General features: G+C 35.7%; 10 protein-coding genes across 26 annotated transcripts in view; 4 read left to right on the top strand and 6 right to left on the bottom strand.

Annotated features, from left to right (window-relative positions):
• Positions 1 to 27314, top strand: part of LOC106663169 — a 52783-nt gene extending 25469 nt beyond the window's left edge. Inside the window, exons 2-3 of one of the 6 annotated variants that reach the window (XM_014387796.2) lie at positions 23896 to 26811; positions 27205 to 27314. In XM_014387796.2, the coding sequence (XP_014243282.1) occupies positions 23901 to 26811; positions 27205 to 27260 (2967 nt within the window). In that variant the 5' untranslated portion in view covers positions 23896 to 23900 and the 3' untranslated portion in view covers positions 27261 to 27314. Of the gene's footprint in view, positions 1 to 8686; positions 8796 to 14938; positions 15041 to 19826; positions 20059 to 23699; positions 23804 to 23895; positions 27102 to 27204 lie in introns of those variants that run through there. The other 5 variants (XM_014387793.2, XM_014387794.2, XM_014387795.2 and 2 more) reach the window with 5 other exon arrangements.
• Positions 27315 to 67499: 40185 nt separating this feature from the next.
• LOC112127625 (patj homolog) lies at positions 67500 to 104146 on the bottom strand. Its single transcript, XM_024228843.1, has 7 exons — positions 104128 to 104146; positions 99618 to 99670; positions 97048 to 97199; positions 96759 to 96977; positions 96563 to 96682; positions 96361 to 96476; positions 67500 to 67993 (listed from the first exon to the last, which is right to left on the bottom strand). The coding sequence occupies exons 2-7, from the start codon at positions 99643 to 99645 to the stop codon at positions 67975 to 67977; spliced, it is 654 nt and encodes a 217-aa protein (XP_024084611.1). The 5' UTR covers positions 99646 to 99670; positions 104128 to 104146; the 3' UTR covers positions 67500 to 67974.
• Positions 104147 to 104361: 215 nt separating this feature from the next.
• LOC106673012 lies at positions 104362 to 112797 on the top strand. Its single transcript, XM_014404902.2, has 6 exons — positions 104362 to 104526; positions 106592 to 106724; positions 107462 to 107615; positions 110733 to 110968; positions 111036 to 111229; positions 112453 to 112797. The coding sequence occupies exons 2-6, from the start codon at positions 106602 to 106604 to the stop codon at positions 112754 to 112756; spliced, it is 1011 nt and encodes a 336-aa protein (XP_014260388.1). The 5' UTR covers positions 104362 to 104526; positions 106592 to 106601; the 3' UTR covers positions 112757 to 112797.
• A 2341-nt stretch (positions 112798 to 115138) lies between these two features.
• LOC106673106 (acidic repeat-containing protein) lies at positions 115139 to 119859 on the bottom strand. Its single transcript, XM_024228850.1, has 7 exons — positions 119690 to 119859; positions 119538 to 119584; positions 118788 to 118912; positions 116843 to 116977; positions 116585 to 116697; positions 115497 to 115601; positions 115139 to 115423 (listed from the first exon to the last, which is right to left on the bottom strand). The coding sequence occupies exons 1-7, from the start codon at positions 119857 to 119859 to the stop codon at positions 115183 to 115185; spliced, it is 936 nt and encodes a 311-aa protein (XP_024084618.1). The 3' UTR covers positions 115139 to 115182.
• A 514-nt stretch (positions 119860 to 120373) lies between these two features.
• LOC106673112 lies at positions 120374 to 124955 on the bottom strand. The gene is made up of 6 exons (XM_024228849.1): positions 124753 to 124955; positions 123906 to 124034; positions 121861 to 121965; positions 121625 to 121729; positions 121290 to 121376; positions 120374 to 120407 (listed from the first exon to the last, which is right to left on the bottom strand). The coding sequence occupies exons 1-6, from the start codon at positions 124758 to 124760 to the stop codon at positions 120374 to 120376; spliced, it is 468 nt and encodes a 155-aa protein (XP_024084617.1). The 5' UTR covers positions 124761 to 124955.
• Positions 124956 to 126727: 1772 nt separating this feature from the next.
• LOC106671220 (transmembrane protein 43 homolog) lies at positions 126728 to 135945 on the bottom strand. Its single transcript, XM_024228844.1, has 8 exons — positions 135810 to 135945; positions 132531 to 132559; positions 132270 to 132377; positions 130544 to 130776; positions 130369 to 130452; positions 130049 to 130289; positions 128996 to 129197; positions 126728 to 127471 (listed from the first exon to the last, which is right to left on the bottom strand). Exons 2-8 carry the CDS (start codon positions 132549 to 132551, stop codon positions 127248 to 127250), a joined length of 1113 nt encoding a protein of 370 aa, XP_024084612.1. The 5' UTR covers positions 132552 to 132559; positions 135810 to 135945; the 3' UTR covers positions 126728 to 127247.
• A 3382-nt stretch (positions 135946 to 139327) lies between these two features.
• On the bottom strand, positions 139328 to 146594 carry LOC106672702 (REM2- and Rab-like small GTPase 1). Of its 2 annotated transcripts, none has more exons than XM_014404342.2 (5): positions 146405 to 146594; positions 143862 to 143978; positions 143340 to 143605; positions 143131 to 143273; positions 139328 to 139667 (listed from the first exon to the last, which is right to left on the bottom strand). In XM_014404342.2, the coding sequence occupies exons 2-5, from the start codon at positions 143968 to 143970 to the stop codon at positions 139466 to 139468; spliced, it is 720 nt and encodes a 239-aa protein (XP_014259828.1). In that variant the 5' UTR covers positions 143971 to 143978; positions 146405 to 146594; the 3' UTR covers positions 139328 to 139465. The 2 variants fall into 2 exon arrangements, with proteins under 2 accessions (XP_014259828.1, XP_024084609.1); XM_024228841.1 differs by lacking the exon at positions 146405 to 146594 and adding an exon at positions 146262 to 146398.
• Positions 146595 to 151676: 5082 nt separating this feature from the next.
• On the bottom strand, positions 151677 to 158596 carry LOC106672950 (protein king tubby). Its single transcript, XM_014404809.2, has 8 exons — positions 158422 to 158596; positions 155160 to 155298; positions 154794 to 154892; positions 154460 to 154623; positions 154230 to 154397; positions 153937 to 154161; positions 153607 to 153877; positions 151677 to 152643 (listed from the first exon to the last, which is right to left on the bottom strand). The coding sequence occupies exons 1-8, from the start codon at positions 158461 to 158463 to the stop codon at positions 152510 to 152512; spliced, it is 1242 nt and encodes a 413-aa protein (XP_014260295.1). The 5' UTR covers positions 158464 to 158596; the 3' UTR covers positions 151677 to 152509.
• An 8412-nt stretch (positions 158597 to 167008) lies between these two features.
• Positions 167009 to 259569, top strand: LOC106671783 (AT-rich interactive domain-containing protein 2). Of its 6 annotated transcripts, none has more exons than XM_014402735.2 (21): positions 167009 to 167706; positions 167815 to 167908; positions 221494 to 221591; positions 235632 to 235783; positions 246982 to 247200; positions 247276 to 247868; positions 247928 to 248092; positions 248153 to 248504; positions 248566 to 248800; positions 248886 to 249120; positions 249330 to 249410; positions 252148 to 252348; positions 252595 to 252796; positions 252877 to 253287; positions 253365 to 253648; positions 253716 to 254272; positions 254496 to 254655; positions 254831 to 254995; positions 255530 to 255580; positions 259226 to 259317; positions 259375 to 259569. In XM_014402735.2, the coding sequence occupies exons 1-21, from the start codon at positions 167615 to 167617 to the stop codon at positions 259478 to 259480; spliced, it is 4545 nt and encodes a 1514-aa protein (XP_014258221.1). In that variant the 5' UTR covers positions 167009 to 167614; the 3' UTR covers positions 259481 to 259569. The 6 variants fall into 6 exon arrangements, with proteins under 6 accessions (XP_014258221.1, XP_014258215.1, XP_014258226.1 ...); XM_014402729.2 differs by having other exon boundaries at positions 249330 to 249440; XM_024228848.1 differs by having other exon boundaries at positions 167010 to 167706; positions 253374 to 253648.
• A 6593-nt stretch (positions 259570 to 266162) lies between these two features.
• Positions 266163 to 287529, top strand: LOC106673158 (beta-1,4-glucuronyltransferase 1). 6 transcript variants are annotated; one of them, XM_024228845.1, is made up of 8 exons: positions 270556 to 270649; positions 271691 to 271806; positions 271892 to 272016; positions 272085 to 272302; positions 281194 to 281617; positions 283199 to 283703; positions 283849 to 283999; positions 285479 to 287529. In XM_024228845.1, the coding sequence occupies exons 4-8, from the start codon at positions 272195 to 272197 to the stop codon at positions 285707 to 285709; spliced, it is 1419 nt and encodes a 472-aa protein (XP_024084613.1). In that variant the 5' UTR covers positions 270556 to 270649; positions 271691 to 271806; positions 271892 to 272016; positions 272085 to 272194; the 3' UTR covers positions 285710 to 287529. The 6 variants fall into 6 exon arrangements, with proteins under 6 accessions (XP_014260670.1, XP_024084613.1, XP_024084615.1 ...); XM_024228846.1 differs by lacking the exon at positions 270556 to 270649 and having other exon boundaries at positions 271785 to 271806; positions 271876 to 272016; positions 272085 to 272100; positions 272176 to 272302; XM_014405176.2 differs by lacking the exon at positions 270556 to 270649 and having other exon boundaries at positions 271785 to 271806; positions 271876 to 272016.
• Positions 287530 to 288358: the final 829 nt, after the last annotated feature.

Below are 288358 nucleotides of genomic sequence, written 5' to 3'. Positions count from 1 at the left end.
TGCAGGCTTAATGTATTGAAAAACAATGGGTCAAAAACAATGGGTTAATAAGATATATAATATATAAGTTTAAAACTGATGGACCAATCAGACGAGCATTTATGTGGTGGCCTTTCTTTTTAACAAGTGGTACTCAACTTAGTTGAAAAAAAAAGAANTTTAGGTTTTTGTCTTCACAACTGAGTCAAATATAAAATATTCTTTAGAAAAAGTAATAAACTTTGTTACAATAAAAAGTTTAAAACTGATGGACCAATCAGATATGTGGTGACCTTTCTTTTAAGCCCTGAGAAAATATACCTCCTAAAGTTCGGCAAAAGCATTTTTCATTCAAAATAAACATAAATTAATATTTTTATGTAAAGTATGGTTGAAATGAAAAAGTTAGGGTTACGAGTGAGCCGATGACTCTGTATTTTCTCCCTCCTCAGGGATTAATGACTCTAATTAACTATTAAAATTTTATATTTAGGTTTTTGTCTTCACAACTGAGTCAAATATAAAATATTCTTTAGAAAAACTAATAAACTTTGTTACAATAAAAAGTTTAAATCTGATGGACCAATCAGACGAGCATTTATGTGGTGGCCTTTCTTTTTAACAAGTGGTACTCAACTTAGTTGAAAAAAAAGAAAAAAAAGAAAAGAAAAGTCTGGGATTGGCCCATCAGTTTTAAACTTTTTTTGTAACAAAGTTTATTAGTTTTTCTAAAGAATATTTTACATTTGACTCAGTTGTTAAGATAAAAACCTAAATGTTAAATTTTAATAATTAATAAGATTCATCATGCCCGAGGAGGGAAAAAACAGGGTCTTCGGCTCGCTCATAACACTAACTTTTTCATTTCAACCAATACTTTACATAAAAATATTACCAAAATTTTTTTTTCAAAGTTTTCGCTATTAAAACTCTTATTTCACGAACTTTGAGAAGTTTAGTATTGATCACATCTTATTGGAAATTTAACGGAGTTTCCAATGGTATCGTAGGATTTGTCCAAAGCCTTTTAGTTTTAGAGTTATCATTGTTTATATGAAGCAAGGTCTCAAATTTTAAAAAAGCAGAAAAATACATTAACTCCGAAACTGTTGTGATTTGCTAACCTAAATAATTAATTAGGACTTTTTGGTGCAATTTTGAATCTAGAATCTACTGGCAAAGTAACACGACTAGCAGAATACCCGGCATTTTCTCCCTACTTAGGGTTTGGTGAGTTTTATTAACTATTAAAATTTAACATTTAGGTTTTTGTCTTAACAATTGAGTCAAATATAAAATATTCTTTAGAAAAACTAATAAACTTTGTCGCAATAAAAAGTTTAAAATTCATGGACTAATCAGATAAGCATTTATGTGGCGACCTTTTTCCCCCTTTTTTTTCAACGAAGTTGAATATCACTTGTGAAAAAGAAACTTTGTTCCAATAAAAAGTTGAAAACTGATGGACCAATCAGACGAGCATTTATGTAGTGGCCTTTCGTTTAAACAAGTGATATTCAACTTAGTTGAAAAAAAATAAAAAAAAAATAAAAGAAAGGTCACCACATATCTGATTGGTCCATCAGTTTTAAACTTTTTATTATAACAAAGTTGATTAGTTTTTCTAAAAAATATTTTATATTTGACTCAGTTGTTAAGACAAAAACCTAAATGTTAAATTTTAATACTTAATAAGATATATAATATATCTCCGAAAGCGAATCTTATGGTCCATGCTTCACTTAACAATAAAAAAATGCTTTATTTATCGAATTTATTACATTTTTAAAAATCAAACTTATAAAAATCGTTGATATTGTGTTTATTCGATCTAAACATTTTAAAGTTTATTTGTCGCTTTAATGATCAATTCCCCCGTTATTTTCCCGGTCATGGAACGCGCTAATATAAACAATGATTAATGATTGTTGTTTATCATTTAAAATACATGCTAGTAATAAAAACAACTCTCTTAAAGTGCATAAAATGGTTTATATTATCTAATCTAAACAATAATGATTCATATTTCTTTGTCAATAAAGAGGACAGTTTGTATACGGGTTTCCTTCAGGAATGGTGATGGATGGTATTTTCAATAATAAAAATTTAATCGTTTTTATTTTATAACCATAGACCTGAATTATTTTCCGGGTAAGTCAATATAAGAGTGCATATATGACATAATCATTCTACCAATCAAATTAATATGATTTGTAATAAAAGTGATTTTTTTTTGTTATAACTGCGAATGAATATGTAAATTTGAAAAAGTCGAAATTTCCTAGACAACCCTTTTCTGCGTCCACTGTGTATAGAAAGCGATCAGCTTTTAAAAATGCGTTGTGTAAAATTTGTCAATCGGCTTTCTCACCCGTCCAACAGGTCCTGGTTAGAAAAATCGTGCCAAATATGGCGCCAGACCGGACCGTGGCACACTTTCAGAACACAGACGGGCGAAGGTCCCCGCGCCAACAGCCTTTTGTGAGGTCCGCACGGTTTCGCTGTGTTCGCGAACCGCGTCCAAACCGTCGATCTTACACCCAAATCTCGAGACGTCTTCAGCGCATGATGTACCTGTCGCTTGTCGTTTTTTGACGTTTTGATCTGCCTAGTTTCATACTTTCACGTCTGGTCATCAGTTTATTTTTAAGATCTGCTGATACTCATGGAATGATGAAATTGGTGTCGAATATACGCTGCTCCAGAAAAAAAAAAAAAAAAAAAAAAAAAAAAAAAAATGGAACACATTGAATTTTGATATTTTCTGATGTAGTTACTTTATCAGTAATTTTTTACACCAATATTTTTTATAATTCAGGTAGTTATTAAAAGGTTTGGCTATCGGGAAAATAAAATATTGCTTAAAAACAAAAACAATTTTTTTTTTTAAATTTTGTGTATGAACATAAAACATTATAGTACAAACTTAACATAAGGGGCGTCGGTGGCCGCAAGGTTTAGTCTTTGACACGGCGCTCATCACTGTAAGGTAAAGGTCCCGAGTTCGAATCCAGCGGCCCTGCATTCGAACCCGACATCCTTACAACAAAATTTTTCAAAAGCATGACCTCTGCTGTTGCGAACCCTCGTAAAAAAAAGAATATTACGTTTTTCTTGCTCATTGCACACTCTGAACTTCTCAGCATGCTCATAATTAAGCTTTTAACCACTAAAGAGCAAATCCTTGCATCTTTACGCAAGCAGGGAAGAATATGTAACGTGATTAATAAATAGCAAACCAAATGACTTTTTTTCAAACTTTTTGCCATAACTTTTGAAAATTCCTACGGTTTGGTAACTTGGATTCATCAGTCCGTAGGATGTATGTAAGAACGTTTTTTTTTTTTTTTCAGTCTTCCAAATCGACATTTGTGCAAGCGTTAAACGCCCGTCATAATCAGAGACCCGAAGTCCCTGGACGAGATAGGCTTAAAATTTTAAGTCAGGAGTACATGTCTAATTTTATTTTTTGAAAAACACTTCCAACATTTCGGAAAGAAAAATTCTGATTTTAGCGGACAGTAAAATATTCAGCACCTTTTCGAAATTACTCTACCGGTTTCTTTTTGCGTTAATTTTGTCATTTTTTGGCCAATTAAAAATCCGATTGCACCGTTATTTTCAGCGTAAAAATTCATTTAAAATGTTATGTCAGTATACGGTACATCAGATGTATAGGGTCGTATTTGATAAATTTGAAGTTGAACTGGGCCTGAGGTACCCTGTATATTTTTTCTCCAAAAGAAGGTAAAAATTTGAAACTGGACTAAAAAATATTAAACATGTATTTTTTGTTTTATTGTTTGTTTATCGTCGTTGGTTCAAGAGAAATTCAGCTGGGCCACCCTGCATACACTGCTCCAGAAAAAAAAGTTGCACCGAATTTTGATCTTTTTTATGTACTCGCCTTTTCAGTAATATTAACACCGATATATTTTAGAATTCAGGTATTAATTAAAAAATTTGATTAGTAGGAAAATAAAAATATCGCTAAAAAAATGTGATTAATTAATTCAACCAGATGAATTTTTTCAAACTTTTCGCCATAACTTTGTCATTTTTTGACCAATTTATAATCCGATTGCACCAATGTTTCCAGCGTAAAATATCCGTTAAAATGATTTGGAAGGATGTATAGGAATTTGAATTTTTGAGGTACCCTGCATAATTTTTCTCCAAAAAAATGCATAAAATTTGAAACTAGACTAAAAAAAGTAAACACGTATTTTTTATTGATAGCCTCATTGGTTCAAGACAAATTCAACTGGGACTTCTAAAAAGGACACCCTGCATACACTGCTCCAGAAAAAAAGTGGCACTGAATTTTGATCGTTTTTATGTACTCGCCTTTTCAGTAATAATAAGACCGATATATTTTACAATTCAGGTATTAATTAAACGATTTGGTTAGTAGAAAAATTAAAAAAAACGCTAAAAAAATGTGATTAATAAGAGCAACCAGATGACTTTTTTCAAACTTTTCGCCATAACTTCGTCATTTTGTTGGCCAATTAAAAATCCGATTGCACCATTATTTTCAGCATAAAAATTCATTTAGAATGTTATGTCAGTATATGGTACATCAGATGTATAGGTTTGTATTTGATAAATTGGAAGTTGAACTGGGCCTGAGGTACCCTGTATAATTTTTCTCCAAAAGAAGGTAAAAATTTGAAACTGGACTAAAAATTATTAAACGTGTATTTTTTGTTTTATTGATAGCGTCATTGGTTCAAGAGAAATTCAGCTGTGCCACCCTGTATACACTGCTCCACAAAAAAAAAGGCACTGAATTTTGATTTTTTTTATGTACTCGCCTTTTTAGTAATATTAACACCGATATATTTTACAATTCAGGTATTAATTAAAAGATTTGATTAGTAGGAAAATAAAAATATCTCTAAAAAAATGTGATTATTAAATGCAACCAAATGACTTTTTTCAAACTTTTCGCCATAACTTCGTCATTTTTTGACCAATTTATAATCCGATGGCACCAATGTTTCCAGCGTAAAATATCCGATAAAATGATTTGGAAGGATGTATAGGAATTGGAATTTTTGAAGTTGAACTGAACGACGTATCCTGCATAATGTTTCTCCAAAAAAGGTTAAAAAAATTCGAACTAGATTAAAGAATAGTAAACACGTATTATTATTATTTTTTAATTGATTGCCTCTTTGGTTGAAGATAAATTCAGCTGGGCCNGACAACTTCAGCAAAGGAAGTAAAGCTGGTAGTAAGATGTAACAAATTATTATAGATTCTATTTAAAGAAGACAGATTGTTTTATATAATAATATAATGTAATTTAGTACCCTGTTTAATTTTTCTCTCTTAAAAAAGGTAAAAATTTGAAACTAGACTAAAAAATAGTAAACACGTATTTTTTCTTTTTTTGATAGTGCCATAGGTTTGAGAAATTCATCTGGGCCATCTTAAAGGACACCCTGTATACACTGCTCCACAAAAAAAGTGGCGCACTTTGAAATTTTGGTATTTTTTATGTACTTGCCTTTTCAATATTCTTAACAACGATATGTTTTATACTTGAGGTATTTATTAAAACCTATGGTTAGTGGGACAATAAAAATACCTTTGAAATAACAAAAAATTAATTTAAAAAAATCACTTTTGTGTGTGAACATAATACATTATAAAACAAAGTTAACAATTTTTAATAGGGTGAATTACCTTCCTCTTGCTCTTATTACACACTCTAAAATTCTCTGCATGCTCATAATTAAGTTATTAACCAATTCTTGAGAAGTTTCATTCCAAATCTCAACTATCGTAGCTTTCAGCCCAGCTAAGGGTGTAGGGGGGTGATTTTTTTGTTTTACCCAACGTCTGAGCTCGTCCCAAAAGTACTCAATTGAGTTCAAATCAGGAATACTGGCTGGGTTTCTTAGGATCAAATGGTGACAAAGGCACTGCATAACACTGGTGGCGACAGTCGGTCATGCATAAGCAAAAATTGTTCGCCAATAAAGGGACCAAATGGCAGAACAAATTCCTCATGAATTTCTGTCATGTAGATTTCTGCATTGTAACTATCTTTTTGCGTCCAAAGAAATTTCAAACCACACGACAGTTGATCTACTCCCGAACGACCTTCTTCTGGCAATGTCGCGTTGAGTGTAGAGCTGTACAGCTGTTCGATAAACTCGAAAACTTCCACCTGGTGGATGGAGAGAAAACTGGGACAGAAAACATAATATTCCTTCATTACTGTTTCCGCCCAATGTCCGTGTCCCTTGAAAACTAAGCGATCATCGTCGAGATATTAGTAAGTTGTTGGTTAATATAGATGTTTGCGAATGAAAACCATGTTGATTTGGAATAATAACTTTAAATAATAAGAATAATAATTTAAAATAATAATGTTAAACATTGGGTTGAAAAAATTTATTATGATACTTTCAAAAACTTTACTTATGATTGTTGTATGCAAATTGGTTTATAATTACAAATATTACTTTTATTTCCAATTTCAAAAACCAGAATTACACTTTCCAAAAAAAACCGATCACCTAGTTTTTGCAGAAAAAATGGCCAAATTTGGAAATGCGTATTTTCACAGCTTTTTAAGTCACAGACTTGAGCATTTTTTTTAGAAAATTGTACGTGGAACAAGATGTCTTCTTTAAATGTTTTCCTAGCTTCAGTCAGTCATTCATCAGTAAATTCAAAAATTCCGGAACAGGTTAAATTTTGCACTTTTTATGAAAACTTCAAATTGAGAAAATCTCTCTCTCTCTCTCTCTCTCTCTCTCTCTCTCTCTCTCTCTCTCCCAATTTTCGAGAATGTATACATTTTGAACGGTCATATTTACGTATGTTTGTAAATCCCAGGCCCTGAAGATGATCTCAATAAAGATCGAAACGTTGGCACGATAAAGAAAATGTTTTTCTGAAACCTACATCCCACCAGACCGCATCTCACGATTTCTGAGGTGGTCATATTGACGCAAATTTTACGCTCTACGACTTTTGCTCCGAGTACTTTTTCAAATAAGAGAACCGGGAAACGACAATTCTTACTTGATTGAGGGTGATTGATTCAAACATCAATTTGAAAATTTCGTAAAAAATGCAAAAATTAACGTATTCCGGAATTTTTGTATTTACTCATGACGCTAAAACATTGAAAAAGCCATGTTGTTTAGCATGAAATTTTCTAAAAAATGAGATAAAACGCCGGTCTGTGACTTAAAAGGCTGTGAAAATGTGCATTTCCAAATTTGGCCGTTTTTTTCGTGGTCGGTTTTTTTTATGGGCAGTGTACATAACTACTTTTGTGTACACAAGGAAAAAATTCCTTATTAAATTTAATTCATAATTATCAATTCTTATTGCTTTTAATTCTTATCACCCCTCATTACAATTTACTCATGAGTTAGAGTCTCGGGGTGAACCTTTCTTGGATCTTTTGGTCAGTAGAAGGGATGATGGATCATTCATATCTGGCACCAGCCACCCAGCACATAGAATATTGCATTTTTCATCGCAACACTCTTTTCTGAAAATAATTATTCAGAAATCGTGAGATGCGGTCTGGTGTGATGTAGGTTTCAGAGAAACATTTTTTTTTTTATCGTGCCAACGTTTCGATCTTTATTGAGATCATCTTCAGGGCATGGGATTTACAAATATTGTTTACATTTATCATCGTCGAGATGTTCACTGGTAAGAGCTGAACTTCCGCGTGATATTCAGCTTGGTTGAAAAAAAGGGAAAAAAGGTACCACATAAATGCTTGTCTGATTGGTCCACGAATTTTAAACTTTTTATTGTAACAAAGTTTATTACTTTTTCTAAAGAATATTTTATATTTGACTCAGTTGATAAGACGAAAGCCTAAATGTTAAATTTTAATAATTAATAAGATTCCTCATGCCCTGAGGAAGAAGAAATAAATAACAAAAATAATAACACAATAATAATAAAAACTTAATAACAAAAATGCTTTATTTATCGTGTTTATTACATTTTTTAAATCAAAACTTTTAAAAATCATCGTGATTGAGATTATTTATGAAAACATTTTAAAGTGTGTTTGAGGCTAGACAAAAATCTAAGTGTTAAATTTTAATAGTTAATAAGAGTTACCAAGTTCTGAGGAGGGAGAAAATATATCTCAGAAAGCTCAGCAAAAACATTTTTAATTCAAAATAAACATAAATTAATCTTTGTATGTAAGGTATTAGTTGAAATAAAAAAGTTAGTGTCACGAGCGGGATTCGAACCCACGACCTTCGTCTCAATACGCCGAATAGAACGATAGGTCAAGTGGAAGAGCAGCGGCGTATTTAGCCGAAGGTCTTGAGTTCGAATCCCGCTCGTGACACTGACTTTTTTATTTCAATCAATACCTTATATAAAGATTAATTAATTGAAATAAGTTATTTTGTCAATCGGACCACGAAATATAGTATTTTTTTTACACTTATTTGAAATTTACAAACTAATTATTGTATTAAGTAAATATTTTTGAATATGCTGAATTTGTATTTTTTTTTTGTGGTGCAGTTTATTTGACCAGTTTTACAGAAAAATCCGAACTCCCAGGCGTCCCTTATCTGCCCGATGAGTAACCCTCCGGCGTACAAATATTTAAACAATGGATCGACTGTTTAGCCAACGACAGCGTCCTCGTAAAAGGTGGGGAGGCGAAATTGAAAATAATTTTCGACCGACGTCCTTTAATTTATCTCTCGGCGGTTTTTCGCGATTGCGCAACGTCCCCGCGAGCCCCACAAGGCTCAGTCGACGCCAACACCTCGACGAACGTTTCAGCATTTCGACATGACGACGTGAGTTTTTTTTTGAAAATTTATACACAACAGAAAAACCCTCCTAACAAAACAAATAACCCTTTTCCAATTAGCCAAAAAGGTAGCGAAGGGCCACCGGGCCTTTCAATTTTCTTCGATTTAATCCTCCTCTCACTCCCTGCCGTCTTGGATATTTATTTTCCTTCTTTGAAACCATTATAAACAAAAAATGAAATAAGGCAAATCGATCGACTTCCACAAAAAAAAATTGTTTCAATTTTAAATTTAACATTAAATTAGTTAAAAAGTGAGCTACCTCATCATGACCATGACCTCATCATAAACAGTTCAGAATTGAGACTATTGCTGCGTTTTATTTAATTACTTTTCGGTTTTCCCAAGTACAAATGTATATGTAGTCCGATTAACAAAATAACTTCTTTTAATTAATTAATTTTTATATAAGGTATTGGTTGAGATAAAAAAGTCAGTGTCACGAGCGGGATTCGAACCCACGACCTTGGGCTAAATACGCCGCAGCTCTAGCCACTTGAGCTATCGTGACTTCGATCCCCCCCGGACTAGACGAACGTCGTGGGTTCGAATCCCGTTCGAGACGATTATTTTTTCTCTCAACCAAAAATCTTAGATAAAAAGAATAATTAATCGGAATAATTAATTGAATATATTAATGATACAATATTTAATTTTCTGACGATTAAATTTGCTTAAAATTACTGAATCTGACTTTATATATATATATAATTGTCAGAAAATTAAATGTTGTACCATAATATATTTAATTAATTATTCTTTTTATCTAAGGTTTTTGGTTGAGATGAAAAATTAGCGTCACGAGCGGGATTCGAACCCAGGGTCAGGATTTACTTTCCTTCGGTGAAAGCATTGTAAAAAAACTGAANTATATTTACGTATGTTTGTAAATCCCAGGCCCTGAAGATGATCTCAATAAAGATCGAAACGTTGGCACGATAAAGAAAATGTTTTTCTGAAACCTACATCCCACCAGACCGCATCTCACGATTTCTGAGGTGGTCATATTGACGCAAATTTTACGCTCTACGACTTTTGCTCCGAGTACTTTTTCAAAAAAGTGAACCGGGAAACGACAATTCTTACTTGATTGAGGGTGATTGATTCAAACATCAATTTGAAAATTTCGTAAAAAATGCAAAAATTAACGTATTCCGGAATTTTTGCATTTACTCATGACGCTAAAACATTGAAAAAGCCATGTTGTTTAGCATGAAATTTTCTAAAAAATGAGATAAAACGCCGGTCTGTGACTTAAAAGGCTGTGAAAATGTGCATTTCCAAATCTGGCCGTTTTTTCGTGGTCGGTTTTTTTTATGGGCAGTGTACATAACTACTTTTGAGAACACAAGGAAAAAATTCCTTATTAAATTTAATTCATAATTATCAATTCTTATTGCTTTTAATTCTTATCACCCCTCATTACAATTTACTCACGAGTTAGAGTCTGGGGGTGAACCTTTCTTGGATCTTTTGGTCAGTAGAAGGGATGATGGATCATTAATATCTCGCACCAACCACCCAGCACACAGAATATTGCATTTTTCATCGCAACACTCTTTTCTGAAAATAATTATTCAGAAATCGTGAGATGCGGTCTGGTGTGATGTAGGTTTCAGAGAATCATTTTTTTTATCGTGCCAACGTTTCGATCTTTATTGAGATCATCTTCAGGGCATGGGATTTACAAATATTGTTTACATTTAACAAATACATTTAGGATGTGGAAAAATGAATTTATATAATGCAAAATATATTTTTTATATTCAAAGTATTTATACTCTGATTAGAATTACTGAGTTGAAGCCCCTGAAGATGATATCAATAAAGATCGAAACGTTGGCACGATAAAGAAAATGTGTGGTGATTAGTGACCGTTAATCGATATTTATTTAGAAATCGTGAGATGCGGTCTGGTGTGATGTAGGTTTCAGAAAAACATTTTCTTTATCGTGCCAACGTTTCGATCTTTATTGAGATCATCTTCAGGGCTCAAAGTGTTTGTCTTCTGTGTAATTGTGCCATTCTTGCGTGTGTCGTGTTGAGAGTTCCAGTGAGATTTTGCTGTTCTGAAAATAGATAAAATGAAAATAAATAAACTGATCTTATTAGCAAGTTGATTTATAAGAATGTAAAATGTACAACATTAACCATAAAAGAGATTTGCTCCGATTAATAGCATCTAAGAAAATTAATGCAATTTTGGAATATATGCCAAGTTTTTAAATTTAATAATAAAATTGGAAACACACTGTTTTCAAAACTCAAAGGATCCTCCAAAAAAACTATCAAATATTATGTACTCCATTCCATGAAAAAACTGCCACTTGGTGCACTATGATCAGACAGAGCGGCCTGATTTAGCCCACTTTTTAATGGTGATATGTTGCGTTGATCAAGTCACCACATATTACCTTCCTTATTTTTTTAAATTTAAAACAATCTAGTCACACTTTCAAGTTTAAAGTTGACATATATTTTGTAAAAAAAAAGTTAAACGATTTACGACCCACTAGAGGATTATGAACAATGTAAAATAGGTTTTGTTTTATAATGTTTTATGTTAACCATTTTTGTAACAATGTAATGAGTTGATTTTTTGGCTTAGTCTATTCGTTGTACGCCTAATTTTAATGTACCTGTCTGCAGCTTGAAGAAGACTAAGTAAAGGTAGAAAGTTTAGCGAAAAATTACTATACTCTCTTCTTTATGACCGCATCCCTGATGTAAAAAAGACCAACTTGGTGAAAAACCGAAATACTTACAAAACCCAACCTATTTCTACATAATTGTAGGAAAAGTCTCTGAATAACTCTCTCTTTTCCCCTCTCTCTGTCTCCCTTATCTCTTACTTTTAATTTCGAAAGGATAAGTCCGTCATCATACCGTCAATCATGCCATCCTGGGCCTGCATATAAAAAGCGAGAACGTGCTGACCCATCAATGATATCCGAATTTCGTCGGGGCCTCGTACAATTCCGGATAAAGGATTCGGCCAAGGACTTCAAACCGTCGTCCTTGCCGGTAGAATTGATCAATTTGCATTCAATTCTTACATGTAAAAATTATTACCTTGTCCCCTCATTCCTGGGATGGTCGCATGGCCGTCAAAAAAGAAAATACGATTTTTAATTTTTTATTCTTTTCTATTCATCCCTTAATTCGTTTGTCAGAGCTTTTCACTGAATATTTTGACATCGGTCAGCGCATCATTGGCACGTAGTGGCAAAAAAAAAAACATACAAGAGAGCATCAATTGAATTCAATGCCAACTCAAAACAAACGCTAATCGCCTTTAAACGCATAGGTCGTCAACGAAACTTTTACGATTAAGATTTTACTATCTGCACTTTCAAAGTAAAAAAATCAGTCAGAGAGAGAGAGAGAGAGAGAGAGAGAGAGAGAGAGAGAGAGAGAGAGAGAGAGAGTGAATAAATGTTAATAGGAATGAACTATTTTTTTAAGCCGGCCCGGAGGACCAAACTGTTTGGAATTAATAAATTAATATGTAGATTGATAGAGAGACAAAAATAAAATAGAGTATAAATGATTTGGGAAGCAGACACACTGGCCAAAGGACCATCATAGGCCGCGACCTTGACATAACAAAAACATATACAGAATCCTCCATCACAGAATGGATCCAAATAAAACAAAAGTAGAAGTGGTTAAACTCTAGGGCCGCTAGATACTGTAAACTTATGCTAAAATACACCTCACCAAGGCTGGCAAACTCATGCAGTTGCAGCTGAAGCTGTAGTTGAAGGTCATACTCAGAGGAGTGATAGGTATGGTATGGTATGGTGAGGAAGGATACTAGGAAGCGGGGTTTGCACTCCTCAGGCACTGCAGCCTTCTGGCTTATTTTATCTTCCTAGTTCCTTAGGTCAGTGCAATAGACTCAATCCTTCTTCTTAGAAGTATCAGGTCATTGACTGTCGCCGCTACAATAGTAGCGTAGTAGTAGTAGAATAGTTTCGGGGCCTATTTATGATCTTGCAGATCCTCTTCTGGCCCGCCTGTCTGCTTTCTCGTTACCTAAAATTCCCCTGTGCCCTGGCACCCTAGGTATCATCAGGTTGTTGTGTTTCCCCAGGTTTTGGAGATTTCGGACTGACTAATTTTGATGTGATTCTTTTACATAATAAATGCTTTAATGGCTGCTTGGCTATCTGATCTTATGAGGATTTTTTTAAGTGTAACCTCTTTTAAGATTTTCCAGGGTACAAGCATTGATGGCATGTATTTCTGCTTGAAAGACCGAAGTATACTTCCCTAATGAGTTTGATTGCTCATGTTTTTGGGCTTGTTCAGAAAACGCCTGATCCGGTTCCTTCATTTGTTTTGGAGCCATCTGTGTACCATATCATTGTACCTGATGCTCTCCTGTGTTCTTCCTCTCCTTTCTAGTCCGTTGAGACTTTATAGGAAGTTGTGAAGATTGTTTCCTGAGGAGTGATAGACATCTACATAACATGGGCATATTTAACAATGATCCTATTTGCAGATTATATAATGAGGAGGAGTGGGTTTCGGCCTCGCCCCGAGGAATATCGAGTACTCTGGGGTGCGTGTGTGACGTCTGGAGAGAAAAAGTAAGTTATTAGCGCGAATGGAGTGGGTTTCGGCCCCGCCCCGAGGAATATCGAGTACTCTGGGGTGAGTGTGTGACGTCTGGAGAGTAAAAGTAAGTTATTAGCGCGAATGGAGTGGGTTTCGGCCCCGCCCCGAGGAATATCGAGTACTCTGGGGGAGTGAATGTGCCCAGACTTTTATGTTAGTATTGTATGTTGTTTATATTTTACTCTGTTGGAATGAATGTANTATATATATATATTTACATACTTCCTATGTCTGCAGGGTTCTAAACCTTCCTAACTGCCGCCTTCTTAAGAATACAGCGCTGGAAATCATATGATCCAAAATGTCATGGTTCTCTTCCTGGAATAACTTGGCTCAACAATTTCAGCTGAATGACAATTTTTCCCTGGACAATTTCAAAGAGTGGCCACTTTTACACTCAAAGTTGATTAACAATATCCGCACTTCTCACAGAGTGAAATGTCTCCTTCATGCTCAAAATTCTTCTAGGTTTTTGCTGTTAGGACCTTAATATCAGTCAGCCTTTCTTGAACATAGCGCAAAATTCTAAAATGCCGTCCATTCCGCTAGCTCGCTGGTTTTTCAAAATTAGGTGCGAGTTACTGTACCTTAATTATAACCCCACAAGAGTCAATAGTTCCGATAGGTGCTCTCTCTGCAACAGGCAGGCTCGAGAAGATTGTTTTCATTTTCTAGCAGAATGCTCAGTTTTAGCACGGCATATTAAATAACCCCGAGTCTTTAAATCTGGTAAAATTTGCGATGGAAGCCTGGAACTACAGGAAAATGCTTGTTTTTTTACTTTTATTTATTTATTTATTTTTTTATTTTATTGGCCTTATGATCTTGCATATTAGCCATGGTACGAATTCTTGTACCAATTGTTCAAATTGGAGGTTATCGGGAAAAAAGGGCCAGAGGCGACGGTGGGAATCGAACCCACGACCGCGGCGTGAGAGTCTCTCATGCTAACCACTCGGCTACCGCGGTCCCATTTTAGTTTACTTATATAGTTTTTTTTCTCTTTCTTTTGTTTATTCCTTAAGAAGAAATGTGTTCCTTGTTTATTAAAAATTTATAGTCCGACTCCGGCATACGGTTGATAACCATTGCCGTTGCTTTTTGGTTATGTACAATTTTTTTTCTTTTACTCTCGTTTGTTCATCTAATAAAGTACTTTTTCATTCATTCATGCAAATGTATCAACTATGGTCGGTCATCCATTCTTCGCACTTTCATGTTTCGGTCTCGCAGGGATTTCCTTGACCTTGCTGTTTTTGCCTTTTACATATTTTCAACCTTCGCGGATGTCGGCCTTATATCTGGCCCGGCGTCAAAGTTCTAATAAGAAGTTGAACGTCTTCTCTTTCTCCATCTGGTAGAAACAGGTAAACATCCTCGGCGAAGTCGTATTTCAGATCCGTGACTCAGTTAAGCCGTGGGTTCTATTCTGAGATCGTAGAGCCCCGGTCGGTCCGACGGGCCAGTCTATCGCCGACCGGCTACTAAGCCAAACTTTTACAATAAATTTTCGATTGGATTTGCTTTTCGGTCGTTTTTATTATTTTTTTTGTAAATTTAAACAATAAACTTTTTATTTTGCCCAAGGACCGCCGGATATACCAAAGGTAAAGCCATAATTAATTGACCCTACCTTCTAATTTTAACCATCCCGCTTCTGTTGAAATCCAACTTTTACCCGCCCAGTCGACTCAAATATTTTAAATTAACCGAAAAAAATCCTAAAATAAACGAAACAAAACAAAAAATAACCTCCCCATAAACTACACTGATGACAGCTCAGTATTGTTTCAAAACAAACTATTACAGAATATAATGTCCATTATTGTTAAAACACACATAAGCCAATATTATCGCTTTTTTTTTAATCGAATAATCAATATCAGAGTATACGTGAGAATGTGATTTAAAACGGCTTTACAAAATGGTACGTGTCCAATCACACTCGGCTGTTGAAAATGAGGGCTTGTAAAAAAAATGCGACTCGATTCTTTTCCTCTTAAGCGCATAGTGCTTATCGGGGACCTTAGTTGACTTATTAGGTTATTGGATATCGTTAATGTGCCAAATGTAACCAAATCAAACACCGGTGACCGAAGTTACCCACAAGAAAAGAGACCCAAGTCGGAAAATTATAAAAACCGGATTATTTAGTTTTAGTTACTAGAAAAATGACACAACTGTAGGTGGACTAGCTGCTAGGCATCACTATGNCGGAAACATGAAACAACTGTAGGTGGACTAGCTGCTAGGCATCACTATGTTCCACTTTTGGCGGAAACGCACTGTCACCATTCTCGAAAAGTGGGATATCTTAATTTTGTGTCGAGCTTTAAAGCATCGGTGTGAGTATCTAAGTGGCAAATTTCGAATTACGTCAGTTTCTTTTTCTTGTTTAGTGAAGGATTTTTTTCTGTACCGGAGTCACATTGTCTCGTTATGAAGAGCATGTACTTAATACTCACTTTTCTTTTGGGTGTGCGATATTCTCTCCTCTCTCTTGCTTTATTTTCTCTTCTTTCTCCTATTTTGTTACGCTCTCTCCCCAACTCATTTCCATTTTCCTTCTTTCTCTTTCTCACACCCACTGCTTCTCTCTCTCACATTCTTTTTTCTTATCTCACTCGCTTTCTAACTTATTCTATATTTATTCTCTCCTGTATACTTTTTTCACCAACCAACGAGTTTTCTTACTTTCTCAGACTGTATATCTATCTAGCTGTCTATTTTTTATTTATCTTTATTTAGCTCTCTCTCTCTCTCTCTCTTTGAAAAATTATACCCACTACCAAATTATTTACACTTTATTTTATTTTTCATCTATCAACCTACATATTGATTTATTAATTCCAAATAGTTCGGTCCTCCGGGCCGGATTGAGAAAATAGTTCGCTCCCATTAACATGTATTTTTTCTCTCTCTCTCTCCCTCCCTCCCTCCCTCCCTCCCTCGCTCTCTCTCTTTCTCTCTCTCTCTCTCTCTCTCTCTCTCTCTCTCTCCCTCTCTCTCTCTCTCTCTTTGAAAAATTATATCCCACTACAAAATTATTTACACTTTATACACTTTATTTTATTTTTCATCTTACTATCAACCTGCATATTGATTTATAAATTCCAAATAGTTTGGTCCTCCGGGCCGGATTGAGAAAATAGTTCGCTCCCATTAACATTTATTTTTTTTCTCTCTCTCCCTCCCTCCCTCTCTCTCTTTCTCTCTCTCTCACTCTCTCTTTGAAAAATTATAAAAACAGGATTATTTAGGTTTTTTTAAAGTATTCGGGTGAATGTTACCGGAAACATGAAACAACTGTAGGTGGACTAGCTGCTAGGCATCACTATGTTCCACTTTTGGCGGAAACGCACTGTCACCATTCACGAAAAGTGGCATATCTTAATGTTGTGTCGAGCTTTAAAGCATCGGTGTGAGTATTTAAGTGGCAAATGTCGAATTACGTCAGTTTTTTTTCTTGTTTAGTGAAGGATTTTATGTTGTTCCGGAGTCACATTTGAACGTTATGAACGAGCATGTAATACATAAGCAAAAAAAAGTAGTTTCATTTGACTCTTTTGTAAAATTGTCTTTTTTTCGATGTTACTTTTCTTTTGGGAGTGCGATATTCTCTCCTCTCTCTTGATTCATTTTCTCTTCTTTCTCTTTCTCACATACTCTGCTTCTTTCTCTCTCTCTCTCTCTCTCTCTGTTTGTCTCTTTGTCTCTGTCTGTCTGTCTGTCTGTCTGCCTGTCTCTCTCTCTCTCTCTCTCTCTCTCTCTCCATCTATCTATCAGTCTATCTATCTATCTATCTACCTCTATATCTCTCTCTCTCTCTCTCTCTGTTTGTATCTTTGTCCCTCTTACTCTATTCCATTTTCCTTCTTTCTCTTTCTCACACCCTCTACTTCTCTCTCTCATTCTTTTTTCTTACCTCACTCGCTTTCTGACTTGTTCTATATTTATTCTCTCCTGTATACTTTTTTCACCAACCCACGAGTTTTCTTACTTTCTCAGACTAAATATCTATCTAGCTGTCTATTTTTTTATTTATCTTTATTTAGCACTCTCTCTCTATCTTTATCTCTCTCTCTCTCTCTCTCTCTCTCTCTCTCTCTCTCTCTTTGAAAAATTATACCCACTACCAAATTATTTACAATTTATTTTATTTTTCATCTGATTATCAACCTACATATTGGTTTATTAATTCCAAATAGTTTGGTCCTCCGGGCCGGATTGAAAAAATAGTTTGCTCCCATTAACATTTATTTTTTTTCTCTCTTTGAAAAATTATATCCCACTACAAAATTATTTACACTTTATTTTATTTTTCATCTCAATATCAACCTACATATTGATTTATTAATTCCAAATAGTTTGGTCCTCCAAGTCGAGCTTTAAAGCATCGATATATTTATCAGGAAAAGTGGCACAGTTGTTATAATAACCAACCAATCTTTTTAATGAACTATTCCTCCATGTCAAGGGATGAATAATCGCAGAATGGGGCATTGATATATTCACGATGTCTTTTGCGTCAAGTGGACAAACAAAGTGGGTCCATCTTGTTACTACAAAAAGCATACCCCCTCACGCTTCTTCTGATGTCATGTATTTCTGCTTGAAAGACAAAAGGTACTTCCCTAATAAGTTTGAGTGCTCATGATTTGGGTTTGTACAGAAAAAGCCCGATTCGGTTCCTTCGTTTGTTTTGGAGCCATCTGTATACCATATCGCTGTCTCTGATGCTCTCCTGAGTTCTCCTTCTCCTTTATAGAATATAGGGAGTCCCTTCTCGCAGTCCAGCTTTTGCTGTTTACAATAGACTGCCGGCAGACTTGGGGATCACCCACGTAATACATTCACGCTAATAAATACATTCACTCTCAACACAACATTTACACATGTTGTACAACTCACCCAATTGAGTGTCGATGGGGTACTCGATATTCCACCATCGGCCCACTCAAATGGCCTAGTCGCGCTAATAAATACATGTACTCGCAAAACAACCTTTACACATATTATACAACTGACTTAATTGAGGGTCGATGGGGTACTGGATATTCCGCTATCGGCCCTCTTACGTAAAACATTCACGCTAATAAATACATTCACTCTCAACACAACCTTTACACATGTCGTACAACTAACATAACGAAGGGTCAATGGGGTACTCGATATTCCGCCATCGGCCATCTCACTTAATACATTCACGCTAATAAATACATTCACTCTCAACACAACCTGGAGATTGAAATTACGAATACTTTAATTCATCTATCACCAGCAGAAAGTTCCTTTCAGTAAAAGTGACATAAAATAAGCTCTAGAAACGAATTGAACAATAAAATATGGGATTCTTATTTAAAATAACAAAGTTATTGTCATTTCCCAGCTACATGATAAAGTTGTGTTAAATGTGATACTACCACGCGATTCCTAGCTAAAATTAATTTGGAGGTTATATAAGACCATTTTATGCTAAAGTTAATCGTTTTGGACTATAGAAGTGGCCATAAATATAGTGAGGGACAAAGGATTCGTGCGTTAATTTGACTGAGTTCAGCCGCTTGTGCGTACGTGTTTTTTTAAACTCTTGTTTATCGTTTCATTCTTAACATCGGTGAGCGGCGCGCGTGCTGAGAAACCTCAACGGTTGTTTTATTTCCGATGAAATGTACAAATGTTGATGTTGTTGAAACTGCGCGTGAGTCCGAAAAGTTCATCGACTCGGCAACCGGCGAGTTTCAGACTTTGAGTTACTGACAATAGCCAAGTGTGATTTACTTTGATTTTTTTTAAATTTGTTTTGTTTTTGGACGATGTTTCATTTCAAGCATGGACGTGACTTTTCTGATCGACTCGGCACACCTTCGATCCGCGGATCGCATGCAGATTTGATGTTTTTTGTCCGCTAACGCAGGCCAATTTTGCGTTTGTAAACTACAGTCGATTTTGGAAGATACGGCGTAAATTCCCAAAAAGACTATTGGCTTGAAAAAAAAAGTGCTCAGAGTTTTGCATGTATGTGTTGAGACACGACAAGATAAAGCTGACACAAAATGATTCAAAAACTTTCACCCAAATCTCATTCTAACAATGTCAATCCGATTGTATTAAAATTTATGCCTTATTACGCACCTTTATAACAAAACGATTTAAGATTTTCACCCATCGAATCGTAGTTATTGAAATTTTTCAATATAGGAAGAGTTCGACAGGGTTGTCATTTGGGTTTGTTTTTTATTGTTGTCTGTTGAAAATATCTTTCGACCTAGATTAACGTTTTAAAACCGACGTAATCGGACGTCGGATTCAATGGTTCAAAGGTCGACGGTCGGACGATAACGGGTGACATTGCGATAGCCTGCTCGTATCTCAAGGAAAACCCGTGGAAATTTTACAAATTGACAACAATCACGACCGGGAAAAATCTCCATCCCTTTCTCCATAAATACTTTCTCTCTCACCACTATTTCCTTCTTTCTCACTCTCTCTCTCTCTCTCTTTCTCACACACACACACACATTTGATATTCGTTTGTGCACTGCACGAGTCAAACGATCCCAACTTGTGAAGAAAGTAGTCTAAAACAGAGACCCATGGCCGCTACAACTGATAGACTCGATTGGTAAATATTGCAAAGACTTTCAAAGTTTTATTAATAAACTTAACTTCGACCTGTCATCAATCAATTTGTTGATGTTGATATTCATTTCATATGTACAAAAAACTAAATTCCTATTGTTTGTTAATTACAGGTGTTAACTCGGTTCTTCGTTGTTTTTCATTATTTATAATGGTTTATGTTCTTTTACGAATTGTACAGTAATGGTTGTGAATAGCCTGCTATCTGAAAAGGGGAAAAATACCACATACAGAGACACAATAAGTCATTTATGATTATTTCTGATTGTTTGGAACGAATCTTCTTTCTCCATCTCATTCTCACTCTCTCTCTCTCCCTCTCTCACTCTCTCTCTCTCTCTCTCTCTCTCTCTCTCTATCTATCTCTTTCTATCTATCTATTTATCTATCTATCTATTTTATTTCTCATCTTTCTGTACATATTGATTGATGAATTACAAATAGTTTGGTCCTCCGGGACGGATTAAAAAAAATAGTTCACTCCTATTAACATTTCTCTCTTCTCTTTCTCTCTCTCTCTCTCTCTCTCTCTCTCTCTCTTTATCTCTCTCTTTATCTATCTATCTAATTATCTTTCTATCTCTATCGCTCCCTCTCTCATACACACAAACACTATAGTTCATTTCTGATTGTTTTAAACGTAATTTCTGTCTGTCTGTCTGTCTGTCTCCGGCCAAGGATTTGAAAAATTGTCAAATCATTTATACTCTATTTTATTTCTCATCTGTCTGTATATTTACATATTGATGTATTAATTCCAAATAGTTTGGTCCTCCGGGACGGATTAGTAAAATAGTTCACTCCTATTAACATTTCTCTCTTCTCTTTCTCTCTTTCTCTCTCTATCTATCTATTTATCTCTATTTCTCTATTGCTCCCTCTCTCATACACACAGACCCTTTTGTTCATTTCTGATTGTTTTAAACGTTATTTCTGTCTGTCTGTCTGCCTGTCTCCGGGCAAGGATTTGAAAAATTATCTCATTATCAAATAATTTATACTCTATTTTATTTCTCAGCTGTCTTATTTCTCATCTGTCTGTGTATTTACATATTGATTTATTAATTCCAAATAGTTTGGTCCTCCGGGACGGATTGAAAAAAAAATAGTTCACTCCTATTAACATTTCTCTCTTTTCTCTCTCTCTCTCTCTCTCTCTCTCTCTCTCTTTCTCTTTCTCTCTCTCTTTATCTATCTATCTAATTATCTCTCTATCTCTATCGCTCCCTCTCTCATACACAAAGACACTATAGTTCATTTCTGATTGTTTAAACGTAATTTGTGTCTGTCTGTCTGTCTCCGGGCAAGGATTTGAAAAATTATCTCATTATCAAATCATTTATACTTTATATTATTTCTCATCTGACTTATTTCTCATCTGTCTGTGTATTTCCATATTAATTTATTAATTCCAAATAGTTTGGTCCTCCGGGACGGATTAGTAAAATAGTTCACTCCTATTAACATTTCTCTCATTTCTTTCTCTCTTTCTCTCTCTATCTATCTATTTATCTCTATTTCTCTATTGCTCCCTCTCTCATACACACAGACCCTTTAGTTCATTTCTGATTGTTTTAAACGTTATTTCTGTCTGTCTGTTTCCGGGCAAGGATTTGAAAAATTATCTCATTATCAAATCATTTATACTCTATTTTATTTCTCATCTGTCTGTGTATTTACATATTGATTTATTAATTCCAAATAGTTTGGTCCTCCGGGGCGGATTAAAAAAATTGTTCACTCCTATTAGCATTTATTCTCTCTCTTTCTTTCTCTCTCTTTTTATCTCTTTCTCTTTATCTCTCTCGCTCTTTCTCTATCGCTCCCTCTCTCATACACACAGACACTATAGTTCATTTCTGATTGTTTTAAACGTAATTTCTGTCTGTCTGTCTCCGGGCAAGGATTATCTGAAAAATTATCTCATTATCAAATCATTTATACTTTATTTTATTTCTCATCTGTCTGTGTATTTACATATTGATTTATTAATTCCTAATTAATTAATTAATTAATAACTGAAGAGCACTGACGTCATGATGTAGAAAATGTTCTGTTAATAAATAAATTATGAAACTGACAAGCTTTCGACTTATTTTAAAGTAATCATCAGTTTATTATTTCTCTCTCTCCCTCTCTATAATACATACATCAATATATATTTTATCTCTCTATTTTATCTATTTGTTGTATTTTATCCATCTGTCAATTTCAAATGTTTTGGTCCTCCGGGACGGATTAAAAAAATAGTTCACTCCTATTAACAATATTATTCTCTCTCTCTCTCTCTCTCTTTATATATCTATCTAATTATCTCTCTATCTCTATCGCTCCCTCTCTCATACACACCGACAGTATAGTTCATTTCTGATTGTTTTAAACGTGATTTCTGTCTGTCTGTTTCTGTCTCTCTCTCTTCTGTATTCATTTTTTTATCTTTTTGCCACTCTCCGCGTTTTATCTGCGTTAATTATTAGAAAGGTAGATCCACGAGACCTAATTGTACGTGGATAAATAAATTATTTCAATCAATCTCTCTTTCTTTCTCAGTCCCTTCTCCCTTCTATTTTCAATTTGGTTCCCGATATATCTCATTTACTTGTTAGATTATTTCTTTTTTTATTCATCCTACTAATTCTGGCACACTCACATTTATCCGATAATTCCATTTTAAACGCTTTGTGTCTTTTTTTTGTATTGTTTGATAATCATGACGCGTTAATTTCGAATTCGTTCAGATTCGGGTAATGGTGAATGCAATGAAAGCGGAGTACTGTCACGATCTCAAGGATCCAGGAGTCATAAAAATAGTGGATGCAGCGAGTTCCTGCGTCTCCCGGGCTAAAAATGAACCCTGGAATCTGGCCGTCTACCCGGCGGATGAGGATAATTGGGCTCTCCGCTGCCCCAGGATTGTTTTTAGTCGGGCATTCGGCTCCAGTTACCATTTGGGTCAGTCGAACGTATTTTCCATGTATTCCACAGTGGCGGTGATCGGTCGCTCAATAAATAAGAAAAGTAAGACCGCAACAAGAAAGGGAAATCGGATAACGATCGGCTAGGTACATCGCGACCGTCTTTCCCAAGTTGTCAATGTTTCTTGGCCCGGGAGGACACACGAGGCCGGCAACTTTTCACGGGCGTCCTTATCAATGTAGGTCGAAAGGCTGTCAGGAGGTACCGTTGACATGAACGGCATCGCATTGTCCTACCGTTAACGTAACACGGGGGTGGGACGCCCTCCGTTCTCCACCCTCCACCCTCTGCCATCCGCCACCCCTGGGGTGGCCAGTATTCAGGTGTAGCTCGACATGCAAACTCTAAGCGGATCTGCCTTCGTCAGATCTCTCAGCAGGCGTCTAAGCGGTATGATCTTGACTTTTTATTCAAATCGACTCTAAACCTTCATCAGATAAACTGCATTGATTGCATTCCCATAAAAATTCAAATAATAATTTTATCTTTGATATTATAGTATACATTTTTCAAGGAAAACATTCCTTCTGAAAAAAAAATGGCCTTAGGAGATAACCTTATCGTGTTATTTTTGCGATTATGTGTAAATAGGAAATTGTCTCACATCTGCGGTATTTTCAAATGGAAAGTTGAAATAGATCACTCGAACAGGTTGTGGGGTTTTATAAAAGTTAGGCGACATTGAAATTCTGAATGCTACCACGAGTAATGTCAGCCCGGTAGAATAAATAGACAGAAATAGTCATAACTCGGTATTTTGGCAGTGTAACCGCTCTTTCGGACCGGGGTGTCCAATAAGTGAGTAATTTTTGAAGTTTCGATTAACGTTTTGTCTTTCTTACAGATACGATGCCGCAAGTTTATGCGGAGGAGGAGAAAGGAAAGAAGAAGAAATGGTGGGGCGATCTGTTTAAACGCAGGGTCCGTAAAGTCTCGGACAGTTCGTCGGACGACGAAGAGGACAGCAAAAAGAAGGGGTTCCTCAGCCGGCGGAAAAAGCACGACCGCGGGAGCAAGGACGTCACCAATTCGTTTCTGATAAACCCGGGGATCAAGGAGATCAGGGGGCGCAGTTTGGAAAACGTGAGGAACAACACTAGCCAGACGGTCAAAAAGCGGATAAAAGCCAAGGTCGAGGCGAGCAGGGAGCAGCTGAAAGACAGTAGCTCGGACGAGGGCAGTAGCTACACATCGTCCATCCCTTCTGGAGGGTCTTTCCCAAGGAGGTCTAGGGCCGCCAGAACGGAGCGACACAATAGGAGGCTCTGGTCCGCCAGCGTTGTGTATCAGGAGAGCAACGATTACGACACGAAGTACAGGGCGAAGACCAGGTCGGCCACTCCTAGTCCAGCGGCTAGCCCGAAAGTCAGGCAAAGGGCGAGCGCGCACGATATCCCGGCCCCACCCCCTAGAAAAATGGAATTACCCAAGTATCATCCTCCGGTATACACGACTCCAGTGAGCCACAGGGGCAAGCCGAGGTACAACGGCTTGGTACACCACGGCAGCGACCCTGTCATACCAAAAGACTGGGTCGATTTGGAGGTAGAGGAGAAGAAGCCTCCAGCGCCTCCGAAGAGGCTTCCCACTCTCGAGGACAAGAGACGGCAGGCGAATCTCGAGGAAGCTCTGAACGAACTCGAAGCGATATACAAGAAGTTGGAGGATCTCCAAGAGCCGCAGGAAGACGTCGGTGAACCCCTGGTGACGGACGATATGGCGTACAGGAGGCTGAACCGAAGAGAACCGAGTTGTCAGGACGTCAGGGATATCATGTCTCGGACGGGCAGCTACCTTTTGGTCTCACCCACGTTGTCGCCGCCCCCGCTGACGCCCCAGTTATCTCAGACGCCGACAAACGAGCCCGACGTCACGTTCGACGACGTCGTCTACAGGAGCATCAGCCACACAAACAACACCCTGAAAATAGTAGACCCTCAGCCGCCCTTCGGGATACCATTAGGGCCGATATCCACCGCGCCGAACAGCGACTATCTCCACGCCCAGCCTAACCGGGAATACAGACCCCCCGACACTCCCGACCTGGTCAGAGACGATTTGGCGTTTAGGAATTTGAGAAAAGACAGCCAAGAGCTAAGAAAGAAAAAAGCTGTTCGCAGCTTCTCAGCCAACCTGAGTAACGTCATTCTCAAAAACAACAACAATTTCAACGCGGTAAACAACAACATTGAAGGGAGGTCGCACAGTTATTCCGACATCCCCGAGGAGATGAGGCTGGCACAGAGGGTCTTAGACATGAGGAAAAGAAACAAAAGGCAAGCCAGGATCGACAACGACGAACTCAGGAAACGGTTCTTTGAGGTCGAATATGCCCCAAGTGAAACAGACCTCCTCAAAGAGCTGGAAGACGAAGCGCGGGCCACCAGCTTGGAATTAGAAGAACAACTGTCCAAATCTAGAACGGACGCATTATATTCTAGGAGCATGGCGGATCTGCTGAAAGAACTGACCAAAAATCTAGATTCTGATTTTGGCTGCTCGACATGCGACGACTACAACAAAGGTTCCAACAACAATCATTCTGATTATAATGGTAGGCCCAAGTTTGTGAAAGCGTTTTCTGCCGCCGATTGTTCGATACTAAAAAACCCTCTGCTAGGCGTATCGAACAAACCACCGAGTCCAAATTTCAGGAGGTACAAGGAAGAGCCGGTTTTTATGGACAAACCGAGAAATTATTACTTCCACGGGGGTTCGAAACCGAGGGATAGGCCGTGGGAGAGCTACAAAGGGAAGAGCGCATCCTATCACGGCCAACACGGGTCGAGCCCTAGTTTCGACTCCCCTTCCGTCGGGGCCTACATGCGGCAGACGCCTTCGCCCAAACACAGGGATACGAGCCCGAGGAGATCCCTGGAGCGGCTGAGTCCGATGCCCAGGGTGGAAGACCCTCTCTGGGTGCAAGCGCCGAGGCCGTGGACTGGCTTCAACGGAGAAAGGAGCGGCCCCAAGCACTGGCAGACGGCAAAGAGCCTCGACGAAAGGTACAGAGAAAGACTGAGCCCCAGGCCGAGGTGGTCCTCCCTCAAAGACAAAGATCCTTCCGAGGACATGCCCTGGCATTCTTCTCCACCCGGCAAGGAGTGTTTATTTCAAGAAGATCGTCTCAGCCCTGTTAAAAGTAGGTGGTCCTCGCTCAAAAACAGAGACGTTTCTGAGGATAAGTCCTGGCACGCTTCCACACCTAATAAAGAATGCGAAAGGCTAAGTCCCGTCAAAACTAGGTGGTCTTCTGTCAAAGAGAAAGACATCTCTGAAGGAAAGCATTGGCTGTCTTCTTCTCCCGGCAAAGAGAGTTTCTTGTCCGAAGGCCATCTCAGCCCGATAAAACTCAGATGGTCTTCTGTCAAAGAGAAAGATATTTCTGAAAAAAAGCCCTGGAACTCTTCCTCACCCGGTAAGGATTGTGAAAGGCTAAGTCCGGCCAAACCGAGGTGGCCTCCTTTTAAAGATCCTTCCGAAGCCTGGCACTCTCAGCCGGACGACGAGCTTTTACCCATCGAAGAACGCCTCACCCCGAGCAAACAGAGATGGCCCACGAAACAGGACGCTCGGGACGACAGCAGGTGGGATGAATTGAACGAGATCTGCCAAAAGATGCAGTCTGACCTGCCGTCAACCTCTTCATCCCCTTTACCGAGGGCGGGCGAGACGATCGAGCGGACGCCCACCCTCCTCACCTCGAGCCCAATCGACCTCGCGGCAATGGAAGCGGAAAGCGAAGACGAGAAGCAGCAAGGTAGCCTCGTTGTTTTTGCCTATTGCATGGCGTGTCTGCATCAGCTCATTGGTGTCGACCTCCTCACAGCATTCGCCTTCATCCTCGCTGTCCTATCCCTCATCCTCTTCATCCTCCTCTAGCCTATAAAAAACCGCCTTTATCATATTTCCTTGTGTTTGTCCTTGCGTGCCTTTCTCACCCTTTACACATTTTTCGCTTTACAGTATAAAAAAATGTCCTCGCTAGTTATACAGTTTGTTTTGTACTCTAGTATCAAAAATATACATATATACTTTTTGTTTTTCAGTTTTTTGCCTTTTTATTTTTTAACTTCTGCTTTCGCTTTTAAAATAGATACAAATCTTAAAACCTAAAATCAATGAAAATTCGTAACTCGTTCCTTCTTTCTAGGTGTGACCCCAAATCCTGCAACCCATGTGAACACGACGGAAAACGCACAATTGTGATTCGAAATTGAAGTTTTTGGAAATAAAATAATTTATTTAGTAGTTTTTATTATATATATTAAATAGTTTTTATTATTATTATTGTTGTATTTACCCCAACTCAAGGTTTTGGCCGAGAGCTGTTTAGCTAAGTCAGGCTGACGCCCAAGGTAAGTCCGTTGTTAATTATTTGACAAAAATCCACACTTACTCAAATAGAGAAACTTTAGTCAACTCTACAATCTATTAATTGTTTCAATCCGAACTAGTTTAGTCATACTGATCAACAAGACTTATGTGCTCAAATCCACACCGTCTAGCGGTTCAAGCGGGCAAAATTTGAGTAGGGCTCCAAATCCAGAAGATTTTGGTTGAAATCCACAAAACTTTAGTCGTACAAATCCACAAGTCTTTCTAGCACAAATTCACACAAATCTAGCGGTCCAACCCGACAAGATTTGAGAAGGGCTCCAACTCCAGAAGATTTTGGTGATTCAAACCCGTAAGATTTTTGTAGCTCAAATTCACACAAATCTAGCGGTCGTACCCGAGAAGATTTGAGTAGGGCTCTCACTTCAGAAGATTTTGGTGGTTGAAATCCACAAAACGTTAGTTGTACAAATCCACAAGTCTTTCTAGCACAATCACACAAATCTAGCGCTCCAAACCGAAAAGATTTGAGAAGGTCTCCAACTCCAGAAGATTTTGGTGTTTCAAACCCGTAAGATTTTTGTAGCTCAAATCCGACAAGTCTAGCAGTTAAACCCGAGAAGATTTGAGAAGGTCCCCAACTCCAGAAGATTTTGGTGGTCGAAATCCACAAAACTTTAGTCGTACAAATCCACAAGTCATTCTAGCTCAAATTCACAAATTCACACACGTCTAGAGGTTCAACCCGATAAGATTTGAGTAGGGTTCCGACATCAGAAGATTTTGGTGGTTCAAATCCACAAAACTTTAGTCCTACAAATCCACAAATCTTTCTAGCACAAATTCACACAAATCTAGAGGTCCAACCCGAGAAGATTTTGGTGATTCAAATCCGTAAGATTTTTGTAGCTCAAATCCACACAAGTCTAGCGGTCCAACCCGAGAAAATTTGAGAAGGGCTCCGACTTCGATAGATTTTGGTGGTTCAAATCCACAAAACTTTAGTCCTACAAATCCACAAATCTTTCTACCTCAAATTCACACAACTCTAGCGGTCCAACCCGAGAAGATTTGAGAAGGTCCCCAACTCCAGAAGATTTTGGTGATTCAAATCCACAAAACTTTAGTCGTACAAATCCACAAGTCTTTCTAGCACAAATTCACAAATTCACACACGTCTAGTGGTTCAACCCGATAAGATTTGAGTAGGGCTCCGACTCCATAAGATTTTGGCAGTTCAAATCAACAAATCTTTCTAACTCAAATCCACAAAAGTTTCGAGGTTCAAATTTACAAGTCGCTAACGCCTTTCAGCTACAAAATAAATAGAGGGCCGAAGGGGGTATTAATAATTAATATAAAACAAGAGTTGTAAAATAAGGTATTCTTTAAAACCGAAGTAACATATGAAACACATATATTTACAAGATATCAAAATAAAAATTCATCACTGGTTTTGTAATTCGTACAACTAAAATCAACTAGACTTGGATAGTTCAAATCCGCTCAACTTCATTACCTCACGGCTCGTATATACATAATGCGCAAAAAGTTAGTAGACTTGATAAACTTCATCGGAAATTTCTTGGGTTTCTTTTCAGGAAGTAGACACCTTCAAACTCATTTTCTTTTTATTGATCAATCAATAAAATTTATGAAAATTGATTGATGGTTATCTAGTTACTGAAAAGAAACCCAAGAAATATAAAAAGTCAACAACCGAAAAAGAATAACAAAAAAGGAATCGAAAATTGATCCAGGAGGCATAAATACATATGCGAAGTCAGGAGAATAAAATAATAAAATGATGCAAATAATGATTTGGGAAAAGGCGATTTTTTTTAAAAGGCTTACGTCAATTTTACGCAAGGTCTTTCTACAACGGTTATTTTGCCGGTAATGGACTTCGCCTTGAGAAAACAATAATATAGTATGTTCGTAACGACGCGACGTATCGGGTGACAAAGCGAGATCTACCGGACCACGGCCGCAACGGGCCCGCGAGAAGGGCAAGTGCTGCATTCTGTATCGACGACGATAACCTCCTTCTTCACTGTTGATTTTAAAACAATAAAATCGATTTAGAAAAAATCCTTAATTGACATTAAAAAACGTAATTATTCATTAAGCCCCGAGAAAATGCCAATTTAATTTCGTTTGTAGTTTGTTCTTCTGTTGTTTCCTTTCCAAAACAGTTTTTATTATATTGAAATCATTGAAACAGATTTTGAGGCTAGAATTGGATGAATCGAAATTAATGTATGAAATAGACAAATAAATTAAATGTTTGAGCTTGGATATACGTACATACCAGAAACAGCTTATGTTGTAATGAACACTTTTGATTGGCACATAATTGTTGAACAAATCAATCTGGTTCAATTCCCCATGCTTGAAATTAAACCTAACCACAAAATTCGTTTTGGATAAATTAAAAAAAGTCTCTCTCTTACAATGTAAATGCTATAAAATCATATTAAATAATGAATATTAGGCTTGCCTCAGTATTGCTTCCATTACATTGGGATAAATTCGTTTATGATAGGCGTAAAAATTAAATTTATCATTGTTAAAAAACAAAATACAAAAAAAAATTAAGTACGATATTTTCCAAAATGCTCATAAAAACGAATCAACTGCAATTAAATTTTACCCGATGGTTATAAACTTAATAAACATGGTCCTAAATAAAGAAGAAAACTGTTTATTAAATTAAGGCTTAAAATTTGTCCCAGAAAAGAACTAGATACAAAGCACTTTGGGTTAATCGGTTGTAAAATAAATACAAATATAAAATATAAATGCGCTGAAGTAATTAAACCAAACTTGATAAATCTAAATGTCAAAGTATTAAATCCCACTTTTAGTTAGATCAACAGATAAAAAGTGAAAAAGTAACAAAACCTCATTTTAAAACCCGATAAAGGAAATATGTACTATAATTATCATCGAGCAAAAAAAATGCGTTTCCTGAAAAATTCCTAAACAATAGCGATTATAAAGAAATATGAAAAAAACACCTTAAAATTAACCACGAGAGTTCAAACAGCGACAAAATTACTGAAAAAAAGTAAACAGTAAGAACTTTAATTTACAAACCGATAAATGAATAGTATAATTATCATTGATCACAAAAAATACGTTTCCTGAAAAATTCCTAAACTAACGATTATAAAGAAATATGAAAAAAAACACCTTAAAATTTACCACGAGAGTTCAAACAGCGACAAAAAATACTGAAAAAAATTAAACAGTAAGAACTTTAATTTAAAAACCGATAAATGAATAGTATAATTATCATTGATCACAAAAAATACGTTTCCTGAAAAATTCCTAAACAATAGCGATTATAAAGAAATATGAAAAAAAACACCTTAAAATTAACCACGAGAGTTCAAACAACGACAAAATTACTGAAAAAAAGTAAACAGTAAGAACTTTAATTTACAAACCGATAAATGAATAGTATAATTATCATTGATCACAAAAAATACGTTTCCTGAAAAATTCCTAAACTAACGATTATAAAGAAATATGAAAAAAAACACCTTAAAATTTACCACGAGAGTTCAAACAGCGACAAAAAATACTGAAAAAAATTAAACAGTAAGAACTTTAATTTAAAAACCGATAAATGAATAGTATAATTATCATTGATCACAAAAAATATGTTTCCTGAAAAATTCCTAAACAATAACGATTATAAAGAAATATGAAAAAACCTTAAAATTAAACACTAGACTTTGAAAAGCTACAAAAAAATAAAAAAATAAATAAACAGTAAGAACTTTAATTTAAAAAGCGATAAATGAATGGTATCATTATCATTGATGACAAAAAATACGTTTCTAAAGTTGGAGAATTCCTAAACAATAACGATTATAAAGAAATATGAAAAAACCTTAAAATTAAACACTAGACTTCGAAAAGCTACAAAAAAAAATTAAATAAATAAATAGTATGAACTTTAATTTAAAAAGCGATAAATGAATGGTATGATTATCATTGATGACAAAAAATACGTTTCTAAAGTTGGAGAATTCCTAAACAATAACGATTATCAAGAAATATAAAAAACCCACCTTAAATTAATAACTCGAGTTCAAACAGCCAACAAAATATACTGAAAAAATTAAACAGTAAGAACTTTAATTTAAAAAGCGATAAATGAATAGTATTATTATCATTGATCACAAAAAATACGTTTCTAAACTGTAACAATTTCTAAACAATAAATGAAGAAATGAAAAGTAGAGTTCAAACAGCTATAAAAAATACAGAAAAAATTAAAAAGTAACAACTTCAATTTAAAAGCCGATTAAGTAAGTAGTATAGTTATCATTGATCACCAAAAATACGTTTCTAAAATTGAAGAATTCCTAAACAATAACGATTATAAAGAAATATTTAAAAAAACACCTCAAAATTACCACTAGAGTTCAAACACCTACAAAAAAAGAAAAAAAAAGAAAACGAAATTCAACAGTATGATCTTTAATTTAAAAACCGATAAATGAATAGTATCATTATCATTGATCACCAAAAATACGTTTCTAAATTTGGAGAATTCCTAAACAATAACGATTATAAAGAAATATGAATAAAACACCTTAAAATTAACCACTAGATTACACGACATTTGAAAAATGGGAAAAAGGAGGGAAAATTCAAAAGGTGCGGTTGAGATGGGAGGTTGGTGTCCGAGTGGATCGAGGTCGCCATAGCTCAAGTGGTAGAGCAGAGGCTTATCAAGCCGAAGATCGTGAGTTCGAATCCCGCTCGTGCCATTGACTTTTTTATCTCAACTAAAAACCTTAATTAATTGTAATATATTAATTGGTCAAGCGGACCACGAAATTAGTGAATTTAACCACTAGAGTTCAAACAGCTAGGAAAATATACTGAAAAAATTAAATAGTGAGAACTTTAATTTAAAAACTGATAAATAAATAGTATATTTATCAATTATCACCAAAAATACGTTTATAAATTTGAAGAAAAAATACGACCTTATTTTAAAAGCCTATAAAGAAAATGGTTATAGTTCAAAAAGCTATAAAATATACTAACTTTTTATTATCAAATGACCAATATGTTAATAATAAACTAGTACCAATTAACCCGAAAGTTCCAATGTTATACGGTACGTCAAAATCCACAAAACAAACGTATAAAAGCTAAAGTCTCCTTTTATAACTATCCATGCCACAAACTCGCGATAACAATAGATAAAATAATTAAAACCCACACCAATTTCAAACCTACTTTCGGTATTAACAATGCTTTACGTAAACATCTGACGTTCGCCGGCATGGTTCTTTAATAACTGGTGCACAAGCCAATTTGGATCTGAGGCAACAAGATGTTGTATCAGCAACCTGCAAACCTGTCCACCTGCAACGAACGACGGGTCTTTCAGGAAATTGGCCACAGAAGTAGAAATTTTGATAAAATTAACCATGGACAAATGTTGAAATCACATTTTGATCTTTTGTCTTAAAGTCAGCTTAGAAATGAAAACACGCGTAGATCAGAGCTAGGAAAAGTCGATTTTCAAAGATGCCGGCCAAATTAGGGCGCATGTAATTAAATGGGACCTCCTTTGCCCGCTCAATCGGACCCGAAATCGACTAGAAACAATCTCGATTTTCTAAATGAAAAAGAAACCACAATCTAGCGAAGAGAAAACTGAAATCACACCACTGATGTTGGGCCGGATCAGACCTGGACTTTTCATTTCAATTTTCATTCATTGAAAAAAATCCTTTCGAGGTGGTTACTGCGAGGACCGGCGGATCAGAACGACACCGGAAATGATGAAAATACATGGAGCAACAAGTCGACTGAAACTGCAAGTCACAAATTGAAATCTCCGATTAAAAGTGACTTTGATCATATTGCCTCTTGCATTGGTATCTATGGTTTTCAAATGTAAATTAAATTCACTAATTTCGTGGTCCGCTTGACCAAGTAATACTTTACAATTAATTAAGGTTTTTAGTTGAGTTGAAAAAAAGCTAATGGCACGAGAGGGATTCGAACCCACGACCTTCGGCTAGATACGCTGCTGCTCTACCATCTGAGCTATCGTGACCTCGATCCACTCGGACATCAACTCCCCATCTCAACCCCACCTTATGAGTTTTCCCTCCTTTTGCCATTTTTCAAATGTCGTGTAATCGGNCTGTGCCCTGGCACCCAAGATATCAGCAGATTGTTGTGTTTCCCCAGGTTTTGGAGATTTTGGATGCATTCATTGACTAATTTTGATGTGATTCTTTTACATGATAAATGCTTTAATGGCTGCTTGGCTATCTGATCTTATGAAGATTTTTTTGTCAGTGTAACCTCGTTTAAGGTTTTCCAGGGCACAAGCATTGATGTCATGTATTTCTGCTTGAAAGACCGAAGTGTGAGTTTGATTGTTCATGTTTTGGGCTTATACAGAAAACGCCTGATCCGGTTCCTTCGTTTGTTTTGGAGCCATCTGTATACCATATTGTATGTGATGCTCTCCTGTGTTCTTCCTCTCCTTTATAGTCCGTTGAGACTTTATAGGAAGTTGTGAAGATTGTTTCCGGGATCATGTTTCTAATAATGGGTGTCTGATTTTGTTGATTATGGTCGTATACCCGAATTGTTTAGTTCCTTTCCAATTTAATTGTTTCTGGAGTATAAGTGAGCTTTTCCTAGCCTCTTCTTGTATGAATATTTCCAGTGGAGGTTTAGCAAAGTTTCTAATGTGTTTGTAGGGGTTGTTCTCATTGCCCCTGTGATACATAGGTTTACTAGTCTTTGTATGCTGCCTAATGTTTTAGTTCAGCTTTGTTCCACCAGATTAGTGATCCATAGGTTATTCATCTCAACCCAGAACTTACATAAATTAATTGATACAGGAAAATATTCAGCTCCTTTCTAAATTACGCTACTGGTTTTATTTTGCCATAATTTTGTCATTTTTAGACAGTTTAAAACCCGATTGCACCATTGTTTTCAGCGTAAAACATCGTTTAAAATTATGAATCATATAATTTTTTCATTTTTTAAGAATAACTACGAATTACGTAGTAAAAAAGTAAGTTTTCCGTCAACCGGTGATGCATATTTTTGCTATAATAATAATAATTAATAAAACAATAAAGAAAAACTTACATAAAGATAGCGACAAAGCTATATTATATGTAAACAAGAATGACATTGTAATCTTAAGTTTAATTAAAAATTAAATTATATCGAATTGACTTTGGGTTCAAATATTGAAAAAAATAATAGTCACGTGGATTAGGGATGTGGTCAAACCATGACCACAACCTAATCCACGTGACTATTTTTGAATAAAGGCCGGTCGATCGCATAGAAGATAAAATTGAAAAACAAATAATTAAACTAAAAACATACTGAGCATAAAAAAAATGCTTAATATGTTCAACAATAATATAACATAAGATAAAAATTAATAATTAAATTTATTAACTAAATAATATCTGTAACATCTTGTTCAATTCAAACTGTTTACAGGGCACTCTCAACCGACAGACAAGAATCTACACGGAAAACAAACACTTTGAGCCCTGAAGATGATCTCGTAAAAGATCGAAACGTTAGCACGATAAAGAAAATATTTTTCTAAAACCTACGTCGCACCGCATCTCACGACTTCCAAATAATCATCAAGTAACGTTACTAAACACCATACGCTGTTTACAGTGTTTAGCAAATTTTTTAAATTATTTCTGTAGAGAACGGACGTCAAGGTGTCGCATTCTGATTTCTGCTAACACTGGATATCCCAAAACTAAACTACACCTCTTGACATTAAGTTACACAATTAACATGGCCTCAACCCTCCTTTCAACCCATGGGGTGAAATTTAGGTAAAGTAATTCACCCCTCATTTCAAATAGCCAACACATCTCTCAAGTTATTCGGCTGTTCATTCCAGAATGAAAATTCATATTCAATGTCCAGCTGTAGAAGGTGAACCATTTTACTGACTAGCGTTAACCAAAGACTCCTTCCGATGTATTATTCTCATCTTGAATATTAAATTTGATAGTGGGTTTGTTCGGAGAGTCACATCTTCATACGAAGGACTGAAATCGCAATGGTATTTTTCAAAAAGACCAACTCTGAAACCAAGAAAGTTTTTTTTAACCACATCAATCGCAAGAATTCCAGTAAGCCTTTAATTCAGTAAGTCAGTAAGTCGGAAACGATTAACTTTAGCAAAAAATGCCAATTTTAATAGTTTTGGAATTAAATGGATGTCCTATTGAAATTGATACACCCTGTATATTGGGTTTGTAGTCAGAATTTCTCTCTCTCTCTCTCTCTCCCTCTCCTTATTACATACATCAATATACATTTTATATCTCTTTTTATTTGGATTTTACTGTTAGGTTCAAACATTTTGGTCCTTCGGACAAGAATTTGAAAATTAGTTCACATTCCCAAATCATTTATACTCTATTTTATTTTCCATCTGTCTATCAATATATTTATTGATTTATTCATTCCAAACAGTTTGGTCCTCCGGGCCGGATTTAAGAAAAAGGTTCACTCCCATTAACATTTATTATCTCTCCATCTCTCACTTTCTGTCTTTCTCCATCCATAATACATATATCAATATATACTTTATATCTCTTTTTGTTGTGTTTTTCCATTTGTCAAGTTCAAATATTTTGGTCCTCCGGGCCGGATTGAAAATTTAGTTGTCTCATTAACATTTATACTCTCTCTCTCTCTCTCCCTCCCTGTCTTTCTCTCCCTATCCCTCTCCTTATTACATACATCAATATATATTTTATATCTCTTTTTTATTTTATTTTACTGTTAGTTTCAAATATTTTGTTCTTCCAGGCAAGAATTTGAAAATTATATCTCATTCCCAATTCATTTATACTCTATTTTAATTTGAATTTATATCTCGCTCCCAAATTTATTTTTCATCTGACTATCGACCTGCATATTGGTTTATTAATTCCAAATAGTTTGGTCCTCTTGGCCGGATTGAAAATGTAGTTGTCTCATTAACATTTACTATTTATCTCTCCCTCTCTCTCTCTCTACCTGCCTTTCTCCCACCATAATACATATATCAATATATACTTTATATCTCTTTTTGTTGTGTTTTATCCATTTGTCACGTTCAAATATTTTGGCCTTCCGGGCCGGAATTTATATCTCGCTCCCAAATTTACAATTTATTTTATTTTTCATCTGACTATCAACCTACATATTGATTTATTAATTCCAAATAGTTTGGTCCTCCGGGCCGGAATGAAAATATAGTTCGGTCTCATTAACATTTATTCTCTCTCTCTCTCTCTCTCTCTCTCTCTCTCTCTCTCTCTCTCTCTCTCTCTCTCTCTCTCAAACTTAACCTGTACCAAATATTAACAAAAAATTAACTTGGAGTTTGAATTGATTTTTTGCAAATTTTAATTACACACATACACAAGATTTTTTATTTGTGTGTACTTATTTTCTCATCCTCTGAGGTTGTCAGCTCAACACGGTTTTTTGGGGCTTAAACTATTGGTTGAGTCCTGGTTCGGTTCCCGTTCGGATCCTTTATGTTAAGTCTTCTTTTGTTAAGGAGGTGCAGAAACTATCACATCTCTTGTCCTGTCGGCTTTGGGTCAAAGAAAAATTTTGCAATCTGTGTAAGCTGTCATAACTCGCGGATTTTCCTTTCTCCGACGTGCAAAAGGAAGGCGGGCGATTACTAGAGCTTGAAAGCAAGACCAGTAGGTGGTGGGAGGACGGCAGCGTCCGAGCAAACAGCAGTCGCGGACCGTCCATCGGATCGTGATGTAGTTGACGCGGCGTCGGACTTTTTCACCGAACGTTCGTCCTTATCCGAAAAGTTGTTAAAGGATGAGAAAGAAACTGAGGATATCTCTCGCCCTCGACACGGAATGCAACGGCAGCTACAGGAAGATCTCAGGTGAGGAGAATATAATCTCTGGCATCAGCCAAAAGGTTTTTTTTTAAATATAGCTACTTTCCTGTACTTGAGCAGTACAGTACTTATTAAATCGTTATTAAAAATACTCAAGACTATCTTTTTACCGAGTCTTTTCCGGCCGAAGAGAAAAACGATTGGAAACTCTTACCTTCGCCCTATCTAATCTCAGGAGATTCCAATTTGTCCGAACCGCTTAATCGTTGGGAGATTCCATTCCAGTTACAAACAATTCTTTCGAATTATTTGCAAAACAAGGGAAAGAGCTACGATTCGATTATTTATCCAACTGAAAGTAAGTCCAAATATTTCCCAATGCTAATATTTAAAAAGGGACTTACAATTCGATTCGATTTCGGGGTTTAAATAATTAAAAATAATGGGTAGGATGCGGAAGGGAGATTGATTACGACATTATCTCCATCCGGAAGAAACGGGAAATATGGAAACATGGAGGGTGAACGAAAAAGGTCATTGGATTTGCAAGAATGAAAGAAAGTAAGTGAAAGAGAGAGAGAGAGAGAGAGAGAGAGAGAGAGAGAGAGAGAGAGAGAGAAAGAGAGAATAAATGATAATGGGAACAATTTTTTTTTAATCCGGCCCGGAGGGCTAAACTATTTGGAATTAATAAATGAATATGTAAATTGACAGACGGATGAAAAATAAAATGGAGTATAAATGATTGTAGAATGATATATAATTTTTCAAAATCCGGCCCGGAGGACCAAAATATTTGAAATTGACAGTTGAATAAAACACAACAAAAAGAGACATAAAATTTATATTGATGGTGGGAGGGAGGGAGGGAGAGAGAGAGAGAGAGAGAGAGAGAGAGAGAGAGAGAGAGGAGAAAGTGAGAGAGAGAGTGAGAGTGAGAGAGAGAGAGAATAAATGGTAATGGGAGTGAACTATTTTTTGTAATCCGGCCCGGAGGACCAAACTGTTTGGAATTAATCAATCAATATGTAGGCTGATAGTCAGATGAAAAATAAAATAAATTGTAAATTTGGGAGCGAGATATATGTATTACGGAGAGAGAAAGGCAGGTAGAGAGTGAGAGATAGATAGTAAATGTTAATGGGACTGAACTTTTTTTAATCCGGCCCGGAGGACCAAACTATTTGGAATTAATAAATCAATATGTAGGTTGATAGTCAGATGAAAAATAAATTTGGGAGCGAGATAAATTCCGGCCCGGACGACCAAAATGTTTCAACTTGACAAATGGATAAAACACAACAAAAAGAGATAGAAAATATATATTGATGGAGGGAGAGAGAGAGAGAGAGAGAGAGAGGAGAAAGTCAAAGAGAGAGAGAGAGAGAGAGAGAGAGAGAGAGAAAAAGAGGGAGAGAGAGAGAGAGAGTGAGAGAGAGAATTAATAAATGTTAATTAGAGCGAACTTTTAACTATTTGGAATTAATAAATCAATTTGTAAATTGATTGTTAGACCAAATTTGTCTCACCTCCTCCACCATGTGACGGGGATAATGTTTTATGCAACGTATTGCTACTTGTCCGACCGTTCCGATAATAACTTTTTTCCGACGCCTTTTCTTCAAATTGATTGAATGTCTTCGGTGCACTAGCCATTTCGTAACTTTTAATTCTGCCAGCTGTCCTGCCTGATTGCTGTTCTACAAGTCGGTACTTCCTTTTTACCGTAATTCTTCAATGAAAATGCACAAAAAAAACCACATCCCAACTGATTGTTCATACAGCTGCATCAGGGTACATTACCAATTTCTCTGTAAAATTCTCAGGTCCTACAGGATTGTCTTCCAGGTACATAATCCCATCGGGTTGTGTGAGAGAGAGTAAATGTTAATAGAAGTGAAATATTTTTTCAATCCGGCCCGGAGGACCAAAATGTTTGGAACTAATAAATCAATATGTAGATTCATAGACAGATGAAAAATAAAATAGAGTACAAATGATTTGGGAATGAGATATAAACATATAAATTTTCAAAACGCGGCCCGGAGGACCAAAATGTTTAAAATTGACATTTGGATAATACACAACGCACACAAATATATGTTGATGCGGAGGGAGAGGGAGAGAATGAGACAGACAGGAAGACAGACAACCAAATATGGCGAAAAGAAAAATTACAGGGATATAGAGGAATAAAAAAAGAAAGAATGAAAATAGAATAACGTAACAATAAGAATAGTTCCATAATGGCCGCCATTTGGCCTTTTTTCTCCTGTTCCCCTTCATAGAACGTAACCCGAGAGCAATAATTAAAAGAAAAATATTTTAAAAAATATGGTTTAAAAAAAGATACTGATGATGGATGCAAATTCCCGAAACACACAAAAAATTTAATTATTTTAAATTTAATGACCACAAAAAAATTGTATAGTTTGACTCACGGAAAAGATAAAAACTTAAATAAATAATAAATATAAAAATGTTACATAATAAAAATGATAAAATAATTGTAATATTACAATAACGGTCTTTTATGTTTTCTGGAAGTTGTTTTTAATAATTATTTATGTACACATACGTTTATTTTTTAAAAGATATTTACTTTTATATAATCTATGTATATATATTTTTTTATCGAGGTTGGCATTTTTACCTGTGCGAATGAGAGCGTGGTGCGCGCGGCGGCGCGATTTTTGACGGTTTATATGCGGTCGAAGGTTTCCGACATTTCGGTTTCACTTTAAAGCTGACGTGGTTTAATAAAACGGATTGGTTTTCGGTGAGAAGAGGTCAAGAGGTTAGATAACGGTGCATCTTAATGATAAAAAGCGATGCCAGTCGGACCAATCGACAATATTGCTATTTCGATAACGCCGATGAATTGCATGTTCAACATCAAACAAGTGATCATAGGACAAAATAAACGCACTGAAAGCAGCAAAGGGAAGCCAGTACCGCAGACAATATCAATATTATCGATAGTATCGAATCGATTAAAGAACGCATCGAGGTTTTTTTTATAATTGCATCGATACAAACTATCGATATTTCCCTTCCGGTGTTCCAATGCAAGGATTCATATAAAAGGACACGTATAGTAATCCATAATTATATTAGTACTTAATGATACTGGTTTATACACTGATGGACAAAATTGTACGAATTGTACCATTGCAATGCTCTATGGAACCTGGGATTATCCTGCAAGAATCTTTCATCGATTGTGGAGGGCAAATTGCACTACATGCTCTTCGATTATGTCTTGTCAGTACCTCGGTGAAGTTAGAGACCTTCTCGCGTCCAAATTATCGATGTGTCAAAACTTGAATTTTTTCAAACTATCGACATATTAAAATATCGAAATGTCTGAGACCAATATTTAATCAAATACATCGATGTTTCGACATATCCATATATTTAAAACCAATGATCAGGCATGAAAATTATCGGTCTTGTGTCAAAACTTGTATTTCTTTTTCAAAATATCGACATATTAAAACCTGTTTCTTAAATCGATATTTAATGAAGAATATCGATGTTTCCATATATCCATATATTTAAAACTGATGATCAGCCTGAAAATTATCGGTTTTGTGTCAAAACGTGTATTTTTTCAAACTATCGACATATTAAAATATCGATATTTCAGACCAATATTTAATCAAATACACCGATGTTTCGATACATCCATATATTTAAAACCGATGATCACAAAACGTTTCTTTTTCAAGCTATCGACATATTAAAATATCGATATTTCAGACCAATATTTAATCAAATACATCGATGTTTCGATGATCGATATATATCGGCCATATCCCTGAAAACATTCGATATTGGGCCCAAACGTTTTTTTACAAAATATCGATAACTTAAAACATCAATATTTCAAAATATCGCTACTTAATAATATACATCTGTGTTCAAAAATGGTTAGATCGATGTTTGCAAGTATCGATGTTTAAATGTACTCACATAATACATCGATGATTTCATGTAGTTCAAAGATATATTGAAATATTAAAAGAGATTTATACTTTTAAGCAATTAATCTTGTATATGTATATAATATCGATAATAAAATTAAAACAAGAATTCATATATATATATGCATATATATATATATATATATATATATATATGTATACACAGTCATTATTTGTCATAAAATGTATTTACTATGATTATCTTATTATAAATATAAGTACGAAAACTTTATATGTTTAATAAATTAAAACGATTCACATGGTCTCTCTAAACCGTCAGAGGAAAACACATTTAAATAATTAATTAATAGCAATATACCCTGTATTATAATCAAATTTATGACTCAAACAACGTTGTTTTCTCAATAAATAATATAACATAGGGTGTACGTGCTTACATCGAAATAGAAAACAGCAGAATCAGAGAGCAATATGGAAACAAAAATTTATAGAAATTTCAATCATTGAAATATGGCTTTAAACTCGTCGTGTTGGTAGCGAAAACGCAGAAAAAAATTTTGATCAAATGTAAGGTGACATTGTAATAACTAAAATAATACCAGAAGATCGGAATAAAAAAGTAAATGGTGAATCAGTGATGTAAGGGTTTTAAGAGATATTTGGGTCAAACGGGCAATAATAAATATACAATGTCGTACAATTACGACCCTGCTGATACGGCTTGCGGATAGACTAAAGTACTGGTAATATTAAATCGGTCGATTATGATCGATAGCTGTTTGATGGGCCTATTACGGGGGAAAAAAGGAATTTCCAAAAGAGGAGACTTTTTCCGGTAGGGAGGGTCATCGAATCGTCATTTGTCGGGTAGGAAGTTTTAACTACAACCCATACTCATACGCTTCAAGAAACTTTTCCCAGAGAGATTATGGGATTAATTTGAATTTTTTGTCTTCTCCTCCACCCTCTGTGTGAAAAAGGGGGAGAAAAATAAAGCGTGATAACAACAAAACAAAGTTACACATTATCAAGCCGACAGAGTGGAACTGCCCAGTGTGATAAAAGGTTCCCGGGTTACACGGTTTAGACCTTAACGAACTGGAAGCTTTGTGACCGCGATAAATTCTTACCCAGACGACCCTGAGTCCAAGACCTGAGATATCATTTTTTCTTTTTGTTTCTCACCCTTTGAGACCTGCTAACTAATCTTTCAAGGCGAAGTGTGAAATGGGGCGTGCTTATCATAATCATCATCAGCTCACCGGATGTTTATTAAATGGAAAGCAATTATTTCCAAACGGAAAGCTAGAAGAGCCTAACTCCCAGCAAGAAAAAATCATGACAGTTGATTTCAGCAAACCTGTTTTATTTGCATTTAGGTGAAAATTACCTAGTCATACAAGGCGATTTAAAAGGTGTTGAAAATAACATCACCTTTTGAGTTATAGAGGATTTTTGACAAAAATTTCATTAAATATAAATGGTTTTGTGATTCCTAAAGATTATTTTAATGCCCAGATTTTTGCCTTGTGATGAGGATGCGATCCTTAGACGTGTGGAAATCAAAGAAGGGGGAAAAATCACTTTCTACTAAACAAACATTTGTTTTCATTATTCTTTGCCCGGGGCTAATGGCGGAGAACATTACAATTTAATGGAAACACATCTGTTTATCGCTTCCCGATATCTGTTGAATGTGATCTCTTATCACAAGAAAATGACGCCGCTAGGAGTGTGTTATAAATTTAAATTTACGAACGGAAAATTCATGTCTTACTCTGAAGCGTTTATTTTTCTCTTTTCGAGATAACGACCGTTTCGGAATAAATGGGAAAATACTCCCAACGTTCGTTTCCAATGTATGTGACCATCTTGGGTATCATCATATGTTGATTTTTAAAGATTATTTGGAGATCGTGAGACGTGGTCATCTTGCCAATGGCACTCGCACTCTCAACACGACACCCAATAATGACACATCTACCAAGAAAACAAACACTGAGCCCTGAAGATGAGCTCAATAGAATTCGAAACGTTGGCACGATAAAGAAAATGTTTTTCTAAAACCTACGTCACACCTGACCGCATCTCACCATCTCCAAATAATCGGTAACTAACGGTCACTAAACACACACACACACACACACACACGAACGCGCGCGTACGTTGATTTTTTTAGGTAACGGGCGGATTAAGAGGTCAGAACACGATTACAAAAACTCCAGGATTTGAAATTTATCTGATTTCTAACTCTTCATTAACTTGACTTTTTTTGTAATTTTTGCCTAAAACCCCTCCTATTTCCTTGCTGCTTACTGTCCAACAAAATCCCATTCTTCTCCTACTACCTAACCGAGTGCTGAGGAAATAGGAAGAGAAAGGGAATCCGAAAGAAAAACTAATTTTAAAACAATTAACTTGACATTTCAGTTTTAAGAAAAAGTCTGTTAACAATATACACTAGGCTGTTTAATTAAAATGTTTTTAAATAATCACTCTATAATTAAAAAAGGTGAATCAAATCCTGATTACACGACATTTAAAAATGGCAAAAATGAGTGAAAATTCGAAAGTTGTAGGTTGAGTTGGTGCACATCAGTTTGAAAAAGTTTACAAAAACATTTATAGAAGCTACCGATATGACAAAACCTGGTTTTCTATTGTACAAACGATGATACGACCGTTTAGATTCAAACACATATCATGGCAAAAAAAAGGGGAAACAATTGTTTACGTATACCATTCAACGGATGTATCTGACGATCCATAATTGATCAAGCGGTTTTACTTTGACAGTAAATGTTGAGAAGTGTGCTTCTGTCATGAGTATCAAATACATTTACAAATATATTCATAAAAGTCATGGTAGAGCATGTTTCACCATTTGCAAGGATTGAGCGAGATGAAGTTCAATCGTATATAGATTCTAGACAAGTAAGCGAGCAGGGGGCGGCGTCCACTCGTTTCTTGTAAAAAAATTTACGAGAGAATCGCAAAAATCAGGAAGCCGAGTATTCTGAGCAAATACGCTTAGCTATATTACCTTTTGCGGAAGGGCAAAGTTTGGCTCGGTACATCGAGGAGATTGGCATCTCGGCGGAGGAGATGTAATATGGTAATAGTGGTTTAGAAGTTGAAACCCCAACAGACCTCAAACGTTGTAAACGGGAAATCAAGGGCTCCTGCCTGATGCGCAGGTCGTTTTCAGTTTTTCCTAACAAATTACACCCGATTTCTTCCATAAATGATTCGGCTGTCAAGTCAAAATGAGATTGGTTTACTTCCAATCCCCTTTGATGAAAAATCCGGTTTGACAAGCGACGACTGATCTTTTCCAAGCGTTCTAACCAATCATCGTGTTTTAGTCAACTATCACGAAAGAGAAAGTTATAAAACAACCTGCAATTTGCAAAAAGGAATTTTTGACGGGCGGTTTTTAGACGAAATCTATCAATCCTCGTACACCTAACCTCTTATGTTTGACATTGTTCCTTGTCATTTTTATTTTCAATGAAAAACGATTGGCAAAATCTAAATCAAATTTCGGACATGGGTGGATTTGAACTGTTTAAAATCGTTATTTTTTGTAATTAGTCATTATTATATTATTAATACTACTACTATTGGTGCTATTAATAATATAATTTGTTTTATGTCCAAATACAGCATATATTGCTTTTGTCCATAAAACTACCGCTTTATAATTTCAAATTACCCTTTTTTAACTTCAAATTAACGAATTAACCTCAAATACAATGGATACGGTATGCTGATTGCTCCAAAACAAACGGAGGAACCGGATCGTTGTTTTCTATACAAGCCCAAAATATGAGCAATCAAAATCAGTAGGGACTTACATTTCGGTCTTTCAAGTAGAAATGCATGCCATCAATGCTTGTCACGAACATTCTGGATCAAGGTATGGTCTGGAAGAACGCAAATTCATTTGTTACTGCCAAGCTTTCTACCGAGGTCATCACCAGGGGAAAATCATCTTAAATATATCAATCTGTAGACATACTTCAGATTGTTTTGCCCTGGTAATGACTTTAAAATAGGTCGAAAGCTTGGCAGTAACAACTTTATTTCCTTTCTTCTTCAAGATCATACGTTGGATCCAAAGTGTTCGTGAATGAAAAAATGGTCGATATTTCTAATACTGAAAATCAATGCTTGTGCCCTAGAAAAACTTAAATGAGTTTACGCAGGCAAAAAATACTCATAAGATCGGATAGCCAAGCAGCTATTAAAGCAATAGCGTGTAAAAAATCACATCAAAACTAGTCAATGAATGCATCCGAAATCTCCAAAACTTGGGGAAACACAACAACCTGATGTCTTTAGAGAACAACCTTTGTCAGTATACAAAGGAATTTTGCGTAACGAGGTGGATCTGCAAGACCACATATAGGCCCTGAACCCATTCTTGGAGGAACAAAAACAAACTCCAAATCCTTCATCACAAATGGATGAAAAAAATAGAAGTGAATAAACTCTAGGGACGCTAGACAGAGTAAACTACAAAAACTGTCCCATAAAAAATGTTTGTCACTGGCCTGCAATTTATTATTGTGCTTACATCCTACCCTTAAAAATAAATATGAATGGAAATAAAATAAACATTGGATGTTGTGTATCCGTAAATCAATTCTGTTTTCTTTACGTAAAATCATGCCTTCTTTAAGAGTAACAAGTCAGTATAACAAGAAACTCAACACACTACAAAGGATTCAAAACAGATGAAGGAACCGGATCAGACGTTTTCTGTACAAGCCCAAAATATGAGACATTAAATTCATTAGGGAAGTTCACCTCGATTTTTCAAGCTGAACTACATGCTATAACCCCTTGTGCCTTGAAAAACCTGAAAAGAGGTTACACCGACCAAAAAAAATCCGCATAAGATCGGATTGCCAAGCAGCTATTACCATTTAAAAAAATCTCATCAAAATTAATCAATGAATGCAACAAAAATCTCCAAATCTTGATTATATCATGGGTTAGACGAAAAGAGGTTTTAGGTAACGAAAAGGCAGAAACGTTGGCCAGAGTACGATGTGCAAGACCATATATAGGCCCTGAAACTATTCTTGGGATAACAAAAACAAACACAGAATCCTCCATTGCAGAATGTATCGAAAAAATAAAAAAGGAAAAGAGGATAAACTCTAAAGGTCGGTAATAGACCTAGTAAGCTTATGTTCAAACAAACCTCACCAAGACGGGCTCTCAACTCATTGCTAGATTTACAGAGGATTGATAGCATTATATACCGGTCACTGGCATCTAAGACAACATCTACACGGAATGGGTGTTTCAATGATGACCCCATTTCTAGGTCATGCAATGCGGAGGAAGAAACAGTTACTCATTTCATCTTCCAACCGGATTACGCTCAGTGGAGACAAAACCTGAAGGAATTGTAGCAACGACAGTCAATGACCTAGTACCCTAAAGAGAAGGATCGAGGCTATTGCACTGAATTAAGGACTAGGAAAGTACAATAAGCCAAAAGGCTGCTGTGCTTGAGGAGAAAAAACTCCGACTTCCTACTATTCATCATTATCATTATCTAACGAGAAACTAGTAGGTTATTTAGCGAGAAAATATTTGGATCCACATTTTTTGCATAATGGTTCGAAAAATTACAAATGGAAGAGAGTATAAACTCTAGAGGTCGGTACTAGACATAGGAAGCTTATGTCACCAAGACGGGCAACCTCACTGCTACAGTTACAGAGGATTGATAGGATTATATACCGGTCATTGGCACCTGAGAAAACACCTACATAACATGGTATATGTATAACGATGATTCCATATAGATTATGTAGTGAGGAAGAAAGAGGCAGCCATATAATCTTCGAATGCGAAGCAACGGCTCAATGGAGACATAACCCAGCATACAGAAAAAACCTAGGGAATAAAATTGTAGCCGCAACAGCCAATGACCTAGCACTTCTGAGAAGAAGGATTGAGTCGATTGCACTGCACTAGGGCAATAGGAAGGTGCAATAAGCCAGAAGGATGCAGTGCCTAGAGAGCTCAAATGTTCCGAGCAAGCACCTCAATCATCATCATTATAAAACTGCCAATTGTTTTATATTTAATTTTTTTCAAATGCAGAAAGTTTACTTAACGTGCTTACATTGCATACCGCCTATGTTTTTGATGTTTTAAAGAATGGGTTAATATTAAATTAGAAAGTGTGATTTCAAATTTAAAAAGTTTAATTAATTTTATAGAAAAATATATATTACAATTACTAAATGTAGTTAATTATCATGATCGGCTGTTTATATTCCGTATCGGCTGTTAAGCATCGCAGTTTAAAAAGCCATTAAACAAAGTTTTGTTCAACAAGTCAAACTACGAAGCAAGAAGAACGATGACTTATTAGGAAAATAAAAAATTTAGATGAAAAAGCCGCATTCAATTTTCTTATTGAAAGTACGCATATCTTTAAAATCTTTGGTTGTTGGGTTACTTTTCGTTGATTTAATACACTTTTATGTCGGGGATGAAAATAAGCTAGATTATCAACTAAGAATGTCTACTGTTTTCTTGTCTATTTCGGGCATTTGATGACTATAGAAGAGTAAAACTTTTGCCCTCTTAGGTGGAAACGCGTGTAAATTTGTATTTACTACCAACCCCGTATATTACGCAAAAAGTTGGCAACTCTTAGCATCAAAGGAGATACTTTGCTCTTTTACTAATCTGTGACATACTTCGAAAGAGAAAAAGCCACAGCAAGTATTAAATTACGACATACAAACAATCTTTAATTAATTCATTTATTTTTCGTTTACTGGCGATTAACGTAGACCAAAAAGGTACAAAGTTTCGTTAATCTTTCACTAGTAATGTCTGACCTATCTAGGTTAGGAATTGAACGTTTTAAAATTAGTAAGCCGTATATATACATATGTCATACATATATCACTCTTTTCTGTTTGTAAGAAAGGATTTCAGTGTGCATAATCGATTATCCAGAATCTGTACCAGACGGTCGGTATATAATATTAAATTCATTATATTTAGTGGCCTGGTTGACCAAATTACATATTTCAATTAATTAATCTTTTTACGTAAGGTCTTAAGTAAAAAGTTTAATTAATTGAAAGAAGTAATTTGGTCAATCAAACCTCTAAATATAATGAATTTCATAAGTAAAACGAAGTATATGTCTGTGGCCACTTCATATGTCGCCGAGAAGAATCCTGATTACACGACGTTTGGAAAATGACAAAAAGGAGGGAAAATTCGAAAAGGTGGGTTGAGATGGGAAGTTAGCGTCCGAGTGGATCGAAGTCAAGATAGCTCAAGTGGTAGAGCAGCGGCGTATTTAGCCGAAGGTCGTGGGTTCGAATCCCGCTCGTGACGCTAACTTTTCCATTTCAACCAAGACCTTACGTAAAAAGATTAATTAATTGAAAGAGATATATATGTTTATTAATTGTAAATATAGCGCTATTACAATAATCCTGGATAATCGATTAGATAGGAGATGTATTCGTAATATATATTAAACCTTCAAGTGGATAATTTCCCGTTGTGAACATAAACTTGACAATTATTTAATATTCACATGGCGAAATGGAAATAAAATTATATACAGATTTGACATTTCAAGGATTGTTACAAAGTTCCTTACGGGCACGAACAAATTACAAAGAACGGCTTTTTAACGATGATTTAAAGTAAATTTCCTTCTTTAAAAAATCGAAGCCAAGAGTATGATGAAAGAAGATGTAAGCCTTTTTCAAACAGTCTTAAGCAGTAAACAGCCTTATAACCCGATCACGAATATATTTTATTTCATAATAATAGCAGATAAATCTCTTTGATTTTTTCTTATATTAATTAAACGATTTAGCGAAGGAGAGGGACTTTTTGTATTAGCGAGCTTTCTTTTCGTCGTCGTTTTCTATTAAAAAACATAATTAATTAATTAAAATTTACATCAAAGATTTTGAAAGTTATGGCTTTAAATAAATGAAAATCAAAGATGTTGAAAAAGATTTATTATTAAATCACTCTGAAAACTGTATATTCATATTTTCATGAAGTGTTTGTATTAAAATATTACAAATAAACACCATACCTACTCCAACATCTTAGACGGAGAAGTTGTTTTTTGTCAAGCCGTCAACTGCATTGATTTTTTAAGCGAGGTATACTTTAAAGAATTAATATTTAATACGGGGGAAGACCTGTTTTCAAAAGGAAAGCTTTAGAAACGTTGCTACCTCTTTACAAGACGTCATAAATCTTTAATGATAAGAAATATAAGTCTTGAAGTCGGAACGTTATCAGGATTTCGCACCAAGGGTAACCTCCCTAAAGTTAACTATCGATGAATCCATAATGGGAATTATAAATTCATGACATTCATGAAAAGGCCTAATCCTGAAATTTAGTTATAATACTGCTAGATAAATCAAATCGGCGTCGAGGCGGGGTGAAAGTAATTACGTCTTGTGAAAAAAAGTATGGAGAAAGAAGAAGCTCGACTTTTTGTATTCAGCTTTTATAAATTTCTAGTCGTTAGAGAGTTATTTTCGACTAAGGTCACAGGTCATTTGGGCATAAAACACTTTTTCAGACCGCTACTCGCCTTTAATCACCTCTGAACGAGAATTATTTAATGTATGTATTAAGTATTTATTATGTACTTTGTAAGAAAAACAAACCCAAATAGTCAAACAAAGTTAGTAACTCATTAACCAATGGACCTGAATTTTTACATGGAAGCAATAACGACAGACTTACAAAACTTATAAATTATTAACAATTAGGTATCTCTGGGAATAAATTGCGTTACAATACGTAAAAGAATTCAGAAAAAGACTGAAGGACAACATTAAATGCGATGGTGTAAATTGATTTAGTGACAGGAAGTCCAAATAAATTGTCACATAAATGATTTAACTCTATTTGATCAACTTTTCATTAAAATTATCCTGTTAAACAAAAAAACACGTTTACAAAAAGTATTTAAAATATCTAAGGTAAACCCCCATCAATCTTGAAAATTAATAAATAAGCACTCGTAATTCAGGGGCATACATTCAATACGGAAGACAGGAAATTAAAGTTTACAGATAATGCAAACAATAATAAATAAAAGGAGGAAAAATTCGAAAGGTACGTTGAGATGGAAAGGATCGAAGTCACGAGAGCTCAAGTGGTAGAGCAACGGCGTGTTTGAGCCGAACGTCGTGGGTTCGAATCACGCTAGTGGCACTAGCTTTTTTCATTTCAATCAATACCTTACATAAACATTAATTAATTGAAATAATAATTATATTAACTTGAAGCAGCTGATCTATTAAGTTTCGAGCAGTTTTTGCTGAATTGTCTTCCAAAGAGAAAAGCATTTTTTTTATCATAACGGTCTGATAAGTGTTCGTATAATGAGGGAATTTATTTCATGTGATATAAAATGAGAGAGCTGTCATTTGTTACAAGAAAAGAGCCTGTAATCCGACAATGCTGACAATTTGTCTTCTGATAACTCATCTAAAAAAAACCTTCCCTTCCTATGCGCTTATTATTGCAATATTTAATTATTCTCTGCTGTAAACCCCGTCTGAACAGTTGTAGCTTTAATAAAAAATTATTTTTTTAAAAATATTTTTTATTCTGAGTTCATTTAATTATTGACTTTGCACAGATCAAGGTACACCTTTTTTACACTTCGACTGTTGCCGTGCTATTCCGCGCGAGTAGAATCTGAAAACGCAAAGAAAGGCTCTGTCATTGACTTTGAGCGGATCAGTACGACCTTTTTACACTGTGAGCAATGCTGTTCGATGCTGCGCAAGTAGGAGCTGGAAAGGCAAAGAAATGGGCTGCATTGACTTTGATCAAGGTACGCCCTTTTTACACTTCGAGTGTTGCCGTGCTATTCCGCGCGAGTAGAAGCTGAAAACGCAATGATAGGAACTGACATTGACATTGCACTGATCAGGGTAGGAACTGTTATCACTTCTAGCTAGGCCGTGCGATATCGCGACAGTAGAAACTAAAGTCGCAAAGAAAGTTGTTAGTCACATCGCATAGTGCGGCAGCTACCTTTATCCCATGGTGTTGCCCTACGAAGTACGAGTTTTTAACTTCATCCATTCGGCAATTACTCTTTTTTTTGTGACAGTTTAATTTTTACAAAAGGTTTCCTGGTCCTACGTATGTTGTTATTGTGTCACGTTGGTAAGTTCGCTTTTATGTTTTTCGTTTCGATTCTACTTTTGCTTACAAACGGTGATGAGTCTAATTTGTTGACTTCTAGCAAATATCCTTTCTATTATCGATATGCTAACAGCCTGAATTAAGTTTAAATAAAATTTTAACCGTTAAATGACTCTGTTTTTGTTTTTGTTTTCCGCGGTGTGATACAGTATGTGTCGGAATATCGTCAAAAAGAGGAGAAAAAACAGAGAGAAAAACTGTGTGTTATAAAGCTCATGAAAATGGAGTTGACAGAAAGGGTGAAATGCGTTCAATAATAAATTCAAATGACAGCTGAGATTCCCTTCCCTATTAGGCCACACCAGTACACGCGGAAAATATTTGTCACCCTGAATGAGACACGATTTTCCACAAAAAAAGACAATATCCTAACACTAACGTTTCCGTACGAACGTACAAGAAATAAATTAAACTGCGGTTATTTTAATCATTTATTGCTCAATTTGCAAGAAACCTACTAATTAAAGTGACTAATAGACAACCAGAGAAAGAATGTAGGTCACTATACCTTAAAAATTCACAAGATGGAATAGTAGAATTCAATTTTTCAATGACGTAATTTGCATTCCGCTTAAGAAATAAGACCAACGAAATTACTGCAAATGTACTTATAGTAACACAGTATACTAACTAAAGGGACTTACCTATTAACTCCCTGTAAATACGAGTTTAGCCGTTTTTAGGACAAACTGCGATCCGTTTTGATCTAATCAATAAAACTAAAATATTTAATGAACTATATGTAGAACAGCTTGAATGTAATGTACCGAGGCTTTGATTAAATTGAGGAAAACACATTCCGAATATTTATTGCATTACAGTTAGTCAAATTTAAAAGTTTACGTTATTCTATAAAAGCTGTAAATCTGTGATTGACTATCTATACATTTTATTACACATGATTAAACTACACTAAATACAATTTGCATAGTATATTTGTGGTAACGTATTATGAGAACCTACTGTAACTGGCCATCCGATCATTCAAATTTATGAAGAAATTATATTAGTAATATATTAATTATATTTAAGAAAAAAATAATTGTAATGTTAATTGATATGAAAGGCTGAACGAAAATTGGTTTGATGTAAAAGCAGAAAATCGAAAGATATATAAAACTGCATAAAATCTGCCCATGTTTCATTTGCTCAACGCGTGTCGATTATTTCGATCATTTATGCCCCTGAATCTGATTTAATCAATATTACATAATTCATCGATTTTTTTTTTTACGAGGTCACTTTTATGTATTGTAAATACACCGACCTGGATAATAGTCACATGTTCCAAAATAAATCGTATAAATTAACCATGATTCAAATTATGAGTTTGATAACAAAGTAAAAAACGAATTATTTCAGCAGATGAATTGTGGGAAGTTCAATTGAAAGGGACTATGCGAGTTTTCCGTGAAAATTTCCGTTACGAAGCGCAGGTGTAACATTCAATTTGCATTCATATCCATTGATGCCTTGAGACGTGTAAACTTTTCTCAAAACTTCACTTCACCGTGATTTAATTAAGTTAGCAACTGATGTTTTTGCGAGTAAACAAGAAAACGGACAAGGGGATTTTATGTTTTTCAAACTTGTTTACGATAAAATTACGGCAACAAATTAAATTAATTAGGCCGAGATGGACATTGATATAAGTCGATTGGCGTTTCCTATCCAAAGCGGTAAACAAAAAACCTTCCGTGTTATCTGTGTTATTTCAATATTCGATATTACCAATGCGTACAAGTTTTCTCGTTTTACTAAAAACAAAATATTTGGTATATTGTGTACTTTGATGGACAACGGAAAAAAAAGACTAAGTAAAATATAAAAGGTGGTTGACGGAAGAAAGCCTCAATTTTAATAAACAAAAACATCTCCAAAAATCAAGTTAAACTTCGTACATCCTCTCTTGAAAATAAACATAAAACCATTTTTATCATTCCGATAATAATTGGCAAAAGTAAAATTTCCATTCTTTGGTTTTTATAGAAACCAAACTAGTCCTTCTTCAGATTATCACGTAGGTGGTGAAATTTTCAAATTCTTATATATTAAAAATCACCATTTTGGCTTAAAGCCACTTACTTTTAATGAATTATACACAGAAGAAATACAAGACTTGTAAAATCATCAGAACAAACCTTCAACAGAAAAAAAATATTTCATTTATTGATACAGATAATAAATTAATAAAACCAGGTTAACCCTTTATGTGCAATTTCGTACACCAAAGTAGTTTACACACATTAACATTTAATCACCTCCGAATTTGACTGTAAATTGCGTAGATAGTAAATATGAGTGGTGTTAAAATATTGTGCGAATCATTAAGAAGGGGGTAAATCTGTTCAACGTTCTCTGTTATTAAAATTAGATCTCCCCTGTTTCGCTTGTAAATAAATTTCGTTTCAAATTTTTCAAATTTGGGCAATATATATCAGAAAAGGAAATGCGATGGGCTCGGGAAATTCTACGACCTCCGTTCCAGCTGAGTAAGTTCGGAAGAGGAGAATCGGTCGTGGAGGAAGAAGACCACATGGTGGGTAACCGTTGTTCACAGTGATACGGTAAATAAACAAGAACTAAAATCAATAAGTGCCTTTTGGTGAGTAGGAGGCGAGGTGATAGTGAGACAGTTTAGACCTACCATGGGTGTGATTAGTGTTGGTGAGGCGGGGGCATTTGATCAGCTCGGAGAAAAATTTGGTGGCGGCTCCATATCTCACAATCGAGAGGTAGACGATCGTCTGCTCAACCTGATACGTCTGCCTTCAAAACCGGCATAATACTGACTAACCGGACTCCCGACCCGAAGTTCGAGGAGCACCCCCATCGATATGGAGCCCAGACTCGATTCTCGGCCAACCCCGCCTGCGCACTTGGTTCTGCCCGCGATTTGAAACAGAAAACAGCTTCCCAAGGGACAATCGGCTAATTTTGGCCTCCTTCGGAAAACGTCAAAATTTAAGGAAACCCAGTCTTCCTACCACGTGAAAAACATGCACCAATCCTCGTGCCCACAGTCACCAGAGGCCTCAGCTAGTGACTGTAAAAGATATAGAAGAAATTCTTCTAAATTTTTTTAAATTCATCAAGGATCTTACAATGTTAAGGTTTTATAGGTTTGGGCAGCTGTTGGACTTAAAGGCTGCACAAGTTGTCTTATTATTTATAGATTGTCAAAACGACGATTTCGATGAAACCTGCATAGGAAACGGAGAAAATCTGTAGCTGTTTTTGGAGGAGGGAAGTTTTTATTTTGGAATGAGTTAGAAAATTCGTTTTTGCGGTATTCACTTTGTCTACGATCACCCAATAGTTTATTTGCATCTCTTTTATCACTACAAACATTATTTTTCTTTCTTAACTTTATCAATTTTCCATTACCTAACCAACATACATAATTTTTTTAGTAAATACTTTTAAAATATAAGTTAGTAAATAATTTTTTTTTAATATGGCTAAATAAACAAAAAAAATTAAATTGAGTAAAACAATTTTATCTGTGCTATGGAACATGGAAAAACCAACAAAGAAGAAGTTAATTATTCAAAGATTTATTTACAAAATCCCATTGCAAACACAAGTGGGAGATTTTATCTGTGTTTTATTTACCTCTAATTCTTTAAAGCGTACCAACCATTGTTGTAAGATAATCAATGGAGGATTGTCTATTAATTAAAAAATTGAGGGAGGCCACTTTTTCCCTCTCGGTGTGTATGAAAAATGGTTTTAAACCAATTCATCCCGTCATTTATTTCCGCAATGCGATTGAGAAATAAATAGGGATTCTGTACGTTTCAAGTTCTTTCTTTCTCCATTAGTTCAAGACAAATTATACAGACTACGAGCAAGTTTGAGCGAGTAAATTTAGTTTAAAGATTTAGAACTGCTGTTTGGGAATTAAAAATGTAACGTTTATTGTATAAGAAGATATCTTAAAATATGTACTAAGTTTAATTAAAAATGCAAACGTAGCTTTCTAAAATAAACTGCTCAAAAATGAATAGGGATATTTGTCATTTATTCTTATTCTATTACGCTTAATTAAATTAACCCGTATATTCGCAAAAATAACACAAAAGGACGTAAAAACGCCCCTTGTTCGACAAGATTTATGTAATTTTATCTACATAAAAAAATGTGTACAAAAGAGATACAATAATTAGGGCTTACAATTGTTTCACTGTGTGAACGAAGGGTTGAATAATGTCGGGTTTAACTCGTTTACGAGCATACAATATAAAACAATGCAATTCGATCTGACTAATTAGTAGCGACAATCTGCATAAATTAAACATAGATAAATTGTCCGTTGTAAATTGGAGGGGTGAAGAACAGGGGACTCGGGCGCCACGGGAGCGTGGATGATTTTATTTGAACTACGATTTAACGTCGTTAAATGCGAGACAAAAATCCTAACAGGAACTTTATATAAATATTAATTCTTTAAAATGTTAAGATGTTTAAGATACTGTTCGAATACAATCCTTCCTTGGACTGGACGGAAAACGCAAAGAAAGGCGACTTTGTGCGCAACAGCGTGCGACCTGTCTACACTTCAAACAATGCCGTGCGATTCAATACGAGTAGAAGCTGAAAACGCAAAGAAAGGCGTTGTCAGCGACTTTGTACCTAATAGCGTGTGACCTGTCTACACTACAAGCAATGCCGTGCGATTCCGCGCGAGTAGAAACTGGAAACGTAAAGAAAGGCGCTGTCAGTGACTTTGTACCCAACAGCGTGAGACCTGTCTACACGTCAAGCAATGCCGTGCGATTCAATGCGAGTAGAAGCTGAAAACGCAAAGAAAGGAGCTGTCAGTGACTTTGTACCCAACAGCGTGAGACCTGTCTACACTTCCAGCAATGCCGTGCAATTCAATGCGAGTAGAAGCTGAAAACGCAAAGAAAGGCGCTGTCAGTGACTTTGTACCCAACAGCATGTGACCTGTCTACACGTCAAGCAATGCCGTGCGATTCAATGCGAGTAGAAGCTGAAAACGCAAAGAAAGGAGCTGTCAGTGACTTTGTACCCAACACCGTGAGACCTGTCTACACTTCAAGCAATGCCGTGCGATTCCGCGCGAGTTGAAGCCGAAATAGTAAATATTTTTTCAGAGAGAAAATAATCTCATTCGGCGATAAAGCTCAACTGCAATTAATCCGAGCTTCCAACAATCGCTTTAGCCGAAGCGCTAATTGAATTATCTCGCACTTTCAACCTCATCAAGCCGATTGGAAATCGAATAACATACAGCGATCACACTTTATGCATTCGCAACTGTTCGCCGGCTACCGCCTATTTAGTTTTTATATTAAAAAATTGATAATCTAAACATACCCAACGGCAGTTTAAAGAAATTAATTAAAACGTCGCTTTGTTTTCAATAGTGATTAAAAGTTGTTCCAATTTCCGTGTATTCCGAGGGGAAGAGCTGTAGATAATTAAAGGGGAGAAACACGAACCCCTTTAACTCTTTCATGTCTCACTTAGCTCACGACTCCGATGATGGTAGATGCTCAACCTCGTCTCATACAAAAATGGCCACTTATGCCGACAATTCGCAGGGGAAAATCGAGTATGTCGATACGTTTGAATTCTAGACTGATGTTTTTCCTCGGCGTGGAAATTTATGCGGAAATGTGCAATGAGCGTAAATCAAAGTTGTCAGCAGATCGGTGCCCCTGCTCATTGGTCCGCATCATCTCGCTGTATATGTGAGTCAGACTCGTTTCCGCTATTTCCAATTTTACGTGTGATGTACACCCCGCGACCAACACCTCTCCCGATCCTACCTTCAAATTAAACACTTCTCACGAAATCTTCATAAGATGAGTTCAAGTGCAAATAATTTTAAAAAAATTGTTAATTATATAATTTATCTTTAAGGCAAACCGCAGGGATAATTATTCCATTAGAAGTAACATTGCTAAAGTCAAGGACATAATATAGAAAACTTCAAATACTTTTTTAAATTAAAATCTAGTCTTTCCAGAGAATTAAAACAGAATCCACCTTAATCTTAAGCACCGTCAAAAGAAGGGTAGGACGAAAGTACTAAATAATCCGAAAAGGAGAGTCTAAAGACATGGAGATTTAAAGAATTTTTTTCAAGATTCTAGGTCGAAAAATATTAGACACGAGACTTGCAATCGGCCATAGGAACCGATAAATGTTTTAAAGTATTTTCTTTATAAATATGATTTTCTCCCATAGTTGCGCATATATTTCAAAGTTATTACATATCAATTTGTATTTTTACATAAAATAAGTAACTAACATGCACGATTGTATTCAATGGTTAGATACCAATAGTTAACCGTTGTGCAAAACCAAAAGTAGGAAAAATTGTTTTTGAAAAAAAAATATTCGGATTCTTTTTAAGAATCCTGGAAAAATCATTAAATACGAATTTCCACCACAATAAAATAAAAAAATAATGTTTCTTGGCAGTATTTGCCGAGGCACATTTGCTCGTCTACCGTTGTTCCACTAAAAAATGCATACTTCCTCTGGATTATAACCAAAATCAACATTATTTCAACCTTTGGAAAGGGGAAATATAAAAATATTTCTTCTTTCAGGCTATATCATCTATGTTTTGATTATATGCTATTATAAGTGAGCAAAATAATGAATATATACCAAACCTCATTACAGGTTTTGGTTTTTTTTCAGTTATAAGTTATTTAGAATGGCCAAATTTATGCAATTGCGTGAAATGGTTCTAAACCCAAACTGCAAAGGTGCAAAACAACGAATATTGGTTCCTTGCTAAAACATATTTTGCCTATTTTGGTACGTTGCTCGTCGTCGATCATACATTATGGTATCATGTCTAGTTGCTAAATACGATTTTGATGTATGACCGAGCGACTTAAAAAAATAGATTCAAATATATAGTTTGAGCAGTTTATAAAATAAAAGTTTTATTTCCATAATGTTTACTGGGCACAATATTTTTTTTAATCAATTAATACCGTGTGTAATGTCCTCTGTTAGCTAAAACTTATCTGCACCTGTTAGGCAGCAGCAATTTCATTCCATAAATGGCAACGCTGCTGATGGTTGATCGAAAAGCCTTCTCTGCAACGCATCCCACATGTGCTCAATGGGATTGAGGTCTGGATACAATGGGGGAAGTGGTAGATGGGAAATTCCCAGGTTTTCTAAACATTGATGAACAACTCGGTCTCTATGAGGTCTGGCGGTCATTGTCATCCAGAAATCGAAAATCCCTGCCAGTGAGATCCCAGGTTTGAAGGACCTCGTTAATTTCTCGGTATTGTAATACGAATATATGTTCGTCCTCCAGTGTAAATCCCCAGACCATTTCACCGCATCCTCCAAACTGCACTGAACGAAGCATGAACTGGGGCATTGTAGGCATTCCGGAGTCTTCGCGCCTGCTATCACTATACATACAGAAACGCTCTCCTCATCAGCAAACATAACAGCATTCCAATTGTTGTTCTCTTATAGGCGCTCGCTGCACCATATTCCTGAGTTGCTGGTGGCGAGCTGTTGCTGCAGGTTGGCTCAAAGGGGCATACGATATGAGGCCAAAGTCCCACATGTGCTACATTCTTATTAAATTATATGTTATATCAAAAATAAATTCCGTTCAAAGTATCATTTAAAACTACGTTTTCTCGCACACTGCAATGTGTTACAGGAAAACTCTACCAGACAATTTGCCCTGCTATATTTTAGAAAAAGGAGAAAAAGCAGCCAATTTGGCTGAGGAAGAGCTCAGAAAAACTCGAAAAGGCCATCTAAACCAAACATGAAATAAGTATGTAATAAAGCGCTGTGAATCCAAGATACAATAAAATTTGGATTTTGTTCCTATGTTAATCAGTTATGGAACAGTAGTAAAATTGCCAAAAAACATTGCGCATAAGGATTATTCTCTACTTCTGTGAGTAATTTGACAGTTATTAATAATGTATAGAGTTTATTTTACAGCAGAGATCATATCAACTTCGGGGTGCCGGTGTTTTTGAAAAAGCCAGTTTGTAAGTATGTTGGGTTCGAATGCAGGACCGCTGGATTCGAACCCGGGACCTTTACCTTACAGAGACGAGCGCCATGCCAACGCCAAAACCGCTGCGACCACCGACGCCCCTAAAAGTTATTGTTAACATTTAACTATTCCTGTGTCTATTTCATCTGATCGGTGACGGACAAAATACACGTTAAACCAACAACTCCATAAATGAAATTGTCACCTTGATGGAAATTAATGAAACCGTTTTGTTGTCAGGTGAACAACAGATCGGTTATGTTCGAAACCCCTTTGAAGGAAAAGCCGTGTTCAGAAGTGGTTGCTGCGGCGTGGCAAACCTCTCATCCTTTCATTATACTGTCGTCTTGTTATTTATCGACAGAAAACAACAGGGAGTATACCGGCTTCAATTAAACCCGGGAGTTCTCTGTTAGGAGCGAAAATTTATAAAAGAATAAACAATTCGTATAACTAAAATTGCATGGCTGTCTTAAAAGATAGGAACTTTCTCTAGTTAAAACACCCACCATAATACCTGTTTTTATCAAAGTAATTTGTGTTAAACTTTTATAAAATATATGTCGTGAGAAGACTATATTTTCAAGAAGAAACACTTTTCAGGAAGAATAACTTATTTAGAAAAATAGCGTTTTATTGTAATCGTTACTTTGTTTTATATTCAAACTATATATAAATTGTTTTACCCATACAGCGTTCAATAATTGTTTAGGTATTGAACAATTCGAACGAGGTTATGAAAAGTCGAAGCAACACATTTCGTGACTTCTTTGGATGCTTGAAAAACCCCTCCAAAGGAAAGCTCAAAAAATGCAAAATGGTGAAGCCTGAGGGGTAGTAGCTACCACGGAGAAGGAAGCCCTCTGGGGAGGTTTGCAAAGATGGGTGCTACCAAACGGATAGTCATTGGTGAGTCAGTAGTTGAGGGGGATTGAATTGACACTGGTCAGTTGGATCAAGTCACTTACAGTTTAGAGTTAGTAGGTCAGTAACCAGTGATGAGTTATAAGTTATAGTTATTTTAAATTTATTACTTGAGGATCGCGGTAATGGTTAGCGTGATAGTCTCTCTCGGCTCGCAGAACCCGCGGTCATGGGTTCGATTCCCACCGTCGCTGGCCTTTCTTCACGTCCCCCTCCCACCCAAAGTATACGCATTTTGCTACTTCACCTTTGGTTAGTATACAAGATCATAAAGCCATCAAAAACAAGAACATATACAGGATAGGTAAAAATTATAATACTATACATAGAATAATGCTAATGAAAATACGGAAAATAAGGTCATGCCAAGGTTTGAAAATGTTTTACTCAAAAACTAAACTGTAAATTTAAAAAAAAAAGTAAAATTTCTCAAAACTTAATTAACGATTTAGCTACACGATAACTTTTTTAAACATATTTAAACATTAGATCCTATTGTCAAAAAATGCCCGGTTGTCATTTGAAGCACTAATAGACAACTAGTCAACTAAATTTGAATGTAACAATGTAATGTTCATTTGTGACTAATAATTGATTTTTAAAAACGTAACATGAATTTATTCAGTACTAAAAATTAAGGTTATTGTTTGCCCTAGGGGAAGATAATATTTGCCGAAGTTAAACCATTTACGATTCGAGCGATATTCTTACAGCAATCGAAAAATTAATTTCCACAGCAATAGTGAAAAAGAACAAAAACCAAACAAACAAACAAAAAACGAGGTAATAAGTAAAGAAATAGTCTCACCCTAATACTGTCAACGCGTGGCTTTTTATTTTCCGGCAGCTATCAGGGCATATTAGACTAGGTCTATAAATGCAAAATATGTCCAACTGATTGTACAAGCATAAACTAAGAATGTATCAAAACAGAAAATTAATGTTATCAATTAAACTTAGAAATAACAACATCTGTTCAATAACATATTACCACGTTTTCCAACCGGAATAAAGCCGGGAACACACTTACCCGATCCAACGCCATGCGACGCTACCCGATGCTACCCGACGCAAATCCAAAGTCCAATTTTCCATAAGATTGTATTATCCCCACGCACAACTGCCCGATGCTATGCAACGCTAACCTACTCTACGTTATGCGATCCCCACTGTCCAGATTTTCGTCGGGTAGCATCGAGTAAAGTCGAAGACAAAAAAACTGGACACTCATATTTTTATTCACACTGCATGTATTATTGCCGTTATATTAACTACAACATACTTATTTTAATATAAACCAAATTAACCGAGATCAAAAATTCATTAGTTTTTATTTTAAAAAAATTAATTTTAATGGTTTGGTAGAAAATTGATTAAAACACCGGAATGCCATTTTTTGATATAATGACATTAACTAACAATTTATTACACGGTTTTACTCATAAAATTTAACTAACAATTTATTTCATGGTTTTGCTCAAAATTGTGCATTAACAACAAAAGAGGCGTTGCGATTGCGATAGTGATTAGTGATACACGCTTTGTGACTACGTGGCGTGCGCTTGACGCCGCACAGATGTGCACACTACCAAAACGTGGCAAGGCGTCGGGTAGCATCGGGTGTGTACCCGGCTAGTCGTTATTTTTCTTATTATATTTCCACTTTTTTCAAAGCATGTCAAAAGATATAGGTCTTAAAGAAATGTATTTCTACGAAACCGCGTCTTGGGAATTACATGGTAAAATAAACAAGGGTTCAAATTGGTTTATCAAGAGAAAGGGTCTGATGTTCAGTACCGAGCGAGGTTTAGAAAAACCATTCGACGTACTTGAAAGTCGAAACTGTTTCTAAGAGAGAAAACATGCATAAGATTGCCTGGCTTTGATGTGGAAAATACAGCGACGGATAAAAGAGGGATATTTGGGATCTTCAAAAGGCCTTATGGGAAAAATATTTTTTTTTAATCTGTCCTGGAGAACATCCTGGAACCGAAGGGCATCACTAACCAGGGAACTCGGATCGTCAGATAATTCAATATAAAAAAGGTATTTTTCAACGTTCGACACTTTACTCAAGCATTGTTTCTGCTGTTCCGTTCCTTCTGTATTGGACAAAATTTTAATACCGAAATAAATCAACTCTATTCTCAAATCGGACTTCTATTATAATATTTTCAATAAATACTGTAAATCATAATATGTAATTACAAGAATATTCTTCTCGTGATACACCAAAACAAAAAGATATATACAGTGTCAATGTAAAATCTCAGTTATGCAAATTTTAAAAGATAAACCCTAGATGTGAAGCAAGCCTTCGACCGGGTATGGCACTCGGGGTTCCTCTGGAAACTTAAGAAAGTCCTCCCTTTTATCTACTACCTGATCCAAAAATCCTATCTATCTGACAGATACTTTCAAGTCATCAGTTGTCACTCTTACTCACCCGTGTATCGCACAGACGCGGGGTACCACAAGAAAATATCTTAGGGCCCATCCACTACTGTATATACCTCAGACATTTCTACTCTTCCAGAAACTTACTACCTGTGCGGATGATACCGCCATCCTTTGCTCCCATAAAGACCCTGTCATTTCGACCAGAAACCTACAGAGCCATGTCACATCCCTTGAGCAGTGGTTCAAGCAGTGGAAGATGGCAATAAACATACAAAAATGTGAACGTGTCGCTTTCACTCTTCGGAGAATAACCGCTGATCCCATCTATTACAATAGTATCCCTCTCCCACCAGCTAATACAGTCCGCTACCTTGTGCAATACATTGACTAACGACTTACATGGAATCCTCACACGGGACTCAAAAGGCAAGAGCTAAATAGACGGTTCAGACTTCTCAAAAGATTGCTGGGTAAACGGCCAAAACTGCCTGTACTAAATAAATGAATCATTTATACAACTATTTTGAGACCCATTTGGACATACATTGTCGAACTTTGGGGTTCAACAAAACGTTCCAACCCCAAACGTATCCAATCCCTACTATCAAAAATTCTTACAACCATCGACAATTTTTTCTATGTATTTCATCTTATCATTCAAAATGACCTTAAAATCCAATATGTCCTTGAAGTAGTGAAAAACCGCTACAAAAAATTTCAAATACAATTATCCAGTCACACAAACCCTCACGTCAGAAACCTACCATCCCGCACCCTTCCAAATAATTCTCCCAGACGGATGTAGCGTCAATGGCCTCGCGAGCTCCTAAGCGACAGTGACTCTGATTACTGCTAGTATACAGGAGTGATTAGTAATGAGTAATCCTACTTTTTTATGTATATTTTTGTGTTCACTTTTGCTTTGGTTTACTCTGTAAAATGCTATCAAATTTACTAAAGCGCAACAATTGACACAGGTGCAAATAAATAAAGAAGAGGTAGAAAAAGACAAATGCTCGTGCTGTTTAAACGCCCTTTGAAATATAATAATTAATTATAACAAGTCCTTGCTTTTGACCAGCCCCGTTTTATCATACATACGCAAAGTGCTTAATTTATGGCCTTTCAAAGTTTGAAGCCGGGAAGCGACGCTGTATAAGAGCAAATGTTTAGCATTTAAGTTGTACACGATACATCATTAGAGAAAGTGCCATATATAAACAACGTTAATATGTGTAATATTTGCAGCCATTTATTTGGAACTGTGACTATTGTAACAACTTGAATACGATTTAATTGAAATCAATAAGCAATATTCAAAGATCAATTTGACTTGTCTTATTCAAATAATACTCAAGCATAAAAGATTGTACGTTCGCATTAAAATACAAAATTTTTACGCCAGCTTTCATATTTTTTTAAATTAATTAATTGTACCCTAAACATCTTTTTTTCACACGGTCACAACACTAATGCCAGCGCTACAACCGGTGGAGAAATGCCATGAGAAACCAGCCATTGCTGGCATTCAGTTTGAGGGGTTTAGGGGCAAGGAGGTCTCGACGCCATTGTCGAATATGGGATGAAGCCAAGTCTCGGGATGGGAATGTGCAGAGAAGGCTCGACCAGTAGATTAGGATAGATCGAAAGGTTGGTTTGAAACTTTTGGAACTGCTAATGGATTAGTTCGTTGACAAAAGGAGCGTTGAGGTCGTGGGATTAGTGACATAGTAAGAACTTTGATAATCTGTCTTATAAGACTTTTGACTGGAAGGAGTGAATGCGCTGGATGTTGGATGGCTTGGCACAACCCAACAGTTCTACTCCGTATATCTAAAGGAGTCGCAGTTAAGTGTTGCATAAGGTGACTCCAGACATGTGGTATTCATTGAATGCCGATTCCGGCCGAATTTTTGACAAGTCTCGAGATGCTCGTCTTGGCATTCGCCAAATAGCGTGCCTACGTATACACACATGCGGGGTTAGTAAGTACAACTTACTACCAATTGTAATGGACAACAGAGAAGCTGCGGTTACTGTTTTGTGTAGTGGCTACAAATTCAGTCACAAATCAGTCACAGAGGACTGTTGCCCCCCCCCCATCTTGCTTTTCGATCCGTTGGCACGCAACAAAAAAACTCTTTCAGATTTTTGTAATTCGGAAGAAAAGAGTCCAAACCGGTTCAAACCGAGGAAATCCAAGACCGTTAAGTAGGGCAAACATAAATAAAGCTATGGTTTTTAGTCATTAATACATCTATACTCGTAAGGAATCGTTAATTATTGGAAAATAAATAGCAGTTAATAGAAGAAAATTGATTGATGATTATACACTTTATACAGTTGATTCGCCAATGCGTGGATGCTTTGAGTTAAGCTACTTCACGAATATTCGTGCACTTTGAAGAGAACGAATCACGCTTGTCTGGAGCCATCTTAAGGTTAATTAATTGTTGACGGTCAGGACGGACTTCATTCCTAAAAGTCTTCGTAGTTGTTCAAGTCTTCTGGCCTTCAAATTTATTTTGAAACTGCAAGTTTCATGTCATAACTACTTTCTTTAATCACTGTTTTAACATATCAATAACTTCTTTCAATTATTTAATCTTTTTATGTAAGGTATTGGTCGAAGTTATTTGGTCAATCGGACCACGAAATATAATACTATTAATACCTTTAAAAAAATAAAATTTTAAATCACATCGACGACAGTTTAAATTAAATTAATTAGCAATTGTCTTTCTCAAATGGTTAACATTAAAGTTTTCGTACATTAAAAATACTAGGCCAACTGTTTTGTCTTCATCAAAGAATTCGCAGGCTTGAATTTTTTCGCTCAGAATCTCCAGGAAGTTCCAGAGCACGGACGGTTTCACTGTCGGGGTCACAACGGCGAATTCCTTGTCACTACCACTTTCTCTAATGAAATTGCAATTCTTTTGATATGCCCCCCTTTTTTTTATTACTACTCCTGGAGAAACTCGTTTCAATGTTATCGTATATTTTTCTTATTTATCTCTTTTTTTTCAAATTAGAAGGACTGAATATTTTATAGGTCGTCTCACTTTACTTACGGGTGAGTATTGTGTATATTCATCCGAGTCATAGAATAATAATAAATAAAGATGATTATTTAACATTATTAAAGATTATTTATAAAGATATAATTTAACTATCTCCATTCAAAGCGTTTAGCAGTTTTATTCGTTTGTTTTATAATATAAAATAACTTCTGAAAAGGCTTGCAATAATATTTACAATTATTTAGTATTCATATTGTTAAATAAACTAGTTCTCCTGCAAACAGTAGAGTCTAATGATAGTAAATTACACGGTTTTTTGTTATTATTTCGTTTACCGAATATTTAGTTTTAATCAACGCCCTCCAAGTAACAGCAGAAACCTCATTAACCCCTTATCATAAGTTCATAAATAAATTATTAATTAGCGCTGAAACGTGGCCGTGGTGTTGTAAAACAAAAGTAATTACATCTCTCGCGAGAGTGGGTCCTACGCGGGAATAAGTTAAGATGACGATGATGCTGTGAACCGACTGCTGTAAATAATCAGAAATATTTCCTACTCGATTTACTTGGAAATACGTTAGCTCGATAGACGGTGATGAAATTTTCTATTTGTTTACACCCGATATGCGCTCTTCTGTGACGAAAAACAATTACGATCGACATTTTTAATATGTAGATTAATTTTTTGTTAATAAATGCTGTGTGACCATTGATCTACGGATTTAGAAAACGATCAGGAATATTTGTTCGCTGGTTTTACATTTTAAAAATGCAATGTAAGGAAGCTACCTTTTAAAGAAGTTGTTCCGAAATTACCACTTCGCAAATTTTATGACCTTTGTGCTGTTATTTTTTTAAGTAGACTGGTAATCGTTACTTTAAAAGTGGAGTAATCTAAAAGAAAATTCGGTGTTAGAAATAAAACTGAGGTCAAAAGTTCGGAAAACGTTATGAGAAAATTCAGGTTTTATGTAAAGAAACGTGTCTTTCTTGCATAAACATTTAAAAAACACTTGTGGACGGCTTGAAATAAAACCATGAGGTTTATGGGGGTTTTACTACACTTTAGAGGTACGTTCTTGGAAAAAATTAATTTTTAAAAATTTTGTCACGACGAGCTGTCCTACCCTGTATATTCGTTATGATGGAGGCTCCTACAAATTGCTGAATTTCGTCAATACCGTTAAAGATCTCTACAATATATATAGCGACGACAAAATTATTTGAAGAGAAGCCATCATTGGCGGCTCCTATTTAAAGCAACAGTAGGGGTATTCACGATCGTTGTGTCAACCCTGTTAACTTAAGTCGTGTTAGATCGAGAAAAATGATGACGTATACGTGTAAGAATCGGCTAGTTAACATTGCTCGATCTAACAGGCCAGAGCCATTGTTAGGTGTTAGGTCGAAAATGTAATCACTTTGCTAGCCGTTAGGGCATAGGTAACCAACATGGCAGCCATGAATATAACAGCTGTTTTTTGTTTACATGTATTTTTATTATTAAATACGCATTAATTAAATTAGGCCAATATATTTCTTTTGTTAATTTCTGACCTGCCCTTATACTCTCATTCATAATAGATACAAGTTAGTCAAATAACAGAAAAATTGTATGCCTTTTTTAGATTTAGGCAGCCCGAAAGAAAAACCTCCGAATCTGAACTAAAATCACTAAAAAAAATATTGCTCCTCCATTTTATTGATATCTCAAATAAAGAAGGCTTAGAGACACTCGCTTCCTTAAAAATACTTACCATACAAGTTAAGAAAAAAAATTATTATTGTGAAATCCAAAAAAAAAGATAATAACAAAGTTATGACTGGTATTACTAAACTCAAGCTAAAGCAGTTATTAATTTGATCCATGAACTTCCTTTCCGACAGATGTTAAACAACAGTGAAGAACTGGAGAAAGCCAAGTTTAAATAAAAATTAATAAAGGGGGAGCTTAGCACTTGTTGAAAAACTTCAGGTGGCCAAAATAATTTGTTCGTTTTAGTTGCGTTACATAAGGGCTTGTTAAAAAGAAATAAAAATTTAAAAAAATAAAAACTTACCCATCCTTAAGAGTAAGACTTGTCTGTGCTTTCTAATTTCAATGCATGTTTACATACCTAAAACAGAAAACAGTCACAATAATAGTTTTATTAATTGCACTAAACATTGAAGACTGTTCGTCTTCCTAATTGTTTTTTGCTATTATTGTTTTATTTGTAAAAATAAATCATCCGGAAAAAAAACACTAGCAATTTCAAATAGTTAGTAGATAAAATTTTTCATAATTTTCCCAATTTTCAAAATAAATTTTACCCTGATTGTAAAACTTCAACAGCGAAAATACATAATAAAATGTTAGATTAGCTAAAGGCAAAGGATATTTTATACTAGGCACAAAATCGCTGATTTCCATAATCGTTCTTTCACGAGGGGTCGTTTAATAAATGGATATTTTGAGACGTTTGGAAATAAGAATGGAGGGGTGGTAGAGTTGGAGACCGTGCAAACGGAAACAAGGCAAATCAACCTTAGCCTGGAAAATCTACAATTCCACCAAGGTAAACACATTCACTGTAGATTGCACGACGCCCGCACAAGATCGTACAGTGGAGGTTTATTTCATTCCTGAGTCAACGGTAGATTTATGTCATTGTTATGAAAATAAACATAACAAGGTGATTTGATAGGGGATAATGGGTGAACATTTTCTTTGTTTACTTAAGAAATTTTCAAATGTTCGAAAACTTAAAATAAGGAGATAAAAGCTGCAGATTTTACACTTTAAAAACACATTCCACCTCTCATACGAAAGCAGTCGATAAAATCGAAAATTCCATCCGAGTCTAATAATAATAAAACACATAACATTCTATTGAAGGGATACAAAAGAGTCAATGATTCAACTTCCGACCCGATATTCTGCAGAAAATTGTTCGAACAAATGCCCACGAAGGTTAAGATACAAAAAAATACCTTACATAAAGATACAAAAAAAACTTTACTTTGTGTCAAACCATTGACTGTTTCAACTGTGACCTTTGTGATTCATAGTATCGAATACTATCGGTAAACCCCAATCAATAAGTCGTCTTCATTTTCGACTGAAAAAATTCAGAACGGAGACAACCACGCCGATGAAAAATATATTACTTCATTTCTATTTGTTCGCACTTTCACAAAGAGAATATAGTTTATTTTCAAGATTGGGTTGAATTGTTGGACATTCTTCGATAGTCGGATCGTCCTGGTCAACATGGTCATGCCTTAATTATTGGTAACTACCTCTCATTGATTCAGCAGTTGTCTCATAGGCTTGTCCTTTTGTACGTTCCGATTAAAGAAAAAATATATGGTAGACAACCTCTCTATAGGGGGTATTCACGATCTTTGTGTTAACCTTGTTAAGTCCTGTTAGATCGGGAAAAATGATGACGTCGACTTGTAAGAATCGGTTAGTTAACATTGCTCGATCAAACAGGCCAGGGCCAATCTAACATTAGGTCGAAAATGTAGTCACATTGCTATCCGTTAGGGCATAGGTAACCAACATGGCAGCCATGAATTTAACAGCTGTTTTTTGTTTATAAGTACTTTTATTCTTACATAAGCATTAATTAAATCAGGCTAATACCTTCTTCTTTTGTTAACTTGTGGCCCGTCCTTATACTCTCATTCATAATAGATACATCCCCTATCCTATAAAGTTGTAAGCTGCTAGACGTTAGAATACAAGTTAGGTACGTCGGCATGAATTGAAGCGTGTCATTTGTTAGTGCTTTTCGAGTGCATAGATAGAATTTTGAATGAAAGAGTTGTTTAATTTTCCGTTTTTACTATCTGGCATCTTACAATTTAACACTAAAGAAAACCAAAACAAACAACAAGCTTTCAAGGACTGTTCTGACTGAGAAGATATTCCTTATGTGCCACTAATAGGCGACGGTTTTATTTTTATGCATAACAATGCAAAGCCCCACACAGCAAACATCGTTGTTACATGGAACGGGCTTCGATTCAATGTTTGAAATGGCCAGCATGCAGTCCCGACTTAAAACCCTATCGAACACCTTTGGGAGGAGTTGTGAAAGAGGGTGGAAAGTCACCTAGTTATGCCAGAGAATTTGCAGTAATTGAGATTGGCGGTGTTGGAGGATGAACATAATCTACTGCACTACATTCCAAACGTCATAAAATCGATACCACGTCGATCTCATGAGGAGGATATACTCCGTACTGAATTGAATATTGTCTTCATTGTTTCCATACATTTTTGGTAAAATTGTTTTATTCATTTTATTTTTTTTATTTAGCTACATCATCAATTTTCTTTAACAATATACAGTAAACACCAAACAATTAAAATGATAACGATTGCAAATATTTATTTAAAATAAAACGACGGCGGCCACTTATTTTGCCTCTCAGTGTACATTTCGAATCAATCAATCCATATTGTGAGGGGGGGGGAAATTTTCTAAACCCTTTACGACAGAACGTTAATGAAGCCAACAAAATCAAAGAGACGAAATAACATTCAGTTCAGACCACATACAGTTCCGTCCAAATTAATTTCGTGGCTTTGGATGTAATGACCAATTAACCGAGGCACATAATTGGACTACCCTGGCTGATATTGAAACTGAAAGCATAACTTTGACTCGAAAACGCCCGGGTGTAAGTGGCCGGCCAATTACGACTAAACTTGGGTCCAGACCATCACGGGTGTAAATTGTCCAAACAATGTATCTGTGACATGGATGTCGTTGTATAATACATCCTAAATATAAAGGATGTGTTAATTGTGAAAGTCAAAACAAATTAACTTATTTGTTTTTTAATATAAACTAATTTTTTATGAACCGAAAAATTTAATGTTTATCGATGTTAAGGCAGTACACGTAATGATGCAATAGCTTATCTTACAACGATCCAAGTGGAATAGGAGTGATTTAAATAAGCACCGTTAATAAATAAAGTTATCAAAATGCATAGATAATTTTAAAGAAAACTTTTTTCTTAAGAAAATATCAGTGACAAGAATCTTATCTGGAAAATAATATATCAAAGTTTTAACTTATTAACGACCTAAGAAAAGTTATAATTTAAAAATGAACGTGTGTGTGTGTGTGTGTGTGGTGTTCAGTAACCGTTAATATGAAAATAGATATAAAACATATGAATTTATAGAATGCTAGAAATTTTAGATTCAAGGATTCCGATTGAATCTAAAAATTTTAGCATTCTATAAATTCATATTTTTTTCCTTCACATCTACATGTATTTGTGAAATTTAAACCATGTTTCTAAATCCCAGGCCCTGAAGATGATCTCAATAAAGATCGAAACGTTGGCACGATAAAGAAAATGTTTTTCTAAAACCTACGTCACACCAGACCGCGCATCTCACGATCTCCAAATAATAATTAAAAATAAACATACACTTTTTAATTCAACTTGTTAATTCATTGCTGGAATACTGAAGTTTTGTTTTAATAATTTTTTAAAATTATTACAAGAAAATTTAATTAAACGGGGAAAAATTCCAAACCCTCAAAAAATTAATACTACGCAATCCCCTCGAGAAAGTTTATAAAAATCATTTTTAACACACAATTCGTACAAAAAATGAACAAATTATCAATTAAAAGCAATGGGAATAACGTTAATAAAATAGACTACGGATAATGCCTTAAGGTTTGAAAAAACATTAACAATCACAGCTAATAAGGAACTCTTGAATAGAAATGGAAAATTTGTCAACAACTTCGAGATGAATAGTTCAAATTAACAACAGGGTTTCTTTTTTAAATTGGAAATAACAATAACATTTACCACTGAAGCGCGCAGAGTAGAATTCGTATTCCACAAAAGAATTATGACCTAAATCAATGTTGTTATAACATGGTCCTCTGAATATTATTCCTTATCGAAATAAAACAATTGGTTTTATGTAATATTATTGAAGCCTATGTATAAAAAGTGTATTTTTAGCCAAGTAAGGTTGACGCACCCATTTTCAGGGCAACAATAAGTGTCCAGCATATAAAGAAAGTTCGATGTGCCCTACCTAAATGAACGGTATCGTTTCTTGGCTTCATATAAAGAGCGTGTAGGAATGGCACACGATATGAGAATTGTGCTAGGGCACGGCATGGAGTCTTTGGATCAGTTCCAAATTTTGGAGGAAACAACGCTATTTTATTGTATATGGTGTATTCCTTTTCTGAATGATGCAAGTGAATGTATTTATTAGCGGAAGAGGGCTATGGTTTATAATCTACCCTCAATTAGATTAGTTTACAAAGGGTGACTGACTATCGATATACCATCACCCTAATCGAGTGAATGGTATGTAAATAGGAAAGAATATATTTAATAGTATGTAGTAGTATATATATGTAGCTTTAAAAATGGAGTTGGAGACTGAAATGTCTTAGCTGTTGACAGCCCTTGGAGCCTAACTTCGGTGACATAACAGGTAAGACCTAGAACAACCAAGACTCGAAAATGTACGTACGTGCGTGTGCATCAATCAATAATAATTGTATTATGAGTTTTCCTAATTCCACCTGCACGCCACACTGTTATAATCCATAAAAATAAAACAAAATATCAGAAAGAGCAAGGTTGGTATGATGATAAGGACGGTTAAATAAAACAATACACGCACAGGAGGGACAAACTAATACAATTTTTTTATTAGCAGTAATAGTAACCGTATCCAAAATGTGGATCCAACTAGTTTCTCGCTAAATAACCAACTGTTTCTCGTTAGATAATGATAATGATGAATAGTAGGAAGTCCGAGTTTTTTCTCCTCAAGCACAGCAGCCTTTTGGCTTATTGTACTTTCCTAGTCCTTAAATCAGTGCAATAGCCCCGATCCTTCTCTTTAGGGTACTAGGTCATTGACTGTCGTTGCTACAATTCCTTTCAGGTTTTGTCTCCACTAAGCGGTTGGAAGATGAACTGAGTGGCTGTTTCCTCCTCATTGCATGACCTAGAAATGGGGTCATCATTGAAACACCTATTCCGTGTAGATGTTGTCTTAGATGCCAGTGACCGGTATATAATCCTATCAATCCTCTGTAACTCTAGCAATGAGTTGAGAGCCCGTCTTGGTGAGGGTTGTTTAAACATTAGCTTACTAGGTCTATTACCAACCTCTAGAGTTTATCCTCTTTTCCTTTTTTATTTTTTCGATCCATTCTGCAATGGAGGATTCTGTGTTTGTTTTTGTTATCCCAAGAATAGTTTCAGGGCCTATATATGGTCTTGCACATCCTACTCTGGCCAACGTTTCTGCCTTTTCGTTACCCAAAACCTCTTTTCGTCTAACCCATGATATAATCAAGATTTGGAGATTTTTGTTGCATTCATTGATTAATTTTGATGAGATTTTTTTAAATGGTAATAGCTGCTTGGCAATCCGATCTTATGGGGATTTTTTTGGCCGGTGTAACCTCTTTTCAGATTTTTCAAGGCACAAGCGGTGATAGCATGTAGTTCAGCTTGAAAAACCGAGGTGAACTTCCCTAATGAATGTGATTTTATTTTACTTTTATTTTTTAATAAACGCGATGAGCAATACCAATAGAACATATTCAACAGAATTATAATTTAAGTGTGCTTCGATAATCGGGATGTATTTAGACACCTTATTAATTGTGACAAGTTCAAGTAAGGAAGAACGGATAGGAAGTAAGCACAGTAATAAACTGCAGGCCAGTGACAAACATTTTTATGGGACAATATTTGTACGACTGCCATTGACAAGTTGGTCTTGAACCTTGGGACGAATGGCGATCGTAAATATAGGATTTGTTTGATCGTTAATCTCTAGTAAATGATTGTCCTACTACCTAACTTCGTACGACAATTTATAACTTCTTGGGACATATTCTTGAAAGGAAGAGGAGAAACTCTATTCTTTAATGTATCACTGTGCAAGTAAATATTTAAAATCTATCCACTTCGGAAGAAGAAAAACTCTCGGTCATCTTACTTTTTAATCTTGTACACTTTCTTGATTGAAGAAGACACTGAAGATTCATTGTTCTTAAAAGTTAGTTAAATCGAATAATTTAATTTAAATTTTTTCCTCGCTCTTTAGTTTATTTTTTATATGTTTAGTATTTAATGACCGTTAATTTATTATTATTTGGAGATCGTGACCTACATCACACAAGACCGCATCTCACGATCTCCAAATAATTATTTTTTATAATTCAGCCTTGGTTTAAACGATTGAACAAGGGCCAACATCCCTTGAAAGACGATCTTTTTTCTCTCCAAAATGGAAATATCCTCTGTGTGTGTGAGTGTGTGTGAGTGTGTGTGTGTGTGTGTGTGTGTGTGTGTGTGTGTGTGTTTTTCTTTGTGAATTGCAACTTAGGGCAGATATTAATGCCAACGTTTTATGGGTGTCAAGATGAATTTATAAATGGTGTAATTTGAGTTCCTGGTAATTTGAGTTGCATGCATTTACATGATAAGAGGAATGAGAATGTTAATCAACCAAAGTTTCTATTCACGTTCAATTATGTACAGTTAAATATCTAATAGTAGACTTATCCTAACAATGAATAATTCACCGGGTCGGACTGGTTTATCTCGCTATAATAAGTTCTGGTAATGAATTGAATAAACGTTCTCCAAATTGACGATGTTGAAGATTATTTTTATAAGGGTGTGCGAAAAATGTTCCAAAATATACGTGGAGCAATAAGAAAAAGCGTTGTAATAGTCAAACTGTCCCATCGATGCGTCACCGATCGGTAAAATTTCTCCCTCGGGATTTGTTGAATCGTTGACGAGGTGAGCCGAACTCTATCTCACTTTATACCGAGTTCACAAAACTTGGACATTCGATCTGGAGAACGCCCGGGGGCTGAGTGTCGGCGGGAGTTGAACGAACAACTTGACGTTCACCAGATGAGACAGTGCGCCTGCCGTTAATGGGAGAAGACTTCCTTAATTTTCTTTCCCGAGTTCTGCCCAATTTATAACAACACTTGCTTGTTCGAATCGGAGAACTCGATTAACTCGTTTATTTCTTCCTTCAATTCGATTCGACTTCAGGGTCAAATTTGTCGATGTTTTAAACAAATACTACTAAACTGAAGCTAGTTGAAGAATGGTGGAAAATGAAGCTGAATGAGGACAAATGGACCCAAATTACGTTCTTCCAAATAAAGGATTACCAACATCTACACAACAAAAATACTTAGGGCTATACTTAGACAGTAGACTGATGTGGAATCTTCACCAAGACCCAACCGACAAGAACTAAGCAGATGATTTGTACAACTACGAATTATTGGACCGAAATCAGAAAAGACAGTAAAGAACAAACTAAGTGGGGGGCGTCGGTGGCCGCAACGGTTTAGGCGTTGACACGCGCTTAGCAGTAAGGTAAAGGTCCCGGGTTCGAATCCAGCGGCCCTGCATTCGAACCCGACATACTTACAAATGTTTTTTTTTTCAAAAACCCCGGCACCCCGAGGGAAAAAACTAAGTCTGTACAAAACATTATCTCGACCTATATATACGGTGCAGAACTGTGTGGTACCACCAAACCATCTAACAACCAACGAATCCAAACTTTCCAATAAAGACCTCAGAAGAATACTTTAAACTCCTTACTATAACTCCAATCTCACTATCCACAAAGGCAGTTTTTGTCTTGGATTAGATCCTATCGCTCCAAAAGAAATTTGTTAAACTTTAGAGGTAGACTTTTCAGAACCATTAGGGCAATATCTGGCATCCCCTGGTAAGAGTAATAGAAGCTTTGGGTTCCTCAAGAGGAATATATCAAGTTTTCGGAATATTATTGCACTCAAACATCTATATTTTGGTTATTTAAAGATTGTGAGATGCTGTCTGGAGCATTTGTACTTGCTCAAAGTGTGTTTTTCTGTGTAGATGTGTCAAGGCTGTGTGTCGTGTTGGGAGTGTTAGAGAGATATTAATGTTTTTTTGTTTATATGTTTGATTTTTAAGTAGTGGGGAAGGAAATAGGGATAGAAATTCATATTTCTATGAGGAGTCGGCTTCTTTAAGGTGAAAGGGACCGACAAATTTAAAAAAAAGGGGTAATAGTTTGTCGTTCGGGTCTAGTTAACCTTTCAGGATTATTATAGACGGGATTATTAAAAAAAGGAGAGATAAACTGTTAGGGATTTAGACTATGCAGAATTGTTTGATGTGTGGAGTGTAATGATTGTTTTATCTGTTGTTTTATATGTCTGTTATTGATCTCCAAATAATCATTAATCAACGGTCACTGAATACTACACACATCTACATTTTGGGTTGGTTCAGAGCGTACTTGAGAACTTTAGCTTGGTTTGGTTTCCCTGGGGCATTCAGTCTTAGAACTTCAATGGGATAATAACGAGTATGACGAATGGTTGAAACTGTGCACAATGTTCTCACTTCAGGATCGCTCTCTCTGTTGATGGGGATGTGTTTCTTATGGAAAATGATAAATGGTCTCTACTCCTGTCCACAATTTCTGAGTCGCATTTACCTCCATGCTCCTATTAACAGCTGTCGTCACAAAACAGATTTTACACCCAGTTTTAAAGAATTACGGTAAATCTGGTTCAATGACACCTACAAAAGGCCTTTAATGATATCTGTGACGTGATAAATTTGAATCCTCTTTTATTGTATTCAAAAATTAAATGCATAAATGCTTGTCCTTGTGATTATAATTAAATTTATTGATTCTGTTTCTCTGGGAAATATTTGTATTTCTTAATTTTAAACAGTGTAATATGATTAGGAGGTCATCCCACTGGAATGCGCTAAACCGAATAAATAAATTACGGAATTACCCTTTCGTTTTATGTAGTATTACAAAGAAGCACAAAATTAGAAACGTGATCATTTGAATAAGCTACTAGCGTTACTAACAAGCTCGCCATGAATATCAAATCAAGAACCGGTCATTTCAGCCCAAGCCAGCATCGTTTCCTCAATAAAGAAGACGAAAGTCTGTAATACTCTGTACTGGAAGTTGATGATATCAGGCCGCGATAAATATTGGGTTGTCCGGAAAATAATGCAGGATTTTGGTATTAAACAAAAAAAAAAGAAACTAGTTACTTTAAAGCAATGTTCTTTAATCAAAATAATTTCCCATACTCTCAATACATTTCTCCCAACGTGTTGGTANTAATGAAAACTTAAAATCCTGCATTATTTTCCGGACAACCCAATACATATATATATATAAGCTGAAGCCCACAACATCCCACCGCTATATCAGATGAAAATCTGTACTTTAAAAGCTGCTTAATTTAGACGACAATTTTACTACATATACCAAACAAAATTAAGTTACTCCCTTATTATTTTTGAAAATGTTATAATCGATCATTTTTTTGACTACAGAATATCAACGATTCATCGTAAATATATTAGCATTGCTAATTTTTTTTATATTTCATTTATAGTATATTACAACTACCTTCAATTGAGTAACAAGTATCAGGGAGTGTATAAAATTAAATAATCAAGAGTGGACAAACTTGGCAGTATGGGTCCTAGGTGTTCTTTACTTAATTGAGGTTAGTTTCAATATTATATATATTATTATTTGTGTGGTGTTTAGTGACCGTTAGTCAATGATTATTCGGAGATCGTGAGATACGGTCTGGTGTTTATTGAGCCCTGAAGATGATCTCAATACAGATCGAAACGTTGGCATGATAAAGAAAATGTTTTTCTAAAACCTCCGTCACACCACACCGCATCACACGATCTCCGAATAATTATATTATTATTATTATTTCATTATAATATTATTAATTTCAATATCATATATATGTGTGTGTGTTAACTTTAGCCAAAAAAATTGTCTTATAGAACGCCAAGTTAATTTTGGCTAGGAATTGCGTGGTGGTAACAGATTTAACCTAATTTTCTCTTCTAACTGGAAAATGACAGTAGCTTTATTATTTTAAACGACAATCCCATATTTATATTGTACAATTCGATTCTAGAGCTTATTTTATGCCATTTTTACTGAATGTAAAAATTTTGATAAGATCGACCATTTCTAAGTTTTTTTTATTTTTATTTAAAGCAAAAAAATTTTTTCCTTTTTTTGGCCGAGTTATGGTATTATCTTCCATTTTGTTTTAAGTATGTATTTAAAAATATCAATTTTTCGATGTTCTGTTACGTCTAGTTAACTTCGAATGGCAATGACCTCGATGAATTTTTGTATTTGTTATTTTCACTGTTAGTCCTCTTGGAATAATTTGGATTCTATTGCACAATAATGTACACCTAAGTATTCATCTCATGTCCTGCTTTCCAACAAAAATGTATACAAGCCCCGAGAAGAGAGATATGCTCGTTGCTTTTGTTGAATCTAGGCAGTTTTTTTTTTTTTTTTTTTTTTTTAATATAAGTTTTTAAGTTAATATAAGCTAAACGTAAAAGCAACCCCATGATCCCTACCCTATTTTAAGACGATTTATATCATAAATTAACTTGCTAATGCTAAACGTTTTCGAAATAAACGGGGAGGGCCATCTTGTTACAAAAGCATAAAAATTTTCATTCAAAATTTTCCTTTCAGTAAAATTGGCAAAAAAAGCACTAGAATCAAATAGTACAATAAAAATATGGGATTATCATTTAAAATAACAAAGTTAGTGTCATTTCCCAGCGTCATTCCACGCGATTCCTAGCCTAAATTAATATGGAGTTTGTATAAGATTATTTTTTACTAACGTTAATCGTTCCGAATTTAATGGGTGGACTATAGAAGTTGATACACCCTGTATGTATAAAACAGAGAGCACACTATTTTTTTAAAAATACGTATGACGAATTTAATAATGAAAAATTAGATATTTTAATAACTTAAAAGTGAAGTAACAGGTCCAAGGAGTAATGTAGTTGTTTAGTCGACCTTCTTATAGAGTGGGGACTTACATTAATTAGCATTCGAATTTCTAATGAGATAGTGTCGTCCTGCGCAACCCTCCTAACCGGGGTTTCCTTTTCGCCCGACCCCACCGCCTAAATTGAACAGGATCCATAAAATACACACATAACATTGAACAGCCCCTGTATTAAAATCGTTTTAAACCAACCGATCCCTGAACAGAAATTAACTTTTCCGGCCGAAACAACTGGCACCAATAGATTTCATATTTGGCCTCGTTTTACAACATACTCCCGAAAGCCCAATAAGTTGAAGTGGCCAATTTCACAAGGCCGAAAGTCAAGAGTCCAAAACCGTAAATCAACGTCAGGTCAATTAAAACAATAGTTTCGATCTTGCAATTAATATTAATGGCTGTTGTAAATTCATATTGTAGAAATAACTTATGGCAATGAAACGGATAAATTATAGTTATAAATAAACATTCAAACATTTTACATCATTAATCACTGCCTAACAACGCAAAATCCCATCGTGTATTTTCAAAACAAGAAGTTAAACATTGTAATAACCTGAACTGAATAAACACAGTAATAAAAACGGTTATTCTTATTTTATAATTAAAATTAAATCCAAAGAAGAAATAAAAGGTAAAAGACGTCTGAAGAATTTTTCATTTCATAATTACACACAATTTTTTCCACATCCTACATGCATTTGTTAAATGTAAGCAATGTTTGTAAATCCCAGGCCCTGAAGATGATCTCAATAAAGATCGAAACGTTGGCACGATAAAGAAAATGTTTTTCTGAAACCTACAACACACCAGACCGCATCTCACGATTTCTGAATAATTACACACAATAATGAACTTTCCTTATGCAGAGAAAGGTTGCTCGATGTGTCTCACATAATAGAGGCGTGTCAATCCTTGGCTCCATACAGGGAGCGTGTGGGCATGCCGCCGGAGTTATGAATGGTTCTCGGACACGGTAGCGAGTTTCAGGGTCCCCTGTTCCGCTTTTAGGGGAATTGAGAATTTTTTATTGTATATAGCCGTCAAAATATGTGTTTTGTATTTTTCTGTGTTGTATGAATGAGTGTATTTATTAGAGTGAATGGGGAGGGGCTGATGGTGGAATAGCATCCCCATCGCCCTCGAGCTGTGTACGTGACTTGGGTCGATGGCGGAATATTTATAAAAGTACCCCATCGACCCAAATTAGTTTGTTATTGTATGCAAGTTGATAAAGGAATATTGAGTACTATATCTATTACCTAGAATGAATGCAATGTAAATAGATATGAATGTATTTATTTGTGTGAGTGCGTATTGAGAGTGTGCTGTTGTATTTCGCAAGCGCTCGGGGCTGAAATGACCAAGCTGTCGGATGCCCCTTAAAAAAAAAATAATAATCTTTAAGTGAACTGATTTCCTAAATTATAGTTCAGAGTCTAAGAAAAAGTAGTTACGATGCAAGTTTAAGGATCAACAATATAAACATAAAAATTAAACACAGGCTTTAGGTTATTAATTTTGAAGTGTAATAAACTACGAAGAGTAGATAGTTTTAAAACGTAACAATTTATGTTGTTGAATTAAACGTAAAAATACCTTTAAATAAAGTATAACATTTCGTTTTAGTTTATAACCAACACATATTTTATTCATAAAAGAAGAGATAGATTTGCATTAAAAAGGTTATCAGTCAGTAAAGCTGATTTTTATACATTTCCATACGACTCTAATACTAACTCAGTATATGTATACTACATTAACATAAACAAAATAAAAGGACAAAAGGGATATTATCAGACGAAACGGCAAAAACGAATAAAGGTTGGTACAAAGTCAAATTTGACAAAATTATTATTCACATGGTCTGGGAAGGGAGCCCAATATTCACAATCAATCTTGCTTACTTTTATACAAGAGTTTCCTGAAATGCTGTTCTTTGATACCGACAAACAGTTTAAAGTGATTAAATAATGGACATCTTATAGTCTTAGGATGATTTCCCAAAGAAAAACAACCTTTCGAAGATACAAAACAAATAGTTAACGAAATCGGCATCAGCATATTGGTTACAGCAAAACATGTTATGCAAAACAAAGAAAAAAAAGGTAATTTTAAAGTCGCATCGGTTGTGGGGTCGTGGGGGTTCGGCCCTTCTTGATTGGATGTGCGCACTCCTCCGGGATACTTCGACAAGACCTCGGATTTGCAAGGATGACGGCAATACATGCAGGTCCTTCTGAAGAGGTAATGTACAGCAACGTAATAAATACTTAAATTCTAAAGAAAAAGTGACCCGGGGTGTGCGCTAACGACAGGGCCCTGTTGTTCTCCGGCCGGTTGGTTCCCTGCCTCTGTGCTCGTTAATCTCAGATTATTATAATGCAAAATCTGTTAAGGCTGAAAATACTCCACTTGTGGTTGATCAGCTTAACAGGAGGTGAGGTTATTTTCAGCATTTTACTAGTTCAAGAGGAAGACGGCAGCCGAGTTTAGAATCTCGGCTTGTAGACCACGCGGTCAAGGTCGATTTATATCTACCAGCACAGAGCGTGTCCAGCAGACACAAAAAACATCATTACATGCAAAACATATAGGAACGTTCATACTTAGCGAACGTTTGCGGAGCGTGTCAGTGCAGACACGTACAAGCACCGGGCAGCATTGTCGCCGAGTATGTTTTGCTTGTGCTGGCACGTGTCTGCAGTTGTCTTTTCTTGTCTGTGCGGTTCAATACGTATGAATAGACGACAGACAAGATTTGTGCAAATTCTAATACCTTAGGTGCCTACCTATAACAAATTGCATTATAATTTTAACTATAATGTCCAGTCTAGGTAAACCGAACTTGCGCTAATCCGAATTCGGGCTAACATCCGAATCGCCGATCAGTACATATTCAAGATTTTTTTTTAAATTTTATTTTACAAAATATGTATAATAATAATATATAAGAATATAAATAATAATAATATAAGAATATTATATATGATATGTGATGAAATGTACGTAATTTGTAATTCATGGACGTGGAAAGAATCCTGTCCATTGGTTTTCTGAAGAATAGTTTGTTGGTCTGTATGTGTCTGTTGCTGTGATTACCGCATAGTTGAATACTAGTGTCTGTGCTGTGTCTGCCACGCTACGTGCTGGACACACTCTTGTGCTGGTAGATATGAATCGACCTTCATGGGTTCGATTCTCACAGTGGGGACGAAACGCCAAAAAACGAAAGAAAGTTCAGTAACACCTGAACTATTTGATTTTCCCAAGATTTTGTATGTTTATTTTTTTTTGTGCAATGAATTGAATGAAATTTTTTGTGAATCGATTGGACCACAGCAAACCGTCCAAAATTGAGATGCAAAAACCAAAAATGGGACAAATACCACCAATAATCATCATAGGTATCGATTTCTATGGTTTTATGGTTTTCTATGGCTGAATTCAATGAAACTGTTCTCCATTCGATTGGACAACAGCAAACCGTCCAAAATTGTGGTAGACAATTACGTTGTCATCTTATCTATAAGTTTAATATAACGGAAGAAGAATGGCATAAAATCAAACAAAACATTGATTCGAAATGTTGCTGTTTGGAGGACAAAGATGAATGGGCTGCCTCTTCAGTCGATGACTACTAACCCGAATAACCTCATGTTTTTGGAAACTTTGAGTGAAGAATCTTTAGATGGATATCAACCAGGTAGTTCAGTCCAATTAAAGTATTGAAAAATGGAAAGGATACCAGCGTCCTGGAGTTCAAGATGGCCAAACAGTTTTCAGTGATGATGAAATAAAAGATTTATTATCTTCATCGGTTGTACTATTTTACGTGGATGACAGCAATTGTTTTAACATAGGAGGAAATAATCACCTAGTCATAACGGAAAACTCAGACGCAGATGCGTGTATATGTATACTACAAACAAACTACCCTCTTTTCGTTGGAAAAATAAATAAGCATTTACAATTAACTGCTACACGTTGCAAAAAATAATCGGGCGTATTGACTCAGATGGACTCACTCACAATTATTCACAGACTAAAATTTCTTGCATCGCATATATTCTTTCTTTTCTCTTTTTCACATTCTACATGTATTTGTAAAATTTAAACAATATTTATAAATCCCAGGCCCTGAAGATGATCTCAATAAAGATCGAAACGTTGGCACGATAAAGATCACGATCTTCGAATAGTTATTCACAAAATGTTGCAACAGAAAGTGTAAAGAAAGAAAAAACACGTTCTGAAAACCTCTTTCTTTATAGGAAATTTAACGCTGATCGCGAATATAACCATGAAAAAGTCATTAAGTTGTTTTTTTATAAATATACCTTTTTATTTTAAAAAAGTTTATGATACGATATTTGTGATAACTGATTCGTATTCTATATAGAAAAAAAAACAGTAACAGTTAAGGGCACACTCTTTCAACTAAACAGAAAGTGGCCAAATTTATTGTATTTTCGAGATTTTAAGGCTAAAGCGTTTTTTGAACGTCTAAAAAACAGAATATTCCTCTAATATTGCTGGTTTTCCCCTCAACTATCCCACCTGATTCCATGCCAACGTCGAATTTTATCTCATACTTGGGTGTGTATACAAAAGGAAATTAGGGTGGCCGGGTTTTTACAACGAACCGCTGGGTGGGAGGGTATTGTTCAGAAAATAGCTGTATATCTTGCAAAATTTATAATTTCCAGGTTTCAGGAGTGATTACTGGTTTCGATCAAGTTTTACCCGTAAAAACATTATTACAGTCTTATTCTCTGGCTCAAATGCTGTAATAAAAGTAAATTGAATGAACAAAATTTAGTTTTAGGAAATCGATTTTTTTCCGCCTTTGCCCCACTGTGCGTCGTCCCTGTAATTTCTTACCCCTCAATTATATTACATTCTATTCGTGAATCATCGTACACTGGCTAATATGCAAACCAGGCCATTATAAAACATAAAGAAACGACATTTGGTCGATCGCCTTGGGCACAATTTTACAAGGAAATTTTCAGAAAGTAGCACCGAGTGGTTAACAACGAAATGTTTTATTTATTTCAAGACTGCTTTTGACAACTCAACAATAATTGTACATAGCATCCATTAAACCTTTTGTACAAATAGATCGATATTCGTTTGTACAGGAAATTGGATTTTCTGTACCGAAAGAATTTTTAACAAAGACGTTACTAGAGTGAAACCGTCTCATGTCAAATAATTAAATCTGTCCTAACTCCTAATACAATTAAACCTTCGCCCCTTATTGTTTGCGACACCGACAAACCCAACTGGTAATAAGGATAAATATTTTACGTTTAATTCGTTCCAGCCTTTTCTACCTACGATTTCTCTGGGTGGATATCACACAAATTGGATTTAAAAATGCCAATTCATCAAAGCTCTATTATCGAAAGCCGACCGGCCAATCAAACGATATTTGATGGAAAATAAATAGGCGGTTCATTATTTTTCCATTATTAATTACATTATTTTTAAATAGGTATTCTTTCGGTAAATTAATATGTGTTTGCTATCAACGAAATTTTCAAAAACCACGTCAAAGTTCATTTCGATTTACATGTCAATGAACAATAAGTAATTTTATTATTTTCATATTGAAAATTCAGATTGAAGTTAACTGAATACAGCAACAAGGAAGATTTTTAAAAACACTCATATTTCTGATAATTAAATTCTAATCTAAATTAAATCACGTCAATAACTGTCATTAAAATTCACTAGTTTCGTGGTCCGCTTGACCAATTAATATCATACAATTAATTAAGGTATCGGGTTGTCCGGAAAATAATGCAGGATTTTAAGTTTTCATTAAAAAAAATCTATATAAAATATTCTGTTTACGTTTACAGGATTACTCATTTGTATGAATGTCAACACTTATTAATCCTCTTCCAAATGATATTGTTTGTTTACCTCTGTAGCATTCCGCTACTTGGAAATAATTCAGTCATCCTTATAATGTCAAAGCGAGAATTTCGTACGATTTTCTTTTACGAGTTTAAACTCGGCCGAAGCGGAGCCCAAACGGCTAGAAACATTAACCAAGTCTGGGGCGAGGGTTGTGTTAATGAGTGCACTGTGCAAAGGTGGTTTAAAAAATTTCGGGAGGGAGATTTCAGCCTTGAAGATGAAGAAGGTCGTGGAAGGCCTTCCTCTCTTAATGATGATGTTCTGCGATCAGTGGTGGAAGAAAACCCCAAAACAACTGTTCGAGAACTTGCAGAGCAACTCAAAGTCAGTAAAACGACCGTCGCTGACCACCTCAAGGCGATTGGAAAAGTGAAAAAACTCGAAAATTGGGTTCCACACTCATTAAACGATCGCCAAAAAAATCAGCGCTTTGATGTTTGTGCATCACTTCTTTGTCGAAACAAAAATGACCCATTTCTGGCCAGAATTGTTACATGTGACGAAAAGTGGATTCTCTACGATAACACTAGACGTTCTGGACAGTGGCTCGACAAAGGAGAAGCTCCAATACATTTTCCAAAGCCCCCAACTCATCAAAAAAAGGTAATGGTTACGGTATGGTGGGCTTCATTTGGTTTAATACACTACAGCTTCTTAAATCCTGGCGAAACCATCAATGCTGAATCATACTGTAACCAAATTAATACCATGCATCAGAAATTGGCAGTAATGAAGCCCTCTTTGGTCAATCGGAAAGGGCCCATTTTGTTGCATGACAACGCTCGACCACATGTGTCACGTGTAACGTCACAAAAATTATTGGAGCTTGGCTATGAAACTTTGCCTCACCCACCCTACTCTCCGGACCTCTCGCCTACTGACTACCATTTTTTTAGACACCTGGACCACTACTTACAACACATAATATTCAAAAATCAAACGGAACTGGAAAATGCATTTATTGACTTTATCAATTCTAAAAATTCTGAATTCTACTCAGACGGAATTAATAAGTTACCAACACGTTGGGAGAAATGTATTGAGAGTATGGGAAATTATTTTGATTAAAGAACATTGCTTTAAAGTAACTAGTTTCTTTTTTTTTGTTTAATACCAAAATCCTGCATTATTTTCCGGACAACCCAATATTTAGTGAGATAAAAAAGTCAATGGCACGGGCGGGATTCGAATTACACGACATTTGAAAAATGGCAAAAAGGAGGGAAAATTCAAAAGGTGTGGTTGAGATGGGAAGTTGGTGTCCGAGTGGATCAAGGTCACGTAGCTCAAGTGGTAGAGTATCAAGCCGAAGCTCGTGGGTTCGAATCCCGCTCGTGCCATTGACTTTTTTATCTCAACTAAAAACCTTAATTAATTGTATGTCATTAAAATATTTTCCGTTTCCAGAATTAAAGATTCTGTCTTTATGCGAGCTTAATAAGTTGAGAAAAATTGTTTTTATTTATTCTGGAATTTGCTGAAAAAATAATTCCTTGCAATTAGCCTAAACTTCAAAAACTTAGTAGCTGTTGAATGAAAAATGCCTCCAGTGAAATAGAGTCGGAATCCATAATTGTTTAGTGGTCAAAATTGACCATATTAATTATTCTTTTTATCTAAGGTTTTGGTAGAGATGAAAAATTAGTGTCACGAACGGGATTCGAACCCACGACCTTCGGCTCGATACGCCGAGCTGTCACGATACCTCAAGTGGTTAGAGCAGCATTGAGCCGAAGGTCGTGGGTTCGAATCCCGCTCGTGACTCTAATTTTTCATCTCAACCAAAAACCTTAGATAAAAAGAATAATTAATTGGGATTTTTTTAATGTTTAAATTGGTTGGAATAAATGTAAAAACTCTGGAAGAAGGGCGAATATGGGTTGGTGCAACCATTTTTCCAGCCAACAAATTATGAATAATCACTCCTGCAGAGCTACACAAACTTTACATACTTGATCGAGTTTGAAACGATATTTGATTACAATGACCATTACGCTCACAGGAAAAATCCCAAAGAAAAACATTTCCCTCCAATACCTCCAAATAGCTTAACTGACTAACCCCACTGGTAGTAATAACAATTTTTTTAAACCTAATCGAATCTTTGTGCAGATTTAGATTTTTCAAACGTAACATTCTGGACGTAACAATTATGCCGATTAACGAGTGAGTCCATAATCTTGACACAGTTTTGGTAAAATAATAATACTAGGCTCCCACTCGTAGAGCATCTCGTACATCTCTCAAGTGGTAAAACAATTAAAGCTTTTAAAGCTGTCGTCAGCCTTACAGTTCTTTTAATTGCATGGTGTCCTTCCGTAAGTAAACCCGGTAAATTATTTTTCCGACACATGTTTCACCAGCCTCAATATTGTTCTTTCTTACTGGCATTTTCCCTGTCCAAAAATAAAAATAGCAAAAAACAACGTTGAAAATTATTACAAACGTAATTAGAAAAAAAAAGGTTTTACGCGATATATGGGTATTTTCACGTAGAAAAGACATTCATTCCAATACGGTTAAACCATGTTAGGCACACATGTATGGAAAGCAAGGCCGTACATTTGTTCGTTCCGTGTTTAATTGGGGATATTAGTCTGAAGCCAAGAATAATGGATGTGCCCCTTTTGCACCTTTGGAACGAACCGGGCTTGTTTGGTACCACAATGTTGGTCCTGTTGTAATCTGAGAAAACGAAATTACAACCCTAACTTCGTTGACCCACTTTATCCTTCATCCTCGTGATTTTCTTATTTAAGGGTAAATCAGCGATGAACTTTAAAAACTAAAGTAAGCTACAAATATAAATATAAAAAACAGTTTACACTACACTTAAATCACAACTGAGCTTACAATTTTAAGTAGCAATTATAATAAAACCACCTAGAAGATGTATGGTTTTGATCTATTGGAATGGGGTAATCATTAAAACATGGCCAAGAAATGTAAGAGATTTATATGTGCACAAAATAAATTGAAGTAGTTATCAAAACTGGTTATTGGATATTTTATAGTCATTTGACCTGAGTACACTTGAGAAAACAAGCGGGATTTTTCACACAAAAAAATTAAATTTTTAAAAGTTTGTGTGTGGTGATTAGTGACCGTTAATCGATATTTATTTAGAAATCGTGAGATGCGGTCTGGTGTGATGTAGGTTTCAGAAAAACATTTTCTTTATCGTGTCAACGTTTCGATCTTTATTGAGATCATCTTCAGGGCCTGGGATTTACAAACATTGTTTACATATAACAATTACATTTTCTTTTTTCCAAAATTAAAGATCCCACACTAATAACAAATAATTCTGACGTAATCTACAAGATCAACTGTTTAAACTGTCCGGCAACTTACATCGGTCTTACATCCCAATATCTGGACAAGAGAGTAAAGCAACATATCTATGATTGCAAAAAAACTAAGCAAAATCCTAAAGCACTCGCTGCCCTCCATCTTGAACACCAACACAATTTCGACTTCAAAAATCCAAAAGTATTACACACAGAACAAAACAAACAAATGTAATTTCTTAGAAATGGTTTATATCAACAGAGATAAACACAGCATCAATTACAGAACAGATACATGTAAACTCAGTCGCAGCTACGTCAATATCATTAATCAAATTCAATACAGATAACATACATATATCATCATAACATCACACAAAACATATAATATATAAAACAATCATTACATTCCACACATCAAATATTTTTCACATAGTCTAATTTCCCAACAATTTAGCTTTCCTTTTCCTATTTATCCCTTTCTATATAATCCTGAAAGGATAATCTGGCTGAACCATTTCCAACACATTTTTTCCCTTCGTCGGCTCTTTTCACCTCAAAGAAGCCGACGCCTTATACAAAAATGTCTTTTCTATACCGACTTCCTTCCCCCACCCCTTCAAAATCCAACGTATATAAACACAAAATAGCAAAATCTCACTGGCACTCTCGACACGACACGCAAGAATGGCACAATTACACAGAAGACAAACACTTTGAGTGAGTAGAAATACTTTGATTGAATATATAAAAAATATATTTTGCATTGTATAAATTCACTTTTCCACATCCAAAATGTAATTGTTATATGTAAACAATGTTTGTAAATCCCAGCCCCTGAAGATGATCTCAATAAAGATCGAAACGTTGGCACGATAAAGAAAATGTTTTTCTGAAACCTACATCGCACCAGACCGCATCTCACGATTTCTAAATAAATGTTTAAAAGTTGTTGTTTTTAAGACAAAGAGATTTATTTTAAGAAACTTTGCATCTCTGACTCTGCACTCTCCTAAGATAACCCCCCTAAATCAAAAGTATCGTTTTATTTTAAAGAAATTTTGTAAAGTTGAAACGAACGATTTGGTGAAACTAAAAATTCTAAATCTCAAAATTCCTATTGTTTGATCGTCCCCTTGTTTTATGTTTATTAAAACAAAACAATTCATGGCTCTTGCACATTGCCTCGTGAATAATTTAATTATAATGTTAATTGTAATATCACGACATTCATTTAGAAATTTAAAAAAGAATATTAAAAAGGAATTTAAAAAAATACTATCTTAATGTTATGTTATATTATCAGTTAATGAAGACTCCAAGGAGAGACAACAATTTTAATGAAACGTCTTTTCTTGAATAAACGAAACAGTTTTATGAAAAAAAACGGATTCATTTAACGAACCCTCTGAAGCACTTAAATATGAATTTTTATATCAAACAAAAAATAGACATTTTGCGCTGGATCAGCCGGGGCAATTTTCTCCGATGTCCTGTGTTTCCACTTAAAAATTCGTATCTCCTCTGGATTTTATCGTTTATACGAATTGTGGAAACTAGAATATTTATTTTTTCAGGCTATGTCAACAACGTTTAGATTTTATACCGTTGTAAATGAGAGAAATAAGGACGAAATTTAAAGAAAAATTATCTTCCTCAAACGTCTTATTTTATTTCTCCGGTTGTAATTCATTTATGGAGGCGATGCAATATGTGCCATTATGTGTAGTATATAGAGTTTTAAATCTCTGTAACGATTCCGGTGAATCGATGGAGTCGTTTGAAAGACCACCGTTTTTCTGATTTTCGAAAAAAATCACAGGTATTTAGAAGGCGAAAATGTTGAGGAAAAAATATATTTTGATTTTTCCAAAAATTTATATTCAGGGTTTTTGGTGGTGCAGAAAACTAATATCAATTTCACTTCTTGCTTAAAAGAATGACCTTTGCTACATCGCTCCGTCACTAAGTCAAAATTGCATAATTGCGATAGCATGTGTAATGAAACAAGAAGCAAAGTTAATATTCGTTTTTTGCACCCTCAAAAACTCCTGATTACAACCTTTTGAAAAAAAGATTTCTCAAACTTTTCACAGCCAAATTGCTTTTGATTTTTTTCGAAAATCGCCAAAATGGTTATAATTTTGATAACCTTCTACCGGAAGCTTTACAAGAGTTGCAAACTAAACATAATAGCATATCACTTCACCTTTTTTAAATAAATTAGGGCCTGAGGTATAAAATAATACTTTTGGTGATATTTGGTTTATTTCATTCTAGATTTTCTCGCTTATAATGACATAAAATCTAAACGTTGTTACCATAACCCGAAAGAAGAGAAATTGAAATTTGCGAATTGTTGTAATAACCTTGAATTTCACCCTCATGCCTTGCATTCAAACCAGACATACTTAAAAAATGGCCTTTTTTTTAAACCACCCGAGGGTTTGATCTCTGCTATTGCGAACCCGCGTTTAAAAATAAATAAATAGTGGGATATTCTACATAAATTTAATCAATTGCCAGGTAGTGGCGAACCGTTAATTAGTGCAAAGAAAAAATGGAAAGACTCGAAAAGTTATAGACAAAATAATATGAAATAAAATTAAATTCTACTTTTGTTTTAATTAGACAATAATTCGTATGGAAAGGTATGTTCGAAATGTATTCCATTTTTATGTAGAAACGTAATTAAAGAACGAAATAATTTCCTCTTGATCAATCAGAACAAGCAGTGATTTTTTTTTAACTTTGTGGTACAGATTTGATAAAATCCAGTAGGTTTGACAGCGGCATGAAAAATACGGATGGATAAAACCCCCGCTAAATAAAGGTTTTCCTACCAAAAGATCACAAAAACTAAAACGACTGGTTGAAAAAAATATGCCAAAGGGAACTCTCAAATGCCCAACTCGATTTAGAATAGGACATACGCGGTTGACACACGGACCCTTTCTTTCGGGCCAAACGTATGTGTCACACTTAATTGTGTGTTGTAGGGTGTCATTTCTTGGCTCCATATAGATGGCGTGCAGGAATGCCACCCGATATGAGAATTGCGCTCGTTCATGACAGGCGACAGGGATAATGTATATAGTTTTCCATGTAATAGTACATTATTCAAAACTATATGCAGTTTCGGACTATTTATTGGCAGTGTGAATGGGCCAATGGTGGAATGTTGAGTACCCCATCGATCCACAAGGTATGTTTTGGCGATGGAGGCATATCGTACATACCTGAATGAATAGTCTATATAGAAAATAATATATTTTCGAATGAGTAATAGTGTGATTAGGTTAAAAGCTGTTAGCTTGAATTACCGAAATTTTTATTTGTGATTCGCACTCATTACCCTACAGGACTGCTTAAATGTCAAGATAAAAAGTTGTGTTTAACTTGTTGAGGTGTCATCGGGAAAAGCAAATAAACCCAGAAGGGCGGATCTCACTCAAAGGTCATGCTATATATACGGTGGTTGTGGAAGGGAATCCTTTACTACGAACTACTTCCTGAGAACGAAAAAATCAATTCCATTCAACACCGTTCCAAACTCGAACTCAATGCAGCTTTCAATAAAAAGCGGCCTGCATAATAGGTTCTACATCAAAAACCTCACTTCCGACCATGCCCTTTGCTAAAGGTAATAAATAATGCCCTCAATGTGTGGTGATTAGTGACCGTTAGTCGATGATTATTCGGAGATCGTGAGATGCGGTCTGGTATGATGTAGGTTTTAGAAAAACATTTTCTTTATCGTGTCACGTTTCGATCTTTGTTGAAATCATCTTCAGGGTCTGGGATTTATAAACATTGTTTAAATTTAACAAATACATGTAGAATGTGAAAAAGTGAATATATACAATGCTAGAAATATTTTTTATATTCAATCAAAGTATATTTTACTCACTCAAAGTGTTTGTTTTCTGCGTAAACACTTTGAGTGAGTACAAATACTTTGATTGAGTTTAAAATTTCTAGCATTGTATATATTCACTTTTTCACATTCTACATGTATTTGTATAATTTAAACAATGTTTGTAAATCCCTAGCCCTGAAGATGATCTCAATAAAGATCGAAACGTTGGCACGATTAAAAAAAAAATGTTTTTCTGAAACCTACATCACACCAGACCGCATCTCACGATTTCCGAATAATCATCGACTAACGGTCACTAATCACCACACAATTATAATATTAATAATAATCTGCATGATGCTTTAGAGGACGTGAGAACTAAAAGAGATAAAAGAGTATTTGATAAATAAATTGAAAGAGAAAAGGGAAAACCATCCCAAGAAACACGAAGCGGACTTAATATTTGCAAGAGCTAACTTGATTAAGTAAATGTACAAGGTTTGCCCCCGGGTACTCGAGTGAAAACCCATTTTATACCCGAGATGTACAAAACTACAGAATCACTCCGTTAATTTCCGATTTGATCGAAACGATTCAAAACCAAAAGTAAATGTTGTATATATACAAGATGAACAAAGGTAATAATACATTTCGAAAATAGACAAAAACCCAGAATATTCAAATTTCCCGTCCAAAATTATCTAAAAATCAGACATATGACCCGTTTAACGAAATTGAGTAAATATTTTGTTAATTTAACAACAAATATTAAATGTTTAATTCATTAGCGCAGAAATAGACAACAAAGCAAGAACTGTTGAATCGGAAATTTACAATACATGTGATGAAATGGAGAACGCGTCAAGGGTCCTATCCTCCGGGATAAACAATATATTTATTATTGCTGAGGAGAACCTGAAGGATCAAAGCCTGCTAGGCTTTTAGTATTCTATTAAGTATCCTGTTAGGTCCTTTATGAGGTAGAATTATGTTCTACCCTAGTTACTCACACCAATAAACGACACTCTGCGGTATTTCCGCACAAATCATTTTATATATTTATCCACGTTGTATCGACTTGCTCCGAGGCTTAAGAAATAATTAATTTACATTTACATGCGAAATTGGAGTTTCGGATGTTGTAAATTGGCCCCGAGATCTTTTCCATCTCGGCCTCATTTATTTTACTAATCAAATTTTAAAACCCAACCATCTTACTACATGCACGGCGTACTTTCCAATTTCGAAAATTTCATTTGGAATAAGAGTTGACTGATTATCCACTAACGCCATTACGAATTATTTACAACTCTTTTATTAGTTTCGATCTATTTCCAATATCAAAAGGACTAGCAAAACTAACAAAACATAATATTGAAAGTTCCAAGTGTCACAAACTATTAATGCTAGTGTTTACTTCTCTGGGGCTAGGTGTTTGATTTTGCAAACTGTGAAGTTAGACGAAGTTTTTTCTACATGTCAACTGTAATTTAGGATATAATAGTTTATCAATTTTACAATATATTGTATGCAGCTATTGATAAATTTGTACCCAAGAAGGTTATAAAATGTAGTCCTTGTCCAGTTTGATTAACGAAAAGGGGGACGAAGTGGCTAAGGCCGGGATGTGCCAACCCCACTGACACTAAAACGGCATTTAAAACATGATTTAAAAAAGTGGCAGCGTCGGTGGGCCAAATCGGCAAAGAGGCTTTGGCCCTAGGAGGACCTGACTCATAGAAGAAGGGACATCATCTCCTGATTAAGAACAGGCGATGCAAGGTTCGCACATGGACATTTACTTTTAAACCAAAGCCTGTACAAGTGTCCAGCATTAGAGAAAGGTTGCTAGATGTGTCCCACCTAATTGAAGGGTTCAATTTTTTGACTCCATATATAGATTTACACAGGAATGCAATAAGAACAATATTCTTAAGCGTATCAGCTAGTATCTGGGTCCCCTGTTCTATGGCAATTTCTATGGACAAAACAGGGTTGTTTTATTGTATACAGTACTGATATTTCGTGTCTCCATAGTGTGTGTTGAGAATGAATGTATTTATAGACGTGAATGTATAGTGAGTGAGTCTATGGCGGAATAATGCGTACTCCATCGATCCTCAGTTAGGTTAGTTATATAATAGGTGTAAAAGGTAATGGAAGAATATCGAACATTCCACCATCCTAAATGAATGGTATGTAAATAATTAGGGGGCTACTCTGGAGCCCATTGGCAACCGAACAGATAAGACCGAGGTCTGACCCTGGAATTGCCAAAACTCCCAGGGTGGTTGATTCTCTAGGCCTGTCGGTAGTTTATTGTAAATTACAAAAGCTGAAATTGCAGGTGGACTGCTCAAAATGATAGGCTCAACTATGTACACACTCATATGTATGTGCATGTGTGTGCAGATTTGAGCTTATATAAATCAGTTACTCAGTTTGGTTCAGTAGAAAATTAATTGAATGTATAAAAGTGAAGAAATTAGATCAGAAGTGTAATGAAAATTTACACTACTGATTATGAAAGGTCTTCCATCCTCTGCTTTAACTCTATCTTGTAAATTTTCTTACATATCTGATGTCAAAAATAAAATATACAATACCGCTAATATTTTTGAAATTTTATTAACTCAAGCAAGAAGGACTTCACAAACAGTTTGTACTTTAAACACGAACATTCAGATGATCCTCAAGTTATAATTTGCTAAATACTTCTCTTCAGTATATGAATCTTGTTCAGTCAATGCCAAATATCATTTTAATAACTGTAAGGATGGCAATAATCAATTTCTTGAATCCCTCGATAAATCCACACTGTCTGTGATCAAATTCTTCCTTCCCTTTTAAAACAATGTGCAGGGCCGAGTGAATGTGACCAGACAGCTATGTTTGTGATGATGTATATATATTTATTGCATGTTTTGTTTCTATTTTGAATTTGAAAACCTGAGGTACAAACAGAGGCTAGTATTTTAGGAGATTGATGTAGTATACATTTAAAAGCAGAGAGCCAGTAACGAGATCAGGAAGCTAGAATTGGCGTAAAACAAAATACACACGAAAGAACAGAAAAAGAAGGAAAACATGCAGAGGGCCGGCAATGGCCTCAGCTGTTTGTCGGCCTATAAACCTCCTACTCTATGTATGTAAAATACAACAAGTATGACCTATGGATTTTTATAATTACTCAACCACACCACCTAGTTATAACCAATATAAACTGCTTAAAAATGAATAGGGATATTTGTAATTTATTGTTATCCTATTAATATTAATTAAATTAACCGATATATTCTTGTTAGTTTACAATTGTTCATTAGTATTTCGAAAACCTGGGAAGTTCCCATCTGCTCCTTCCCCCATTGTCTCCAAACCTCAATCCTACTGAGTACACGTGGGATGCGTTGCAGAGAAGGCTTTTCGATCACCCATCCATAGTCAGTTGACCTGCAACAACTGAGTGCAGCATTGCAACATCTATGGATTCCTTATGAAATTAGTGACCACCTTATTAGCAGTATGCCTAACAGGTGCACAAAGGTTTTAGCTAATAGAGGACATTATACACGGCAATAATGGTTTAAAAAAATGATTGTGCCCAATAAACAAAATTAGGGAATTAAAACTTTTTATTTTGTAAACTGCTCAAACTATATTTTTGAACTTATTTTTCTAAGTCGCTTGGTCTATGTCAAAATTGACATTATGCATGGTATTGTTTAAAAAAATTATTGTGCCCAATAAACAGAATTATGGAATTGGTTTTTTTGTTTTGATTTATATTTTGAAGTTTATATTGTTTTTTTTTGTTTTTTTTTATAATAAAAATTCTTTTGCTATGTGGCAAAGCATGTTTGAAAAATCCTCCTTAATTTGTTTACCATCCAAGCTACCTCCCAACGTCCAAAAACACCTTGGCTTTATCGAAGAATGGTGCAAAAAGTGGAGGGCAAGACTGAATGAAGAAAAATGTACTCAGTGTACATTCACATTAAGAAAATAGTCTTGCCCTCCATTGTACATCAACAAGAAAGAGATACAGACTTCCACTTGAGTCAAATATAAGGACTGTACCTAGACAGCCGATTGACAAGGAATCCCCATACAAAACTTAAGACATTACAACTCAACAGAAGACTTGGACAGCTATGAAGACTTCAAGGACCTTGACCACCAAAACTAAACTAACATTTTATGAGACTTTACTGCAACCGCTTTGGACATATAGAGTGGAACTGTGGGGTTCTGCTAAGCCAACCAACATCCAGCGCATCTAATCCTTCCAGCTTTTGCCACTTTGGATAAATTTCTAGTAATTTTGGGATTGGGAAATTGGATTTTTTTGGGACATCAAGGTATCCCCGTTACAAAGCTAAGAACTATTTGCATAATTTTAAAATATTCTCTTTGAAAAGTGTTTGAATTTTAAAAAGTATTAAAAATAATTTCCACATTTGTACAATAGAAAAACTTACCTTCCAGCAATTCCATTGGTCTGAATCTCCTGAATGAATATTCCAAGTTCACCTTTCTCTTCACTTCTTAGGCCGACAACACTAAACCCTAGGCTGCTTCCTTCTGGTTTAAAAAGCTGAAAAAGGTAAAACAAAAATGTACAACCTTATTACTTGAGAATATATCAGACTGCTTGATCTTCTTAATTTTTTAAATGCTCACCTTGACTGTCAATATATCTCGCCCTTGAGAAGACTCTTCAACAGCTTTTTGGAATTCAAGAGCATAGGGCACATTGGTTATTGGAGGCAGGGATGACTCATCAATTCCAGGGCTTGTAATCTATTTAATAGTAATAAAAAGAGTCTATATACACAGAACCTTATATATGTATTAGCACACAAAACGGTAAACTTACAGGTGGTGAGTTTGCTTCTCCTGATGAGCTTTGTGATAATTTTGCCTCAGGTACTCTTTGGTCGTCTATCTCTGTACTAGGAGTAGTAGTTATAAAATCAGCCTCATATATTGGTGGTGGTACATTGAGCACTAGATCTCCTCCTGGAGTTAAATCAAAATCAACTGGGAGTATGGAAGGGTGCTGTTGGATTTGGGAATTTAAATCCGTTAGTGAATCCTAAAAAAATATATATATTATAAAAACAATCAATTTAAACTGAGAAACAAATAGAATATAAATAAAATACCTGAATAGAGACAACACTTCTAAATATTGGATTTTCCAATAATGAAATAATAAGATTGAGTTCATCATTAGTTTGAGCTTGAAGCTTGATATCATCACTTTGATTTATAGTTACTTGGATATGTTCCAGTAATTGAAGTGCACTTGAAATATCTAAAAATAATTATCAATGTCAAAAATATACAGTAAATAAAATAACATAAATACAATTAACATGAATGGTACATGGTTGATTACACACATTAAGTTAATGTTAAATTGAACACTACAGTATGCATTGTATCAAACAGATCAATATTTACAAGATGGCATTCATGATATTCTGAAAAATTACTTTCCAAAAACAGATTACTGATGTACATAAGCTCAAATCTGCACACATATGTACAGAGTTTAGCCTATCATTTCTCGAAGTCCACCAGCAATTCAAGCTTTTGTAATTTACAATAAATTACCGAATTCAAGAATCACCCTCTTCAGGTGGTGGCAGTCCGGGAACATGCCCTTGTCTTATCTGTCCATACACCAAGGTTGGGCTGTAGGGGCTATAGACATATGGGTCATTTAAGTCCTCGTCAATATGTTCTTATATTCACACCATTACTCACATAGGAGTGGTAAAGTACTCGATATTCCTCCATCACCCTTCACACCTATTATATAACTAAGTTAATTAAGGGACGATAGGGTATTCAACATTCCGTCGTTGGCTTTCTCTCATTAAACTTACTCTCATGCCAATAAATGCTAGGGACACAAAACTATCAGTATTATATTCAGAAAAACAAGCGTTTCCACCAAAAATCAGAACAGGGGATCCAGATGTAGATGTATTAGTAGGTGAGTGCATCATACTGTGCCTTTTAAGAGCTGTTGTATCCCTCATTCTGTGCTTATAGCACACCAGTAGGTCCTAGTTCATCGAGGAACTTGATTAGAAGTCCCAGTTTCAGTGGTTGGATCTCTCCTTCGGTTACACTGTATGTCTCAGTATGTAGTACTACACTTTTTTAGTAGGTGTGTTGGTGTTTCCTCTACTTCTTTGTAGAATCTGCACGTGCCATGTAGGGTTTTGCCAATCTTCTTCAGATGTCCATCTAGTTTGCAGGGTCATGTTGACTCCTGTTAAGATTCACAGTTTTTTCCTGCTTCTTTACTGTATTCTGTTATCTCTTCCCTTTTAAAGTTTGTTAGGAGGTTCTTGGATTGTTTGTGTCCACTGAATGAGTACCATTGTTCCCTCATTTTCTTTTTATCCTTCTGTTTGAGGTGCTCATTGATGGTGTGGGTTCCTATGCCACAGAAGAACTCGAGCTCTATCAGCAGTATAGCAGTCCCTCTTCTAGTAAGGGCGTCCGCTTTCTCATTGCCTTCTACTCCCACATGTCCTGGGACCCAGCAGAGGGTGACTTTGTTTTGCATACCTAGTTGGTTTAGTTTAGTTTTGCAATTCAGCACCATTTTAGAGTGAAGATGTTTGAACTTAACACCTTTGATGGCTTCTGGGCTATCTGACATGATAGCTGGGTTTTGTACCCTTGATTGAATTGGGTACTTCTCTCCAGTGTGTAGATCTCAGCACAGAAGATACTGGTGTATTTTTCTATGGGTTCTATGTTTTTGGTTCCAGGACCAAATACTTCTGCCCCCGTACCTTCTTGTGTTCTAGATCCATCTACGTATGTGTAGTAGAGAGTGCTATTCTTAAATGAGGTGTTTTTCTCTATTTCCCATTCTTTTTTGGAAAGTTTATTTGGAAAGTTTAATTAGACTCAAACATCCTGTTCATGTCATCTCTTGGGGCCATGATTAGCACATAGTCTTTCAGTAGACTGTTGCTATCTCTCCATTTTAGTTTTATTCATTATTTATTATTATTGTTATTGGAGGTTTCTCTTTGATAATACTAACAATAGTTTTCTGTGCTGTCCTTATTGTCATGTGGTGGAGGGGGGATTAATCCCAGCATCTTCTTCATACCAGATGTTGGGCATTTGTCTATATATGTATTTTTGTGAGTTTGCATTTTGTTATTTGTTCTACTTTGCTATGGCACCATATATATATGCAAGACTAGGCCTCACCATCATGGTGTACATCCAAAGCGGGGTTTCCTGACTGCATGCCCAATTTTATCCCACTATTCTTCTGCACCACTAAAGCTCATGCCGCTTTCTTGATAATGGGGTCGATATATTCTTGAAATGCCAGTGTTCTGTCTGGTGTGACACCAAAATATTTGGCTTCTTTCTTTATTTCTATCTCAGGATTATTGAGTTTTATTTTCAGTATTAAAACGACTATGGTCACGAGTACTCGATACTCGCTGCCATGCTCAAGCCCAACCCTCATATTGGGTGAGATTCCTACACCCTATATATATATGAAGCCAAGAAATTGCAATCTTTAATTAGGTGGGACCCATCAAGCAATCTTTCACCGAACACAATGCGGGCTTTGGACCAAAAGTAAGTGTCCGTGTGACCAAAACAGAGAAAAACTCCAAGTGAGATATGTAATGGATTTGTGTTTATATAAAACATTCGATCCTTACAGACCTAAATTATTTACCTGAATTCAACGGCATGATGACACCCATGTAGACTAATCGAAATTTACACAATCTAAAAGAAAAAAGTTTCTGTTAATAAAAACAAATTTTTAATCAAATAATTACAATCTTTATGGTCATATGTAATGATAAAAAGGTCTGAAGCAATAAAAACATATACACCACCACCCTAGAGGTCTTCCAATCACTAGTGGAAATGAGGAAGTCAGATCTGATGACTCATTGTGAGGGCACAGATTAAAAATTGTGCGAACTTCGCATCTTTAATCCCCCAAAGTGTTCTTAGATAAAACCAGGTTAAAATGGATTGGCACTTTTTTTATTTAGAGGTTTTATTAATAATTAAAATTTGGATTATAATAGCCTGATTCTTGGAGGCTTTAGATCCAAGAATTTCCCATTTACTAGGCTTATTTGTGAGATGAGAGATTCTTATTAGAAAACGAACTAAATACGTTCACTTTGAACTTACACCTTTTTTTGTTGCGGAAACACGCTAGTGCCCTAATTCCCTAAAATTGCGTAATTAACAATGTAATATTGTTAAAAAGAATTTTCTTATTTTTTATTCTTCTTAATGAACCTTTATTAAATAAATTAATTTGATAAAATATGACAATTTTTATTGGGACTTACTAATAGACAATTTAAACAATGTTTTTTATAATAGACTTCGATAATATAATAAAATATTCAATAATAACACATTCCATGGAAATGGAAAGTGGCTTTCCAATTTTCCATTTTTCTTTAAAATGGCTCAGAAATTTAACTAAAATGGGACAATCTCTCCGGAGTCTAGCAATAGACTATGGACAATTTCTTTATGAAAATATGGCCAGCTATTATTTGTGATTTTTCCAAAACATAAAAATTTTGCAGTTTAAATCTTGTTTTGAATTTATTCATAAATTCGTGACACATATATACAAAAATAAATTATTAACTGTCAAAGCCATTGATTATTTATTTGCAGTTCGAATTATGTCATCGCCTTTTGGAATTTTATATGACAGTTGTTGTAAACTGGTCTATCCGTCATTCACGACACGCCAAAAAGTTAAATGAGTGTTGAACCCCCTTGAACGACAGAAGCTTTTCCTTCGTAATATACATATTAGAATTAAACTTTGGTCTGTTGTTAACCTAAAGATGCAATTATAGCAGCGTTAAAGGCGATAAATGAATCATCTCCAGAATAAGGAAGAAACAATTTTTTGACCATAAACAATCAAAACTGATTGAATAGAGCATTTTATTTACCAATTAAAAACTAGTAAACTCAAGCTTTATGAAGCTCCATATTGATTAAAAAATAAATGCTTAAATAAAATTTAGTAAAATGTAATTTATTTTATTTTTGTATTTATTTATTTTTTACTTATTTATTTTGTTTCATTTTTTTTTTTTTTTTTTTTTGTACAAAAGGCATTACTCTTAATGATTAAATATATATTGAAAATCAAATTGACATCGTATTTTGCTCACTTTTAGATTGTTATGGGTTTGCGTTTTGAGTACCTCAATGGGAAAATTAAATTAAATGAGCCAACTACAACTTTATCATATCACAGAACACTAGAATCACGCAAAAAAATCGGCTGTCATAAAACTTGGGAGGTGATGTGGGTGGGTTTGTGTTTTGAGTAGTTCAGTGGGCAAATTAAAAGAAGGGAGGTGGTACCAAAATGAACTGAAATGGGCCAACTACAACTTTATCAAATCACAGAACACTAGAATCACGCAAAAAAATCGGCTGTCATAAAACTTGGGAGGTGATGTGGGTGGGTTTGTGTTTTGAGTAGCTCAATGGGGAAATCAAAGGAAGGTCGTTACAAATGATTTCACAAATGCCCTTGTCACGACCACGAAAGATTTAAAATTGATAATGACTGATTTTACTCATTAAATTTTGTTTTTTTTTTCTTTCTAATAAACTTCAACAGAAGTAAAGAACTTTCATACCTGTCGAGGCTTTGAAAAAAATATGAAACATCGAGATTATCAAATGAAGGATCGTTGATTGCAAATCGACAAGTGTCATCAGCTTGTCAAACCGTCACAGAAAGATAGAGAAAGAATGTAATATATTGAGTCATTAAACAACTTTGCCGGGAGGAATGACAGATAAAGAGACAGCCTGTTTTCACCATAAATTAATTGTGTGAAAAATAAAAAACTAAGATGAGATAAGTAGAACAGATCAGTGACAGCTGTAATGGTATAACAATTCACACTTACTTGTCATAAAAATGATTTGAAAATCGTCCTCGGTTGTAAAGCAAGTCTCAAAAGATTCTAATGAATTTCGACTTGTATAAATGAAACTGTGGTAATTCCACTGCGAGCCGGCTGGGAGATTAAATTTGACATCCTAGTCAACTCAGAATTGGAACGCCTTTGGATCGGTTTGTCGTTTATAAAAATATTTCAATAAAAACACCTTTTATCTTCGAAAGTTTGTAAACGGTTCACTGTTTATTATCGTCGAGGTTGAGACTCGTGCAGACTTTCCTGCCGGCCGTCTGGAATCCTCCTTTGTAAATGTTGTCGGCCTCCGGCTGAGACTCTACCCAGAAACTGTCCCAGAACGATATCAGGAGTGAAAAAAATGCTCAAAACAGTTGTTAACAGTTGACGGCCAGCTGTGAATCGACATTCGATTTTACATCGATCATCGAGACAGCGTTGCCGCGACCGGGGGAAGAAATTCGAAACATTTCCCCACTACTTAAACCCCAAAAAAAATCAACTTAATAAATAAACGTAAAATAAATCCGTGACGTTTTTTGAACAAATCCATTTCATATCTTGTGTTTTGAAGCAACCTTTATTTAGACATTATAGTTTAAACACTGTTAAAAGGGATTAAGTTAAGGTGTACCTCAAGATTAATATTTTCTTTGGTGTTTGATCAGCCTTCTCAGTTTAAATATACTTTCCTAAAGGTAGATTTGGCCTCATCCCCAATCTACCTTTAGGAAAGTGTACCTCAAGGCTCACATCTTGGTCCAATCTTGTTTTTTCTTTTTATTGATGACATTTCAACTTCTTTCTGTGGCTGGGAGGCTCACAGAGGCTCTCCGAGCGGGTTGGCCCCGGACACCGGGAGAGTTTGGTCCTTTCCATAAATTGCTTTTAAATGGTTTTCAACCACACACTCCAAGAGTGGTCTGTCAATATGTTATTTATGTAAGGAAAACAATGGTTGAGCTATTGGGTGTATCTCAACGGTGCGTGCCTCAGGGGCCATCATGGCTTAAGTTAATCTCTGACCAATGGACTTTGTCTAGGGTCATTAAAAATAAACTATCTTCTATGATGTTAGGTTTCTTGATCTTGGTCTACTATTGTTTTTTTTCTTTTTATTGATGACATTTCAACTTCTTTCTGTGGCTGGAAGGCTCACAGAGGCTCTCTGTGCGGGTTGGCCCCGGACACCGGGAGAGTTTGGTCCTTTCCATAAATTGTTTTTAAATGATTTTCATCTACACACTCCAAGAGGGGTCTGTCAATATGGTAGATGGATAGAAATACTTTATTTTACAATTTTTTGCACATCATGAAACATATTTATAAAAGTATGTACAACATGGAATTAAATCCATCTGTCGTCGTAGATCATTTTAAATTGTCACACATAGTTGGAAAATGAAAATAAAACTTAAAACTTGTATTAATTGTAGAACATAAAAAGAATAGAAATAAATACACAGAAAAGTAATGAGTTTTTCATCCAGATCAGAATTTTTTTTATGATTGTGGTGTTTAATGAAGGAAAGGTGTATACGAAGTTAAAAATTAAACTACTGGACTATGTATATTTACAGGCGTGGCGAGAATACTATATGAAAATAAAAAAATATGTGTAGAGATTAGTGACCGTTAATCGATAGTTATTCAGATATCGTAAGATTATCCAACCGCATCTCACGATATCTGAATAACTATAAAAAAATATGTTATTTATGTAAGTAAAAGAATGGTTAAGCATTTCAGTGCCTCCTGGCGGTTGGCAGCTCCAGATCACGGGATGGCTGCTCATCGGCCAATAAAAGATTAAAACACTCTGCCCACACCACTTTCTTCATGTTTTCAGTGCTAGAAAGATTATTCCTAATAGCCCAGCCATAATATTTCCGAATAAGCTGGATGTTGGTATCTGAGAGGCAGTTTTTGCCCCGCTGTCACTCACTCTCTTCCTCTTTCTCTCTCTCTCTCTCTCTCTGGTCTTACGTACCCGTATAATTTTTCTTCAAAAAAGGTAAAAATTTGAAACTAAACTAAAAAATATTAAACATGTATTTTTTGTTTTTTTGATAGCGACATTGGTTCAAGAGAAATTCAGCCGGGCCATCTAAAAAGGTCACCCTGTAGAGACAGGAAAAAGAGAGAGAGAGAGAGAGAGAGAGAGAGAGAGAGAGAGAGAGAGAGAGAGAGAGAAGGTGTGAGTGATAGTTAGATTGAGTGAATGACTNTTATAATATAATTTGTTAAAAATAAAGTTACCTGTGTTTCTCTTTTTTAAACAAGCTATTTTTTCTAATTCAATTCCATAATTTCAGCATTTGCTGTTTTGTACAGCTTTTTTATTTAAATTAACAAATTTCAAATTATACTGTAAAAAGGATGTTTTATCTGTTTATTCTAATAAATAAATTAATAAAAAATTCCTGTTGATTGAATATTTAGGAGTTATGGGGTAGCACAGTCCTACAACGCGGTGAGCCGAAAAGCGGTCGTCGGTTACAGAAGGTTACACGGCGGCTACAGAGCACAGGCTCCAGAGGCCCTGATCTCTCCACTGATCTCCGCCTGATCGGCATGGGCCCGTTTCATCCACGATCCGCCCCTGGGACGTACGGCAGAGCCGATTAGTTACGATCCTATGCCAATCCAGCCTCAAAGGTATTTCTTTTTCTTTTTTTTCAAAATTTTCTTCCGGATTTTACTTCTCTGCCGTTAGAGATGAACCGACATAGTTGCTTTAAGATATCCTGTATAAAAAAAATCACAGTCGTACCTGTAGCATAGATGGTGTAAAGATTTATGAATCAGATTTTTGTAAAAATTACTAATACACTGACAGGCAAAAAATTCCACCCACTTGTAGTATAACTTGATTTGTATATATTTTTATATATTAATCAAAGTTTAACGTTTAATAATTGAGTCTTTGTTTAAAAGAGTAAAAATGAAATGTAAATTGCTAAGGAAAATGAAAAAAAAGGTCAGATAAAATTTATTTTACATTTTTAATTAACATTTCAATATCGTGTATTTCCTTCTCTTGGTTTAATTACACTTGAAGACGCCTCGGCATACTTTCTACCAGTCTAGAAATGCCTCGTTGCTGGAGGTTAACCCATTCTTCACGAGGAGCACTTTCAAGTCTTTTGAAGTTATCCCACAAATTGACGATGGGGTTCAAGTCTAGAGAACGGGCTGGCCAGGCTAAGACCCTGATGTTATGCTGTTAAGGTACATTTGTACTATGCGAGCGATGTGTGGACAGGCATTATCGTGTATTAGAATAGGATTGTCGCTTTGGATTTCATCGAGGATAGGCAATGCGTGATGTTCCAAAATTTCATCCACATAGCAAGTGGCCATCAAAGACCCTCCACGAACAACCAACTCTGTGGGACTCTCCATTGAAATTCCTGCCCATACCATCACTGAGTTATGGTGAAAAGGTTGGCTCTGGGAAAAATTACAGCCTTCATACCTTTCATTTTGCCTTCAACACACTCTTTCACGCCCATCTGGAGATGTAGAGCAAATCTACACAAACCTACCCTCATCTGTAAAAAGTACAGTAGACCAATTTGGCCAAAGACCAATGGCTGTGTTCTCGTGCAAATGGGAGGTGCAACACCGTGTGTTCTGGTCCTTTTACGGGGTGAAAAGCCATCAGTCCATACTGATTTAATCTTCTTCGAGCAGTGTGTTCAGAAATTTGGACACCTCGAACTTCCTGGAGCTGATGAATCGCTTGAAAAACAGTAAGGTGCCGATTTCACCAAATTCTCAAAGTCAAAAAAAGGTCATCCTGTGGTTCTGTTACCCTAGGGCGTCCAGAACCGGGCCTTCTATGGTAGGACCCACTTTATCGAAAACATCTAACAGCGTCTCGCAGTGTTTTGTAGGGAACGCTGATGGCAATAACTGCATACGTGATGGAACGTCCATCATCAATAAGTGCCACACCACACACTACATCCTCAGCATTTAAGTGGCATTTTTACGTTTAAAAATTGTTTTTTTTTTTGTCATATACAATTATTTTATATGGTTATTTCAATGACCTGATAAACATAGGAAATTAGGAAATTCACAATTGGCAAAAATGAGTCACTATTTTTTGGAATAGTAGAACCATCACAGGAGAAACCTGCAACCAGTACTTAAGATTTTTTTTTTATCCAGGCTTAATCGTATAACTACTTCAACATAAACTTTGTCACATCCTGCATACTCCTATATATTTAGTGTGATCTATTGAAATTACTCTTAGTGCATAAATTATATTGATCTGAGATTCTTTCTTACTTAATAATCTGGGGGTAAGTTAACAGATATAATTAGCACTGTGTACATTGATTATTTGCATTTCAACTTACTTTATTTTTGTTTCTAAAGCTGGTTCAAAAATTTCCGAATTATTTTCAAATCAATAAGAATCATACTTACTCTCACAATTCATGTTGAGAAACGTGATTGTAATTTCCTTGAGCCTGATGATGAGATAAAAGCTTGTAATCTGTATTGTTGAAAACAACTAACTGTAAGTAGGAACTATCTTTTTATTTAAAAAGATAGAATCATATATATCTCCGTTTCAACATTCTGTTCACTGTAGTACTTCTTAAATAATATATGACCCTACTTATCAATTGAAAGCGGTTAGAACTTCCCTCATTAATATTTTTGATAATTACAATTTAAATCATAAAAATTGTTAAACCTGTAGGACTTAATTTATGGAACTTCATCAGAACTATCAATGGAGACGGTGGTCACTTCACCAAGCAACACTTCTTAAAATAGCTGAAGTGGATGAAAACAAATCCCACACCGTTGTTGACTTTGTTTCAAATGTAAAGGTATCTAAATATTAACAATTTTTGCTAGACATAGTGTATTCCTGTGATTTAGAAGTGCATGCATTTTATGTTTAATGACACAAACTAAATAAAACTGGTACAATTACGTAGAACGGTTCCTTGACCCCACCTACACGCCATTTTTTGTGGATAGACAATAAGTCGAAGACTAACAAAATTATTAGCAATTGATGTCGCATCAGTTCATAAAGAAAGTGACTTAAACAGTACAGTGTAAAATCACAATTTTTGTATTGTATGAGTTCACTCAATACTAGGGTGGCTAAAGCAGCTCATACAATTTGCACTGCATTTGGTGATGAAACAGTAAGTGAGCTCACTGCTCAATAGTGGTTCAAAAAGTATGCTTCTGGGAACAAGGGGATTAAAGATAAATCACAATCTGGTAAACCTGTCTTCAATAAAAACAAATTGAGGGAAGGCATCAAACTTGATTTGAGTAAAACATATCAGGAGCTTGCCAGAGTATTCAATGTAAGCTTTGAAACCATTCACTCTAGCTTACATCGACTTGGGAAAAAAGTGGAAGCTGAGCAATTGGGCTCCCCATAAATTGACTGATGGCTTCAGTGTATATATTTGCCTTTCATTGCTTTGGCGACACAAAATAGAGATTTTTTGGCTGGATTGTCACATCCAATGAAAAAAGGGGAAGATACAAAATGGTTTAATCTACCAACAGAAGTATGTTATTATTGTTTCAACTATGATTCTAGAATATTTCCAAGGATCAATGTCACAAAGACAATTATGGAATCATTAATGACGTCCTCCCAAAAGATTCTATCATTGAACTAAGTTTCTCGGCGAATCCTCAAGGGAAATACAATGAATCCACTAAGGGAGATTCTCCTATCATCTCAGAACAAGGTAATATTTCCCTTTTTATTTCAATTTATCCATGAATTAAAAACAAAAAACAAAAATTATGGTACTAGTGTCACAATTATTTAAGCCATATAATTTTATACTACACTTTAATATTTATTTTCACTAATTTCGTGGTCTGCTTGACCAATTAATATATTACAATTAATTAAGGTTTTTAGTTGAGATAAAAAAGTCAATGGCACTAGCGGGATTCGAACCCACAATCTTCGGCTTGATACGCCGCTGCTCTACCACTTGAGCTATAGTGACCTCGATCCACTCGGACACCATCTTCCCATCTAAACCTCACCTTTTGAATTTTCCTTCCTTTTTGCAATTTTTCAATTTTAATTTTTATTTTTATTTTAAAATGAAGTATACTTCACTAAAGCTCTCCGTGGCCATTTCATTTGTCGTCGAGAATCCAATCCGATTACACAACGTTTGAAAAATGGCAAAAAGGAGGGAAAATTCGAAAGGTGCGGTTTTTGATGGGAAGTTGGTGTCCGAGTGGATCGAGGTCACGATAGCTCAAGTGGTAGAGCAGCGGCGTATCAAGCCGNTTTTTTTTTAAACGTTCACCCTTGTAAAAGCGATCCATTATCACCCGCTAGACCCGTTAGCTCTATGGTGGGAAACGCCCTACTGAAAGAAATTGAAGGATAGTTGATTTCAAAAGTTTGTCTAAAATGTCTAGAATAAACTACAATGCGTATGACATGGAAGATGTCGTGAAATTCATTTGAGGCATTGCTTACTGTACGAAAAAAATCTCTTTTGTTAAGTGTTAGATTTTTACAGACATCGAAATTTACAGTGATAATTAAGTAACTAGATGTATGGGACAACAGAGGTTCTGACGTTTTCCTAATTGAGAAAGACAAATCAAAGACCAGCCTCGTTTGGAAGGCCAAACGAGCTAAACAGTGAAGACTTATTAATGGTATTGGAAGATTAGAACAAATTCGCTGTAACATAGCTATCTGAGACATTTCACGTACATCACACAACATAGAAAGAAAAATCCATCTCTGGGTTACGTTGTGAAACTTGATTCATGGGCTCCTCATGAATTGTCCATCAGGAACAAGGAAGACCGAATGGCTTGTTGCATTTACTTCCTATTTAGTCATTGAGGATGAGAAGAAGAGCAGGATAGCCCCCACATAAGGTTCTATTCTCTGTTTGATGGGATATTCTAGGAATAATTTATTTGCAACTGTGTGCAGCTAGAGTATCTTAGAGCAGGGTTGAGGGAAAAATGAATCACCATGACAACGGTCTCACACAGCTGCATTCACTCAGATTAAAATTGCCGAGTTAGGCTGGCCCACCATCTAAACTCTCCAGACCTTGCCACCCCCAATTTTTACTTATTCTGCTCCCTAGACAAACACAAAAAGGTAGGGAATTTTTGATCGAAAACTTTCTGAAAATTCACTTACAGATTTCTTCTCATCTAAGTCATCCGACTTTTACAAAAAAGGAGAAACTTCTGCTACCAAAATGTTGGCAGTACGTTATAGATAACTTAGGAAGTCATGTTTTGGATTAAAAATAAAATACATTTATGTTTTGAAAGTTTGACTTTTTTCTGAAAACCAAAAAAACTTTTTCACACACCCAATAGTAACCATTAAATGTGTGGTGATTTGTGACCGTTAGTTGATGATTATTCAAAAATCGTGAGATGCGGTCTAGTGTGATGTAGGTTTCAGAAAAACATTTTCTTATCATGCCAATGTTTCGATCTTTATTGGGATCATCTTCAGGGCCTGGGATTTACAAACATTGTTTAAATTTAACAAATACATGTAGGATGTGGAATTTATACAATGCAAAAAATATTTTTTATATTCAATCAAAGTATTTCTACATGTAAACTCACGCAGCTACACCAATATCATTAATCAAATTCAATATCAATAACATACATATATCATCACATCACACAAAACACATATTATAACATATAAAACATTCATCACATTCCACACATCAAACATTTTTACATAGTTTAATTTTTCGACAATTTAGCTTTCCTTTTCCTATTTATCCCTTTCTATATAATCCTGAAAAGATAATCTGTCCGAACCATTACCAATGTTTTTCCCCTACGTCGGCTCTTTTCACCTCAAAGAAGATGACTCCTTATACAAAAATGTCTTTCTATACCGACTTCCTTCCTCACCTCTTCAAAATCCAATGTATATAAACATAAAACAGCAATATCTCGCTGGCACTCTCAACATGACAAGCACAATTACTCAGAAAACAAACACTTTGCGTGAGTACAAATACTTTGATTGAATCTGAAATTTCTAGCATTGTATAAATTCATTTTTTTCTCACATCCTACATGTACTTGTACAATTTAAACCATGTTTCTAAATCCCAGGCCCTGAAGATGATCTCAATAAAGATCGAAACGTTGGCACAATAAAGAAAATGTTTTTCTGAAACCTACATCACACCAGACCGCATCTCACGATTTCTGAATAGTAACATTAAATATGTGCCATTCTAGCAGTGTATTTAAATTTTGTCTAGTACAATTAATTAAGGTTTTTAGTTGAGATGAAAAAAAGTTAATGGCACGAGCGGGATTCGAACCCACGATCTTCGGCTAGATACGCTGCTGCTCTACCACTTGAGCTATTGTGATCTCGATCCACTCGGACATCAACTTCCTATCTCAACCCCACCTTATGAGTTAACTTTTTTTCATCTCAACTAAAAACCTTAATTAATTGTAATGATTTAATTGGTCAAGCGGACCACGAAATTAGTGAATTTTGTCTAGTGTTTAAAAAATTTTTAATATGAAATAGGATTATTAGATGGCAACTAATGTTACAATATCTAAGAAATCCATTTCCAGAAGTTACAAACCAAATTCTCAATGCATCCTAACCTTACTGCCCAAGCCCTTTCTACACTTAGTATGTCATCCCATTCCATATTGAGTGCCTATGTGGCTGGTTTCTCTTAACCCGTGCCTTCTCAGTGTAGTGCTGGCTATAGTGCCATTGTTGTAACCTGGAGCAAAAAAATCTGAATTTTTACTTTTGTTTATTTTATTATTTACGTTATTAATAAACTCAGAATACTTTTCAGATATTCCGACTCTTGCCCTTAACATCCTTGACTGTATTCAAGAAGGCCACAATATTCCTAGAGTTATTTCCATTTTATCAAATTTGTCAGTGGACATTTTAAGTGAAACTATACTCACTACGTGGAATAAATTGCCAAAAGATGAGAGTCCAGAGAAAAAGCGATCTTTTTTCATTGCTATGTCATCGACAAAACCATCGAGAAGAGCGTTATGCATTGATGTCATCTTGCCGTTGGTAAGTATAAAATATTATGTTCTTATAATCTACTAATTTCAAAACATTTAATATGTGCTTTTTCCAGATAAAAGGTCAGGAAACGTTTTATGCAAATCTCGAGTTACTAGAGCCAGTTGTACACTGGCTGGATATCGAGATTGCCGACACACTGATATTACCCTTATTGGATGATGAAAACTCAATTTTCATAAAGGATGATTTGGCATTCCGTCATTTTTTTTCAAGTTTATCCCAGGCACAAAGATCGCATACTCTGAGGTATTGAGAAGAAAAGTGTCATTTTGGTAGGGAATAATGAGGCGCACAGTTTTAATACAGAATATATGTTTTAGAGATAGGTTGTTTCAATGCATCTTGCAAACATGTAAAAACATAATATGTGAAAAAATAAAGAAATGAAGTTTTTTCCTTAAAACCGATACTACAGGGGCCCACCTCAAAGTAATTTTGTTGTGTTTTCCTAGGGCCATTGGCAGTTTAAGCACTCCAAGATTAGTAAGAGATCCAAGAGCTAAAAGCGTCCATCTTAGTGCCTTTATAGCTGACTGACTGTCAAAAAATATGTAAATCCATGCTCCTTTCATTTTCTTCTTCCTGTGCACTGAGTTGAATTGCATGGACCTAAGCTTGGAAGATATTTTGAAAAAGTCTAAGGTATCCAGGCTGATGATCAAATTTAGCACTTACCTAACTTCTTAGCATTGATGGTTACTACAATCTTTTTTTTTTCTTACAAAAAAGTTGATTATAAAAATAACAAATCAACTGTAGGCATGCTGTTCTATCCACAAAATAGTCCGAATTACCAACCTTAAAATTGTTTTGCTGCATAAAAGCACATATAATTCAAACCTGGAGAGGAATGGAGGCATGGTTTAAAACAGTGGTATTCTTCTGATATTCTTTTATATTCTGATATTTAATATATATATCAGAACGTATTTGATATTCTGATACTCTTTATGTTCTTTTCGGCCAGCACCTCACATTTTCACCACCTTGTGTTGATAGAACTGTTCGGACTTCATTTCTGCTCATATTTACCCCTCCATATCTGGTGAAAAGGCTCTAAAACTGATGCATATCCTTGCATTCAAACTTACATTAGCCTAACCTTTGGTGGGTTTCAGTGCACTCGATATTCCGCTGAATGCGCTCATTCACGCTATTACAGTTATACTGATTATAACTGTTCTTACCGTGTGGACTGCTTAAAATTGGGGAGCCACTTAGGTATTAATATTACTTCTGTGCCTCCCTCTTCACTCTAATAACACCTAACCTAGTTTGGTTATGGTAGTTATGTTTGTTATAAATAAAATAAACAGTTGGATTGTACGAGAATTACATACATATTTTTTTTTTACAATCATTAATTACAGTTAGGAATAAAGGAGATGAAATTTTCAGTTAATTAAAATCTATATTTGTTGTATAATTTTGTATCTCTTTGAGTTCTATTAATATACATATATTTTTAGCATTTACCTTTCTGAACACCCAGAAGGCGTACAAAAGTGGCAGTTTATTGCTTTAAGCATATTGGTTGAAAGTACGCACATGGATGAAAAACTCATGTCAAGCTTGGTGCCGATTCTGGATAATCTGCTTGTACATCACAATAATGACAGATACATTGGTAAAATAATTTTAAAATTGGCTGAAGAACTAACTCCAAAGAGTTCCAAAAACCTGGTAACAGGGCTGATCTCCCTTTGTGAGAGTTTTAAAGGCGTATTGAGGTTTAGAATAAGAAACACGTTGAACATTTTAAACCAGGAATAATATTTATGTGTTGTATTTAATAAAAATTCTATTTTTTCAAATGTGCCAATAGTTTTTAATTAACCGTCTCTTATGTTACTAACAATTTTGCAACCCTTTTCCAGTTAATTTTAATAATTTTATCACTTTTGACGTATGACTTTTCTTTTAAAAATAAATATTTATTATTAATTTTATGTTTTGAATTGTTTATTTGCTTGAGTTTTGTACTCATAATATAACTTGTGAGGTGTCATAGTATTAAATATTATGCCACTGCCTCATCCATCATCACTTTAAAAACAAATAATAACTAACCTATTTTCAATGGAATGTAGTTCACTCTATATTCGACCACAATCCCAACCACACATGCACTAACCTTCATCCTTTTAAAAACACACACAAAACTAAATTTATTCATCCAGTATTATTTATTAATAATAACTGGTGAGGTATCGGTGTGCTCAATATTATGACAGTACCTCACCCCTTAATAACATGTAACAACTAACCTATATTTGTGGATGTGTAGTTTACTCCATATTAAACTACAATCCCTCACACATACACAAAACTCCATTCTTATAAAAATATACATACAAATTCACACAAGTACAGACTTATTAATTATAATAAAGTTGGTGAGTCATCAAGTGATTTGATATGCCACTGCCTCATCAACTATCAAAAAAACAAAAACTAACCATAATTCCTGGGTGCGTAGTAGACTCTACCTTCCAATACATCCATCCCACACATACACAAACATTCATGCTTATAAACCAATCATACAAAACTAAATTTATTCAACCAGTATTAATTACAATATAACTTGTGAGGTATCATAGTATTAAATATTTGGCACTGCCTCATCCATTATCACTTTAAAAACAAATAACTAACCTACTTTCAATGGAATGTAGTTCACTCTATATTCGACCACAATTTCAACCACATATGCACTAACCTTCATCCTTTCAAAAACATGCATATAAAACTAAATTTATTCATCCAGTATTATTTATTAATAATAACTGTTGAGGTATCGGTGTATTCAATATTATGACAGTATTTCACCCCTTAAAAGCATGTAACAACTAACCTATATTTGTGGATGTGTAGTCTACTCCATATTAAACTACAATACCTCACACATATACAAAACTTCATTCTTATAAAAACAATCATACAAAACTAAATTTATTCAACCAGTATTAATTATAATATAACTTGTGAGGCATCTTAGTATTAAATATTTGGCACTGCCTCATCCATTATCACTTTAAAAACAAATAAAAACTAACCTATTTTCAAGGGAATGTAGTTAACTCTATATTCAACCTCAATCCCAACCACACATGCCACTGCCTCTACACCATCACTTTAAAAACAGATAATTAATTATAATTACCTATTTTCATGGTTATGTAGTTTATTCTATATTTGGCCTCATTCACTATGACTTTAATAACATGTATAGTAAACAGAATGGGACCCAGTATCGAGCAGTGAGGAACACCTGATGCTGTTTTGTGGGAAGATAACATACCATGCGCATCTCAAAAGCACCTCTTTTTGGGAGACTCAAGCATAAAAATTTTGTTACATATCAGAAAACTGTACTTCATGTGGTAGGACAACTTTATTATGCCATTGGGTTGAAGGCATTTTTTCTATCCAAGAGGACAAGACCTGTTTAAGTCATTTAGGTCTGAGTTGAATTTTGAAACTTTCCAGCATTCAGGGGCTAATTGAAAGAATGACAATTAAGGATCAGTGCTTTTTTTATTTTTTGCTGGATAGATTTACTAATTTCCTGTTGGAGAGTTAGTTTTTCAAGTGAGGAGATTGTCTAAATAAAGTCTGTCAACAGTGAGATGACAGATTCAAAATATTACTTTCTTATCATCAGTAATGCATCAAATAAAGCAGATTGGTGGAGGAATGTTATTAATATCTCTAAAAATATATTTAAGATTGAATGTCGAGTTAAAGTAAAAAACGGGTTGGGTTGCTACAAGTATATAGTCAATTAATAAAACAATATCATACAATCCAAGAAAATAGACAAAGTATTAAAAATTGCTTTCAATGTAACATTAATTTGTCAATTTATTTAAACAATTTGACTCAAAAAATTAAATATATTTAGTTCATTTGATTGATATGTAAAAATAACGTTTATCAATTGAATAGGTACATAAATACATTTGTAATGTCATTATTCATAAACCTATATAAAGTAAATAAAACTAATACAGAATAAATAATTCAATTAACATGAAATGTCACAATTACACATATTTCATATATATAAAATGTCTAAATATTGTTGTAGTCAACATGATAAAATTATTAGTTCTTATCAAAGAATTATTAAAAGATAAAAAAATACGTATCCACAATCTCTATATAATATATATGGCCATAAAAAAATTCACAATTTAACTGTCGTTTTTTTCTCCCTTTTTCTGTTGCCACGTAGCACCCAAAATCTTCATTATTTCATGTTTCGGCTTATCCGGATTAGATTTTGCAACAGCTTGGTATTCGGAAAGAACAAATTTCTGGAATTCGTTTGTTTCCTTTGGGGGCCGTCCATTGACAGATTTCAATACTACTTCTCTCCCACAATATTTACAGACTTTGATCTGATTTGAGGGTAGTTTGGTCATCTTCCCCAGCCTAAAAAAAAAAAAATTGAATTACGATTAGAATCAAAATGGCAATGTCCAAATTGTTGTAAGAATGTACTTACTCGCGGCCACAACCACATTCATAAATATACTTCCAATTTCTTGCGTAATGATGGCGTACATTTATCTTAGGAATCTCTGGGAAAGTTTTGTGGAACACATCTGTCCTACAAATATATTTAAAAATTATTAGAAAGTAACCGGAAAATTCTTGTTAAACCCTTCCCTTAATGCAACAATCTGTGAGTTACATGTCATTTCTTAAGAGTGAGTCTATGAGATGAGTTGTTTAAAACAGTTTAAAGTATGCATCCATGATCTTCGTTTATTTCAAATATACAAGAATAATTTTTTGCCTATTATTTCTTCATTAAATTTATCCTTGTGCAGAAATGTGCCCAGCGTAAGGGTTGCCTACCAGGGCACATAGGGCAGAGAGGCAACAATAAATAGGTCAAGGAAAATTCCATGAGGTCAAGCGATCCATACACAATGGATTAAAAATAAGTCCTCCCCATTGCGAAAAAGTTTAAAGGATCATCACAGAAACTAATGGAAGAACTACTAAATATAGGATGTGTTATGACTAGAATAACGGTTGGACTGCTGACTGGACAATCAGGAGGCATATCTAATGAGTCAGAATAGCAGACACCAGCTAGAAACAGCAGAACAAGTCCACTGCTGTAGCTTTGCAGGCTGAGGAAACCCAGGCCTGAAAGATACATACGTAAGTCCTTGAAAAAAGCACACAATAGGCACTGGTTATGGTGCTCAGGTTGTAGAAAGGACAACTCCTACTCAAATCTTATTCGTAAAATTGCTAAATCATAGTTGATACTTTAAGAACCTTAATCTTGAAAAATGGCAAAAAGGAGGGAGAATTCAAAAAGGTGCGGTTGAGATGGGAAGTTGGTGTCCGAGTGGATCGAGGTCACGATAGCTCAAGTGGTAGAGCAGCGGCGTATCAAGCCGAAGATCGTGGGTTCGAATCCCGCTCGTGCCATTGACTTTTTTATCTCAACTAAAAACCTTAATTAATTATAATTTATAATTTCCACAAAGCAATAAGAATAATCCATGAATAAAGTGTTTAACAATAACATAAATAACTGAAATAAAACAATTCATATTAAAAAATTGTCATTACCAAGCTTTCCAAGCAGTTCCGTGTGATGTTCTTACATTATCAATTAACCAAGTAGCAACATGACACATTTCATGTGCCATGACATCCCGTAGTATGTGAGGTTTTGTGATAAACTGAAACGAGTTAATAACAAATCACTTTTACGATAAATATTGTTTATTGTTGTTAGTTTATTGGGTTCGTTCTAACAAGCCAGAAAATTTTGGTCTTTATCCTTTCATAAACTATCAACTACTTTCAAGGGAGAAAAGTATTTACCACTTTTGATAACTGAATAGCGGCAACCCGCTTAAATACTGTCTCGTTGTCGACTGTAGTTCTTATTATCCTTTGTTTTGTTATACCTGCTGCGCTTGTAAGTCGTCCACTCCATGTTATTTCACAATTGGTCAACTGTAATGTTTGCAAATTTTAATTAATCAACAGTACTGAAAACAAATATTTATAACAGTTTTGGAATTTCTAATTTGATAATAATTTAATATAAATAAATAAATTCAGTATAAATAAATTGTATTTATTCTAAAGTTCTGTAAGTTTAATAAAAGCTTTATGAATACTAAATTCTGTTCTAATAAACCATTATAGGTGGAGACACTATTTTCATATTTTTCTTTTTCCTTCTTAGTTTTCATTTTTAGCTATTTTTACTTTTATTTCTGCCTTTTCCAAATATATATAAACCTATTCTTACTTTGATTTTACAGGTTAATTAAAAATGTATTTTAAATTTTGGAAAAGGTAAAATCAAAATGAAAAAAGTCTAATACTAAATGGAAAAATCAAAATTAAAACAGAAAAATCTAATCACAGTAATTTTGATGAAATCGATGGTGCAGGCCTCATAGATAAATGAATTTGTAGAAATCTAATATCAAATGGTAAAGTCAATTTATTATTATTATTTTATTCAATTAATTGAAGTTTTAAGTTGAGATAAAAAGTCAGTGTCATGAGCGGGATTCGAACCCACGACCTTCGGCTTGATACGTCGCTTCTCTACCACTTGAGCTATCGTGACTTCGATAACCTTAATTAATTGAATGATATTAACTGGTCAAGTGGACTATTAGAAAAAAAAANGGGTCATTGCCGGCACCCCACATATAAAGCCTTCTCACATTTATCTTCTTAGCTATCTTATGTGTACATTCTTTTCTGAATCTTCTTATGCCTCAACTAAACGACTGTTGCCTTCCGATTCACCTAATAGGAGATTCATTATCTTGTTTGTTGTTACCCTCCCACATGTGATAAATTAAAATACATAGATATAATATTTATACACATTTTCATAATTCACATTCATACTAATTTACTAACCTACACTACAACTAAATTAGAGGTTGAAAGATTATCGTGATCTTGCAGCCTCCTTTCTTTCACATTAATAAATACATTCAAACGGTATTTACAAATTCCACTCATACACTAAACTATCATCCTAATCTAAATTGTTTGACAGGCCTTAGAGTACTCAATATTCCTCGACAGCCACATCATTTCACGCATCACCTCTCACGGTAAAAAATACATTCATTTTGGACAAGCCACTACACTTCGGAAGTATAGTACCAACAAAATGCCAATGACCCATCCCTATATATGTAGTTTAAATTCAAAATGCAATAAATAAAAATGATGGTGGCACAATTGGCAAAAAAAATGGCCTTTGATAGAATATTGAATGTTAATAAAGAATACTTATTACACACTACTACCTTTCAAATAAATTACAATTAATTAAGGTTTTTAGTTGTGATAAAAAAGTCAATGGCACCACGAAATTAGTGAATTAAATGATTTAAAATGAAGTACACTTCAATAAAGCTCTCCGTGGCCATTTCATTTGTTGCCGAGAATCCAATCCGATTACACGACATTTAAAAAATGGCAAAAAAGAGGGAAAATTCAAAAAGGTGGGGTTGAGATGGAAAGTTGGTTTCCGAGTGGATCGAGGTCACGATAGCTCAAGTGGTAGAGCAGCGGCGTATCTAGCCAAAGATCGTGGGTTCAAATCCCGCTCGTGCCATTGACTTTTTTATCTCAACTAAAAACCTTAATTAATTGTAATATAATAATTGGTCAAGTGGACCACGAAATTAGTGAATTAAATTTCAAATAAAGTTAAACAATATTCATTAAACTAGCAAGAATTTGTTTTTTTAAGTAATTATATATCTAAAGTATGTTCTCACCTTACCTTTTTTTTAAAAACATTCAAATTAAAATACTGGAACAAGAAAATAGCTAACTGTTGCATACTTTTCTTAAAATTAGTTACATAATATTCTGCTTTGGCATCCAAAGGTATTCCGTATGTGTTTTCTAAAAAAATAAGAATTATTATTACTAAAACCTATAAATATTACTTTTTGTACATCACAATAATCAATCAGGTCTAATTTGATTATCGAAATTTATAACCAATTTTTATTATATAACACCTGAACTCTTATTTCAAAAACTTCAACATTTTAAACACGGAAATCAACTATAATAATTCATGCCATAACTGTTTTCATAATTTACTCCTCTTTGTAAATTGTCTTGAATTAATTTTGTTTCTTTTTTTATAAGGTTTTCGGCCAATGGGAGACGTGACCAGAGGTCTAACCGTTATTACGTATAGTCAGTGTTTATTTTTTTATTTATAACCCATGTTTTACTTTACAATCCTAGGCCGAAATATGTTATGGCATTAACTTTTTGTGTTCTTTTTTCTGTTTCTTACAGGTGAGGCTTTTGATCTTGTGCCATTCCAAGATATTTCATTCCCCTTGCAAAGCCGTATTTTTATTTTTTTAAAAGAGGGCGCTGTTAGATTAAGCTTCCTAGATCCAATGACGTAATAGATGTATTTAATTTTGTATAAACTGTACACAAACCGCTAGTTAACATCTTTAAAATTTGTCAAGTTCGGTTTCTATAGAGAATATTTAATATTACCAACCTTCCAATGAGCTTAAAAATGAAAGCCGAAATTCGCCTATTTGTTTTCTGAAAGCAGAAAGATAAATATGTAAGTAATTGAAAAAATCTGAGTTACTCTCACTTTACTCTTTAACACTTTAAAACACTCGAGCATACTTAAAATCAACTTACTCCTTTTTAAGCAAACATAAAGATTGCGAATAATATGTATCCTTGTTTCTTTGTTTTATTTGGTTTTTTTGTTCATTTTGTTTACCATCATATTTATTGTCACTGTTATCCGAGTCAGAGCAACTGATAATAGGTCTGAATAAAAGAAAAAACATAAATCTATCGTACATTATCATATTAAGTACTAAAACTAATTAAAAGAAGATTTACACAAAAATATTTTTATAAAAATAAAAGTTTATAGTTTGCATATAATGATAATAAATAATATTCTTTGAGCAAAGCAAAAAAAGTACTCTTCTTTTGAGAAAATCTTTCATTGAGACAGTTTAAATTATAATTGTACGTTGTATGACATTTAAATTTTATTTTATTATCATTTACTTACCAACAGGATTTCTCAAGGGATGGTAAAATAATGGCGAAAATGTGAAAATCAAAATGGAAAAATTAATACCAAATGGAAAAATCCAAATTAACATGGAAAAATTTGAATAATAAATGGAACAGACAAGCCTAAAAGTGTAAAAGTCAACTTAAAATTGAAAAGTAAAAATTAAAATAGAAAACATCAAATATTAAATGGGAAAGTTGACATTCAAATGAAAAAATAATAATAATAATATTAAATGGAAAAGTAGAAATAAAAATGGTAAAATCAAATATTCAATGGAAGAGTCAAAATTAAAATGGAAAATCANAAGATCGTGCCCAATAACTGAAAAGTTGGATGATAAATGGAAAAGTCAAAATTAAAATGGAAAACATAATATTAAATGAAAATTAATCTTTGTTAGGTATTGGTTGAAATGAAAAAGTCAGTGTCACGAGGGGGATTCAAAAGTAGGTTGAGATGGGAAGTTGGTGTCCGAGTGGATCAAAATCACGATAGCTCAAGTGGTAGAGCAGCGGCGTATTTAGCTGAAGGTCGTGGGTTCGAAACCCGCTCGTGACACTGACTTTTTTATCTCAACCAAAACCTTAATTAAAGATTAATTAATTGAAAAGAATTTATTTGGTCAATCGGACCACGCATTAAATGAAAATATTTAAATTAAAATGGAAAAGTTGTATAATAAATGGATAAGTTGAATATTAAATTGGAAGCCAATAGGTTATATTTCAAGATAAAATCTGTTATACATCATATTAAGTACTAAAACTACTTAAGAAGAGATGTACACAAAATTCTTTTTATAAAAGTAAAGAAATAAATTATTATAGATCATATATAACAATAATTCCTTAAATTCACTAATTTCGTGGTCCGCTTGACCAATTAATATATTACAATTAATTAAGATTTTTAGTTGAGATAAAAAATAGAAAACTCAAAAAGGTGGGTTTGAGATAGGAAGTTGGTGTCCGAGTGGATCGAAGTCACGATAGCTCAAGTGGTAGAGCAGCGGCGTATCTAGCCAAAGATTGTGGGTTTGAATCCCGCTCGTGCCATTGACTTCTTTATCTCAACTAAAAACCTTAATTAATGGTAATATAACAATAATAAAAAATACTCTTAGAAAAGAGCAAAAAGTACTTTTTATTTGAAATTTATTTTTATTGAGTTTATAATAATTTTATTGTAGTATTATTTACTTACGGACGTGATTTCTCAGGTGATGATAAAACAATGACATTTTTTTCATCCAGAGGTATATTTTCCTTATCGCTTATTTTACCACTGGACCTGCAAGATTAAAAGAATAACAATGTGGTTCTATCGTTATGAAAAAAATTGTTTAAAAAATATTTGAAACAACTGAGATGATTTTCACATCAGGCAGTACAATTAAATCATAATGATTTATATTTTGAATGTTTATAATTGAAAATACAGTCAATGATCAAATCTTGTCTGTACTGACAATAAAGATCAATTATATTTATTTTCTAACATAAATTTTGTGTGTAAATATATAATAGAAATACACTCACCTTGTTTGTTTATTTGTTCTTTTTGACTTATCAATGGTGGTATTTTTTATTTGTTCATTACCTTCATCACTGTCACTGCTGTAAGATATATGGCTGTTCTGGAATCTAAAAAATAATATATAATTATATGTTGCCATCATATTTAAGCTGCTATCATTATTCAGACAACTCAAGCCAAATTTCATGGTTTTTTTTTTTCTTTTAAAATATTATTAAATAAAATGTGCAACACTTACTCTTTTTGTCTATCTGTAAAAGATTGTGCCCAATAACTGAATTTCTTCCGATCGGTAATTACTGTATCCACTTTTTCATTACCACCGATGCTCATTTCATGCAGTCTAAGCATTAAAAATAACAATAAATTCATTTGATTTGATGAAATAATGTTTACAAACTGTCATTTTACTTTTTTTATTAAATTAAACTGTTAAAACCAGTCCAGTCATTACGAGGTTGACATACTGTTATGGCCCAAAATTGCTGACCAAAATATGCCCGTTTCTCAGTGGAGAGGGAGTGAGGAAAAAATTTATAAAATAAATACCTGTTCAACATAAATGAAGAAATAAATAAAAATAAGATTGGGCGCCAGTATTTTTAACAAATAGAATGACAAAAAGAAAGAGGAATGAACTGAAAATATAAAAAAAATAAAACTGCAGCACAGGAGAAGAGAAGAAAACCTCGAAGAATTTTCATCAGAAAATTTCAAGGAAAATTAGAATATCCTCTTCACAGCTAATTAAATTAAATAAAACTAATGATTGTGTTTACACAAAATTGCCAAAAGAAGAAACAAATAAAATCCTGGTCCAAGTTGAACACACAAAACTTATTTTCTGGTGACTGCTGCTGTCCTTTCTCAATGCCAATCCAATGGCTTTTTCCGTCGCCCCGGAGGTGGTCATGGTAGAAACAGATCCCCTTCCTGGATCAAGATGCACACGAGTAGGAAAATCCGGTGAAACACCAATGCCTATTCCCTCGTCTTGTCTCCATTCATTGTTCTCTTATCGCCCCCCTCATCCGTTCCTTCCCCTCTCCACCAGCGTTGCACATGTCCACTTTTTTCGCCTATTTTCTCTTTTCTTTTATTTTTAAGTTAACATTTTCTTGTACAAAACCAACCCTTTTTATAAATAATTAACTTTGGTTTACCTGGCTATTATCTTTTTCCCAGCTCTGTTCTCCTCTTTATAGGGCAAGCACAATATTTTCCAATGTTTGGGGGAAGGGGGACAGACTTAACCATTTATTTTTGGCCAAAGCCAGCATATTAGTCCGGCATGCTGAGAAAGGTTGTTTGATGATGCCACTTGATTTCTTTAAACAAACTGTATATACGATATAATTGAGGAATGAAAATTCATGTTAATAAATACGCTCTCAATATAAAAAAATGAGATGCAGTAAAACCTCTATTATGCGAGGTTCGATTATCCGGGAATCCAATTATCAGGGCCCCGGATCTCCGAATACGTATACTATGTATACAGATATACATTTTGCTTAGAAACAAGCCACTTCTGATTCTAAGAACACCGCCTTCTCTCTTGTTCCTATGAAACTCCCACTGGTATATTTATATTGAACATATTCGGTATGGACGTGTAGGGTGTTGTGGGTATTTTTGGAATTGAATCGGTGTCACTGGCCTTTAGTGTCACTTTGTCAATATTACTGTAAAGACGGTTTTTTGATTTGACCTATTGAAAAAATTTTACAATTAAAACAAAAATTAATCAAAATGTTTGTGCTATATACATATTAATAAAAGTAATATATGTACACGCGTCTTCTTAATTCAACTTTAAATTAACACATTAAAAAAATAAATTCCATTACCCGGGGTTTTCGCTTGGGCCCCCCTACCAAACATTATCCCTTGTTAATTTCATAGCCTAGTCTTCATCGGATGAGGATAACCCTTCTTCTTCGAGTCAGATCCTACGAGGGCCACCTATCAACATTGCCCTTAAAAGCTTCTCATCGACACTGCCATTTATTTTAATAATGTTTTTTACTGCATTTTTTTAGGGTCGTCACGGTGGTTAAGTCCAGAGATTGGGACATCCCAGCCTTGTTCGCCTTTTCGGTATGTAAATAAGAAATAATATATTTGAAAATTGTTTAAATTAAAATTGTATGCCTAAAGGGCTGAAATGACCTCGTTGATAGCCTCTGGAGTCAAACTACAGCAGTAATCTGACCCCGGACTGCCAAAACTCTAAGCAGGTGATTCTTACAGCTTGCGTATTATTGCATTATTTATACTTACTTGTCCAATACCTCCTCAGAACTTGATGAAGAAATGGCGTTCTTAATTCTCCGTCGTTGAATCGGTTTAATCTCATCATCGCTATAGTCACTATCATCGCTTCTGCACGAGACGATGACACTGTCCAACCTAACAAAAATACTTTGTTATAAAGTATTTAATAATTTTATTTATTACTGTCGTAGCTGAAATGCAGCGTCAGTGCTAGGTTATGCAGGGATTCATACCCAGAAACGCGAGACAAATACGAGTCGGATGCTTTAACCACTTGGCGGCTTAAATGTTAAACCACACGCATTCAACAATTTTTACATACAAAACCCAGAGATTAACAATTATAGAGTTTATAAATATTTTTATAGTGAACCGGCTTTATGTCACTTATTGGGTTTGTTTCTGCCCGGTGATGTTTCGGCTTTACGCAGTGAAGTTCCTCACTGAAGACAATGCAATGCCAAAATACATTCGAGTAGTTCAACAAACTCGCGGGCGAAGGCAAACCCAATGCCGGTCCTGCACGAGTCCACCGACCAACACCCAGCATCAACTTTATAAATATTTTATTAGCGATTAAAGAGATTAAAAATGACTACAATTCTGTCTGGGCAATTGATTAATGACTTTTGATATTCGAATTGGCCCTGTTCAAAATAAATCTGACTAATGAATCAATTTACTGAAATTGATGAGTGTACACAAATTATAGGCAAAAGTTACTAACTCTGGTCAAGACCTACCATCAAACTGATGCTCAGAAATAATAAAACATAATAAATATGTATAACATCCTAAGGCATAAAGAAATAAACAGTAAAACAGACAGAAATATTATTTATTACAGACATACCTTTTCATGGTGTAAGTATTAAAAAAAGAGCGAGATGAACGTCGATACTGCCTGGGTGATTTAAAACTAAAAGAACTATAAAATAATAAACAAAGGAACTGCAAACGTATAAAATAACGTTATGTGACAATGAACAGTAAATGAAACAAAAGCTCCTGATAAGTCCAATTTCCCGCCAAGTATTATCAGTTATCACTCCAGCCTTATTCGATATAACCGACAATCGAACTACCATCGCTCCATTTTAATTGTTTCTGTTCTCGTTCCATCAAAAAACACGTTAGCTAAATTTTCCACGGATTAAAATTCTTCCATTTCTGTAAAACTAAGAGGAATTTATTCTTAACTCTTCCAAAGTTTCTCAAGGTAATATAATGATTGTACCTTGAGTCATTTTCAGTTGATAACTTGATATCTCGAGGTGCTAAATGATCCAATTTTATTGTTTCTGCTCTCCATCCATCAAGAAACATGTTAGCTACATTGTGCATGGATCCATAGATTAAAATTGTTATTCTGGAATTTCTGTAAAAATAACAGTAATTGTTCGTAACTCTTCCAAAGTTTCTCAATGTAGATACAATACTTGTACCTTGAATCATTTTTCAGTTGATAACTTGATATCTCGAGGTGCTAAATGATCCAATTTTATTGTTTCTGTTCTCCTTCCATCAAGAAACATGGTAGCTACATTATCGATGGATTAAAATGGTTAATAGAAATGATAAATGATGGAGTGAGTGTGGTGTTCAATACTTTTTAAAAGGATAGTTCCTACACACATACTGTGATATACTACTATATAGATACTACTTACTGTGAGTAGGAACTATCCTTTTAAAAAGTATTAAAATGGTTATTCTGGCATTTTTTTGTAACAATAACAGGAATTTTTCTTAACCCTTCCAAAGTTTCTCAAGGTACATACAATGCTTGTACCTTGAGTCACTTTTTGGATCATTTCCCGAGGTGCTAAACATTTTAATTGTTTTCACTCTTCTTCCATCAAGAAACATGTTAGCAACATTTCCATGGATTAAAATTGTATTCTGTCTTTTCTGTCAAAATAGCAGCAATTTTTGATAGCCCTTCCAAAGTTTCTCAGGGTACATACAATGTTTGTATCTCGAGTCATTTTTCAGTTGATCTCCCTTCATCCTACCACCCTATCAGTCTCTTTTCTGTAATGAGCCTCTAAACAAACTTTTTATTTCTGACAAACTTAAAAGTGGCGTGTTAGTTGAAATAAATTTGTAAAAAAAAATATAATTTGTACTAGGTAGATAAAATTTTTGGGACGAATAAATACAAGTACCAACATGTCCAGGAAACTTCTTTGCAATTTTCTTGATTCAGGATTTCTACTGTCATTTCATTCTAGTCTTCATACCAAGGCAAGATCCCACATAAGTGACACGATTGAGAGTTTATTTTTTTAATATGCATCTCCCTACTTTCTTCAATTATGAGGTGTGTAAGATATGAGGAGTATTATGGTACCTGAACCAGTAGGGGCTACAAAGACTTGAAAAGGTTGAGAATACAGTTTTAAACCATTGACAATGCTTTTTGTTCGGTTTGGATAGAAATGGCTTCATCTTACCTGTCAGTAGTGCATATATGTATACATTTTCCACCTTTTTGTTAATAAGCATATTTTGAAAACAGTAAAGTTTAGGGTTTAAAGTTAAAAGGAGCCCTCTTTACAACTTGCGCACTGGACTAATATTGGTCTATGGTGCAATATCCAGTTGTCTTCGCTCTCCATTAAGCTTAAAAAATTTTGTCCCCTCACAGAAGCAGAAATATCCTGCAATATGTTCTGCTGTTTCTTCCTCTTCCTGGACAGATCTGTACAAGATGGAAATATTTATGGCAGGAGTTGGGAAAAAATTAAGCTTAACTTTAAATAACAATGACTGTATTAATTACAATACAAATTACAATAAAAAATATCACAATTTTTCATATTAAGCATTCATCAAATAACATAACCATTAAAGATGTAAAATTACGAACAATACGTAATATTGAAAATAATATTTCTCTATTATGTTATGAGATCATTCACAATCAAAATTGTTATCACATACATTTCCAATTTGGCTTTGTTACAATAATTGAAATACATAACAAATTACAATTTTTCTACAAGAGATACTTTCTTCCAATTTCATACTCAAAGATTACTCTAGAGTTTATTTGGCAATTTTTTTTACAATGTAATTGTAGTTTTATTTATTCTTTTAATATAATACCATCTGACAACTCTTCAGTAATTTGATGTGTAATAGGTGTACACTAAATACTAGTTTTCTTATGTTAATTTAATTATTTTAGTGAAAATTTTAATATTAAATTATATTTGGGGCAGAATTATTAAATATTACTTAATAGTTTTACCATTGCTTTAATTATATCAACAAATCATTTAAAAATATAAATAATTCTTTCTAGAAAATCGTATTTATTTACATATTGCACAGTGACATTATTTATTGATTTCGAGTTTTCTTCAAAAGTAACTTACACTTTTTATAAATAGCATAAATAAGCCATGGAAGTTGAAATGCCAAGATAATGCAAAGGCCAATTGATCTATCGTACAGATACCAAATTTGAGAAATTATTATTGTAAAAACAATAGACGCATATACAATATTTGCTGAGAGGAGTCCGTCCAAGATTAGAAAATTGTAGACAGTTTTGTATCTTGATGCTGAAACAGGTAAAAAAATTTAAATCCCTTCTTTTAAAAATTAAGTACAATAATATTTTATATGTGGAGAAACTAATTCCCAATTCTGTTTGTTGTTTAAAAAAATTCTCCTTGAATACTACCCAAAAAATGGTGCAAATCAGAACAAACCCGAAAAGGCCACAGAAATATCAATAAAAATAACTAGATATCCCAACAATTAATTACTAGCTTGTTCATTTCACTAACCCACCACTGACGATGGTGAAAAGTTGTAACATTTTTTGACAGGCCAAAATGATCAGGAACAACCAAACTATAGCGCATGGTTTAAAAAAAATCATTTTTCATCCAGTTATCTCAAAATTATTTGAAAAAGTTATGCTAAAAAGAATGAAACCCTTAATTGAAAAAGATAACACACTAACCCACCAGTTTGCATTCAGAGCCAAGCATTCAACCATAAATCAGATACATAGAATCACTGATATCATAGAGAAAGCTCTGGAAGATATATGTTCAGCTTTATTCCTGGTTTAATACTTAAGCTTAAAAAAATATTCCTAAAATAACATGTTGAACTTTTGACCTCTTATCTTTTGGAAAGACTGTTCTACATTAGATGGCAAGATTTGTTTAAAATCAAGGTTGACCGCAAGGTAGCATCTTAAGCCCCATACTATACTTGTATACAAATAACCTACCACTGAAGGAAAACATAATCATTGCAACATTTACTGATGACACAGCTCTGTCGAAAAATGTTTCTATGCATCTATGAACAGATGGAATTGCAGTTAACAGCATGACTAGACATATACTTGGAAGGTTAATTTCACAAATAGAAAATTAGTAGACAGACCAATAAGCTTCAATCGTAAAGTAGTTCAGTTAAATATTTAGGCATGACAATGGATAAAAAAATTAAAATGGAAAGAACAAAGCAAAAAGAAAAGGGAAGAACATGACTTCAAATATCAAAACTTTACTGGTTGCTGGGAAGGTATTTCCGACCATAAACATAAAATAAAATCATGATCTATAATCACATATTAAAACCTATATGGATGTACAGTATAAAACTTTTGGGCTGAAAAATCAATCATCAATCAAAAAAACATTATGCATTGGATCCAAATTAAATCCTGCAAAATATGGTTAGATACTCCTTGGTATGTTCGAAATTAGTGACATACATACATGAACATCCCACATCTGAACACTGAGTTCACACAATGTGTTTACAAGTACTATTGCGGACTGCAGTGGCTGAGTGGTTTAAATTTTTAAAATTTCATCAAAAACTAATTTGCGACAGGCAGCCTGTTTAACCGTTTTGTGAGGCAAATGTCAGCCGACTAGATTCACCTGCATAAGCAACTTAATAAATTGCCGACAAAGCATCTAAAAGTTGGTCTTAGAGGTTATTTTATTATCTTATCTGTGGTATAGACAAAAGTAACGTAATAATTTTGTCTTTTAGAATATTGTTCTCATTTGCACTTTTTTAAATTAAATTTGTCCCAGCAAAAATAGATACTGTACCTGTGTATCTTGTAAATACAGCAAAGAAGGGAGAGGAAATGTATAAAAAGAGCCAGCCTAGCGATCTATAAAATCTAACCGACCACACATTTCTGTTGTGTTCGTCTTTAATCATAGCATCTGGCAACACCTTTCCCTTCGAAAGCAAAATAATGCCATCCTGCCCCAACATTTTTCCGCTCTGCCTTGCAATTATACTAACCTAAAAAATATATATTTTTTAAATTTATTTTTCATACAACACAACAATTAAATACTAAAAACCTTGAAGCATATTAGCCCATTTAATATAATAGTAATTCTAAATTAGTCATAAAATAAATAAGTTAAAAACACTTGGGCCTTAATTGTACAATTTATTGTTAATTGAAAATGAAATAGTAATAATAAATTCAATTAATTAAGGTTTTTAATTGAGATAAAAAAGTCAGTGTCACGAGCGGGATTCGAACCCACGACCTTCAGCTAGATATGCCACTACTCTACCACTTGAGCTATCGTGACTTCGATCCACTCGGACACCAACTTCCCATCTCAACCACACCTTTTCAATTTTCCCTCCTTTTTTGCCATTTTAACTTTAAAACTAACTAATTTCACTAGTTTTCGTGGTCCACTTGACCAATTAATATTTTTCAATTAATTAAGGTTTTTAGCTGAGATAAATGAAAAATGGCAAAAAAGGAGGTAAAATTCAAAAGGTGTGGTTGAGATGGGAAGTTAGTGCCCGTGTGGATCGAAGTCACGATAGTTCAAGTGGTAGAGTAGCGGTGTATCAAGCCGAAGATCGTGGGTTCGATTCCCGCTCGTGCCATTGACTTTTTTTATCTCAACTAAAAACCTTAATTAATTGTAATGTATTAATTAGTTAAGCGGACCCCGAAATTAGTGAATTCAACTATTAATCTTTACACCTAGTCATTACGGAAAATAAACATATAAATACAAGTGTCTTTTTTTTCTTTGTGCGTATTTTAAAGGAAATTTTTATAAGTATTAAACATAGTAGTTGTTATAGAGGAAATTTAATAGATGTGTGAAGTGTGAAATTACCATATCGCCAGACATGCCAGCGAAGGAAAACTGCACCCTGATATTACCCACTTCAGGATTCCAAACGTCAGATGTATGATAGTAGAGTCCAGCATGAAGTTTAATATCTCTGTTTTCTGGTCTTTCGTCGCTTGTTATTAACATGAAGTCGGCGAATTTCTTCTTTATATTGACACTGAATACATAAGTACCGATTCTCACGACTTCACTTATGTACAGTTTACTTGTCAATGGAAATTTGCTAGGAAACGAGTGCCATGAAAATCAAGTGAAAAATCAGTGAGAGATGTATATATCAGAAAAAGGAACTGATTTATTACCTGGGGTTCTGGTGTCCAACTGGCATGTGAAAGTTGCTGCTATCGATTAGCTTGTCCCGCCAGTCAGTCTGATAGGTGTATTTTCTGTAAGACAGATAAACATTTATATATAAAACTCTGTAAACAATTGTAAGCTTAAAGAATCTACCGAAAAAATAGTACAAAATTAACATACTTTGGCGACTCTTCATACTCAATCCATTGGAACATTTGAACTCTGCGTTTTAAGCATACAGCAGGAACAGATATGCCGTAATCTGGTTCTGTAAGTGGTTCATCGACGTGCAATTCCCCAGCTAAATAAACCAAAGACCCTTCATTGATTGATTCGACTTTATTTATGTCAGTTACTACCCTCAAATTTTGAAATAATGTCGACAGAGATTTTGTGTTTTGGATCGCTTCTTGCTGAAACACAAAAAGAAAAGTTGTTTAAATTGGCGTTTAATTAAATTGTATAAAAATAATCAATGTTAAATAAGTCAAGAATAGAAAAATTATCTATTCAATATATATAAACGGTATATCTATAAAAATCTCTATACTAATGTTGATTTAAATCGTTAGATTTTCTTCTATGGTCTATGAGGTGATGAGCCTGAGTGATTCTATTAAGATAAAAGAGACCTGATTTAACATAATTACATAGATGCTAGAATGCGTCTGACAGGCCAGTCCAGTGAGGGTAAGCAGACAATGATTATTGGTAAAAATCAAATAAGAATTACAATTAATTAAGGTTTTTAGTCGAGATGAAAAAAGACAATGGCACGAGCGGGATTCGAACCCACGATCTTCGGCTTGATACGCCGCTGCTCTACCACTTGAGCTATCGTGACCTCGATCCACTCGGACATCAACTTCCTATCTCAACCTCACCTTATGAGTTTCCCTCCTTTTTTTCATCTCGACTAAAAACCTTAATTAATTGTAATGAGTTAATTGGTCAAGCAGACCACGAAATTAGGGAATTTAAAGAAATCAAATAAGAATATTGATTTAGTTATTAAAAAAAAGTTCTCTTGTATAATAAAAATAAAATTTAAATTTAAAAAAAAAATTAAAAATACATTAGCAAGATGTGTTTTCTACTTCACCCGATGAACTTCAGAATGATCAATTTGTGTATGTGTGTGATTGAGAGAGAGAGAAAAAGGATAATAGTAAAAGAGAGGAGAGAAGAAGAGGGAGAGAGAGAGCTGGAGAAAGAAATGGAGTAGGAAAGAAAGAGCAGGTGGAGAAAGAGAGAGAGTGAGAGAGGGAGGGTGAGGGGGATGGAGCGGGAGAGGGAGAGAGAGGGTGAGGGAGTGAGAGAGAGAGGGTGAGGGAGTGAGAGAGAGAGGGAGTGAGAGAGAGAGCAGAGAAAGGGAGGGAGAGAGAGAGAGGGAGGGAGAGAGAGAGAGGGAAAGTTATAAAAAATTCTATATATTCAAATATAGTGTGTTTAGAAGTGTCGATTGGTAACTCCCTTTTTAGAGAACTGAAAAAACTGTCTACAACAGAATTGTTGTAACAACAATTTTTATGATTCATGCTAGGTAAGAGGGAGCGTTTGAATCTTAATTATAATATTTTGAATTTGAATAAACTATGATGGTCATTTCTGACCATTTTGATAACCTCATTCTCACTGATTTTCACTGCTGTCATACGACCAGTGCATACGGCAAAATTTTGTCTAATAGACCAAACTGATGACTATTTAGTATAGGCAGACCAAAATGTCCGAAAGAACCAAACCACAGATTCATATCCCCTACAGACCCCACGAAGAAATTTCACAATGTCATATGTAAAGTATTATGAATTATGAGAACATTCAATTTTGGCACTCTCAACAATGATCAGGCTTCTTCATCAATCAGATTGCTAGATTATCAAGTTTTTATTGAACGAATTACCTCATTATTTGTGATAATGACAAAAGCTAATATCAATAAACATGCGCCAATAAGTACTCGTCCCCACTCTGATTTTAGTTCCAGCCATAAAGCGATTTCTTTTTGTTTCTGAAAAGAAAAGAATCTTTATTATTCCTTTTATATATTTAAATATAATTTATAAGAAAAATGGAGTAATGGCCAATATGGCGCTTGTTAATAAGGAATGTATACATTGAGATTTTCTTAGTTGAAGGAAACAGATTGGAAAAGTATACGTACATTACTCTTTGCCACAACCATTCTGTATTCTGTAACAGAAATACTATTTAAGTTATACACCACATACAGATATAAAATTAGTTTAACTCAAAAGTTGTTAAATAATAACACACACAAACAAACGCCATCTGAAATGTAGGCCTAACAACTGCACAAAGATTATCGTTTATCAATAATAAGAAGAAGAGACTGAATTACAAGAAATCAATTATTTTTAATTAGTAATCCCACATTGTATGCATCGATTGGTCACAAGAACACAGCAGGTCTCCATTAATTATGGGGCATGGATAGGGATAAATGAGGTTGCTACAAGAACACCTTGACCTAAGTAGATCTGTTGTATTCCTCTATTTTTTTGTTGTCCTCAGGTTTTTAGTCAACCTCCATAGCCTTGCCAGCGGCTCTTAGTTAGGATCTTAATCTACTATAGAGCCAATATAATAATAATAATAATAATACTATATTTCAGGCAGAGAATGTGGTTGTGCCCAATATATATTACACAGGGCGGGCGACCAGGACCCGAGGGGTTAAAAGCCTGAGTAGGCCCGTACCCCATCCCTAAAAGGTCCGGGACCTGGTCGGCTCACGAGTCCTGCATAAACCTATTGGACCCATTCACAAACCCCAGGATTGTGGTCCATTTTATCCTGGGGAGTGTTTTGGTTATGTCCTCTCCTTCGAAAGTATTAAATCTTTCCCTAGCATACCTATCGCATTCTGCGAGGTAGTGTCGAGCCGTTTCTTCTTTTGTTTCGCAGAAGCGGCAGAAGGGGTCTGGTAGAGTACCCATTATGAAGAGGTGTCTTCTCAAGGGGCAATGGCCCGTTAGGATACCTATCAGCCTCCTTATTCCCCTCCTAGAGTTAGAGAGTAGCCATTTCGTTTCTTTAGGTTTGATTTCCTTCAGAAACTCCTTCGATTGCCTGCATCCGGGGGACATATTCCATTCCTTAAGGAATTGTTTCATGCCCCAGCTACCTATACTCTCTTTTGCTGTGCTTAAAGAATGGGGTAATACCGGTTGTGGTCTGACGAACTCAGTATTTGATCCTTCCTTGGCCAGGCTGTCCGCCTCCTCATTGCCATAGTGCCCCTTATGAGCAGGTATCCATATGAGGGTTACCCTATTCTCATACCTGGTGATAGTCCTATTAATGAGTTCAACGGTTTCCTCTACCAGTCTAGATGTTGATAGTTCTTTTTGTAATGATTTTAGACTGGCCTGACTGTCGGAAAAAATTTTAATATCTTTTCCCTTAATCTTGTTATCCATCAGTGTTCTACAGCAAACATTAATGGCCCAGACCTCTGCCTGAAAGACCGAGGTGTTATTACCAAGATGATAGGAGATGCTGATCCCTAATTTAGGTATGTGTATTCCAGCACCACTTCCCTTATCCTTAATGAGTGAGCCATCGGTGAAGCAATCTAGACTACGATGGTCATCATCAGACCTATAGTTATAGTCACAGGGAGTAACTACCTGAAAGTACTTTTTCCCTAAAGGTGTTTTCACCTTTTTATCGCTTACACCCAGTAGTTGGTTGTTGACCTTACTCAATAAATGTAAAATTTTCGAGTGTCCTATATTATTTCCCTTATGGTTCCAGCTGGTATAGCTAGGTATAATCTATAGCAGCTGGTTAGTGCTTTAACCTTGACTTTTTTGTTGTCCTCAGGTTTTTAGTCAACCTCCATAGCCTTGCCAGCGGGTCTTAGTTAGGATCTTAATCTACTATAGAGCCAATATAATAATAATAATAATAATACTATATTTCAGGCAGAGAATGTGGTTGTGCCAAGGAGTTCAAAAGGCTGATAAAACCAAAAAAAGTTTAGCCATCTGCTTGGCAGCCAGGAGGCACTAAAGGAAACCTCATCGATAATAAAGTCCAGAGACATTTGAGATTGCATCAAGGCCCTTACCCTTAGGCAAGTTACCTTTGTAGTGTCAGGACTAACAGGGCAGAGGGTCATGAGGAGTAACTGTTTGCACCATAATAAATTGCCAAAAAAGTAGATCAGTCTATGGGTTAATGGTGGTAGATGGTCTATGGGATTATAAGTGCTCATAATTGGATTGTACCCAGGACAGAGGCATGCAAAAGGTCATCAGGGCCATCACAGAATTACTAAACCTTGAACCTATTAGGACCAAAATGGTAGTATGACTGAAATACAAGATGCTAGATGCGTGGGAAGGGAGGTCTTGATTAAAACGTTTAGCCCTAAACGTGTGATTGGACTGTGGCGCATTAGAGAAAACAACTGTACTTAACATTCTAAGCACTTTAAGCACTTATAAACTTAGAATTTTAATATACATATTTAAAATTACATCAAATAAATGTCCTTAATATCAACATTTTTCCCACATTGCTTATCCAAATTCCTTATCCGAACGCACCAATCATAGGAACTCCTCTAAAACTTTAGCCTTATCGTTATTTAGAAATCGTGAGATGTGGTCTGGCATGATGTTATAAATCCCAGGACCTGAAGATGATCTCAATAAAGACCGAAACGTTGTCACGATAAAGAAAATGTTTTTCTAAACCCACATTACACCAGACCACATCTCACGATCTCTAAATAATCATCAACTAACAGTCTCTAAACACCACACGTTTAGCCTTATCCTTCAGATTTGCAGGAAAATTTTGTAAGGTGGACAACAGGGATAGAAATGAGAATATGATTGATCAACCTTGACTTTAAAACTCCCGTCAGAGAAGTATGACTTTAAGAAATTTAGGAACACAACATGGACCACCTCGCCAGTTTATAAACTAAGAGTCTGTGAGACACGGGATCAAACACCCTGGAGAAATCAAGATGATATTAGTTGGAATGTTTGAATCCATGTTTTTGTCCAGAGTTTAATTAATTAAATAATCAAATATTTTCTGTCATGGAATAAATAATATTACTATAAATATAAGCAGTATACAACAAAAAATATCTAGATTTTTAGGTGTTGCGGTTTCTTTTGGGTGTTTAAGAACCATGTCAATTTTGCACTGGTCAATTCTGAGCAATGGTCCAATGTGGGGAGATATTGTAAAAAATTGGATGTCCTAAAGGGTGCTTAAATTAAATTTAATAGCGACATAACAATAAATTGTAAAAACCAATGAAATAATGAGTAATCCGCTCAGATCTTTTCAGAATCGATTAAATTATTTTTTATTTGTCAACCCGGAAGAGAGAAATGAAACGGACTTTTTAATTTGTCCCGAGGAGGGAGAGTGTCAGGGCCAAGGCCAAACTTACGAGAATGGATCGAAGTGGAGCGAGGCGAGTGGGGGCGAGGATTGATTCGAGGATTTCCTGGCGAAGAAATTCCAGGGAAGTTCCAGCGTCCGCTCAGATCGATTACCGCCGTGTTTGTGAGTCTTGTGAGTTGTGAGTCGGCTCACGGCTCACGATACAACTAACGAGAAATTTACGATCATCTGCCTCCGTCTCTTTCGATCGCTCTTGCTGCGCTGAGGGGATTTCACATGTCCCAGAGGCGGCGCATGTCTGGAGGCGGGACTGGTCGAGCCGTTCCACCTTCGAATGCAATCCTACAATCTTGAAATAAACTTTTGTTTTTCATCTTCACACTCCATAGCAATGAGGATAATAACTATAACATTTAACCATTTTTAATCAGGGGTAGTGTGAATGTAATTTATTAGCGTGAATGGACGGATTTTTTCCAATTACTCCGAGGAATATCGAGTACCCTAAAGCAGTGAGAATGTCATTTATTAGCGTGAATGGACGGATTTTTTCCAATTACTCCGAGGAATATCGAGTACCCTAAAGCAGTGAGAATGTCATTTATTAGCGTGAATGGACGGATTTTTTCCAATTACTCCGAGGAATATCGAGTACCCTAGGTAGTATGAATTTAATTTATTAGAGCAAATGGACGGATTTTTGTCCAATTACCCCTAGGAACATCAAGAACCCTGGGTAGTGTGAATGTCATTTATTAGAGTGAATGGACGGAGTTTTGTCCAATTACCCCTAGGAATATCGAGAACCCTGGGTAGTGTGAATGTCATTTATTAGCGTGAATGGACGGATTTTTGTCCAATTACCCCTAGGAACATCAAGAACCCTGGATAGTGTGAATTTAATTTATTACCATGCATGGATGGAGTTCTTGTCCAATTACCCCTAGGAATATCGAGAACCCTGGGTAGTGTGAATGTCATTTATTAGCGTGAATGGACGGAGTTTTGTCCAATTACCCCTAGGAATATCGAGAACCCTGGGTAGTGTGAATGTCATTTATTAGCGTGAATGGACGGAGTTTTGTCCAATTATCCCTAGGAATATCGAGCATTTTGGGGCAGTATGAATATAATTTAGTAAGATTATTCAGAACCAGTCCGCATCTCATGATTTCTGAATAATCATCCACAAACGGTGACTAATCACCACACATAATTTAGTATCGTGAATGGACGGATTTTTTGCCCTATTACTCCGAGGAATATCGAGTATCATGGATAGTGTGAATGGCAACTAAACTATCGTTTTTTATCTTGTTTTTGTGTGTTTGTTATTTGTGTTATTTTATCTACACTTGACGAGGCCCTGAGGTACAGAAAGGCTAGCAATAGTATAAAGAAAAGAAAGAGTTGGTTGAGATGCAAAGAAATAGGAAAAGAAATTATTAGGATTACAATGCGAGAAAGACAGGAAAAGAAAAGCAAAGACAAAGAAAGTGAGGGCTAGTGATGAGAAGAAATGTAGTTTGACACCCCTTAAGAATAAAAAAAAAGAAGCAAAGAAACAAACGCTGAAAAGGGATGGGATTCCCCAATAGAGTGAGAAAATGCAGTAGTTTGTTGATTTACAGATCAGTCACCCCCTGGAGAGCCAAAGATAAAACATAAAAAACAATTCATTAAACTTTTAAGCATATCATTGATCTCCCCAATACACATCCATAATCAAAGTGGAAGAAACAGGAGTACTGAATTTGACAAGGTGGCCAGCACAATGGAACTGCTAGCAAGAAAACAGCAGCTGAAAATTTGGGATATTATGCTTCCCATGCAGTGGGACAGAAGGAAATAGGGTGATTGATACTTCAATCGCTAAAATTTGGTATTACACAGAAAAGTATCTTTAGCCATCTACTTAGACGGCCCGGCATTAAAGGCAACCTCATTGATTGTAAAGTCCAGAGGTATTTGGGATTGCATCAAGCCCCCCCCCACACAACAACAAAATTGTTCTTGTTTAGGTACCATATATAATGCATAGGAGGCCAATAAATAAAGGAAAGTTTGATGAGGACACACCATTAAACATATATGGTTTAAATTTAACCTTAATTGTAAATGGAGGAGGAGTAGGAAGTAAGGAATGGAAGTGAGAATCGGATCCAAACACAATAATCTGGGACTTTGCTACGTTCATATTAAGCCCATTTTCATCTGCCAAGGAGCTAGTTGAGTTTAAGTACTTTTGAATTCTTACAACTGCAATTTGTAAACAGGAATCAACTTAAAATAGAGTGAAGGGGTCATTTAACCAATGACTGAACTATAAATGTGTTAATTTCCTCCATGAAAAAATGAGACCTGTCATTGGAAAGAGGCAATTCAGGAATAAATAATGTATTAGACTAGGTTTTGAATATTTTTATTTTTATAACAAATTTTATATAAAAATGTATTATAAAAAATTACTCATAAACGATATCACAAATTTTTATGTATTTCCACTTCTTTTCATATAAATAATTGAATGTGTTTATATGAACATGTTTATAATAATAAAAAATAATTAAGACATTTATATTTGTTGAATAAGTTTATCATAGCTGTTTTCATCAAATTAACTTTTTACCTTCAAATGAGCCCTTTTTAATTTTAAATTAAACCGTATAATCCAAAAGGATTGAAGTCACGATAACTCAAGTGGTAGAGCAGCGGTGTATTTAGCCAAAGGTCGTGGGTTCAAATCCCACTCGTGACACTGACTTTTTTATCTCAACCAAAAACAACCTTGATTAATTGAAAATAATTTAAATTAAACCTTTCTTTTGTCTACTTCCAAGACATTCATCAGTTGACTCTGCATTGGGCTGCTCCTGGACAGTCGATTTTTCTACCCGTCTTGGCCTTTGACAGTCGAGGAGTGTCTCAACCGGATGTCTTCACTCATCTGGCTGACTGAGTGTCCTGTCAGACAGCTCCTTTTGCTTTTCCAATCATTCTTTTTTTGATTTGTTTCCCAACAAGAATGGACGGAAGGAAAAGCAATACCTTTGGGCCTGATGGTCAACCATTTCTTGCAAGAGTTGTACCTGACCTCTGTCTGCACAACAGCCGTAATTCTATGCAGCCCCCACCCATCCCTTTGTCGATGCCCATCCAGTATAGGATGTACAAAGCACATTTGACTGACTTCATCCCAAATTTATGGTGGCCATCGCTTGATGAGTCATGTTCACGACATGCGACAACTTTCCCTCAATAAATGGCTTTTTGTCTTTGCTATTTATTGGGGGTATTTGCTTGTTACATTTCTACACTCTACAGGTTTTTGGAAAATGTTCTTCAATTTTTTATATTAAAAAAAGTTTTCCAATAAAAACGAATTTTACTTTGCATGCTTATATTTCATACCATCTAACGTTTTTAATAATTTGAAGAAAGGGTTAATTTGAAATTAAAAAGGGTTCATTTCAAAATAAAAAGGTGTACTTTCAAATTTTAAAAAAATAGTAATTTGATAGGGAAAAAAGGGTTAATTGATGAAAAAAATTAAATATACTAATATATATGAATACTGTAACAATTTCACATTTTAATTTTATTCACTATTAAATCAAATCAGTTTCATGATTATTTAAGATAAAAATAAAATTACATACACATACGCCTCATATGTGATTCATCACATGCACTCAAAACCAGTCATATCACAGCCCCAGCTTTCATTATGTACTGTTGATCTCTGATCCACAGTTTCTCACAAATAGAATTAAGTAAAGGTGCCATTTTATTCACCTCGTTGTTTGTAGTATTTGAAAGCGATGGCATCGATAAAATTTTGATTTTGGAATTTGTTTCAAAATCCCAAATGTTACATTGAGGCACTTCAATTTTTGGAGAAATTCTGAAAAAAATTACAGCATATATTGTATAATTTTTTTACAACAGCCCTTGAGCGCTACAAGAAACTTTGCTGTCTTCATGAATTTTTTCATCACTAGGAAAGAAAGAAGGCATTGGTTTTTTTAGTTTTCAAAGATTGTCAGGAAAGGTTCGGGATGAAAGGTGTTAGCACAAGAATCCAGGGTTTTATGAACGCAGGGACTTCTTCTTGTGGTTGCAAGCATAAATGGGATTTGTACATCTGCGTGGATAATAAATTTGGATGCAAAGTAGGAAAGTTGGACAAATGAAGGATTTTGTACTGGAGTGACTGGATACTATGGAAGTTGGAACATTTGGTTTAACTCCACATATCTAGACTGAGTTTCAACAGTGTGGGGTGCTCCAATCAAAGAGGAACGGTGTTGATGGATACTGGCGAGTCGGAGTTTTTGTTCCCCAAGCACTGCAATTCTCTGGTTTATTGTATTTTCCTAATTTTTTAGTTCAGTGCAATCAACTCAATCCTTCTCCTAAGGAGTCCTAGGTCATTGACTGTCATTGTTACAATTTCTTTCCCTGGGTTTTCTTTTACCCAAGGTTATGTCCCATTGAGTGGTTGCTTCGCATTCGAAGTTGATAAGGGGGTTATTTCTTCCTCCTCAGTGCATAACCTACAAGTGGGGGGTCATCACTGAATATTCCCACATTGTGTAATGTTTTCTTAGATGTCAGTGACCCATAGTCCTATTGCTCCTCTGATAGTCAACATAATAGCCTTCTGAGTTTAGCCCTCTCTAACTGCAACAGTGAGTTTGCCAGTATTGATGACATAGCCTTACTGTGTCCATCACCTTTAAGAGTTTATCCACTTCTCATTTTGCCATTTTTGGATCCATTCAGAGATGGAGCATTCTGTTTGTTTTGTTAACCCAAGAATAGGTTCTTGCAGATCATGCTCCGACCAGTTTGTCCGCTTTTCCATTACCCACCATTCCCTTGTGCCCTGGTGCCCAAAATACCATCAGGCTGTTGTGTTTCCCTTTGAGATTTTGGATGCATTCACTGACTAATTTTGAAGTATTTTTTTTACATGTTAATGCTTTAATAGTAAGATAGAAGTAGGGAAGATAAGTGCATATATAAACATTTCTTCATACATGGCAAAAGTTCACTAATTTCGTGGTCCGCTTGACCAATTAATATATTACAATTAATTAAGGTTTTTAGTTGAGATAAAAAAGTCAATGGCACGAGTGGGATTCGAACCCACGATCTTTGGCTTGATACGCCGCTGCTCTACCACTTGAGCTATCGTGACCTCGATCTACTCGGACACCAACTTCCCATCTCAACCGCACCTTTTGAATTTTCCCTCCTTTTGGCCATTTTTCAAATGTCGTGTAATCGGATTGGATTCTCGACGACAAAATGGCAAACATGGAAAAAACATGGATGAAAAATGGCAAACATGGAAAAAACATGGATGAAAAATGGCAAACATGGAAAAAACATGGATGAAAAATGGCAAAAAGGAGGGAAAATTCAAAAAGTGCGGTTGAGATGGGAAGTTTTCCAATAAAAACGAATTTTACTTTGCATGCTTATATTTCATACCATCTAACGTTTTTAATGATATGAAGAAAGGGTTAATTTGAAATTAAAAAGGGTTCATTTCAAAATAAAAAGGTGTACTTTCAAATTTTAAAAAAATAATAATTTGATAGGGAAAAAGGGTTAATTGATGAAAAAATTAAATATAAACCACTTGAGCTATCGTGACCTTGATCGGAAGTTGGTGTCAGAGTAGATTGAGGTCACGATAGCTCAAGTGGTAGAGCAGCGGCGTATCAAGCCGAAGATCGTGGGTTCGAATCCCGCTCGTGCCACTGACTTTTTTATCTCAACTAAAAACCTTAATTAATTGTAACATGGCAAAAGTTTTAAGCCCCTGAGTGCACTTGTGAAAGAGGACGACCTAAACGCCAATATTAAAGCAAAATAACAATGAGCATCTCTTCACTCTAAATATAGTTTTAAAATAACAATCTCAGGCAGCAAAAGTTGCTGTATACAAAGCAATTAATTATTAAATCCATTCCGTATGGAAGTGAGAGTGTGGTTTTAACAAAAGGGTGCAAAATGACTCTAAGTGTATAGGAAAGGATGGTCTTCTGAATTTATTCGACCTTGTCTGCAAAAATTAAAATTGGAGAATTTGTAAAAATTCAGAGCTGACAGAGCTGTTTTGCTAGTCAAATATAGTAGCCTATATATTAAAATAATAATAATAAACCATACCACCATTTCGGTAGTTAGAGGCCTATAATTTTCCTCAATCCTGTCTGCTGAGACAGACAAGTTCCTTTACCTTAAAGTTTTAAAAACATTTATAACCTTATACCTCGTGTTTTTGTCCAGCATTTGAGTTTTTCTTTCTCACTCCATTTTTCCAGTTCAAACTTAGGCACACACTCTCGTCATGCACCTAGTTGTGGTTCTGGTCCCCTGAGTGAGAGGGCTACCCCTTTTTTTGGCTAGTTCTAGCCATTTCATTTATTTTAATTCTCTCCAGAATTTAGTGGGGGTTCCTCCTTAGATGTGGCTTTATTGCCTTGTATCTCAGGAGTCAGTTGGCAATCACTAAAGCACTTTAAATAAATATGTAAGGGTTGAAGGCTGAGTTCGGTTTCCTTTGCTGGGAGAGGCATGAATTGCCCCCGTTAAGACAGGCTGGATGGCATGGAGACCATAAGAAGTTGGGAGTAAAGCGGAGGACAGAAGAGGTTTTGACTGTTGAGGAGGCCCAATTAAAATTGTAATGCCAACCAATAAGTAAATTCTACCTAAGTTGTTTGGTTGGGGGCCACGGAAGCTGAGTGGTTAAGGCATCAGACTCTTGGCTGTAGATCGCGCGGTTGTGGGTTCGATCCCCACTGTCGCCTCTGAACTTTTTCTGACGCCTAAGGGGGGACTGGTGGCCACAATTGAAAGAAATTGACATGGCACTCATCAATGGAAGGAGTGGGATCGCATCTCAGCGACCTTGAATTTGGTCTCAACCCCCTTCAAAAATGAGTTTCTTCGATGGAAGAACACCGGCACACCGGGGGCTCAAATTCACGCTTGTGTTGCGAGCCCCCCAAAAAATGGAGCCAGGGATAAAGTACAATAAGCTGTACAGCTGCAGTGCTCAGGAGGGAACTCCCTCAATTCCTGGTACCCATTGTAAAAAAAAAGTTGTTTGGTTGATGTAGAATCCCAAAAAGCATATGACATTGGTTGCTGGTAGAGGAACAGAGTTGTAGTAAATTGGTGGATAAGTGTTATGGCAGAGGGCAAAGGCAGTTGGATTTTTCGTTGGGTCTTATGCTCTACTTCTTGAATCATTGTTCCAAAAGTAAGAGTAGTGTAGTTAAGTATGTGAAAATTAGAAAATTACACTAATAAAGTTAATTTTTATTGTTATTTATTATCTGTTTTACCTTGTTCCAATCACCATTAATGCAGGTTGGTTTATGTCATCGTTAGATTGTAAGCTGGCGAGACTGGTTGACATTTCATAAAACGAATTTGCATCATTGTATGAAAAGACTGATATTTTAAGGTCAGCTTTGTCATGGCATGCCTATGGAAGAAACAAGAAATAGATACCGAATTGGTATAATAATTTATGCGCTAAAGAAAATCGTACAGTAGATATATGACTGTATTTCTTCAGGCTGTTGCTTCCGGCATCCCAGCATTGCAATTTAAATAGTATAATTTTATCCCATATTTTAACCGGCCAGTAAACATTTGTGACTCTGATGCCGGATGTCTCGATGAAATTCGGCGCAGAAAAGATTCCAGCGAATCTCGCTATGATCGTCGATTTGCCCACTCCGCTTTTCCCAACGAAAATCACTTTATAGGAAACTTCCTCCATTTTGGCAAAGACTGCTGGTTGCTCCAAAATCCCTGGAAATAATTTCAACCTGTGCACTGTTATAAAATATATAAATATTTCAGCATCTGGGTTCGAATCATGGCATAGCTCTTGGATTTTATTTGTAAATAAATTGAAAATGAATATTGAAAAGTGTTTCTGACTCCTCATCCACAACACCCAATGGGTAATTGAATGTCTAGCCATGTTTTATGACTGAAACGTCATCCATCGACCTCTTACAGGTTGAAAAAATAAGTACTATTTTTCCAATATAAAAATTGTTACCAAATAATTTTCTCCCGGTGGTTTTAGCATTGTAAAATTGTTGAAGAAGTGTCTCGCCTTCTGCTGTCCTGTGCCAATCTGGATGAACTATTTCCCCAGATTTTAACATGTCCACGTCTGAAATAGTTTTTATTAAATATTAATATTTTCCAAATTTTTACATCTATAATGTGTAGTATTTAGTGATCGTGAATTAATGATTATTTAGAGATTGTGAGATGCGGTGATGTGTGATGTAGGTTTAGAAAAACATTTTCTTTATCGTGCCAACGTTTCAATCTTTATTGAGATCATCTTCAGGGCCTGGGATTTATAAACATTGTTTAAATTATACGCAATCTCTTAATAATTATATTTACAATCTTGAATTATCAGATCTTCATTACTTTTGCAGTGTGATGAACATCCTCAAATCGAAAAGACCAAACTACAAATTTATAATATTTATCAAATTTTAAACAATGTCGTATTTAAAGTAGTAAAAGTTTTAGGTGCATCAGTGGCCACAACGGTTTAAGCAATGACACAGCGCTCATTTCCGAGGGTTCACATAACCTTGCAGTTGAAATACACTCATAAAATAAAATAAAAATAAACAAAAATGTATTTGCAAGTTTTAAAATGGTGAATCAGACATTTTTTAACTGATGTAAGTATCTAATATGAACCAATTTGAACCAGTACTCGGTCGTCACTCACTGAAGTTGGTGCAGGACAGTGTAACATGAGTTCCCAGACTTGCTCCATCATCACCTATCATCATTATGAAGCAAATTGAACTGGCACGGCATCTGTCACTCACTGAAGATGGCGCAGCCCCATGTTGACTGACGAGCAGACCATCATACTAAGGTCTCAATTCATCAATTCATCTCTCTACTCTTCCTGGTCTCTGTACTCTCCTAGCTTCTGGTCTCTACTCATTTTTTGACTCTTCCTGAACTCTGGACTCTCCAGGCCTCTGGTCTCTACCCATCTCTCCACTCTTCCTGGTCTCTGAACTCCCTTGGCTTCAGGTCTCTACTCATTTTTGACTCTTCCTGAACTCTGGACTCTCCAGGCCTCTGGTCTCTACCCATCTCTCCACTCTTCCTGGTCTCTGAACTCTCTTGGCTTCAAGTCTCTACTCTTCTCCAACTCTAGACTCTCCTGGCCCCAGGTCCCTAACTCTTCCTGATATATGGTCTCTCTTGGCTTCAGGTCTCTACTCTTCCTGGTCTCTGAACTCTCTTGGCTTCGGGTCTCTACTCTTCTCCAACTCTGGACTCTCCTGGCCCCAGGTCCCTAACTCTTCCTGATATATGGTCTCTCTTCGCTTCAGGTCTCTACTCTTCCTGGTCTCTGAACTCTCTTGGCTTTGGGTCTCTACTCTTCTCCAACTCTGGACTCTCCTGGCCCAGGTCCCTACTCTTCCTAATCTCTGGATTCTCTTGGCCTCAGGTCTCTATCCATCTCTCCACTCTGGTCTCTGAACTCTCTTGGCTTCAGGTCTCTACTCTTCTCCAACTCTAGACTCTCCTGGCCCCAGGTCCCTAACTCTTCCTGATATATGGTCTCTCTTGGCCTCAGGTATCTACCCATCTCTCCACTTCCTGGTCTCTGAACTCCCTTGGCTTCAGGTCTCTACTCTTCTCCAACTCTGGACTCTCCTGGCTTCAGGTCTCTACGTCTCTCATGGCTTCAGATATCTATCCATCTCTCCACTCTTCCTGATCTCTTGACACTCCTGGCCCCAGGTTCCTACTCTTCCTGATCTCTGGTCTCTCATGGCCCCAGGTATCTTCTCCACTCTTTCCTGATCTCTGGATTCTCTTGGCCTCACATCTCTACTCTTCCTGATCTCTTGACACTCCTGGCCCCAGGTCTCTAGTCTTCCTAATCTCTGGATTCTCTTGGCCTCAGGTCTCTACTCTTCTCCAACTCTGGACTCTCCTGGCCCCAGGTCCCTACTCTTCCTGATCTCCGGTCTCTCTTGCCCTCCTGTCTCCAGTCATCTCTCGACTCTTCCTGTCTCAGTTCTCTACTTTTCCTGGTTTCTGGATTCTTCTGGCCCTGGGTCTCTATTCATTTTTGGATTCTTACCGGGCTCTGAACTCTACTTCATGGCTTGGCCTCAACGCTCATCTTCTATTCAGTTTTCACTGTTCACAGTTACATCTTGTGTTTTTAAATAATGTAGGTTGATATTTCCCTAATCAACAAGCTTATTTAAATTTTTTGACCGTCTATCATTGAAGATGACAAAACGCTGTAACGAAACTGACAGCACACAGAAAACAAACAATGTTAAATGGATTATAAATTCGATAAGCCTTTTTATTGCATGTTTGTATGTACATGTTCAGAAGTGAAAACATTCGCATATGATTCAAGAAAAAAGTTAGAATAAACCAACTGAACTGTTTTGTTTTGGAGAAAACGATGAAAATATGCAAGAAATCACCGATCTGTCCATGCTATCAAATGATTTAGACAATAGAAAATTAATAAACAAATTGAAAAGGTCAAAAAGATAAGATCTTGAGAAGGAAAATGTCTCCTACCATATAGTTTCAGTAGATCAGACGAATTACGCCAAATATTAACAAGACATCTTGAAAAGTCAGTTGAGAGTTGTATTTATACGTAAAATCAGCCCATATTTTTTAAAATTAACATGGATAAATAATAAATAAACAACCTCAGACGGACTAGAGCAAAAGTAATGTTTACTTGTTTGTTGCTAGTGATAGGCAAGCAGGTGGTCGAGTCGAGTTTTTTTTAAATCGATCCTTCAAAAGAGCCAACTGGACGATTTTTAAAAATCAATTCACGTCCAATCTTTCAGTATTTTTTGGCCTTACTAAAAGCCAGTTCATTAAAAAAAAAAAAAAAACCGTGTAAATTGACCCATTAAACATTCTAATTTTCAAGCTTTTGACCACGATTTTTCAATCTCTTTATTCATTTAATCAATATTTCAAAATTTTGTATAGCATTCTAATAAATGTTATTTATTAGAACTAGTTTTGTATGCCACCATGTATTGAAAAAAATTAATTTATATTACTAACATATTTGCATTATTTTTTTATTTTTACCCAATAAAAAGTCTCCATACACCTAGTATTGTTTTGTGTTTGCTTGCAAAAAAAAAATTGTAAAATATTTAATCAAATAAATTAGCATTTTATAAAATAAACATAACAGAAAACTGCCAGTATCAAAATAACAAATCCTACAAATCACATTTGGTTTCATTGATCCTGTTAGCTTTTTCGTAAAAGTTTTTAGAAGAAGTCTTTTTTTAAGGAATATTTTATTTCTTATTTAATAAATTTGGTCAATCAAACTAGCATAGTATTTTTCCGAATGGGCTTTTTTTGCATACACCAGAACCCTACTACTACTCATCTCTCCATTCTGCCTGGTCTATGGACTCCCTGACCTCTAAATCTCTTGACTCTTCCAGGTCTCTGGATTCTTCTGGTCTCAGATCTCTACTCATCTGGTAACTTTATCTTGTCTCTGGACTCTCCTAGACTCAGGTCTCTATCATCTATTGTCTCTTCCTGATATATGGACTCTCCTAGCATCAGGACTCTACTCGTGACTCTGCACTCTACTCTACACCCTATTTGACTATATTTTGATTTCCCAAACTTCTCCTTTTATGCAGTCCTTTCAATAAGGTTACAGGAAGGAAAAATAAAGTCCTTAGGCCTGGTGGTTAAAAGTCACCAAGGGTAGATCGTGACACCACGCTGTCCGACTCATACACATGGAACACCCTGCAATCCCATGGAGTTTCCTTTATGCAGTCCTCAGATGTTTATTATTACCCTAACTAGATTTACAATAACTTTACAAATAAATAACTCATAAATTGGCTGAGGAAAGTTCAACCAAGACACCCATCAATCCTGAACCTTTTTGTAGTACACCTAATTTCCAAAAACTTAAATCAAACAGATAATGTATTAAAAATAAGTCCTTGATTCAAAAGGAATCCGAGGACAATGACAAGCAAAATAGTTCATCAAAGGGCCATCGCCGAAATGGCAGAACTACTAATCCTGGAACGTGTTTGGACTAAAATGATAGTAGGACTGCTGACTGGACACTGCACTCAGAAGGCACATGTATTTGGAACAGCAGAAAAAGGCCTATGCTGGCTGAGATTATTACTCCTGGGAGAGGAAAAGCCAAGGCTTAGAGGATACACATGGTATTTTGATTGCAATTCTTAAATGTAATCTTGTCTGTTTTTGGATCAAGCATGATTTCATAATCTGGAAGATCATTAGATCATATTTTTATACCTTGTCTAATTTTTTTTTGAAGGCGAGCCATGCCTACCTTGGCATGAAGTTTAAATAGTAAGAGTAATTATTCAGAAATCGTGAGATGCGGTCTGGTGGACAGAATTATCGATTAACGGTCACTAATCATCACACAATAGTAAGTCTTTAACAGAGCTTTGGGATCTGACAAAAAGCCTGGAGCATAGCAAAGAGCTCTGCATAATAATTGAGCTTTCACCGTTACTGGTATGGTAAAAAAGATACTAAGAAGCGGGGTTTGCGCTCCCCAGGCACTGCAGCCTTCTGGCTTATTGTACCTTCCTAGTTCCTTACTTCAGTGCAATAGGCCCAATCCTTCTCCTTAGAAGCATCAGGTCACTGTCGCTGCTGCAATTTGATTCCCTAAGTTTTTTCGTACGTTAGGTTAAATCTCCATTTAGCTGTTGCTTCGCATTCGAAGATGATATGAGTGGCTGTACCCATGTTATGTCGATGTTTTCTCAGATGCCAAGACCGGTTAGTAGTCCTACCACTCCTCTGAGTTTGGCCCTTTCCAATTGCAGCAGTGCTTTTGCCAGTCTTGGTGAGGGTTGTTTCATCGTAAGTTTACTATGCACCGCTAGAGTTTATCCACTTTTCCTTTTGTTTTGTTTGGATCCATTCTGCGATGGAGGATTCTATATTTGTTTTTGCTATCCCAAGAGGGCCTAAGTATGGTCTTGCAGATCCTCCTCTGGTCAGACTGTCTGCTTTCTCGTTACTCAAAATTCCCCTGTGCCCTGGCACTCAAGATATCATCAGGTTGTTGGGTTTCCCCACGTTTTGGAGATTTTGGATGCATTCACTGACTAATTTTGATGTGATTCTTTTACATGATAATGTTTTGACTGCTTTGCTGTCAGATCTTAAGAGGATTTTTTTGACAGTGTAACCTCTTTAAAGATTTTCCAGGGCACAAGCATTGATGGCATGTATTTCTGCTTGAAAGACCGAAGTGTACTTCCCTAATGAGTTTGATTGCTCATGTTTTGGGCTTGAACAGAAAACGTCTGATCTGGTTCTTTCGTTTGTTTTGGAGCCATCTGTTACTGGACTCTCCTGGCCTCAGGTCTCAACACATATCTTGACTCTTCCTGATCTCTGGACACTTCTGTCCTTGGGTCTCCTCTACACATCTCTCGAGAATTCCTTTGAGAATCTCTGTGGACTCTCATGACCTCAGGTTTCTAGTCTCTACTTATCACTAGACTCTTCCTTCTCTCTAGTCTCTACTTATCTTTCGACTTTTCCTGGTCTCTGTACTCACCCAGCCTCAGGTCTCTACTCATCAATAGACTCTTCTTTGTATCTGAACACTCCTGGCCTCAGGTCTCTACTCATTACCCAAGACTTTCTGGCCTCTGAACTCTCCTGTACTCAGTTCTCATCTTCGCAAAGAACTCTTGATAATAATTGCAATTTCACAATAGAGCAATATTGGTCACGCTGTGTAAGGTTGAGTTGGTTAAGTTAATGTTAGGGTTATTAATGTTAATTACATATCCATGATTCAATGTTTTTCCATGAAGACATAGAGGAGACAATAAGTGACTGCAAAGCTAAGTGTTTTGTACAAGTATGACCAGTCAGGAAAATTTATATCTTCTTTCTCTCTTCTTTTATTGGTTATCTGTTTTTATTTGACAACTTTCTACTTTGCTTTATTTATAAGTTCACTATTTTTCGTATTCCGCTTGACCAATTAATAGCATTCAATTAATTAAGGTTTTAAGTTGAGATAAAAAAGTCAGTGTCACGAGCGGGATTCAAACCCACGACCTTCGGCTTGATACGCCGCTACTCTACCACTTGAGCTATCGTGACTTCGATCCCCTCGGGCACCAACTTCCCATCTCAACCCCACCTTTTGAATTTTCCCTCCTTTTTGCCATTTTTATTTATAAGAATTGTTAAAATTTTCAAAATTTAATTAGAGAAACAGATTTTTTTTTTTTAATGTATCATCGTAAGAGTGAAACCTTTTTTGTTATTAAATAATATACCACTGAAATAGAAAATAAACTGCCAATGAGGAACAACAACAAAGAAAAAACATCAAAAGCTTGTAATAACTTAATATAATTAAATAAATAATTTGTACAAAACGTTTAAACGAAAACCAACTAAATATTAACAATATTTACAGACTGACTAGATACAAAAATAAATACACAATACATGAAATTTTAATTTCAAATGAATCAATTAAACAAATACCTTAAAAACATCTTAACACAATTACAAAGGTACAGTTTGATCGAAGGCACACACAGACCATTGGTGGACAACTGCCTAAGGCACTCAAAACCAAATTCAACGTGAAAAGACAATACACTTTGTGGAAAATTGTACTCGTGGCGTTTTAAAACTTTGACTCAAACAATAAATTATTCTAAATGTTTTCGAAAATGGTGGAACGTCACATCTCATCTTGGACTTTAAACACTACTTCACACTAAGATTGTGTATACTGCAATAACACTCTTAACTCTAATTCATGATCACTTAAAAACTAGATTTAATACCAGTTTCAGTTTTAATATGTCAGCCTAATAATGCAATTCTGATTTTACAATTCCCATACAATATAAATAAATAAATACAAATGATTAAATACATTCTACACTCATGTTCCAAAATTTATTTGTAACTAATGGAATAATAAATTTAATACTTTCTGTTACTTTGGAACATAGGGAAAAATACACATCAGTTGATATCTAACTCTAAAATTATGATTATCATCTCAGAACACACTCTTTAAAACATCTTGTTCGTTGGAAATTTGATGTAAGTATATACTTTACAAAAAATATTTATTATCACATTTTATGGATGGAAACAATTTCATTAGAGTCTTAATTATTACAGTGAAAGTTAAAACTAATTATTTCTTTTTTACAATAATCAGAGTTTTAGTTTCATATAAGAGTGAATTTTGAAATCTATCGTAAATCCGTGTATTAATTAAATCGTAAAATTTTTGCGCCTTACTAATCTAAGTGATGAAAAGCCTCAAATTTTGATAAATTAAGGACCACTTTTCTAACAATTTAAACTTCACTAATGCTCGATGTTTCCTAATTTCAAGTACCTTATCCTAACTGATACAAAATGGCAAGGATACTTGACAATGCTAGTTTTAGTATTAGTTATGCAATCATTGTTTAAGATAGCTTTGAACAACTTTAAAATATACTAAAATAAATAATACAAGTAATAAAAAGACTAGTCGATTATCTTAATGCGTACAGAAATAAAAACAAGTTGATACACTTTTCTTTCTGTGTTCAATTTTTAAAATCTAGCGTCTAGTTGTTGGCATCTCATTGTTTTGAATTTTTTTCACAATAACTTATATAAAAAAGATATTCTGTATACATATTTTTAATTATATATATATTTTTTCAATAGAAATGTTTTTTTATCATGAGTCCTAATAATAAATTAGAACACAATTTTCAATATTGAAACATTAACAAAAGTTCATAAGTGGTTTTATTTATTTTTACATTTTTTGGGAATATTTAAGACTTCAAATTTATCAATTATTTCTGTTTTAAATACATAAGATCATGACTTAAATAAGACCATGAGCAACCAGCAACATAGACCGTACTACACTAAAAAAAATTAAAAATATTACCACTGTAGGCTAACATCTGAAATATATCTATTCTAAAACAAAGATAAACTTATTTTATTCATTGTCTAGTTTAGCATCAATTAAATACAAATTTATTGTACTATTGTTTTTTATTATTATTAAAGCTTTTTGAAATAATCACAGAAAAATCCCTAGCTCAAAATAAAATGGCAGAAAAGTTTTTTTTTATTAGTACAATTCAATATTTCTTGATTTTGTTGACTTTTATGAACACAATGAGTCAGAAATTATCTGGCCGATTTAGATCTAAATTTTCTTGAGATGTCATTAAAAATCTAATTAACATTGAAGGCACATAACCGTGTATTTATAGACAGGAGTCTAATTAAATTGTACATTTATATTGTGATTGGACGATTACACATGATTTAATACGTTCACATTTCATTATAGAAATGTTGAAGTATAGAAATGATCTTTTTTTTCTTCTTTTTATTCAACCTCTCGAGTCAAAAACATTTGTAGAAATTTTAGTATCAACCCGGTGAAACACATATTGCATAACCAAAATGCAATGAAACTCTTAATATTATATAATTAACAATATGAACTAACGACGTTTAAATATACACGAATGTAACTAAAACCAAACCCACAAGTAAAACCAACAAAGAAAAAATGTGATTTTGTGCAAATGGCGTAAACGGTAAATCGAATACTTATTCGCATGCCAGTTTACTATCGAAACTACTGAGTGCAATAGCAAACGCCTGTAGTGCACACATAGGATAACGGTAATCCATTGTGAAGACATCTTCAGCTATCCTTCCAAAAGACATCACCACATAGTCAACTATAAAAAAACAAAAGAAAAAAAAAGCGGAGAATTAATAACAAAAAGGATACATTTATTAAAAATTAAGCATTTTTTTAAAGTTCACAATTTTATGGTTTACTTTTGCTATATTTATAATATATATATAATTCGTTCAGCTAGGTTTATTTTTTAGGAAAACTGTACGAACACAACGATAAATTTGATTGAAAGATTATTCACTAATTGAGGTTAATAAATTTTCCTTCTTTTTTTAAATAACTATATTGGGTTAGCATAAGTTTGGTTTTTTGAGTGAAGTTAAACATATTTTAGTTATCCTTTTCGAGAATCATGATGAGTTATCTCGTGAATTTTTGTCTTTCTCAACACTCAAATCATTCTTGATTGGTTAACTGACTGATATAACCACTTTTTTTCCCATATACAATACTTATTTTTTAGGGACTTCTGCAGCACTTTTGCCTTTTTTTCTTTCTTTTTTTTAAATAAAAAAAGCAAAATATGTTAGTAATCCACGTTTGTTTCCTTCCATTATGAAAAAATTCTTATTCATTCAAGTTTAGTTTTTGAGTGAAATTAAACATATTTTATTTATTCTTTTCAGGACTCATGACGAGTTATCTAGTGAATTTTTGTCTTTCTCAACACTCAAATCATTCTTGATTGGTTAACTGACTGATATAACCACTTTTTTTTCCATATACAATACTTATTTTTTTAGGGACTTCTGCAGCACGTTTGCCTTTTTTTTTTAACTAAAAAAAGCAAAATATGTTGGTAATCCATGTTTGTTTCCTTCCATTATGAAAAAATTCTTATTCATTCAAGTTTGGTTTTTGGATGAAGTTAAACATATTTTATTTATCTTTTTCGGGAATCATAACGAGTTATCTCGTGAATTTTTGTCTTTCTCAACACTCAAACTCATACTTAATTCTCATTTATGTATTATTTTAATGTAATTCAAATTTCACTTACCATCTGAGTCGTGAACAATTTGGAAATTTTTAACAGAGGCTTGAGTAACTCTGCCGTGAAAATTCAGTACGTATGACTGAGTGTCGTCGTTCCACACTGGAGTCTTATTATGGAGTTGTATCAAATTGTCCATAATTTTTGATCTATAGCATTCAAGAAGACTTTCTGTTTCATCCGATGGAGTAATTTGAAGTCGTTGGTTATTAGCTGTCATCCCTGGTAAAATGACTGTCATTTTCCTTGGACCCTTGAAGCCGAGGACGTTTGTATCCTGAAATAATTTTATATTTCTATTGTGTTGCTATTTATTTTGTCGTTTTGAAAACTTACATAAACTACCGCAGCAAGTTCCTGTCTTGGTCGGACTTGATCCTTTGAATTGATCGATTTCGGCGATCTCCCGTTGTCATACACTGTGAACTGTGTGCCAAGGAGATTGGATCTAAGTTTTCCAATAAAAGCTTCACCACCACGAGATAAATCAGTAGGATCGGTTGAAATCAAATAATTACTTGTTGTACTCTTTTTCCGCTTTCTCCCAGCAAGTAGAAATATCTAAAAAAATAATGAGACAAATTTATATAGATTTCAAAACAATCAGCACATAAAGTTCCTAAGCATACTTTTTTTCCAAACTCTCTCTCAAGGTGTAAAAAATACGTTGGATACAGTCCTCTATCCATTCCTTTTCTATCTCGAGTTATCCTGCATTTGTATTGAATTTGCTGTGGAGCCGACTCCAAAACAAATTTTTCCAGATTTCCCACAATGTCTCCCTCAAAATCTGTCGTCTGTAATAATTAATAAAACATTTAAAAAAAAAAAGGAAAATTAAAATGTGTGAAAAAAGTACCTCAATATTTTGATTCATATTAATTGTGTTGTATATAAATGGAGATGTAACGTTGGGTTCAGGGGCTATTACTCCGCTAGATCCAAAACCTTCTGATGGTGTCTGTGGAGTCACAGGAGAAGATTCAGTATCCTCAATATCTAAATCATCACTCATGTTGTTATCTAAACATAAAATTAATAAAATGAGAAACAAAATTAAATTATCTTTTGTTAAAAGTTGCCTGAACCAAATATTAATCCAAATTTTAAAAACAATATATTTGATATTTACTTAAAATGATAGATAAATAACCATGTACGGTTATTTTATTTATGTATAATAAAACAATTACCATCACTTCCTTGAGAAACTGTATCGGGAAATGAAATTGACATCTCACTTGCATCAGGATTTCCGTGAACCATCGTGAATTGGAGTGGTCCATCATAGCCTGAAAATAAACCAAAATAGATAAATGCACAATACAAAAATAAAATAAAACAAATCTCTAGACCAAGTTTAAAAATAATTATGAACTGTAATAAATCACTTTTCAATTATATTATTAATTAAAGTTTTAGTCCACGAGGTTTATATACTAGCTGAACCAACTTATATTAATTTTTAAAATAAATCCAAGAATGATTTATCAATAATTTTAGTTGTAAAAAAGTATTGTTTAAATACTTCATTTAAAAATGAATAAAATTTAATTTACCGTGTAATTCTCTGTCCCTTGATGCTGATGAAGGATTCATAGATCTTGCTTTCACCAAAGAGGCGCTTGTGATGTCTGAAGCATGGACTGTTCCAAAGAGTTGTCGTTTTTGTCTCATTTTCTGCTCAAGCAACTGACGCTGGGGGAAAAAAAAATAAAATTTATATGTGACTTCGTTCTCAGACTCTCTTAGTTGTCCTCTTTTTGACCCAAAATTGGATAGAAGAAATATGTTGTACCAGTTTTCCATCAAACCATAAGTAGACAAAATAACACTTTTTTTATTTTCTTAAGTAGTAAATTCAGGTGTTACTGGGCATTAGAGTAATTTTACATCAAACACATTTCCCATCAGATACTTTGCAATCAGAGGAAAATTGCGAAAATGCTGAAATGACATTGCATCAAACCAAAACTCTTAATATGTTATCTTCTCTATTATGATCAGGATAGAAGCAGAAGAAAAAGTGAACATATCGATAGACGTTTCTCAACAGAGATAGGTCTCAATTTAAATCCAATCTTTCAGCCCTGACAGAGATGAAGGTTCGGTGAGAAAGGTCTGAAAAGTTGCAAAACCTGGAAATGGAAGAAGCAAGCCATGGTTGAATGAAATAAATCAAAAGGCAAGACTTCACCAAAATTGGTGTGCCAAAGTTTGCCAATTTCCTTAAAATGTATAAAACTTACATTAATAATTTTTAAAACTCATTTATTTTATTTTATTTTATTTTTTGGAACTCCTGGTGCAGTTTTTGTGAGACGGAAAAAAAGTCAAAGAATATCATCCTAATTGTGTCATCTCAACTGTTAAACATGGTGGACGAAACATGATTTGGGGATATATGGGAGCTTCAGGTGTCAGAAATGTTTTTATGTGAAGTAAGGATGAAAAGCGATACATACACATCAATGTTATGCAGAACACTGAACGACTAAAAAAAATATTTTCCTCCGGAAAATATTATTTTTCAACATGGCAACTTGCCTAGCCACGTTTCTAGCAAAAACAAACAATGGTTTAAACAAAACACTTGATTGGCCTCCTTATTCATATGAATTAATTTGAATCACAATAAAGAAGTGCTTTGTTGAATTTCAAAATAATGGAACAAAATTAGTAAAGACATCTGTTTGAAACTTGTAAACACAATGCTTAATAGAATAAATAAGACCAAAATTTACTAATAAATTTGAATATTCATAGTTTTTGTCAATGTTATAATAATTGATTGATGATTCTTTCTTATAATTAGCAGGTGTTATGAGGAGTTTCAACATCCTCTGCCTTATCCTATGGATGTGAAGTCAGCTGGTATCATAGTGTCCATTGTCGGTTTTCCTACATATCTCTACTTTGATTATATTGTCTATTATAGATAATTTTAGATATAAAAACTTTCGAACAACCTTATTTGCTTATTTCTAATGTGAAATTTATGTTAGGGTGTAAGGAATTAAATTGGCAATTTTTTTTATATATATACTTTTTTTAGATCTAGGGCTCCTGACCATATACGTAAAATATCGTCTACAAAACTTATCCATTATAAGCAAAAGTTGGCCCTTCCACTTGTGGTAAAAAGGCGCTGCAACTCATTTACACACATATATACTTTGTGGTCTAACTTAAGTTTGGCGGATCTCAGGGTGCAGAACATTCTGCTGAGGGCTTGCCACCATTCACACTAATAAATACATTCACGCCATCAGGAAATTTTCATACTATATGAACAATTAAAAATGTGGGAGGCACTGGCATTTTATGTTGGTGTCCAGCCAACAATTACTTTAAAAACATTTTTGTGTGAAACGAACATCACATTAGGAGTTAGAAGGTTTTAAATTATAAAGGACATTGATAATGAATACAAAAAAGCCATTAGTCTGTGGCCATGTAATTTTTATCTTGGTCATGAAATTAAAAAGGTGAAAGAAATACACATTTGTTCATCTATTAACGGATTGAAAATAGGTGGGATTTTATCGACCCACTTTCAATATCAGCCCCTGGGATTGGAACATATTTTGTGAGTGAGTGAGAAAGAGAGCAAAGGGAGAGATGGAGGGATAGATAAAGGGAGAGAGGAGAGAAGGAGGGAGAGGGAGAGGGAGAGAGAGAGATGGAGGGAGTGAGAGAGAGAATGGTGAGAGAGGGAGGGGTGCGTGAGTGAGTGGTGAGTGTGAGTGAAAGAGAGAGTGAGGGAATGGTGAATGAGTGAGAGAGTATGGGAGGTAGGAGTGAGTGAGTGAATGGTGAGTGTGAGTGTGAGAGAGAGTGAGGGAGTGGTGAATGAGTGAGAGAGTAAGGGAGGGAGAAGTGAGTGAGTGGTGAGTGTGTGAGAGAGAGAGTGAGTGAGGGAGTGGTGAATGAGTGTGAGAGTAAGGGAGGGAGGAGTGAGGAGTGTCTGAATTAGGGAGTGTGTGAATGAGTGGTAAGTGTGAGTGTGAGAGTAAGGAAGTGAGGAGTGAGTTAGGGAGTGCATGAATGAGTGGCAGTGTGAGTGAAAGAGAGAGATATAGAGAGTATGAACGAGAGAGAAAGTGAGAGTGACAGCGTGAATGAGTGAGAAAGTGCATAAGTGAAAGGGTCATACGAAAGATCAAGACCAGCTTAGAGCGTACGAATTTAGGAGTTAACAGTTTAAAATATAAAGAACATTCATAATGCATACAAAAGAAATTAATTGCTCTATGGCCATTTAATTTTTGCCATGATCATGAAATCCCATGAAATAAAAAAGGTTCAATACATAGGTATTCGTTTATTGAAAATTGATTAAAAATAGGTGCAACTTTTGATGTATCACTTTGAATTTCTCAAAACCTGTTTTATTTATAAAGTTTAATAATTCCTGAAAAATGAAATAAAACAAACGATGTAATGCGTTGTTGACAACCAGGTGATTCAGAGCTGTGAAATAAGCAGATTAAACTGTTTTCACATCTGCATTAAGGCTGATGTATTTAATTTAGTTTTAAAAAAATCCAACGACCTGAATGTCAATAAAACAAAAGATCCCAGGCGGTTCGCAGTATCTTTTACAAAAGATATTCATATTTGTTCATAAGAATATTGGAATAAAATTTAGAGGAAAAAACAGTCAGACTTTTGTCCCTGGACTTGTAAATATTTCGCTACTCGGTGCAATTGGCGCAGTTCAACAGTGTTTTGCATAAACAAAACTGGAAACGTTTTATTGATCAAACTAGAAAACGTTTAATTTTTCGAAAGAAGGTCAAATTAGCCGGCCGTGCTTACCTGCTGTTCGAGTTTCTGCTGTCGTACGCCGATTGAAGTCATGTTGAACTTAGAAAAATAAACGATCCGTCCGAAAATTAAAAGGCCGCTTCGGGTGAGTGTGTTGTGAGAGATTCGGCGAGGCTGCCTCCGGCACGATTGTTTTCCCTTTGGTTCCCGTGCCAGGGCTGCGGCCGATTAGTGCTGGGGACTGTGCGGCCTCCACCGGCCGGGGCGGGAAGCCGGCTCGTTAGACGTCACAAAAGGAAAAATCCACACCGATTTTCACAAATACTATTTACTTATTTATAGCGAAAAATCCCAATTACAAATACAGTTTCCTTCCTAAAGAAAAGCAAGAGAGAGAGAGAGAGAGAGAGAGAGAGAGAGAGAGAGAGAGAGAGAGATTAAGTGAGTGAGTGAGCGTGAGAGAGTGAGTGAGTAGGAGGGAGTCATACGAAAGACCAAAATCAGTTTAGACGATTCTGATATTTTTTGCTCAGTGAATCCCCTTCACTACAAAAAAATGAAATATTGGATCAATCTACATTTTTTCTTGTCAAATCTATCATATTTAGTGGTCTGATTGAGTAAATTACTTCTTTCAATTAATTAATCTTTTTATGTAAGGTTTTGGTTGAAATGAAAAAGTTAGTGCCACGAGCGGGATTCGAACCCACGACCTTCGGCTATGGTGGGTTCGAATCCCGTTCGTGGCACTAACTTTCTCATTTCAACCAAAACCTTAAATAAAAAATTAATTAATTTTTCCTTGTGTTAAGTATAATAAACTTACTGCTTAAAAATGAGAGAAAAAGAGGAAGAAGCAGTGAAGAAAATGTTAAATAAATTAAACAAAAGGATTTTTTAAAGAAGTATGCAATAATAAAATGTGTTAAATTTTTTTCTGTACATACTTATTTATTTTTAACGACTTCTGTAATCCAAATTTTTCAGTAATCCGAATATCACCTTGCAATGACTAGTTCTGAATACTGAGAATATATGCCCCAATAGGACAATAAAAAAATATTCAACTACACACATTTTATAACTATTTTAAATCGATGAAGAGACAAATTGTAAATATCAATTTCCTTCGGTAGATTGAAACTGCCCATTAGTCAAAGTAAAGTGTCTAATACAATTTGTGTCATTCGATTTCTTGGAGAAACTAAGTCGTCAGGTGTTACAAGTAGGATCTGGAAAGCTTAGTCAGGATAGAAAATCAAGACAGTCAATAATAATATGTAACAATTTGTAGAAGAAGATTATGCCAAAAAGATTAAAAGTCTAGGGTATTGTTAACCGAAGAATAGTCATGTACTCGGAGAGCGATGCGACATTGAGGGCAATTACAGCATCGGTGGTAAAGTCCAGAGTCGTTTGGGATTGTATTAGGGTCCAGTCAGATAGAGGATAACAACAAAATAAACATTGACTTGGTATCAGGCTATACGGGGCGGAGGGGCAGAAGAGGCCAAGGAAAATTCGATGAGGACACCTCCCGGCTGTTTTATTGCATACCTGCCAAAAATGTAGATCACGTTGTAGTCTAGGACAGGCATGCGAAAAAGTTCATTAAAGAACCATAGCAGAGACCGGTCGAGCTATTAAAACTGCTGACTGGACATTGCAGCCTACGGAGCAGTATTCTAAGCAGCAAAAACAAGCCTGAGCAGATATTGCCAGGATGAAGAAGAATAAGCGGAACATGTCATTTGCTGATACGAAGACCTATGTAGGCCGAGATTCCTACTTCTGTGAGAGTAAAATGCAAGGCCAGAAGGATAAAAAAGCTTTGGGATCAAAAGCCTTAAACTTAACGAAAATTGCTAACTCCTTTTAACATTAACCTCCTTTTTAGTTTTCCAACTAACAAATCCTCCATACTTTTAATGCCCAACAAATTATTCAATTCGATTTATTTTCTCAATCCAGTATAAAATCGTATAGTTTCATCAATGCATCCTATTGATGTATTCAGCCGACGTTTTGTATATTCTTGTAAAATTTCATTCCATTACATGTATCATTTGTGCTGAGCCAGTAACGAACTCTAGATTTTTATGTAAAAATATTCACCTAAAGTTAATTTTTCATCGAGTTGTCAAACATTTCATAATGTTTCGGCTCTCTTGGACACAATCTTCAGGATGAAAATCTACAAAACACAGGCAGGTCCAATGGCGAAAATCAACAGTCATCTTCTTCCCTGACCGTCCCGTCGAAAACAAAAACATATCCACCTAAAATTTTACGAAGTAGGTAGAAGGTTGAAATTTGGCTGGCTGTTCCTTTCTTAAAAGAAAATTCACATCGGTTTCGATTTTGGCGCCTTCCAACGAGTCAGACTTGATCTAGACTGTGCTGTCTAGTGTCTGAGTAGTATGAGTACTACCAGTATGGTAACATCTCAATAACATTAATTATTGAGTTCATTAAATATTTCTATTAACACAAATAGAAAGTAAAAAAAAATAGTCTGCAGAGGGAAAATTTCTAAAACAAATGAGAAAAACAATACATTATTTATAGCCACAATTAAGCTTCTTTGTAAACATAAATTTCGATTAGATTCAAATCGAAAATATTTAATTTTATTGTAGGTTAAACCATAAAAATTAAACTAATATTTTTTTTTGTAATGTTTATAAAATAAAATGTTTATAAATTCATTGTTGTCAAATTCCACTGCTCAATGGATAACAAAGTTGACGGTTAAGGTGACGCTTAACTCACGGAGAAAAAGCTAGAGAGAGAAACTCACATTGTCGGTAAGTATTTGCCCAAGTTGATCCAGGACAATCGTTAACCTTTTTCCGGAAATGTGTAAGTTTTAATTATTTTTTATTGTCAATTTTTCATTTATTGGTCAGATTTGTTATTCGGCGTCTTGACGTCGTAAAATCGTGAGCCCCCATTTTGAAAGAAGATTCTTTCCATCCTAAAATGTCCGAACACGCGGCCGACAACGTCTGTGTGGGCAAAACAAGTGCGCTCTTAAAATTGTCTTAGTACTTTTTAATTTTAAATGTTATTTAACATCAACAAAATCAAATTTTCACTTTTCAAATCATGGATTAAAGGTTTGTTTAAATAAACTGGGCCTTACCGAAAAAATACGACACGAGACCAGTTGGGACGTATTAAATTATTTTTGACGGTTATTAAAAAAGGTTATTAACGTTTGTTTTGCCGAATATATTTATGTATCATATGCGGCTTAGCGAGCCAAGTGTATAAAATCGGAATATCTCTTTTATTGTTTTCTCGTTTTAGCTCCAGGGATCTTGAAACAGGAAGACATTTAAACCTAATGGAAAAACGGCCTTTTATCATTTCGAGAATTAAATTGGGTAAAAATGTCATTTTGAAAACTTCCTACCTAATACAGGTTTTTCAAATTAAATTTACCCTTTTGCAAATTAAATTCACTCTTTTACGACTAAAATTTACTCTTTCGCAAATTAAATGAATCCTTTTACAAATTAAATTCAATCTTTTGCAAATCAAATTCACCCTTTTGTTAAATAAATTCACTCTTTTGCCAATTAAATTCATCCCTTTGAAATTTACATTCACCCTTACTATTCAAATTCACCCTTTTGCAGATTAAATCCACTCTTTCCCAAATTAAATTAATCCTTTTACGAATTAAATTAAAGGTTTAATTTAAAGAGTAAATTAAATTAAACCTTTTGGAAAATAACTTCACCTTGTGAAAATTAAATTAACTTATGCAAATCAAATTTACTCTTTTACAAATTAAATTAATCTTTTTGCAAATTAAATTAACTCTTATACAAATCAAATTTTCTATTTTGCAAAACAAATTCACTCTTCTATAAATCAAATTCACTCTTTTGCCAATTAAATTCATCCCTTTGAAAATTACATTCACAGTTACTATTCAAATTCACCTTTTTGAAATCAAATTCTCTCTTTTTTCCTTTTTTTTTTTATAACAAGATTCGCTTTTTTGCAAATCAAATGAATTCTTTTATAAACTAAATTCACTCACAAAAACAGTAATTTAATTTACAAAAATAATAATTTCATTTGTAAAAGAGTGAATTTGATTAGTAAAAGAGTGAATATAATTTGCAAAATGGTGAATTTGATTAACAAAACAGTAATTTAATTTGTTAAAGGTGAATTTATTTTCTACAAAAGGGAAGTTAAATTGCAAAAGGTTGAAGTTAATTAGCAGAAAAGTGAATGCAAATTACAAAAGGGTGAATTTGATTTGTAAAAGGATTCATTTAATTTGGGAAATGATGCATTTTATTAGTAAAAGAGTGAATTTAATTTTCAAAAGGTAGAATTTAGTTAGTAAAAAAGTTAATTTTATTTGCAAAAGAGTGAATTTAAATGGCAAAAATTTAATTTGAAAAACCTGTATAATATTATATTTAAAATAGGTAAGTATGGAACTGTAAATTTTTATTTGAGAGTATATTCAAATTTTACATAAATTGTGACATTAAAACGATAAATTTATTTTAAAAGCTTAAATCAAATCTACTTGGCAAAATTTAACAGGTTATTTTTTTATTCAATCCTGTTTCAGATGTCAAAACGTTTTTTCTTTTAAACTATTCTAATTTACTCTCTCTCTCTTACTCTCTCTCTCTCTCTCTCTCTCTCTCTCTCTCTCTCTCTCTNACACACACACACACACACACACACACACACACACACACACACACACACACACAAAGTAAAAACGGCTTTTACGGAACAAAGAACTTTTCCTGTACGTGATAGTGTTGGTGCCATATTCACGTTACGCATAATCACTTAAACAAATTATCCGAGCGTAATTTAATTTTAATTTTAATTTCTATCTAATCGATTGGCTGGCGGCCCCATGGCTTCCCCCCTGGAGTTCTCGCCTTAGCGGTACATTTCCAACTTTCCCAAACTCAGATATTAACAATTTAATTCAATAAAAATAAAATAAAAAAATTTAAAAGAATAAAAAACGGCAGAGATTTGAGAGTCTAACTAGTGACAGTAGAGTCAAATACAGGTGTTTACATATTCATTGGCTGCCCACACAAATCTAATTACAATTACAAATACGCATTTTTTTAATGGATTGTTTTGTGGTTTAGAGTGCTGAGCTTAAAAGAAATTATCGAAATATGTCTAAAGAATATTCACCCAGAAATTCCTCAAGTTGATTTAGATTGAGTGGCAATAAAATTTAGATTGATTGACATTGAAAACTGCACTTAAAAGTCTTTGGTTTGTCAAATTAAGCATTTTATAACTTTTCAAACCATGTGCTCTTCCTTATAAAACGAAAAAACTAGTTTTACTTACATTGATGTTCTTATAAAACAACTGATATAAAGAAGTAAAATAAAAAAAAAATTGAGTTTTGTTTCTGTTTAACATTCTTTTGCACCAATTAGCGTGAATTTTATGATGTTAGGGATGATAAATCCGTTTAAAGAAAGAAAATTTTTCGAACCATATTGAAATAAATCTGGATCATTTTGATACGCCTCGAAGTAAGCCCTGTTTACTCCAAAAATCGGTACAGGGAGCCTAAAAAATAATTGTAATAATAATAATTAACGTTTTTTTAAATATTCAATACTAAAAAAGTAATTACTTAAAAAGTAATAAATTAAAAAAGCAGAACATGATACGTAAACTGTGGGTTTGTCAGTTTTATTTTTAAACCCGTTACATTTTTTTTGTGTAACGTAAGCCGAATTAAATTATCTAAAGTAAAAGGTAAAACGATTTTTTTAATACACTTTGAACCACTTTTAATAATTAAATTACGTAAGTACTCATATCTACAAGACCAGGCTTAACAATAACTTACCAGGCTCGTCTGACACAAAAAACATATTCAAATTAACTTAACATAAACGTAAAGTTTTATTGTACAATTTATTCTTTACCCCAGGCAGCCAGATAAGTAATCGTTTATGTAAGATGATAATCTATGTGAGGTCAGGTTTTTCACAAACATGGAACAAAACAACCAGTTTAAACACCAGTTTGACAAAGGGAAACTGGTTGTTTCAATCCATATTTTTAAAAATTCTGACCACAGATTACAAGAACAACTTTGGGAAAAATGGGATAAATGGTTAGGGATGAATTTTTTTTTCTTTTTGTATCTGGAGAATATTTCAAAAAACATGGCATCGTAATCGTTATTGGTTATAAAATCGCTATGTAGAATTTTACAATAATTTTTTTTTATTCTGTTCTTGGGTTCAAAGCAATGTTTAACTATTGTTTACACACTCTGAAAAAAGGATTATTTTTTATCCAGATCTCATATTTCTACAAGAAGTTTTTGTTAAAAATAAAACCGTATGAAGAGAATAGTGCGTTCGAAAATGCTCAGACTGCTAGGAAAGTCTAATGTTTATGAGATCAAATTGAGTCCTTAACAATGTTCAAAAGGAAATCCCGGAGAAAACGCAGCGACTCACCGTTCTCCTAAGGACTATTGCTCAGGCAGTGGAAATGGTTCATATATCTCTGATCGAATTTGTTTAAAATCACCAGACATTTCATTGAATTTTCAATCAAAAAACCCTACGGACTTATTTTTCGAGCCGATATGGACTGGAGAATGTAGGTGTTTAATAAGTAAGTTTTTCGAAAGGCGATTTTCCAGGTAATTCGCATTGATTGTGTACAACTCTGTGCTCAGGCGAACGTTTAATCATACAAATCCATTATTATATTAAATAATTAATTTAATGTTTATTTATTAACGCTTAGCATCGACGTTGCTGTTCAATCCTGCTTGGAACTAAGGAGACCCCGATGGAATTAGCACGTTCTCCAAGAAAAATGCAAATATAGTAAGTAAAAAGAAGTTAAAAAAAAGAAGTTAAAAAAAAAAAAACGTAAAACAAACATAAAAAAAGACGACTTTGTTAATACACACAATATTTTAACCATGTTCTTGTTTCCATTGGTAAGTAAATGACTGATTTCTTTAAAAAGGACGAAGGATCCAGCAGGAAGGCCAGCGTCTCCAAGTAACAGGTAAGTTCAGTATATTTTAAAATAATTATTATAACAGCACAATTCTTTAACAAAATGGCAAATCCTGTAAATTTTGTCTTCCTTGATTAACATTAACGACAATTTAAACACCCTTAACAAATAAATCGTATTAAAAAAATTATTTTCTTGTTTGTGGAGTATCCAGAAATGTTTTGGACGATTCAAGAAAATTCTGATATTTATATTTTTTCATGTTTTTAGAGGTCCTTTTTTAACGTCAGATTTGTTGTGTTAAGCTAGCAAAAGTATTTATTTATTTTCCATTTTTCTTCCTTAGGCTTTTTACTCTTCATCCGCTTCCTCATTGTGTTTTTTCTAATGAAATTCACCATTTATATTCATACATATTTATTTATTATCTTGAAAATATTAATTGTCAAAAGGTTGAATTTAATTAGAAAAAAGAGCATATTTGATTTGCAAAAGGGTGAATTTTGTTACTTTTTTACTTTTTAATTTTTATAATTTCTTCTCGATCATTTCTGATAGATTTCTTACAAAATACTTAACGATTATTTAGAGATCGTGAGATGCGGTTATAAAACCCAGGCCCTGAAGATGATCTCAATAAAGATCGAAACGTAGCACGATAAAGAAAACATTTAAACCATGAGGAACGTCTTTCTTGCTCTGTAATATATACTGCCGATTTGTAAACTTTGTATACATATTAAAGAATAAAGACATATAGTAGTAGTAGTAGTAAAGAAAACGTTATTCTAAATCCACATCACACCAGACGGCATCTCACGATCTTTAAATAATATATATATGTATGTATAGAAATTCTTGATTTGGAAATAGGTGAATTTAATTTGAAAAACCTGTAATGTAAGTACTACTTTCAAATATTTAATTAATATTGCATTTTTTTAAATGTAGTGAATGAATTTAAAAACATAATATTTATGTTTATAATGATAGTTTTTTTTTCATTTGAAAATAGTCCAGAAAAACATGAATAAGGAAACGAGATTTTGAATTAATTTTTCATAATTTCTATTCTATCATTCTTAAAAGATTTCTTACTATGTAATTTCACGTTAGTTTATTTGAAAAAAGGTAAGTTTAATTTGCAAAACAATCAGTCTTATTTGTAAAAAGGTGAATTTCATTTTTTTTGCGTATCATGACTATGTACTGGCGAAGAGTACCGATGTGGTATGGTATTAAATAATATAAGTTATGTAAAGAAGGAAAATGAGGTGAAGATTTTCCACAGGACACCAAAGGCATAAGTAAAATGAAAAGTTGAATATTTATTGTAAGAAAAACTGAAATTGTCGGACTGGAGAGAGGAAGTTGCCTTCGATGACGTAACGGCGAGAGCAGGACGGGCTCAAGGCGGCGCCACTGCCACCTGCGAATGAATCGTCGTCCGTTCACCGTCCGTTCCGATGCGAACGATCAATTTACGGAAAATGGAAAAAAGGGCGAAAATTTAAAAGCGGGGCGGTTTTCCCGTAAAGGCGGGGGGGGCGTGTGTTTCCGTTGTGGCGGGGCCGGGGCGCCTCGGCTCCCCCCACCCGTTTTCGCCTGAGTCGGACGCTGCTGCCACTCTCGGAAATGGTGCCAAACGTCGAGTTTTACCTGTTAGTTCTCACTCGTTACAGTCCTTCAGTTTTGCTCGAACGCAAAGGAGCCGCTCTCCGTTTCAAACAAGCGTAGGGTGCAATACAATTGGAGCCGAGCCGAGGACCCGTTCCACGCGTTGATTATGTGATTTAGAACTGTGCCGGAGAGTCGAGCCCGTTTTTAAATATTTTAATACGTCTGACGCCATTTTGCGGGACCGGACTCCAGGGGCGATTTCTGCCTTCAGTTTCCATATTGGTCGCGTTTTCGAGCGAGACGGTGACCGTTGTCGAAAGGAGCCGACGGAAGGGACTCGCGGCCGGAATGCAACGCCGACGAGACTGAGTCGACAGACAGACCGCCGAGGATGACTCGCCCAGGGGCCTAGGACTCAGATCACTCACGAGTCGAGACCTTTTTTTTTGTTTTTTATTTTTTTTACGTTCTCTCACGACAAAAACACAAGTGCAAACGGAAAACTTCTTAGTGTCGCGGTTGAGAGTCGGCCCGCCGAAACACGCCACTCAAATTTTTCAAATGAGTAAATGCATCGAAACACAACGTTGAACCCACGGAAGCGATCGCGATGGCATTCGTTCTCAACAAAGAACCGTCGATGTACGACAAAGAGAAGGACAGATTCATCCAAGAGTTGCAGCACTTTCACGAAACGAGAGGGTAAATATTAAAAAAAGAAAAGAAAAATACGTCCCAAAACAAAAAAAGACCCTTGAAAAACAGCCACCTCGGGACACAGCTTTAAAGTCGCTTTTTCCCATTTTCCAGAACCCCGTCCAGGAGGATACCCAAGATCAACGGACACGAGATCGACCTTTATCTCTTGTACACCTTGGTCACAGGGAGAGGAGGTTGGCTGAAGGTAAGATAGCATTTCTAGCCCGAGAAAGGCGTTGTCAGACCCTTTTTTTTCGGTTTTCAAAACTTCAGACCACTCCGGCTTGAGTCGAATTCATTCACAAAACAGAGAAAATAGTGGAAAGAGCCAACACATTTGCCCACTATTTTCAATGGTGTAGAATACAAAAAATAAAGACAAGCCCTGGATATAAGGTTTTTTCCAATTTTATTTTTATATCGGGCTGTTTTTTTTTGTTGGGGAGGGGGGTTTATTTGTTTATTATTTATTTAAACAGTTTTAAGTAGACTCATATGCCAGCGCTGGCCCGGCCGAGCGTTTTGGTTTTTGGCGCGGACGTCGACTCGCCGAGTGGAAGCCGCTGTGAATGAGGGAAATGGAAATTGGTCGTTTTTGGCCCGTTGGCACGGTGGCGCCATCTGGTCTCACCCAAGACACCGGCCCCCCCCGACCAAGGACACTCCGCCTCGGGCTTTTCCTCAAAAAGCACCCTCCTCCCAGTATAACGTCCGCTTATATATCTTTAAAAAAATAAAAATAAATAAACAACCGCCCCATGATTTTTTTTTCGATTTAAAAAACCATAAAGAAACGAATCTGCAAAAATTGTCCATTCTTTAAAGAAAAATTTTGTCTAATTAAAAAACTAAAAAAAATAAATATTTTTTAATATAAAAAGGGAGAATAATAAAAAAGAAAATTTCCCGGCAAAGAAATGTACGTTGAATGAAAAATTGTCAGGTTTGTGGAGTACAATTTCCTAAGAGTAATGGGCCGAACGGCGGGGTTGCCGGTTGTTTCGGGCTCCCTCCCCTAGCGGCGGCGTTGCCGGCTCGAACCGCTCAATCCTGCCATTGTCTAACATCTTTCACATTCTCCCCCGGCTTTTCCGATACGGCCGGATATCACAGCTTTAAGCTCGCGCTTTGCCGTTTTTCCACTTCCGTCTTTGCCGGCGGCGTCCGTCTTTGCCGCTCTGTTTACAACCCCGGGCTATTTCGTCTCCTCCTCCCCCTCCCCTCATCGTCGTAACCAAAACGGTTGCTCCGGTGATGACCGTGTACGACCGCTTATGGGATCGTGCACGGGTGAACGCCACATTTTTACAAATAATCCTCCTTTTTTCCACTCTCATGTTTTCTAATTCCCTCGGAGGAATTTATTACGTTTAGAAAAGCTTTTTCGGCCTTGGGTTTGAAAAATTACCAACCAATTACGCACTAATTTCGAAATTAAACCGTAACGTTTATCATAAAGTGTACAGAATACCAGGGATAACGAAATAATGCATGTAACGTTGATTTTTTAACCTTTCAAAATCTCGTATTTTTTTTGCAATTTTCTCAAACGTTAGACCTGATATTTTTCGCCTCAGCCAAAACCCATTCATACTAGAAATTGTAAATGATGGAGTGAATGAGTTGTTCAATCTTTTTAAAAAGATCCTTTCATACTAATTTCGCGACTTTCAAAAGTTAACAGCTAGACCTGATATTTCTCCATCTCACATGAACCAATTCAATACTAATTTAGAGATTTTAAAAGTTGAAAGTTATATTTAATAATTCTCACTTAAGCTGACAAGTCTTTCATCTTGTTTTTGCGACTTTCAAAAGTTAAAAGTTAGACCTGATATTTCTTGAAAGTTTTACTTAATCATTCTCATGTAAGTTGACGCTCATTCATGCTATTTTCACCTTTCTCAAAAGTTAAAAGTTAGACCTAATAATTTCACCTCGTTACCTCAGATAAAACCCTTTCATACTAATTTCGCGATTCACAGAAGTTGAAAGTGATACCTAATAATTCTCATTTCAGACACATTCATACCCCAGTTGACAGCCTTTTGCCTTTTTTTTAGCATTTATTAGAAGTTAAATGTTAGACCTAATAATCTCATCTCAGCTAAAACCCTTTCATTTCTTTTCACGTTTCTCAGAAGTTAAAAGTTAGACCTAATAATCTCACCTCAGCTAAAACCGTTTCATCTTTTTTCGGGTTTCTCAAAAGTTAAAAGTTACACCTAATAATCTCACCTCACCTGACAGCCTTTTGACTTTTTTTTAGCATTTATCAAAAGTTAAATGTTAGACCTAATAATCTCACCTCACCTGACACTCTTTCGACCTTTTTTACCATTTATCAAAAGTTAAATGTTTGACGTAATATTTCTCCCCTTAGTTTAAAACCCTTTCATACTGTTTCGCGTTTTTCAAAAGTTGAAAGTTAAACTTAATAATTCTCACTTTAGCCTCTTTCCTATTATTTTCACTTTCTCAAAAGTTAATAATTAACCTAATAATTCTCACATAAGCTGACACTCTTTCATACTATTTCCTTTGGTCTCAGAAGTTAAAGTATAGACTAAATAATTCTCTTATCAGCTGACACTCTTCCATCATAATTATGCGTTTCTCAAAAGTTAACAGGTTAGATATTTTGCGATAGAACTAGCATTTGGTCTCATTTTTATTTTTGTTTTCATCATGTGGCGTCACCATTAGGCATTAGTTGATAAATCCAAAGCTCCAAGATGCAAACTTACACTTAAGTACGATTAAGTTGCATTTTCTGTTGAATTATGTAATACTTAGAAAGCGGACGAAATAGTTATTGTCGCACTATTAGAAAGTATTGACGGCGTTGTGTCTCAGTTCAATTAGCCTTCCTTCCGACACCTTATTTTTTAATTGCCTTAGGTTAAATTTTCTTATATCCTAATATCGTAAATAATACGCAATTTCTATGGAAAAATGTGTATGCAGGACGACCTGAAAACCGAAAATACAAATCGGTTAATAATCAAAAAACATCAATTTGTCTTTTTTGTAAGGCTTCCCATCCGCTTTCTTACCAGGTTTTATTATAAATCACGTCCATACAAGGTCGTTGTAAAAATTCCATTCAAATTTGAAAGTCTTGCTCAGGTATTGTGCGATCTGTTGGAGGTTTTTATCTAATTACACAGTTTATTCTTCAGCTTTATTTTTAGCTTTATAGTTCAAACAGAAGAGAATATAATAGAACCATGCTGTCCTTGCACAGTATCTGCAAGGGAACAGCAAATAGGCAAAATAATCAATTATAAGTACATGTCTCTTTGGGTATTACATTATTTAAATGACAGTTATTTTGTTGGTAATATAAAAATAATCACAGGAAAACAAACATTAACGTATTTAGTTGATTCCATCAATTGTAACAAAAAAATCATCAAAATTGTTCCTAAAAAAATATCCTACAGAGACTTTCAAATAATTCTCACATAAGCTGAAACGTTTTCATACTACTCAGTATTTCTCACAAGTTAGACCTACTACTTCTCACATAATCCGACACTCTTTCAACCTATTTTTGCGTTTCACAAATGTTAGTCCTAATGATTATTTGGAGATCGTGAGATGAGGTCTGGTGTGACGTATAGGTTTAGAAAAACATGCCAACGTTTCCATCTCTATTGAGATCATCTTCAGGAACCTGGGATTTATAAACAGTGTTTGAATTATACAAATACATGTAGGATGTGCAAAAAATGAATTTCTAGCATTGTATAAGCACGTTAGACCTATTATCACCTTAGCTGATATTCTTTCATTCAATTTTTGCGTTTCTCAAAATTTAAGTTATACCTAAGCTAGTACTTTTTCGTGCTATTTGCGCCTTTCTCAAAAGTTAAAAGAGATATCTATTAATTCTCACATATAGCTGACACTCTTTCATCATTTTTTCCTGTTTCTCAAAAGTTAAACATGAGACCTGATAGCTATCACCTCAGCTGACACTCTTTCTTCCTTTTTTCGCGTTTCTCAAAAGTTCACAGTTAGACCTAATAATGCTCACAAGCTGACACCCTTTCATCATATTTTCCCGTTTCTCAAAAGTTAAACGTTAGACCTGATAGTTCTTAGATTAGCTGACTACTATTTCATCCTCTTTTCGCGTTTCTCAAAAGTTAAAAGTTAGAACCTAATAATTCTTTCCTAAGCTGACACTTTTTCATGCTATTTTCTCCTTTCTCAAAAGTTCAAAGTTAGACCTATTAATTCTCATAAGCTGTCACTCTTTAATTATATTTTCTTGTATCTCAAAAGTTAAACGTTAGACCTGATAGTTATTAGATTAGCTGACTATTATTTCATCCTTTTTTTACGTTTCTCAAAAATTAAAAGTTAGAACCTAATAATTCTTTCCTAAGCTGACATTTTTTCATGCTATTTTCGCCTTTCTCAAAAATTCAAAGTTAGACCTAATAATTCTCATAAGCTGTCACTTTTTTATTATATTTTCCTGTTTCTCAAAAGTTAAACGTTAGGCCTGAAATTGTTAGATTAGCTTACCATTATTTCCTCCTGTTTTCACGTTTTTCAAAAGTTAAAAGTGTGGCCTAATAATTCTCACCAAAGCTTGAAAAATTTTCACGCTATTTTCGCGTTTCTCGAAAGTTAAAATTTATACCTAATAATTCCACCTTAGCTGAGAATCTTTCGTTCAATTTTGATATAAAAACCACAAAATGCAACAAAGAAAGAGTCATCGGAACAGATGCTAAAAACATGCTATAGACTTTCTTTTTTCGACTTATAAACCGTACTTATTAGTCGTAGTAGATTAGTCCGTTTATCTACATTTTTATTTCTTTCCTCATAGCCTTGTAGAAGTAGACCTACGTATTTACAGACAGATTTAGCCGTAAATAAATTTTCAAGAGAAGTTATACTCAGTGTTTAGGATGTTTTTACGTCAAGTGAGACAGGATTATTTTTTCACTTGGTCACAGTATTTCCTTTGTCGCGTTTGAAATTCTTCAGGGTCGCTAAGCCATTCGATACAAATTATTCCAAGTCAAAGTCGCCTTAACAGCGTTTGTTTTTCTGTCTAATTATCAATGCTTATCCGCACGTTTTGAATTTACTGTGGTGTTCTGTTATTGTTTGATCACACATTAAAATGGACCATTCTGTTCAACCATAACTCTGCTGAATTTCAAGGCTTGAGGTTGGGAAACGTTTGCCAATTGGCCTATTTGAGTTGATGTATAAAGAAAGCCAAGCATCGTCTCTCTGTCAACAGTCAGGAAATACAGAGGAATCCCACTAATCCGTTTAACCCGAAGTCGGGAGGAAATCTTTTTTTTTATATTCCAGTTAAATTTAAATGTTAGCCAATTACGTGGGTGGCAACTGCCGGTCGAACTGCCGAGTTTTCACTGCACTTACATCCTAAAATTTAGTCAGCGTGGTTTCATATAATTTGGCCCTTTCCGAAAATGTACGCAGGTTTTCTCTGTCAGACGCGTTTCGGGTTTTCCTCATCTTCGGTGAATTTCAGCCAGAATTATTTTTAAAAATTGCGAAGCCAGGCCAGAACTGCGAAAATGGGCAGATCCAAACCTAGTCCTGCTTTTTTCAAAATTTCCAGGGGTTTTTTTTTTTTTTTAATAGGCTCGTGTGTTTTATCACCTGCTCGGCTGTGACTACCTGACCTTGTTTTGCCCTTTTTTACTCCTTGATTCTACATTATTGAAGTCGGTCCCACTCATGCCAGCGGGACTCGGCTGTCTACAGCATACTTTTTTCCCATAAATTATTAATCTATGTTAATGTTGTTATGTAGCAAATGTTAATGGCGTTAAATAGTGAAGAGAAATGAAATTGAAACTCTCGGTTTTAGCAGGAGTTGAACTTTTTTTTTTAAATCCCAACAAATGATAAAACCTGGTCCCCATATTCTCGCTCTGCCTTCAGGCCTGACAAGATCCAAGATCATTTCTCTTAATGTTTTAATCAATTAGCATAACTTCCTCACTAGGCGGAAAAAATTATAATTAAACTATTAAAAAAACAATATCTGAAATATTAACGTTTATAGTTTATACGTCTTGAAAATGATACTCTTTAACTATTTACTTAACTTAACTATTATTACTTATTAACTATTTTAACTTTTTAACCCTTCTGATTAAATTATGGAGAAATTAATTGAAATCGAAATGTGTTAAAGATCAAATGAGAATTTTTCAACTCTGCCTAGTGATTCGACTGATTCGGTCTTTTTTTCTTCACTTTTTAGTTTTTTGGGCGTGGGACGGTATTTATTGACGTTGGGCAAAGGGACACAGTTCGAAACCCCCCTGGTTTTGTATGCCCAGTTGAAATTGTTTGTTGACTCCTCAGAGCGATGTCAAACCGTCCGTTTTTAAAAGGAAAACAGAATCCTTTTCAACTTGAAGCTAGTGGGGTGTTGAATCTAAAAACCTTACGATTTGGGTCCGCCTTTGCTCACTTTTTTGACCAGACTGATCTACAACTGATCCAAACAGTCCACATCGCAAGGTGGATTATTCACGTCCTCTGAACTTTTGAACTATTTTCAGCCCCCCCGTGGGTCCACATGGTGCCCACGTGTAGGACAGTAAAATTCAACAATTCCTTCGATAAAACACTTTTTTTTGGTAGGCGCGAGGACAGTCAAGATACCTGCTTTGGTATATTTAAAACATTTCACGGATCTTCCTTGGCGGGAAATGATCTGTCCATTTGTTTTTGTTCGCTAACCCATTCTTTAACATAAAACAGTCCACAGATAAAGGCGGATGTTTAACAGAAAAGGAGTTATTAATTAATCGTTAAATAAAATCTACGCTGAACCAGCATTGGGTGACTTATTGGGTCCGCCTTCACTCGTGAGTTTGTGTACTACTCAAACGCGTTTCGGTGTTGTGCCATCTTCAGTGAGGAACCGAAGGAAAAGAAGGGAGTACGCAAACCCAGCATCAACTCAAATGAATTTAATTGAACTTAACTTCAACCTAATGAGACTCAACAATAGGGCAAAACGAAATGAATTTTTTAAACTTTGAAGATATTTATAATTTTAAAGTTGGGCGTAAGAAAACAGATTTGAAGGCTTTACTTTGTCCCCAAATCGGCACTGATTAAATCGTCATTTTTTACAAGTTGAACGTTTATTTATTATTATTTATTAGAGTTTTGTGGAACTTGGAACTTGCAAATTTTATTGTTAAACATTTTTTTTTTTTTTGAAAAGACGATTGTAAATATGTTTTAGACTGAAACGTCTTTTTCCTTTCAAAGGAAGAATATATTGGTATTCTATAAATAAATCAAATATGGAGATGCCGCTTTTGAAAAGGTTGAAAAAAAGACAAAAGCCTGGCCTTAAATGCGAGTTTCTTTTGTACTCGAAGTTATTTTCACTTATACTTTTAAGTAAATTGTACGAGAAATATATCTAGGATCTCGTCAGGCGAGAATAGGCGGACCAGGTTTTATCAGAAGGTTGTATTAAAAAAAAAAATCTAAAAATTGTTCAAATCCCGCAGAAAACCAATTTAAATTTCATTTCTCTTCAAAATTTAACTCCGGGCTTGAAAGACATAATATATATTTAAGATAAATTTATGAAAAAAATTGTGTACAGTAGACAGGAAGCGGAATACCGCCGGTTTGAGTGGGGCCGAATGACTCCAGAAATGCAGAAACAAGGAGTAAAAAAGAGTAAAACAGGTTAGTCACAACCGAGCAGGTGATAAACACACGAGCCTACTAAAAAAAACCCTGGGAATTTTGAAAAAAGCTGGGCTAGGGTCAAAAGGTTTGCCTATCCTCGCAGTTTTGGCTGGCTTTACAGTTTTAACGCTTCTGACAGAGAAAACCGGCGAAAATGTTCGGAAGGGGCATATTACAGGACACACACACACACACACACACACACAATATTTTAGGATGAAAGCGCAGCGAAACCTCGGCAATTGTGTTTTGACTGGGCAAACACAATAACTGATCATTAATAAAATTTAAACATAATCGGAATGTAAAAAAAAAATCCTCGACGACCGGACTTGTCTCTTTAAAACGGACGATGCAAAATGAACATTGAACTGGGTCTGTAGAAAGCTGGCCAAAGTGAAACTATTCCATTTCTACTTTTGCTTTCAAAAGACGGTTTCAAAGCCGTGTAGGTTGTACAAGAATCGCATTGTTTTCATTAAACATCTCGGTTTTAAAGCTTGAATCTGAAACCCAATCAGGTTTGGCCCACTGTGAATCGATCCCTCCATTGTTTTTGGGCAACATTCAAAATCGTACCCTTAACATTTTAAATTCTCGCCTCTCATTGGAAAATATAATGGAAAACTCGTTCTCGCAGACGATAATTTTTATAAAATGTATTGCAATGTTTATATAACATATGCCCAAATCCGGTTTTCTGTTAGGTATTTAAGAACGCGTGAAAGCCAAATGACTTAGTGTTACTTTTTCTCCTTCTTTTTTTAAACCTGACAATTATAATTGCCGTACCGAATATGGTTACTTTAATCTACAATTTACCGTGGATTAATGTTTTATTTGTGAGGCGATCGTGCTTTTAGAGATACTCTCGTGGTGAACAATTTTCACACTGTTTCGATTGATTTTCCTAAGATTGTCAGTCAACTGTTACGTCGTGTATTGAAAATTCTACTGAAAGGTGGCAGGAACCTTTTCACGTTTAAATTTCAATTTTGAGAAAAATGCTACGTGTGGTTTCTACTTGAATCACATTATTCTTCTAATACGTAATCTAAAACAGTCAGTAGTACAAAAGAAATGGATAAACTATAGGGCCGCCTTGAACCTATTCTTGTGATAACAAAAGCAAACACAGAATCCTTCATCCATTGATCTAAAAAACAAGACAAAAGGAGAATTGGATAAAATCCAGGCTAGACACTGTAAACTTATGCTAAAACATCTCACACCAAGACTGGCAAACTCACTACTATAATTAAAGGGCCAAACTCAGAGGAGTGATAGGACTATAATCACTGGCATCTGAGAAAACATCTAAACAACATGGTCATATTCAGTGATGATTTCATAGATTATGCAATGAGTAGGAAGAAACAAGCATCCATATCATCTTCGAATGCGAAGTAACCGCTCAGTGGAGACATAACCTGGGATACAAAGAAAACCGCACGGAATTGCAGCAATGCAGTCTTTGATGTAGTACTACTTAGAAGAAGGATCGATTCGATTGTACTGAACTAGGGACCTAGGTACAATAAGCCAAAAGACTCCAGTGCCTGGGAGACGGAAACCCCCACCTCCTGGTATCCATCATCATCGGACGAGAACCGGTGTATTCGGCATGGTATGGACGTTGGCTATCCATCATCATAATCAACCTAAAGCAGCAGATTTAAATTGATCAGAATGCTGTGTGAAACCTAGACGATTGGAGGATAAACACAAAAAAGTAAAACTATAGAAAAAACATTAGGGGTCCAAGTGAACGTGACGCGTTTCTTAAAAAGCTTTTGGGCTATTTAAATTTAAAAAATTTCAAAATCATACAGTAAACTCTAAATGTAATTATATATGTCAAGACGAATCTCACTAGGTTAAACACGAGCAATCTACTTCGCAGACGTCTGTATGACCTCATTATTTTTGTTTATAAACGGATAGATAAATATTCATTGGAAATCCCCCACGGCGTACACAAAACAAAACAAAAATCCCATCCTTTTTGGGAATAGGATCTGGAAAGCGTTGATTGAATCGTTTCCAAACAATGAAATTGATTATACGAATTGAAATATCTATAACTATCGATTACCAAAGGAATGTAACTATGTCCATTAAAACAAAATCCCGGATATTTGTTTCAGCATTGATGGGAAAACTATAAGTAGAAGATGACTCATGACGCGAAACAGTTGAATTTTTTCTTATATCACTCAAGAAACAATGTTGAACTTTTGCACGGTAAAAATTGCTCTACCTATTGTGCTGTTTTAAGTTAAGGCGTGGAAATATCCATTAATGGATATATTATCCTGACGCAACATCGCGATGAGTCTCTTGACCTTCGAGCTTGATCATCAAAGTATGAAATGAACTTGTTTACAAAAGTAAATATTATCGTTTCGACTGTATTTTTCAGGGTCGTTCGGAGACCGATTCTTTAGAATTTGGTGCAGAAATCGCCTTACTTTTTGTCCGAAACCGAAAATACTTAAGTATTTAGAGTTCATCGTTGTATCATCTATACCGCTGACCTAGCTGCACATCCCAATATCATCATCACCACCTACGCGGACGATCCCGCAGTTTTGTATTCTAATTCGAATCCTATCCAAGCTACCTCCTATATCTAAGAATATATTGAGCTTATGGAAGACAGGTGCGAAAAATGTAGGACAAGAATGAAGAAAAATGTACTCAATGTACGTTCTTCTTGCTGCACTGTACACAAACAACAAAGATTCCATTCAACTTAAATTCTTAGGACTTTACCTAGTAAGCATACATGGAATCCCGCACAAGACTTAAACGACAACTTAACAATTACAAAGACTTGTAGGTCCGACATATTTGTTTACGGTCAACATTAAACTAACATTATACAAGACCAATGCGACTTTGGATATACGCAGTGGAACTGTGTGGTTCGGCCAACCCATCCATCATCCAGCGGATCCAATCCTTCCAATCAAGTCTTCAGACAGTTCGTCAAAGACCACAACATTCCTTTTGTCAACGAATCGATCAGTTCTCGATTCCAAAATTTTTACATCAACCTCCCGATCCATCCTAATGCCCGAGTCCAATCTACACATAAACGCGCCACGTGCCTTAATGGACGATGACCTCGAGACCTCCTTGCTGCACTTTAATCCCTCACACTGAGTGCCCATCATTGACTGGTTTCTCATGGCTTGTGTCCTCCTGGACGACACTGGCATTAGTGATAGTGTAAAAAAAAATATAGGTATCACATTTGTAATATGAACAAATAAGTAAATTACCCGACAGAATTTTTGTTCACTGCAGTATATAAACTTAACTTCCCTTTCAAAAAATTATATTTTAATAGATATGTATCTGTCTAAAGACTTACCCGTATTTATTGTCATAGTTGGTAATTGGGTAAGTTCTATAAAGCATTGCTACTATTTTCAGCTTGTACTTCAACACAGTTTATTCCTTTAAAATTATTTATTATTTTTTTAAATGATAATTTAATTGATGTGTTTTTTCTACCTTGTGAAGCAGAAAAACATTGCAAACTTTAAAAAGACACGGATCCCCTGAGGAGTTTTTAGGAGAAAGTTTTTTCCTTCCACTCCGATATCCCCTTTGGTTTTTAATTTTTTCCTCCCGTTTTTTTAATGCTTACTTAATCAATAACCTATAACGTACAATGGTAGGCTACGGTCCACATAACCAGGTTAGACATTTTTTTTAGCAAGAAAAAATGTGATATTCGTTTGCTGCACCTGGAACAACCCTGAATTCAATTTTTGGGAAAATAAAAATTTTCTGTTTCCAAATGAGTTTTTTTTGAAAATAACAAAAATATTGCTGAAACGACTCCATTAATACTGCAGTAAGCATTGCAAGAATTTAGAACCCTATAAACTGCACTTTACTCCGTAAAAAATTAGAAGTGGAGATAAAATAAAACGTTTGAGGAGTTTATGGGAGTTTATGCCTATTTCATCCTCATTTGTCTCACTTACAATGGCATAAAATCTGAATCTCCTTGACATGACAATTGATCAATATAGCTTTCCACCGATTGAAATGGTGTTAAATTCGGATAAAATCCGCAGGAATTACGATTTAATATTTATTTTAAGGTTTGAACCTCTTTACAATGGATTTATTGTTTAGGTAAATTCAAACACGCTTTTAATTCCAGCAGGTTTTCTTTCTTTATTTAATTTATTTATAGCCATAAATAAAGAAAATTTGCAGGAACTAAAAGCGTTTTTGCATTTACCTAAACAATAGTTATGATTTTTTATGTGGAACAATTTTTGTATCCCTATACAGGAGAAAAAATTGCCCACTTACCAAGCCCGTATTTCAGGGTATAAAATTATGCTTAAAATGAATTTGTAAACAAAAATATTTTTGGCCTACTTTACTGAAAGCGTCTTTTGATTTTTGCCACTTTTTCTTTATCTGATTTCATTTAAATACGAATATAAAAAGTTTATATTCCTTTTTGTCCACTCTGAAAAACCCCTGATTACAATTTGTTTTTGAAAAATCAAAAGATAATTGTTTTCCTAAAATTTGTCGCCGTTCCAACGATTCAGACTGTGGAAGTCATCAGATTTTCTTCAAAAATTACAAAAATGGTGAAAATTTCGAACACTTAATCAGTTCATAGAAATTTTAGGATTTTTATAAAAACTTGTAAACTACAGTTAACAACACAAAATTAGGCTTCCGTACATAAATTAAAACTGCAGATCAAAAATAAAATATTTGAGAAGATTTTGTTGTTTTCATTATTATTTATTTTATTTTTCTCACTTATTTAACATAAAATCTAAACACTTTGACCTAGCCTGAAAATTTTAAATTCATCTTTCCAACGGTTGTAATAAAGTTGAATTCGGATTAAATCCAGAGGAGTTACTAATTTTTGTATGAAACAACGGACATGGCCGAGAGAAAAAATTGCGAATCCAATCAAAAATGTCATTTTTTATTGCTATGAAAATTCGTATTAAAGGCTTAAAACGAATCTGAATTTTTACCATAAAAAGGAGTTTTTGACCTACCTACTTTACTGGTAGCTTCTTTAGGTTTTTGTCACTTTTTATTTATCTAATTACGTTTTATGTGACCTTTCATATTATTTTTTTATCCTATGTGAAAAAAAATTGACTATCTATAAGAACATAGAAATTCATGCACAACATAGGTAAAATCATATTTGTTTGTTGAAACTCTGTTGTTTAAAACTGAATCACATCTGAACAATTAGAACTAATTCACATCTAGATTTGATCGTTTGGACTAATAGTGTAAGCACTTTTACGTATGAAAGCCGAACCGCGATCATAAGGAATTTCAAACATGGCACGTCGGGCCCTAGCAGAACTGATCAATAGCAAAGGTGTAATCTTCCCCCATAACGCCCCGTCCACATGTGATTACCACGACGCTAAAATCAAAAGAACCAGGGAGATTGTTTTTTAAATCAGTCTCCCCATTCCCCAGGCTTTGGCACATTTTGATTTTTATTAAAAATTTTAATGTAATCACTGTCTTTGGTGTAAGTAAAAATGATAATCTGATGTAGGGATATTTTTGGTATAAAATTTAATGTTTTCGCTAATTTTATTCTGTTGATTTAATTCAGTTCTTGTAGAGCGAAAAATGGCAAATACGTGTCTAAATAGTAAAACGTGAAGTATTAAACCAAAAATGTACATATTTTTTTGCTTAACTCCAAGAACGTTTGTGACTTTCTCAAATCTTAATAAATGTTCAGGTGGATTTTTTTATCTGTAACCTATACATGTTGTAAATATAATCACAGTACGTTTTCTCACTCGGACACAGCACTAATACGTTAGACGTGCAGCCGAGGCTGCACCCAGGGGACATATGTCATGAGATACCTCTGGACCATCGTCGATGAATTCAGTATGGTTAGGATGGATGGAGAGGTTAATATGAAACTTTTTGATTAAACGGATCGGTTCGTCTTGTATAAGGTTAGTTGTTAGTTCGTAGTTGTTAAGTTGTCGTTGAAGTTTTGTGTGGCGATTCCACGTTTGTTGTCTAGGTGTAGGCCTATTCTTCATTGTCATCCACTTTTTGCACCGATCGTCGATAATAAGCTCAACGTGTTCTTGGATGTTGGAGGTGGCTTAGATAGGATTCGACTTCGAGGACAGAATTGCGGTATCGGTAGTGATGATGGTATTAGGGGAAGAGGGGTCAGTAGTATAGGTGATATAAAGGATGGGACCAAGAATGCTTGACTGGTCTTGTAGGACGCCGGGTTGTATCAGTTTGATTTCGGAGAACTTGTTGCACCTCACTCTGAACCAGCGGTCAGTTACCTAGGATTTCAGGATAAGATAATGAGTGTGTAGGAAGCGTTGAAGGAAGTTCATGATACCCGGGTGCCAAGTTCTACCAAAAGCCTGTGCATCAAGTAACGCACCCCAATTTGCTATAGAGCAGAGATGGTGTCCACAATTCTGAAACTTTGTTGGATTGTTGAATGATGAGGTCGGAACCCGACCGTTGAGAGGGAATTATTTTATGAATATTTGGATGGGTATTAAATTTAATTAAAATTATTTAACAGGAGTCTATCGAGGATTTTTTTTTTGGCCTTATGATCTTTGCATATTAGCCATGACGAATTCTTATATATGTTGTTCAAATTGGGGGTTATCGGGAAAAAAGAGCCAGAGGCGACGGTGGGAATCGAACCCACGACCGCGGCGTGAGAGTCTCTCATGCTAACCACTCGGCTACCGCGGTCCTATCGAGGATTTTTCAGTGGATTTTAAACGAAATCCTCGAGAAGAATATTACAGAAATATTCTTTTTTCTCCGTGATGGCAGGCAAAATTGATCCATAAAAGAATACATATTTCATGAATGGGAAGACAAATGAATCGGGCCTCTTGGGGTATCCGTCGCCAGATTTCCTTCCTTTGCGATTGACTCCATCAAGTTCTTTGTATTTTTCTTGTTTATTTCTTAAAAAAAAGCTCTTATCTTCGCTTAACATCTCGATGTAAGGAATGGAAATTATTGTTTACCTAAAGTGGATGGTGAGGTCATTCTTTGTTCGAAATCTACACGGGTTTGCACAATTTCCGGGGGGCAAAGCTGTTGAGAAAGTTTTTATTTTTACCTCGAANCGAACCCACGACCGCGGCGTGAGAGTCTCTCATGCTAACCACTCGGCTACCGCGGTCCTATCGAGGATTTTTCAGTGGATTTTAAACGAAATCCTCGAGAAGAATATTACAGAAATATTCTTTTTTCTCCGTGATGGCAGGCAAAATTGATCCATAAAAGAATACATATTTCATGAATGGGAAGACAAATGAATCGGGCCTCTTGGGGTATCCGTCGCCAGATTTCCTTCCTTTGCGATTGACTCCATCAAGTTCTTTGTATTTTTCTTGTTTATTTCTTAAAAAAAAGCTCTTATCTTCGCTTAACATCTCGATGTAAGGAATGGAAATTATTGTTTACCTAAAGTGGATGGTGAGGTTTTTCTTTGTTCGAAATTTACACGTGTTTTCGGTATTTGCGGGTGTCAAAGCTGTTGAGAAAGTTTTTATTTTTACCTCGAAGAACGTTAATTTCCGCTCGGAGTTGGCCAAATGGCGAAGTTTTTAATTTGATTTGACTCGGAGAGACAGCCGCGCATAGCTAATTTGGCCCTAGTTTTCGCCAGATGGATATACAATCGCAGAATTTTCTTTGTTCCTGAGCAAACACAATTATATGAGCTATAGACGTCAATTTTGCAATTTTTCACCCAACAATAGTTAAATACTGTTTGGCCGTTTCTGCAGTTTTTTCCAACGGTGGGCCAAGATTGCCTCAACAAGAAACCTCACAATTAATTTTATTATTACAAATTCGACCTTTGTGATCTTAAAATGGATGTGCGTTATGTAGAATCCAGCCTGACAAACCATAACAGCGAGGATAGGCAGATCAGAAACGTGAGTAGAGGTTTCTTTTCAAGAACTAGACATCCATCAAACTCAATTTCATTTTATTGAAAGAAAATGAGTTTGATGGTTGTGAAGTAATGAAAAGAAACCCAGAGAATATAAAAAGTAAAAAAAAATATATGCAAGTAGAGGTCCATTACCTCCGCACTCTTCAAGGAGAAATTTCACAATCGCAATTCTATCCCTTAAATAAGATCGATCGTTTAAAATCGAGGTCAAAATTGGAATGAACACGTATAATCGTGTTTACTGGAGTTTTTATTTAGCCGAGGTTCAGTATCCGGAATTCTCATTTACATCACTCAACCTCTTCAGAGGGATGCCAAGCCTCGACGGATTGGAACGATTTACATTATATTCAGTGGCCCATTTTCGAAAATAGCTACGGGAAATTCCATGTGATTTTTCCCTTTCTTTGATTATGGATTATCCTTTTAGTTGTGGGATTAAAGTAAATGCTTTCTAGAGGAACGGAAGGGTCGGCGAGTTGGGATAAGTTAAATTTTGGCAAAATTAGATATTTGCATGTTCCAGTACATCTTTAGGCCCGACAGTCTATTTTTTTAAGTCGAGAAAATGCGAGCATAACCAAAAGTTAATGCTCTAAATTAAATTTGCACCAACGGGTCTAAGCCTTAAAATCGCAACTCTGAAAATTTGGATTTTTTTTACCTTATCCAATTTGGCTCCCAGGGTGTAGGAACAGCGAAATGGATCTCTCTGAGGATGAATGGGAGGAAGTAATCTGCTTGTTTTCAACTGCAAACACAAAAACTTCGATTCGTGAAGTAAACCTCTCCAGAGGTATATCTAGGGCACATTATACGTTGATTTCTCCATTAAAAAAGGAAGAAAATGTTCATCGATTTTGTGTTTTCGGAGGAAACATCAATTTGAATAACTGCATGTTAATAACTGCATTAGAGGATCGGATCAGGAAAATAATACAAATTATTATAACGAACTCAGAGATTAAAAAACCCAGACACACATATTATTGGCTATTTATTTCAAACTATATGTATTTTTGTCTTTTCCAGTTTTGCTCGGAGAGCGCAGAAATAAATTATACTTAATTTTCAATTATTTTGATTTGAGTCTGTCAGACGCGTTGTGGCTTAAGTCATTTATTTAGAATTTTTGGGTTTGTACTTATTTTTCTTCTCTCGAATATGCCGGACAAAATTTTTGTTGACATTCTGAATCTATTAAAGAATCCGTCATTGACTCATTCGTGAAAATGGTCTTGTTTGGTTCTAAAAACCACCCTTCCTTTGGCCTACCAATGTCTCATTCGTGAAAACGGTCTCGTGTGGTTCTAAAAACCCTTCCTTTGGCCTACCAATGCCTCATTCTTGAAAACGGCCTCGTTTGGTTCTAAAAACCCTTCCTTTGGCCTACCAATTCAAGGAAATTTTCGTCGTCTGTTCATCAACATTCATTTGGAAAAACTTCAATCATTAGATTATCTATGATGTATCTATCTATTATCCAAATGAAATTTCGTTTAACGAACAGGTTTCTGTTAAGGCACGTTCTTACGTTTATCTCTTGTTGTTCAGACTTAGTTCAACTAGTATTTAGTTCTCTTTTTTTGTAAAATGGTCAAAAATCAAAAATAAGTGTCAAATGGAATTGAAGTTGATGCTCGTAAGTATTACTTAACTTTTGAATGGCCTTATTTATTACTGCTAAATCAAGACGTTTGCCTTGTCCTCGGATTACCAGGCAATGCTACTTAGCGTCTTTAACATAACTGTTGTTCACATTTATGACAACTGTGATGAAAAACTTTGCTAAAACTTATGGAATTTTATCATGAGCATTACGTCCTTTGGTATCGACGACTTTATATAATATGCGTAAGAAATTCCGATGGGCGATGGAAAAATGCTTTTGTTCCATTGTTGAAGAAATGAACGTTATCGGATGAACTAACGCAAAATGACGGTCTTTAGTACAAAATTTATGGTTTTATGAACCTCTCGGCTTAATGGTGATCCGACTTGATGATAATAACTACATATGCGAGATAAAATGCGTTAAGTTCTAACGCAAAGAAATACAAATTGTCGGACTTACTATTCCTGATAAGAAAAAAAGTAAGACAATTAGAACAATGTATAAAAAAAAGAACAGTGATTTTCAAATAAAAAATTAATCAATTTTTATTGAAACGAGTGAACAAAAACATCAAAAGTTGAATCGTGATAACACGCCTTTAACAACATACATGTTTATATTATTATGAAATGGACGTTGTTCAGCTCTGATCTCCGTTTAACCCAAGCTTTAACATCCATTCAGCTTTGAACCAGGACCGTCGTTTGAACCCGGTTCAAGACGATTTTTGAGTTGAACTCGGTTCAGTACTGAATTGAGTTTAAACCAAGTTGGTGCAACAGGCCCTAACTGGTTTAACTAAATTAAAGTTTAAGAAATGTAGCATAATAAAAAAAAGTTACTACAAAAATTGAATTTGTACCAAAAGGTCTAAACCTTAAAATCGTAACTGAATGTTTTGGTTTTTTCCTATTTGTCTAGTTTTGTCCCTAGGGTGTAAGACGTGTGTAATTCCATCTTAATTTTTCATTATCTGGATTTCCGATCATTTTGGTCTGTCAGACCCGTTTCGGATTGATTGAGGCGAAAAGGAAATTACAATAAAAAATACTTAAAATTTTGTAAAATATTAACAATTAAAATAATTAATTGATTAAAATGATTAAATTAATTAATTGTGAATTTGTATGAAAGGAAAAAAGGTGTAAAATGGCCATCTTTTTTCCTTATCCAGTTTTGTACAGAGAGTGCAAGATTTGCAGACAAACGATGTTTTGTCAGGGAGTTTCATGCAGGCAATAAACTTTTTTTAAAAATAGAAATGTTTTAAGGAGTAACGTTTTTGTAATAGAAAAACACTTTTTGATTTTCCAAATTCGTTAAAAACTGGAAAATCGTTGTCGTCATTTATACAGTTTTTTAAATTTTATTTTATATCTGATGCTGTTCAGTACCAATAGTTATTATTGAAAATTGTTTTCTGAGGGGAGTAACTTCACAGAAAAGGAGAATTTTGTCCCCCCTTGGTGATCGATCAAGCTTAATGCGAATTCAATGAGCTATTAAATATTTGCCGGTGTTGTCATAAAACGACTTATTTAGTAGTATGACATCGATATGAAAGGAATGCTTTATTAAAAAAAAATCTTCGGTTGATTGGTATCCTTTTGAAGTTCCCAGATCTTTTTGACATCAACTTTATTGTTTGAAGAATAAATGTCTCTGCTTCATTTAATGTAGGCAGGAAAGCATTCGAATATGTTTTTATCGCGAAAAGGGCAGCTTCCAAATTCGTAATGTGTGGAAGGATGGAATAATTTCGGGCCGAGGGGAATAAGTGGTTTGGCAGGTTTCCGACCAAGAGTGCACCACACAGAGATGGTGCCCTCCGGCCCCTACTTCGTGCCTCGCAACCGAACCGACCGCATGTCCAATTCCGTTGCTCACATTTCAAAGCTCTGGGACTGCATCGAGCCGTTACGACGAGTTTCCCATGTCGTAGAAGGTAGAAGAACCGTCGGTCGAAGAGGCCTGCGACTATCCCGAATTAAAGGGCCAGGATAATGTTCATATCGCGTTTCGCCATTTTGTCGCCAGTAGTTGCACGAGTTTGTTGACAGTATGATTCATCGGGGGAATAAACATCACTGTCCGCCCAATCGGCGCCGATTTACAACCCTTGTATAATTTTCTACCCTCCAGCCAAATCTGAGAGAGTCAAATCGAATATTAACACTGTCCTCACATGCAGACCAACATTTTAAATATTTACCGCCTTCAAAAGAAAATAATTTCTAAAATTAACAAGCGGGCTGTTATTTGTTACAAGTTGAGACTGTGGAGAGCATCGGGTAGTAGCTGCCACCAGGAAGAAAGCCCCACGTTGAACCTTCTGGGGAGGTTTGCAAATAGCAGGCGGTAGTCACGAGTATGAGTAGCTGAGTGTAGTGGAGTGACAAGTCAATTACAGTTTATAGTTTAATGTTCGTCACTATGGAGTGATGCTTTGGAGGGGGGAGTGTCAGGCCTCGGCTTAGATACTTCCTTTGTGGGTTTTAGTTAAAAGTTGCTTTGAAACGTGAAGGCCTGGATTACTTGTTTGATCGCTATAATTATTCGGAAGAAAAGCCAATCCTGTCGAAAAACTACTCTACGAGATATCCGTCACTCTCCTCTGCCGTTCTTAACGTAGGACATCCGAGTGGTTACGCCGCGGCGTCAGGACTAGTATTTGCCTCGCTAGAGGTTGTGGGTTCGAGTCCCGTCACACCCCATGGAATTTTTAATTGAGGGTGGTAAAAAAAAGGTATAGTAAAGTGGTTTGATCCCTTGTCCGTGACAGTTGGCCAGCAATGACAGGAATTAGTTGTTCAAAGCTGTTCAGAGTTTATTGAAGCAGTGAAGAGCGGTCAGGAATGAAGTAGAAAAACATCTTTTTTTGCTGACGTTTCGACTTTTATTCGGGTCATCTTCAGGGCCGGGGTGAATTACATGTTGATTGACTCACATAAAGTGTGGCGCTATTATTGCGGTGTCATATTTGTTTCGTGTGAAATTGTTGTGAAACGTGAAATTGTATTCTGCTGTTTTATATGATTGTGACAGAGTGGTGGAAAGACAAGCTGTCCAGAGTCTGCAAATCGTAAATTATCAGTGACCTACCCTTCCGATGATTATACGTTCAAAACCAGTTTTTCACAAGTAAATTAATTTTGTCGGTCGGCTTTGCTGATTGTATGGAGTGTTTAAACCTGCTCAACCACTGGTAAAAATTAGTTTATCCACTGGCAGATCAACCAACACCAAAAATTAAAAATGATTGTAGATTCGGTTTGATATTTGTTGCAGAAAATTTTTTCGTTAGATCATTAGGCAAACTGAGTAAATTTATAATTTTCTCGTTAAAGTTTACAAGGTAGAGACAATTAACACACTGCTGGTTTCCAAAATTGGATTCCCTTCCAAATTTTGGAGATTTTATATATGTCAAGGTTTTTTTATTAGCTCAAATTATGTATTATATTACTAATATAAGAGTCTTAGGACGTATTAAATTATTAACATTAAAAAAATTGTGTCCTCGGGTGAATATGAGAGATGGATATACGAGTACTAAGGCTACTTTGCGCCTTTGGGGTCATCGTTATCACGATATTGTGCTTATTCGGTTGAATTTTCCTTATCGAGGATGTAAGAGCTGAGGTCGATGCGCGCATTTTTGTATTTTTTATTAACACTTTCACTCTCTTGTAGTGGGGAGGTCGTGCCGTTGGTGGGGAAAATGTTGAGTGTCTCCTCGGTCAGAGACACATGGGCACGGCCGTCGGGGGCGATGAAAAGGAAGCCACATCGCCCGGGGCCGATTAAACCCAGAGATTCCTTTGATTCTGGATCGCCGTATTAATTGGTATTTTTCCTCTCGTAGATGTGTCATGGTTTAAAATAGGACGGGAACGTCAGTTTAAATGAAAACAAGTTCTGCTGGTACCCGCTTGTTTCCCAGGACGTTATGCCCCCCCCCTCGTATGATGTCTTTTTTCGACCTGGACCATTCGCACCAGGTAGTTTAAACTGTACACCTTCGCTGCACATTACAAAGAATAACAGATACGCCTGATTTACGTACTTCTTTGTTTGATTGTTTCCATTCAGTTCATCTTGGTATGCCTATCTGTGCTGATTTTTGTTGGTTCAGATGCGTTTCGGCGTTTCCCCATCTTCAGTGTTGGGTGATTTGTTTGAAGCTCTTTTTGGTTGGTTTTGGTCACTATTTATTATCCGCGTTTAATACGGTCTTACATATTATTTTCTTACCCTAAATTTAAAAAAAAATCGACTGACGTATAATAATGTAGAAATGCAAGCGCAATTAAGGCATAAAAAGCATATTTGTTTGTTGGAACCCTGTCGTTTAAAACTGCAAAATTGTCTAAAATGTGCCTAAAACAAATTGTCACTTTTTATTTGCCTAAATCTCATTTAATACGCTTTTATGTATCACTTTCTTGTAGGTAAAAAAAAAAAAAAAAAAAAAATAATAATCGTGGCATATACTAACCTTGAAATGCATACACATCAAAGGCTGAAAATCATATTGGAATTAGTTATTATTAATATTAAGTAAATTGTTATGTTTTTTTGCACTTTCTTATATATATAGGTTAGTCCGATCATTGTGGTCTCTTCTATCCTCGCTGTTATGGTCTTTCTGACGTTGGCTGTTTTCCGATTAGAACAAAATGATAATTTTAATGAAATTAAGCTTTATGAGCCTGATTGGTGATGGTTAAATCTAAAAAAAAAAAGAAAAAAAACTTGTGAGATATTTATACCAAATGGCACTGAAGGCGAGAAAGCGAAACGCGTCTGACAGATCTCAAACAAGCGAGGATATGCGCACCAGGGGGATAACAGTCCAACTCATGTTCCTCACCCACCCGGCAGATTTAAATAGATTTTTTTTCTTTTTTTAAAGAACATAGAAAAAAAATTAAATTAAGCATAATTATTTTATAATATACTGTGACTATATTCGTTACTTATGCTTGTTATGTTTGTTAAAATTGAAACCAGTACTAGGTTTCAATTCATTTCGATAGTTCACCTTCAATCGTTGTAGGTCCGGTTTGGATTCTATTCAAATAACACTTGAAAGTACATCAGAAATTGTGTTAAAAAAAAAAACAACCACAGTTTTCAATATTTAAAATATCTACACGCAACAAAGTAGAAAGTAGGTTAATTTTTTTTTAAACAAGAAACCCAGTTGATAACTAACATGTAAGATTGTATTCTATGAGGTTTGATTATATAAAATGAGGCAAACCCCCCCCCCAANGAATTAAAAGCCTTTGTTGTGTAGGCATTTCATTCATGTGCAACGATTTTTTTTTTTTTTTTTACCTACGACGAGAAAGTGACATAAAAGCTTATTAAAACAATTTGTTTTAGGCACATTTTAGGCAATTTTGCAGTTTCAAACGACAGAGTTACAACAAACAAATACGCTTTTATGCCTTCGTTGTGCTTGCATTTCTACATTATTATATATCAGTCGATTTTTTTATCCGGGGAAAGAAAATAATATGTAAGGCGGTATTAAACGCGATTAGATAAATAAATGGTGACAAAAACCATCCATTCTAGTACACCCACTTTTATGCCCTTAAATAAGAATTTTCGTCGCAATCAAAAAAGATATTTTTGGGATGATAGTGGCAATTTTTTCACTCGCCCATGTCCGGGGTTTCACATAAAATTCATAACTATTTTAAATTTAAATACACATCCAACATTATTACAACCGTTGGCAAGCTGAATCTTTCTACTTTCAACATATATTAACAATTTTTAGATTTAATGTTCAAATAAATCAGTAGAATAAGAACGCAATCAACGGAAATGCCTCATATCTTTTATTTTAAATATTCTATCTAAGATTCTCAGGCCCTGTACAGTTTCCAGTAGATCAGTGACGTCGTTATCAAGTTATCGTTAAGTTAGTTCAGTTATCATAGTTTTTGCGATATTCGCGAAACAAAATCCGGAGGCAAATGCTTGGAAGGTGAACAATTTGAACGAATTTTATTTACATTCCCCCGAAAACAATTCCTTTTGGGTTACAACAGTCGATAATCTCTTTGAAGTCATTTTTGAGCACGTTTTAAAGCCCATAAATAGGAATTTTTGTAGCAATAAAAAAAATACATTTTGGATTTCATCAGCCGGTGAAAATGTTTTGCTCTCCGATGTCCCAGTGTTTCAATTAGAAAATTAATAACTCTTCTCGATTTTATCCAAATTCAACGTTATTGAAAACTGTGGAATACTGATTCTTTGCTCTTTCAGTCTTATCCACGATATTTCGATTTCTCTTCTCGATTTTATCAAAATTCAACGTTATTGAAAACTGTGGAATACTGATTCTCTGCTCTTTCAGTCTTATCCACGATATTTCGATTTTATGGCATTATTGATGAGAAAAATAAGGATGAAATCACCAAACACTTTTTACACGTTGTATTTTATTTCTCCCGTTCTAATTGATTTACCGAGGGCCGGTTTGTGCCGTTACGTGTAGTTTATAGAGTTCTAAACGACTGTAAAGTTTCCGTTGGATCGGTAAAGTCGTTAAAAAATTATCAACATTTTTGTGATTGTCGACCACGAAAAAATTTGAGAGAATAAAATTATTTTTGAATTTTCACCAAAATTTGTTCATTTTTGAAGAAAAAAAAATTCGGTTTCGTTTTAAGCACCATTTAAAGTCCATAAATACGAATTTGTATGGCAAACAAAAACAGAGATTTGCGGCTGGATCTGCTGAGCGACAATTTTTCTTTTTACTCCGATGCCGGGTGTTTCATGTAAAAAAATTCATAATTCCTCTGGATTTTATTCAAACATTATGACAACCCTTGGAAAGCTGGAAGGTCTTTTCTTTCAGTCTTGTTGACAATGTTTCGATTTTATGTTGTTTCTAACTGAGCAAAAATAAGGATGAAATCAACAAAATCTTATCAGATATTTTATTTTTTTTAATCTCCGGTTCTAATTATATACGGAAGCCTAATTTGTGTCGTTAAACGCGGTTTATAGTGCTTTGAAACTTTGTAGTTTCCAATGAATCGGTTGAATCGTTTCAAAGTTATCATTATTTTTTGTGATTTTTGGACAAGATCGGTTGAAAGGCAGAAAATTAAAAAAAAAAAATCCACAAAAATTTGTATTCATGGGTACGAAATATCCCGTTACCATCCTATGACGGTTTAACCCTATTAGTTTAAACCATTAACCATGGACTCTGCCTGTCGTCCCGTTGAAACAAATTGACGCGATTGGAAAGTTCACAGCTAACACGGGTTTAAAAAAAATAAATAAAAACAAAGGTTATCATGGGACGAAAAATTGAGCAAGTTCAGACTAAGAATATCCAGTTTGAAAAACTTCACTTGCAAGATGCCCTACCCCAATTCAGACAATTAAAAAAAAAATTCCATATTTTTATTAAACTCAGTTTCTTGGTTTTTATTGAAAGTTGTTAAAATAAAAAAAATATTAATCGGAAATATCTCCCGTTCAAATTTTCATGGATTTGAATTGTGGGGGGGGGGGCGCCCGGCTCTCTTTCTCGGAGGCTCAGCTCCGAGCGGAACGACGTTCCAGTTGTGAATGAGGGAGGCAGTCCGCAGATAGCCTCGAAACTATCGATAACTAACATGTACGCCACCGTACTCGCTGTTATCGTGGTTCCACTCTGTTGTGGTCTACTATGCTACGACTTGTCCATTATACTCTTTGCCGCGTCCCCTCTCGGGCCGCTTTCTTCCAGCTCTCCAGGCTCGTGAATAAGACGAAAGTGTAAACAAACAAATCCCGATTTCGATCCCTACCATTATCCGTCTCGGTTGCTTCGTACTGTAATAGTGATTTAATGTCTGTAAAAAAATTAAATATATCGATCTGTAGACATTTGTAAGATTGTTTGGCCATGATGGTGACCTTTAAAATAGTCCGAAAGCTTGGCAGTAATAACCGAATTTGGTTTCTTCTTCAAGACCTTCCTTGATCCGAGCGAATCAATGTGAACCTAAACTGTTAAATGGTATTAAATTTGGTTTTCTAATGGTGTGGTGGTTTTATTTTAAGTATGTACTTTCACCTCAGCTCTTAAAAAAGAAAAAGTTTACAAAGGCTAAATGAGCCTACTGGATTTAAATGGCTTAAATGTTCAAACTGCACTATAGTTTTGAAATTAATAGTCCTTGTAAAATTGCAAAAAAAGGTGCACCTTCGCTTTTTCGTTCTCCCTCATCTTAAATGTTGACTAATTCTTTCTTAATTAGAATTAATGATACAATTAATCTATGCAAACTTTGCATTTGTGAGATATTAAAAAACCCCACAAAATATGACGAGAAGTCGAAAGACGTCTGACGAATCAAAATAGATCAAAAATATTTCCGTACCCTCGGGACAAAACTGGCTAAGTCAAAAAAATCCAAATTTTCGGGGATGCGATTTTATGGTTTAGACCCCCCCCCCTATTTGGAGTAAATTTTTTTGGATCTATTTTTTTACATTATGTCCACATTTCTTCAATTTCAACTTAGTCCAAATAAATAGATTTTTAAAACATACTTTAATTATTTTAATTCATTCTCGACGGAGGAGGGACGGTCGTCCACTCAATGGTTCAATACGAAACGCGTTTGACAGCGATAAAACAGCGAGGATAGGCAGACAGTCCAAAATGATCGAAAATCAAGATAACCCAGAATTAAGTAGAAATATATTTCTGTATCCTCGGGGCAAAAGCGGTTAAGAAAAAAAATCCAAATTTTTAGAGTTGCGATTTTAAGGTTTAGAACCTCTCTCCTTGGGACAAATTCTTTTTATTGTGTAAACATTTCTTCAATTTCAATGTAGTTGTCAGTGTAAATAGATTTTTCAAAATTATTTTAATTATTTTTATTAGGGTTTCATTCTCGATTTAGGGGTGGTCCATTCAATGGTTCAATACGAAACGCGTCTGACAGACCAAAACAGCGAGGAAGGCAGACAGATCAGAAAATACGATAATCGAAAATTAAGTAGGAATATATTTCTGCACCCTCAGAGCAAAATTGAATTAGTAAAAAAACCAGGGTTGCTATTATAAGGACATCCTTTAATATAAATTCAATTGTTATAATAACATTTCTTGTGCTTGCATTTCGTCAAAATCAAATTATCGATTTTAAATTATACAGTCTGTCATATACAGGGTGAGATTAACTTGTGGCATTTTTGTGAAAGATCTAATAACTTTTCATCTAACTCACTCGTATCTCATTTTGGCAAAATTGGACTTATCGAGTTTTGCCCCGAGACTGCAGAGTTAACAACTACTTAGATTGAACATTTCTGCTTACATTTAAAACTGAAAATGTACGCTTTCTTTTGTTATTTCTGATGCCCAGTGCCAGTCAAAGGTTTAAGTTGTTAAAAGAAATTGAAATGGTAGAAAGAACCGTACATAGTTCTTTTCCGGGCATGTAGTGGTAGGTCATTTGTTTTTACATAAAATACACAGGATTATTTGCAATTAATGTTAAACGTACATTTAATGTCGATTTGTTATACAGTGGAATTTTATTTTAAAACATCATCGTTTGGTTTATACCTAATTACTTACTGAAAATCTGTATTTTATGTGTAAATTTGTGCAAGTGTGTAACTAGTATGGCAGTACCATTGAGAAGTTTAATAAATTATGATTACAAGTAGGAAGGCAGTGTCGATTTATGGAAGATTGTGTGTATTTTGTATGATTCGTATCGTTGCCGACCTCGCCCAACATAGAAAAAAAAGGCGAGTAGGGTTCTCTCGTGGATCCGTACCGCGTCGTCTCATCGCTCTTGTGAGCGATTGAACCAAGTGGGCTTGAATGAGCCGGAGTCTCCCGACCTCCCTCTCCCGTTCTCCCGTCTGCCGGTTTCAGGCCTTTCCTGTTGACTTCATCAAACCCGGTGGTGCACGTGTGAATTGTGCGAGCCGGCCAGCTCGACTGGCACTGCTGACTGCCGACCGGCTGTCGGCTGACTCAGCCAGCCTTCTGAGCGTCGCCTCCCCTCCTGCTGCGTGCTGGCTCTCGTCAGGGTCTCCTCCTTGAAATCGGCACTCCCACCCCCCTGTGTATACGACTAGGTCAAAGGGTGGTGAAATCCCTTTGAGGTGTTCGCCCTGGCACCGCTCCGGTACAATGCAGCCTTGCACGCCACCCAGTCATAATAAACACAGACGCAATGAGTCACTTATTTATGGATGCTAGAAACTAAAAGTAACCTGGAAGCCGATGATCAATGCCAAAATTATATATTGACCAGGCCCCACAAAAATATTCACTCATGAAGAAACAAAACAAATAGAATAACAATCGATACTTCTGTACTACAGGGCGGTACATAAAACGAGCAAATTTCCATCTTGACTCATAGAATTGATTTCCGACATCATGAAAAAACTCACTCAAAATGAGGTGGTGTTAGTGAAAACCTAAAACTGTAGATCAAAGGTCTTAAAAGAAACCTCATTTCCTTAAGGAGCTGTTGCTAAACGCAAAATCACCTTGAATTCCAAATACGACGACCCTTTGGGCTAAGCTTATGAATGCATTTTGCCTAGTTTTACTGGGATATAAACCATAAAAAAATGTTTTAAGCTACTATCTCATTGTTTTTATCAATAAATATTTGTTCATGCTGTTTAAAATTGGGAATATCAATTAGAGGTAAACATACTTAATCCTTAATCCAAAACAAGGATAAAGGATTTTTCGATATTTACTTTTTACGGAATTTAAAATGTTTATTCAGTCTCGTTTGAATTCTGAAGCAATAAACTGTTTAGTTTTCATTTTTGTTTTTTAATTTCAATTTTTAAACGTCAAAATGCCACAGTGCTGAGGATGTTGCGCGTGGTGTGACACTTATTGATGATGGACGTCCCATCAGGTATGCGGCTATTGCCATCCCAGTTTCCTACGAAACCCTGCGAGACGACGTTAGACGTTTTCCAGAAACTGGGTCCTACCACAGAAGGCCCGATTCTGGACGCCCTAGGCTTAAAGAACCACAGGATGACTGTTTTTTGACTTTGAGAATTTTGCGAAACAGGCATCGTACTGTTGTTGAAGCAATTCATGTACTCCAGAAGTTCCAGGTTTTCAATTTCTGAATTCCAATTTTTAAACGCTCTGCTAAAAAAAGGAAGATTAAATCAGTTTGGACTGATGACTTTTCGCCCCGTAAGAGGACCAGAATTGACCAGAACACAGGGTTGCACGGCTCACATTTGCTCGAGAACTCAGCCATTGGTCTTTGGACAATTGGTCTGCTGTACTTCTTACAGATGAGGGTAAATTTGCTCTACGATCTCCAGATGGACCTGAAAGAGCGTGGAGATGGCGAATGAAAGGTACGAAGCCTGTAATTTTTCCCAGAGCCGACCTTTTCGACGTAGCTCAGTGGTGGTGTGGGCGGGAATTTGAATGGAGAGTTGCACAGAGTTGGTTGTTATTCGTGGAAGGTCTTTGACGGCTACTCGCTATTTTGGAACATCATGCGTTGCTTATTCTCGATGAAATCAGCGACAATCATCTTTTAATGCTCGATGTCGTTCGCATAGTACAAACGTACCTTCACCAGCGTAACATCAGGGTCGTAGCCTGGCCAGCCCGTTCTCTCGACTTGAACCCCATCGAACAGTTAAAGGATAACCTCAAATGACGAATAAGAGCACGTCCATCACTTCCTCATACACTTCACGATCTCGAAAAGACTCTTTATGAAGAATGGGCTAACCTCCAGTAAAGAGACATTTCCTGACTTAAGACTCAATTATTAAAAGTTAAAAAACGTGAAACTTTGATTAATATGTAAAACCATATATACAAATCAAGTTATATTGCAAGTGGGTGGAATTTGTTTCCTGTTAGTTCATATTACTTTTTTTAGTGTACGTTGATTAATGATAATAATTATTGTCTAATATATTTATTTTTTAATAATAAAGAGGCACAAAAAGCGTTCGTAAATTTATACTCATTTGGTAATTGTCCACAAAATGCTCATTACGATTCATTTTTAGGTCGTCTTATTTTTGGAATTTATGCTATTGTTCATAATCTCAAATGGGTTTTTAAAGCGTATTTTTTTATCGTGCTCACTTCCAATAATTGTCATCAGTATGCATCACACAAATCAATATTTTTCGAACGATTCAACTATTAATACAGCGCGGTTTTGAAATGGGTGAGTCATTCAGTGAATAGACTGGCAACTTCTACCGTTTCAGGTTTTAATGTTGGGTAATTATCCAATGGGAAGGGTATCCGTTGGCAGTTGGATTTAGATCGAAAACATCGATCCCCAGTAGTAATTTTAAGTCACTCAACATATTGAAGAAATTCGATATTCATTTTATTCTCAAACTGTTTTGATAATAGCACACATTCGGAATATTTTCGAGGATTTAATTTTGAGGTCAGCTGGAGTGATGAAGATGTAGTTTGGACGTTTCTGATCTATCTGGTTATGCCTATCCTATTTTGTTTTGGGTCTGTCGGGCTGTTTAAGGCTTTTCGTCATCTTCACAGGTGTCGAAATCGACTAGAAGTGTCCATTCATTGCGTCTGGCAGACCAAAACAGCGAGGATTGACGGACCTAAATGATCAGAAACGACTAAAGGTTAAACTACTTGTTGTCTTGTTGCCCGTAGTTGTCGTTTCTGATATTTTTAGCCTGCATATCCTCGATTGCTTCGTCTGTCAGGCTTGTTAAGACTTTTCGTCATCTTCAGAAATGAGTGGGTCGTTGTCGAAGATTAGACTACATCGTTCATCAAATCTTAGGTTACGTTTATGTTCTTTCGTTTTATCGCCTCGGTTAGCCTATACATAAAATAAGCAAAACGACAAAAAAACAAAAAAAAACCACCTTTTTTAAACCGTGAAGTTAGACTCATAGTGGTGCGTTGTTCTGTTTACTTCAGTTTCGCTGCGATCCTGAATAAGTAACGAAACTTAATAGTATTAATAGTAGTAATAGTATTCACTAGTTTTCGTGGTCCGCTTGACCAATTAATATCTTTCACTTAATTAAGGTTTTTAGTTGAGATAAAAAAGTTAGTGTCACGAGCGGGATTCGAACCCACGATCTTCGGCTAGATACGCCGCTGCTCTTCCACTTGAGCTGTCGTGACCTCGTTCTACTCGGACACTAACTTCCCATCTCAATCCCCAACTTAAATGGTATGAAGCTTTTTTTTTTTTTTTTTTTTTTTTTTTTTTTTTTTTTTTTTTTTTTTTTTTTTTTTTTTAGAAATTAGCCGAGTAGAAACAAATTATTAAGAAAAGAAAAACAACCATGTCCTCTGCGGGATCGAAATTTGAATGCCTTGCAGATAAAAAGTTGGTGGAGATCAAAAGAAAATTTGCAGAAAAGGTACTCCAGCAACAGTGAGAAGCATGCCCTCGAATTAATGAATTTATACCTACGAAAGGAAATTTACCATTTTGAATTAAAACTTTTGGAAAAACCAATGTAATGGCGTTATTGAGATCAATAATAATGCTAATGTGTACAATATTGTAAATAAATTGGAGTTATAAGATAATATAGGTTCATTTATTTTATATTTTATCCAGGGTCCAGCATTAAAATAATAAATAATAAACATTTATAGTTATAGCGTTGAAGAGTTTGTTGAATGTGACTGACAGACCAAAACAGTGAGCATAAAGGAAACAAAATTATCGAAAAGTACCAAATATGATTAGTACTTAGAATACTTAATGCTCTCGATGCTGGGCTGGAATTGTTAATGTACGGTGCTGTTTGATCAATCAATCAATCAGTCAATCATCAGGATAGGAAGACCATAATAAGAAATTACTCAAGGTCTCCCGGTTACGAACTTGTAGTTTTGTCGTTTCTGATCTTTTTCGTCTAGCCTATCTTGGTTTGGTTGGTCTGTCAGCTCGTTCCGGCCTCTCGCCAATTTGAGGGTCTCTGATAGAGACGACCAGACTACATAACTGACGTACGATTATCACCTGTCAGTCGAATTGTTCGTTCACGGTGCCTGGAAACCAAAACAGCGAGGGTAGACTTACCAAAATGATCCTGAACGCAGTGTGATTCTAGTTAAAACAGTTACACTATCGATGGCGGACTGGGTTAACAATGACTTCATGACTTCATGATGGTTGAATTGTCGACCGAGGATAGTCAGGCCTATAATAAACGGGAACGACTAAAGCTCAAAAACTACATATGCAGTTGGGGTGATGAACCTGTAGCTTGGTAGTTTCCAATTATATTGGTGGGGTGTTAAAGTTTGTTCATTTTTGCTGTGAAAAATCCAATGTGACCAATGAACTTATTTAAACCCTTTACTTCACGAAGAATCTAGATTTAATATTCCATTGAAATTTCAAATTTGGCATGAGCCTTGACAATTTCACCGCTTAAAAAATATTGTCAAATGTATTATTTGAATTAAAAGTTAAAATGGGAAAGTTCCGCAATCCAGTAACCGGCAATTGTAAATGTGCAAGGGGGCATTGTTTGGCCCGTTGGAAAAGAATTTTATCGACGGCTCCGAAAAAGGGCTAGGTGTTAGATAAAAGGGGTAAAAGGCCAGTGAAAGAGGGCAGGGTTTATTTGCTGAAGGTCAGCCGTGTAGTAGGGATAGAAGGGTCGGCGGTAGGCGGTGCTCTCGAAGGGCGGTTTCTCCGCCCTTTAGGGACTGCAGGCCCCAGGGAGGAACCTCGATTGACAACTTACTCCCTCCAGTTAACCCTATACAAAAAATTGCCCTTAATTCAGCTAACGGCTGCGCACAATGACTCGATAAAGCCCTACCGAAGTACTAATGGGACAATAGTGCTTGTAACTTATAACGAAAAACAATCGATAATAAATTTTTTGTTACTTTTGCTTTGTTTTCTCGAGGAAAGCGCTTATTTCTATCTTATTTGGCAGTTAAATATATTTGGATCAATTTAAGTTTTGGATTGAAGGTTGTTATTAATTAAGAGACCCGTTCTGCGTTTATACGATCGCGTTTCTTGTTGTAAAACCCTTTTATTTATTGGGTATGCTGATGAGCCAACGCGGAGTGAAATTTTTAAATGAAACCGCAAAAATAAACAAACACCTCTTTCACAAGTTTCCAAGTTGGCGATGGGATTATGGCCTATGATTGTAATTGCTCTTTAACCACTAGTCATAGTGTAAACCAATTCCTGAGATTGTTCGCAAATGTGGTTATCACGGAAAATTTATCTTATCAGTGTGAACGGTATCTTATCTTTTCGAAAATTACGCCAATCTATATGAACTTCACTGTTTAAAATCTCTTTGCTGGTTGAATCCATCTTGCGTCCTTAAAAGTGCCAATATAGAATACAAGAAATGTTGACGCTCGAAGTCAACTCGGACGAAATTTCGACCTTTTCAAAAATATCCCGAGTACTTATTCGCAGAGCAGAATTTTGTCAATACTTTGTCAAAATATTATGAAAATATTTTTACTGGTGTTGTAGACGCCGACAGTACAATTGTATTGTTGTATATCTACGTTCCAAGTCCGGGCGCTACCTAGGGAACAGGTGCCAGTTGTTGAGTAAAGGTTTTAAAAAACTTGATTTAAAAAATAATCTATTTGTCTAGTAAGTATAAGTTTATTATATGAACAAAAAATATATGAAATTGAAATCTGGTCAGATTTGAAAATTTAGTTAAATAATGCATTATCTTCGATAAGAAATGAAAAGGAACACATAAAAAAACGTTACGGCATGGAGATTCCGTCTGCCGGAAGATAGCCTTAGCAAATGCATTCATGAATGCATAACATAGAATTACAGCTAGATGCACAGATATAATAAATGGTAGAACGGGGAAAAAATAGCAAAATCTCTCCAAAAACAAAATGAAATATGGCCTACAGCGGGGATACGATGGAAAAAGTATAAAAAATATACACCTTATTTGAAATTTTGTCTTAAAAGTTAAATTCATGAACCAGATCTTTTCTGTAAATTCAGGCTGCTCTGGTGTACTCCATCAGTGAACCCCAGTTGGATCCATCCAGCAAAATTATAAAATCCTGTTTAGACATAACACTGCGTCCGAAGAATAACCTGTATCGGAAAGGATAGGGCAAATCGCAATGATGTGGAAAGTGACTTTCAAGTAGCTTTCAGTTTGCAGAGAGAGAACGAGAGAGAGAGAGAGAGAGAGTGAGAGTGAGAGAGGAGTTAATCGTGTTAAAGAATATGTAGCGTAAAAAGTCAAATTAATTTGGATGAAGGGAGGGCAGCGATGTGTTACTGAAGAACGGGAGAACAAGAGCAGAAAGTACGTTCGTGCGTACTGGCGACTTAAAAGCAGCTGCAAAGGCGATAACAGATGGTACATTCGTGCGTACTAGCGACTGACGAGAGCAAAAAGTGTGTTCTTGCGTATTGGCGACTTGAAAGCAATTTCAAATGCGAAAGTAGAAGATATGTTCGTGCGTACTGGCGACTTGAAAGCAACTTCAAATGCGAGAGTAGAATATTTGTTCGTGCGTACTGGCGAGAGCAGCTGCAAAGGCGATAACAGACGGTACAATCGTGCGTACTAGCGACTGACTTGTGAGCTACTGACGAGAGAAGAAAGTGTGTTCTTGCGTACTGGCGACTTGAGAGCAACTGCAAAGGCGATAACAGACTGTACATTCTGAGCTACTGACGAGAGAAGAAAGTGTGTTCTTGCGTACTGGCGACTTGAGAGCAACTGCAAAGGCGATAACAGACTGTACATTCGTGCGTAATAACGACTGACTTTGAGCTACTGGCTAAAAAGTGGCCTCTTTTTCTCCCTCACCTCTTAGATTCACATTTCTGCTTCTACAGAATTTATTTACCGAGGGATTCCTATAGAGAATGAAGAAAAACTATAAAAACTTAAATAACGATTAATACCCTATCACCGAACTTGATTAAAACACACGAAAAGCTTGCCTTTAATAAAATTGAAAAACTATTTTGACTTGAATAATGGACTAGGTTCAACATCCATCTTTTATTGTTTTTTGGAATTTTGAAGCATAGCCGGGATAATGAATTAAAACAGATAATACACAGATAAATTAATCGTCAGTCTTTTACGCAGTTGCTAAGGGAACCGCATGATTATCTTGGAACGTGTCCTATCATTTTTCAAAAGGGAATTCAATAAAAAAGAAGAAAAAATCCCGTTCGCAAATGCAAAGCTCGTTAAAACGTTGAAACCACGCCATTCCAGGAAATATTGTTTATGGCTACCCGGCGATGTCGCATCTGCTACCCTAGGATTATCCCAATCAACGGTTTTCGTTTGTTTTTGCGAGGAGCCGGGGACCTCACCACCTGTTGCTTCTCGCAACAAACCCCTCTTTATTGTTAGGTGTAGTCATCGTATCTTTGAAAATTATTGAGCTTGTTTGAAGAGCTGTTGCATTCCTAGTGGAATATTTGTGAGAAAAAAAACTGAATATATATTGAAATAAGATTAAAAAAAAGATTCGCTTAGTGTCGTTGACTGGGACATGCACAGAGAAGATCGTGATATCAATACATGATGAGTAACCATTTTATAGATTCACGAAGTGATTAGCAAACTTCCGTCACGTCATGGAAAGTAATCTGTAGGAGGCTTTATTTCGTGCTTTATGTTATTTGATAATTAGTAGAAACTATGAACCCGTCGTAAATATTATTTATGCTTTTTGTTTTTAACAATGTGTGAAGTGCTTAATTTCCATGCGGTGGCAGGTGGTTTGGAAACCGTTAATCCAGCCAGGTCATATAGCCAATTCTTTTTTCTAAAACCTTTGAAAGACTCTACGATTAAAGAAATCCCGACAATCATGTTTTTCATCTTTGGACCCCCCTCGGTCCGGGAAGACACTTTATTGTCGACCTTTTAATTTGAGGATCCCTAAGATGCAAATTGACAAAAAAAAAAGTCTCGGCGTTTTCTCACGAGTATTCGAGTCCTATTGCCACGTTGGTTTTGGCAAATTGACATCGAGTAAATTTTTAATTCAATTTAAAAGTTGTAAACTCGAGTGGGCGTTTTATCGCAAGGTACACGGCCGCGCAATTATCAAAGAATCTGATTCATGAATATTTCATAATGCAAAAAACCTCGATGACATATGCGATGCGACAAAATGAGATCTAATTAGGAGGAATCGTCTTGCTGTCGTTACTGCTTGATCAAACATTTCCAGCACAAAGACATAGCATGACGACAGCCTAAAAAAAACAATAATTAAAAATCACAGGGTGTGTAAATTTTGCATCGATCATTTCTGAGAACGGAGGATGCATTAATAACAACAACAACGGATGCCCCAATTGTGGAACCCTTAAACAAATTCATGACCGCGTCATCTGCGAATGTCGAAAAGAAAATTCAGAAGAATTTTCTTTAAAGAAATATATCACGCTATCATTTATTGATTATCAATATGAATTAGCTAAACGAAAATTCATTTTTTGACTTAAAAGCATGGCAATATTTACGTGGCAGTTTCTTGTCTTTGCAACATGAAAAGGGGGTCGGATAAGTCTTTTCGCAGATACCAGTCCTCACTCCCCTGTTAGTTGCTTTAGGCGTAGTTTGCCAGTTTTTGCTATCCTCCCATGAGCTTATTATGCGTGGCACATTACGTCCGTCCAATTTCTCCTTTTATTTTGTTCAGAACCATTCTGAGATGGGGGGATGTTATAAGTTCTGGGCATTGTCTTGCAGATCTTCCTGTGGCCAGTTTGCTTGTTCATTACCCAGAATTGCTTTATGCCAAGATATTGCCAGGTTATGTTTTCCCAGGTTTTGGATGCATTCATAGACTATTTACGAAAAACATTGCTCTCTTAGTAGTTTTGAGGATACTAGAAACTGGGTGTTTGGTATTCACCAAACACTGTAGTCTTTTGGTTTATTGGCATAACCTACCAATGGGGTCATCGTTGGATATACCCATGTTTTGTAAATGTTTTCTCAAATGACGTGTACATAGACCTATCACTTAACTGAGTTTTACCCTGTCTAACGATAGCAGTTTGTTTGCGACTTTTAATGAGGGTTCTCCCATGAGTGTCTGGCACCTCAGGTGATCGGTTTATAGCCCTACCACTCTCCTAGCTTTTACACTGTTTCAGATGTATCACTTTGTTTGCCAGGTTTGGCTAGGATAGATGGGTTCCATACGTCTCTCCTGCTTTATATGGCCTGCTGGGATAGGGGAGTTTTTGTATCCTGTTATCCCATATAGGTTCTGGGCCAATATTATCTACTTGTTCATTGCCTCAAAATTTCTTTCTGCCCTGGTGCCCAAGAAATTTTTATACAAGAGATGTGTTGATGTTTCTTTAAAGGTCTAGGTTTGAGTGCGAGTTACGTCATTGCAATAAAGATTGTCCCAGTTCATACATGGACCCAGTGAATAGGAAACTTGCACCTTAAAATTTTCTCCTTTCTCTTTCAGGATCAGGAGTGAGTTTTTTTTAGCGTTGGTAGATGGTGCTTGTTAAATAATCAACGATTTCAACTGTAAACAAATTCCTGTTGGTTCTTTATAACCCATAGAACCAATATTTGGATTATAAGTTTTGTTAAGATGTCTCTAATAAAAATTTCTCACATCTTTGCTGTAATTTGTAAGAATATACCGCCAATATTTTTCATTGTCAAGTAGGTTGAATAGTGGAAGCAGTTGTGAACCCTATCACGGTCGTCCAATTTCAAGAGCAAACAGTTCATCCCGAGCCGCATTGTTTGTTCCGTCGAACAATAGGCGAAATGATTCCCCGGAGTGTAAATTTACCCTTTTGTGATTGGAATAAAAAAGAAAAATAAGTTATTTTCATTTTTTCTTCTCTCCTCAGTTTTAAACGTACACGGAGCAGCGCCACTTGCTCCTGTGAGGTGGTTGCGGGCGACACGAGTTGGGACGTATCCAAAGGATTAACGACCTCTGAACAGTCCGCTCCCCCTCTTTCGCATGCCTCTTCTGTTTCTCCGACAATTTTCAGTCATTCGGTGGAAGACAGGGAAGGGGAGATATGCCTTGGCCTTCTCCCTGAAGCGTACTGTCAACAATGATCAACCGGTGTCCGTTTGCTCAATAATCTCGTTCAAGATTAACATCCGTGAGTGTTACCTCTTATATGGAGGCACACGTATGAACTCATGACGATAATAACATACAACAATTAAACTATTAATTTGTCAAGATTTCGACGTGTTTTTTCACCTTCCTAGGGCACCACAATTGGTACGATTGTAATAAACTTTCTTATGTTTATCAAGCTCAATGTATATGTGTGGTAGTGTATGATGTAATGAAAGTGTTATGTGGCAACCTTTAGAATTAAGTTTGATTATTTAGCTTCTTTTGAAACAAGTGCAAAATTGATTTTTTGTTTGTTTTGGAAATCGACACCAGCATCAGCAATTACACATTTATCCTAAAACCTCCTTAGCTACGTGGTTTATTTTATCCGCAGTAAATACTTTTTCGTCAATGTTTTAAATAGTATATCTACTACATGTAATATATCAGCAGGGTGCCCCCAAGGTTCAATTCTGAGGCTCACATTATTCAGCATTTACAATAGTGACGTGATGACACAGCTTTCGTGTTCTCCTTCAGATCGACAGTGTGGCTCCTGGGCTAAAGCCCGCGCAGATGCCGCTTATGCCGAGAAAAGTTGCTCGATGTTTCCCACATAATAGAAGCTTGGCATTCCTGGCTCCTTACAAAGAGCATGTAGGCATGCCGCCAGATTTAAGTATGGTTCTCTGGCATAGTCTGTTTCTGGGTCCCCTGTTCCACATTCTATAAACTTTTTTTTTTAAATTGTATATATGTTATCTGAATGCGTGTATTTATTAGGGTGAGTGGTGAAGGGCTGATGGTGAAATGTAGCGTTCCCATCGCTCCTTACGCAGTGTTGTGTTTATAAGTGGAATATGTATGAAAGTAAATCGACCCTAATTTATATAGCTTCTAGTTGATGGAGGAATATGGGTGTAGGTGCAATGTACGTAGGCGTGAATGTATTTATTTGCGCGATTGTACTAAAGATGTTTTAGGCTAGATTATATTTTTCATATGTTGGGGGATTAAATAACCATGATATAACTATCGAAAACCCCTGGAGCCTAATCCCAGTTGGTTGGAAGTGACAATCTGAGCATCTGGCTCAAGGGTAGCGACCCAGCCGCATAAGGTGATCTCGCCCGAGGTATAGACCCTATGGGTCAGCATATCGGGGAGTGACAAACCTTCGGGGTGAAGTCCAAATAAGTGGTAAATTAAGCCAAACCTTAAGTAACTAGCTATTTCAGTCGAGGCCCGTGTTATAATTTGTAAATGCTGACAATACCCAAATTCCCTGGAAGAATATCACCAAATATTTGGGAGTGCATTTATTTCGATTGTAAACATAACCAACAAAAAAGTAATTTAATTTTAACGTATATCCTGTCCCTACAAATCATGAAAAACTCCAATTTGTCCCTAACATACGAACAGGTTCCAGGTTTAATAAGCTAGAGCGTCACCTCATCCAGGGGAAAATGACCGGTCTGAGTCACGATAAACGCTGGCCCACAACCTTTCTTCTTTCTCCCCCTTACTTCGCATTCAGTCGGCAGTGAGCCCCTTTACATACATATTCCTCTCTTACTCTACTCTCCTTTGCTCCTTCTTTCTCACGCTCATCTCTCCCCCTTTCTCATTCATTAGCTCATACGTTATCAGGGTTCTCTTCATAAACATAATTCCTCGTAAACATTGCCCAACTTTTTCCTTAGTTATTCACCATGTTGTGCTATGCTCCAAAGGTTTTTCTACAGCCAAAACAAAGATGAACATTATTAGGTAAGTATTGTATTATTTCCCTTGGCCTTTTTTTTCTCTTTCAATTGTGTTACTATTTGTCGGCTAATTCAGTTAAATTTGGGTGTTTAGGATACAGCTTAATATTCAGTCGAATTCATTGGTTGATGATGGGTATGGATGACGTCTGCGAGTCTGCGAATTTACGCTGAACCGGCGTAGGGTCAGTTATTGGGTCCGTCTTGACTCGCGAGTTTGTTGAATTCGACAACGTGTTTCGGCATTGCGCCATCTTCAGTGAGGGTTTTGTTTTTCAAATAGTTCTTATCTGTTTGGTTTCCGTCCCTTTCGACATTTGTCCTGAGAATAATGCACGTTATCACATTAAGCACACAATGACATCATCTTCGTTAATTATTTTAATAATTTTGCCTGTGTAATCGTGTATGTCTGACTTAAAATTGAAGTAAGTTCGTTTCGTTGGGTGAAAATTTGCATATTGTATGCGCCCGCCCTTCCCGACGGGACGATAGTCCAACTGCATTTGACAGCTGTGCGCCCATGACGTCAAATTGACAATTTGCAAGTCAAGGTGAAGGTCACTGTGGCTTGGTGTGTTTTTCTTCTGGAAAGGCAGTAATCAAGTCAACGGGTGGGCTTTTTGCCTATAATTCGATCCGTTCCACTAAGGCTTCTTCGGCCAGAAGCGTTTCATGAAGCCCCATCGACAAAACATTCACACTCAGTAATTAACAAACTCCTGGTGTACGACGCACATAAGATTTGAATGAGTTTATATATACATAATTCAAATCAACCTGGCCCGGCCTACTGTGAGTTTTAAGTCTTTGGATGTTGCCCTGCGATAGAATTAGTATGTAACAAGAAACCTTCGAACGAAGAACTCCCGAAAAGAGAAACACTGTTATCTTTCACATGGCCGTGTCAGAATTGGATGCATGAAACTCTCGGGTGGTTTTTCTAAAAAAGAAATGCCCTTGTTGAGAAGGGGGGACGTCTCCGATGGACGAGATTATTTTAGTCTCTGTTGCGTTCTCGTTCCCCTGTTTCCACAAAGTTGAACGAAAATAATCCTCCCTCTACTGTAGGTTCGTTTACGAATTTACACGGATTTCAATCACGGCCCGGTACTTCTGCAAACGTATGTCAACCTGGATATTTTATATTGCTCATTTTTATAAAACGGACTTTTATGATTTTTTGGTTAATGTGTGTTAATATGTTTCTTAAGGGAACGTTTCGTCTTTAACAGAAGCCGGGCTTATGGGTCAGCACTAGTTAACATTCAACAACCTTATTGCTGCTGGTTGACTTGCGTTACTTTAATCTTGTATAGTTTGATAATTTTAAGCTATTGCTTCCCGCCATCTTCAGTGTGATTTCTGTTTAGTCGGATCTCTTTTGTAAGTTCTTTTGTGCAGTTATCATTGAGAGATTGAATCTGGGTTTTAAGGACAAAACTACAGGTTCACTCTGCACACCTCGAGAGGAAATCTCACAATTTTATAACTATTTCATTTTTTTTTAAATTGGAAATTCCGTACAAGTGTATTTTAGTTATGTAAGTCTTACATGGAGTTCAGCATCAAAATATCGATTTTATTGACGCTTGTTCGTCAATTACGTCCAGCAGTTCTGCAAACTCGTGTCAGTTTTGATAAACTCTTTCGTACAAATTTTGTAAAATGAACTTTTATATTTTGTTCTTGTTGTTGTAAATGTACTGTTGTTTCTTAAAGGACTTCTCTTTTTTAGTAGAAGCCGGGTCAGTACAAGTGAACAACCTTAACCTTGTGCTGTGTCATTTTATCCTGTATGGTTTGATAATTTTTAAGTTATTGCTTCTCGCCGACCAACTGTCATTTCTGTTCAGTAAAATCTCTTTTGTAAGTTCGTGCAAGTTGTTATCTTTCATGGTAAGCCTGGGATTTAACGATCAAACTACAGGTTCACTCTCCAGTCCCCGAGAGGACATCTCATAATTTTATAACTAATTCATTTTTTTTTTTTTTTTAATTGGAAATTCCATACAAGAGGACTAGTCCAAGTTATATGTAGAGTACTTGTTGTACTTGAACAACATCAAAAGATTTTATTGTTTTTTTGTCCAAGTTGAGGTTTGATTTATGGCAAGGGAGTTAACCAAGTACATCCAGGGCATCCTGCAAAGGGTCTTCTTGCTTTTTGTAACGAAGAGAAGTTTCGTGGGTGAGATTCAGTTGCCGAAATGTAACGATTAAGCTGCTAAGGGGCGGGTCAACTTCCTAACTGGTGATGTAGCAACGAAATCAATGGCCTGGATGAGAGGAATCGACGCCCTTCCAGGCAGCCGAGACGTCCAGTTCCCGTCCTGGAGGTCGGCTCCCCGCATCGTCAACGTCTAACGTATCATCCGCTGCAGATTCGACCGTTCATTATTGACGTGACATTGTGTATTTTAGTTATGTCTTACATAATGGATATGAAATCTAAACCCGCCTTGATAATCTTGCATTAACCCAATCAACATTATCTGTTTCTGTAACTGTAATCGTTATATAAGCCTCAATGGTTATGTTTAGACGTGAAACGGAATTCTTTTCCGTGTGGATAAGAAGTTTAGGTCATAAAAAGTTTACAAAAGTTCACACTCGGACTAAACGTTAGAATTTAGAAACGCAATTTAAATTCATGTTGGTTTCTCACAATTGCGATGTGTAGACCATGTTTGGTTCTCATAAAAATAATAATTTAATAAATAAGAAATAAAATTTTCTACTTTGCTTTTTTTTCCATTCCCAGCATTATAAAAGATTTATTTTGGCGTATTGACTTTTGGCATATAGAATCTTTTCCGAATTTATGAAAAGTGCTAACATACAAAGATGTGTTTTATTAAAACGATTTTTTTTTTTTTTTAAGGCAAACAAGTATGGAATTTTTTGAAAGTGTTCTGGCACAAAACCTATTTAATGAACAGTCTGAAAAAATTATATAAACACGCCCTTTCGTATTTTTTTTCTCACGCGCCGGATGTCTTTCCTTCCAAATTTTTAACGATTGTTAATTAATTAACAGACTTAATTTTTTGTAATTAACTGAATCCTCTTGGCTGGAAAATAACTGATTCCTCCGAATTACGATCCCTTGTTTTTAAACCAGTGGAGTGCATTTCATAAGTATCATCATGGAGAATGCCATCATTGTAGTCTTTGGTATTTTAACTATCTACTAAAATTTGGGCTTCAACCACATCACACCGATTCGGAAAAAAGTTCATTGCAAAATTAGCCCGATTTACTAGTGTGCTGTTAACGGCAAAAAATCGCCTGTAAATATTTTCAAACTTGCTACTTTTATTAGATAAAATTATGTTTACAAATGGAATGTTTCAGTGAAAATTGTTTACATTTCATGATTTCATTTTAGGTTCAAACTTGTACATGTTAACAATCTGACCCGGCAAAGGTTGGCTTGAAAAGAAAAAAGTACTCGATTCTTAAGAAAATTTTGGGAGACATACATTAATTCGGTATTCCAGCAGAGGCCTTCGTTTTTCGCCGTGTTATACCAATTTCACCTGCATATTTCTTAAGACCTTCCTCCCAGGTTCCCCCCCTCCCCGACTTCTTCTTCATCCTACCAACTGTGATACACATTTTGTGACTTTTCGGCCCATTTGTCTAATGCCCCGCCTAGTTTCCATTTTTATTTTCTTTATTACATATTTTACAACTCGAGACTCAGTCATTTTCCTTGTTTCATTTATAATGTGATCCTTTTGATTTTGAGAACTTCAAGAACTATTGCAACCCATGTTCTGTATGCTAATTTCTTGCAATGACATCCTTAAACTGCCTAGTCTTTTCATAAGTTCTGCCAGAACCTTTGAACCCTTTAATTTAACATGAGGGACAGTATTACTTACACACATGACGCTTTGTTGCAATAGCCACGTAATGTTAGTTGGTTTTTCGCTATAGGAAGATCGGTGGAACAAAACCGTTAGCCAAGTCGGTAAATATAGTGAAATTTTTAAAATTCTTAAAACCTTTCAGGTTTGCCTATTCATTTATCGCGCCATAGATAGGTATAAAGAAGTTCAAGGAGAGAAGGATAGGCTTCGGGAATGGTCGTCGTCAGTAAGGACCATGGCCAGCTAGCTATGAGTTCGGATTGTTAGAATCCAGTAGAAAAAGGCTTATTTCTCAAGAACTTCATACGAGAGCTTATCGCAGAAATACTGCTTTAATGCAAAAGTAAATGAAATTAAGGTAACAAACATCTAAGCACAGCAGTTAAGCGGTGCGCTTAAAATCAACACTCAGTGACAAAGAAAAGTTTAACCGTCAAAATGAAAGGATATAAGCAATATTTTCTACAGAAGTTGCTCAAAAGGTTGTAAAGGTCCGAAAGTTTATGGGATGTGAGATGGCATGGGTTTGTCACAACTTAACTTCCGTGTTGAAAAGCGTAAAAACCGTGATAAATTTTATCAAACCTACTTCCTTGATTAAATGGTAACTCCCCTTAGTAATACCATGTTTAAGGAGAACTGAATATTAAAATGGGATTCAGCTCCAGGACAAGGCGGAATTGAAAGAATGAACTTGTATTTATCAGCTGGGAATAGTCTCCTCCTACCAGTTTGGATCTCGAATATTTTTGGGGTGTTAGGTTCCATCTACAAACTATGGTAAAAAAGTACGTCCCAAATGACCCATGGTATGGTATGGTAATAAATAAGGATACTAGGAAGCGGGGTTTGGCTCCCCAGGCACTGCAGCCTTCTGGCTCATTGTAACTTACTTGTTCCTTAGTTCAGTGCAATAGAATCAATCCTTCTTCTTAGAAGTATCAGGTCATTGACTGTCGCTGCTACAATTTCATTCCCTAGAATTTTTCGCATGTTAGATTAAATCTCCATTGAGGTGTTGCTTTGCATTCGAAGATGATATGGGTGGCTGTTTCCTCCTCCTCATTACAAAATCTGCAGATGGTATCATCGTGGCATATGCCCATGCTGCGTAGATGTTTTCTCAGATGCCAGTGACCGGTTCAACCTCCGAGTTTAGCCCTCTTCAATTGCAGCAGTGATTTTGCCAATCTTGGTGGGTGTAGTCCCATCATAAGTTTACTGTGTCTAGCGCCGCTAGAGTTTATCCACTTCTCCTTTTGTTTGTTTGGATCCATTCTGCAATGGAGGATTCTTTTTGTTTTTGTTATCCCAAGTATAGGTTCGGGGCCTATTCGTGGTCTTGCAGATCCTCCTCTGGCTAGTCTCTCTGCTATTTCGTTGCACAAAATTCTCATTAAATCATCAAATTCATGCTCTGTGCCCTGGCACCCTAGATATCATCAGGTTGTTGTGTTTCCCTAGGAGATTTTGGATGCAATCACTGACTAATTTTGATGTGATTTTTTACATGGTAATGCTTTTAATGGCTGCTTGGCTATCAGATCTTATGAGGGATTTTTTTTTTTTGCCAGTACCCATCTTTTAAGATTTTCCAGGGCACAGGCGTTGATGGCGACATGTATTTCTGCTTGAAAGACCGTAGACTTCCCTAATGAGTTTGATTACTCATGTTTTGGGCTTATACAGAAAATTCCCGATACGGTTCCTTCGTTTGTTTTGAAGCCATTTGTATACTATGTCATTGTATCTATTGCTCTCCTGTGTTCTTCCTCTCCTTTATAGACCGTTGATACTTTATAGGATGTTGTAAAGAATGTTTTCGGGTACATGACGCATAGTGGTTACAGAATGCTTGTTATGCAGTATGTATGACCACAAAGTTAATATTTCCATTGGAATTGATCAATTAGGTTGTCACGGTGTTACAAAGGCACATGCATAATCATCAAAGGTTCAGTCGTTTTCACCCAATCAAGGGAGGTTTTTGTTGCTTAAAATCCACCGGAGTGGTCGGCTCTAAGCGACGCGGCGGAAGTTAAACCTGGATTAACCGGACTGGGTTATATTTAAGCACTGGGATGGCGTGGCGTGTGCGCGCGGGGGTGGAAGTCCGCCCGTTCAGCTCCAGATTCAATAGGATCGTCCTTGGCCTTCGGAAGCCCGGTGACAAAGCACAGGTGGAAGGGGTGGCAGGGGTGACTCCTTCGTCGGTGGGGAGGCAGGGTTGCTCTGTTTACACTATTATACAATCCCGTTCCACCCGACATCATCCAGCCTCCAATCTTAACCTTACTCAATTGAGGCAGTACGCGCGTTTATGTCAAAAAACACAAGATGCGTCTGTCCCGACGCGCCTTGTTCTGCTAATAGAATTTAGCTGATAGGCAACATTTTTTAAAAATTTATTTTTCAGTTCGAAAGTTTGATTTGTCATCATCAAAACATGCTCATAAAATCAATAAATGTTTAATATTTTTATTACTTACTATAATCTATGTTGTTGTACTACGACCTGAAGAGTCATTGGCATGGTCAATTTTATTCCTCTCGTCTAGTAAAATTTGTTTTAAACGATTCTCTTAATTAATTAAGGTTTTTAGTTGAGATAAAAAAGTCAATGGCACGAGCTGGATTCGAATCCACGATCTTCGACTAGGTACGCCGCTGCTCTACAACTTGAGCCATGACGTGACCTCAGATTCTCTTAATTTTATTTTTTCTTATTTGTATGTTTAAATAGTTCCAAATATGTTATATTACATTTAAAATGTAGATTGAGGAGGGGTTTGTAGCATCCTGGGAAGCATTATAAAGTAGCCATTCTGCTTTTATTGGCCTCTGGAATACAAAAATATTCATGAAGCCGCAACGTGTCTTTTTTGAAGGACCAGTTGTTAGCAGAGATGAAAGGGATCTCTTCAAGTATCAAGAAATCTTATGGCACTAGTTAGGAGATTAGGGACAATATCAATAACATGCATATGGTCGTCCGGTTCCTGTTATTTTAACGTGTTTCCGGGCTCTTCGAAGGATTTTATGGCATAACTGATTGAAGAAGAATTTACATTTAAAATATTACTATCTATTTGACGGTAAGTTTTGCTTTGGTTTTTCATTTAAAAAAAAAGAGAAAAAAAAGAAAGTTGCCTCATAAATAGTGGGCTCATATTTGTTTCGTGCCATGTTGACTCATTCTGGATTTAGATAGTAAAACATCCTAAAAACTGTAAACAAAAGCGAAAACACGCTTACATTTTGAATTATTATTTAATTAAAGTGGATAGTTATTTAAGCCGATTTTGTTCCCCATATTTTTATGAAATGCAGACTATATAGTGAAGCCTCCGTATGGCGAAGAAGTAAGGAGGAGGAAACGTTGACAGTACAGTTGTGTTTAAGTTAATTTATTGATATGAATGTAATTTATTAGCGTGAAAGGAAGGCGTTTAACCTTGAGAAATATCGAGTACTCTGGGGTGAGTGACTGACGCCTGGAGAGTAAAAGTACTTATTAGCGAGAATGTTCGATCCCGCCTCGAGCAATATTGAGTACTCTGGGGGATTTAGTGTCACCAGAATTATGTGTTTTGTAAGTGTTGTGTCTACTACTACTCTGTGGTTGTCTAAGTGAGGTACAAACTTGAAGCTAACATTAGCTTAATAGCTATTAAAAGCGGATAGTTAGTAATCGGATCGAGACGCTCAAATGGCTGCAGTTATAAACAAAATACGGTGTAAAGACCAGAAAAAAAGGAAAACATGGATAGGGCCGGCGATGACCTCAGCTGTTCGTCGGCCCATAAACCTCCCACTTTATACATTCTACTCTCTACTCGAACCTCGGGGAAATTTAAAAATTCTCGTTATCGAATTTTTCGACTAATCGAAGTATTGAGCTGGCTAATCCACAGCTGGCTAATCCACTTGCAGAGTACTTAACACTATTTTCTAAAATTGTGGGTAAGGGGTTTGGCGGTATGCCGAATTCTTGAGAGATGCCGCCCCTTTTTTAATACCTACATAATCTTGCTTTTCTCCTCCACGCTTAATGTCTTACTTTTTTTATATACAAATGAACAAACACGTAAACAAGAACGAATTGGAAAAAAGCAAAAAAAACTGCCCGATACGCAAGAACTGTACCATGCTCTGTCGTGTAGGACTGTTAAGAGAGCGGGAGAGAGGAGAGCCCATTGGAAAAAGAAATACCGCCGGTCGCCTGGGCTTACAAAGAAAATTCGTACTAATCTAGGTTTTCATTTCGAAATGTTCAACTTACAGAGGTAAAAATGTGGGCAAACACTATAGGAAAACGAGGGGGATTTAAAAAAATTCGAGCTATCAAGGAATTCGGGTTATTGAGGTTGAATTATCGAGAGTCGACTGTAAAATATATATTGCGGCGAAGAACGGACGTTTTCCTTCCCCGACATATATATAAACAGAACAGTTACAGATGCACTAGCACGGAAGATTCAATTTCGATTTATTTAACACCTCTACTAAGGGGACAATCTAAATAAAGGACACTGTTCATAGTCGGGACTGTTGTTGCTACAATGCCTTTCCTTGTATTTGCAATGTATCTCAGGTTATGTCTCCATTAAACGGTTGCTTCACATTCGAAGACGATATAGGTGGCCGTTACTTACTCCTCGTTGCGTAATCTACAAATGGGATCATCATTGAATATTTCCATGTTGAGTTGTTTTCTCAGATGTCAGTTACCGGTTATTAGTTCCATCACTCCTCTGAGGTTTTAGCCCTTTTTAATTGTATCGGTGAGTTTGCCAGTCTCGGTGTGAGATGTTTTAGCATATCATGTTTTTACAGTGTCTAGCGACCCGAGATTTTATACACTTCTCTTGTTTTTTTAGATCAATGGATGAAGGATTCTGTGTTTGTTATCACAAGAATAGGTTCAGGGCCTTTTATGGTGTTGCAATTCCTCCAAGCCTCACACGTACCTGTTCATGATCAAAATCATTCTTTAAAGGACACCTATCGAAAATGGACAAAATTTTAATAACACTGTCCCATGACTCCATGCAAGAGGTTTCACTGTACTACACACGATCGGCTTCATATCTAATCAGGACGCCCCCTTCGTTTGGCGTTCTGGATTTTTGTGAGACCCCTGTTTAAAATCACTCGAATTTACTGTTATTACCTGTCTTTTGTCAACGATTTTCATCGATCAAAACGAAAAAACTGGAATGTTATAATTTTATTTCATAAGCGATTTAGTAACTAAGTGGCAAGTAAGAAATACGAAATTTCGATTACCACGAAACGCGAATTTATGATGGATCCTCATCGAGAGGAAGATTTAGCCCGTAGTCCATAAAGTGTTAATTATCCTATATCCTGCGCTTCTGGAAACGGTTGTTATACGCCGGACGTTAAATCCACCCTAGACTTTATATGTAGGGATGTCATAAAACCGAAAATAAACCGAAGTATCCGGGGGTCCCAGTGAGAAGGGCCACACGAGCTTCTTCACCTGCTACGCGCATTTTTCTTTTAAACAACTTTCTTAGCGTTTACTTAAGAAGACCGTACTTACAAATTATATCCTAGAATTGGTTAAACGAGGGTCCTCCTGCTTCTGTTCTCTCATCCAGCCTTATGTTAAATTAAATGCAAGAAAGAAATTCCTTCTACAAGCTGTTATACAGTTCGATTCTAAGTTCGCTGTTGCATAGACGAGAGAAAACAATTGTGAAAGTGATGAGATTTTTTATGTGTGAGAACGACTGCGTTTCGCCACTCAGTTTGATATAAAACGACTCCTAGCTATTTACATGTTCAAGTATTTATAATTTAATATTTTTAGGGAGCCGACCAAGCCAATCCCTAGAATAGCGCCTAATTCAAAAATAATGTTAAGTCGGTATATTAAAACTTGTCGACCTGAATTTAATCGTGTAAAGTTTCAAAGGCGTGCAGATTTTCAGATACAAAATTATAACGAAGTCTGCATTAATAAACTGATAGGTAGATGAGCTACGAGTAACAAAGAAGTTAAAACAGCAGCTGCCTGTTCGAATCGTAATTTCATCATTGATTGCTACCCATAACTTGAGGTCGATAAACATTGGGTCGGATTCAGCGATCCTCTCAAGCATCATCATTCTTGCATGTTATGCCAGCTTTTCACCTTTAATCGATCTGAGCAATACTGTTATTCCATTCACTCTTTTATTTCTTTGTTTTATTTGGTAACTTTTAACTTTGTATGGCCAGTTATGCCAAATCAAAATCTCACCATCCCAGACAGCCAGAACGGCCAAGGTGAAAGCTCAGGCAACTCAACTTCTCGAAGATTTATTCCACTTTATGGTAAGACCATTAAAAAGTACAATTGCTATAGAAAAGCCCACATTCCAACAGTCTGGGTTGTGCCCGATCTTGCTCTAGCATTCAGTCCATCAAGAATGCGAATTGTTCTAAAAATTTCAGAGTATGAAGCCCAGTCTTACACCAGCACAGTGATCACAGTCTGTAATTCATTGCATGTGGCACATATCGGTAATTACTGTCATATAACCTGTGTGCTCTATTCTCAGTAGTTTCATGCCTATTGGCTTGTCATTTCTGCCTTTATGTGTGATGCATAGTCGTTAATGGGGGTTCCCTTGGTAAATTTGGCTATCTGCTGAGACCCTTTTTATATATGCAGGAGAGATATGCGGGTTTGGCACAAAAGTAAGTGGTCGTGTGTCTACCTCGCATGGCCTGTTCTTAATCGTGAGATGATGATGCCTCGTCTACGATTCAGATCTTCCAAGGGCCACCTATCAACCGTACTCCTGTTTCGTAGGAGCTTCTCCAATCCGACCCACCGATGCTGTTACTTTCTGTTGATAATACTTTTTACTGCATTTGTAACATATGAGGGCCGGATCGCGGCTAATCGTTTAGTCACTTTATTTCATGACTTTTCATTACGCTACCGCGCTTTAAATTGTTTTTCATGAAAATAATTTCTTGAGATATTTAAAAAGATAGATCATAATAATACTAATAGATAGAGCATGGTCAATAGATGGGGCCCAGAGACTCAAAACCGCAAATACAGATCATATATTTGGATTCAAAACATTTATATGAGTCTGGCACGCAGAGAAAGGTTCTTGTGTCCCAGTTAATTAAAAGCTGTTATTGCTTGGCTCTTTATAGGGAGTGAGTAAGCCACCCGATATGAGAATTGTGCTCATGTACGGCAGTTAATCCTTGGGACCTCTGTTCCAAATTGTTTGAGGCAACAGGGGTACTGGCTAGAAAACAACCCGTACTATCCCAAAATCCGGGGGTCGGATTGCGCTACAGTCTCCTCTGAACTTTTTTTTATGACCCGAGGAGGGCGACGGCCGCAATGGAAGTTGACACGGCCCTCATCAGTGGAGGGTGCGGGGCGGGATCGGACCTCAGCGACCCTGAATTTTCGATCCCGACCTCCTTCAAAAATGAGTTTCTTCAATGGAAGAACACCGGCCCACGGGCTCAACTCCCACACTTGTTGCGACCTCCCAAAACTGAACCAGGAAGGAGTTCGAGTTCAATAAGCTGTAAAGCTGCAGAACTCCTCCAATTCCTGGTATCCATAATCACAAAAATATTACTGGAGATTAATGCGGCTTTGGGCCTCGCGACCTGTTGGGCATCAAGACGTAGTCTCTAGTAGAAGTGCCACCACTGAGTGATTTTTCACACCTTAGTTCCAGATTTTGGTTTATTTCATTTTAAATTTTTACACACCCACAAATTACCTCGTCTGTATAAAAATAAGTACCGTTGCAAAAAGTGTCCGTTAGCAAGTACTCAGTTATTTCTAGTATTCAGAGGTGATGTGACCTGTTTTTTTTTTTTTTTTCATATTGCTTCTAAAACTCTGAAGGTGTCTGATATTTTAATAATCTAGTTTTCAGCAGTTTAGTTATGTTTCGTTTAAATAAACTTAGCCATTATTTAAGCTCAATCTTGTAGCCATACGTTCTATTTTTGACGGTGCTTCACAAATTATTGACTTATTGATTACATGAGTGTATTGATGTATGGAATGGGGAGGGATTCCATTGGTAACATAGGGTTAATCGCATTTAATACCATCTGACGCCAGGTGTAAAAATATCGGAATCTCGCTTGACAGATGTTTTCATCCACCTTGCCCTTAAAAACCGACCCTTTTTTGGAGGACTTTTTGTCGCCGAATTGTGGAATCCCGTTTGGCGCACGTTGCCAGCAGCATTCCACCGGCCTTCGCTTGTCCACTTTATCCATTCAAAGCTGAATAAAATGGGAAAAAAGTGGGGAACGATAATAGTCGAGAGGGGATGAATAGGCCAAGGCTGGTCGCACATAGCCCTGCACTAATGGTAGTGCTTTCATCCCTGCCGGCTGGAAGGAAACGATGCCGGACTGCTAGTCCTGGCTGGCCGGAAACGAATTTCCTTATTCCATTATCTCGACCTTTTACGGAATAGAAATAACGATGAATATCGATTCCCCCACCTTGGAAAAAAAATCCTCGCTTTCCCCTCACAAGGTTGTTCCACTTTCCTTCTCGTACGCATTTCCCATCGTTCTCAACTTCTTTTCGTGATAAATGATTACAAATTTCTAAATTTCTCTTAATTTTTTACTTTCTCCGTGGCCCTCGTCCGTCTCGTTACAGTTTCTGTACCAAAACGCCTGTACTATTTTCATAGCCTGGATTAAAACCAAAATATTTGCTCTAGTGTCTTACGTTTGACTACAGAAATAATCCGTTTTTCATCGTGCATTTTTTTCCCATGACGGCCGGTTTTTCCAGTGTCCTGTTTAAAAATGCAACTTTAGGTCTCTTGTAGTCGAAGTCTGTTTGAGAAGGTGTGAGTTGAAATGTGTGTTCTGCGAGGTGATGGACCTGTCATCCTGTTCTGCGAAAGGAAAACCCAGACATCAAAGGCGCCGACAGAACTGCCAATACTACCAATACTCACTGCTTTTAGATGAGAAAAACCTTTGATAAAATAAAAAAAGGAAGTCAAAATAACACAAACCAACTGTAACAGAATAACTGAGTACGGAATTATCCTAGACGGCCAAAATTTGTTTTCGGTCGTATAAATTATTTGTGAATTTGTTTTCAGCATTAAGTTAATAAATTATTTGAAGGATATTTTTAAATATTGAGGAGGTTCTGATTCTTCTAATTTCCACTTTATTAGAGAGCCAACCTTCTCTGGGGCCACGATTTTCAAGGCAATGTAAACGAAGAGGTAGGCGGAAGAATTGCCGGTTGTTATAACACCAAAATTAGTATAATTTTGGTAAATTATTAATTCCCAGGGTAGAAGTTCACCTTCACAAACAAATATGTTTTTGTGCTGTTTTAGAACAACGTTTTATCCGTGTTGTCCGACGATGGCCCTTTATTCAGATAATTTGTTTATTTGATACGGTTGTGGTGCGAAAAACGCTTTATACTGCTGAGAAGTGGAGCACCACAACTGTAGGTCTGTCTGGGGTTTTCTCTGCTCATTTAGTCCTTTCTCTCACCTTGTCTTTTGAGTAAGATGCTTTTCCTTTTTCGGAAAAACAAAAACGGGTTAGGATCGATCCTATCACTGTAGGGTAAGCTGAATGGTTTTTTTTATATATAGGGTCACTGGTGTCCAAAATAAAAAAATCGTTACTTATTTTTCCACGACACGAAAAGTATACCCCTCTAGGTAGTTGAGAACTTTATGCGGTTCCTCTTAGCATATTTTTATAAGAAGAGGCTACTGTTTTTGGACCAAAGCTTTGCAACAAAGACCATCATCCTTCGATATCTTCACAACATTGGCGGCAGGTTTCTGACTCAGTTTTTCTCGGAAGTTAAATTCGTTTTCTGGTACCCACGTCAGTTATCTACCCGTACAGTAACATAAGTTAGGGCTTTTTAATTGAAGGTGGAGGAGTTTATAGCCTTCAGTACTTCTTGGCATTTTGAAAATATGTGTATAGTATTTTAAATATTTCCTGTGTGCAGAGTTCTATTGCATATATATTGGAAAATTAATTGTGTGTGGCCTAGATGATAAGGCCCTTATAGATTTTCATTTATATTATAGATTTTCCCTTATAGATTTCATGGTTTATTCTTTCAAAATTCTTCTCAACGGTGGTTATCAAAAAAAATCCAACACGCCCTGGTCCAAAAAAGCTTTTCTTTAATCACCTTAATCGCAAAACTTGAGGAAGTTTGCAGGTTTGAAGACTACATGTTCACACGTTTGAAATAGAGTTTGATGGTGAAAACCAAAAGGTATAAAGGATAAAGTAGTTTCTCATACCGAGCAAATCTCAAATTGCATCGATTTGGCAATTTGATGAATGGATTTAATTAGCTATTAAAAAAAAAATGCGTGTACATATTTAAAATTATTTGTGTGAATGGGCAGAGCCGGATATGAAACTCGTCAAAGCAGCCCGCCGTAACTCCCAAGCAGGACTTTTTATTCCATTTGTATAAATACAAACAAGGCTTTTGTGTATAAAAACAAAGGATTTTTATTAGAAGATGGTACCGATTCCCTTATTTATATTTATAAATGTATCGTGTTTAAGATAAGAATGTTATTGTATTGGGACTTTTTTTTAACGAATACTTTTTGTTTTGTGTTTAGGTGAACAGCAAAAACGAATGGGAGCAGGTTCTTGCGGATTTCGATATACCGAAACAATGTGTGAACAGCTCCGTGGCTATCAAGCAAATCTACCTGAGGTAAGCGGCCCCGTTTCTCCTTCTACTTTTGCAGGATGGCAGCGTCGTTGATGTTGATGAGCTGTGTTGTTGTTGTCCTCGACGGTGGTGGGGTTGTAAACTGAGCCACGTGCTTTCGGTACCGCAGCTCGAAATAGCCGGCGAGCATAGCATCCCGGCGGCGCTGCTCATCCCCTCCATGCTCTCAGTCCCATGCACCCCACGTGAAGCCGAGAGCAGATCTCCCGCCAAAATTGGCACCCTTCCCGCCAAAATAGGCGCGCTCCTCCTACTGCTCTACTGCGGCACCCTTCTGCACCACGGATACACCTCCCGCCAAAAGTCAAACCGCGTCGCTGTCAACGACGTCATAACTTGCCTAAAGCCTTCTGTGCATTTTTTATATCAAACATCGCAACTTATACATTGTCATAAATAATTGGGTGACTGTAGCTATTAAAAAAATAAAAGGCAACCTTATTGTGAGATTTCACTTTGATGGTGTAATGAACCTGCACTCGTTTGTCAACGCCTTCAACATCAATTCTCTGACTTGTGAAGCTGGCTTTTGGTAGTTTGATAGTTGGTTAGTTCTGCAAGTTGTTAAAACATCGTCCCATCTTTCCAGGACAAAACCCTGGACACTTTATTAGGTTAGAAAAAAAAGGAGGGGCCTCCTAGATACATTGCACAGGGATGAAAGGATATGAAAAAACAGATGCCCTTGGAAGTAAGTTATCATCCACTAACTAACAATATAGATACTTGGAATAAAAAAAAAGATCTATCCTCCCGTGTAAAATTTGCCTGTCAACCTATTTTACTACTACATATCTTGCCCCCCTCCCAAAAAAAGAAGAAAAAAATAAATAAAAATGAGAACTGCATGTTCATGTTTAATCATTAGACCTGATAGCCCATATAATTGATAAAATCAAAAAGAATCCTTATAAGACAGGGGAAAAATAAAAGGTACTTCAAAAATTGAATTAATACGAAATGCTTAAACTTTAAAATTGCAATCAAAGTTTTTGAACTTGAGTTTTGCCCAAAGGGTGCAGATATATTAAGGATAGTTTTAGAACCATTGGCAATTCTTTCCTGTTCTTCTCTTGCTTTTCCCATTTTCTTCCTACTAGTCTATTTTTTTGACGCTTCAAGCAAGTTATATTCACGTCTATTAACCGTTGAGGAGTTCGTTTCCCTATCCCATTGCCATCCAGCTCTTGCCACACTACCTCAGGGCCTCAATTGAAATGAAATATGCTATAATAAATCACCACGCACTATAATAAACACAAGATACACAGAAACATGGTAGTCTGGTTGGCATCCATATTTTCCCGGTCTCTATATTCGTCGGTGTTGTAAGTCAGGAGCCGCTTCATTCACGTTAATAAATTACATTCACTCGGCCCCAGGGTACTCGATATTCCTTGGTGTAATTGGGGGAAGAAGCATCACCATTCTCGCTACTAAATCCACCCACACCAAAACTTTATTCACACTGCCCCATACTAGTCGATATCGTCAGGGTAATTGAGGAAAAGTTACTCCATTCACGCTAATAAATTACATTCACTCTGCCGCAGGGAACTCGATATTCCTCGGGGTGTTTGGATATAGCCCCATCATTCACGCTATTAAATTATATCCACACGTCAAACTTTATTGACACTGCCACAGACTACTCCATCTTCCTCGGGAAAAATCCCTCTATTCACGCTAATAAAGTAGATTCACACTGGCCGAGACTGCTCAATATTACTCGGTGTAATAAAGGAAGAAGCCCCACCATTCACGCTGCTAAATTACTACTAAATTAGTTTTTAATTGGAGCTAATATAAGCTAAATACAGTCATAAAACATTTTAATACCATATTTTAATTCCAAATTATAACTGCTTAGTATTAAGCATATAAACAATGAAGACATTAAGTGTTATATATATTAATAATAACCACATAGCAGTGGTTGTTACATGTTAATGGTAAACATAAAAAAGAAGAGAGATAGAAAAACAAGAACATCAATAAAAACAATTATGCCTATATAAAATGTTGGTTTAAGCCCTACTTCACTTTCACGGCAGATCCAAGAAGTAACTATTTTGCCAATCTATTTCTATTTTTGTGATTCTGATTCTGGAAATCAGTCTTTCTGCTGGGGCATGGAACGGATTTATTGGACTGTGATGATCTGTCACTCATTTTTCTTATCATGCCCATGGTTGTTCACCATTTCAAACTCTGTGTTTGGCCACTTGCCCAATTTTTGTGGTGATTCCAATGTCAGTTAATCCACGTTTGAAGCAGGATCACCGCTCTCGCTCTCCCTGACGTCTGAAAGTATTCATCACCAAAATATCCATTTATCAAATTCTTGTGGTGATACCAGAACTGTTAATTCGTATTGGAGGATGGAACACTTGCCTTGTTCTGTCTGACTTCTGAAAAGTCTACAGCAGAATATCGAATGACGAAGTACGGAATGGTTAAGTATCATTTTTTCCGCAACTAGTCATACTGCTGTCAGTAATATATAAACACAGGAATTTTTTTTTAGAAGAAAAAAGCGAGAATAATAAAAGATGTAGCAATTTTCACCTAAACGTAGACAACCCAAGGTTCTAAATTTGGAAAAATAAAGGTATTTCAGATGGAGGAAGTAACGAGACATTAGACCGGTTTTTGGATGGGACAGCTGAAAAAAAATTGAAGTGCCAAGAACATTTACTTAGGAAACGTTTTGGGACGTAGTACACAAGGTTATAAAATTCATAGACCAATTAGTAGAGTGAACTGTAAGTACTGAATAGGGGATACAATAGCCGATAAAAGGCGCATTATAAATTCTCCTTGAATTTATATAATGAATGCATTCATTCATTCATTCAAGGTTGGTATTATTCAAATAAGAACATAAGACAAAGCAGACGTTAGACCAATATCTGACAGAAATGCCCAAACTCGTCTGGGTTAAACAGGGATGACGTGAAGACCAGCATGACTCGACATACTAAAAATGTGTGAATTATCTATGAATTTATCGATGCCATGATAGTATGAAATCGGCAATGAACACCTAATTCGAAATGGTGGTAACCGCGAACTGAATGGCTAAAATTAGTAATTGAGTTAGAGGAGAGGTTAACTTATTACTAGGTTGTCCTGCGTTCTGGGTCTCGAATGATCTCGCATGTTGGTTGTTTTTTAGCTTATACTACATGTTTTTGAACGAACTTTGTTTGGAATAACCAGGTATATCGAAGCTATTTAAAACTTTAAACTTCCTTATTTAGAACTTTAATATATTTTATTGTTTATATTACTTTCTGTCATCGGTTTACGTCCTGTTCATTTTAAATTCCTCTTCGTCAGGTCGGGAACGGGGAGAAACCCAAACAAACGCCCGTTGTAAACCCACCCGTCAAGGGAGAATGAATTTATTCTACGGACGAAAGTTCATTGGCCACGCGCGAAGGCCGGAAGAGACCCACGGCTTCCTCACTGCGGGTGGACTCAGACAGCCGGTCGCAACCGCCCCGGAACTACTTTCTCCCGTCCTGAATTTTATATGTACATTCCTTAAAACTAGACGCTAAACGCTTATGTTTTTCGCCCGTTTAAAGTCACTTAATTGTCTGATTCAATTATTAACATTATCAAAGAGAAACTTCCACCGGGGCTAAAACTGAAATGTAGAAATAGTAACAGCCTAACAAAGGAACATCCGATACTCATGACCTCAAGAGACGACAGAATGTTCAAGCATTTCTAAACAAATATAAGTACCAACAAAGAATGAGAAAGAGGGAAAACTCCAACGGCACCATCTGCTGGTTCATTAACAGATCTAGAACGAAGATCGGGGGCAGAAGTATTCAGTGCTAGAATCAAATACTCAGAATCTACGGGAAAATACACCAGTATCTTCCAGGCTATAAGTCTATAAATTAAGAGTTGTACCCAGTCCAACTTAAACAAGGGGTACAAAAACAAGAATGTCAAATAGCCAAACAGCCATCAAAGGACAAACATTATTAGCTCAAAGATGGCTCTGAATTGCAAAACTAAACTAACCATATTCGGTATGGAAAACAAAATCATCCTCTGCTAGGTCCCAGGACATGTGGGTGGCAACAAGAAAGCGGACACCCTTGCAATAAAAGGGGCTGCTTACCTCTGATAGGTCCTGAGCGCTTCTTTGGCATAGGATTCACACTATCAACGAACATCTCCGACAAATAGACAATAAGAAAATGAGGAAATAGTGGAATTCACTCATGGGACGTAAACAATCGAAGAATCTTCTAGAAAATTTTGGTAGGAACGAAACAGCAGAAGTCATCAAAGGAAGCAGGAAAAAACATCTAGGAGTCTTGACAGGACAGACTGAATGGACGGTTGAAACAGATTGGTATAACCCAACACTGCACGTGAAGATTATACAAAGAAGCAGAGGAGACGCCGACACACCTACTAAAAAACTGTGGCGCCACATTTGCCCTATGGGGGAAGTAAGTGTATGTCTCTTCTGACTGTAGAAGTAATTCAACCACTGAAACTGGGCCTACTAATCTTAATATTCCTTGATGAGTTAGGACTCACCCGTGTGCTATAATCACAGAACGGAGATACAATTGCTCTCAAAGAGGGTATTACGCACCCCGAACATTACATCTACATCTACAATTGTGAGATTCCATCATGGGCTCAGCGGATTTATGAAAATAGTTTGGTTGTAAAATGGGCCGGAGAAGAATGAAACGACTGAATAGGCATACTTACAAATAGTTTGATGTTGCTTGATTAAAAAAAATCACAATCTAGGGTGTTTCGTTTCAAAAGCTCGAGGATTTGACGGCTTACATGGAAAACAACTGCCCTTTTTTTATTATAAAAGTTGCAAGTATAAACATAATTAAAATCGATGAAGATCCTACGAATTCGTTCAATTTGTCGATAAATTTAATTGAAACGAACATTTGATTTAATTTAAGCGTTACACTTTGTCAAAAGCACACAATTAGTTCAAGAAGGATTTGTATTAAATGATTATTAAACAAAAAATTAGCAACTTTGAACAGCCCAGGTTGTCCCCTTTTCCTTTCCAAGACACGTTTTATCACTCAATAGTTTTCATGGTCAGATTGGATAATCTAGGTTATCGTATTGACTGATTTTTATTAATCCGAATGGCTGATTATGTTTAGAATAGCATCGCAAATCCGGCTGACAGTTTGTTTTGTTTTCTATCGTTAACGATAAAGGCACAAAGAGCCTTTCAGTCTGAATTTTCTTAGCTGTGCGGGGGAAAAGCCACAGAAGCAGGCCTTAATCGATATGTCAGCGTAAACACGTTCGTTTTTGCATTTAAAAAAAATCATCGAATCTATCCGCAAATCGCAACGATTCGACAGAAAATTATATTCAAAGGAGAAATATTTTTATTACTATGGTCAGCAATACCCAAGGACAATTAGTAATTGAGTCTCAGGCCTGAGTTACTCAATGTTCGTACGAGGAGGTCTTTAGGCCATCGCGTTATGGGAAAGTATAGATAAGGGCTTGGGCAAGTACGATCAGGATGGATGGAAAGCTTTTGTTTTCTTGGGCAAAAGGTTGTTATGGAGTTGGTGGCATAGTGAGAAGCTTTGGCAATTTGTCTTAGGACTTTTGGAAATATTAGATGCTGCACATTGGATAGAACCCAAACCATTTCACTCCGTTTGTCCAATTGGTCGCAGCAATGTCTATATAAAAGTTAGTTGAATTTGGACTTCAAAACCGATCTCGGTTCTAAAAGTCTTCTGACTTGTCTCTTAAGTCTTGTGTTGGTGTTCATTGGAAGTCGTTAGTTCCTGTTGATGTACAGTGGAGATTTTATTGTAGATTTTGTTTAATGGTAAATGTTGACTGTGTTCATTTTTCTCGTTCAGTCTTGCCCTCCATTTTTCATCAGTGACTGTTCATTTGTTTAAAAGTAATCGATCCTTTCATTTTATTTTTGAGTTAGCAACCAACGAGGAAAAAAGGGCCAGAATACGTGGGAATCGTCATTTTAGATTTAATAAACGGAAGAAGTTATTACCAGAGCTTTCCTCATTCTGATTATCGTGAAAACGAACAAAAGTCGAGTTGTTAAAATCGTATTATTATTTTAAAAGCTAAAAATGTGTATGAATATGTAATGTATTGTTAAACATTAACAGAATTGTTTGACTTGATGGATCTTTGGGTCGAGCGGTTTACGGCAAACGATTTAATTGTTTAATTGACTTTAATTCCTGTGTCGCTTCTTTCTTTCTTTTTACAACCAACTCGACTGACGTTAACTGCGTTCGTTTTTAGAAAATCCGATCGGTCATCCATCACCGGAACTCATTACCGAGGGGTAGGCATTATCTTCACGATGCGGTTTCTTCGTGACGCTGTTGTAAACCGCAGAACAGAATTATAGCGTAAAATAAAATTGTCTTTGTCTCTTTTACCGAAAACCCCCACATTTTAAGTGCTTTAAAGGTTCATTAATGTAATGCAAATTGATCAAAAAATACAGTTTACTTGAGGACAAAAGAGACGTAATTTGATCGCTACATATCTTCTTTTGTCTGCCTATCCTCTGGTTTGGCCTGTCAGACCATTTTCAGCTTCTCGTCATCTTCAGTTCAGGGACAGTCCAAACAAACGAGGATAGACAAGCTTGCGTTACATACACTTGCTTTTAGTTGTTCTCTATTTTATACTAATCAAATATCTATAATGTAAACAAACGGCATGATTCATTGATAGCCAACTAACCAGACTTCGAGAATATGAAGCACTCTGAACACATTAAACTGTAGTTTGGTCATTTTCGACCAATTGACTATGCCTAACTATCTTCAGGCATCCAAACAGCATGAATCATGGATAGCTAACTACTCGGGCCTGTATCGAGGATATGTATTTTGGTCATTTGAAGTGTCTATCAATTTAACCATCCGTAACGACCTTGGGCTATCCTCAGGTTACAACTGAACAACATGCATGATTCATTGATATCAAACTACCAAGGTCCAGCATCGATAAGATGAAGTATTCTGAATACAATTACACTGTACTTTGAAAATTTTTGATCATTTAGTTTTTTGATAGTGTCCATCCTGATTTTGTGGAACCCTTGATGGGTAGGAAATAAACGATCTTTTCCAGAATAGGTCCTATTTTGGATAAGTCAATTGATTTCCTCATGATCATTTGGGTTTGCCTGTCCATCCAACCATCGTTGACAATCACTAACTATCCTCAGGTTACAAGTGATCATTTGGGACTCTCCATCCATCTAACCTTCTCTGTCTATCTTCAGGCTACAATTGAAAGTTTGATCATTTGAGGTCATTTGGATCTGACTATCCATATAATCATCCCTACCCATCCTCAGGCTACAACTGAAAGTTTGATGATTTGAGGTCATTTGGGTCTGCCATCCATCTAATCATCATTACTTATCCTCTGGCTACAACTGAAAGTTTGATTATTTGAGGTCATTTGGGTCTGCCATCCATCTAATCATCATTACTTATCCTCTGCCTACAATTGAAAGTTTGATCATTTGATGCTATTTGAAACTATATCCCCATCTAATAATTTCTACCTATCCTCAGGTTACAACTGAAAATTTGATCATTTGGGTCTTTACCTATCCTCAACTAACCACCCTGGCCTACATTGAATACACTTACTCTAGTTTGGTCATTGTCGACCATTTGGGCCCGTCAGACGCGTTGAAGGAATACTTAAGCATTAACAAGTGATGGGTTTGTGTTTTGAATCTGCGAGGTGATGACGATCACACAACGATGATGGTACAAGACACATGATAACCGTTGTTACATTCTTAAAGCCCAGTGAGCTTGAATATCAACGAAAAATTGTCGGCAGTTAATAAGAAGCACCGATCTTTCGTCCATTACCTCTCGGCCCGGCGAGACAGGTTTTCAGCAGACGAGAGGCAAAACCTGTATGCCAGTAGGCGGACCCGAATTACATTAGTTTTAACTGCAGACAATCCCATCCGATACAATTTCGATATAATTTTTTTTTTATATTCTACGCAACAATCAGACATGAAAAAGAGATCCATTTGAAATCAATTTTTAATTGTACTTTTATTGATTGTATCCGTTAACGTAGGTTAACCTATTTTAAAGGATGCAATTAAACCTTTGTTGTTTTCTGTCAATCCGAAAAGACAAACGTAACTGTTAGAAAAACCAACAACTTAATTCTTTTGACGTTGAGCAAAGTTGCAAGGAACAATTGAAAAAATGAGATAATCTAGTAATCATTAATTCCTCTTGATTATATATATTTTCTTAATATGTATTTAAGTAGATTGAGCCAGGCTTGTGTTGAGATATGTAAAAATTCGTTCTAATAATCGTGCAAAGTTTTTCATTCGTGTCATGTCTTCCTGGAGTTATGATTAGTTTTGTTGTCTCAAAACTGAGGGAGTTGTTCAAAATTTCTACTTTGCGAAATAGCACCACATTTTTCGCAAATTCTTCAATCATCAGTCACTGTTTTGAAAATTTATCTTGAGTTTTCATCCCATCTTTGTTTTTTTGACTTGTCTCTTAGTCAGGGGTTGTGAATATATTATTATAAATATCCAACCATTCTATTTGATATTAGTTTTGCAAATGATCTGTGGGTAGTCTATTGGCCTATGAAACGTGTATTCAATTTAATGGAAAAAAATATATATTCATAAAATTTGCTCTGTAGAACACAATGAATTTGTAACAATTCGATAATAGCCCTAATGACAAAAGGCAATGAGGAAGTTGGCAATAGGAAGGAGTTGAGTCATCACAGTATTGTATATTTTTTTAAAGCAGCCTATAGTTGAAAACGATGAAGTAATCTACTCTAATATTAACCAGATATGTAGAATCTTAGCAGAACACTCCTGAAAAATTATAGTATTGATATGTTAATAAATGGTTGCACGATCGGTGGCAAAATAAGGATCAAATTAACTATTCATAACACCCAAAACATACGGTGCACCTAAAATCCCAAAAAATCCGGAGAAAATCAGATGGCTCCAAAACCAGTGAAGAAGCCTGGTCAGGTGTATTCTGTGTAACCCGAAAATATGAGAATTCAAACTCCGTATTTCAAGCTAATATNATAAATTAAACTCAAAAAGTCCACAAACGAGCGAGTCCGTCCATGTGTACAAAAAGCTCCTAAACCTGGGCATAACATTAATTCAATGGAGACCATAACCTAGGGTACCAAGGTTCAAGTCACCTACTTAAAAAGTAAAAAAACAAAACAAAAAAAAACGGATAAAACACATGAAACTGAACTTTGGAACTAGGCAATATACAATAAGCTAACACGCTGTAGTGCTTGGGAAATTCCAAACCCTAATAAGAAGTGGAACCAAAACAAAATGAGAAGTGTACCAACTCTAGATGTGTCAGACATAGAAAACCCATATGCAGGTTTTGCATTGTGGACGGTACTTACACTACCTTAACTTCGAATGCGAAACAATTAATGTTTTACTTAAAAGAAGGGATCGAGTCAGTTGAACTGAACTTAAACATTAGAAAAAGTATATGTATTGCTAGGTGAATTACAAACCTCAAGGAAAAGTGGACGAAGTCTATATATGCAGACATGGACAACAAATTAGAAGATTATGCAGTGTGGGAGAAACCTTCACCCATTCTTCGAATGCGAATCGAGACCGTAGAAGTGTAGACCTAGAGTACCATGATGACTCTTCCACTTCTTAAAAACAGTCATTTGAACCGAACATAGGAACTAGGAAAGGTACAATAAGCCATAAAGCTGCAAAGCTTGAGCTGTTCTAGTATCCTCAGTAACATGTTTGTGCCTTTGGCATAGCTGGGATGTTTGATCACGAAATTTAATTAATTGCCACCTTTTGAACCTCGTATGCAGCCAATATACTGAAATAGTCCATGTCGTAGTTGGTTGGTTTTAATCACTACCTTTAATATTCTTCATTAACAATTATTCAAAGCCTGCTTTTCGACAAATCCCTTTCTTAACAGACAAACCCACATATTCATTTTAATTAATTTATATCCGCCGTTTATTATCAAAAGGATTGCATAATTTATGCTTTGTTTCATAGGAAAATCGGGGGGGGGGTATTAAACCGAAGGATTAATCAATAGAAGTCCATATTTCCCATCCTCCAATTAAAATAAATGCGCCTTCATTGGAAATCAATAAACCTATCCGGTTTATTAATTTTGTAACAAACCGTTTCCAACATTCTGCCCCATTGTTCATATCCGGGGGAATTAAAAAAGGACAGAAGATTGAATCATGGTAATTTGAGCTTCTTGGGTAGAAAAGACGGACGGACACTACTTCTTGTTTTATAATGGATTCACCATATCAAATTCTCACGGATCGTATAAAACCATCCTGTCTTAATATATTGTATTACAATTATAAAACAAATATATTTGAAAATGCATTCTTGCTCTAACTCTAAACAGTTCCTAGCAGATGCCTTCACGTTGTCGACCCCAATATCATCATCCTTTGAGCGTAAAGAATACGGTATGGAAACCTTCGTGAACCGCGTGTGGCATGTGGGTTTCCTATTCAAACACTTACCTAATCTTTCGCTTCCGTACAGGACGATTCTTCCGAGTTCACCAGGGGTCAGACTACTCCGATTACGGTCCTGTGGGAGCTGGAGTAACCGGACTAACCCTTACCTCCTGTTAGACCGCAGGCATCCCAACTTCACCCTCTACCCTCCTAGCATCCTTTGCAAACGACACAGCCGTGCTCTTGTCTCTGATCCCGATCGTGCAATTGCCTCCAGGAATTCCAGGCGCACGTCCAAAGAATAGCCGAATGGAGCAAACTACAGAGGGTAATGCCTTCGTTTAACCAGGAACCGACACACCAATAAAAAGACAAGAACTGAACAGACCTTTCTGACTTCTTTATAACTTGGACGTAAATTAACATGTCGGGGGGAAGAAAAAAAAACCAGATTTGGATATAATGGACTCGAACTACGAAGCTAAGGTTACCAACATCTAACGTTTCATAGTCAACGCTCCCTACTCAGTACCCAATACCACCCTCCACAACGAACTCAAAATACCGTTTGTAAATAAATTAATCTCCACCAAATTTTCTAAGTTCCATCCATAAATTCACTACTCACCCCAACCCACTAGCCCAATCATGTTCAACATAATGCAATCTGACGACCTCCTCTCCAAGGACCTTGTGTAAAGTTGGGAGAACCACAATGGTCCCCTTAAGACATAGCGAATTGTAAAAATTTATGATAAAACCCATAAAATCATAATTTATTATTTTAAACAGATGGAAATAAAGCTAATGCGCTATAAAATCCAATTATTATAGATTTGCTTGATTAATCCTGATTTTTCTCATCTGGACAACACATTTCGTTGGTGGAGTAAATGTGAATTGTCCACTCCAGTAAAAATTGTTTTTACTTAAAATCAGGGTTATTACGAACAGTTTTATTTTATTAATTAAATAGTTGATAAATATATTTTTTTTTTGCTGAAGGAAGCTACGTGACTATAATTCCAGAGTCATATTTTTTCAAGTTGGAAGAATAAAATTCATTCAGCTAGAAATTCTAAAATTAGTTCAGTTCGTGAATCGGCTGTTATATGGCCAAAGATCACTTTTCAAGAGCTTGATTTCTCGAGGAGTCTCTATACATTTTTTTGTTTTCTTTCAATTCGATGAATATTGATTTCAGGGGGACAACGTTGTGTTTCTCTCGGTCCCTTTCCATTTGGCCTATCAATTATGTATTTTTACGTGGCATCCAGTTCGCCATTCATGTTTCCTTTTGGAATCGATATAAATTAAAGTCAAATCCAGAAAGCCTTTGAATATTTCACTTAACGGGGGCTGAATTGATTTGGCCGAGTGCAAAGGACGCCAGAGGGTTTGTATATTATGCCATTCGGAAGACTAGATTTGAATCTTTATACTTTATTTGATTCATTTCCTTTGATCTGGTTCCTTTCCGCCATGGTGTCAAGGCCTTTAAAAATAATTACATAACACATTGTGCTGTAAGTAACAGTTACATAACTATTTGAGGAAAAGCGTAAGTTTACTTTGCAGATCGAAACTTGGCCAATATTAAATTTTTATTCTTGACGAATCCTCCTTGTTTCAAATCTTATTACAGTTACGTTTATTTTGCTAGTCGGACAGATGGAAACAGCGTGAATATACAGGACGTTAGACTGATCAAAAGAGCGAGGATATACAGACGGAAAGTGACTAGGAATGACTGAACTACAGATCCATCAACCCTCAGATGAAATCTCACAACTTACAGTTTACCTAATCTGACCTAATCTAACGGTAACCATAACCCCACCTAACCTAACAGCCTACCCAGGCGCACTCCCCAGCAACGAGAAATAGTTACGCAAAAATGGTCACGTAAATTTGTTGTATCCAATAATAATAATGTACACAATAATATTTGTTGTGTCCAGCCAAAAATCATATCCTCGTTAAAACAATAACGTATTTTTATGGCTTCTTCCTTTTCCTTGGTCTTTGTGCTATAATGGAACTGTGCCTTAAGAAAGTCATGTTCATAAGAAATTAGAACCCTTATAGCAGGAGAAAGTACATCTAAAACAGTGCGGATATGCACACCAAAATGCTCGGAAACTACTGATCTGCAGGTTCATCAATCACCCTGCAGACCCCGTAGGAAATCACACAATTTATAGTTTAGATGGATGGATTTTATTTTGTAAAATCTTAACTTTAGACTTTTTTTTATCCTTTTAACCTAACCCTACATTATCTAACCTAACCGTAACCTGTCCCAACTTAACCCTACTTGACCTAGCTTAGCCAGGCGTACCCCCTGGCAACGTGAAATCGATGACGCAAAATATTTGTTGTCTCCAGCCCAAAGACATCCGTATTGAAACAGTATCGTATTTATATGGCTTCTTCCTTTTCTTGGGCATTGTGCTAGTAGATTTGCCTTTAAGTTCATGTTCATCAGAAATTTGAGGTCTTATAGCATGAGAAAGTGCACCTAAAACGGCGAGTATATGTAGACCAAAATGATCGAAAACGACTACTTTTTAGAGAACATGCTGGAGTTTTGCTGAAATCACACAAAAACTCGCGCTTCACACAAGAAAACCCAACATAGTCCTAACAAACCAAAGCCTAACCTAACCGAACTCTAACCCTAACCGTACCCAAACCTTAACCTTACCCTACTTAAACCCAGTAGCTAACTGTAACGCTAATCCTAAATGGCTGAAATCTTACAAAAATTCGCGCTTCACACGAGGATACCGTACATAACCTAACTCTACATATTCCTAACAAACCATAACCTAACCTAACCGAACTCTAACCCTAACCGTACCCAAACCTTAACCTTACCCTACTTAAACCCAGTAGCTAACTGTAACGCTAATCCTAAATCTACCTAACCTAACCTCAATTTTGTGCATCGATGAGAAAATGATTGAATCCAGCCTAATAACATATCCACTCTCAAATAATATCGTCCGAGTAGTTTTATGGTTTCTTCCTTTTTTTTGAACATGGTGCTGTATGTTGCTCTTCTTGGAGAGTGAATATCACGCATTTTTCCCCATTTAATTCAATTTTAAGACATCAATGTAAGAACACAACACACATTACAGTTTTTTCCCATTGCCTTATAACTTTTAAAACCTCTTCCCTTTGAACGTAATAAAATAAGAATGATCAATTATCAATTGGCATTGGTTATTTCTAGAGCAAGTTAATTTGATGTTATGATGTGAATATATTTGCTGGTTTATTACGAAAATAATAGATTTCTTTAAATTTCGATTTTCTTCTAATTTCAATAAACTTTCTCTTTTTGATTGACAACAGTATGGTTAGTAATACTTTTTTGTTTTCGATTGAGAACAGTAGGTTTAGCAACTGTATAAAAGAATCCCCTTCTCTCGTTTTTAATTCGTTGTTTTCATTTTGCAGGTATCTCGACAGGTATGAGAAGATCCATTACCTCGGGGAGGTCGGCGAGAGGGGTGCGGATGACGACGAGGACAGCAGGCATAGAAAATGGTCGGCCAGGGCGCTCCATTCCGTACCCCTCACATACAACCATGCACAGCATAATGTCAACGGTAATTATTTATAATATTTAATAGTCACAAGGCATCAAACGTCCATCGCTTTTTGTAACTTGCCGCTCTCATCGTCGAGTTGATTAAATTTGTGAAGTGGTATCGTACATTATTCTCCAAAGTTTGAATAATTACATAGACAAATTTTGAACGATAAGAGAGATGGATACTGTGTTTACAACCACGAGTTGAACGTGAAAGAATGAATATGTAAACGTTGTTGGTTAGTACAAGTGCAAATAGGTTGAACAAACAAATCCACAATGGCATTTGGAAAATTCGTTTCAAGTAGAAAATTTTCCGAAACGTGACGAGTTTTCCCCGGGCAAGTGTACAACGGTTTCACGCCATGTTAGCCGCATAATTTCATCCAAACAATGCCATAATCACCCATCTTAGAGAGACAACATGTACCGTCGGATGGGAGGAAAATCAAAAGAATTCAGAGTGGTACGTGTTTCTTGTTTTCGATGGATTCTTCAGCGAATCCTTAAAAAGCCTTATGGATTCGTTCGTACGATAGATCTCGATTATGGATTGACTTAGCACAGTGGGATCCCCTTTGTGGTCTGTTCTGCTTCCTCTGGTTACCTCCGGCCAATGGTTTGGATCCCCAGAGAAAAAACGTACGTACGTTTTTGCTTCCAGGGATGTATCAGCTTCACACGCTACGGATTCGTCCCTACGGTAGATCAGGAGTAAGGATTGATTGACTACTGTTGCTTTCTCCTTTCATACGAAACGGAACGGTCAACACATTCAAACAGCAGTTGGCTGTTTTGGTCTGATGTCAGCTCTACTCTGCTCTTTTCTTATTTGATTACCTGCGGTGGTTTGTAGCCCTTGAATCCACGAATGAATCAGCCTCACACTACGGGAATAAGGATTGACTGACTGCCTTAACACGAGACGGAACGGACACCACTCTCGGAAATGGACTGTTTTGGTGTGAAGTTACGAGGGGAAATAATATCGCTTTATGGTCATCCTACCCTACTGTGCTTCCTCTCGTTTAGTTACCTCCGGCAGCTTGCCTCTATATGCTGTCACGGTTACACGAAGGAGAAGAAATCGGATACACCGTTGATTAATAAAAGAAGAGATGATGTAGGGATGTTGTATGTTCTTGTAAACCTCTTACAGCTGCAATATACTTACCCAATAAAATATATCACTCGTTTTATTTTTTTTTAAATAAGGTTTATATCAATGTTAAGTAATAGAAACAGTCATTGTATTAATTAAAGTGGGTGTGTCACTTAAAATTGTAATCTTCCGTCTCACGACTCTTTACATCTGACGTTGCTCAGAATGATTATAACGACATTTCAAATTTATGTAAGCTGTCGATGTTAATAATTTATTTAACCTATGATTTTTTTTGGGGGGGGGATTTCCTCCTGTGGACTGAGGGGTGACCTGCAATTTGGTCGTTAGCGATCTTCCTCGTCTGCCTATCCTCGCTGGGTTGGTCCTCGGACGCACTGAAGATGAGGAGACGCAGAAATGATTCCAACATCCCAAGCCAACGAGGAAGCAAAACGAAATTATCGGCCAATTTACGGAAATGCTTTTTGTCAATTTTATCAACGTTTATCGTTTTACTTTTATGAAAATATAGTTGTACTCACAGAAGATCAGAAGATTTCTCACGACCTCATATCATTTCTATTAATATTTTGATTTCTATTTTGTCTCGAGAGGAATTTTACCTTTTTGGAAAAAATAGCTCTACTCACAGACGTTTTCTCCCTCACTTCAAAACATTTTGTATTTATTTTTTCGATTTCTATAAAGTCTCGAGAGGACTTTTGCCATAAAACTTAGATCTTTAAGTCTTATTTTTTATTTATTTATTTTTTTATTTTTTACGAGGGTTTGCAACAGCAGAGGTCATATAAACCCTCAGGGTGCCGGTGTTTTTGAAAAAAAGCCCATTTGTAAGTATGTCGGGTTTGAATGCAGGGCCGCTGGATTCGAACCCGGGACCTTTACCTTACAGTGATGAGCGCCGTGTCAAAGACTAAACCTTGCGGCCACCGACGCCCCTTTAAAGTCTTATTAATTGTTTTTAAAGCAAAATTCAGTATTTAAAAAAAATATATATATATTGAGATCTCTTTGTACTTTGTGCCAATTTTTCATGTAAATAAATTAAAAAACAAACAATAAACATGAGTTTTAATTTTTAAAAAATTGTTTTCTTTCTTAATAGGTGTTTTTCTTGGCATTAATTTCAAGTAACATGCACTGTATTACTAAGTAATTAAACTAAAAAAAATTATGTTGATCAAGATGCCAGTTAATGCTCATAAAATCATTAATAAGACTTGTTATAGTTTTATAAATTTTGAATAGTTTTAACACAGATTATAAAAATTAGGCTTAAGTTTTAGTTAAAACACGGGTTAAAAGTATGGTGACATGGTTGTTTGATTTAACATTAATTGAGCTCTCAGCGCGTTGCTACTAGCTGACCATACAGACCCACAGAGAGGACACTCCTAACGACCGCCAGTACTGACTCCAGCTGAGAAGTCAAATGTTATTTAAACTGCGAATCGTATTATGTTTTTCCTTCTTAATTTTTAATATCTGAGTGAGTGGAGGGTGTGGAGCTGTCAACCCCTGTATTGATTGCAAAGAGTGGAACGCAAGCGTCAGTCCCGGGCTTGCGCAAAACGGTGGCCACTTCCATTTCAAAATAATCATAAATAATTTAACCCGATATTCAATTGTTCTTTTCTGGGTGGAAAAACGAAATTGTCCCGACTATCGGTCGAATCGAGTCCTAGCTGGAGGTGGGCCCGGTGGCTGTCCGACGGGAATCTTTTTGAAATCCGATGATTTAACCCTCTCCATTCTCTTTCCCACCTTAAAACGCATCTCGTCCTTATGAACCGGAAGTGGGACTTGCAGCTCATTCAAGGGCAGGGATTCACTGCCCATTGGTCGCGACGTTCGGACAAATTGGACGCTTCCCCTCGTCTCGACAGTTTAGGTTTGTGGTCGATGACAAAAATCCAAGTTCAAATCTTGTTTAATTATTTTAATTTGAACATTAATACCAACCATAGTAAAAATTTCTACAATCTATAGGCTGTTTTTCCCGTACTGTCCTCCACAACTATGCTAAAATCAGATTTAAAAAAAACAAAAAAAACTGTACAAGTTAGAATTATTCCGACCACTGTTACCTGTTCACTATATTGAATAAATAGAACTATTAATGCGAGAGATTCTGTGTTAATTACTTTGTTAATTGCTGGGTAGTGTTTTGGAAATGTTAATTTTTTGACCCAGAATAAAATTAAAAACACCCTTTCTATTAGATCTTACATTATTCATTATTTTCAGACATCATTCAGATCATGTTAAAGGAATGGGTTTAGAAAACAAGCCTATTTTAGTTTAAATAAAAACACCCTGTGAAGAAAGTATACTTTAGGTTGCCCTGTCATCATTTTATCATAATTAGATATTGGCTGAAATCTTGAAAAGTTTGGTTTAATAATTCATCATGTGTTTCTAACTAAGAACAATAAGTTATACTTACCCTAATGTGGTTCATTTTCTTATAAGTTATACATGTTCTAACTTCATTTCTTATAAGTTATACTTGTCCAGATGTGGTTAATTTCGTATAAGTTATACTTCTCCTAATTTCATTTTTTATAAGTTGTACTTGTTCTAACTTCATTTCTTATAATATATCTTTGTCCGAATTTGATTTCGTATAAGCTATACTCATCTGAACTTTATTTCTTATAAGTCATATTTTTCCGAACTTCATTTCTTATAAGCTATACTCATCCGAACTTCATTTCTTAAAAGTCATAAATTTCCGAACTTCATTTCTTATAAGTAATACTTGTCCGAACTTCATTTCTTTTAAGTTGTACTTATCCGAATTTCATTTCGTATGAGATATTCAAATGAACGTAATTTCTTATGAGTTATAATTGTCCGAATTTAATTTCGTCTAATTTATACTTGTCCGAACTTCATTTCTTTTAAGTTGTACTTATCCGAATTTCATTTCGTATGAGATATTCAAATGAACGTCATTTCTTATGAGTTATAATTGTCCGAATTTAATTTCGTCTAATTTATACTTGTCCGAACTTCATTTGTTATGAGTTGTACTCGTACGAATTTCATTCCCTTATAAGGTACTTGTCCGAAATTCATTTTTTCAAGTTATACGTGTCCGAATAATAACACCCCGTGAAGAAAGTTTTTGGGATAGCCTGTTATCATTTTATGATAATTAGATCAAGGTCTTGAAATCTTGAAAAGTAACTCAGATCAGTGTTGATTGTTTGGGGGGGGGGGAGTTGAAAACCCCATCTTCTAAGCCGAGACTGACAATAAATCGGCCCAGGCTTTTTAGAGATTAATAAAATTCCTCGGAAACATATTCGTCTGAAAGTCGTGGAGGAAAGGGATTATTGCTACTATGAAATCGATAAGCACCCTTCTTCGCTTGTCCCTGCTTTCTTTCATGGCACATTTCATACGATCCATATCAACTTGTGTACAAAGGTTTTTTTTGTCTTATTTACTTGCGATGGACAGTTTTTCGGTTTTGCGGTCCGGAGTGTAGGGGGATTAGGGAATTAGCGTCATCTACCTGAACAAAATAAAAATTGTGATTCATTCGGGTCGTCCTGATAGATGAACGAACCTGTAATTTGATCCTTAGCGATCACGGTCTTTCAGCCATGGCTTCTCGCCATCTTCAGTATTTCTATAAACGCAGACCAATATGGTCTGTAACGGCCAAATTGCATACGTCGACATTTGTCCAAAAAAACCCCGTCAGTTTTCTCAATTCGTCACTGTATCCAAAACAGCTACACTCCATTTTTATATCAAGGTCTTTAAGTACTGAAATCATCCAGCCGTCCCATAAAATAATAAAATTATTACAATTACGTAAATAGGTTTCTGTATGAAAGGCTCCAGTTATATTCTGCGCAATCCTTGAAAGTAAATTAATGGTACCGACCATTACGATATCTTTACCGAGAAGAAAGATATTACCAACTTTTTCCGAAGAAAATATATACCAGTATAATTATAAATAACATTGACATGATTATGATTAGCACATGTTTATTTTTGGTGTTTGAAACTATGCATTCTGTAGAAATTTTTTTAAAATTATTTCCAAAAGGATAGTGTAAATAATAAAATGTAATATGTAAATCGATATGTAAATGAATTGACCGCAAAACAATTGAAAATATTCACTTAATCTCTTACAGTCATAAAACATTGGATTCGTTACAATCGAACATCGATTCTTCTGACCTTTTTGTAATGAATCACGGATTATGGAAAACAGAATAGAACCATTAATATTTGAGCGGGTCAGCGAATCAAATTTTGTATAATAAAGGTTGTTTGGCCAACTGCCACCGTGATGGGAGTTTTTGCTTAACCCTTCCAGTTGTACAAATCGTAGCATGAACAAAAACAGGTGGACCAAGCAACGTAGTTTCATTTCGTATAAGCTATACTCGTCCGAGCTTCATTTCTCATAAGTTATACTTTCATTTCTTATAAGCTATACTTATCAGAGCATAATTTCTTATAAGATATACTTGTCCGAATTTAATTTCGTATGAGTTATACTCGTACAAATGTAATTTTTTTATACTTGTCTTCGCTTCATTTCTTAGAAATTATACTGTCCGAATGTGATTCATTTTCGTATAAGTCCTTCTCCTGATTTCATTTCTTAAAAGTTATACTTGTCCGGATTTAATTTTTCTTTTTGTAAATTATACTTTTACTAACCTCATTACTTATAAGCTATACATATCCGAACTTCATTTCTTATAAAATTATACTTGTTCGAACTTCATATCTTAAAAGTTATATTTGTCGGATTTCATTTCTTATAAATTATACTTGTCTTAACTTCATTTCTTATAAATTATACTGGCCCGAACTTCATTTCTTATAAAATTATACTTGTTCGAACTCCATTTCTTATAAAATTATACTTGTTCGAACTTCATTTCTTAAAAGTTATATTTGTCGGATTTCATTTCTTATAAATTATACTTTTCTTAACTTAATTTCTTATAGATTATACTTGTCTTAACTTAATTTCTTATAATTTATACTTGTCCGAACTTCACTTCTTAAAAGTTATACTTGTCGGATTTAATTTCTTATAAATTATACTTGTTTTAACTTCGTTTCTTATAAAATTATACTTGTTCGAACTTCATTTCTTAAAAGTTATATTTGTCGGATTTTATTTCTTATAAATTATACTTGTCTTAACTTAATTTCTTATAAATTATACTTGTCTTAACTTAATTTCTTATAAATTATACTTGTCTTAACTTAATTTCTTATAATTTATACTTGTCCGAACTTCATTTCTTATAAAATTATACTTGTCCGAACATCACTTTTTAAAAGTTATACCTGTCGGATTTAATTTCTTATAAATTATACTTGTTTTAACTTCGTTTCTTATAAATTATACTTGTCCGAATTTCATTTCTTAAAAGTTATACTTGTCGGATTTCATTTTTCCTTTTGTAAATAATACTTTTCCTAACTTCATTTCTTATAAGCATACTTGTCTCAACTTCACTTATAAATTATACTTGTCCGAACTTCATTTCTTATAAAATTATACTTGTTCAAACTTCATTTCTTATAAAATTATACTTGTTCGAACTCCATTTCTTATAAAATTATACTTGTTCGAACATCATTTCTTAAAAGTTATATTTGTCGGATTTCATTTCTTATAAATTATACTTGTCTTAATGTAATTTCTTATAAATTATACTTGTCTTAACTTCGTTTCTTATAAATTATACTTGTCCAAACTTCATTTCTTAAAAGTTATACTTGTCGGATTTCATTTCTTATAAATTATACTTGTCTTCATTTCCTATAAGCTATACCCATCCTACCTTCAATTCTTATGTTATACCTGTTCGAAATTATTTCCTTATAAGTTATAGTTGTACGAATTTGATTCCTTTTTATACGTGTCCAAACTTCATTTCTTAAAAGTTATACTTGTCCGGATTTCATTTTTTATAAATTGTACTTCTCCTAACTTCATTTCTTGTAAGCTATACTAATTCTACCTTCTTTTCATATATGGTGTACCTGTCCGAATTTGATTTCGTATAAGATACACTCGTCCGAGCTATACGAGTATAACTCATACGAAATGAAATTCGGACAAGTATAACGTCAAGAAATGAAGCTCCGAATTTCATTTCGTATGTGTTATAGTCGTATAAACTTGTCCTTCATTTCTTTACACTTGTCCGAATTTCATTTCTTGAAGTTAAATTGTCTTAATTTCATTTCGTATGAGTTATACTTGTCTCAACGTTCGAACAGCCGAGTCAATTACTTTTCAGGATGCGTACTTCGCCAGCCAAAATTGAAGCAAATTTACATTTTGGTTGAATTAAGTCAACAGGTGTTTCCCACTGCTTGATCCGTTGCTGGGCAACAGTACTATGCTATACTAGGAAACGACCGGGTTGAGGGGGACCTGTTTTCATTATTCTCCCTCATACTCACTTCAGCAACTTATATTAAAACAATATAATTTTTTTCTTCTTCGTATTGTGTTTAGTATCAATTAGACTAGATGGCAAATTAAATTTTTTTGGATAAATCTGGAGATTTTAATATTTGGAATTGAATTACGTTACAGTGTGGATTTCAAAAAGCGCTGATGTGATACCGTAAATAATTGTTAAAACGTTACGAAAAAAATGGTTTCGTCGAGAGTTTATTAAATAGAAGCAGTGGCGGCAGCCGGGCGCCTTCTTCCTCCTCGTAAACCCGCCCGTCACGGAAGTTTTGAAGGGATTTTCATTGATCTTTATCCGAGCGGTTGATGAAGTCGGCCGCCGTCCCCTTCAAACTTGAAGAACTCTGAATGAGGTGTTACTTCCCGCTGGATCGTCTTCCCAATTAAAATCAAGCCCTGTATCAAATTCAATCAGCCGAATTTGTAAAACACCGTCCTGAAGTTTTATTTGACCCCTTTGTGGGGCGTTAAAACAGTTTCAGCCCTAATCCAAAAAAAAGTACCGTAGTTTAAAAATTGTATATTACAATTTTTGACGAGCAGTGTAAAGCAAAGAAATGTTACTAAATTATATTTGAAGATTGGTATAATCCAACAGAGTATGTGTAGATACTGCAAAGAAGCAGAGAAAATACCAACACACCTACTAACAAACTGTGGTGCCACATTTGCCCTACACTTTTCCATATTGGTTTAATGGTAAATGGTTTTTATGCACATCCTCCGAAAGGGGATTCCATACAGTCAGTCATATTAAAATGTAAGTCTAGAGACGAAGGAGCCCCTGGGTCCTCCGGTGGTGGCCGGTTGGCTGGTTATAGGGTTGGCGTTCCTCAGGGTTAGACAGATATACAATTGCTTCCAAAGGACACAGGATATTACATACCTTAGTAGTATCCATAATTATCGCCAACCTGTTAGTTAATTAAATGGATGGATTTTGTTTTTCCAAATGTTTACTTTAAGGGAACACAGAGCTTGACTGAGTCGAGCAAAAACTCATGCTTTGTATTCGCATAGTTGCTCAGTTTGACGGAAAAGTAGTGAATCTTAGATATGTAACCTAACCTAACCCAATCCAACCTAACCTAACCAAACCAGACCCATACTTTTCCTGGTTATGCAGAATTGATGAGCTCAGTCTATCAGACCTATTTTGACATTTTCCATCTTCATTTATGGTGATTTTTAGACAATTACAACTAAATGTTTGTAAACTAAATGTGTCAAACAAACAAAAACTGTGGTCAGAAAGGACCCACTACTTCGTCACCTAGTAGACTTCATGGAGACATACAGTTTCTTGAAATTAAGCTACTTAAGAATAATAAAAGTATTAAAGTATTTTAGTTTGTACCATTTCAATAAAAAACATATTTATAATCTCCAACAAAAAATAGAAGTTTTGTGAAAGTTGAAACTGCATCAGTTGAATTATGATTGTGTGAACTCTTATTATCTATGAATTATGCTGATGAACTGGTGATACCAGATTATTTATCAGCACCATAAAGCCTTTTCATCAGCGGTTGAACGTCTAGAAAGAAGTTCCAATAAAATGTTTCGTTGAAATCCTGTAAACCATGATTCTATGACTATTTACTCTATTTACAATTATCATGGATAATAATCTAACAGTATAAGTAATTGAGGATATAATGCTTTATTATTTGCTTTTTGAAGTAGTCAAGAAATCAACACAGAAAAGTTTTGATGTGTCATTTGTGGGCAAAGAGAAAGAATCGCAGGGATCAGTGAAGGTCTAGGGGCAATGACATTCTTAATAGTAGGCTGCAATTTTAAATTAGCATTTCTTCCTTCTTTTTTTTAAAGTCTGTTAACAAATTATTATTTTTTCAAATGTTGATTAAAAAAAAAAAAAATACCATCTACGTTCATACCTCATGTCTCTTTATAATTTTGCCCTCCAACCGGATTATTAGCTTTTGAAAGTTGGCCTTAAGCTAGAATATTTTTGTTGACTTAGGGCCAGGATCAGTTAGTGATGTGTGATATATATTTTGAAATATTAACTTAAGTAGTTTGATGATTGAATAATGCTCTCCTTTTCAAGGAACTAAACTAGATTTAAAGAAGTTTGGAACATAACAGAAAGATGTTTTGTGAGCAGTATAATTATTCTAGTTTATGACAATTAATTAAGGTTTTTAGTTGAGATGAAAAAAAGCTAATGGCACGAGAGGGATTCGAACCCACGACCTTCGGCTAGATACGCCGCTGCTCTNTTTTTTTTACGAGGGTTCACAACAGCAGAGGTTATATCAACCCTCAAGGTGCCGGTCCGGAAAAAAAAGCCCATTTGTAAGAATGTCGGGTTCGAATGCAGGGCTGCTGGATTCGAACCTGGGACCTTTACCTTACAGTGATGGACGCCGTGTCAACGCCTAAACCGTTGCGGCCACTGACGCCCCTATAAATCTTTAGAAGGCTTGAAAAATAAATAAACAGTAAAAAAATAAACGAGTGATCTAGGTTGTTAATATTTTCTTCCAGTGTTGGTGCTAGATTATAGAGATTCCTACTAAAAAATGCGCCTGAATTAGAAGACTAATTTGGATCATGGAATTTGGCCAAGCTTCAATTTTTATTAATTAATCTAAAACATAATTGCCTTTGCTTTCTACATACTGCTGAATTTCTGGTAGCAGAAATATCCCCTTTTTGTAATCTTCCATCTTCCATCTTCCGTGCTGAGGTCCATGCAAACCAACTCTATGCACATGAGTTGATTAATGGTGAAACAGTCAGGCAGCTATAACAAATATGTATATAAAAAATATGTATTCTTCAAGCTCCAAAAATTGGGGAATGCTTAAATTGCCTCATGGCCCTAGAAGAAAATAACAAGGTTACCTTGAGGATCAGAGACACGAAGGTATAAAAAGTAATGAACAGGGTGACCAAATAACCAAACAACCCCTCACCAATGGGACTGGAACTACTCAGTCTCAGCTAAGTGCGCTGGAGAGAGTATAACAGGCAATAGGACTATACGATGGTGGAATCTTGCTCTTGACGTTGACAGTGGTGTTTCATTCTTCTTGCAAATGGCCCAACAGTGTTTAACATTTCTCGAAAGGACTCACTTCTCATTCCCAGTGACCAAATAGGAAAATAAATGCTTCAGATTTTTTTCCTGCGAAACTAAACAAGCCATGCAGTCCCTTGTTCCTGAGCTTTCATATCTAACCCAGAGTTTGGATTCTTCTTTCTATGCGTTGTGCGATGTACCTGAAATCTCTCTGAGAGCTCTGCTACAGTTAATTTGTCCTCATCCACCAATGCCACTAATAGGTCATTGCTTTAAGGCTCATTTGGCATTCCACAATGAGGCTGGTCTTTTTGGATTCAACTCGCTCCATTATGAAATTCTAAACTGACCTTTGGGATCAACTATCTTTCGTAACCCTTCAAAGGGCTTTTCCCACTCTAGAACTAACAGGGCTAACAGATAATAAGGATCGCCTATAGGAGACCTTTGTAAATAAATGTAAAATTCAAATTTTGAAAAAAAAAAAAAACTTGTGCCACCCCCTTGTCTTGAGGATGATTTTAAGAAGTTAATATTGTTTTGTTTTCTTTACAGAGTCTCTTCGAGAGTACAATGGTCTGTCAGTTGATCTTCATAAGCCTTCTGAATATGAAAAATTGGCCCTCTCGCTGTTATCGCCACTACCGAATGAACAGGATTTTGCTATCAACATCTGCACTTTATTGTCCAACGAAGGTAAACACTGTCTGAAGTTGGAAAAACACCCTCGTCTGCTTCACTTCCTCTTAGCACACGCAGCTGTATTCAGCAATGGTGAGGATTGATTTTTTTCCTTTTCTTCCGGATACTCGGATACTTGAGACTTTAATGAATTGCTTTTTTTTGTAGCAAATTTAAAAGAACTCTTTCATGAGCTGTATGGAAAGGATCGAGGGCATTCGATGCACCATTTGTGGAGAGATATAGTTTCAGACGTCAACATTTTAAGGCTTGCAGACGAGACTAAATTTTATGAGAAACAACACCGCAATTATTCCAGTGGAGAGTCCAGCGATGTGAACAATAAAAGCAACCTTAAGTTGGATCCTGAAGACAATGAGTTGTTTTGCCTTGGAAGAACTCTTGGCGTTCAAGATTATATTGGACAGAGGGTGTGCCAAATAGCAACGATAGTGCGAAACCTAACGTTTTTAAGTGATAACGTCCCCATAATGGGAAGAGACTTGACATTCCTCAGATTTGTTTTGTTATGTTGTAATTCTAATTGGAATGGCTTACACCAAATGGGTTGGGACATGTTAGGAAACATCTCCTCAGAAATAACTATTCAGTCGCCTTTAATTGAAGATATACTTCTTGTCAGTACAAAAGGGCTACTTTCTCAAGACAGAGCGATTATTTTGTCTTCATTGGAAGTTTTAAATAAACTAGGACAGTGCGAAAAGAATGAAGACTATCTGTTGAGATATCTACAACAGGAAGTAAGAATAAAATTTAAATTTCATTACTTCACTGATTAAATGTTATATTTATATTTTAGGTTTACGATCGGTTGTGTTCATTTTTAACTCTTCACGATATAATGCTTTTGGTATATACATTGGAATGTCTAAACACAATCAGTTCTCTTGGTGAAAAAGCATGTAATAACATTTTACGAGTCCGTGGAGCTCTTGATGTACTTGTCTCACTTATAACAGTTGAGGTTTGTAGAGATAAATAAAGCAAAATAGTAACTTATTCTATAATCAACTTTTTCGTTTAGGCACAGAGCTATGGCCCTAAAGCTTGCATCCAAATGAGAGTTGTAGAAACTGTGACTGGAGGAGGGAGTGGTGTGGTTTGCCAGCCGACTCAGTCGAGCACCGTGAGCTCGACAGTTACTGCTACGAGTGTATCACCTCCTGTACAACTTTTGACAACGGCGACGAGTGCCGCATCAGTTATACCACATTTGACACCCTCTCATCCACAATCTGTAACTCCTGTTTCTACAACATCCGTTACTGTAACTGTACCTACACCTGTGCCTGTTTCTTCAATACCGACTTCTTTAACAACACCAGTTTCATTGACAACTCCAGTTACTTTGTCAACTATATCGACTCCTCAGAAAGGTTTGTTTTTTTAATATTTCATTTATTTTTCTTTATAAAGTGGATTTTACATCGTTTTCAGTTTCAATACCACAAACTCCAATACCAGCTTCTCCTGCTACAATATCAGCTCATGCAACTCAGCAAGTTGCACAGGAAAACGAACAGTATGCTCTTGCATGGTTGAGGAATACTTTCGAACTTGTTAGTACTGGACGGATAGAACAAGCAGAACTGTACAAGCAGTATATAAATAACTGTCAAAAAATAGGAAGGAGGGGTGTAATAGCACCACTCCACTTTCCACGCTGTGTCAGGTATGGTGCAAAAGCCATTTTCCCCCATTCAAATCCAATATCAATCAATTGCCAATAATAATTCAATTTTTTTTTTAAATATTAGATCTGTGTTCGGCGGTTCAGTTGGACCAAAACCTACAACTGTTGGTGACATCACTCAACATTTTTATGAAGGCATACAAAGTCGAGGAAAATCATCGACACTAACGGCACCAACAGTTATAAACACATCGCAGATAGTTCAATCTCCTCAGATACAGAGCACTCCTTCGCCCATTCTAAAGGCCCAATTAAGTGCACCGCCAAAACCCACCCCGTCTACCCCACAGCCTGTGAAGGTAAACCATTATTTTTAATAATACGAGTACACAATTAAATCGATGGTGGTATATGGTGTACGGTCTAAACGGTTAAAGAAACCGATTCTCTGACTTGTTAACCCAAGATATTGTTATGTGTTGGGTTTCATGGTTGTTGTGTATTTAGAGCTGTTTCATTTTGCATTTCAAAAAATTCTTTGAATGAAAAAGTGGGGACATTTTCATAGGAGCAGGTTGAGGGCGGGGGAAGTCCACCCCCAGGAGAGCAGGGTACAACATCATTAATCAAAACTCTACTTGCTAGCAAGGTAACAGAACCGCAACATCATCAAGATCAGGTCAGTCCCTGAGAGAGCCAAAGCCGTCTTACATCTTATGGAAATGTTTTTTTTTCTGTTCATTTTTTTTTTATCATTTCTCAAAAATTGCGTTCAATTATTTTTTTTATATAAGCATTCGTATATTCTTAGTGAGCATTAGTTGTGGTAGTAGTAAAAACAATTCAGGAAAACCAATTTATATTTGTTCCCTTAAGAAAGCATAACACTGAAGGTGTAAGTTTGGCTTTCGAGAGGACATTTAAACCTGGTCAGGTGAAAATGATGCATGCATGAGGTACTTCAGTAATGGCATGGATCATACAGTGTTGGATTTAGCTTTATAAAAATCCCTTTATTAGAATAATATTTTTCTGTTTATGTAGTTTCTAATACTATATTTCACAACTAACGCAAGTTTTATTTTGAAAAGAGATGTATTTTTGTTGTTGTTTTGATTATTTCTAATGCATATTTTAAGGTATTTGTATTTTCTAATTTAGTTTAGTAAGTATGGCTTTTGTAGTTAATATATTTTTTACTGTTCTTATTTATGATCTTCATTTTCATATTAATTTTTCCCTGTTTGTTTTTAAGACTATAAAAATTTAACGAAAACTCCCAATGGTTATTTTAATTTTTTATCCTCCCACAAAACACACATTTGTTATTGGATCCTTCACATCTTTTTAGTTCAGAGTGTTGTCTCATTACATATATTGAATGTAATTTGTTTTATTTTTGTATAAATTTTCCTTTCATATTAGTTTATAAAGTAATTATTATTAAGTAAGCGCACTTAATTTTACTGGGGGAGATCCAGTTAATCCCTTAATAGATAAGCTTCGTAAACATTATTTTTATTTGACAATTAATTAAGGTTTTTAGTTGAGATGAAAAAAAGTTAATGGCACGAGAGGGATTCGAACCCACGAATCCAAACCGATTACACGACATTTGAAAAATGGCAAAAGGAGGGAAAACTCATAAGGTGGGGTTGAGATGGGGAGTTGATGTCCGAGTGGATCGAGGTCACGATAGCTCAGGTGGTAGAGCAGTGGCGTATCTAGCCGAAGGTCGTGGGTTCGGATCCCTCTCGTGCCTTAACATCCTTAATTAATTGTCATGTATTAATTGGTCAAGCGGACCACAAAAGTAGTGAATTAATTATTTTTATTGTAGTTGACAAAATTCACTCATTACTGGATATATAATTGGCCAGGTTCTATTTCTACATTGTTTCTTACTTCAATTTTTTCAATTTAAATATTTCATGCATATAAACCCATCCCACAATTTACGTGAATATCTATTTTACCTGGATTTGATTTACACAAACAAAAATTGTATAAATCGAATCTTGAGTTCTTTCTGCATCACACGGTCAACCAACTGAAACCAGTCTCACAATACTGTATAGTCAATTTTACAACTTATAGAAAAATATGTAGTACACAACGTGTGAAATAAGCTCGAGTGAATCAATTCCACGTATAAAAAGTTCCGTGTAAATTGAGGTAAATTTGCATCATGAATGCTGACAGATTTTGAGGCAAAGTCACTTTATAGACTGGTAATCTGCGGCAAAAGGCAAATGCCTTAATTTTGCAATATTAAATCAGACAGTTTTTATTGACTTGTTTCGTCTGGCTTTTTTCTCTGACAAGAGATTTTTCTGCACTTATCTCTCGGTTTATCAAAATTACAATCTGACAATTGTTTAACTAACTGAACTGACAACTGACCGGGAATGTCCAAAGACGTTCGATAGGATTTTGTGCAGTGTGAGATTTCCCAAAATTTATTTGAATTGTTGTTTTTCTTTTTTCTGTCCGCTTAGATGAGTCTTTTTCAACAGAAAATCAATAGTGTAGTGTCCATTTATCAGAATATCTGGTTATTAGAAGTATATTTCTTTTATTAGTTAGTGAATGGAAAATGACAGGATGGAAAAATTGTCCGTTTTTTGGAAGTTCAACTGTATAAAAATACTTTATAATAATGTAAGTCTGTGATTCCTAAGGCACTAATAGTTATGTTAAAATCCTAAAAATTTTATTGTCACATTTCATATCCACAAACAGCAACTGGGAAGTTTACATGTTTTTAGTCATGTAATGATAACTGAAAGTTCTCATGATAAATAGTTTAGTTGATTAAAAAAAAATTGAATCGTAAGAACCTTAACATAGTCAGTTAATTTTTGACATAATTATTTTAAACAAATTAGCTGTCATTTCAACTAGGATTTAATTTGACTAGTAAAGAAACAATTTTGAGTAAAATAATGTAAAATAGTGATTATACTTGACTCATTTACAGTTGATATGTTTTTCTTAAACAACATGGATTGTTGTTCTTTTCTTCTCAAGAATTGTTTACGAAGGAACAATTAACATGTCTAGATAATTTGCATTCCCTTTATTTTATTCTTATAGAATTTTGTCATTTGAAATGAATTTCAAATTGCTTACTTCATTTCTAAAAAAAAAGTTACTGAGAACTAGAAAAATCTTATTTATTTAACATTTGCATTAGTTTTCGTTTTGTAATTAATTCTACTAAATATTCCGTCTGAAAACTCTTTTTAACACCAAAACTGATTTAGTTATGTTTTTTTTTCTTCATTAACAACAAATATTTTGCACTTTGTTTCTTTTTTTTTAATCTAGTTATATCGTTAAAGAAAAAAAAGTGCGTCGATGTATAACACACGTTAATCTTGTAGGTTACACAAAGGCAACAGCAGCAGAGATTACTTCAACAACAGCAATCACCAATGCTTCAACAGCAGCAATCACCGCCACAGTTGAATTCTTTGATCAAAATTGAGGACCAGCCTAACAAAGGGTTACCTTTGCAGTCGGTCATGTTTCAAAATAAGGCTGGCGTCAATTGCAAAGTGAACGGTGTCCGTTGTGATCCCCTGGTATGATTATTTTAAAGTTTACTTTTTGTGTTAGATCTTGTATCTTTACTTTTTATTCTATTATATTCTTGATAAAATATAATTTAACACAACCATCGAGTATGTATTGTAAAATAAACTCTTAAAACAAAATATTCAGTCAAAATTTAAAAGAAAAATTCATATAACATATGCATACTAACGTGTATAATAAAACGTGACCAGGCGATATTAAATGTAAAGTTGCAATCAATTTTCTTTTTACAGGAGAAAGTGGAAAATCCAAATGGGGCTGCATTATTTGTCACGAGCGGTACTGATAATAGCCTGAGTAGACCTCCTCCGCTGACACCGTTGAGCAATAAACTTAACAATACAAGTTCTGTCAGTTTTTTAAACGACGATGGAAATTCCGCCAGCAATTCTATGACATCTAGCACTGGAATAAAGGATAATTTAAGTGGAACCGGTATTTATTATTTGTACTTCTATTCTTGTTAGTTAGACTGAAATTTTGATATATTGTTTAATTGCTATTTGTTTCAAAAGGTGGCGAAGAAGGTGAAAATTCGGTGAGTTCTATGGACGGTTTTCTTCTAAATGGAATTCCCAACCCACTCGAGTTTGAAGATACGAGTAGTAAAGATTCAGTTCCGAAAAGTATGATGCTGGCCGACCTTCTTGAGAAGAATATGGACAAAAATGAACCTCCTGTACTTAACGGATCATTGCGGATAGGGGACAAAGGATTGGAATTGGTTCAGGGAAAGAAAGACATTGAGAAAAATTCTGTCACTGTGAACACTAATCGTAATATCAACGGACTAGAATTTGACTCTGAAAAACTAGACGAAAGTTCAAGGGATAGTTTGAAAAGGCCATCTGACTCGGATGATTTTCCTGAGAGCAAAAGACCTCATCTTAATGGTGATGTCAAAATGGAAGAACCACCAGAAGAAGGTGAAAATTTAATAATAAACACTTAAAAAAATATTTCCTTATATATAATTTTCAGAATAAGATAAACCATAATACAGATGTTTTAGGAGCTGTTTCATCAACTGCTGCAAACTTGTATGCCGCGTTAGCTGCTGATACTTTGGAGGATGAGCCTCTGGATGAACTCACTCCACAGCAACAACCACAACAACAGCAGCAACAACAACAACAACAGCAACAGCAACAACAACAGCAGCCTTTAATTGTTACTTCCTCACAACCACGTCAAATCCTAGTGACAGCTGGTGGCCAACTGACTCAAAGGGTAGTAGTTGGCGGACAACATTATGTAGTCACTCAACCACAAACTGCTTTGGTACAGGTAGGCTTGATTTTAACACATTTTTCTCTCTGAATTTGTACTTATTTACTTTGTTTAAATTGTCTAGGGACAAACTCAAACAGTTTTGGTGGCCCAAACACCCCAGCAACAAGGAACTGCTGCGAAAACCATTATCATATTACAACCTCAAAGTGTGCCCGGTAACCAACACCAAAAAGTGATAGTACAAAGACTTCAATCTCCACCTCCTCCTCCCCTTCTGGCGACGACGTCTCAACCCCAAAATACACCTCTTAGATCTGTAACTCCTCCCAAACCCCCTCCGACTCCTCCATTACTATCACAACCTATTCAGAAAACAATAAAAACTATTAAAACGACTTCTACCCCTGTACTCATGACTCCTACTCTTAACCAATCCTCGACTACTTTAACCTCAACTACTTGCCCTCCTACAAACAACCAAAGTTTACCAGCAGTTGCTATGCCTTCCATACCGGCACCGTGTGCCACGCCGGTTACAGTGACAACTAACACCCTTCTTTCAACTTCAGCCTCGATGGCAACTTCTAACTCTTCGATGACTTCCACATCCCCTGGTGGAATGGTCCCTAAAACAACAGAGCAAGGGCATTTTCTGTGTGAGTGGAGAGGATGTATGAGGTAAGAAACCGTTATATTATTTTTTTTAAGTAAATATTTGTTTTAATTTCCTGACAAATTAATAATAAAAGTAAAACATTACTTTTACTTCTTAATAATTTCTTTATCTTTACATCATAGAAAAAACCCTCTATAAGCCTAACTATTAATTATCACTTGGTCTAATATGGAAATAATATTTGTTGTTAAAATTGAAATTAATCATTAACTTCCATGTTTAAAGGAATTTCAAATCTGGAAATGAAGTATACATGCATGCTTGCGAAGCGCATTGTCCTCAAGGAAGTCAAGAGATTCAGTGCTTGTGGGAAAGATGTGACGCCATGAAGAGAAAGCGCTTTTCACTGATGACTCATCTTTACGATAAACATTGCAATGCTGATGTAAGTATAATTTTTCGCCAATGACACATTCATTACTTAATATAGAGAAATTAATTTTAGTTCAAAATATAACTAAATAAAATAACCCCAATACCACCAAAGGAAATTATTTTGAGGGACTATTTAATAATAATTATAATAGTTAGAAATTAATTTATGTTGCAATTTTCTATAGGTAATGAGGATGATGGCTGTTAGGCGGAAACAACTTTCAGTTACGGGTAGAAGTGAAATTCCTCCTCCTATCCCTGCTGCTCCTCATCCTGGTTATGCACCCAATGCTGCTTTCCACGCAATTAAGCGGCATGCATTGGAATTTGTTAATCCTAAAGAATTACAGGTATTGTGTTTCAAGAGCATTCAATTTTTCTTAATTTTTTTTTTCAGTACTAATTTTGAATAAAAAGGTCTTTTAACTTTTAGTCCACTCTACGGTTTCTTTTAAGTCCTGGCTGTTAAAATTTTCTGTCGAGTTTAACCGCCAATTAAATGTCACACTATTCACACAAAGACGCTTATTCAGGATAAATGTATTTGGGCTACATTTACCAACTATTTAAAAAACCAAATTACCTGTGTAATCAACCTACTCCCTTGTGTACCGATATTACAATTCACTTACAAACGGACATTTTACGAACAATCACTTCTTATAAAAATGACTGCCTCTGGGGTTCATGAGAATTAAAGTGCAAAAGGGGTTACTATAATAAACTATAAAATTTTCAATAATTCAGGATCATAATTTATTTTCAATATTTACTATTGTTGAAAGTTACCAGTCTTTCATTTTAGAGTTAGTTTTCCTTTTTTTCATTACTGACAGTGCAGTTCTTACACTACAGTGATTTAATTTTCGATTTTGTTATAACAGCAACGGGCAGTAAAGCCTGGTCCGATGCCTGTTCCAGTTCAATCAGAACAGGTAAAGTTAAATGTTTTCAGCATGGTGTGAATTCATCATAATGCATCTTGTATACTTAGTGGCACGGATGTAGTTTATTGTTTTGTTTTTCATTAGCGATTTATTTTTTGTGTGCAATTTTATGTATATGTGTAACTAGAAATTGGCTTATTTTTATAATGTGTAATTATATTATATCTACAAAATGAAGTACTCATTCAAGTTCAGGAAAGTAATTAAATTTTTACGTCTCCTACTTTTTTGTAGTATAAATAATTAATGCCACTTAATTTATTAATGTTGTTTTAAGTGCAAATAGTATGACTTGTTCTATGGAATAAATGTCGCAAATTTAAAAACTTATTGTGTAAAATTTTTGTCGTAAACATTTAGCCAGGGGTACTGTAGCATGTTTTTATTTCACTATCACAAATTGTGGAAAAAAATTGAAAATTATTAGTCATATGTTTGATTCATTCACTTGACGCAATTCATTACAGAGGCAATATTTTGTATCCGTAATTATTTTAATCATAGAACAATACAGAGAATATACATGTCAAAAATCAAAAAATCAGCATGAGTTCACTCAAAACGTAAACAAACACAACTCACCAAAATTAATTGAAAATATTTACCTCACACAAATAATCCTTAACATGTAATTGCATTGGGCTTGGTAAGTTTTAAAGGATTTTTTTTTTTTTTTTTTTTAGATTACTCCAAATATTGTCAATTGCTAGCGTTAGATATAATGTAATAAACAATATGTGAGGCTTAAATCCATCATTCCAGTTTGAAATATAGCAGCCCATATACTGCTTGGCGGTTTGAACTTGATTATCCTTTGTGTACTATCCACTCCGCACAGATTGTACTGTTTGTCGGCCTTCTTACTTGCTCTCTACCAATGCCAAAATGAGGTCGAGTGTTGGCAGTGACATAATCAATATGTTCGTCACCAACACCAGTTTTTCTCTCGAAGTGATCATTTCCTAGAAACAAGAAAAATAATAAATTATAACAATTTAAAATGAAAAGAACCAGATTTTTTTTGCCTTCCAGTGATCAGTCACCAACCAGGTTAAGTGACCTGACAACAAATTATTAACAACCAGTGATGGATCACCCTTCCAGGTTCATAACCTGATCAATCACCACAACCAGGTTAAGTGACCTGACAACAAATTATTAATATCCATGATGGATCACCCTTCCAGGTTCATAACCTGATGATCAATCACCACAACCAGGTTTAGTGACCTGATAACAAATTATTAATATCCATGATGGATCACCCTTCCAGGTTCATAACCTGATCAATCACCACAATCAGGTTCATAACCTGTTCAATCACCACAACCAGGTTAAGTGACCTGATAACAAATTATTAATATCCAGTGATGGATCACCCTTCCAGGTTCATAACCTGATCAATCACCACAACCAGGTTTCAGTGACCTGAAAACTAATTATTAACATCCAGTAATTGATCACCCTTCCAGGTTTTAACCTGATGATCAATCACCAACCAGGTTCAGTGACCTGAAAACTAATTATTAACATCCAGTGATTGATCATGTTTCCGGGTTTTTAACCTGTGATCAATCACCAACCAGGTTCAGTGACCTGAAAACTAATTATTAACATCCAGTGATGGATCACCCTTCCAGGTTCATAACCTGATCAATCACCAACCAGGTTCACAGTTGAAAACTAATTATTAACATCCAGTGATTGATCATGTTTCCAGGTTTTTAATAGTTATATAATTTTTACACGACCTGTTTTAGCTTCATGTCCTCTAAAATTGCTAACTTGGATTCAGTGCCCGCAATTAAAATGTCTACTCTCAGTTTCTCCTTGGCAGCTTTAGTGACACCAGAAGTCCCATGTTCTGTAGCTCATATCGGTATCTGATTAGCACATTGTTAAGCTTTTGATGGAGTATCATATGATGGCATCTTTAGAAGACAACACGTTTATCCATACCTTGAATAAATTAGAGTCTAAATCCCATTCCATCTTTCAAAACTCTCCCATCTTGACATCACAAATCCTCACAACACTAGCAACTTTTGCTCATCTTTCTGGCAGCATATTACAGATTCCACATTGAAAGAACAACTGGTCTTTAGAGGCAATGAAGGATTCGACCTGTAGGACATGAGTCATTGATTGAAACAAATGGTAGTCAGAAGGAGCAATGTCTGATAAATATGGCAGGTGGGATAGGATATTCCATTTGAGGCTTTCCAAGCAGTTTTTGACTGGAATTGCAACATGTGGTTGAGAATTGTCGTGTTTCAGCTCAAATTCCTGCTGTTGTCCTTCAAGGCTTTGCTCAAACACGTCAATTTGTAGTCAGTAGCTGTCTCCCATGATGGTTTCATTCGGTTTTAATAGCACATAATATACTACACCTGATTCGAGCAAATACATAAGTTTTGATTGAATATTTGCTTCGCTGTTGATGTTGATGCATGGCTGGGCTTACTACCCCACAATTTCTTCATGGAGTAATGAATCCACTTTTATCACCAGTTCCGATTTGAAGCAGAAAACCTTTTTTGCCTTTGGAACGGCTGTTTGCAAGTGACAAATCTTTAAACGTCTCTTAGCTTTTATTAGTATAGCACTAAATTTCTCTGCTTTTGGACCATTTCCATGGCTTTGACTAAATCACTTGTTGAGCCACTCCCAAAAATTCTGGAAGTTCTCGTGTTTGACAAGAGTCCCACTCATTCTGCATCTTCAAACATTTTTGGCCTTCCTCTATGTTCCTTACCCCCTTGTCAAAATTGCCACTTTCGAACTGTCTAAACCAGTACTCCCAACTAGGGCACAACTTTTGTGTTTGTTCAGAGGTAAGCAGAAAAGTAAAGCTTCTGCACAAGTCAATATATTTGCAGTTTAAAAAACTATATTGTTTATATTTTGACAAAATACCTACTGAGGACTAAAGCCTAACAGTTACTTTAACATGAAGGTGGTTAGGTTACACAGTCCAATGCAATTTAACACTAGTAACGCCCTGTCTCGTAAATCCTTTAAAACTTGTATCCCCAATAATTATAATTATCTTAATTATTTTGGAAATGAGCAGCAGCGTATAACCGTCATGTTTGGTTTGTGTATTACCTTCAATGTACAAACAAGTTGTAAGTGATTAAATTTTTGACTTTTTATCACTCATTTTTGAAATATCTGTATATATTTTTTTTCGGTTCGTGAGAGCGATGATTACGAAGACTAATTTTGTTAGCTTGTAAACAAATGTTTGCTTTATTGTTAAATGTACTAAAAATCATTCTTTTATCATGATAGTTACGATGTTATATATTTTTATGCATGTCATTTTTAGCTGGTGATGTATTAAAAGTTAATTGCTTTATGTTAATTTGTATTAGTTGACAGTTGACTGTCATTTAAACCAAATTTATTAATTATTAAGAATTAGTGCTTAACTATTGTAAATTTGTTTTAACTTGTTTTTTAAAATTATCTTTAGTTCACCTTAACGAGTTTAAATTAAAGTTAAATTTTAGCAATTATAGAAGAAAAATATTAGAATATTTTACAGCTGAGACTTTTTTCATTGAAATCTCTGGCAAATTGGTTAAAAATTTGACAAGATCCTTTTAAAAATTGTTGTTTGTTTTTTAGGATGACAATGAAGGGCCAGTGACAAAAAGTATCAGATTAACTGCTGCTCTCATATTAAGAAACCTAGTCATATACTCAACCCATGGGAGAAGGTAAGACATGTTTTGCTAATGAACTTGAAATTTGTTTCTAATTTGATTAATTTCCAGGCATCTAACAAGATACGAACCTCATTTGGCCAGCGTTGCGCTGAGTAATGTCGAATCGTCCAGAACAATTGCACACGTTTTATTTGATATGAGTAATCCAAGGTGACCCTAACGTTTTTAAGGAGTGAACTATTTTTTCTTAAATTTTTGTATAAAATGTACTTTAATCCTGCACACATAATGCAAAATGTATATTTGATGACTTGAATTCGTCAATTGTAAATTTGTAAATACAATTTTTAAATTTATGCGAAGTATTTGTTCTTGTTAGGGAAATGAACGAAAGAATGTTTATGTAGATATAATAGGGTATTTTACAGAAATGAACTTATCCTTTGTACACAAAATCAGTATTAGGCTACTTCAAATAGTATAAGACATAAATGTGTTTTTCCGCAATATCTGAAAGTATAATTTGTTGTGATATAAGAACAATTTTTTTTTTAAATTTTTTGTGATTATTTATTAATTAAATAACATTAAAACAAAATATATATTTTTACTTTTGTAGGCCCAGTCAAAAATGATTAAATTGAGGCACTGAAGAGTTTATATGTGGAAAAAAATATATAAAGTAAATCTGTAAATATTTGTTCACCAGCATATCCCTTGTTTTTCAATTGTTTAATGAAAAAGGAAAACTTTACAATTTTGTTTTGGTATTTTTAATTCTGATACAGATGTTGTGAATAATGTAACATCTGGTTATTTATATTTGTACATTTATAAAATTGGAATTAATTTCACAGGTTTTTTTTTTATTTTTTATTTAGTTATTTTACATCTACTTAAGGAACAGGCTCCCAGGCTTTAACATACCTTTTCAAATATACATAGATATTTTTAAAATTTGTTAACATTTTGTTACAAAAGCACTTGTAATTGATTGAATTGTATACAAATCATAATTCATAAGAAAATTCTTCTGACCAGTTTTTTGTCTTTGTATTTTTTATTCCTCTTTTATTTCGACATTGTTAACTCTAAACTTTCTGAAATACTGGAAAACTAAATACAAGATAAACTTAAATAAACGAAAGCGAACCCTTAATGTTTAATACCTATAGGCAATATCTTAACTAGAGTGATATGAGTGATAAATGTATGTTTTGTGGACATTTATATGTTATAAAAAGGTTATAAATTCATTAATTTATTTGAAGAAATTAATATAAACAAAGACTCATCAAATCTTAAATAGAAGTGTATAAATAAACAATAACAAATAAAAACATCTGTACAGCCAGAAATAAGAGGAAATAAAATTTTATATATTATTGAATAGCTGATTGTTTTTCCCCAATGTAATCTAGAAATTCATTGCAACACCGTAAAAGAAATTTAATTTTGCGGCCCAGTGCTTGTTCAATTTTGCCTACATTTTAAATTGGTTCTACAAGAGAGAAATGAATTGAAAACATTAAAAACGCCTCGTTTTGCATTCGCTTATTTTCTTCACATTGACAATGTAACCTAACCATTCCTAACCTAACTTAATCTGTCTCTAATCCTAACCCTATCTAACTTTTTAATCTAACTTAACCTAACCCATAGAGATGGGTAAAGGATCGGATTAAAATGGCTTACTCAGTGAAATAAATTGTCTCTTTTTCATTGCTCACTGCTTGCGCCCACCAAATTTATCTTGCGCATAATTCCATGAGTAAACTTTGGTGGGTGTTTTAAATTTCAGTGTGCCACCAGGACCATTTGTAAAGGTTGATTGAATTACAGGGTTGTTATATTAAAGAAATGGCAAACTGTTAAACTTTTTTCTATTATATTTGTTCCATCACACAATCACAAACCAGTTGCCAACTAATCCCTAATTTATGACTGTACACCACCCCCCGAACATGGCCTGATTTTTAACTCTGATGGAATGTGCCCTGAACTGTCCAATGTTGGACTCCGATGGTTTAAGTGGTAAACGAAACGTTTGCAATTCAAAATGGAATAGTTGATATATAATGTGAATTTTGTCTTTTATTTTGTAATGGATACAGGTTTGGAAGACCTGAGTGATTTTGACGCTTTAGATTTCAGCGATGAAGATTTGTACATGTTGACTTATCCCATGACAAGAAGCGAACTTCTTACATTTCTTAGGTAAGTTTTATAATCGCTTTAGAGCTGCTGTAAAAAAATATAACCTAACTCATCTCTAACTCTAACCTTTATTAATCCAACGATTCCTAATCTAACTTAACCTAACCCTAACTCTAACCCTTGTTAACCCAATGATTCCTAATCTAACTTAACCCATCCCTAACTCTAACCCTGGTTAACCCAACGATTCCTCATTAACAACCTAACCCTTCTCACCCCTGTTAACCCAACGATTCCTAATCTAACTTAACCCATCCCTAATCCCCTAACCCTTGTTGACCTAACCAAACCTAATGTAACAATCAAAATTTAACCTTTTCAGGACTGATTGCTATACTAAAATGCGTTCCCGTGCCTAAATTCTCAGCCTTTACCTGACTCCCAGCCTAATTTATCCTGTACCATTCATAGAAATTCGATTAGTTCGCTTTGAAGTACTCTTACTCCTTTTGGGATATACCAATATCGTTCAAAATTTAGATGTAGATATTTTGTCCGAAAGGTTTTCCAGAAAATTGATTCTGTCGCAATTTCTCAAAAGTTTGATAGGCCAGATTGGGGTGAAGGGGGTGAAAAGAGTGGTTTTCTCCCTAACCCCCCCTCACCTAACCTGTACCTAAACAGGTTACTATGTCTTGTTAGTCTAATTAACTAGTGATAGTTCATTATTTCTAGACAGTTGACAATATTTACACCTTAACCAGCCCAGTAGAATTGTTAAGAAAAAGAAAAAAATGTTGGAGTAATTTGGCATACTTGAGAGCTATTGTATCCGTCATTCTGAACCTATGTACACTGATCATATTTCTTCTATGATTATTTTGTACATCGGAGAAGTGTAGCACTACTGTCTGTTAGTAGGTGCTTTCTTCGCAAAATCTGCTTATATTGTGTTGGTTGTCTCCCTAAAATGCCCATTCAGTCCATGGTGACCTGTTAGGATTCAGAGTTTTTGATGCAATCTATTGTTTCTTTCTTTTCGAATCTCACTAGGACGATTTTTGTTTGTTAAAGTACAGTGAGTGAAAAAATAAAAAACTGCAAATCTGAGCGCTTTGATTAAAAAGCAGTAACACTGACAATTGGGTGCGGGAGACGAAGTAGTTTTTGGTAATCAACAAGCAAACTGGCCAGAGGAGGATCTGCAAGATATAAAGGCCCAGAACTTGGGATAACAATCAAACACGGTCCACCATCTCAGAATTGGTCCACAAAAAATCAACAGTAGTGGACTATCTTAAGAGATGCCAGACACAGTAAACCCATAATTCAAGAACAGCTAGTCACAAACAGCAACCATATTGTTAGAGAGGGTAAAACAAGCGATCTATTGTGCAACCTCCATTCTCTCTTCATTAAGCTTAAGCATTTTTATTAGATCCCTAAGCTTTTCCTCTCCCAAAAGTAGGAATGTAAGCCTACATAGGTCTTCGCACTGACAGCAGATTTGTTCCGTTGTTTCTTCTTCCTGGTAATATCTTAATAGGCTTATTTCTGCCTCCAGAGTCTGCTGTGTCCATCAATAATTCTATTCTAGTTCTTGGACATCATAGAATCAGTAGTTCTGCTGATGATTTCTGCGATGGTCTTACAATGAACACTTTTTTACATGCCTCTGTCCTCAAATACATTCCGATTGGATTTAGGAATTATTATTCACCCATTTTTTGATGGATCTACATTTGGTATGCCAAAAAAAGATTAAAGACCGATAGGTCAGCGAAAGGTTTTAACTGTTTGGCACTTGATCGATCTACTGGGGTACCTACTCTCTTGCAGGTTTAGGTTTCACTGAAGGGCATTTCGGCTTTACACCATCTCCTGTGAGGAACAACCACCAATAATAATAAATAGTTAGGCAGGATCTAGGTGGATTGGGAGAAATGACCTAGTCGTCAAACTACGTTGTGGACCAGTCAACACATCAGAGAAGGCAATTAAGTTTCTACAACTTCAAAGTATGGTAGTAGTAGAAATGAACAAACGGACAAAGAAAGAGAAAATCGCAGTGGAGGTAGGAAAAATACAATAAGTCAGAAAGCTGTAGTGCCTGGGGGTGCAAAACCACCCCGTCCTAGCATTCCCTTATCATCATCAACATCAAGCAGAAGTAATGTTTTATTTAAGGACATAGAACGGACGACATGCTTAAGGGTTTTGACCATCTTTAATGTTTTCTTTCTGACACCAATCTATCTCCGAAGACAACGGTGATATTTCACTTTCTTACCAAAATGGCGGCACCTGGTAGGTATTCTGTTCCTACGAAATTATTTAGCAATCGCAACTTGCTCCATCTAACATTTTCAGTCAAAAATTAGAGATGTAATTTATTTTTGTTTTTTAACAATTTCATAAACAAATTAACGTGAATACTATATCTTAAGGGATAATAAAGCCGTTTACAACGGACGAAAAAATCTTGGAGTCGTTTGGAAAAGAGAGGTCCAATAAATTTGGATAATTTTGATATGCCACGTGGTAGAAGGAAGGCACATTTTGCATCTATATGCTTTGTTGATTATCATAAAAACAAAAATGTTCTATGGTATGATTTAAAATAGATAAATCAACAAAATACTGCTTTTTTTTGCATATTTTAACAAACGTAAGCAAAGTAGGACAGAAAAGGTCAAATTTGGATTTGACCTCATTGCCGTGATTCTAGCGTTATAAAACACTTAGATACTGATTTTTCGGAAATTGTAAATTAATTTTTTGACTTATATTTCGACGATCTATCTGTATGACTGACAATACCTAACATCATTTTTCTCAAAACCGATTTTCATGGTTGATAATTCGTTTTAAAGATATTGTCAAGTGTATCTATCTGTATAAAACGTTAAAAACGGACGATCATTTCCCTTAAAAAACTAGGTTAATTTCTGACAAATAATTATATATCTTAAAAGCTACGTTTCTCTTCTTTCAAATGGTCAGTATGACGTTAAAATCATTTGAGCCGTTTTTCGATTAAAGCCGTTTACACAGATTATTCCGATAAGACTTCACAAAACTCAGAAAAATTTTAAGGGTAAAAAATCTATAAATTTAAATTCAAACAAAAATTTATATTTAGTGTGTGATTAGTGACCGTTTGTCGATGATTATTCAGAAATCGTGAGATGCGGTCTGGTGAGACGTAGGTATCAGAAAAACATTTTCTTTATCGTGCCAAGGTTCGATCTGTATTGAGATCATCTTCAGGGCCTGGGATTTACAAACATTGTTTAAATTTAACGAAAACATGTAGGATGTGGAAAATTTTGTATTTAGTGGTCGGTCTCTTGAGGTGCTGAAACGAAATTTCATATTAGTTTCACGAAAAACTTTTTATGTTTACGTGACAAATATTAATTTTTTTGGAAATTTTTTGGTTATTTACAAACTTTGATGGCTTTTGCTATATTTTTATTGCAATCTACATTAAAAATTTATGTAAAACGGTATGTTTACATAGTCGATTGTTTTTATATTAGGCTGTGATCTTATTAGTCATTAAGCCATAAGTATATAAATCAGATTCCAATCAGATAACGATTTCACAACAATTGTAAAAATTTTACGGGTAAAAATCAATAATTTACATTCTAAATAAAAATATTAAAAAACGGAAAATTTCAGCTTTCAAATTTTTTGCCGAAATCAAGGCCTATTCACAAAAAGTGGCGGATACGTGTTCGTTATTTTGGAGAGTAAAATCAACAAAAAAAGGTTTGGCCCAAATCCGTGACACACCAACCTGGTCGTCCCCTTGTAAGTTGTCAGCAGTAATAGCAGTCGTACATAGTCTGTTCCAGCGAGAGGCAAGACTAAGTTGTCTTTCGTTGTAGTCGTGTGTAGTCGGTTCGAATGCGAGCCTGGATCTAGACTGACTGTAGTCACAGTCGCAGTTATAAGCATGTATGTAGTCGGTTCTAGTGAGCAACCGCCCTAAATTGTTTGTAGTAGCTGTCTAACATAGTCGGTTCCAACAAGATGCTAGTCTAAGGTGTTAGTAGTATTAGTCGTACATAGTCTGTTCCAATGAGAGACTAGCCTAAGGGGTCGGCAGTCGCTCGGAGTCGGTTCCAACGTGATACAAGTCTAAGTTGTCAGTAGTAGCACTTGTACGTAGTCTGTTCCAATGAGTCTTAGTCGCTGTCGCAGTTATAAGAATGTAGTCAGTTATAGAGTGGGACCATTCTAAGTTGTCAGTAGTAGCAGTCGTACGTAGTCGGTTCCAACGTGACCCAAGAGTTCCACCGAATTAGGGAAGTTATTCTGGGATGCGAAGGTTGTCTCTTGTGGCGCTGGTAAATACTAGCAATATTGTATATTACCATAAAAATACATAGAGGACTAATTTGGTTTATCAGGTCATCTATTGTGACTGACTATAAACTGTGGTTGTGCCAAAATTCGTCAGGAATTTGATAGCTCACGCAGGGTACTTAGTGCGTCCCACTTGAAAAATAAAGCGTGACTAGGCGGATCAGGACCCGATTTACACCAGGTACCCCATTGAAAATCAAGTGAAACCCTAAAGACACAGGCTCTTTGTGTTCCTTCGCCGATTAAACGTCAAAAACGGTTTATTGTCAACGGAAGCTGGCATTTAAAACGTTGAAGAGAAAAGAATGGACAATCGATGGACTAGGGCATGCGCCGGCCGATCAATGGGCCAGCTGATCCACCTCAGGTTAAACCCACAGACCGTGTGCACCATGTCCTCAGCATGTGTACCGCAGTATTCAGAAGGACGTTTTCGATAATGGCAAAAGAGCATGGTGCTCAGGGGATTTCAGAGGAAACGGTCCATGAGAAGTATGCCTTCCGTAGGACCGATCGTCCAGGTCAGTAATTCCTTACCCTTGCGACTCTCCACGTTGGTATATTTTTTGTATTTTTTATCTGTAATGTTTTTATCGTAAAAGAAAAATCTTCACGGCGATGGATTTATAGGAAAATACGAGACCGTCCGATCGATAACTTGTTCCTATGTCAAAACGGGTTTGGGCTTTTTGGTTGGCCCTCTACTTCTCTCGTGCTCCGGCTGTGAAATATTTAATGAAAACATCTCCGAGCTGCACGGTCGATATTGTGTCATCCCTAATAACATCTGTACTTAGTTTTATTTAAAAAAAGAAAAAAAAACTTTAAAAATTACAAACAACTAGGTGAAAAGGTCACTGCACCACTTTACATAGGTGTAGTCGACAAAACATTGAATTTGATTATTCAGAAATCGTGAGATGCGGTCTGGTGTGATATAGGTTTCAGAAAAACATATTTTTTTTATCGTGCCAACGTTTCGATCTTCATTGAGATCATCTTCAGGGCCTGGGGGAAAAAATTGAACTTCGAGTAAACTTGATCTATTAATCATTAAAAAAATTAATGTTTAATTTAAAGTTCCGTTATGTGATCTATAAAACATACTAAATCAAACTATACCAGCGGTTGCCAATGTCTAAAAAATTGGTAAAAATTATATGAACTATGGCTAAACTGTAGCTATCAGAGTTCAATTGTCATAAATCAATTACAATTCCTACTATTTAATGATTTGTGTATCCAATAATCCATTTAATATATGTTGAATAATGTTATCCTCGGTCGAAAAAATATAAAAAACTTAACAACAAGCACGATGAACCTTTTTGGTGGAGGTGTTTTGTTAAATTTATTTTTTGTCATTGGCATAAAATCAAAAATCCACTAATTGCCACAAGTGTATAACAAATAACAAGAATACGGACGTGAGATCGCCGATTTGACTAAAATTTTTGGTGATAATACCAGGTCGAAAAAACTTTAGACATGCGTACGAGCATTCTTGCCAATGGGCCATGTAAAGGAGCCGAGAAAAGTTTTTAAGTTATTTATAATTTTTAAAACATGTTTTTCTGCCTTTGTTGTGCTTGTATTTCATTGTTATTATGTATCATTATATATATATTTTTTTTAAATCTGAAATAAGAAAATTGTATTAAATAGAATTTGCCGAATTCTATTAAATGATAGATTAGATACATAAAATGTCACAAAAATGAAAAAAGCTTTCAGTAAACTAGCCTAAGAAAATTTTGTTTTTGAAAAAAAAAAAATTAGTATTCCATTTAAGCACTGTTCAAAGCACTTAAATACCAATTTTTATAGCAAACAAAAAAAATATAAATTTTTGTCAAACGGTTAAAGTAGTGAGAAGGTTAGACGTGTTTCAGAAAAACGCCTTTTTTCATTTTATTGCCAACGTTTCGACGTTTATAAGGGATCATCTTCAAGGCATAAAGTGTAGTGCTATTCTTGTAGTGTCATGTGTTTAGTGTATGCTTAAACAAACATGACTCTACAAGAATAGCACTACGCTTTATGCCTTGAAGATGACCCGAAAAAAGTGAGAAACTTGGGCAATAAAATGAAAAAAGAGTTTTTCTGAAATACGTCTAACCGGACCTCTCCTCACTATTTCAACCATTTATTGAACCACCGGTCGCTAAACAACATAAATTTTGAGTTGATCCTGGTTTTTTTTTCGCTCTTTTTTCCGGTGCTTTCGGACTTAAATATTCGTAACTCACCTGGATTTTATGCGAATTAAACGTTTTTACAAACATTGAAAAGCTGAATATTTCCTCTTTCTTGCTATATTAACAATTTTTAGGTTTTATGGTAGTATACGTGACGAAAATATTATGAAGATGAAGATGAAAAAATGATGAAATGGAAATATTTATGCTAATACGTGTAGTTTATAAGTTCACAAACCATGTAAAGTTTCCGGTAGATCGGTGCGGTGCGGTCGTTTCAGTTATCATTTTTTTTTTTTTTGATTCTCGAAAATATCTGAAGTAATTTGAAAAAAGGAAAATTTTAAGGGAAAAAAATTCAATTTTGATTTTTCCCAAAATTTGTATTCAGGGATTTTTTTGGCGTGCAGAAAGCGAATATCGATTTTGTTTCTTGCTAAAAAATATTTTAGCCTACTGTGCTAAGTCTCTATTTGCCAGCTAGCCAAAGGAAGGATGAGTATACGTAATTTGTGACCTAGGGACTTAGCAAAGTAGGCCAAAAAAAATTGGTTTTTGAAAAATTCAATTAGGGTTTGTTTTACGCAATTTTAATTCCTCTAAATACGAATTTTTATAGCAAACAAAAAAACAAATATTTTTTTGGGCTGACCCAAGGCATTTTTTTTCTCCTTGTCGTATTTCAGACTTAAAATTCATAATTCCTCTGGATTTTATGCACATTAAACGTCTTTACAAACCCATTGTATTTAGTGGTCTGATTGACCAAATTACCTCTTTCAAATAATTAATCTTTTTATGTAAGGTTTCGGTCGAGATGAAAAAGTTAGTGTCACAAGCGGGATTCGAACCCGTGACCTTCAATACGCCGCTGCTCTATCCATTTGAGCTCTCGTGACTTCGATCCACTCGGACGCCAACTTCCCATTTCGACTTTTCCCTCCTTTTTTTCAATTTTTCAATGTTTTTATAAACATTGGAAAGCTGAATATTTCCTCTTTCACGCTATATCAAAATGTTTACATTTTATGGTAGTATACGTGGCGAAAATAAGGATGAAATCAACTAAAACACCTCAAACGTTTTATTTTATTTATTTACCGAGGCAAATTTGTTCCAATACGTGTAGTTTATAAGTCCCTAAAACCACGAAAAGTTTCCGGTAGATCGTTTCAATGTTATCATCAGTTTTGTGATTTTCGAAAAGAAATCTGAAAGTGTAAAGCAAAAAATTTGTTAGAAAAAATTATTTTTTGATTTTCCCAAAAATTTGCATTTCGGGGTTTTTGTGTTCTGGATTTTGTAAATAAAGTTACNTTTGTATTACTTTTTCTAACCCATTTAATCCGGTCTCATTTTTTTATGTTAAAATACATTATACAATTTTAAAATTTATATCATGTTTGTTACTATTTATGTGTTATGAAAGACCTGTGACATTATTATTTTTTGTGCTATATAATTGTATTAGTATAATCTGTTTTTTAACAATTGAACTGTTTTTCCTACATATGTTTTTTTACAGTTACATGTGAGCAAATGTACGATATATAGAATTATATATTTTATTTCAATTAATTAAGGTTTTTAGTTGAGATAAAAAGTCAGTGTCAAGAGCGGGGTTCGAACCCACGCTCTTCGGCTAGATTCACCGCTGCTCTACCACTTGAGCTATCGTGACTTCGATCCACTCGGACACCAACTTCGCATCTCAACCCCACCTTTTGAATTTTCCCTCATTTTATATAAACTAAAAGCCTTAATTAATTGAAAGATATTAATTGGTCAAGCGGACCACGAAAACTAGTGTTAATAAGTTAAAATGAAGTATACCTTCACTAAAGCTCTCCGTGGCCATTTCATTTGTCAAATAGATTACACGACATTTGAAAGATGGCAAAAAGGAGAGAAAATTCGAAAGGTTGGAGGTTGAGATGGGAAGTTAATGTCCGAGTGGATGGAGGTCACGATAGCTCAAGTGGTAGAACATCTAGCCGAATATCGTGGGTTCGAATCTCGCTCTTGACACTGATTTTTTATCTCAACTAAAAACCTTAATGAATTGAAAGATATTAATTGGTCAAGCGGACCACGAAAACTAGTGAATATACATTTTATCTTTAATTTTGTAATAAAGGTGGTAGGCAATTCCATATTTTCATATACTGATTTATCATTAAATTATTATCTATTGCTTTTTCTTTCTTAAGGATTGTTAATATTTTTTTCTGTTATACCTTGTACGTAAATCGTACCAGCATAAATGTTTTTGTTCATATCTTTATGATTGTCGTTATTTTTTTTTAAGTCACTACAATAATTTAATTTTTGTTTTGCAACTATTTTAGTCTAATAATTTTTCGGGGTAATTGTACGTAAAAATATAATCAAAAAATAATGAGGTCGTGATTGATAAAATTGATACCGGAGAGAGATAAATGAACACATGGTTAGACATTGTTGGGAAGCCCACTGGTATGTACAGTTAATTTTATTAATATAATTTTTTTTAAATAATAGAAAAGTAAACGAAAAGATTTGTATAGGATAAGAAATGTAATTAACACTGAAGAGGACTCATGTCATGATTTCGAAAACGTGCCGTTAATAAAGAAAATTCCATGCTGATGTGTATTGTTCAACAACCTACAGTACAAGTGATATAATTTTGATATAATTTTTTTCTCACAAATTTCACCCTTACAAATTACTTTAGATTTTTTGTTTTGAAAATCACTAAAACGATAACTTGTGGAAATGGGGCGTCGGTGGCCTCAACGGTTAAGGTCCATCATTGTTAGGTAAAGGTCCCGGGTTCGAATCCAGCGGTCCTACATTCGAACCCGACATATTAACATTTTTTTTCAAAACACCGGCACCTCGAGGGTTGATATGACCTCTACTGTTGCCAACCCTTTCCCGCAGGGATACCTTCCTTGTGGGCCCAGGCAAAGTCCGACCATCAACCCTGGTGCCAGGGGGTAACCAATGATGGAGGCAAATTTACCCCCTTACCTTCCTACACCTTTCCTTCTTTTCCTTACCCCCCTCTGCTTTGGCAGAGGCTTCCTGGGTTACTGAACCCGCACCCCTCAGGCAGCGGGTGCATCAGTAGGGGGTTCGTATGAACTCCCGTGTGGGCGATCAGGCCCACCTTAAAAATAATACTGAACCACGGGAGTAGAGTACCCAAGCGGCTGTACTAATTGAGGTTGGACCCTTGGTGGTCGTGGTTTGCAAACATATTGTACCTTAGCTGGAGGGTACCGGCCAACGGGAACCGGAGGTAGAGTGCCTTCTCTGTCTCTCCGGGGGTGGTGAACGGCACGGCCGAAAAGTCGTGATGGAAACCACAAAACTACCTTTTTCAAGGCACATGTATGGTTGTACCCTTTTTAGGGCACTTCTGAACTTGGTTAGCATTGCACCACCTCGCTAGCCAAGGGATGTGACAAGTCCATGCATGTAAAATCTTCCTGGTGTTCTCTTTGAGAACACTGGGCCTCTGAGAAGTCCCATCGGGCATAAGTCCGGGTCTCAACACCCACGTAAAGATGGGAACATCTGTTGCCAACCCTCGTAAAAAATAAAAATAAATAAAATAAAAATCTAATGGAAAGTGTAGTTAATCACATACTTACAGCATGTAGTAAATTAAATTTTTATAAATTAGCCAGTCCATTTCTAATTAGGTGATGGAGTGATGGAGATGGATATCACTATGAAAACCTACATTAGATTGACGTATTGAACATCATTTAAAAAATCCAGTTCACAAAAATCAAATGGGACAGAACGGAATCAATAGGTAGATAAAACTCAAACCAAATCCAGAAATAATAATTTGAACATTAATGATTAATGAAATAATGGGCAGAGTGAGGTTGTTTTAGCCTGCACAATACGGCTATTTCGGTTTTAATGTTTGATATCTGGAGACGGATGTCGGATTTAGGACGTAGACTGCTTCTTATTTTGGTTTGGTGGCTGTATAGATAGAAAATCCGGATTCGCATAGGTAAGTTGTGCCAAATGGAGAACACGTTTTGCTTTTTCAACGAGCGGATGAAATTTTTTGTTTTTCAGACTGCCAAAAATGGGGGTATGTATCGAACTCGAAAGTAGATTTGAAGGTGGAGTCTGAAGTAATGAAGTAATGATTCTTATTCACTTGAAGATAGACTGCGTTGTCAAAAATGGAAACTTATGGTCTTGCATCATTGTATCTCGAGCCGTTGGGAAGTAGTGCTCAAAGGATCTCCAAACTTCGAAGGTGTCGCATTGCTTCAATCAACGTGCCGTTTGTAAGCACCAGTTCTTTTCTTTTAAAAATTCTTTGAACCCAGGAAAATATTCCACCTCTTCCTTCTCAACGGATTCAACCCAAACTGGGTTTTTCTTTTGAAGGCGCGAACTTTAGTCATTAGCGTCGAAAGTTGTGATACTCTTTCCTTGCAGACAGACTCATCTCATTCATTTTCTTAAAAATATCTGACAAATACGGCAGAATACATTGCCATTTCTTAACATTGAAAACGTTGGCCAAGTCGACATCGTGGTCCACCAACTTCAGAACGTAATTCTTGTAATCGTGAAAGTGCTTTCCAATGAGACAGCCACTCACTTCGCTATGGAGAAGCAGGGAATGATATTGTCACATAGTATTGTGAAAAGTCTTGATTTCAATGGCCGCGAATATAACAAACAATTTGAACAGACTCATCGAAAACGCTAAAGCACGTCTGTGGTGAACACACTACACCTATCGGAGACTTGTAGAATTTGAGCATTCTAGAACCTGCTGAGATTCTTCATCTGAAGGCTGTTCTTCATTCGGTTTGTCGTCAGTAATGTCCTCATCGGAAGCTTGTCCTTCCGTCTCATCGGATTCACAATTCGGAGCTTTTGCTGTGTAGGTGATGGAAAAACTGCATGCTACCTCAGAGACCTGAACTCAGATATTGGAGTAAACAAGTGATCAATGAGATGTAGAGAATGTAACAAAAAAGGTAGTGCACTCGCGAGAGAAGGTTGAGCTTTTTTCCCCTTCTTTTGACCTTATCACAAATACCCGGCCAAAGGTCATACAGGCGACGGAAGCAGAAAACCAGGAGCACCCCGGCCGAGCCAAAGCCAGCCCGCCACGAGAGGGGAAGGGAAACCTTTATCACTTTGCGTCAATTTCTACTTATACTGTGACCAACTCGGGGATGTGGATAAAAACTATTTACATCGAAATCAACATGGAAAAGTCTACATCCCCTAGTTCACAGGGGCTAACGAGCTCGGTTTCCCCGCTCGTCCCGGACGAACCACCCCCGACGACCTCCACGCCGCAAGCATCCCCAGTACCCTGCCCAACCACTAAATTTCCAACTTGCACACTTTCAAAAATTTAAAAAGACATTTATAGACGGGAATACTGCTGGCTAAAACAATGGTGTTGAAATTGAACGGTTTTACCAGCTCTTGATTGAGTGAAAGGGAATGCAAAAAACGCTCTCTTTGACTACCGTATTTTGTACAGTATGCTCGGTCGTCCTAAAAAGGGCAATGGATCTTTAACGTCCGTACCTAGTCTGTTCGGTCTTATCGGACGTTTTGATTCTCAAGATGAAAGCTGACGCACCTCCACATGCGACAGAATGGTGTACTGCCGCAGCATTGGTGTAGAGGCAGCTCAGCCCCGAGGGGCCAAGACAACCTCGTTCCCCGCTTGCCCATTCTGAGTGGTCGGGTCTGCATTAAGCATCAGACTGTATGCCGCGCGCATAGGGCTACCTAAGCCGAAATACATCAGCCCGGTCTCCCGCGCACTCCCTAGATAGAGAAGGCCACTTTATCTCCCAGAGTATTGGGGCTTCTCTAGCGTAGAAACTACCGGATCCGCTCCGGCCGCGGTTTTGTTTAAAGTGGAATTGCTAACCACCCCCTAGAGGAGTACCGCCTACGGTAAAAACCTCCAATCAGCTCAGCCTACACCTACGTGCAAAGCACACTCGAGTAGGAGCAACCGATTCTCTACCGGTTCCCATCCGCCACTACTCACGCATTCGAGGGACTTTTCAGCATAATCGTAGCATCCTCAACGCTTACGCTGCCCTCCGATCCGCCGTATCCCGTGAGACCGGGTGTATAACGGTGGTCATACTCAAGTTTCATGCGAAGGTCACAGGTAGAAAACAGCCACTTCTCTAAGTTCCCGCCAGGGGCGTTGCCACGTACCACTACGAATCCATTACCAGAGTAACAGGGGATGGATTTTGGAACATTTCTGTCACCCCGTAGTACAGATGATTATGCACCCTCCCCCATCTATGTAGACAAGATCTGGTACCCTAACCCTCGTGTGCCTCTGATAAGGCACCCGCCGCCCATGCCTACCCGAGGCCGACACGAGTACAGCTTGTGCTTTAGAGAGGTTGCCACACCCTCAGGGCTGCACCATTATTTTGTGCCCGGACACCCCCCTTGTAACCAAGGGTTGGGAGGGGTCACAGGAAAGAGTGAAGGAACCTGGATTGAGAGAGGGACGTGGATGAGGACAAGAGGTGCCCCTTTTCAGGGCCCCGAGCCTTCCACATTATATTATACCACCCGTCGTCGCTGTTGTTCCACATTGAATGGGCTACAATTCCCTGGGTGGATTTTGTACAGTATAGAAAAATATGTTCTATATCCTCAATCACACCACATTCACTACAGTACGGATTAGGCCTTAGACCAATCTTATGCAGATAAGACAGGCAGATGCCTTGCTCCGTTCTCAATCTTGAAAAAGTGAAAAGAAGGATTTTCCGTTACCATGTTCGACGAGCCAGACTTTTTCCCTAACTTTAGGGAACAAGGAACGTTAATATTTGCCAACCTCCGCTGAGTCGTACCAATCTTGCCATTTTTCCATAAATTTTAGGTTATTAGTATTTTCAAAATCCCGTCTAGTTATTAGTACATTCAGCTGTGTTCCTACTATTGTGGCAGCTTTGGCCGTCTCATCAACCTTCTCATTACCTGCATGCCCTCTGACCCAGCGTATAAATATTTCTTTACCTCCCATCATGAATATAAATTTTCTGGGCGATATCAGTCAGAATATATTCATATCAACTATTCCCCATGCCGAAATTCCGAAGCTGGGAGACTGTACTCAAACTGTCTGTGAATATGCAAATCTTTGTTTAGTTAAAGTCGCACTGTTCTCCAAGGCTTTGGAAATAGCTAAAACTTGAGCGGTTTATACACTGCACAAACTTGGGAGACGAAACTGTTCACCACATTCTCTTTGGGGTCATAAAATGCACATCCCATGCCCCTCTCCGATTTTGAACCGTCCGTAAAATTAAGGTGGTAATTTCGAAACTTTTCGTATATGTCAGCCCTAAACATTGATTCAATTATGTGAGGAGGATAATTAGTGTAATCAGTCAATTCATAACACTGAATTTTGTTCCTAATTGCTTCGTAATCAATTTTAAACATTGGATTAACGGAAGTTTAGTACAAAGAATATATCCCAAGAACCGATGATAAAAATGTTTCTACCATAACAGGGAGTATTTTCTTCTGCCAAAAACCATATGTGAGCATACTCTAGGCTAAGAAACTTAGTTTTGAAAACAGTAGGCTATTTTTGTAATATAGTTTTATTAAACATTTCTGTGCAAATTTTCCCCACCTGATATTTAGTGGAGGCTCACTTGCCCCGGCGCATAAAAGTGGTATAGGGTTGCTAGAAAGACAGCCTCTCAAACATTTATTCTGAAAGGTAGTGATATGTTTCAGGATGCTGTTAATGGCCATAAAAAAACCGATCCATAGTCAATTACTGCCTTAATTGCCGTTCTGTAGAATAAGAAACTCACTTCGGGATCAGCACCCCATTTACTGTTCGGAAAACCTCTTAGTATATTAAATAGTTTTTCGACTCTTTCTAGTAGACGTTTTATGTGTTTGGCCCATGTCTACGATCTAGAACATGTGCTAAAAATTTGACGTCTAGTGCTACTGAGCAGCGCAAGCCATCAATTTCCTCTGTATTATCGAGGGGTATCCGTCGTTTTCTTGAAAACGGGCATAGTACAGATTTCGAGGCTATATCGAGAAACCATTTTCCCAAAACCATTTTAAAATAGTAGTTATAGAACTGTTTAAAATTTGAGTGCAGTTAATCTTTGGCCTCTACGTAAATAAAAATATCATCACCATATTGCATCGCTTTGAGAGTTTGGGAGAATCGGTTCCAGATCTGAAATGTAGATTGCGTATAAGAGCGGGCTTAGAATCCCCCCTTGTGGTAAACCTTTATACGTAGTTCTAGGGCCTTCAAGTGATCCATTGATATCAAAATACATTTCATTATCGGTAACTATGGCCATAATGTTGGAAACAAACAATTGGGGTAAACCTTATTCAACAATTTTAATTCTAACAATGACAGATCAACGTTGTCATATGAATGTCTTGCATGTCCAGGAACAGGCCTAGAATCGACTTGCCGTCAGTAAAATCGTAAATGTTGCACAGGTACTGAAGTTGAGCGTATATCACAGAGCGATCTTTACAGAAGCCATATAGACTATTTGGAAGCATATTGTTTCTTTCCAACCACCATTGAAGACGCTGTTTTATCATTCTTTCATACGTCTTTTTCACACATGACATAAGCGCTATCGGCCGATAAGATGAAGTAGAATCAGGAGTCACCACTACTTTAGCAATTCTTCCGGGTTCCAAAGCATCCAATAAACTTTGCAGGCATCCCTCTACATAAGAAGGGGATCAACCTGATGAGAAAGTAAACTCATCGAGATCTCCATTCTGAAGTTCAATTCTGAAGCCGCAAACAAGCTACAAGCAATCCTTCAAACACCGACCCTTCTCAGGGCCAATAAAAACCCAACTAAACCAGCTAATGCCCGGGGTATACGCCTCGTCCGTGGCTTCGTAAACAGCTGCTTCATCCAAAGTTCAGGGGACGCGATCGGATCATCCCCCGATGTTCCAGGGCATAAGGTTGGCCAGTACCGATGAGTCTGAGTCAGAGTGAGAAAAGTCAGGAATCAGTCAGATGGAGAGAGAGAAAGAGAGTGTGTGAGGACCCGAAATGAGTCAGTAAGAGTGATTCAATGCAGTTCTGCGTTCAAAGTACTGAATTTAGTTCAGCAGTTAAACCGCTCTGCCTCATTGAGGGAGATTTCTCTGTACACAAGAGAAAAGGAATCTGTAGTTGATTTTTTTTCCAATTGTCCAGCGTCCTTCACGTTTTTCCAAAGCTGCGTGCCTCTCTTTAAAGCCCTTGGGCGGTCCAACATTCAGACAACCTCTGCTTCCATGAGTACCTCAGGTCTACACCGTCATGTTTCGAGAGTGTGTTGTATGAAAAAATTCCTTCACGAGAGGCTGTTCTAGAAGGAAGTCTTCCCGATTGCAAAAATAGAAGAATCGATCCGTACCATGGGTCTTCTGTCGGAATTCAAACGGTAAAACTAAATAAGCATCAACTAAATCGATGAAAGAGGGGCGCATGGCAATCGGAAAAGGGCATTGGGCATTTTATTCGAGGCCAAGCAGAATCTGTAAAAACAGAAATTGATGGAAGAGTTGCGTTTTGATCAGCAACGTTACTGGCCGGTGAAACATAATCGACCTGTCAATAGCAAAACGAAACGTCATGAAACAGGTGATTCACATCACAAATGCACATCAGAAAAATGACACACAAGGCACGACAACCTCGGATTTAATCCGAGATGATTGTTATGAATTGAATGAATGGATTTGATCGGAAGGGCAGAGAAAAATCAATTTGCAGCTTTTTCCACCTTTGCAAAAGCTTCTACTTTTTCGCTATGTCGTTCTTCATGAGCGTCTTGAAGATTTTGTACACAAGGTTCGACTAAAGCGCCTCCATATGATTCCTATTAAATTTAAGACAATAAAGTAATGTTTTTAAAATTAATCACGAGGTCCGCAGTGCACCTGTATATCGTTGATTTTTTTTGTAGACAACAGTTTAAGAGATTCTGGCATGATTTGCATTTAAGCCCATGTCATAATGTGTTCAGAGTCCGGAGATGGTTGTGCATTCACGGCACGTCATGTCACGCAAGTGAGTTGAACATCCGCATAGACTTAAAGCAAATATGTAGCTCGTTAGTAGGAGCTTTCAAAATTCAAAACTATTTTTTCCCGAGGATGATAGCCGAAATTAAACCTTTCCATCCATTTTCTTCTTGTCTTCATGTCTTCCATTTTTCCATGAAAGAATGAAAGGTGGGTAAACCATTAGCAATGCGATAAATACTTCAACAATTTAATAGAACCCTTAAAATTCTCTGCGCTTTCATCACTTTTTCCGGCATTTTACCCTTTTGAAGTATTCCAAATTGACAAAAATGTAGATTCATCCGACAATGAGTTAAGAGTAAGTCCTCAGTTTAATTGGAATGTATTCCAGGACCACTACAGAAGACTAACGACAGAACTACAGGCCGTGTTAGAGCTATAATGATAGCAGAACTAGACATAGCCAGACTCTGGGTACATATAGACTCGGAGCAGCAGAAAAAAACCAGTGCTTGTACTATGGAAAAGAAAAAACAGTGCCTACTAGAAGAAAAGCTAAAGAATGAAGGATGCACATGGGAGCCTGAAGCGTTGGGGTCTGATGATGATGATGAAGTGATACTTGATGTGTTTTTCCCACCTATACCCACCCACCCACATCCACACCCACACACATACACAGCAATTCTGTCTTCTAACCTGAATCCTATCGAAGCCACCTCTAGGAAAAGGGGTTTTGTATTCCCCAGGGTTTGCTTCTGGATGTTTGTACTTTTCTTAGTCCCTTAGTTCAGTTCATTTGACTCAATTCTTCTTTTAATAAGTAGAAGGTTATTGACTATTTACAATGCAATTATTTTTGGTGGGTTTTCTTGGTACCCTAGGTTATGACTCCATTTTTAATGAGGTCATCAGTGGCAGTTGTTACCACACTGTTTGATGCACCAAAAAGAAATAGAGAAGAAAACCAATAACGATGCTGATGATGTTACTAAATGAGGGTTTGATATTCTCCAAGGATTTCAGCTTTTTGTACTTTTCATTGTTACTTAGTTCAGTTCATTTTTTTTTTTTTAAGGTAGAAGACTATTAATGCCATTGCTGCAATTACTTATATCGAATCATCTTGGTACCATAGGTTATGTCTTCATTGAGCAATTGCTTCACATTCGAAGATGATTTGAGTGGCAGTTTCTTCCTCCTCATTGTATAACTTGAAAAAAAAGTCATTAATTATGCCAATATTGTGTAGGTGTTACCTCTGATACCGAGTATAGAGTTATTAGTTTTACCCTGCCTTACTGTTGCAATGTTTTTGCCAGTTCTGGCAAAAGTTTTTTTAACCATGAGTTTACCACGTCTGGCCCCTCTAGAGTACATTTCTGCTTTTGTTTTGTGTGTATCTGAGATGGAGGAGCTTGACCATATGATCCCAATTAGAGGTTCTGGGCTTTGCACATCCTCTGGCCAATTTGTCTACTTCATTACCTACTTCATTTCTTTGTCCCTTAGCACCCAAAATTAAATCGTTATGTTTCACCATGTTTTGGATACATCCACAAACCATTTTGGTTGTGACCTTTTTGCATACTTGGATGTCTGATTTTATGAAGATTCCTTTGTTGACACAAATATTTTTCATATATTTCAGCATAAAAGATGGAGGTGTCCTTCTTGAAAGAGCTTGATTGCTCATATTTTGGGATAACCTGACCTGTAAGTTCCTGACCAGCATATGTTTACGCTTAACAGCGAAAATGGCCAAGTAGAGAACATTGGAGAGGATTCGTTGGAAACAGCTTATATAAACCACTCTGATTACATTTTATATTGTCAATTGCCTAAGCATTTTTACAGTAAAACAAGTCGGCTGAGTAGTTTGCAATTAGAAAATGTGTTTCTACCATGTTAACTTGGGGTCAAATGAAGACTCTCGTCATATACCAAGATGCCAGCTGACAATAAGTTAAGGGAATTGCTAAAACTGAGAGCTACTATTTTCTTTATATTAGGTGCAAGACCATTCTCTGAAACCCAAGCCATGGCTTTATCCATTGTGTTCTTAATTTTCAGCCATAACTCATCAGAGCGTTTCCTGCAACAATTAAAGAGGCGTCCGCAAACAGATAAAAACATACATACTTAGCAATCTGTACAAATGTATTATTATATATTAAACATAAAAGGGGGCCAATTATAGAATCCTGTGGTATGCCATACTTAATTGGGATCTTGAAAGACCGGAAGCTGATCCTGCAAATAAGAGAGATCATCTTGTGAAGTTAATGGTAATGGTTAACCAAGTTGAAAGCTTTGGAAAGGTCCAAGAATTAGCCCGCAACTTTGAGTTTATTTAATTTTGATTTGTCTATGCTATCAATTATTCTACTCAGAGCATCTTCTGTCAAAGGTGATTTTCTAAACCCAAATTGATTTTCAGAAATAAATCTGATTTTTTGGGCATATTCAGACAATCTATTGTAGAGCATCTTTTCGATGACCTTGTTAAACACCAACAGCAAAACAACTGGCCTGTAATTGGATATATCCGGCTTGTCTTCTTTTTTGAAAGCAGATGATCTTTGCAATTTTTAGCTCTGCTAGGTAAATGCCTGTAGAGAAGATGCAATTCACTACATCAGCCAACGGGTCTGTCAGCTCAGATGCTCATGAAGAAATACATTATGGTACTCATTAAGTCTTGCAGAGTGTCCTTTTTTAAGAGTTTTAATAACACCATGAAGTTTTGACTGTGTTCAAGGGTAGAGAAAAATAGAGCTTGGTTGAGCAAAATAATGATTGGAGATCAAAGGAGAAATTTGAGGTTTCGGAATATTTGAACAAAAAATTAAAAACATCAAAATGGCTTTGGGGTTAGACTCAACTGTTCAACCATGATCTATTTATGTGCTGATTTTTATTTTTTTAAGGTTTTAAGTTCTGGTCTATCAGACTCATTTCAGCATTTCGTCATCTTCAGAACTATCCCCAAAAATTTCATGATATTAATGTTTATTCTCTTTTCTAAATGATCAAAATAATAAGCTAAATAAGCTAATTTCCCAAATTATTTATTATTTAAAAGAGCACCAAGGTGTTTGAAACATATATATTTTTTTGTGTGTTCTAGGTTGGTTGTAAACTATGGAATTTGAGTGTTCTGAGCATCCTGATCCTAACAGTATTCAACATACTATTGATGCTGCGCCTCTTGAACACAGAATGCACCAGTATTTCCTCGGAGCCCGCTCCCAAACCTCAAGTTCCTTTACCTCCGCTTATTCTTGAAAATCTCTTGCCTTCGAATACCTCACCCATATTCAATGTTGATCCCAGGCTAGGCAGGTGGGATGCGAGGCACTTGTTCAAAATGATCGATCACGCCCTCGTCGGCAGCAACTTCATCGAACTCTCAACCAAAAACTCAGTGTGCCTTGCGACGCAGTCGTCTTTGGAAAAACTCCACTCTTTGGTCCAAGTGGCCCATCACTGGAGTGGACCAATATCAGTAGCATTGTTTGCAGCAGGAGATGAAGAATTTTCATTATTGCAAGGTAACATTAGTGCTTGTCTTTTGAAAATTAATTAATACTTTTTGAATTCATGATATTCAAAATGTTGAGTTTTTGGAGAAAAGCAAATTTGTCTTGCACTAGGCTCTAAGACTGGATAACTATTACGACATACTGGCAGCGTACAAAACTTTGAATTAAAAAATAAAACCATAGGTAAATAATATCTTGGCCAAGTTGTATTAACATTAGTTAAAGGTATTGGATAGACTTATCAATAATATCATTAAAAAAATTGTGTCAGACATCAATATGAGACCCATTAACAAAGCCCAGATGCTGTCAGCATCTTCACTGACTATTGAAGTACTACCTCAGATATTAAATGGGTAAAGCTATATTTGCTGACTCTGCCAAGAGGAAGAGACAGCCTTATGGCAAAGGAATTATTTCCTTCCAAAATTTTTAAAGAAGAGTATATTTTCAATAGTATGCACTGCACAGAAAGTAGTGTCAATACACAATAAATCTGGTTAGGCTATAGTGGATTTATTAATACAGGGTGTTCGGCTACTCGCATTACAAACTTTGCCCATAGATTCTACATTCAAAATAGTACGTTTTCTACAATTTGCTGGTCTCTAGGTTCGGAAATAGTATTTTAGAGTCACCATAGTAAGTTTTTCAACTTTGAAAAAAAAAATTATTTTTCAAAGTTCTCACTACTAAAACGCTTATTTTATTAAGGTTTAAAAGTTTAGTATTGATCACATCTTATTGGAAATTTAACGTAGTTTTCAATGGTATCAACGGATTTGTCCAAAACCTTTTAGTTTTGGAATTATCATTGTTTATTTGAAGCAAGGTTGTGAAATCTTAAAACATCAGAAAAAGTGGAATAACTCCAAAAGAGCTGAGATTCGGACCATAGTTAATTAGGACTGTTTGGTTCCTTTTTGAATGTAGAATCTACTGGCAAAGTTTGTAACACAAGTAGCCGAACACCCTGTATACTAGAAACCTAAGTGTTAACAGAAAACTGTCCCACTTATAGTTTCATGCAATATGAACAATTCACTAGTTTTTGTGGTCCGCTTGACCAATTAAACATTACAATTAATTAAGGTTTTTAGTTGAGATGAAAAAAAGCTAATGGCACGAGAGGGATTCGAACCCACGACCTACGGCTAGATACGCCGCTGCTTTACCACCTGAGCTAACGTGACCTCGATCCACTCGGACTTGAAAAATAGCAAAAGGAGGGAAAACTCATAAGGTGGGGTTGAGATGGGGAGTTGATGTCCGAGTGGATCGAGGTCACGTTAGCTCAGGTGGTAGAGCAGCGGCGTATCTAGCCGAAGGTCGTGGGTTCGAATCCCTCTCGTGCCATTAGCTTTTTTTCATCCCAACTAAAAACCTTAATTAATATGAACAATCTTGAAATACTGCAGGCTTGCCAAATTGCCACCTGAAAAAAACAACTTATTTTGGATCTGCAAGAATCTGTAGACTTTGGATTTTATTTGTAAAAAACCAAATCATTTTCTTTTTATACTAAGACTATGACCAAACTTGCTGACAGCAGTTTACTTTAACTTGTAATGATAATTTTTTTTGTTTCAGGTTACATTGATTTTTTACGCCGATGTTATGTTCCAGTAAGAGAAAGGATAAGCTTCCATTTAGCCTTTCCTAAAGAAAAAATTCCTACTAGTACTTATTATGTAGAAAAGACTACTCAATTGGACTGTCTGGGACCTGAAGCTTCTCTTGGTCAAATGCTCAAATTACGGTCTCCGGATATCGTGAGATGGAGAATTAGGAACCGTTATCCACAGAATCATATGAGGAATTTGGCGAGACGGAACTGCCAAACATCCCACGTTTTTTTAACTGACATAGATATTATTCCAAGTACAAATCTAGCAGAAGCTCTAGATTTGTTTATTAAGACTGAAACGTGTAAGGGTGGAAAGTGTGCATATGTTATTCCCACTTACGAGCTGGATGAGAGAGTACCTTTTCCAAGAAATAAAACTGAACTTATAAGGCTTACAGGGAGAGGTTTGGCGAGACCTTTCCACCATAAAGTGTTCATATATAATCAGTTTGCTACTAACTTTTCTCGGTAAGTATTTCCTTTGCTTCTTCAAATTCAGAGCATAAAAATTAAATGCTTTTATTTGTCATTTCATACAAAAAACTTATGCTTAATAGTTCTAAAAATAAATTTGAACTATTAATAATACTGTTAATAATTTTTGATGTTTCAGCTGGGAACAAGATATACAGAATCATGCTGTGCACATCAGTCACAGCGTAACCAACTTTGAATTTCTTTATGAGCCGTTTTATGTAGCACCTGACATTGTGCCACCGCACGATGAAAGATTTCTAGGATATGGCTTTACAAGAAACACCCAGGTAATTTGACAATAACAAGTTGATGTAAAGTAACAATCACCAGGTAACCAGAAAAGTTTGTGCAGTTTTTCATTTATTATTATTATTATTATTTATTTATTTATTTTTTTATGAGGGTTTGCAACAGCATAGGTTATATCAACCCTCGGGGTGCCGGTGTTTTTGAAAAAAAGCCCATTTGTAAGTATGTCAGGTTCGAATGCAGGGCCACTGGATTCGAACCCGGGACCTTTACCTTACAGTAATGAGCGCCGTGCCAACGCCTAAACCGTTGCGGCCACCGACGCCCCCTTCATTTATTATTATTGTTTCAATACTAGAGGATTAGATTTTACATCATATAAGCCAAGAGGATAATGTGTCAGTTTATAAATAAAAGGTGTCTTGAACAGTTCACAGCAAATAATAAAATAGTTTCTTTCTCATGGCTTCAAAACACATAATTCATGCATGCTGATTGTATGAGAATAAGCTCAGTACTAGGGCAGCCAAGGCAGCTTATAAAATTCACTGCATTCGGTGATGAAACAATAATTGAGTGACTGGTTCAAAAAGTTTGCTTCTGGAATGAGGGGATTGAGGATGAACCATTGGTAGACCTTCCGTATTGAATGACGGCGAATTGGGGCAAGCTATCGAATTTGGTTTGAATAAAACTTGTCAGAGGTTTGCCGGAGTGTTCAGCGAAAGTGATGAAACCATTTGCTCTAACTTGTATCAACTTGGGAAGACTTGGAAGCTGTGCAAATAGGTTCCTCATAACATTTGCCTTTCATGGCGCAAAGTAAAGATGTTTTTTGTCTGGTTGTCTTATGCAACGAAAAATTGATCCTGTACATTAAGACAGCTGTCTCTAAATGACCCTGTCCCATTTTGATGCGAAAACCGAATGTACACCAACAAAAGGAGATGCAGTATGTTTGATCATGCACTAAGAACTCTTACCACTAGCCGAGAAACAATCTGCTGTTGTGTACAGAAAAGGTGTAATTTTTTTACCTGAACAGAGGGAGAACTCATACGGTTAGAACGACAAAGGAGGTGATAATGAAGCTTGGTTGGGAAGTCCCACCACACCCTCTGTACTTTCCAAATCTGGCCCCATCTCACTTTTCCTTCCTCCCCACCTTTTCTTAGCAATGTAGAATCATATGCGCAATTGGAAAATTTGGTAATCACCAACAGTTGGAAAACAGCTGAATTTATTTTTAAACCCCCGGGGGACACACCTTTATTAGGAAGGGCATAACTAGGCTAGTAACTCATTGGGAGAAAATTCTATTTCCCTGAATAAAATATTTCTAAACTAATTGTGACACTTCTAAAACCACAAAAACTTTTCTGGTTACCTGGTAACAGGGGCATTATAAACCCACAATGAAAATAAAAATAATAAACCAATAACTGGGGGTATTATAAACATAATAATATTTAAAAAATCGCGGATATTTCAATATTAACAGTAAATAATATCAACAGGTGTATGAAATGTATGTAGCAGGGTATGAATTCTTTGTGTTATCGCCTGTTTTCACTATCCATTGGGGTCTTCAGAATCGGAAAGGTCGTCCTTCATGGAGGGAGAGACAAAACACAAACAACAGAAGGAATTTCGATCAGTTCAAAAGAGAAGTATTTGCACGTTACCATAAAGATCCATTAAATATGATACTCCCTCATGCCAAAGATAGCTCAAATGTTAAAGCTTAAAATAAATAACTAATATTTAATAGCATAAGCCACCAAGGGAACATTATAATGTCATGAATGGGATTATAAATTCCCATAAATAACTTAATAGTTGATTATACGAATATATATATATAGTTATGGTGAAAATAGTAAGAGCATTTAATGTATTTTTTATGTGTCTGTACTGCTGGTAGGTTATTTGGCCTTATTTTGTGTTTGAATTGCTGCTGGGTTATTTGGTGTTATTTTATGTCTTTACTGCAGCTAGGTTATTTGGTGTTATTTTATGTCTTTCCTGCTGATGGGTTATTTGGTGTTATTTTATGTCTTTCCTGCTGCTAGGTTATTTTGTGTTATTTTATGTCTTTCCTGCTGATGGGTTATTTGGTGTTATTTTATGTCTTTACTGCTGATGGGTTATTTGGTGTTATTTTATGTTTTTACTGGTGCTGGGTTATTTGGTCTTATTTTATGTGTCTGTACTGCTGCTAGGTTATTCATTTGCTGTGTGTTAAGTAAGTTTTTGCATTTAATTCTTCCAAGTCAAGTTTTTTTTTTCAATTAATAATGAGACATGTTTTTTGAATTTCGCTTTTTAGGTTATATAAATGCTCTGGGGTTCAGGTGTGTTTCTATAATACTTTTCTACTTTTCACCCATTTGGCCTTAAACATTTGCAGCACACCAAGCTGCCAAAATTGTAGATCCACCAGACAATGGCTTAAGAATTGTATTCCACGACAGAGGCAAGCTAAAAAGTTCAATAAAGGACCATCGCAACTGCCCTGAACCCTTTTGCGACATACCAAACTGCCAAAAACGTAGATCCATTAGATAACAGGTTTGTCAGGCATATCTAATCCTGTATCAGGCAACACTTTTGCCAATTTTGGTGTGAGTTCTTTAATCATGAGTTTACTGTGTCTTGCACCTCTGGATTTCCTCCACTTATAATTTTTTTTATTTTTTTATTTGGTGGAGTGTGAGATGGAGGAGCCTTGCAGACCCTCTGGCCATTTGGTCTGCTTGTTTATTACCAAAAATTCTTTTTAAAAAAAAGATTAGCTTAGGAGGTTTTAAATGCATTCACTGACTATTTTGGATGTGAGCTTTTTAGTTGATAATGATTTTAGGGTCGCTTGGCTGTCTGTTCGTACAAGGATTTTTGTCAGTGTAACCTCTTGTAAGAGTTTCTACAGCATGTTGTTAGCAGGTATTTCAGCTTGAAAGATAAATTTATGCTGAAATAATGAGTTTGAAAAACACAAAATATAGCTAATCCAGTATAGGCGGATATAATTATATATGATCTTCTTTCCCTTTGTTAGTCTGTTAAAACTTTAGGGTGTTTTAAAGGATGTTCCACGATCATAAAGTCAGTTCTTATTTCTAAAAATGGGTGTCTGATTTTATTTATGTAATGCCTTCTCTTGCAACCTGAAGAGTCTCTTATTGTTTTTTTACCATAACTGTATATGCAAGAATGTATTTTATATATACACACATATAAAAATAATAATAAAAATTACATTTTAGCCTAAATGAAAACCCTATTGGTTGTAATACACATGTCTTCCTTTTTGGTGAAAAAACGTAGTTTAATAACAGATACTAATGTGATCTTTAAAAAAACAGGACTGTATTGATATTTTCTATGGACTATTTTACCACAATAAATTTTTATTGTACTAAATAAATTGTAATGTAATAGTGTACATTTGATATTTATACAAATAGTATATGCATTAAAAATAACCAAAATTGATATAATCACTGACTCTATTTTCATATCACAAACCTCTAACAAAATTCAAATTATAGATTAAACTTTTTTTATTTCGATAAAACATATATAAGTATTATTATCATAAAAAAAGCTAACAATACAGGTTTAGATTATAAATATTTCTAAGTGATGTATATTTATTATTATGATCTGTATTTATAGATGTGATGTTTAAATTTTATATTATTGTCATTTGTATTATATTTGTTATTTTATTTATTATAGAAATATATGTTAACTTTGTTTAGAGCATTAATTATGTTTTTTTTAGAGCCCAAAAGCCTATTTTATTTGAGAGAAATTAAAAATAAATAAATTCATTATGATAGCAGGACCTTCGAGCAGTATCTGGTGCTTTTAGAACAAGCTCTTTGACCAACCAGCCTATGCTCCGGACAGGGAGTGCTGTCGCCCAAATGCTGGGGGAGCAGCTTACCTTCAGCTTTGTGGCAGGGTTCCTTGCCAAACCGAGACATCCACTTTTGGGTGCAATCCTTCGATGTCAGTACAGCAGAATATACAAGCGACTTCAGACCTGAACACGACCCCTGGGAATAGACTACCAAATACCATGTATTGTGTGGGTTCATCCACTTCTGGCCACTCCCCTTGCACTGTAGTGTTTACACGGAGGGATCGTATGTGATTTGGCACATTTTAAGGTGATTTGAGATGATGATGGCTCTGCTTACTTGGTCTGCGCCTACACCCTCGGTGTGGTTACTGCTGTCTGTGACAGGTTCTCCATCGACCTTCTCGTTGTGCTCTTGTTTGAGAAATACCATGAACCTTGGCAAAATAGTTGTTGGTTTTGGTGTCTGGACACATAATTCTGGAATGTAACAAAAAGGCGGAAAAGGCTGCTAAAGCTAGTAGGTCCC

This window comes from Cimex lectularius, unplaced genomic scaffold (assembly GCF_000648675.2).
Source record: "Cimex lectularius strain Harlan isolate CLEC.00 unplaced genomic scaffold, Clec_2.1 scaffold159, whole genome shotgun sequence".
In the NCBI taxonomy this organism is placed as follows: domain Eukaryota; kingdom Metazoa; phylum Arthropoda; class Insecta; order Hemiptera; family Cimicidae; genus Cimex; species Cimex lectularius.
Note: the sequence above shows the minus strand (reverse complement) of the source record. Positions and strands in the feature narration are given on the sequence as shown.

Coding starts and splice junctions, on each gene's coding strand:
- LOC106673106 (XM_024228850.1), bottom strand. CDS start 119,859: ATGTACGATAGATTTATGTTTTTTCTTTTATTCAGACCTATTATCAGT. Junction 116,978..118,787: donor TGAATGTTTTTAAAAAAAAG/GTAAGGTGAGAA, acceptor CAAACATTACAG/TTGACCAATTGTGAAATAAC. Junction 115,602..116,584: donor GGAACTGCTTGGAAAGCTTG/GTAATGACAATT, acceptor ATATATTTGTAG/GACAGATGTGTTCCACAAAA.
- LOC106673158 (XM_024228845.1), top strand. CDS start 272,195: ATGGAAACTTATGGTCTTGCATCATTGTATCTCGAGCCGTTGGGAAGT. Junction 272,303..281,193: donor CTTCAATCAACGTGCCGTTT/GTAAGCACCAGT, acceptor TGTGTGTTCTAG/GTTGGTTGTAAACTATGGAA. Junction 284,000..285,478: donor GCTTTACAAGAAACACCCAG/GTAATTTGACAA, acceptor TAATATCAACAG/GTGTATGAAATGTATGTAGC.
- LOC106671220 (XM_024228844.1), bottom strand. CDS start 132,551: ATGGTTGTGGCAAAGAGTAAT. Junction 132,378..132,530: donor TGGTTGTGGCAAAGAGTAAT/GTACGTATACTT, acceptor TTTTCTTTTCAG/AAACAAAAAGAAATCGCTTT. Junction 129,198..130,048: donor CTGGCATGTCTGGCGATATG/GTAATTTCACAC, acceptor TATATTTTTTAG/GTTAGTATAATTGCAAGGCA.
- LOC106672950 (XM_014404809.2), bottom strand. CDS start 158,463: ATGACTTCAATCGGCGTACGACAGCAGAAACTCGAACAGCAG. Junction 153,878..153,936: donor AACTTGCTGCGGTAGTTTAT/GTAAGTTTTCAA, acceptor AAATTATTTCAG/GATACAAACGTCCTCGGCTT. Junction 152,644..153,606: donor AATTGTTCACGACTCAGATG/GTAAGTGAAATT, acceptor GTTTTTTTATAG/TTGACTATGTGGTGATGTCT.
- LOC106671783 (XM_014402729.2), top strand. CDS start 167,615: ATGGCATTCGTTCTCAACAAAGAACCGTCGATGTACGACAAAGAGAAG. Junction 252,797..252,876: donor GGATAATTTAAGTGGAACCG/GTATTTATTATT, acceptor TTGTTTCAAAAG/GTGGCGAAGAAGGTGAAAAT. Junction 253,649..253,715: donor CACAAACTGCTTTGGTACAG/GTAGGCTTGATT, acceptor TAAATTGTCTAG/GGACAAACTCAAACAGTTTT.
- LOC106672702 (XM_024228841.1), bottom strand. CDS start 146,316: ATGGACAGATCGGTGATTTCTTGCATATTTTCATCGTTTTCTCCAAAA. Junction 143,979..146,261: donor GTTTTCTCCAAAACAAAACA/GTTCAGTTGGTT, acceptor AAACTATTTCAG/ACGTGGACATGTTAAAATCT. Junction 143,274..143,339: donor AATACAGTCATATATCTACT/GTACGATTTTCT, acceptor TTTCTTCCATAG/GCATGCCATGACAAAGCTGA.
- LOC106673012 (XM_014404902.2), top strand. CDS start 106,602: ATGGAACTTCATCAGAACTATCAATGGAGACGGTGGTCACTTCACCAA. Junction 106,725..107,461: donor ACTTTGTTTCAAATGTAAAG/GTATCTAAATAT, acceptor CTATGATTCTAG/AATATTTCCAAGGATCAATG. Junction 110,969..111,035: donor TTGATGTCATCTTGCCGTTG/GTAAGTATAAAA, acceptor TGCTTTTTCCAG/ATAAAAGGTCAGGAAACGTT.
- LOC112127625 (XM_024228843.1), bottom strand. CDS start 99,645: ATGGGTGTCATCATGCCGTTGAATTCAG. Junction 97,200..99,617: donor CATCATGCCGTTGAATTCAG/GTAAATAATTTA, acceptor AATTATTTTTAG/ATATTTCAAGTGCACTTCAA. Junction 96,477..96,562: donor GAGATATATTGACAGTCAAG/GTGAGCATTTAA, acceptor TACCTTTTTCAG/CTTTTTAAACCAGAAGGAAG.